Source organism: Delphinapterus leucas, chromosome X (genome assembly GCF_059928025.1).
Source record: "Delphinapterus leucas isolate spDelLeu-1000000601 "Yukka" chromosome X, BTC_Dleu_Yukka2, whole genome shotgun sequence".
Taxonomy (NCBI): domain Eukaryota; kingdom Metazoa; phylum Chordata; class Mammalia; order Artiodactyla; family Monodontidae; genus Delphinapterus; species Delphinapterus leucas.
The window spans coordinates 77989484-78277841 of NC_143150.1; the positions used below are offsets into that span (position 1 = coordinate 77989484).

Below are 288358 nucleotides of genomic sequence, written 5' to 3' on the forward strand. Positions count from 1 at the left end.
ATCAATCCTGAAAATCAACAGACTCTATTTTGGAAGGCCCAATTGCCATACTGAAATATTTTGGGTGCACTAGTTTCACTTTAGAGCTCATGATTTGGAGTCATTTATCCAACTCCAAATGGGAGAAATAAAAAGCTTTCTAGATTAACATCCTTTACCTTGCTTTTCCTCCTTGCGGGGATGCCAGCAACCTACACATGCTCCCTAGGACATGGTGGGTGGTGGGGAAGGGGAAGCTAGGATGAAGTGAAAGAGTAGCATTAACATATATACACTACCAAATGTAAAATAGATAGCTAGTGGGAAGCAGCTGCATAGCACAGGGAGATCACCTAGGTGCTTTATGACCACTTAGAGGGGTGGGATGTGGAGCGTGGGAGGGAGGCTCAAGAGGGACAGGATATGGGGATATACGTATACATATAGCTGATTCACTTTGTTATACAGCAGAAACTAACACAGCATTGTAAAGCAATTATACTCCAATAAAGATGTAAAAAAAAATAAAGTAATCCACAAGGTGACACATAAGGAGTTTCCATGACTGGCTCCCTATCAAGGCATTTTCTTTACATAAGGAGAAGTCCAGAGATTGCCAAAACCAGGGATCAGCATGAAGGCCTTCCTCAGAGGCTCATTCCCTCTTGAAAGGATAAACATTCAGCATGCTCATTCAGAGGGAACAAGTGGTTTCACCTGTGGGAAAAGTCGTGGTTTGTCAATCAATACCCTTCAGGGAGGAGGCAAATGTTTACACTAGAGTTTAGACTAGAGAAAGGGCAGCATCTATTTTAGCTCCAAAGAGAAAGATGTGATCTGTCACAGAATTTTGACCTTCATGATAGGGAAGCTTTGCCACCCCTTTTCTACTGGAGGTATACTTAAAACATAGAAGGACAGAGTAAAAGCCCTCTGAGAAGCCTGAAAAGATGACACTGAGTCTAGAAACTAAAGCTCATAGAACTTTATTCAATGGAGAGTTCCTCCATTCTGTATTTAAAGCCAACTAACTCATATTGTATGATTAAAACAAATCATTTTTAAAAATTTATGAATATGCACCCTTGAAAAATATTTTATTTTAAAGAAAATGATATTTTTTGCAAAAACAAGGAAGACATACTATTTTTATTTATAGAAAAATTCGAGGTAAAAAGCATTCAAAAACAAAGTAAAATAAAAACTCTTATAAAGCACCTACTAGATGAGGTTCTAGGGCATTACTGCTCAAACGTGGTCCACTGGCCAACAGTATAGGTTTCACCTGGGAGACCATTAAAATGCTGAACCCCAGACCTATTAAATCAGAATATGCATTTTAACAAAATCCCTAAGTAAGCTTGGGAAATGTTTGTCTAAGTGTGTCTTTATCTTCATCAGAATAATCCAGGATATTGGTTAAAAAATTAAGGCTCTTGGGCCCTACCACAGACCTACTAAATCATACCTCTCAGAGTGGGACCTGGGAGTATGCATTATTAACAAGTGTAGTAGGGCAGTAAATCTCAAACTTGAGCATGCATAAGAATTACTTGGAGGGCCTGTTAAAACACAGATCGCTGGGATCTACCCCAGAGTTCTGCGATTCAATAAGTCTGGAGTGGGTCTGGAGAGTTTGCATTTCTAACATGTTTCTTGGTGATGTTGATGCTAGTGGTCCAAAGACCACAATGAAAGAACCACTGCTTGGACATAATTTTAACAAGTTTAGTTATCTGGTTGTCCAGTCTAGACTAGCAGGAACAATTAGAAGGGGAGTAGTCAGAGGCATTATACTGATAGCAGCAAGATGCAGCATCTGATAGGCTGAGAATGAGGGGGAAAACATCAACTATAAAAAGAGACATAGAGGGCTTCCCTGGTGGCGCAGTGGTTGAGAGTCCGCCTGCCGATTCAGGGGACATGGGTTCGTGCCCCGGTCCGGAAAGATCCCACATGCCGCAGAGCGGCTGGGCCCGTGAGCCATGGATGCTGAGCCTGCGCGTCCTGAGCCTGTGCTCCGCAACGGGAGAAGCCACAGCAGTGAGAGGCCCGCGTGCCGCAAAAAAAAAAAAAAAAAAAAAAAAAAAAAAAGAGACATAGAAATAAACATATTTTTCTGAGTGTAAGTGCCAAAAACCTTGTGTCTCACTCTCATCCCGCTCCCATGACTACCAGTCTCCTAGTTCTTGAGGGTTATCATTGTATCTTATATGATAGCAATGTGAGATGTTCATTAATAATGACCCCCCAGCCATCGAGAAGATGCTTAAATCTGTTTAGTTTACTGTTTAAGCAGGTATAGAATTGTATAATATATTTTAGAAATATTTCCATCAAGGGTCAACTTTTAAACACTAATGCTTAAGTTGTCTGATAAATTCCCTTTTGAAAACCACTCTAAAATGATGCAGGATAAATGAGGATTATCTAACACTGGAGTTCAGGCAATCCAAATGTGATAATGACAATATCTAACATTTAAAAAGCAAATTCATTTTTTCATGTAATACAATAATACTTTGAGACACATTATCACCATTTCTTAGAGGATGGCTATCTAAACTAAGATTCAGTAAAGTGAATCAAATTGTTGAGATCACATAGGTAGTTAAATGGTAGTGAGACTAAATTTCAACTTAGGCCTATATGACTCTATTTCTCTATGTTATTCTGCTTTCTTTATAGGGGAAAAAAGGCTCAGGCTGAGAAGCTGGATATGTAGACAGTTCTCTTGGGTTTCTGCAGGCCATACTTCTTGTAGAGCTTCCTGTAAGACAGACATCCAAACTTTACTAGCCTTCCCAGTTTCTTTCACTTACAGAAACCACAAGAACTCCCTTAATGCTTCTGTGTGCCATAACTTACAATATTCCCTTTCTTTCTCATTTATCACTTTGGATTTCACTGTTACCTGGAGTCACTCCTACCTCTTCCTACACCTAATCTTTCTTGCCCCAGTTTCCAATTTTTCAATGAAATCACAGAGGGGCTAGTGGGGATAGGAGAGGCAATCAGAGACAAGGAGAGAAAAAGCCTTTAAGGCCTGTGTAGCTGTTTCTTCTCTCCCATTCCCCTATGTATCCAGTGCTTTGGCTGATCTTCAAATTCCTCACAGCCTCAACACACTCCTATGATAAGGACCTCAAACACTGAGGGTGGTGGTCCACTGGAATACTAATGCTCATTTATTTCTCTAAGAACTCAGGCCCCACCATTCACACATATGCACACATTCAGTTGTTCTGAGAGGGCTAAGTAAATGGAATGATTTAGAGTAGGAACTCTTTTATTTGCTGTTTCTTGTAGTTGGTGGTGGTTGGTATTTTTCAAAACCTCCAAAAGAGAAGTGTGCTTGCTTCATTCAGCATGGGCAACTTAGAAAAAGATTTATTTTCCTCCATAGTGTTTATCAAAAGAAAGAAACTGGAAAAAATAAAAGAAGCAGAGATTTTATATGCAGCAGACCTAGACAATATTCCTACCACTGCCACTTACAGATGATGGCATAGAACATCATTTCTTCTATCTGACTTATAAAATGGAGTAATAATCCCTATCATTCTTACCTCACAGAATGGTTATGACAGTCTGATGGGGTAATAAATATGAAATTTCTCTGGAAAATATAAAGCAGTGTATGGGTATAAATTTTTCTTGATAATACAATATTCTGCATCCCTGGCATTTCACATGTTACTATGTAATTGCTCTTATTACTAATAGATTTTATAGTACTATTCATTTATTCAAAATGCTTTTCTTGAGCACTTGCTTTTTTACAGGCATTATACTAGGAGTTGGAAGTACAGAAATATACCAGACACAATTGTTTTCCTGGGGGTGTGAATCTGTTGAGGTATATTTATAGGTTTATTAAGTTTTGGTGGTGGAAGAGTGGTGACTGGACTGGGAATTCAACCACCACTTTTTGCCAGTAATTGGGAAATTATTATGCTATTTATGTATGGAGTCATATCAGTAAAATTGGTGAAGTAGGCAGCTCCAAACTCCTATCTCCCTATAGAAATATTGAAAAATAAGTAGAAACAGCCAGAACTAACTTTGTCAGAACTCTGGAAAATAGTCAAATGTTTATAGTAACCAAGCAAATGTGGAATCAAGAAAAAACCAACTTAAAAATTGTAGAAAAGCTTTATAGTGTTTTTATTCACCTTGCCTCACCCACCCCCAGATCAGCTGTAGTCTTGAAGATGGAAGCCCCTATTCCCAATGTGAGACCCTGGTCCCTGGTTGCAGAGGGAGCAGACAAAATCTCATTTGCAAATTACTGTGTTAGTCTCTTCTAACCTGCCTGAAGACTACCTGAAAGAGTGATGCAAAGTGTTTGTATCTGTTTCGCTTAACTTGCAACTCAGAGTGGAAGAGCGGCAGGCATAATTTGAAAACATTGTAAGTGTGGATGAAAAATATGCAGTTGTCAAGGTCAAAAAATTACAGGCCAGCTCACCCAGCGTCCGCAGCCGCCGCTGCTATGGGAGTGCAGGTGGAGACCATCTCCCCCGGAGATGGGCTTACCTTCCTGAAGTGCGGCCAGGCCTGAGTGGTGCGCTACAAGGGGATGCTTGAAGATGGAAAGAAATTCTATTCATCCCAGGACAGAAACAAGCCCATTAAGTGTGTGCTGGGCAAGCAGGAGGTGATCTGAGGCTGGGAAGAGGGGGTTGACCAGATGAGCGTGGGTCAGAGAGCCAAGATATCTCCCCAGACTATGCCTATGGTGCCCAGACTGGGCACCCAAGCATCCTCGCACCAAATGCCACTCTCCTCTTTGGCGAGGAGCTTCTAAAACTGGAATGACAAGAATAGCCTTCTCCCTGAGCTCCCCACCCTTGGATGTGCCATGGAAGGATCTGGCGCCTCCAGATGCGCGCAGCGAGTCCATACGGAGCTTTTCCTGATGTTCCAGTACATTGTATAAACATCTTCCCTGACAATGTGTTCTGTCACCGGCTTTGCTCTTCCCCTTTATCTTCGTATGTGTGTTGACCTGAACGATATGCCATAAACCTCAAGTTACTCATTTTAGTTTGTTTTTGCTTTGAGGTGAAGATTGAGTTTCAGTCCTTTGGATATAGATTTCCAGTTAAGTATTAGTCAAATATTAACAGCACAAGTCATGGGTTAACTTTAGAATAGGAATTGGTATGGGGGGATGAAAGAATCTTTATTTTATTTTATTTTTGGATGAAAGTTTTATCTATTATATATTAAAAATTCCTGCCACTGCGCTGCAAAGCCATAGCAGATATGAGGCGCTTTTGACGACCGAATTATTCTCCAAGTTGAGAGATGTCCTTGGTTTGAATTAAAAGCCCTACCCAAAACTAAAGTGGGAAGGGGGAGAACCTTTGTCTCCACTGCCCCACCTCCACCCTCCCCTTAAACCCTCTGCCTTTTGAAAGCAGATCATTTTCACTGAGATGTTGGACTCTACAGGTGTCTATCCCCAGGCCAGCAGGGACCTCTGAAGCTTTCTTCACGGCCTGGCTTTTTCCATCCTGTGGTTTTTCTAATGGATATTCAGGATTTTTTAATCTCATAGCTATCCAAGCTCCACTTTCTAAATTTTAAGAACTTTAATTGAAAGTTAAATTGGCGGTGTTGTTCTTAGACACTTAACACCCATGAAGGCCCAGTCATCATGACAAATCCTTGAGTGTTTTCTTAAGAAAATGATGTTGGTCATCACAGCTTCAGCATCTCCTGTTTTTTGTTGCTTAGCTCCCCCTGCTGATCTCACAGTTTCCTGGCTTCTCCTTCCCCTTTCTCACCCCTTTGCTGTCCTTTGTAGTGATTTGGTGAAAGAAATTGCTGCCTACCCCCCCCCACACACACACTACATATGAATTTCAAGTTTTATTATTGCAATAAAAGTGCTTTATGCTGGCTTTTATCAAAAAAAAAAGGTCAAAAGATTACAGTTGAAGGTTGCAATTCAAGATGGAGATGTAGGAAAATCCTGAACTCACCATCTCACAGAGACACACTGAATTACAGCTATATATAGAACAATTTCCCCAGGAAAAAAATTAAAGGCTAGCAACGTGACCCCTTCACGCTGGGAAAATGAGAAAACAAACACACACACACACACACACACACACACACACACAGTGAAACAGATAGGAAAGGCTGAGAAACAATCTTGCTGTAAACCCCACCCCTGGTGGGGCAACGTTCAATCAGGAGGGAACTCAAAACCCAGAGCTTCAACCTGAGGAGCATAGGGTTCATATCCCACATTAGGAACCACAACTTTTAAGACCCAGCTCCTGAGAGATGAGCCCCCAAAACATCTAACTTTGAAAACTCATGCCCATGAGACATGTTGCTGTGGTGAACGGAGAAATGGCTCTTAAAGGGCTTGTGCACAGATTCACCTGCCTTAGGGTCCAGCGCAGAAGCAGCCTTTTGAAAAGTGCCCAGATGTATGTTAAGGAGACTCATTTGCTAATTTTAAAGTATTGGTCTGAGAAGCAGGAGCATGCTGGGGTACTCTCTAGGGATGGAGGCTGATGAACATTATCTTTCTGTTCTCTCTTTGCCTTACTAAATCCAGCAGGCATCATCTTTTTATTTTCCTTTCCAATGAGTGCCATCTGTATGCTCCAGCTGGTGGACACCATCTTCCATGTTCTCCCTCTGCCTTGCTAAAGCTGGCAGGTGCCATATAATTCTTTTTCTTTCCTTTTTCTTTCTTTTTCCCCTTTCTTTTCTTTTTTCTTTTATTGGTAGGTGCCACCTTGGCACTCCCATTCTGCCTTATTCCAGCCAGTGGGCACCATCTCCACACTCTCCCTCTACTCTGCTCCAGAGCACCAGTATCTCTCAGAGGAGAGCTTCTACAGGCATCTGGTGCCCTTGTTTTTCCATCTGATGACCTGGTTTTTGCAGCTGCCACCCAGGGGACACCCCTTGATTGCCTGGCTATGAAGCCCAGGGGAACATGTGTTCCTGGGTTCCATGGGACTGTAAAAATTGGAAAGACAGTTCTAGGCAGGCTACCACCCCCAGGGTACTATACAGAGAGCAGACTAAAACTTATACTCTAAGTCTTTCTGTGAAAGAGGTCTATTTACATGTTCAGGAGCTATGGCCTCAGGGCCAGGCTTCTGGTTTGGTACACTTATAAGGGCCTGTGGAGGTGCTCTTATAGAATGGAGGCTGGTGGATATAATCTTTGTGCTTCCCTCTGCCTCACTTGCTGGTATCTTCCAGAAAGGAGCTTATACCCTAGTTTGGTGTCCTGATTTTTGTGGCTGCTGCCAGGTGACACCTCTACATCGCCTGGATCTGGTGTTTATGAGGCATATAACTGTGGGTCTCACAGGACTGTAGCCAATTGCAAAAGTATTCTTAAACAGCTATGACCCCAGGGCACAGCAAGAGGTAAAAGCTCCAGGAGCTCAGTCTTATTGTGAAAGAGGCCTATTAGTTTACTGTCATAGCTGCAGCCCAAGGGTCATTTTTCTAATTAAGCACACATGTAAGGGTTGAATGTAAGCCTTTCCTGAGACTTTGAAGGGAGGAACTATCTTCATACTCTCCCTCTGCCTTACTCCAGAGGACCAGCATGTCTCAGAGGGGAGCACTTATATATGTCTGGTGCCCCAGTTTTTATGGCTGGTGCCCTGGTTTTTGTGACTTCTGCCCAAGGGATAACAGTTGATCACCTGGCTCTGGTGGCCATGGGGACTTGGTTTCCTGGGTCCCACAGGACTGTAACAATGAAAGAGACAGTTATTGTCAGGCTACCACACCCCAGCAACTGCACAGACAGCAGATTGAAACCCCCAAAGCCTTTCTGTGAAAGAGGTTTGTCCTGGAGCTACAGCCTTAGGAGCAGGCATCAGGTTTGGTACATACCTCGACTATGAGGGTGTTCTTAGGGAACGTAGGCCAGGGGACACCATCTTTGCACTCACCTTTAGCCTCATTATAGCTCATTGGTATCTTTCAGAAAGGAGCATATACACATGCCTGGAACCCCAATTTTTGTGACTTATACTCAGGGTACATCTCTTGATTGCCTGGCTCTGGTGGCTAGTGAAGCTTAGGCTTGCAGTCCCAAAGAACTCTATGTATATGAATTGTTTAAAAGCTGCGGTTTGAGGATCTGGTTTCCAGCCAGCCTGAATCTAGGTACAGACTGAGATCCTCCCCTTTGGGACATTGACAGGTCTTGGCATAGCCTCAACTACTGAAAGTCACTAAAAATAAAATATGCTGCTTGGAAAATCACAAAGGCTTGAGAGACTAACAAGAGCTAGGGCAAGGATGAGTGATATTTCATCTCCAATACAAGGCCAATCCTTCAAGTCTGGGATAGGTGGTTGTTTCATCAAATGCATAAACCAACACAGAGAGTCAAGCAAAATGAAGAAGCAGAGGCATATACTCCAAATGAAAGAACAAGATAAAATCTCAGAAAACCTTAAAGAAAGGAGATGAGTAATTTACCTGATAAAGAGTTCAAACTAATTGTCATAAAGTGCTCACCAAACTCAGGAGAAGAATGGATGAACACAGTGAGAACTTCAACAAAGAGATAAAATATATAAGAAAGTACCAAACAGAAGTCACACAGCTGAAGAATACAATAACTGAACTGAAAAATATACTACAGTGGTTCAATAGCAGACAGATGAAACAGAAAAAAGGTTCAGAAGACTGGGCAGTGGAAGTCATCCAATCATCGGAAAAAAAAAAGAATGAAAAAGAGTAAAGATAGCTTAAGGGACTAATGGGACAACATCAAGTGGACCAACATTCACTTGATAGGAGTCCCAGAAGGAGGAGAGAGAGAGAAAGGGGCAGAAAACATATTTGAAGAAATAATGGCTGTAAACTTCCCTAACCTGGGGAATGAAACAGACATACAGATCCAGGAATCCCAGAAAGTTCCAAATAAGATGAACCCCCAAAACACACACCAAGACATACTATAATTAAAATGTCAAAAGTTAAAGACAAGGAGAGAATTTTAAAAGCACCAAGAGAGGGACAAATCTTATTACATAACAGAACCCCCACAAGAATATCATCAGATTTTTCAGCAGAAACTGCAGGTCAGAAGGAAGTGGCATGATATATTCAAAGTACTGAAAGATAAAAACTTCAAATCAAGAATACTCTCCCCAACAAAGTTATCATTCAGAAATGAAAAAAATATAGAGTTTTCCATATAAGCAAAAGCTAAAGAAATTCATTATCACTAAAATGGCCTTCCAAGGCATTTTAAAAGGGATTTCTTTAAGCTAAAAAGGTGCAAATTAGTAACAAGAAAATATATGAAAGTATAAATCTCACTGGTAAAAGTTAATATATAGAAAAGGTAGTAAATTAATCACTTATAAAGCTAGTATGAAAGTTAAGAGACAAAAATAGTAAAATAACTGTAGTTAAAATAATTAGTTAAGGAATACACAAGATAAAAAGCTGTAAAATGTGACATCAAAATATAAAACTTGACTCACTCCCCACTGGGGCTGGAGGGGCTAGAGCATCAGTGTGAGTAGCTGTGAGCAGCTGAGGCTGCAGCAGTGCAATATTGCAGCTGCACCATCTGTCAGAAGCAGAGCCAGCAGGGAGGGGACTGCTGTGAGCAAAGAAGAGGGGTTGCTGTGAACTAAAGGCAGCTGAGACCCACCCACTGGCCAGCCATGGAAGCAGAGGTGACGCTGCCCTCAGAGCTGTGTGTCCACTGTGCATGTGGGGGGTAAAATGTAGAAATTTAGAATGTGTTTAAACTTAGTTGTGATCAATTTAAAATAGTCTGTTACAAATAGTTGTTATATGTAAAGCTCATAGTAACCACAAAACAAAACCTATAGTAGATACATGAAAGATATAAAGGATCTGAGCATATCACTAAAGAAAGTCATCAAACCAAAAAGGAAGAGGGCAAGGGAAAAGAAAGGAATGCAGGAACTACAAAACAGCCAGAAAAAAAATGGTAATAAGCATATACCTATCAATAATTGCATTAAGTGTAAAGGGACTAAATTCTCCAATTCAAGGACATAGAGTAGCTAAATGGAGACCCATCCATATGCTGCCTGCAAGAGAGTCACCTCAGAGGTACAGATACTTACAGACTGAAATTGAAGGAATGGAAAAGATATTCAGCGCAAATGGAAATTAGAAGTATGCTGGGACAGCTATATTTATATCAGACAAAATATACTTTAAAACAAAGCGTATAAAAAGACAAAGAAGGGCACTGCATAAAGATAAAGAGGTCAATCCAACAAGAGGATATAACATCTGGAAATATTTATGCACCAAACATAAGAGCACCTAAATACATAAAGCAAATATTAACAGAGTGAAAGAGAGTAATAGACAGCAATACAACAACATTAGGGGACTTTAATGCCCAACTTACATCAATGAATAGATCACTCACACAGAAAGCCATTAAGAAAACATTAACCTTAAACGACACATTAGATGGGATGAACTTAACAGATATACACAAAGGATTCCATTCAACAGCAGCAGAATATACATTCTTCTCAATTCCACATGAAGCATTCTCCAGCATAGATCATATGTTAGGCCACAAAACAGACCTTAAAGTATTTAAGAATACTGAAATATATAAAGTGTCTTTTCAAACAACAGTGGTTTGAAACTAGAAATCAATTACAAGAATAAAACTGGATAATTCACAAATATATGGATATTAATCAACATGTTACTGAACAACCAATGGGTCAACAAGAAATCAAATGAGAAATCACAAGATACCGTGAGACAAATAAGAATGTAAATACAACTTATGGGATGCATCAAAAAGTTCCAACAGTCAGGTCCATAATAATAAATGCCTGTCAAGAAGTTTTAAAAATCTCAAATAAACAACCTAAGTTAGTACCTTAAAGAACTTGAAAAGAGAACAAATTGAAACCAAAGTTAGTATAAAGGAGGAAATAACAAAGATCAGAGCAGAAATAAATGAAATAAAACTAAAAAGACAATAGGAAAAAAATCAATGAAACCATGGTTTTTTCTTTGAAAAGATAAAAGATATTCAAACCTTTAACTACATCACCAAGAAAAGGGGGAAAAAGTACTCAAAATATAAAATCAGAAATGAAAGAGGAGACATTACAATTGATTCCACAGAAATAAAAAGGATCATAATGGACTACCATGAAAAATTATAAGGAAAAAAATTGGACAACCTGAGGAAAGTGGATAAACTCCTAGAGACTTACAAATCACCAAGACTGAATTATGAAGAAACAGAAGATCTGAATAGACTGATTACTAGTAAGGGGATGGAATCAGTAACGAAAAACCTCCGCCAAAATGAAAGTCTACAACAAGATTGCCTCACTGATGAGCTCTACCAAACAATCAAAAAAGGATTAAACAAAACCTTCTCAAAATCTCCCAAAAAGCATAGAGGAGGGAACACTGACAAACTCATTTTATGATGCCAGCATCACCCTGAAACAAAACCAGACAATGATACCACAGAAAATAAAATTACAGGCCAATATCCCTGATAACCATAGATTTAAAAAAATCCTCAACAATATATTAGCAAACTGATTTCACCAATACATTAAAAGTATGATACACAACAATCAAGTGGGATTTATCTCAGGAATGCTAGGATGGTTCAACATCTGCAAATCAATCAGTGTGATACACCACATTAACAAACTGAAGAAGAAAAAGCATATGACCATCTCAAGAGACGCAGAGAAAACTTCTGACAAAATTTAATATCCATTTATGGTAAAAAAAATCTTTCAACAAAATGGGTATAGAGGGATGTACTTCAACATAATAAAGGCCATATATGAAAAGCCCACAGCTCACATCATACACAATGGTGAAAAGTTGAAAGCTTTTCCTCTAAGATTAGAAACACGACAAAGATGCTAATTTTGCCACTTTTATTCAACATAGCATTTGAAGTCCTAGTGAGGGCAATTAGGCAAGAAAAGATATAAAAGGTATACAAATTGGAAATCAAGGAGTAAAATTATCAGTACTTGGAGATAACATGAAATTATTTGTATATAGAAAACACTAAAGATGCCACAAAAAACCCACTAGAATTGATACAGGAATTCAGTAAAGTTTCAGGATACAAAATCAATATTCAAAAATCTGTTATGCTTCTATACATTTATAAAAAACTATCAGAAAAAGTTAGATAACTCCATTTATAATTACACCAAAAAGAATAAAGTACCTAGGAATAAATTTAACGAAGGAGTTGAGAAACCTGCACACTGAAAACTTCAAGATATTGATAAAAGAAATTGAACAAGATGTAAATAAATGGAACAATAAATATGCTGTGGATTGGAAGAATTAATGTTGCTAAATTGTCCATATTACCCAAAACAATCCACAGATTCAACACAATTCATACCAAAATTCCAAATTCTACTTCATAGAAGGAGATCAAGCAATCTTAAAATTTCTATGGAACCACAGAAGACCCTAAATAGCCAAAGTAATTTAGAGAAAGAAGAACAAAGCTGGAGGCATCACATTTCTTGATTTCAAATTATTTTACAAAGTTATAGTAATCAAAATAGTATGGTATTAGCATTAAAACAAACACATAGACAAGTGGAACATAATAGAGAGCCCAGAAACAAACCCACACACATATGGTCAATTAATCTATGACAAAGGAGCCAAGAATATACAATGAGGAGTAACAGTTTCTTCAATAAACATTGCTGGGGAAAGTGGACAGCCATATGCAAAAGAAGGAAATTGGACCACTATCTTACACCATTCATGAAAATTAACTGAAAATGGGTTAAAGACGTGAATGTAGACTTGAAGCCATAAAAATTCTAGAAGAAAACATAGGCTACAAACTCCTTGAAATCAGTCTTGGGAATCAGGTTTTGGGTTTGACATCAAAAACAAAAACAATAAAAACAAAAATAAACAAGTGGGACTAAACCAAACTAAAACTTTTCAGCACAGCAAAGGAAATCATCAACAAAATTAAAAAGCAACCTACTAAATAGGAGAAAATATTTGTAAATCATATATCTTATAAAGGGCTAATACAAATAAATAGCAAAACACAAAACAACAATAAAAACCCAAATTATCTGATTAAAAAATGGGCAGAGGACCTGAATAGGCATTTCTTTCCAAAGAAGACATACAAAAGGCCAACAGGTACATGAGAAGATGCTCAACATTACTTATCATCAGAGGAATGCAAATCAAAACCACAATGAGACATCACCTCACACCTGTTGGAATGGCTGTCATTAAAATGACAACACATAAAAAGTGTTGGTGGAAAAAACAGAAATATAGATCAAAGGAACAGGATCAAAAGCCCAGAGAAAAACCCACACACATACAGACACCTTACTTTTGATAAAGTAGGCAAGAATATACAATGGAGAAAAGACAGCCTCTTCAATAAGTGGTGCCGGGGAAACTGGACAGCTACATGTAAAGGAATGAAATTAGAACACTCCCTAACATCATACACAAAAATAAACTCAAAATGGATTAAAGACCTAAAAGTAAGGCCAGGCACTATAAAATCCTTAGAGGAAAACATGGGCAGACCACTTTATGACATAAATCACAGCAATATCCTTCTTGACCCACCTCCTAGAGAAATGGAAATAAAAACAAAAATAAACAGATGGGACCTAATGAAACTTAAAATCTTTGGAACAGCAAAGGAAACCATAAACAGGATGAAAAGACAACCCTCAGAATGGGAGAAAATATTTGTAAATGAAGCAACTGACAAAGGATTAATCTCCAAAATTTACAAGCAGCGCAAGCAGCTTGATATCAAAAAAAAAAAAACCCAACGCAATCCAAAAATGGGCAGAAGACCTAAACAGACATTTCTCCAAAGAAGATATACAGATTGCCAATAATCATATGGAAGAATGCTCAACATCACTAATCATTAGAGAAATGCAAATCAAAACTACAATATGGTATCACCTCATACCAGTCAGAATGGCCATCATTAAAAAATCTAGAAACAATAAATGATGGAGAGGGTGTGGAGAAAGGGGAACCCTCCTGCACTGTTGGTGGGAATGTAAATTGATACAGCCACTATGGAGAACAGTATGAAAGTTCCATAAAAAACTAAAAATAGAGCTACCATATGACCCAGCAATCCCACTATTGGGTATATACCCTGAGAACACCATAATTCAAAAAGAGTCATGTGCCCCAATGTTCACTGCAGCACTATTTCCAATAGCCAGGACATGGAAGCAACCTAAGTAAGTGTCCATCGACAGACGAATGGAGAAAGAAGATGTGGTACATATATACAATGGAATATTATTCAGCCATAAAAAGAAACGAAATTGGGTCATTTGTAGAGATGTGGATGAATCTAGAGACTGTCATACAGAGTGAAGTAATCAAAAAGAGAAAACCAAATATCGTATATTAATGCATATATGTGGAACCTAGATAAATGGTACAGATGAACTGGTTGGCAGGGCAGAAATTGAGAGACAGATGTAGAGAACAGAAGTATGGACACCAAAGGGGGACAGTGTCAGGGGGAGGTGTGATTGTGTGATGAATTGGGAGATTGGGATTGACATATATACTCTAATATGTATAAAATGGATAACAAATAAGAATCTGCTGTGTAAAAAAATAAATACAATTCAAAAATAAAAATAAATAAATATTTTTTTAAAAGAACAGAAAAATAAAATAGAAATGCAAATCAAAACTACAATGAGGGGGTTTCCCTGGTGGTGCAGTGGTTGAGAGTCCACCTGCCGATGCAGGAGACACAGGTTTGTGCCCCAGTCTAGGAAGATCCCTCATGCCGCGTTGCGGCTGGGCCCATGAGCCATGGCCTCTGAGCCTGTGCGTCCAGAGCCTTTGCTCTGCAACGGGAGAGGCCACAACAGTGAGAGGCCTGTGTACCACAAAATAACCAAAAAACTACAATGAGGTATCACCTCACACCAGTCAGAATGGCCATCATTAAAAAATCTACAAACAATAAATGCTGGAGAGAGTGTGGAGTAAAGAGAACCCTCCTGCACTGTTGGTGGAAAGTAAATTGATACAGCCACTATGGAGAACAGTAGGGAGGTCCCTTAAAAAGCTAAAAAAAAAACTACCATACAGCACAGCAATCCCACTACTGGGCACATACACTGTGAAAACCATAATTCAAAAAGAGTCATATGCCACAATGTTTATTGCAGCTCTATTTAAAATAGCCAGGACATGGAAGCAACCTAAGTGTCCATTGACAGATGAATGGATAAAAAAAGATGTGGCACATATATACAATGGAATATTAGCCATAAAAAGAAATGAAATTGAGTTATTTGTAGTGAGGTGGATGGACCTAGCATCTGTCATACAGAGTGAAGTAAGTCAGAAAGAGAAAAACAAATACCGTATGCTAACACATATATATAGAATAAAAAAAAATGGTTCTGGAGAACCGAGGGGCAGGACAGGAATAAAGATACAGATGTAGAGAATGGGCTTGAGGACATGGGGCGGGGGAAGGGTAAACTGAGATGAAGTGAGAGAGTGGCATGGACTTATATATACTACAAAATGTAAAATAGATAGCTAGTGGGAAGCAGCTGCATAGCACACGGAGATCAGCTTGGCGCTTTGAGATCACCTAGAAAGGTGGGATGGGGAGGGCGGAAGGGAGACTCAAGAGGGAGGAGATATGGGGATATATATATATATATATAGCTGATATATATATAGCTATATATATATATATATATATACATATATATGTATAGCTGATTCACTTTGTTATAAAGCAGAAACTAACACACCATTGTAAAGCAATCATACTGCAAAAAAGATGTTAAAAAAAGTGTTAGTGAAGAAGGAATAAAAAGGAACTCTTGTTCATTGTTGGTGGAAATGTAAATTGGTGCAGCCACTATGAAAGGCATCATGGAGAGTTCTCAGAATTAAAAATAGAACTACCATGTGAACAAGCCATTCTATGTCTGGGTATTTATTAAAAGGAAACAAAACCCTAACTTGAAAACATATATGCATCCTCATGTTCATTGTAGCACCATTTATAATAGTCAAGATATGGAAATAACCTAAGTGTCCATTGACAGATGAATGGATAAAGAAGATGTGATAGACACAGGTATAGCTATACATATGGATCATGAAATATTCAGCCATAAAAAGAATGAAATCTTGCCATTTGCAACAACATAGATGGACCTTTTGGGCATCACACTAAGTAAAATAAGTCACATAGAGAAAGAAAAATACCATATGATCTCACTTATATGTGGAACCTAAAATTAAAAAAAAAAAACAAGCTTATGGATAAAGAGAAAAGATTGGCTGTTGCCAGAGGTGTGCACTGGCTGAAATGGGTAGATGAAGGGGGTCTAGAGGTACGAACTTCCAGTTATAATGTAAGTAAATCATGAGATGCAATGTGCAGCATGGTAATTATAGTTAATAACACTGTTCTTCTGTTCAAAAGTTGCTAGGAGAGTAAATATTAAAAGTTCTAAACACAGTAAAAAATCTGTAACTGTATGGTGGTGGATATTATAAGACACATTGTGATCATTTTGCAACATATACAGATATGAAATCATTATGTTGTATACCTGAAACTAATATACTATTGTTTGTCAATTATACCTCAAATTAAAAAAAATACTATTGCTGAAACATATTATAGACTGCCTAAAGCCTTGGAGGAGAACCTGGGGAAAGCATTTCTTTGAGAAATTTAGGCCACTGAAAATGTCTCTGTACTAGGGGGAATTTTCAAATCCTCATGAATGCCCAGGGCAGAATACATGCTCAGAACAGACCTGAGAAGACCCAAAGCCTTCACCTCTGGTTGATCTCTGGGCTCAGTGCAAGAAGAAAGGAAAGGTCAGGCAGAGTTGCATACAGCCTGGGAACTGCTAAAGGAGTGCCCAGTGCAGAGTCAATTTGCAAAGACTGAGAGAAGTGTTTTACTTTTTATTTTTAGCTCTTGGAGTTCAAGGAAACCTCTGAAAACTCAAGCGAAACATAAGGTAAAGTAACAGAGACCTGAATGACCTTGCATAACATGGAATATAGTCTTTGCAAAAAAAAAAATAGCTTGGAAAATTTAATAAACAGACAATAGCAGCATTCAACAATCGAAAACAGCAAACACTGGGTAAAGGGGAAAATTCTTATTTCCAGCTAGCAGATTATAATATGAAATTAAAAAGGAAACTATAGTATATTCACTGGGAAAAATGGCCAGAAGCCATCCTTAATGGAGTACAGAGATAGAATTTACTAGACAAAAGTTTTAAATCAACTGTCTTAAATATGCTTAATGAGCTAAACAGCAACTATGAACAAAGAACTAAAAGGACCAGAGAGTTATGTATGAAAAAAAGAAAAATTTAAAAAATGACGTAGAAACTGTTTAAAAAAGAACAAATTTCCAGAGATGAAGAATACAATTAAAAGGAAAAAATTCACTGGAGATGTTCATCAGCACATTTCAGGAGGCAGAAGAAAGAATCAGAGAACTTGAAGATAAATTTATTGATACTGAGAACCAGAAAGAAAAATAATGAAGAAAACTAAACAGAATTTAAGGGACCTGTGTGACTCTATCAAGCATACCAATGTACACATTATGGGAATCCGAGACGAAGAAGAGAAAGAGAGTGGCAGAAAGAATATGTGTACAAGTGATGGCTGAAATTTACCGGCACTTGAGATGAAAGACATGAATCTACACATCCAAGAATTTTGACAAACTTTAAGAATGATGAACTCAAAGAGATCCACACTGAGACAAATTATAATCAAACTGTTGAAAGACAAAGATAAAAAGAATCTTGGAAGCAACAAGAGGTATGCAACATATCAGATACAGTGTTCTTAGTTAGATTAGCAACTAATATCTCATCAGAAACCAAAGAGGTAGGGACTTCCCTGGCAGTGCAGTGGATAAGAATCCACCTGCCAATGCAGGGGACATGGGTTCAATCCCTGGTCTGGGAAGATCCCACATGCTGCGGAGCAACAAAGCCCGTGCACTGCAACTACTGAGCCTGCACTCTACAGCCTGTGTGCCACAACTACTGAAGCTCACATGCCTAGAGCTCATGCTCCACAACAAGAGAAGCCACTTCAAGGAGAAGCCTGTGCACCACAGCAAAGAGTAGACTCCACTCACTGCAACTAGAGAAAGCCCACACACAGCAATGAAGACCCAACACAGCCAAAAAAAAACCCCCCAAAAAACCCCAAAGAGGTAGAAGATAGTAAGGGATACATTTAAAGTGATGAAAGAAAAAAAAACCAAAAGCTGTCAACAAAGAATTCTACATCAGGCAAAACTATCCTTCAAAAATGAAGGAGAAATTACAACATTCCAGATAAAGAAAATCTAAAGGTGTTTGTTTCCAGGGGACTGTCCTACAAGAAATGATAGAGTTTTCAAGGTTGAAATAAAAGGACAGATAATAGTAAGTTGAAACCATATGAAGAAATAATGATATTCAGTAAAGGTACTACAATAGGTAAATGTAAAATCCAGTATTATTTCAATTTTGGCTTGTAACTGCACTTTTTATTTCCTACATATTTAAAAGACAAATGCATAAAAATAATTATAAACCTAAGTCATTGGGCACACAATGTATAAAGACATAACTTGTGTCAAAAACAATATGAAGAGGGGCATAGCTGTATAGAAGTAGAATTTTTGTATGCTATTAGAGCTAACCAGACATCAACTGTTATAGATTTAAAATATTAATTGTAATGTCTGTGGCAACCACTAACAACATACGTAAAAAACAAAAAAGAGGAAGTGAGAAGTGAATCATAGTGATACAATATAAAAACTTAAACAAAAAGAAGGCAGTAATCTAGGAAATGCAGGACAAGAAGGTATAAGATACACAGAAAGAAAAAAAAGCTAAATGACAAAAGTAAGTACTTCCTTAGTAATTACTTTTAAATGCAAATGGACTAAACTATCTAATCAAAGGGCACAGACTAACATAATGGATAGAAAGTCATGATCTAGCTGTATGTTTACTACCAGAGATTCACTTTAGATCCCAAGAAAAGAATAGGCTGAAAGTGAATTAATGGAAGAAGTTTTATGTAAATAATAACTAAAATATAGCTGGAAAGGCTATAGTAGTATTAAATAAAATAGACTTTAAGTGAAAATACATTGCAAAAGACAAAGGACATTATATACAGATAAAGGACTCAATTCTCCAAGAAAATATAACAATTATAAACATATATGTACCAATAAAGAGCTCCATAGTATATGAAGCAACCATAAACAAAATGAAAAGACAACCTACAGAATGGGAGAAAAAATTTACAAATGATGCAACTGATAAGGGATTAATTTCCAAAATACACAAAAAGCTCATACAGCTCAGTATCAAAAAAAATAAACAACCCAATCAAAAAATGGGCAAAAGATCTAAATAGACACTTCTCCAAAGAAAATATACAAATGGTCAAAAAGCACATGAAAAGATGCTCAACAGTGCTAATTATTAGAGAAATGCAAATCAAAACTACTATGAGGTATCATCTCACACCAGTCAGAATGGCCATCATCAAAAGGTCTACACACACTAAATTCTGGGGAAGGTGTGGAGAAAAGGGAACCCTTCTACACTGTTGGTGGGAATGTAAATTGGTACAATCACTATGGAGAACAGTGTAAGTTTCCTTAAAATACTAAAAATAGAGCTACCATATGATCCAGTAATTCCACTCCTGTACATATATCCAGAGAAAAACATGGTTCAGAAGTATACATGCTCCGCAATGTTCATCACAGTGCTGTTTACAATAGCCAAGACATGGAAGTAACCTAAATGTCCATCTACAGATAAATACATAAAGAAGATGTGGTATATATATATACAATGGAATATTACTTGGCCATGTAAAAGAATGAAATAATGTCATTTGAAGCAACATGGATAGACATACTAAGTGAAGTAATCCAGAGAGAGAAAGGCAAACATCATATGAAATTGCGCATATGTGGAATCTAAAAAAAATGATACAAAGGAACTAATTTACAAACAGAAAGAGACTCACAGACCTAGAAAACAAACTTAAGGCTACCAAAGGGGAAATGATGGTGGAGGGAGGGATAAATTAGGATGTTGGTATTAGCATATACACACTATTATATATAAAATAGATAACAAACAGGTGCCTACTATATAGCACAGGGAACTATACTCAATATTTTGTAGTAACCTATAATAGGAAATAATTTGAAAAGGAATGTGTATATGAGTATATATATATATATATATATATTACTGAAATACTGTGTTGTACACCTGAAACTAACATGATATTGTAAATCAACTATACTTCAATAAAAAACATATTTAAATACTACAGATATCACCTCACACCAGTCAGAATTGCCATCATCAAAAAGTCTACAAACAGGACTTCCCTGGTGGTGCAGTGGTTGAGAGTCCGCCTGCCGATGCAGGGGACATGGGTTCGTGCCCCGGTCCGGGAAGATCCCACATGCTGCAGAGTGTCTAGGCCCATGAGCCATGGCCACTGGCCCTGTGTGTCCAGAGCCTGTGCTCCGCAACGGGAGAGGCCACAAGAGTGAGAGGCCCGTGTACTGCAAAAAAAAAAAGTCTACAAACAATAAATTCTGGAGAGAGTGTGGAGAAAAGGGCACCCTCCTAACACTGCTGGTGGGAATGTAAATTGGTACAGCCACTATGGAGAACAGTACAGAAGTTCCTTAAAAAACTAAAAATAGAGCTACCATATGATCCAGCAATCCCACTACTGGGCATATATCCAGAGAAAAACACGGTTCAGATGTATACATGCTCCACAGTGTTCATCACAGTGCTGTTTACAATAGCCAAGACATGGAAGCAACCTAAATGTCCATCAAGAGATGAATGGATAAAGTAGATGTGGTACATATATACAATGGAATATTATTCAGCCATTAAAAAAGAATGAAATAATGCCATTTGAAGCAAAATGGATGGACCTTGAGATGATCATACTAAGTGAAGTGAGACAGAGAAAAACAAATATATGATATCACTTATATGAGGAATCTAAAAAATGATACAAATGAACTTATTTACAAAACAGAAACAGACTCACAGACTTAGAGAAGGAACTTATGGTTGCCAGGGGGGCAGTATGGGGGAAGGGATAGATTAGGAGTTTTTTATTGACAACTACACACTACTATATTTAAAATAGATAACCAACTAGGACCTACTGTATAGCACAGGGAACTCTGCTCAATATTCTGTAATAACTTAAATGGGAAAAGAATTTGAAAAAGAATAGGTCTATGTATATGTGTAACTGAATCACTTTGCTGTACACCTGAAACTAACACAGCATTGTTAATCAATGATACTCCAATATAAAATAAAAATTAAAAATAAATAAAAATTAAAAATAGGAAAAAACAACAAAAAAGACACAAAATATATGAAGTAAACCTTTACAGAATTGAAGGGAGAAATAGACACCTCTACAGTAATAGTTGGAGACTTCAGTACTCCACTTTCAATAATGGATATAACAAGCAGAGAGAAGATCAGTAAGGAAATGGAGGACTTGAACAACACTTTAAACTAACTAGATCTAACAGACATATAATAGAACATGCTCAACAAAGAAAAGTTCAGGACCAGATGACTTCAACTGGTGACATGTACCCAAACATTCAAACAATAATTAATACCAGTATTTCTCAAGGTCTTTAGAAAAATAGAAGAGGGAACATTTATTAATATACTCTATGAGGCCAATATTATCCTGACAACAAAGCCTGATGAAACATTACAAGAAAAGATTACACACCGATATTACTTATCCATATAGATGCAAAAATCCTTAACAAAATACTAGCAAATCAATCCAACAGCATAATAAAATAATTATATGCCAGCAATGAACAGTCTAGAAACAGAGAATACAATAGTTGGTGGGAGAGGGGAAATTGGTTTTCAATGGGTATAAAGTGTCTGTTATGCAAGATGAGTAAGTTCTAGAGATGTACTGTACAACTTAGTACTTATAGTTAACAATAAAGTATTGTGCACTTTAAAATACATTAAGAGGATAGATCTCATGCAAGGTGCTCTCACCAACAAACAAACAAATCCCCATCAACCCACAAAAAACATAAGGAAATTTTTTGGAGGTGACTGATAATGTTTGGTACCTTAAGGTATAGTGATGATATACTTATGTCTAAACTCATCAGGATACATACACTAAATGTGTTAAAATTTTTGTGTATCAATTATACCTAAATAATCTAAGGAAAAATAAAGACACAAAAAACACACTTCCTGATTTCAAACCTTAATACAAAGACACGGTTATCAAAATAGTGTGGCAGGGATATATGGATAAACATATAGCTCAATGGAATAGAAACAAGAATCCAGAAACAAACCCATACCTCAATAGCCAATTGATTTTTGACAAGGGTGCCAAGACTATTCAATGCAGGAAAATAGCCTCTTTAACAAATTTTGCTGTGACAACTGTATAGCAACATGCAAAAGAATGAAGGTTGACCCATACTTCATACCATATACAAAAATTAACCAAAAAATGATTCCTTGACCTAAATTTAAAAGCCATAAAACCTTTGGATGAAAACATAGTGTAAATCTTCATAACTTGGATTTGGCAACAAAGTCTTAGATATGACACCAAAAGCACAAGCAACAACAACAAAAATTGATTCATTGGACTTCATGAAAATTAAAACATTTTGTGCATCAATGGACATGATAAAGAAAGTGAAAGTACAACCTACAGAATGAGACAAAATATTTGCAAATCATATATCTGATAATAATGTAGCATCCAGTATATATAAAGCAGGTTTACAACTTAACAACAGAAAGACAAGCCAATTTTTTAAAATGGGCAAAATATTTGAATAGATATTTCTCCAAAAAAAGTATACAGAGGCCAAACAAGCACTTGAAAACGTGCTCAACATCATTAGCCATCAGGGAAATGCAAATCAAAACCACAATAAGGTCTTTTTTAACTGAAAAATCTCATTTAATTTTACTTTAAAGAGTAATGCATTTGCATAAAAATGTACTAATTCTAACTTGAACACTAAATTTTGTACCAATCCTAGTAGACATGGCTCCCAATTCCAGGAATAACCACTTAGCATCTTTTCTATGCTGGAGAAAAGAGAGATGATATCAGCAAAAATGAAGTAGAAACAACAGAAGCTTCATAATGCAGATTATGATTTCCTTGGTTAAATAGTTGTTCACATTTCTCCAGGTTCTTAAATGGCTTTAGAAACCTCAGACTTCACTCAGGATGGTACAGTGACTTCCCTCTGTGTCCATGCATCCTGTGCTTATTTCAGCTATGACATTTATACCTACCTAAAATTCCATGTTTATCTGTGCATCTCTTCCACTAGCAGGTGAATTCCTTGAAAGTTAAGACTTTCTTTTTCTTTTTTTAAAAGTTGAAGTATAGTTAATTTACTATATTACATTATTTTCAGGTTTACAACATAGTGATTCAATATCTTTATAGATTATACTATAGATTATACTACGTTTAATGTTACTGCAAAATAATGGTTATTATTTTGTGCTGTACAGTATATACTTGTAGTGTATTTATTTTATACATAGTAGTTTGTCCTTAATCCCATACCCCTATCTTGCCCCTCCTCCCTTCCCTCTCCCCACTAGTAACCACTGGTTTGCTTTCTATATCTGTGAGTCTGTTTCTGTTTTGTTATATACATTCGTTTTATTTTTATATTCCACATAGAAGTGATAACAGGGTATTTGTCTTTCTCTGTCTGACTTACTTTACTAAGCATAATACTCTCTAGGTCCATCCACGTTGTTGCAAATGGCAGAATTTCATTCTTTCTATGGCTGTGTGATATTCCAGTGTGTGTGTGTGTGTGTGTGTGTGTGTGTGTGTGTGTGTGTATCACATCTTCTTTATCCATTCATATGTTAATGGGCATTTAGGTTGCTTCCATGTACTGGCTATTGTAAATAATGCTGCTATGAAAATGGCAGTGCATGTATCTTTTCAAATTACTATTTTCAATTCCTTTGGATATACAGCCAGCAGTAGAATTGCTGGATCATATGGTAGTTCTATTTTTAGTTTTTTGGAGAACCTCCGTACTTTTTCTCACAGTGGTTGCACCAATTGACAATCCCACCAACAGTGTACTAGTGTTCCCTTTTCTCCACATTCTCACCAACATTTGTAACTTGTGGACTTTGATGATAGCCATTCTGAAAGGTGGGAGGTGATATCTCTTTGTGGTTTTGATTTGCATTTCTCTGATGATTAGTGATGTTGAACATTTTTTCATGTGCCTGTTGGCCATGTGTATATCATCTTTGGATAAGTGTCTACTCAGTTCTTCTGCCCATTTTTTATTGGGTTGTTGTTTTTTTGATATTGAGTTGTAAGAGCTTTTCACATATTTTTATATTAACCCCTTATCAGTCATATCATTTGCAAATATATTCTCCAATTCAGTAGTTTGTCTTTTCATTTTGTTGATAGTTTCCTTTGCTGCACAAAAGTTTTTAAGTTTAATTAGGTCCCGTTTGATTATTTTTACTTTTATTTATTTATTTTTTGCCTTAGTAAACAGAGCAAAACCTATATTGCTATGCTTTATGACAAATAGTGTTCTGCCTAAGTCCTCTTCTAGGAGTCTGATGGTTTCAGGTCTTACATTTAGTTCTTTTATCCATTTTGAGTTTATTTTTATATATGATATGAAGAAGTGTTCTAATCTCATTCTTTTACATGTAGCTGTCCTGTTTATCCAGCACCCCTTAATGAAGAGATTGTCTTTTCTCCATTGTATATTCTTGCCTCCGTTTTCTTAGGTTAATTGACCATAAGTGTGTGGGTTTATCTTGGGGTTATCTATTTTGTTCCATTGATCTATATGTCTGTTTTTGTGCTATTATCACACTTTTTTGATCACTGTAGTTTGTACTATAGTCTGAACTCAGGGAGCATGATAGCCCAGTTTTTTTTTTTTCTTAAGATCACTTTGGATATTAATCTCCTGTAAGCAGCATACAGATAGGTCATTTTTAAAAATCCAATCAACCACCCTATGTCTTTTTATATATTTTTGGTTGAAAATTATTTTATTTTATTTTTTCACTTTTACTGAAATATAATTAACAAACAGCACTGTATATGTTCAAGGGGTACAGCATAATGACTTGACACACATATACTGAAAATGATTACCACAAGAAGTTTGGCTAACACTCATCACCTCATATAGTTATAAAAAATGTTTTTTCCTTGTGAGAACTTTTACTATTTGCTCTCTTAGAAACTATCAAATATACCACACAGCAATATTACCTATAGTCATCATGTTTTATATTACATCCCGAATACTTACTTATTTTATAACTGTACATGTATACCATTTTAGCATCTTCATCCAATTCCCCCAATCCAATCCTCTGTCTCAAGTAACCAGAAATCAAATCTCTTTTTCCATGAATTTGGTTTTATTAAGTTTTAGCTTCCACATATAAGTGAGATTATTTCTCTGTCTGACTTATTTCACTTAGCACAAAGCCCTCAAGATCCATCTGTGTTGTCACAAGTAACAGGGTTTCCTTCTTTTTTATGGCTAAGTAATATTCATTGTAGATATGTACCACATTTTCATTATCCATTCATCTATCTGTGAACGCTTAGGTTGCTTTCATTTCTTAGCAATTGTAAATAAGGCTGCTAGGGGTGTAGCTATTTTTTCAAGTTAGTGCTTTTGTATTCTTTTTTTTAACATCTTAATGGAGTAAGATTGCTCTACCAAGTTGTCTTAGTTTCTGCTGTATAACAAAGTGAATCAGATATATGTACACATATGTTACATATGCTCTCTATCTTGCGTCTCCCTCCCACACTCCCTATCCCACACCTCTAAGTGGTCACGAAGAACCGAGCTGATCTCCCTGTGCTATGTGCCTGCTTCCCACTAGCTATCTATTTTACGTTTGGTAGTATATATATATGTCCATGCCACTCTCTCACTTTGCCAGCTTACCCTTCCCCCTCCCCATATCCTCAAGTCCATTCTCTAGTAAGTCTGTGTCTTTATTCATGTCTTACCCCTAGGTTCTGCATGACATTTTTTCCCTTAAATTCCATATATATGTGTTAGCATACGGTATTTGTCTTTCTCTTTCTGATTTACTTCACTCTGTATGACAGACTCTAAGTCCATCCACCTCATTACAAATAGCTCAATTTCGTTTCCTTTTATGGCTGAGTAATATTCCATTTTATATATGTGCCATATCTTCTTTATCCACTCATCCGATGATGGACACTTAGGTTGTTTCCATCTCCTGGCTATTGTAAATAGAGCTGCAATGAATATTTTGGTACTTGACCCTTTTTGGTACTTGCCCAGTAGTGGAATTGCTGAGTCATATGGTAGTTCTATTTCTAGTTTCTTTTTCTTTTTTTTTTTTTTTTTTGCAGTACGCGGGCCTTTCACTGTTGTGGCCTCTCCCGTTGCAAAGCACAGGCTCCGGATGCAAAGGCTCTGGACGCACAGCCTCAGCGGCCATGGCTCAGGGGCAGAGCTGCTCCACGGAATGTGGGGTCTTCCTGGACCAGGGAACAAACCCATGTCCCCTGTATCAGCAGGCAGACTCTCAACCACTGCGCCATGAGGGAAGCCCTATTTGTAGTTTTTTAAGGAACCTCCATACTGTTCTCCATAGTGGCTGTACCAATTCACATTCCCACCAGCAGTGCAAGAGTGTTCCCTTTCCTCCACACCCTCACCAGCATTTATTGTTTCTAGATGTTTTGATGATGACTATTCTGACTGGTGTGAGATGATATCTCATTGTAGTTTTCAGTTGCATTTCCCTAATGATTAACAATGTTGAGCATTCTTTCATGTGTTTGTTGGCAGTCTGTATGTCTCCTTTGGAGAAATGTCTATTTAGGTCTTCTGCCCATTTTGGATTGGTTTTTGTTTTTTTTTTATTATTGAGCTGCATGAGCTGCTTGTAAATTTTGGATATTAATCCTTTGTCAGTTGCTTCATTTGCAAATATTTTCTCCATTCTGAGGGTTGTCTATTGGTCTTTTTTATGGTTTCCTTTGCTGTGCAAAAGCTTTTAAGTTTCATTAGGTCCCATCTGTTTATTTTTGTTTTTATTTCCATTTCTCTAGGAGGTGGGTCAAAAAGGATCTTGCTGTGATTTATGTCATAGAGTGTTCTGCCTATGATTTCCTCTAAGAGTTTGATAGTTTCTGGCCTTACATTTAGGTTTTTAATCCATTTTGAACTTATTTTTGTGTATGGTGTTAGGGAGTGATCTAATCTCATACTTTTACATGTACCTGTCTAGTTTTCATAGCACCACTTATTGAAGAGGCTGTCCTTTCTGCACTGTACATTCCTGCCTCCTTTATCAAAGATAAGGTGGCCATATGTGCATGGGTTTATCTCTGGGCTTTCTATCCTGATCCATTGATCTATATTTCTGTTTTTGTGCCAGTACCATACTGTCTTGATTACTGTAGTTTTGTAGTATAGTCTGAAGTCAGGGAGCCTGATTCCTCCAGCTCCGTTTTTCTTTCTCAAAATTGCTTGGGCTATTTGGGGTCTTTGGTGTTTCCATACAAATTGTGAAATTTTTTGTTCTAGTTCTGTGAAAAATGCCAGTGGTAGTTTGATAGGGATTGCATTGAATCTGTAGATTGCTTTGGGTAGTAGAGTCATTTTCACAATGTTGCTTCTTCCAATCCAAGAACATGGTATATCTCTCCATCTATGTGTATCATCTTTAACTTCTTTCATCAGTGTCTTATAACTTTCTGCATACAGGTCTTTTGTCTCCTTAGGTAGGTTTATTCCTAGATATTTTATTCTTTTTGTTGCAATGGTGAATGTGAGTGTTTTCTTGATTTCACTTTCAGATTTTTCATCATTAGTGTATAGGGATGCCAGAGATTTCTGTGCGTTAATTTTGTATCCTGCTACTTTACCAAATTCCTTGATTAGCTCTCATAGTTTTCTGATAGCATCTTTAGGATTCTCTATGTATAGCGTCATATCATCTGCAAACAGTGACAGATTTACTTCTCCTTTTCCAATTTGGATTCCATTTACTTCCTTTTCTTCTCTGATTGCTGTGGCTAGAACTACCAAAACTATGTTGAATAAGAGTGGTGAGAGTGGGCAACGTTGTCTTCTTTCTGATCTTAGTGGAAATACTTTCAGTTTTTCACCATTGAGGACGACGTTGGCTGTGGGTTTGTCATATATGGCCTTTATTATGTTGAGGAAAGTTCCCTCTATGCCTACTTTCTGGAGTGTTTTTATCATAAATGGGAGTTGAATTTTGTCGAAAACTTTCTCTGCATCTATTGAGATGACCATATGGTTTTTCTCCTTCAATTAGTCAATATGGTGTATCACATTGATTGATTTGCGTATATTGAAGAATGTTGCATTCCTGGAATAAACCCCACTTGATCATGGAGTATGATCCTTTTAGTGTGCTGTTGGATTCTGTTTGCTAGTATTTTGTTGAGGATTTTTGCATGTATGTTCATCAGTGTTATTGGCCTGTAGTTTTCTTTTTTTGTGACATCCTTGTCTGGTTTTGGTATCAGGGTGATGGTGGCCTTGTAGAATGAGTTTGGGAGTGTTCCTCCCTCTGCTATATGTTGGAAGATTTTGAGAAGTATAGGTGTTAGCTCTTCTCTAAATGTTTGATAGAATTCACCTGTGAAGCCATCTGGTCCTGGGCTTTTGTTTGTTGCAAGATTTTTAATCAGAGTTTCAATTTCAGTGCTTGTTATTGCTCTGTTCATATTTTCTATTTCTTCCTGATTTGGTCTTGGCAGGTTGTGCATTTCTGAGAACTTGTCCATTTCTTCAGTGTTGTCCATTTTGTTCTCATAGAGTTGCTTGTAGTAATCTCTCATGATGTTTTGTATTTCTGCAGTGTCAGTTGTTACTTCTCCTTTTTCATTTCTAATTCTATTGATTTGACTCTTCTCCCTTTTTTTCTTGATGAGTCTGGCTAATGGATTATCAATTTTGTTTATCTTCTCAAAGAACCAGCTTTTAGTTTTATTGTTCTTTTCTATTGTTTCCTTCATTTCTTTTTCATTTGTTTCTGATCTGATTTTATGATTTCTTTCCTTCTGCTAACTTTGGGGGTTTTTTGTTCTTCTTTCTCTAATTGCTTTAGATACAAGTTTAGGTAGGTTGTTTATTCGAGATGTTTGCTGTTTCTTAAGGTAGGATTGTATTGCTATAAACTTCCCTCTTAGAACTGATTATGCTGCATCCCATAGGTTTTGGGTCGTAGTGTCTCCATTGTCTTTGTTTCTAGGAATTTTTTAATTTCATCTTTGATTTCTTCAGTGATCACTTCGTTATTAAGTAGTGCATTGTTTAGCCTCCATGTGTTTGTATTTTTTACAGATTTTTTCCTGTAATTGATATGTAGTCTCATAACGTTGTGGTCGGAAAAGATACTTGATATGATTTCAATTTTCCTAAATTTACCAAGGCTTGATTTGTGACCCAAGATATGATCTATCCTGGAGAATGTTCCATAAGCACTTGAGAAAAATGTGTATTCTGTTGTTTTTGGATGGAATGTCCTATAAATATCAATTAAGTCCATCTTTTTTAATGTATAATTTAAAGCTTGTGTTTCCTTATTCATTTTCATTTTGGATGATCTGTCCATTGGTGAAAGTGGGGTGTTAAAGTCCCCTACTATGAATGGGTTACTGTCTATTTCCCCTTTTATGGCTGTTAGTATTTGCCTTATGTATTGATGTGCTCCTATGTTAGGTGCATAAATATTTACAATTTTTATATCTTCTTCTTGGATCAATCCCTTGATCATTATGCAGTGTCCCTCTTTGTCTCTTCTAATAGTCTTTATTTTAAAGTCTATTTTGTCTGATATGAGAATTGCTACTCCAGCTTTCTTTTGCTTTCTATTTGCATGGAATATCTTTTTCCATCCCCTCACTTTCAATCTGTATGTGTCTCTAGGTCTGAAGTGGGTCTCTTGTAGACAGCATATACATGGGTCTTGTTTTTGTATCCATTCAGCCAGTCTGTGTCTTTTGGTGGGAGCATTTAATCCATTCATATTTAAGGGAATTATCGATATGCATGTTCCTATTCCCATTTTCTTAATTGTTCTGGGTTTGTTATTAAAGGTCTTTTCCTTGTCTTGCCCCTAGGTTCTTCAAAACCATTTTATTTTCTTAGATTCCATATATATGTGTTAGCATAGGGTATTTGTTTTTCTCTTTCTGACTTACTTCACTCTGTATGACAGACTCTGAATCCATCCACCTCACTGCAAATAACTCAATTTCGTTTCTTTTTATGGCTGAGCCATGTTCCATTGAATATATGTGCCACATCTTCTTTACCCATTCATCTGTCGATAGACACTTAGGTTGCTTCCGTGTCCTGGCTATTGTAAATAGTTCTGCAATGAACATTATGGTAAATGACTATTTTTGAATTATGGTTTTCCAGGGTAGATGCCCAGTAGTGGGATTGCTGGGTCATATGGTAGTTCTATTTTTAGATATTTAAGGAATCTCCATACCATTCTAAATAGTGGCTGTAGCAGTTTAAATTCCCACCAACAGTACAAGAGAGTACCCTTTTCTCCACCCCCTCTCCAGCATTTATTGTTTGTAGATTTTTAGATGATGGCCATCCTGACTGGTGTGAGTTGACACCTCATCATAGTTTTGCTTTGCATTTCTCTAATGATTAGTCATGTTAAGCATCCTTTCATATGATTTTTGCCCATCTGTATTCCTTGTTTGGAGAAATGTCTATTTAGGTCTTCTGCCCAGTTTTGGATTGGGTTGTTTGCCATTGCAACAAAAAGAATAAAATATGTCAGAATAAACCTAGCTAAGGAGACAAAATACCTGTATGAAAAAATATAAGACTCTGATGAAAGAAATTAAAGATGTTACAAATAGCTGGAGAAATATACCATGTTCTGGATTGGAAGAATCAACATTGTGAAAATGAACATACTACCCAAAGCAATCTACAGATTCAATGCAATCTCTATCAAACTACCAATGTAATTTTTCACAGCACCAGAACAAAGAATTTCACAATTTGTTTGGAAACACAGAAGACTCCGAAGAGGCAAAGCAATCATGAGAAGAAAAACGGAGCTGGAGGAATCAGGCCACCTGTCTTCAGAATATACTACAAAGCTACAGTAATCAAGACAGCATGGTACTGGCACAAAAACAGACATATAGATCAATGAAACAGAGAAAAAAAGATGCACATATTGTCACCTTGTCTTTGATAAAGGAGGCAGGAATATACAATGGAGAAAAGACACTCTCTTCAATAAGTGGTACTGGGAGAACTGGGCAGCTACATGTAAAAGAATGAAATTAGAACACTTCCTAACACTATACAGAAAAATAAACTCAAAATGGTTTAAAGACTAAAATGTCAGGTCAAACACTCTAAAACTCTTAGAGGAAAACATAGGAAGAACACCCTGCATAATCTCAGCAAGATCCTTTTCGCCCCACCTCCTAGAGAAATGGAAATTAAAACAAAAATAAACAAATGGAACCTATTGAAACTTAAATCCTTTGCACAGAAAAGGAAACCATAAACAAGATGGAAAAAATACCCTTCAGAATGGGAGAAAATATTTGCAAATGAAGTAACTGACAAAGGATTAATCTCCAAGATAAACAAGCAGCCCATGCAGCTCAATATCACACTATATCTTTTATTTTTTTAATTTGTTTTTTTAAATTCTGCCTTTTTAAAAAAAAATTTTAAACAACTTATTGGATTATAATTGTTTTACAATGGTGTGTTAGTTTCTGCTTTATAACAAAGTGAATCAGCTATACATATACAATATCCACATATCTCCTCCTTCTGACGTCTCCATTCCACAAGCCCTATCCCACCCCTCTAGGTGGTCACAAAGCACTGAGCTGATCTTCATGTGCTATGAGGCTGCTTCTCACTAGCTAACTATTTTACATTTGGTAGTATGTAAAAGTCCATGACCCTCTCACTTCGTCCCAACTTACCCTTCCTCCTTCCCCTGTCCTCAAGTCCATTCTCTAGGTCTGCATCTTTATTCCTGTCCAGCCTCTAGGTTCTTCAGAACGAGTTTCTTTTTTTTTTTCTTTTTTAGATTCCATATATATGTGTTAGCATACAGTATTTACTTTTCTTTCTGACTTACTTCACTCTGTCTTACAGTCTCTAGGTCCATCCACCTCACCACGAATAACTCAATTTCGTTTCTTTTTATGGCTGAGTAATATTCCATTGTATATATGTGCCACATCTTCTTTATCCATTCATCCAATGATGGACACTTAGGTTGCATCCATGTCCTGGCTATTGTAAATAGAGCTGCAATGAACATTGTGGTACATGACTCTTTTTGAATTATGGTTTTCTCAGGGTATATGCCCAGTAGTGGGATTGCTGGGTCCTATGGGAGTTCTATTTATAGATTTTTAAAGAACCTCCATACTGTTCTCCATAGTGCCTTACCAATTTACATTTCCAACAAGAGTGCAAGAGGGTTCCCTGTTCTCCACACGCTCTCCAGCATTTATTTTTTGTAGATTTTTTGATGATGGCCATTTTGACTGATGCGAGGCAATACCTCGTTGCAGTTTTGATTTGCATTTCTCTAATGGTTAAGGTTGCTGAGCATTCTTTCATGTGTTTGTTGGCAATCTGTATGTCTTCCCTGGAGAAATCTGTTATAGGTTTTCAGCCCATTTTTGGTTTGGGTTGTTTGTTTTTTTGATATTGAGCTGCATGAGCTGCTTGTAAATTTTGGAGATTAATCCTTTTCCAGTTGCTTCATTTGTAAATATTTTCTTCTATTCTGAGGGATTTTTTTGTCTTGTTTATGGTTTCCGTTGCTGTGCAAAAGCTTTGAAGTTTCATTAAGCCCTATTTGTGTATTTTTTTTATTTCCATTTCTCTAGGAGGTGGGTCAAAAAGGACCTTGCTGTGATTTATGTCATACCGTGTTCTGCCTATGTTTTCCTTTAAGAGTTTTATAGTGTCTGGACTTACATTTAGGTCTTGAATTCATTTTGAGTTTGTTTTTGTTTATGGTGTTAGGGAGTGTTCTAATTTCATTCTTTTACATGTAATTGTCCAGTTTTACAAACACCACTTATTGCAGAGGATGTCTATTTTCTGTTTTATATTCTTGCCTACTTTATCAAAAATAAGTTGATCATATGTGCATGGATGTATATATGGGTTTTCTATCCTGTCCCATTGATCTATATTCTATTTTTGTGCAAATACCATAATGTCTTGATTGCTGTACTTTGTAGTACAGTCTGAAGTCTGGGAGCCTGATTCCTGCAGCTCTTTTTTTCATTCTCAAGATTGCTTTGGGTATTCGGGATCTTTTGTGTTTCCATACAAATTGCGAAATTTTTTGTTTTACTTCTGTGAAAAATGCCATTAGTAGTTTGGTAGGGATTACATTGAATTTGTACATTGCTTTAAGTAGTATAGTCATTTTCAAAATTTTGATTTTTCCAACCCAGAACATGGTATATCTCTCCATCTGTTTGTATAAAAATTAATTACTTTCATCAATGTCTTATAGTTTTCTGCATACAGATCTTTTGTCTCCTTAGGTAGGTTTATTCCTAGGTATTTTATTCTTTTTTTTGCAATGGTTAACAGGAGTGTTTCCTTAATTTCTTTTTCAGAATTTTCATCACTATTGTATAGGAGTGCAAGAGATTTCTCTGTATGAAATTTGCATTCTGCTACCTTACCAAATTCATTGATTAGCTCTAGTAGTTTTCTGGTAGCATCTTTAGGATTCTCTATGTATAATATCATGTCATCTGCAAACAGTGACAGCTTTACTTCTTCTTTTCCTATTTGGATTTCTTTTATTTCTTCTTCTTCTCTGATTGCTGTGGATAAAACTTACAAATCTATTTTGAATAATATTGATTAGAGTGAATAACCATGTCTTGTTTCTGATCTAAGAGGAAATGCTTTTAGTGTTTCACCATTGAGAACGATGTTGGCTATGGGTTTTTCATATATGACTTTTACTGTGTTAAGTTCCCTGTATGCCTACTTTCTGGAGGTTTTTTTTTTTTTTTTTTTACCATAAATGGGTGTTGAATTTTCCCCAAAGATTTTTCTGCATCTATTGAGATGATCGTATGCTTTTTCTCCTTCAATTTGTTAATATGGTTTATCACATTGATTGATTTGCATGTATTGAAGAATCCTTGGAATCCTGGGGTAAACCCCACTTGATCATGGTGTATGATTCTTTTAATGTGCTGTTGGATTCTTTTTGCTAGTATTTTGTTGAGGATTTTTGCATATGTCTTCATCAGTGACACTGGCCTGTAGTTTTCTTTCTTTGTGACATCTTTGGTTTTGGTATCAGGGTGATGGTTGTCTCGTAGAATGAGATTGGGAATATTCCTCCCTCTGTTTTATTTTGGAAGAGTTTGAGAAGGGTACATGTTAGCTCTTCTCTAAGTGTTTGGTAGAATTCCCCGGTGAAGCCATCAGGTCCTTGGCTTTCTTTATGTTGGACGATTTTTTTATCACAATCGCAATTTCAGTGCTTGTGATTGGGCTCTTTATATTTTGTATTTCTTCCTGGCTCAGTCTTGGAACGTTGTGCTTTTCTAAGAATTTGTGCATTTTTTCCAGGTTGTCCATTTTATTGGCATATTGTTGCTTGTAGTAATCTCTCATGACCCTTTGTATTTCTGCAGTGTCAGTTGTTACTTCTTCCTTTTCATTTCTAATTCTATTGTTTTCTTTACATCTTTATTGGAGTATAATTGCTTTACAATGGTGTGTTAGTTTCTGCTTTATAACAAAGTGAATCAGTTATACATATACATATGTTCCCATATATCTTCCCTCTTGCATTTCCCTCCCTCCCACCCTCCCTATGCCACCCCTCCAGGCGGTCACAAAGCACCGAGCTGATCTCCCTGTTCTATGCGGCTGCTTCCCACTAGCTATCTATTTTATATTTGGTAATGTATATATGTCCATGCCACTCTCTCACTTTGTCACAGCTTACCCTTCCCCCTCCCCATGTCCTCAAGTCCATTCTCCTGTAGGTCTGTGTCTTTATTCCTCTCTTACCCCTAGGTTCTTCATAACATTTTTTTCTTAGATTCCACATATATGTGTTAGCATACGGTATTTGTCTTTCTCTTTCTGACTTACTTCACTCTGTATGACAGACTCTATGTCCATCCACCTTACTACAATCTAATCCTATTGATTTGAGTCTTCTCCCTTTTTTTCTTATGAGTCTGGCTAATAGTTTTTCAATTTTGTTTATCTTCTCAAAGAACTAGCTTTTAGTTTTATTGATCTTTGCTATCATTTCCTTCATTTCTTTTTCTTTTATTTCTGATCTGATCTTTTCAATTTCTTTCCTTCTGCTAACTTTGGGTATTTTTTGTTCTTCTTTCTCTAATTGCTTTAGGTTCAAGGTTAGGTTGTTTATTTGACATGTTTCTTGTTTCTTGAGGTAGGATTGCATTGCTATAGACTTCCCTCTTAGAACTGCTTTTGCTGCATCCCAGAGGTTTAGGGTCACTGTGTCTTCATTTTCATTTGTTTCTAGGTATATTTTGATTTCCTCTTTGATTTCTTCAGTGATCTCTTGGCTATTAAGTAGTGCCTTGTTTAGTCTCCATGGGTTTCTATTTTTTACAGATTTTTTCCTGGAAGTGATATCTAGTCTCATAGCACTGTTGTCCGAAAAGACACTTTATATGATTTCTATTTTCTGAAATTTAACAGGCTTGAGTTGTGACCCAAGATATGATCTATCCTGGACAATGTTCCATGAGCACTTGAGGAGAAAGTGTATTCTGTTGTTTTTGGATGGAATGTCCTATAAATATCAATTAAGCCCATCTAGTTTAATATATCATTGAAAGCTTGTTTTTCCTTATTCTCATTTTGGATGATCTGTCCATTGGTGAAAGTGGGGTATTAAAGTCCCCTACTATGATTGTGTTACTGTTGATTTCCCCTTTTATGTTTGTTAGCATTTGCCTTATGTATTGAGGTGCTCCTATGTTGGGTGCTTAAATATTTACAATTGTTATATCTTCTTCTTGGATTGATCCTTTGATCATTTTATAGTGTCCTTCTTTGTCTTGTGTCATAGCCTTCATTTTAAAGTCTATTTTGTTTTATATGAGAATTGCTACTCAGCTCCTTTTGATTTCCATTTGTATGGAATAGCTTTTTCCATCTCCTCACTTTCAGTCTGTATGTGTCCCTAGGTCTGAAGGGGGTCTCTTGTAGACAGCATATATATCAGTATTGTTTTTGTATCCATTCAGCCAGTCTATGTCTTTTGGTGGAGCATTTAATCCATTTACATTTAAGGTAATTATCAATATGTATGTTCGTATTACCATTTTCTTAATTGTTTTGGGTTTGTTATTATAAGTCTTTTCCTTCTCTTGTGTTTACTGCCTAGGGAAGTTCCTTTAGCATTTGTTGTAAAGCTGGTTTGGTGGTGCTGAATTCTCTTGGCTTTTGCTTGTCCGTAAAGGTTTAAATTTCTCCGTTGAATCTGAATGAGACCCTTGCTGGGTGGAGTAATCTTAGTTGTAGTTTTTTTCCCTTTCATCACTTTAAATATGTCTTGCCACACCCTTCTGGCTTACAGAGTTCATGCTGAAAGATCAGCTGTTAACCTTATGGGGATTCCCTTGTATGTTATTTGTTGCTTTTCCCTTTCTGCTTTTAATATTTTTTCTTCATATTTAATTTTTGATTGTTTGATTAATATGTGTTGTGGCGTTTTTCTCCTTGGATTTATCCTGTATGGGACTCTCTGCATTTCCTGGAATTTGTTGACTATTTCCTTTCTCATATTAGGGAAGGTTTCAACTATTATCTCTTCAAATATTTTCTTAGTCTCTTTCATGTTCTCTTCTTCTTCTGGGACCCCTGTAATTCGAACATTGGTATGTTTAATGTTGTCCCAGTGTTCTCTAAGACTGTCCTCAATTCTTTTCATTCTTTTTTCTTTATTCTGCTCTGCAGTAGTTATTTTCACTATTTTTTCTTCCAGGTCACTTATCCGTTCTTCTGCCTCAGTTATTCTGCTATTGATTCCTTCTAGAGAATTTTTAGTTTCATTTATTTTGTTGTTCATAATTGTTTCCTTGCTCTTTAGTTATTCTAGATCCTTGTTAAACATTTTTTGTATTTTCTCCATTCTATTTCCAAGATTCTGGATCATCTTTACTATCATTACTCTAAATTATTTTTCAGGTAGACTGCCTATTTCCTCTTTATTTGTTTTGTCTGGTGGGTTTTTACCTTGTTCCTTCATCTGCTGTGTGATTCTCTGTCTTCTCATTTTGCTTAACTTACTGTGTTTGGGGTTTCCTTTTTGCAGGCTGCAGGTTCGTAGTTCCCGATTTTTGTTTTTTTTTGGTATCTGCCCCCAATGGCTAAGGTTAATTCAGTGGGTTGTGTATGCTTCCTGGTGGCAGGACTAGTGCCTGTGTTCTGGTGGATGAGGCTGGATCTTGTCTTTCTGGTGGGCAGGTCCACATCCGCTCTTGTGTTTTGGGGTGTCTGTGACCTTATTATGATTTTAGGCAGCCTCTCTGCTAATGGGTGGGGTTGTGTTCCTCTCTTTCTAGTTGTTTGGCATAGGGTGTCTAGCACTGTACCTTCCTGGTTGTTCAGTGCAGCTAAGTCTTAGCATTGAGATGGGGATCTCTGGTAGAGCTTTCGCCATTTGGTAGTACATGAAGTTGGGAGGTGTCTGGTGCACCAATGTCCTGAACTCAGCTCTCCCACTTCAGAAGCACAGTCCTGACACCCGGCTGGAACACCAAGCTCCTGTCAGCCACACAGCCAAGTACGTGGGGTGTTTCTTGCCTTTTGGGAGGTCTGAGGTCTTCTGCCAACATCCAATAGGTGTTCTGTAGGAGTTGTTCCACACGTAGATGTATTTCTGATGTATTTGTTGGGAGGAAGGTGGTCTCCACGTCTTATTCCTCTGCCACCTTGAAGGTCTCCACCATATGTCTTTTAATTGGAGCATTTAGTTCATTGACACTTCTTTTTTATTTTTGCTTTGTTGTGTCTTCATCGCTGCACACGGGTTTTCTCTAATTGTGGCAAGTGTGAGCTACTCTTTGTTCTGGTGCATGGGCTTCTCATTGCAATGGCTTCTTTTGTTGCAGAGCACAGGCTCTAGCCATGTGGGTTTTAGAAGTTGCCATGTGTGGGCTGAGTAGTTGCATTGCTTTGTCTCTAGGGCATGTGGGTTTCAGTAGATGCAGCTCATTGGCTCTAGAGGGCAGGCTCAGTAGTTGGGGCTCAAGAACTTAGTTGCTGTGTGGCATGTGGGGTCTTTCTGGACCAGGGATTGAACCCATGTCCCCTGCATTGTCAGGTGGATTCTTAACCACTGCACCAGCAGGGAAGTCCCAGTTCTTTGACATTTATTTATTTATTTATTTATTTATTTATTTATTTATTTAGGGCTGTGTTGGGTCTTAGTTTCTGTGCAAGGGCTTTCTCTAGTTGTGGCAAGCGGGGGCCACTCTTCATCACAGTGAAGGGGGCCTCTCACTATCGCAGCCTCTCTTTTTTTATTTTATTTTTTATTTTTTTAATTTTTGAAAAATATTTTTTAACGTCTTTATTGAGGTATAATTGCTTTACAATGGTGTGTTAGTTTCTGCTTTATAACAAAGCAAGTCAGTTATACATATACATATGTTCCCATATCTCTTCCCTCTTGTATTGCGGCCTCTCTTGTTGTGGAGCACAGACTCCAGATGCGCAGGCTCAGTAGTTGTGGCTCACGGGCCTAGTTGCTCTGCACCATGTGGGATCTTCCCAGACCAGGGTTCGAACCCGTGTCCCCTGCATTAGCAGGCAGATTCTCAACCAGTGTGCCACCAGGGAAGCCTCTTCTTTGACATTTAAAAGGAATTATTGATAGATGTGTACTTATTGCAATTTAGTTACCTTTTTTTTTGTTTGTTTTTGTAGTTCTTCTCTGTTCTTTTCTTCATCTTTTAGTTTCTTCCTTGTGGTTTGATGATTTTCTTTAGTGGTATGCTTGTGTTCCTTTCTCTCTCTACTTTTTTTGTATTTATCGTACGTTTTTGATTTATGGTTACCATGGGGTTCATATATGTTGACCTATAACTATATCTGCTTGTTTTAAAAATGTAGTCCTTTAAGTTCAAACACATTCTAAAATATCTACCTTTTTTTTTTACTCCCTTCCACCACATTCTGTGTTTTTAATGTCATATTTTACATCTTCATGTTTATTCCTTAACTGACTACTGTTGTTATAGTGGATTTAAATTTTTTTGGTCATTTAACCTTTGTACTAGCTTATTTAAGTGGATGATCCTCAGCTTTTACTATATATTTGTCTTTGATACTGGGAGTTTTCCTTTAACATTTCTTTTAGGGTAGGTTTATTATTGATGTACTCTGGCCTGTCTGGGAGGTTCTTTATTTCTCCTTCAATTCTCAATTATAATTTTGCTTGGTACATATCCAAGGTTGCAGGATTCTCCTTCAGCACTTTGAGGATATCATGCCACTCCATTCTGGCCTGCAAATTTTCTGAAGAAAAATCAGCTGATATTCTTTTGGGGGTTCCCTTTTATATGAGTCTGTTTTTCTCTTGCTGACTTTAGAATTCTCATTTATCTTTAACTTTTGCCATTTTAATTACAGTATGTCTTGGTGAGGGTTTCTTTTCATTCATCTTGATTGGAACCCTCTGTGATCCTGTATTTGGATATCCGTTTCCTTCAGGTTTGGGAAGTTTTCAGCTATAATTCCATCAAATACATTTTAGACCCCTTTTCTCTCTGCTCCTTCTCGTACCCCATATAATGTGAATACTGATATGCTTGATGTTGTTACAGAGGTCCCTTAAACTGTTCTCATTTTTTAACATTTGGCTTTCTTTTTGCTGTTCTGATTGGGTGATTTCCATTACTCTACCTTCCTGGTCACTTATGTGTTCTTTTTAAAAAATAGTTTTATTTATTTATTTATTTTTATAGTAGGTCCTTGTTGGTTATCAATTTTGAATATAGCAGTGTGTACATGTCAATCCCAAACTCCCAATGTACTCTTCCCCTCCATCCATACACCCTGGTAACCATAATTTTGTTCTTTAAGTCTGTGAGTCTGTTCCTGTTTTGTAAATAAGTTCATACATATCTTATTTTTTTATTCTGAAAAAAAAGCAATATCATACAATATTTCTCTTTGTCTGTCTGAATTCCTTCACTCAGTGTGACAATCTCTAGGTCCATCCATGTTGCTGCAAATGACATTATTTCATTCTTTTTAATGGCTGAATAATATTCCACTGTATATATGTACCACATGTTCTTCATCCATTCATCTGTCAATGTACATTCAGGTTGCTTTCACGTCTTGGTTATTGTAAACAGTGCTGCAATGAATATTGGGGTCCATATATCTTTTCAAACCATGTTTTTCTCCAGATATATGTCCAGGACTGGGAGTGCTGGATCATATGATAGCTCTATTTTTAGTTTTTCTTTTAGCTTTTTATTTTATATTGGAGTATAGTTGATTAACAATGTTGTGCTAGTTTCAGGTGTACAGCAAAAAGATTCTGTTATATATATATATATGTATCTATTATTTTTGAAATTGTTTTTCCATTTATGTTGTTACCTAATATTGAGCAGAGTTCCCTGTGCTATACTGTAGGTCCTTGTTGATTATCCATTGTAAATATAGTAGTGTGTACATGTAAGTCCAAACTCCCTAACTATCCCTTCCCACCACCCTTCCCCCCTTGTAACCATAAGTTTGTTCTCTAAGCCTGTGAGTCTGTTTCTGTTTTGTAGATAAAGTTCATTTGTATCATTTCTTTTTAGATTCCTCAGAAAGCAATATCCTATGATACTTCTCGTTCTCTTTCTGACTTACTTCACTCAGTATGACGATCTCTAGGTCCATCCATGTTGCTGCAAATGGCATTACTTCACTCTTTTTAATGGTAGTTCCCTCATATGTTATTTGTCATTTTTCCCTTGTTGCTTTCAATATTTTTTCTTTGCCTTTAGTTTTTGTCAATTTGATTACTATGTGTCTTGGGATGTTCCTCCTTGGGTTTATCCTGCCTGGACTCTCTGTGCTTCCTTGACTTCAGTGACTGTTGCCTTTCCATGTTAGGGAAGTTTTCAGCTATTATCTCTTCAAATATTTTCTCAGGCCCTTTCTATTTCTCTTCTCCTTCTGGTTCCCCTAAAATGCGAATATTGGCACATTTAATGTTGTCCCAGAGGTCTCTTCGACTCTCTGCATTTCTTTTCATTCATTTTTTAAAATTCTGTTCTGTGGTAATGATTTCCACCATTCTGTCTTCCAGGTCACTTATCCATTCTTCTGCCTCAGTTATTCTGCTATTGATTCCTTCTAGTGTATTTTTTATTTCAGTTAGTGTATTATTCAACTCTGTTAGTTCTTTACTTCTTCTAGGTCTTTCTTAAATATTTCTTGCATCTTCTTTATCTTTGCCTCCATTCTTTTTCTGAGATCCTAGATCATCTTCACTGTCATTATTCTGAATTCTTTCTCCAGAAGGTTGCCTGTCACCACTTCACTCAGTTGTTTTTCTGAGGTTTTATCTTGTTCCTTCATCTGGGACATTTTTCTCTGCTCTTTCATTTTGTATGACTTTCTGTGATTGTGGTTTCTGTTCCACAGGCTGAAGGATTGTAATTTTTCTTCTTCTGCTGTCTGCCTTCTGGTGGATGAGGCTCTCTAAGAGGCTTGTGCAAGCTTCCTGATTAGAGGGACTGGTGGTGGGTAGAGCTGGGTTTTTTCTCTCTGGTGGGCAGGGCTGTGCTCAGTAAAACTTTAATTGGCTTCTCTGCTGATAGGTGGGGCTTGTTCCCTCCCTGTTTGTTGTTTGGCCTGAAACAACCCAGCACTGTAGCCTGCAAGCTGTTTGGTGGGGTTGATGGTGCCCTCCAGGAGGATTCACACCAATGAGTACTTCCCAGAACTGCTGCTGCCAGTGTATTTGTCCCTGCAGTGAGCCACAGCTGCCCCCTGCTTCTGCAGGAAAACCTCCTCCAATACTAGCAGGTAGGTCTCAGTCAGTCTCTTCTGGGGTCACTGCTTTTTTCCTTTAGGTCCTGGTGTTCACAAGACTTTGTGTGTGCCCTCTAATAGTGGAGTTTCTGTTTCCCCCAGTCCTGTGGAAGTCATGCAATCAAATCTTACTGGCCTTCAAAGCCTGATTCTCTGGGGACTCCTCCACCCATTGCCAGACCCCCAGCCTGGGAAGCCTGACAAGGGGCTCAGAACTTTCACTCCAGTGGGACAGCTTCTGTGGTATAATTGCTTTCCAGTTTGTGGGTCACCCACCCTTTGGGAGTGTGATTTGATTTTATTGCAATTGTGCCCCTCCTACCATCTTGTGGCTTCTTCTTTGTCTTTGGATGTTGGATATCTTTTCTGGTAAGTTCCAGTGTTTTTTGTTGATGGTTGTTCAGCAGTTACTTGTGATTCATGTGTTCTGGTAAGAAGGGGTACGTGCACGTCCTTCTATCCCACCATCTTGAGCTCGGCTTATTTTTAGTTTTTTTTTTTTTTTAAAGGAACCTCCATACTGTTCTGCATAGTTTCTGTACCAATTTACACTCCCAACAACAGAGTAGGAGGGTTCGCTTTTCTCCACACCCTCTCCAGCATTTATTGTTTGTAGACTTTGCTGATGGCCATTCTGACTAGAGTGAGGTGATATCTCATTGAAGTTTTGATTTGCATTTCTCTAATAAACAGCAATGTTGAGCATCTTTTCATGTATCCTGTGGCCATCTGTATGTCTTCTTTAGAGAAATGTCTATTTAGGTCTTCTGCCCATTTTTTTTTATGCCCATAGAAAGATTTATTGCCAGAAGAAATCTTATTGTTAATTAAGAAAATCATGCTGCAAAAGAAGATAGGTACAGTAAGATCGTGTTTGTTGTATGTTTGTGTGCTTTTTTAAAAAAAAGCTCCATGGTTATAAATCTCTATATTTGTCTATGTACACTTATATATGTAAATACATTATAGAAAGTTCTGGAAGGACATGCTCCAAATTATTAACAATGGCATCTGTATGTTGTATTGGATTTTTTTTTTTTTTTTTTTTTGTGGTATGCGGGCCTCTCACTGTTGTGGCCTCTCCCGTTGCGGAGCACAGGCTCTGGACACGCAGGCTCAGAGGCCATGGCTCATGGGCCCAGCCTCTCCGCAGCATGTGGGATCTTCCTGGACTGGGACACAAACCCACGTCCCCTGCATTGGCAGGCAGACTCTCAACCACTATGCCACCAGGGAAACCCTTCTTCCCATTTTTCATTGTTTTTTTTGTTTTTTGGATATTGAGCCACATGAGCTGTCTGTAAATTTTGGAGACTAATCCATTGTCAGTTGCATCATTTCCAAATCTTTTCTCCCATTCTGTGGGTTGTCTTTTCATTTTATTTGTGGTTTCCTTTGCCGTGCAAAAGCTTTTGAGTTTAATTAGGTCACATTTGTTTACTTTTGTTTCCATTATTCTGAGAGATAGATCAAAAATATATTTCTGTGATTTATATCAAAGAGTGTTCTGCCTGTATTTTCCTGTAAGAATTTTATAGTATCCAGTCTTAAATTTAGGTCTTTAATCCATTTTGAGTTTATTTTTGTGTATGGTGTTAAGAATGTTCTTATTTCATTTTTTTACATGTACCTGTCTAGTTTTCTCAGCACCATTTATTGAAGAGACTGTCTTTTTTTCCATTGTATAGTCTTGCCTCCATTGTTGTAGATTAATTGACCATAGGCCTTGGGTCTATTTCTTGGCTTTGTATCCTGTTCCTTTGATCTATATTTCTGTTTTTATGCCAGTACCATACTGTTTTGATGGCTGTAGCTTTGTCTGAAATCAGGGAGCCTGATCCCTCCAGCTCTTTTTTCTTTTTCAAGATTGCTTTTTCTATTTGAGACCATTTTTGTTTTGATACAAATTTTCAGATTTTTTCTCCAGTTCTGGGAAAAATGCCATTGGTAGTTTGATAGGAATTGCATTGAATCTGTAGATTGCCTTGGGTAATATAGTCATTTTAACAGTATTGATTCTTCCAATCCAAGAACATGGTATATCTTTCTATCTGTTTGTGTTGTCTTTGATTTCTTTCACCAGCATCTTATAGTTTTCAGAACACAGGTTTTTTGTCTCCTTAAGTATTTTTATTCCTAGGTATTTTCCACTTTTTGATGTGTTGGTAAGTGTGATTGTTTCTTGAATTTCTCTTTCTGATCTTTTATCATTAGTGTATAGGAATGCAACAGATTTCTGTTTATTAATTTTGTATCCTATGACTTCACCAAATTCATTGATGAGCTCTAGTACTTTTCTGGGAGCATTTTTAGGATTTTCTATGTATTGTATCATGTCATCTGCAAACAGTGACAGTTTTACTTCTTCTTTTCCCATTTGGATAACTTTTATTTCTTTTTCTTGTCTGCCTGCCGTGGTTAGGAATATGTTGTGTAAGAGTGACAAAAGTGGACATCCTTGTCTTGTTCCTGATCTTAGAGGTAATGCTTTCACCATATCATCATTGAGTATGATGTTAGCTGTAGGTTTGTCATAGATGGCCTTTATTATGTTGAGGTATGTCTCCTCTATGCCCACTTTCTGGAGAGATTTTATTATAAACTGGTGTTGGATTTTGTCATAAGCTTTTTCTGCATCTATTGAGATGATCACATGGTTTTATTCTTCAGTTTGTTGATGTGGTGTATTATGCTGACTGATTTGCAGATATTGAAAAATCCTTGTATCCCTGGGATAATACCCACTTGATCATGGGGTATGATCCTTTTAATGTATTGCTGGATTCGGATTGCTAGAATTTTGTTGACGATTTTTGCATCTACGTTCATCAGTGATATTGGCCTGTAATTTTCCTCTTTTTTTTTTTTTTTGAGGTGTCTTTGTCTGGTTTTGGTATCAGGGTAATTGTTTCCTCATAGAATGAGCTTGGGAGTATTCCTTCCTCTGCAATTTTTTTGGGAACAGTTTCAGAAGAATAAGTCTTACTTCTTCTCTAAATGTTTGGTAGATTTCACCTGTGAAGCCATCTCGTTCTGGCCTTTTGTTTGTTGGGAGTTTTAAAATCACAGTTTCAATTTCAGTACTTGCGATTGGTCTATTTATATTTTCTATTTCTTCCTTGTTCAGTCTTGGGAGATTGCAATTTTCCAAGAATTTGTCCATTTCTTCCAGGTTCTCCATTTTATTGACATATAGTTTCTTGTAGTAGTCTCTTATGAGCCTTTGTATTCCTGTGCTGTCCATTGTAACTATTGCCTTTTCATTTCTAATTTTATTGATTTGAGCACTCTCCCTTTTTCTTGATGAGTCTTTCTAAAGGTTTATCAATTTTGTTTATCTTTTCAAAGTAGCAGCTTTTAGTTTCATTGATCTTTTCTACTGTTTTCTTGGTCTCTATGCCATTTATCTGCTCTAATCTTTATTTCTTTCCTTCTGCTAACTTTGTGTTTTGTTTGTTTTCTTTCTCTAGTTGCTTTAGATGTAAGGATAGGTTGTTTATTTGAGATTTTTCTTGTTCCCTGAAGTAGGATTGTATTGATATGAACTTCCTTCTTACAACTGGTTTTGCTTAATCCCTTAGGTTTTGAATCAATGTGCTTTCATTTTCATTTGTCTCTAAAATGTTTTTTGATTTCCATTTTGATTTCTTCTATGATCCATTGGTGGTTTAGTACCATATTGTTTAGCCTCCACATGTTTGCACTTTTACAGGTTTTTTTTGTGAGTGTGTGTGTGTGTGTGTGTGTAGTTGATTTCTAACCTCATAGCATTGTGGTCAGAAAAGATGCTTGATATGATTTCAATTTCTTTATATTTACCAAGTCTTGCTTTGTGGGCCAACATGTGATCAATCCTGGAGAATGTTTCATGTGTACTTGAGAAGAATGTGTATTCTCTGCTTTTGGATACAATACATATTAGTTTAGTCCATCTTGTCTAATGTGTAATTTCAGGTCTGTGTTTCCTCATTGATTTTCTGTCTGGATGATTTGTCCCTTGATGAAACTGGGGTGTTAAAATCCTCCACTATTATTGTGTTACTGTCGATTTCTCCCTTTATGACCGTTAGTATTTGACTTATATATTGAGGTGCTCCTAAGTTGGGTGCATATATATTTACAACTGTTATATTTCCTTCTTGGATTGTTCCCTTGATCATTGTGCAGTGTCCTTCTTTGTCTGTTGTAGCATTCTTTATTTTAAAGTCTATTTTTTCTGATATGAATATTACTACTCCAGCTTTCTTTTGATTTCCTTTTGCATGGAATAACTTCTTCCATCCCCTCACTTTCAGTCTGTATGTGTCACTAGATCTGAAGTGGGTCTCTGGTAGACAGTATATATATGGGTCTTGTTTTTGTATTCATTCAGTCAGTCTATGTCTTGTGGTTGAAGTATTTAATCCGTTTATGTTTAAGGTAATTATTGATATGTATGGCCATATTGCCATTTTGTTAACTGTTATCGATTTGTTATTGTAGGTGTTTTTCTTCCCTTCTGCTTTTGTTCGCTTCTCTTTTGATTTGATGACTAATTTTAATGTTATGTTTGGATTCTTTTTTCTTTTTTTGTGTGTATTTATTGTAGATTTTTGTTTTGTGGTTATCATGAGGTTTTGATATAGCAGTCTATAGATAAAGAAGATTGTTTTAAGTTGCTGGTTTCTTAATTTCAAATGAATTTCCAGTATCCTGCATTTGTGTTCTTACAATTGGTGGTTTTGCTATCATATTTGTGTACAGACGATTTCCTACCTTTACTGTATATTTGCCTTTGCTGGTGAGCTTTCCATTTATAATTTTCCTCTTTCTAATTGTGGATTTTTCTTTTTTGCTTAGAAAAGTTCCTTTAGTATTTGTTGCAAAGCTGGTCTGGTGCTGTTGAATTCTCTTAGCTTTTGCTCCTCTGTAAAGCTTTTGATTTCTCCATTGAATTTGAATGAGAGCCTTGCAGGATGCAGTGTTCTTGGTGTAGACTTTTCCTTTTCATAACTTTAAATATATCATGCCATTACCTTCTGGCTGCAGATTTTCCACTGAGAAATCAGCTTATAACCTTATGGGAGTTCCCTTGTATGTTATTTGTTGCTTTTTCCTTGTTGGTTTTAGAAATTTTTCTTTGTCTTTAACTTTTGTCAGTTTGATTACTATGTGTTTTGGTGTGTTCCTCCTTGGGTTTATCCTGCCTGGGACTCTCTGCACTTCTTGGACCTCGATGACTGTGTCTTTTCCCATGTTAGGGACGTTTTCAGCTATTATCTCTTCAAATATTTTCGCAGGTCCTTTGTCTCTCTCTTCTCCTTCTGGGACCCTTCTAATGAGAATGTTGGTGTGTTTAATGTTGTCCCAGAAGCATCTTAGAGTGTCTTCATTTCTTTTCATTCTTTTCTTTCTTCTGTTCCATGGCAGCGATTTCCACCATTCTGTCTTCCTGGTTACTTATCCATTCTTCTGCCTCAGTTACTCTGCTATTGATTCTTTCTAGTGCATTTTTAATTTCAGTTATTGTATTGTTCAACTCTGTTTTTTCTTCTGAGTCTTTTTAACAAAGAAGCATTTCTTGCATCTTGTCGATCCTTGCCTCCATTCTTTTTCTGAGATCCTGGATCATCTTAACTATCAGTATTCTGAATTCTTTTTCCAGAAGGTTGTCTATTTCCACTTCATTTAGTTGTTCTTCTGGGGTTTTATCTTGTTCCTTCATTTGAGACATATTCCTCTGTCATTTCATTCTGTCTACCTTTCTGTGATTACGGTTTCCATTCTGCAGGTTGCAGGATTGTAGTTCTTCTTGCTTCAGCTGTCTGCCCTCTGGTGGATGAGGCTGTCTATGAGGCTTTTGCAGGCTTCCTGATGGGTGGGACTCCACTGGTGTAAGGATCTTTGTCTTGTCCCTCTGGTGAGTAGGGCTGTGCTCAAGAAAATTTTAAGCAGCCTGTCTGCTGATAGGTAGGGCTGTGTTCCCACCCTGTTGATTGTTTGGCCTGAGGCATCCCAGCACTGAGCCTGTTGGGTGGTGGCTTTTGGTTGCCTCATGCCAATGAGCACTTCCAGAGCTGCTGCTGTCAGTGTCTTTGTCCTCACCGTGAGGCACAGTCACTCCCCACCTCCACAGGAGACCCTCCCAAACTAGCACGTAGGTCTGGCTTTGTCTCTTATGAGATCACTGTTTTTTTCCCCTGGGTTCTTGGGTGCACAAGACCTTGTGTGTGCCCTCCAAGAGTGGAGTTTCTGTTTCCCCTGGTCCTGTGGATTTCATGTCATCAAACCCCACTGGCTTTCAAAACCGTATTCTCTAGGGGCTCCTCCTCCTGTTGCCAGTTCCCCAGGTTGGGAAAACTGACATGGGCCTCAGGACTTTCACTCCTGTGGGTCAGTTGCTCTCCAGTCCATGGGTCGTCCACCCAGAAGTTATCAGATTTGATCTTATCTCTATTACGCCCCTCCTACCAACTCATGGCTTCTTCTTTGTCTTTGGCTGTAGGGTATCTTTTTTTGGTAGGTTCCAGCATTTTTCTGTCAATGGTTGTTCAGCAGTTAGTTGTGATTTTGGTGTTTCCATAAGAAGGGGTGAGCCCACATCCTTCTACTCTGTCATCTTGATCTCGAGTCCTATGTGTTCTTCTGTATCACCTAGTCTGCTGCTATTCTTTCTAGTGCATTTTTCATTTCAGTTATTGTATTCTTCCATTCTGACTGGTTCTTTTTATATTTTCTCATTCCTTGTTAATTTTCTCACTGTGTTCATCTATTCTTTTCCCAAATTCAGTTGGCATTCTTATTACTAATACTTTGAATTCTTTGTATGGTGAATTGTTTATTTCTGTTTCAATAGTTGTATGTTCAAGGGTTTTCTCTTGCTCTTTCAATTGAGACAAATTCCTCTGTCTTCTCATTTTGCTTATCTGCCTTAGTTTTTATGAAATTGCGTGAAACAGTTACCTACTGTGGTCTTGAAGGAGTGTCCTTATGTGGGAACATCCTTACATAGTCTGTGTTTGCCCAATGGCTTTGATGGGAGAGCTGAGCTTGAAATGGACACAGTTCATGTCTTTCCTCAGGGTGTGTTGTTAGCTGTCACCTTGGTAGGGGGTGGGGCTGGAGATGAAGTTGCTAAGGCCAGAGCCAGGTGTGAGCTGGGACTTTCCCTCTGCTCACTGGCTGTCTCTGCTCTATTGTGGGTGGGTCAGGTCCTAAGTTGCTGGAGCAGAAGCCCTATGAGTCAGGTCCAACCTGGGTCTCTTCTCTTTAAGTTTGTGTCCACCCCCCAGGACTGGTACCCTCACACCAGAGGGGAGCAGTACTGGAACAAAGGGGGCTGGTGTGAACACTCTGTGTGGGTCAGGGTGCTAGCTGTGGTTCTTTCACAAACAGAGATTGAGGCTGCTTCTGATTTACTCCTTGTGTAAGCACCAGCAATGGCTGCCACTGTCTTGCTAGATCCCACTTTAGCTCTGAATCTCGTTTGTCCCTTGCAACTGATCTCTCCCCTTGACCTCTTCTACCCTCACTTTGGTATGGAGTTGGGACATAGAGCAGGTGGGCCTTCTGTGTGCTTTCCACATGGGGTGGGGGAGACACTGTGGCGGTCCAGACATAGACAGAGATAAGGGCTGCATCTGATGCACTGCCTTGGTAAGCACCAGTAATGCCTGCACCCATCCTACTCAAAGGCCACTTTGAGTCTGAGCCACCTGTCTGACTCACAGTGAAGCTCTCTCCTCAGCCATGTCAACCCTTGCCCCAGTGTAAAGCTGTGTTAGAAATGAAGTGGGGCTGGAGTGTTCTCTTGGCTCAAACTGGGGTGTGGGCCAGGGTGCTTGAAGCCAGCCACTCATGCAGTCTCAATCCACCCCCTCTGCCCTCCTTCATGATCAAGCAAGCATGTGTGCGCTCCTCAAGAGTGGAGTCCAGGCTTCCCAAAGCTCTCCTGTTAGTCCCACTGGCTTATCTTCTCTGTGTGGTACCCCATGGTTGGGGTATCCAATATTTGGCTCAAACCACTCACTCCCCAGGGCGGATCTCCACTTATGTAATCCCTTTTCCTCTAGGAACCTTCCTAGGGACACAGGTCAGAATCTGATGGCACCTCATCCCTTCTTACCTGATTCCATGTGGACCTTTCTTACAGCTTTGATTGTACAGGAGTCTTTGTATCAGACTCCAATTAGTTTTCTGTGAGAATTGTTCTCACATGTAGATGTATTTTTGATGTGTTTGTGTGTAGGGGGTGAATTCCATGTACTCTTACTCTTCCATTTTCATCTCCTCCTTGCCACAATGAAGTATTACTTCATATTCACCAGGATGACAATAATAATAATAATAATAATTTAAAAATAAGTGTTGGCAAGGATGTGGAGAAATTAGGACCCTCAATACTTTGCTGTTGAGATGTAAAACAGCCCAGACACTATGTAAAATAATTTGGCAGTTTCTAAAACAATTAAATATAGACCTATTAATTAATTAAAGCTATAACCTTGTAGTTCCCATCATAGGTATATAATAAAAAGAACTGAACACAGGTACTCAAACAAGTGCATTTAACACATATTGTTGCAACATTATTCACAATAACCAAAAGGTGAAAACAACCAAAATGTTCATCAAAGGATGAATGAATAAACCAAGAATATTATTCAGCCCTAAAAAAGAATGAAGTATTAATACATGCTACAATATGGATGAAACTCAAAGCATTATGCTAAGTGATAGAAGCCAGATACATTGTGCTACCCTATTTAAATGAAACATTCAGAATATACAGGAGATATTCAGTATAGATAAATCCATAGAAACAGAGCACAGATTGGTATTTACCAGGGGCTAAGGGCAGAGGGGAGCTGGAGAAACCACTTAATGGGTAAGGGGTTTTACCTTGGAGGGATGGAAACGTTTTTCAACTAGGTAGAAGTGGTTGTGCAACGTTGTTAGGGCCCTAAATGTCACTGAATTGTTCAACTTTAAAATGGTTTCAGAGAGTGATAATGATGTCTGAGGAGTAGGATGTGGGGCTCACCTCCCACAAATACATCAATAACACATCTAAATGTGGAATGATTCTCACAGAACATTTTCTGAAGGCTGGCAGAAGACCTCAGCTTTCTGAAAGGGCAAGAAAATCTGCATGTAATCTGGTAGGACAAAAGAAAAAAGAAAAAAATAAGAGAAAGGAAACAGGATGGGACGTGCACCCCTGGGAGGGAGCTGTGAAAGAAGAAAGGTTTCTAAACATTGGGAAATCCCCTCACTGGTTGGGAGCTAAGTCAGAACAGCGGGGGAGCCTCAGAGCCTCAGAGGAGAGTGCAACAATTGGTTTGTAAAAGGCAAAAGGAAGAGAGACCTACATAGATGGTCAGTACCACCAACCTGTGCTCCTAAGCCTGAGATGCCACCTCTGCTGGTGTGGGCGGTGTCTGGGTGCCGAAGCTCAGGCTTCAGAGGTCAGACCCAGGGAAAGGACTGGGCTTGGCTGCACAGAGACAGCCTGAAGTGGTTGGAGTGTGGTGCAGCTGCAACCGAGTGTGTATGTGGAAGAAGCCTAGGCCCAACAGAGGGACAAGCTACAATTGTCAGAGAGAGTGCAAGGGGAGGGGTGGTACCTACATAGGAGCTTCCTTCTGAACATGCACATACTCTGAGGTAACAGGACACCACTTACATGAGCTCTGGGGATGGGCATGAGGTGCTGTCATCACAGGCTCCAAAAGTGTGCACGGACCACTTCAGAGGTGTGTTGAGAGACCCACAAGCAGATGACAATCACTGCCCCCATTGGCACAGGCCCTGGGAGTGTGTGCAAGCCTCTGCATCTACACACCCCCTATCAAAGGGATAACAGTCAATACACGCTGAGGAATGAGGCAGGAGGCATCCAAATTAAAAGCAGCCCTTGTGTCAAAAATATTAAATCCACACGTTATGCAGGGATTCTCCTGCATGTAAATAGTCTTCCAAGTTTCCAGCAGATAAATCTTTCTCCTAAACTCACATAGTAAGAGAAATACAAGTAAAATGAAGAAGCAGAGGAATCACTCCCAGTTAAAAGACCAAGAGAATTCCCCTGAAGGAAAAACAATGAAACAGACCTCTTTAGTCTGATAGACAACAAGTTGAAAAAGAAGGTAATGAAAATACCAAAGTAACTAAGAAATATTATTGACAGACGTGCAGATTACTATAAAAAGTAACTAGAAACTATACGGAGGAGCCAGGAAGAATTAGAAAATTCATTTGCTGAGATGAAAGCTGAGCTAAAGACAATGATTAGCAGAATGAATAATGAAGAAGACTGAATAAGTAATCTTGAAGAGAGAATAAGGGAAATCACCCAATCAGAAGAGCAGAAAGAAAGCCAAATAAAAAAAAAATGAAAGCAGTATAAGAGAACTGTGGGGTAATATTAAGCTTGCCAATCTACACATAATAGGGATTCCAGAAGGAGAAGAAAGAAAAGGAGATAAAAAATGTACTTGAAGAAATTATGGCTGAAAACTTCCCAAACCTAAAGAAGAAAACAGATATGCAGGTACAGGAACCACAGAAGTTTCCAAACAAGATGAACCCAAACAGACCTACACCAAGACATATTATAATAAAAATGGCAAAAGATAAAGATAAAAATAGGATTGTAAAGGAAGCAAGAGAAAAAAAAACAAAGAGTTAATTACAAGGGAATCCCCATAAGGCTATCATCTGATTTCTCTACAGAAAAGTTGCAGACCAGAAGGGAGTGGAAAAATACATTCAAAGTCCTGAAAGGGAATAATCTGCCACTTAGAATACTCTACCCAACATGATTATAATTTAGAATACAAGGAGAGGTAAAGAATTTTTAAATTATTTTTTATTAAGGTATAGATGTTTTACACTGTTGTGTTAGTTTCTACTGTACAGCAAAGTGGAGTTCCCTGTGCTATACAGCAGGTTCTCATTAGTTATCTATTTTATACATATTAGTGTATATATGTCAATCCCAATCTCCCAATTCATCCCACCCTTTCTCTCCCCCTTTAGTGTCCACATGTTTGTTCTCTAAATCTGTGTTCCAGAATTTTTCAGACAAGCAAAAACTAAAAGAATACAGCAATACTAGCTTATCCTTAAGGAAATATTGAAAGTTCTTCTCTAAATAGAAAAGAAGCAAGAATCTATAGGAAAGAGAAAATCACAATTGGATAGTAAATCACTTAAATAAGCCAGTACCCAGATTAAAAATATTCTTTAAATACTATGAAAGTGATGGTAACCACAATGAACAGCAAAAGCATGAACACGAAGATGTAAAAGAGGACATCAGAGTCATAAAATGTGGGGGAGGAGAGAAAGAAAATGTAGATTTCTTTCCCTAGAATGTGTTTGAGCCTATATGACTACCAGTCTAAGTCAAGTAGATGTAGGAAGGGGTTAACATACTTGAAAAACAGGGTAACCACAAATCAAAAACATACAATAGATGCACAAATACCAAAAAGAAGAGAACATAAGCATAATTCAAAAGAAAATAATCAAACCACAAAAAGAAAAACAAAAAGAAAAAGAAAGGGACAAAGAAGAAATATAAAATCAATGGGAAAACAAGGTTTAAAATGACAATAAATACATATGTATCAGTAATTACCTTAAATGTCAATGGACTAAATGCTCCAATCAAAAGACACAGAGTGCCAGATTGGATAAACAAACAAGAGCCTACAGTAAGCTGCCCACAACAGATCCACTTTAGGGCAAAGGACAGACATAGATTGAAAGTGAGGGAATGAAAAAAGATATTTCATGCTAATGGAAATCATAAGAAAACGAGGGTCACAATATTCATATCAGACAAAATAGACTTTAAAGCAAAGGCAATAAAGAATGATAAAGAAGGACATATACAGTAATAAAAGGATCACTACAAGAAGAGGATTTTCAACTCATCAACATATATGTACCAAATATAGGAGCACCCAAATACATAACACAAATACTAGGAAACATAAAGGGAGAAACTGACAGGAACAAAATAATAGTAGGAGACTGTAACAGCCCGCTCACCTCAATGGACAGATCTTCTAAATAGAAAATCAGTAATAAAGGAACAGAGATCCTAAATGATACTATAGGACAGTTAGACTTAATTGAAATTTCAGGACTTTACATTAAGAAAAAAAAAACGAATATACATTCTTTTCAACTGCACATGGAACATTCTCTAGGATCGACCACATATTAAGGCACAGAGCAAATCTCAACAAATTTAAGAGTATAGGAATTATTTCAAGCATATTCTCTGACCACAACAGCATGAAACTAGAAATCTACCGCAGAAAAAGAAATGAAAAAAACCCAAATGATTACATGAAGACTAAAAAACATGCTACTAAAAAAACCCAATGGTTCAATGAGGAAATTAAAAAATACCTTGAGACAAATGACAATGAAAACATAACCATACAAAATCTATGGGATGTAGCAAAAGCAGTTATTAGAGGGAAGGTCATAGTGATATAGTCTTTCCACAAAATGAAAAGAAAAGAAAAGAAAAGAAAAATCTCAAATAAACAACCTATCCTACCACCTAAAAGAACTAGAGAAAAAAGAACAAACAAAACCTAAAGTCAGCAGATTGAAGGAAATAATAAAGATCAGAGAGGAAATAAAATAGAGACTAAAAAGTAAAAAGAAAAAAATTAATAAAACCAAGAGCTGGTTCTTTGAAAGTGTAAACAATATAGATAAACCTTTGGCTAGGCTCCCCAAGAAGAAAAGAGAGAGAACCCAAGTAAACAAAATAAAGAATGAAAGAGTAGAAATCACAACTGATACTGCAGAAATACTAAAAACCATAAGAGAATGCTATGAACAATAATATGGCAACAAATTCAACAACCTAGAATAAATGGACAAGTTTCTAGAAACACATGGTCCATCAAAACTGAATCAAGAAGAAATAGATAATTTAAATAGACTGATCACTAGAAATGAAATGGAATATGAAGTTAAAAAAGAAATTCCTACAAACAGAAGTCCAGGACCAGATGGCTTCACAGGCAAATTCTAGCAAACATACAAAGAAGAACTTTTACTGATCCTTCTCAAAATCTTCCAAAAGACTGAAGAGAAGGGAACCCTCCCAAAGACATTTTATGAAGCCACCATCACTCTGATACCAAAACCAAAGATACCACCAAAAAAGAAAATTACAGGTCAATATCTTTGATACATATAGATGCATAAATACTCAACAAAATATTAGCAAACCAAAATCACATAAAAGATCATACACCATGACCAGGTGGGATTCATCCCAAGTTCACAAGGATAGTTCAACATATGCAAATTGATGTGATATAGCACATCAGTAAAAAAAAAAAAGAGACAAAAACCACATGATCATCTCAATAGATGCAGAAAAATCATTTGACAAAATTCAACCTCCATTCATGATAAAAACTCTCACCAAGTGTGTATAGAGGGAACATATCTCAACATAATAAAAGCTGTATATGACAAACCCACAGCCAATATAGTATTCAATGGGGAAAAGTTGAAAGCCTTCCCGCTAAAATCTGGAAAAAGACAAGGATGCCCACTCTCACCACTTCTATTCAACATAGTATTGGAAGTCCTAGCCACAGCAATCAGACAATAAAAAGGAATAAAAGTATTCAAATTGGAAGGCAGAGGTAAAATTGTCATGATATGGAGATGACATGATACTATATATAGAAAACCCTAAAGACACCACACATAAACTACTAGAACTGGTAAATGAATTCAGCAAGGTAGCAGGATATAAGATTAACATACGGAAATTGGTTGCATTTCCTTACATTAACAATGAAATAGTAGAAAGGGAATGTAAAAAATCAATACCTTTTAAAATTACACCAAAGAAGGGGCTTCCCTGGTGGCGCAGTGGTTGAGAGTCTGCCTGCCGATGCAGGGGACACAGGTTCATGCCCCGGTCCGGGAAGATCCCACATGCCACGGAGTGGCTGGGCCTGTGAGCCATGGCCACTGAGCCTGCGCATCCAGAGCCTGTGCTGTGCAACGGGAGAGGCCACAACAGTGAGAGGCCCACATACCGAAAAATATATATATATACACCAAAGAAAAATAAATAAATAATATACTTAGGAATAAACCTGACCAAAGAGGTGAAAGACTTATATGCTGACAACTATAAAACATTAATAAAAGCAATTAAAATGATTCAAAGAAATGGAAAAATATCCTACACTCTTGGACTGGAAGAATTAATGTTGTCAAAATGTCCATACTACCTAAAGCAATACACAGATTTAACACACTCCCTATCGAATTACCCATAGTTTTTTTTCACAGAACTATAACAACCAATCCTAAAATTTATGTGGAACCATAGAAGACCCAGAATTGCCAAAGCAATCCTGAGGAAAAAAGAACAAAGCAGGAGGCATAACCATCACAGACTTCAGACAATACTACAAAGCTACAGTAATCAAAACAATGTGGTATTTGCACAAAAACAGACATATGGATCAATGGAAAAAATAGAGGGCCCAGAAATAAACTCACACCCCTATGGTCAATTAATCTTCAACAATGGAGGCAAGAATATAAAATGAGACAAAGACAGTCTCTTCAGCAAGTGGTGCTGGGAAAGTCGGACAGCTGCATGTAAATCAGTGAAGTTAGAACACACCCTCACACTATGCACAAAAATAAGCTCAAAATGGCTTAGAGACATAAATATAAGACAAGACCCCATAAAACTCCCAGAAGAGAACATAGGCTAAACATTCTCTGACATAAATCTTACCAATATTTTCTTAGGTCAGTCTCCCAAGGCAATAGAAATAAAAGCAAAAATAAACTAATTGGACCTAATCAAACATACAAGCTAGAAACGCAAATCAAAACTACAATGAGGTACCACCTCACACCATTCAGAATGCCCATCATTAAAAAGTCTACAAATAACAAATACTGGATAGGGTGTGGAGAAAAGGGAATCCTCCTACACTGTTGGTGGGACTGTAAGTTGGTGTAACCACTATGGGGAACAGTATGGAGTTTCCTCAGAAAACTAAAAATAGAATTACCATATGATCCAGCAATCCCACTCCTAGGCATATATACGGACAAAACTACAATTCAAAATGATAGCTGCACCCCTATGTTCATAGCAGCACTATTCACAATAGCCAAGTCATGGAAACAAATGAAATAACCATCAACAGATGAATGGAAAAAGAAGCTGTGGTACATATATACAATGGAATAGTACTCAGCCATAAAAAAGAATGAAATAATGCCATTTGTAGCAACATGGATGCAACTAGAGATTATCATACTAAGTGAAGTAAGTCAGAAAGAGAAAGACAAATACCATATGATATCACTTATATGTGGAATCTAAAATATGACACAGACGAACCTATCTATGAAGCAGAAACAGACTCATAGACATAGAGAACAGAGTGGTGGTTGCCGTGGGGGAGGAAGATAGGAGGAGATGGACTAGGAGTTTGGGGTTAATAGATGCAAACTATTACAGAATGGATGGACACCAATATCCTACTGTATAGCACAGGGAACTACATTCAATGTCCTGGGATAAAACATAATGGAAAAGAATATAAAAAAGAATGTATATATATGTATAACTGCATCGCTTTGCTGTACAGTAGAAATTAACACAACCTTGTAAATCAACTATACTTCAATTTTAAAAAAAGTAATCTTAATAATTTAGGGAAGCACTCAGACAACAGAAATTATAAAAATTAATTATATTTACTGTCCATATTCACTCAATAAAAGTTAATCCTCATATACTATTAACTTTAAAATGGAAAATGAAAAGAAAATATATGGTATGTCACCTCCTGTGATAAAAAATGTGTAATGAGAAAAAATGGTTTCTATTATATTATGTGAATTTCACCTCAATAAATCATTAAAAGGCATACATATAGTGTATGCTTGCTACAGAAAAATTGGGAAACAGAAAAGCATATAAAGAAGAAAATAAATGTCACTTGTGCTTTCCCCATCTAAAGATAATTACTTTTAATGTTTTGTTTAACTACCATTATAATGTTTCCTTGGAAACTAGGTTTAGAGTTACAAAAAAAATGACTAACATTACCTTAGTAATTAACACATGTATACTGAAGACTGCCTTGAAAGAATTACCTACTATAAAACCCAACCTGATTTAAATTAGTGGTAGGATCTTTGCTGAGATGAATTAGCATTCAGGTAGAGATTCACATCCAGATTAAGTGAGATGAAAGATGAAGCTGTGGGTTCTTCTCTCCCTTTTCTGTGCTTTGGGCTAGAACATCTCCCTCAAGAAATCACAGTTTTATAATTTATGAAAGCAAAGACCCTGGGCTCTGCTTTTAGGAGCACAATTCAGAAACAGTGAATAAAACTAAATAGACTGCCTTCCTATCTTCCAGTTTCCATATTTTTGGAAGATGGCAATTAGAAAAACAAGGAAGAGTCTACATTGAAATAAATACAACACTTTTACTGCAATCAACATTATTAAAATCTTTGGGACTTTCCTGGTGATCCTGTGGTTAATACTCCATGCTCGCAATGCAGGGGCCCCAGGTTCAATCCCTGGTCAGGGAACTAGAACCTGCATGCTGCAACTAAGAGCCTGCATGACACAACTAAAAGAGCCCACATGTCACGACTAAAAATCCCCCACGCCACAACAAAAATCCTGTGTGCTGCAACTAAGCCCCGGTGCAGCCAAAATAAATAAATAAACAAACAAAAAAATAAATGAAATTATTAAAATATTTAAAATAAAAGAAAAAGGTGAATTCAAGTAAACATAATATTGATGAAAAAGTCTGCAACACTATTGTTTAAAATTAACAGAATTTGGGAGGAAAATGACTATACCATGATACAGATAAGTTCCCTTACGAGATACCAGACATTTTTCTTTTCCACGATTCTTTTTAACAAACACAGGAGTTAGATCTGATGACTTTTGAAGTCCCTCCCTACCCCAAGATTTTATAATTCTCTGAGTTGGTATTGGGAGAGTTGTCCATCCTTAAAACAGTGTCCTCACTGTCAGCTCTATATACACACATCACATACATTTACACTTTCACACTTTAGCAAGTAATAGTAACAGTTTGCATTGCTTAATGCTTTGTAATTTGCTAAATGCTCTTCATGTGCTACCTTATTCAACCCTAGCAATGGTACTATGGGGTGGATGGCATCATCCCTGTTTTACAAATGAAGAAATAGACCCAGAGAGAGGGTTATTCATTCTGTTTTCTCTAATTAGACAATCTACAAGACCCATCTTTGGCATATATCTTCTGTGCAGAAAACATGGACTGATTAAAATCCAACTTGAATTCATATCATAATTCTCTAAATTCCTATTGTACTTAAAGTATGTTCTACGCATTTTGCTACTATAGTGTTATTTGTTCTTTGTCTTGTCCTGTGTGTTGTACAAAGAAATGTATAAATTTTGCAACCAATGGGCTTGAATACTTACCTTGCCACATACTAGTTGTGTGACTTTGAGAAAGTTGCCTAAGTACTCTGAATCTGAGTCCCTCTATCTGTAAAATAAGGAAAAAAATCCTTACCTCACAAGCTAGCTTTGCTTAGCAAATAAGATAATGGATGTAAAGTATCTTTCCATGTCCCCTATCAGGCTATAAGCCCCAGAACAGCAGTGCTTATATCTTATACATCTGTTACTTCCCCAACAGAATTAGGTTAATAGTAAATATTTAAAACCTACCTTCCCATGGACTAGAAAGTTTTGGAATGCACGTTTGCAGAACAGTAGGCTACTTCATAACACATATAGGCTCATTTTCCAGTGTCTTTGACTCTAATATACCTAAATCTCTTTTGCTGGATCTGATTAAAACTTTAATATGCTAATTAGCAGGTTAATGGCTTCCACATTTACTCTTCAGATAAACGGAGTCTCTTTAATTTTAATGCATAGGATCTAGAGAAACTACACATTTTCTGAAACCATTATTAATAATGATTTTAGACACTGAAGAGGAGCAGAATACATGACCCCAAATTATGCCAGGTTGGCATGTGGATTATTTTGAGCTGAAGGCAATCAAGACCCATCTGACTTAAGAAAAACTTTTACCTCTTCCTTAACTACCTAAAATAATTTAGATAGGGGACCGGGCTCAGAGAAACAGCTGTTACCAGAGGTAACTTTTATCTGAATGACCTATCTGTACATCAGGGCAAGTATCTAATAACCAAACATCTGCTCTTCTTACTGTCCTGTGACTTACTCTCTTACCCTTTGAAGCACCAGGCCCCTGTCCCATTCCTTAGCTCTAGATGGTGTATAAGCTTCTACTGCCAGACTTGCCCTTCAGTCCTATATTTTTATGGGACTCCCATACATATTTAATTAAATTTATTTTTCTTCTGTTAATCTGTCATATCAATTTAATTACTAGACAAGTAAAGAGAACCTAGAAGTTTACAGGAAATATTTTTCCTCCCTATAACATAAACTGTCTATTGGTGGTTTTTGTTGTTGCTATGACACAAATAATAAGCCGCCACTCTATTCATTGACAAAGATAACTCACTTTAAACTCCTTAAAGCCTGCAATTATATTTATTGGGGAGGGGCTAATGGAAAAAGCATGGGAAAGTAAAAGTAGGGAGTACAGTAGTTGCCACAAAGGTTTATACTAACACAGTGAATGTGATAGATGATCCTTAAATAAATGGATATCTTCTTATATACCATTCTTTATTCTTTCTCTCTCTGTTGCACACGTGAGGGTGAAAGCTCCAAATATTATATTTAAATAGACATTTTCTTCCAATGATCATAAAGTGCTTGAATGTGGTTAGAAGCTTCAGTCTCAAATGTGAATATTTTAAAAATATTTAAAATTTTTATTCTTTATTTTTACTGTATATAAAACTGTAACTATTTCTTTAAATTCATTTTCTAGCTGAGTTCCACTTATTCAAAGCCTAGATAAAATCACCCATGCAGCTTGGTGTAGTAGAAAAAAACATTAGGCTTAGAGACAGACCAGAGTTGGATTTCTGGCTCTATCATATAATGGCTATGTGACTTTATGCAAACCTTTGAGTCTCAGTTTCTAAATTTATTATGTGAAGATAGTTGATGAAATGACATTATCCTGAGGCTCAAATAAGATGCTAGATCTTAAAATACTTTAAAAATGTAAAGGTTTACATTAATTATAACCCAGTAAAGCTACTAATGTAATTGAATGTTTATTATAACACAATGCAGAAATAATTTGTGTAATTGTTCTTTTCCTTTTGAGGTGTAAAATGGCATCCTAAAATGTATACAGTTTGAATATTTTTATTATAATTAAAAATAGGATCAGAGAATGTCAGTGTTGAAATACACCTTGGAGCTAATCTGGTCCATCTCACTTCACTGTATAGAGGGGAGCCTTGAGGCCAAGAGGGAAAAGGGACTTGCCTTAGGTTATGCAATTAGTCAGTAGTGAAACCAAGATTGGAAATCTGATCTCCTTTCTTCCAGCCCAGTGCCTTTCCTACTCTACTACAATGCCTCACTGGATTGGTCTTTTTAGGTTTTGTTATGAAACTACTGTCCATCCCCAAATTTCCCTTTATTGCCCTGAATCAAGATATTGATATGCATTGTTAAGCAGGATTCTCCTTGAGGCAAGATCACTTTACATGAAGAAAATAACTTAGCAGTCAATTCTTCCATACATTTTTTAATCTTCCTGCCAGTATCTTGGCAACTACTGCATAGATCCTTGATCAATAGGTAGGAAAGTCAAGAAATGTGATCCAACTGGGAGGCATGCTACTCTTTCTCAGGGATATGCAGGTCTTGGCCTTTCTGGGAGCAACAAAGAGAAAAACGTTACCAGCTAACACAATGGTAAGTGTTCCATTAGTGTTCATTTGATTCCCTTTCCCCTGACATTGTGATAGAATTTTATTATCTACAAATTATGTTCACATTTATTACCTCAAATTATTCTCATAACAACTGCATGAGGTAGGGATTATTACCCCCATATTATAGATGAGAAAATTGAAGCTCACATAGATTAAATGAATTATCCAAATTTACATGGTAAATAAGAGGCAGAACTGAGATTTCAATTCAGATTGTCTGTCTTCAAATCAAAGGATCTTGCCCATACACCACAGTTGCTGTAATTTTGGCATACTTAATGAATTCTGAAAAATATTATTAAGGATGTAATTAAAAGTTAATGAATACCATGCATAAGAAGTTCTAAAGACTGTAACTTAAAATAGACAAATATTTCCAGCTTCTTTTGAAACTACATGAACATTTCTAAATTATAAAAATAAAAAAGGCTTAAATTCATTAGACTAATCAAGTGTCCAAAAGTATGTGACATGAGTCTAGAACCAGTCAGAACAAACTGCAGGAGACTGGGTCAAGATGGCAGAGTAGAAGGACATGCTATCTCTCCCTCTTGCGAGACCACTGAAATCACAACTAACTGTTGAACAATCATCAAGAGGAAGACACTGGAACTCACCAAAAAATATACCCCACATCCAAAGACAAAGGAGGAGCCACAATGAGGTGGTAGGAGGGGGGCAATCACCATAAAATCAAATCTCATAACCACTGGGTGGGTGACTCACAAACTGGAGAAAAATTATACCACAGAAGTCCACCAACTGGAGTGAAGATTCTGATCCCCACATCAGGCTTCCCAAGCTGGGGGTCTGGCAATGGGAGGAGGAATTTCCAGATAATCAGAATGTGAAGGCCAATGGGATTTGACTGCAGGAAACTGACAGGACTGGGGAAAACAGAGACTCCATTCTTGAAGGGCACACGCAAAGTAGTGTGCCTATCAGGACCCAGGGTAAAGAAGCAGTGACTCAATAGAAGACTGAACCAGACCTATCTTCTAGTGCTGGAGGGTCTTCTGCAGAGATGTGGGGTGGCTGTGGTTTACCACGGACACAAGGACAATGGCAACAGAAGTTCTGGAAGTACTCCTTGGTGTGAGCCCTCCCAGAGTCTGCCATTAGCCCACCAAAGAGCCTAGAGGCCCCAGTGCTGGGATGGCTCAGGTGAAACAGTAAACAGGGAGGGAACTCAGCCCCTCCCATCATCAGGCAAGGGGATTAAAGTTTTACTGAGGTCAGCCCACCAGAGCAATACCCAGCTATACCCACCACCAGTCCCTCCCATCAGGAAGCTTGCACAGGCCTCTTAGATAGCCTCATCCACCGGAGAGCAGACAGCAGAAACAAGAAGAACTACAATCCTGCAGACTGTGGAATGAAAACCACATTCACAGAAAGATAGACAAAATGAAAAGGCAGAGGACTATGTATGAGATGAACAAGAAAAAACTCCAGAAAAACAACTAAACAAAGTGGAGATAGGTAACCTTCCAGAAAAAGAATGCAGAATAATGATAATGAAGATGGTCCAGGACATCAGAAAAATAATGGAGGCAAAGATCGAGAAGATGTAAGAAATGTTTAACAAAGACCTAGAAGAATTAAAGAAAAAACACATAGAAGAGTTAAAGAGCAAACAAACAGAGAGGAACAAAACAATAACTGAAATGAAAACTACACTAGAAGGAATCAATAGCAGAATAAATGAGGCAGAAGAAAGGATAAGTGACCTGGAAGACAGAAGAATTCACTGCTGCAGAACAGAATAAAGAAGAAAGAATGAAAAGAAATGAAGACAGCCTAAGAGACACCTGGGACACCATTAAACCCAAACAACATTCACATTATACGGGTCCCAGAAGGAGAAGAGAGAGAGAAAGGACCAGAGAAAATATTTGAAGAGATTATAGTCAAAAACTTCCCTAACATGGGAAAGGAAATAACCACCCAAGTCCAGGAAGCACAGAGAATCCCATACAGGATAAACCCAAGGAGAAACAGGCTGAGAAACATAGTAATCAAAATGGCAAAAATTAAAGACAAAGAAAATTTATTGAAAGCAGCAAGGGAAAAATGACAAATAACATACAAGGGAACTCCCATAAGGTTAACAGCTGAATTCTCAGCAGAAACTCTACAAGCCAGAAAGGAGCGGCATGATATATTTAAAGTGATGAAAAGGAAGAACCTACAAACAAGATTACTCTACCCAGCAAGGATATCATTCAGATTTGATGGAGAAATCAAAACCTTTACAGACAAGCAAAAGCTAACAGAATCCAGCACCACAAAAACAGCTCTACAACAAATGCTAAAGGAACTCCTCTAAGTGAGAAACACAAGGGAAAAAAGGATCTAAAAAAAAACAAAACAAATAAGAAAATGGTCATAGGAACATACATATCGATAATTACCTCAAATGTGAATGGGTTAAATGCTCCAACCAAAAGACACAGGCTTGCTGAATGGCTACAAAAAACAAGACACATATATATGCTGTCTACAAGAGACCAACTTCAGACCTAGGGACACATACAGACTGAAAGCGAGAGGATGGAAAAAAATTTTCCATGTAAGTGGAGATCAAAAGAAAGCTGGAGTAGCAATACTCATATCAGATAAAATAGACTTTAAAATAATGACTATTACAAGAGACAAGGAAGGACTCTACATAATGATCAGGGGATCAATCCAAAAAGAAGATATAACAATTATAAATATATATGCACCCAACATAGGAGCACCTCAGTACATAAGGCAACTGCTAACAGCTATAAAAGAGGAAGTCTACAGTAACACGATAATAGTGGGGGACGTTACCACCTCATTACACCAACAGACAGATCATCCAAAATGAAAATAAATAAGGACACAGAAGCTTTAAATGACACAATAGATCAGATAGATTTAATTGATATTTATAGGACATTCCATCCCAAAACAGCAGATTACACTTTCTTCTCAAGTGCACATGGAACATTCTCCAGGATAGATCACATCTTGGGTCACAAAGCAAGCCTCAGTAAATTTAAGAAAATTGAAATCATATCAAGCACCTTTTCTGACCACAATGCAATGAGATTAGAAATGAATTACAGGGAAAATAACGTAAAAAACACAAACACATGGAGGCTAAACAATACGTTACTAAATAACCAAGAGATCACAAAAGAAATCAAAGAGAAAATCAAAAAAATACCTAGAGACAAATGACAATGAAAACATGGTGATCCAAAACCTATGGGATGCAGCAAAAGAAGCTGTAAAAGGGAAGTTTATAGCTATAGGAGCCTAACAAAAGAAACAAGAAAAATCTCAAATAAACAATCTAACCTTACACCTAAAGGAACTAGAGAAAGAAGAACAAACTAAACCCAAAGTTAGCAGAAGGAAAGAAATCATACAGACCAGAGCAGGAATAACTGAAATAGAAACAAAGAAAACAATAGCAAAGATCAATAAAACTAAAAGCTGGTTCTTTGAGAAGATAAAAAAAATTGATAAACCATTAGCCAGACATCAAGAAAAAGAGGCAGAGGACCCAAATGAATAAAAGTAGAAATGAAAACAGAGAAGTGACAAGTGACACCACAGGAATACAAAGCATCCTAAGAGATTACTATAAGCAACACTATGCCAATAAAATGGACAACCTGGAAGAAATGGACAAATTCATAGAAAGGTATAATCTTCCCAGAGTGAACCAGGAAGAAATAGAAAATATGAACAGACCAAACACAAGTAATGAAATTGAAACTGTGATTAAAATTATTCCAACAAACAAAAGTCCAGGACCAGAAGGCATCACAGGTGAATTCTATCAAACATTTAGAGAGGAGCTAACACCCATCATTCTCAAACTCTTCCAAAACTTTGCAGAGGAATGATCACTCCTAAACTCATTCTATGTGGCCACCATCACCCTGACATCAAAACCAGACAAAGGTACTACAAAAAAGGAAAATTACAGACCAATATCACTGATGAATATAGATGGAAAAATCCTCAACAAAATACTAGGAAACAGAATCCAACCACACATTAAAAGGATCATACACCATGATCAAGTGGGATTTACCCCAGGGATGCAAGGATTCTTCAATATATGCAAATCAAACAATGTGATACAACATATTAACAAATTGCAGAATAAAAACCATGTGATCCTTTCAATAGATGCAGAAAAATCTTTTGACCAAATTCAACACCCATTTATGATAAAAACTTTCCAGAAAGTGGGTATAGAAGGAACCTACCTCAACATAATAAAGGTCATATATAACAAAACCCACAGCAAAAATCATTCTGAATGGTGAAAAACTGAAAGCATTTCCTCTAAGATCAGGAAGAAGACAAGAATGTCCACTCTCACCACTACTATTCAACAATAGTTTTGGAAGTCCTAGCCATGGCAATCAGAGAAGAAAAAGAAATAAAAGGAATACAAATTGGGTAAGAAGAAGTAAAACGGTCACTGTTTCCAGATGACATGATACTATACATAGAGAATCCCAAAAATGCCACCAGAAAACTACTAGAGCTAATCAATGAATTTGGTAAAGTTGCAGGGTACAAAATTAATGCACAGAAATCTCTTGCATTCCTATACACTAATTATGAAAAATCTGAAAGAGAAATTAAGGAAACACTCCCATTTACCATTGCAAGAAAAACAATAAAACACCTAGGAATAAACCTACCTAGGGAGACAAAAGACTTGTATGCAGAAAGCTATAAGACACTGATGAAAGAAATTAAAGATGATATCAACAGATGGAGAGATATACCATGTTCCTGGATTGGAAGAATCAATACTGTGAAAATGACTATACTTCCCAAAGCAATCTACAGATTCAATGGAATCCGTATCAAATTACCAATGCATTTTTTACAGAAGTAGAACAAAAAACCTTAACATTTGTATTGAGACAAAAAATACCCTGAATAGCCAAAACAGTCTTGAGGGATAAAAACGGAGGTGGAGGAATCAGACTTCCTGACTTCAGACTATACTACAAAGCTACAGTAATCAAGACAATATGGTACTGGCACAGAAACAGAAACATGGATCAATGGAACAAGATAGAAAGCCCAGAGATAAACCCACACACCTATGGTCAACTAATCTATGACAAAGGAGGCAAGGATATACAATGCAGAAAAGACAGACTTTTCAATAAGTGGTGCTGGGAAAACTGGACAGCTACATGTAAAAGAATGAAATTAGAACACTCCCTAACACCACACACAAAAATAAACTCAAAATGGATTTGAGACCTAAATGTAAGACCAGACACTATAAAGCTCTTAGAAGAAAACATAGGAAGAACACTCTTTGACATAAATCACAGCAAGATCTTTTTTGATCCACCTCCTAGAGTAATGGAAATAAAAACAAAAATAAACAAATGGGACATAATGAAACTTCAAAGATTTTGCACAGCAAAGGAAACCATAAACAAGACGAAAAGACAACCCTCAGGATGGGAGAAAAAATATTTGCAAACAAATCAATGGACAAAGGATTAATCTGCAAAATATATAAGGAGCTCATGCAGCTCAATATTAAAGAAACAAACAACCCAATCCTAAAATAGGCAGAAGACCTAAATAGACATTTATCCAAAAGAGACATACAGATGGCCAAGAAGCACATGAAAAGCTGCTCATCATCACTGATTATCAGAGAAATGCAAATCAAAAATACAATATTGTATCACCTCACACCAGTTAGAATGGGTATCAACAGAAAATCTACAAACAACAAATGCTGAAGAGGGTGTGGAGAAAAGGGAGCCCTCTTGCACTGTTGGTTGGAACGTAAATTGATACAGCCACTATGGATAACAATATGGAGGTTCCTTAAAAAACTAAAAATAGAGTTACCATATGATCCAGCAATCCCACTACTGGACAAATACCCAGGAAAAACCATAATTCAAAAGACGCATTAACCTCAATATTCATTACTCAATATTCATATTCATATACACTATTTACAATAGTCCGGTCATGGAAGCAACATAAATGCACATAGAAAGACGAAAGGATAAAGAAGTTGTGGTACATATATACAATGGAATATTACTCAGCCATAAAAAGGAACGAAACTGGGTCATTTGTTGAGATGTGGATGGGCCTAGAGACTGTCATACAGAGTGAAGTAAGTCAGAAAGAGAAAAACAAATATTGTAAATTATCGCATGTATGTGGAACCTAGAAAAATGGTACAGATGAACCAGTTTGCAGGGCAGAAGTTGAGACGCAGATGTAGAGAACAAACGTATGGACACCAAGGGGGGAAAGCCATTGAGGCGTGGGGACAGTGATGTGATGAATTGGGTGATTGGGATTGACATGTGTACACTGATGTGTGTAAAATTAATGACTAAAAAGAACCTGCTGTATAAAAAAATAAAGTAAAATTAAAAATTAAAATAAACCCTAATATTAAACTTTCTTTGGGTTATTTGTATGGAAATATGTTAATATAAGTGTTTTAGACATTACATGAAATTCCTAAAAATCTTATATGTTGTTGTATAATGTTATAAGTCATAATTCTACTTATTATTTTAAAATGTATATCTCAGAAATAACTAAATTTCCTTGTCAATTGTGTTATTATGAACTTTCATCAAACCTTTAACCGTGGTCATTTTTAAGTCTTTTGTCATTTACAGACAGATGTGGGTGTACTCTGATGCTTTTGAAAAAATGTTCCCATAAAAAGTTTTCATCTTCAAGGAATTCATGGAAAAGGCTCTGACAAGCACAGGTTTCGGTTAACTGACTATACTGCTGAACTGAATGAATAAACATTTTCAAAACTCTAATGGAAAACTGATGAATTCATAAAAGTGCTAACAAAAGATCAAGATAAAAAAATTAATTACATGGGACTGAGTGAACTGATGAGGATGATTATAAGTTTTGTGACTTTCTCTTTGAATAATAATTTAAAAAGTAACACCACAATGAATATACATATACATTAAAAAATGTGCATTCAGAAAAAAAAATAAAAGAAAAGAAGAAGTAAATCTGTCACTGTTTGCAGATGGCATGATACCATACATAGATAATCCTAAAGATACCCCCAGAAAACTACTAGAGCTAATCAAAGAATTTGGTAAAGTTTCAGGATACAAAATTAAAGCACACAAATCACTTGCATTTGTATACACTAACAGTGTTATATCAGAAAGAGAAATTAAGGAAACAATCCCTTTTACCATTGCAACAAAAAGAATAAAATATCTGCAAATAAACCTACCTAAGGACGTAAAGTGCCTGTACTCAGAAAATTAAAAGCACTGATGAAAGAAATCAAATATGACACAAACAGATAGAGAGATATACCATGTTCCTGGATTGGAAGAATCAATATTGTGAAAATGACTATACTACACAAAGCAATCTACATATTCAATGGAATCACTGTAAAATTACCAATGGCATTTCTTAGAAAACTAGAACAAAAAAATCTTAAAATTTGTATGGAGACACAGAAGACCCAAATATCCAAAGCAATCTTGAGAGTAAAATTGGAGCTGGAGGAATCAGACTCCCTGACTTCACACTATACTACAAAGCTACAGTAAACAGGGCAGTATCATACTGGCACAAAAACAGAAATATAGATCAACAGAACAGGATAGAAAGCCTAGAGATAAACCCATGCACCTATGGTCAACTAATCTTTGACAAAGGAGGCCAGTATATACAATGGAAAAAAGACAGTCTCTTCAGTAAGTGGTGCTGGGAAAACTGGCCAGCTACATGTAAAAGAATGAAATTAGAACACTTTGAAACACCATACACAAAAATAAACTCAAAATGGATTAAAGACCTAAATGTAAGGCCAGACAGTATACAACTCTTAGAGGAAAACATAGGAAGAACACTCTTTGACATAAATCACAGCAAGATCTTATTTTTTTAAAACATCTTTATTGGAGTATAACTGCTTTACAATGGTGTATTAGTTTCTGCTTTATAACAAAGTGAATCAGCTATACATATACATATACCCCCATATCTCCTCCCTCTTGCGTCTCACTCCCACACCCCCATCCCACTCCTCTAGGTGGTCACAAAGCACTGAGCTGATCTCCCTGTGCTATGTGGCTGCTTCCCACTATCTACCTATTTTATATTTGGTAGTATATTTAAGTCCATGCCACTCTCTCACTTCATCCCAACTTACCATTCCCCCTCCCCATGTCCTCAAGTCCATTCCCTATGTGTGCATCTTTATTCCTGTCCTGACCTTAGGTTCTTCAGAACTTTATTTTTTAGATTGCATATATATGTGTTAGCATACGGTATTTGTTTTTCTCTTTCTGACTTACTTCACTCTGTATGATAATCTCTAGGTCCATCCACCTCACTACAAATAACTCAAGTTCGTTTCTTTATATGGCTGAGTAATATTCCATTGTATATATGTGGCACATCTTCTTTATCCATTCACCTGTCAATGGACACTCATTTCCTGGCTATTGTAAATAGTGCTGCAATGAACATTGTCTTACATGACTCTTTTTGATTTATGGTTTTCTCAGGGTATATGCCTAGCAGTGGGATTGCTGGGTCATATTGGAGTTCTATTTTTAGTTTTCTGAGGAATCTCCATACTCTTCTCCATAGTGACTGTATCAATTTACATTCCCGTGAACAGTGCAAGAGGGTTCCTTTTTCTCCACACCCTCTCCAGCACTTATTGTTTGTAGATTTTTTGATGTTGGCCATTCTGAGTGGTGTGAGGTGATACCTCATTGTAGTTTTGATTTGAATTTCTCTAATTACTAGTAGTGTTGAGCTTCCTTTCATCTGTTTGTTGGCATTCTGTATATCTTCTTTGGAGAAATGTCTATTTCTGTCTTCTGCCCATTTTTGGATTGGGTTGCTTGTTCTTTTGATATTGAGCTGCATTAACTGCTTGTAAATTTTGGAGATTAATCCCTTGTCAGTTGCTTCATTTGCAAATATTTTCTCCCATTCTGAGGGTTGTCTTTTCATCCTGTTTATGGTTACCTTTGCTGTGCAAATCTTTTAAGTTTCATTAAGTGCTATTTGTTTACTTTTGTTTTTATCTCCATTTCTCTAGGCGGTGGTCAAAAAGGATCTTGCTTTGATGTATGTCATAGAGTGTTCTGCCTATGTTTTCCTCTAAGAGTTGTATTGTGTCTGGACTTACATTTAGGTCTTTAATCCATTTTAAGTTTATTTTTGTGTGTGGTGTTAGGGAGTGTTCCAATTTCATTCTTTTACATGTAGCTGTCCTGTTTTCCCAGCACCACTTATTGAAGAGGATGTCTTTTCTCCACTGTATAATCTTGCCTCATTTATCAAAAATGAGGTGACCATATGTGCATGGGTTTATCTCTGGGCAGGATGATCTTTTTAACCCACCTCCTAAAGTAATTGATATAAAAACAAAAGTAAACAAATGGGACCTAATGAAACTTAAAATCTTTTGCACAGCAAAGGAAACTATAAACAAGATGAAAAGACAACCTTCAGAATGGGAGACAATAGTTGCAAAAGAATCAACGGAAAAAGTATTAATCTCCAAAATACACAAACAACTCACGCAGCTCAATATTAAAAAAAGAAACCCAAACAAAAATGGGCAGTAGACCTAAGTAGACATTTCTCCAAAGAAGTCATACAGATGGCTAAGAGGCACATGAAAGGCTGCTCAACATCACTAGTTATTATAGAAATGCAAATCAAAACTACAGTGAGGTTTCACCTCACACTAGTTAGAATTGGCATCATCATAAATCTACAAACTGCAAACGCTGGAGAAGGTCTGGAGAAAGGGGAACCCTCTTGCAATGGTGAGAATGTAAATTGATACAGCCACTATGGAGAACAGTATGGAGGTTCCTTAAAAAACTAAGAATAGAATTACCGTATGACCCAGCAATCCCCCTGCTGGGCATATACCCAGAGAAAACCATAATTCAAAAAGACACATGCACCCCATATTCATTGCAGCACTATTTACGATAACCAGATGATGGAAGCAACCTAAAAGCCCATCGACAGATGAATGGATAGAGAAGATGTGGTACATATATGCAATGGAATATTACTCAGCCATAAAAAGGAATTAAATTAGGTCATTTGTTTAGATGTGGATGGACCTAGAGACTGTCATACAGAGTGAAGTAAGTCAGAAAGAGAAAAATATCATGTATTAATGCATATATGTGGAATCTAGAAAAATGTTACAGATGGACTGGTTTGCAAGGCAGAAATAGAGACACAGATGTAGAGAACAAGCATATGGACACCAAGGGGGGAAAGCGGAGGTGGTGGTGGTTGTGGTAGGATGAATTGGGAGATTGGGTTTGATATATATACACTAATGTGTGTAAAATAGATAACTAATAAGAACCTGTTGTATAAAAAGTAAATAAATACAATAAAAAGTTCAGAACAAACTGCACTGTTGCTTTAGCTAAATAAATTAAACAGATCTCAAAATGGAAGGTTTGATTTCTCCAGATACAAAGGATATACCTGTTCTGGAAAATTTGTTTTTTATTTACATAATATATGGAAATAATGCAGAAGAAAATAGGAAAAAAATCACAACCAAATCTGTTCCATTAATGAGAATGGTTGCTTCTTTTGGTAGTGCTGGTTTTTCTTCAGTTGCATATATTGGGGTTGTTGAAGCATTTTCTGAATATACTATGTGAAAAACTTTCCTTGGAAAACTAAATTTAAGTAGAGGTACAATTCTACATGAGAAAACCATGAAATGATATAGGGATAGTTTCCTCTTAGACATTTATTCCTCTCTAAATACAGTGTTAGAAGTCAGAGAGACCTGGTCTAACCACAACCCTGAGCTTAATAGGTATACGACCTTAGGAAAGTCAAATAATCTGTTCAAGACTGTTTTTTATGTGTAAAATAGAGATAGTAACAGTATGTACATCATAAGATTGTTATGAGGATTAAATGGGATAACACATGTAAACCTCTTGGTACTTGATTAGTAAAGCTCAATAAATGATAGTTTCTTTACTCTCACTCCCTCATATGGTGATTTCCCATTACAAAAGCTTACGTTTTTTTCAACCTGAGAAGATAATCTTATTAGCTGTGTTCTTCAGATTTTCACTACTGCTTTGATAGCTCAACATTTCTGAAAGAAAGCTTAACTTTCTTAAAAAAGTAGCCTCAGGGCTTCCCTGGTGGCACAGTGGTTTAGAGTCCGCCTGCTGATGCAGGGGACACGGGTTCGTGCCCCAGTCTGGGAAGATCCCACATACCGTGGAGCGGCTGGGCCCGTGAGCCATGGCTGCTGAGCCTGCGCGTCTGGAGCCTGTGCACCGCAATGGGAGAGGCCACAACAGTGAAAGGCCCGCATACCGCAAAAAAAAAAAAAAAAAGTAGCCTCAGATTTTTATACTATACAGATCACGATAATATTCTCACTATAGTTTTTCCAACACACACAAACACACAGACACACACACTCGCCTCAAAAACAATAACCACAAAAGTACTCACCTCTTAACATCTTATACATTTCCAATATCTGACAGAGATCTTCAGCAAGCTCAACTCTTCTTTGGAAACATGTAGTCCACATCTGTGTTTCCTACTTGTGTTGCTTATCCATTACAACATGGCTTTTGTCCTCTGTTGCTGAAGCAGGAATGTCGAGTCCAAAGCCTTAGGAAAGGGAGATTCCGATAGAATTGCATGAGCAGAAGGCAAACCTATGGTGAGAACTCAATAAGTTACCCTCTGAAACACATTTCACCCATTTAAAGTTCAGGACTATAGTCAGGGCAGCAAGAGATTTGGATCTTAAATGTTGATAGTTCTTTTCAATAATTGTGCTAATCTGAGGTATAGCACTATTTTACTCTCTTATATATATTGACACTCAGAATCTTCCACAGGCCTAAGAGAACTTATGCCATGACTGTGGATAAGACTCAGTCTTAAAAAAACAGTAGCTGAATTATGTGTACACACACACATATATTTAAAAAAAGAAAAACACAGATGAACAGTGATTTTTAAAAAAAACTACTTTATCTAGACTTTTCACTGAGTAGCAGAATGTTTCCAGATAGAGCCTATGTACAATATGCAGATACGGTATGACTATTTCCTCTTGTTAATATTCCCTGCAAAACAAAATATGATCATAAATCTTAAAGGACCACAATTTAGAATAAACATTAATTTCCTAATGACTTGAAGTGTATAAGATTTCTACCTTGAGGAGATTTTCTATCTTTCATTTGGCTCATGGTCCAATTAACTAAAAAGTCACACATGCAGCTAATCAAGTTGACAGAAACAAGAAAAACACTTGGATAAGACTAGCTTTGAACCTTCTACCCACTTCCTTCTACCTCACTCCAAAAGAAATGAATGAATTATCTTTTTGAAAAATTTAAAATACTAAATCATTCCACTAATAACCAATTACCAACTTCTAATTTTAAGTAGTTCAAAACAGGCTTCCCATCTAGAAGTTAGAGCATTCAACCATGGTCCAGGAACAAAGTATGGTCTAACAAAGGTTTGTGGAGATTCTTATCATTATCCTCACTTCCTAGCTTTGGGTATTTTCCCATTTCCTGAATATTAATAGTGTGATGACTATATTTTTCAAACTCCAAATCAGGCTATAAAATCTGATAAATGAGGATTTTGTATTCCTTCTTGGTTACAGATGCAATCCAGGTGATGTAACTTTAATGTTGAAATATTGGGACTTCTGGGACACTGTCATGGTTTGGAAGGATACTAGGAAATAATGTTTGAATTTAGAATGTCTTGGAAATTTTGTTTACTGCATGAATAATCATGCAGTCATTAGTCATTGACTCAGTCACCTGAGTCAATGACACTGGATAGGTGAAAAAGTCAGTTTAAATTCAAGATAGGAGAAACTGGTAATATTTAACCTGAAACCATTAGAGAATATATCCCACAGTTCATTTAGACATATATGAATTTCAAGAAAGTGGCATGTAGATTTATGCAAATAAGTCCAGGACCTTCTGTGAGATGTGAAATATGTTCAAGAGTGAGGTGCTGTTCTAGAGTTGATACCCCACGTATATATTATCAGGATTGCAGGGTTACTGCTCAACCTGACACCACCAATTTGTGGGAAAATATATTCTCATGAGGCACTGGCATCTGAGCTGGCCATACCAGCAAATATGTTGTTAGGTGTAGCTCCTTGTTGCCACAGCTACCATGATGAAAGGGTCAAACTTGTTTACCCACATCTGCTCCTGAGAAAACCCCTTCTAATTTTACAGTTTTAGTGATTTAGAGATTCAATAATACTACATTTGTGGGCAGCCAGGAAAAGGCTCACAATTTGCCTCTGGAGTCCAGAAGGACACTAAGAATGATGTTCTCAGTAACTTTCATTCTGCTATGCTAATCTTCTTGAGGACAGGGTGATTCTTATTCATTCCTAAATCTCCTGTTCTGAGCCTCATATATAATAGATGCTCCACAAATATATGCTAAATTGCTTATAAAATCCTCAAGGAAGGAAGCATTTTCCCCACCTTCCAAGCTTTTGTGTTTCTCTTCATCACTGAATAGCATCTGTTTCCTTGAGTTGACTGTCATCTTATAGGCAAGCAGGATAGGAAGCAATGTTTTGAGGCAGCTATTAATTATTATTCACACAATAATGCAAATGTGGATATGTGTCTTAGAGGAGCTGTTACTCATCTACCTTCCTGTGTGCCCAGGATGAAGGAGATACGTGGCACATTTCTAAGTGCCACCTGTGAAACTCACGGTCCTTAAAAGGAGCAGTATTATATTGCAACTTGGCTGTTTAAGCTGCTTCCTTGTAGTGGGGTAAGAAGAAGCACAGTTGGTGAGTATTAACTATATATCCCCCTCAGAGTGAAATCTTGCTAGAGTACAGAAGGTGGTGAAGAGAGTTAAGAAAGTGTGTCAGTCTTTGCTAGCTTCCCAGAAATCTAATCTTCACAATTGTCTGACTGAAGGTGGGGGGAGGCATTGGGAGGGAGACAGAAAGAAAAAGCAAACCAAAATAAATATGATCTAAAAATAACAAAGAACAAATACATACACAAGAGAATCACAAGAATTTTCTAAATTTCATGAGCAAGTAAAAGGACCACATATTAGGACAGATGACCACCGTAAGAAAGAAACAAGTCTCTATTAGAAAAAAGCAGTCAAATCAGTAAACTTGTTTCCTATTTCTGCCATTTGGAAAGAAGAATCATTCACATTTGTACAGCTGATAAATCAGAAACCATTTTTTCCCCGATGAGAAAAAAATGCCCTTTCCCTTGTTTGAAAATATATTCTTACATATGTATATACATACATATCTAATGTATATATATATTTCAGTATATACCAAGGAATATATCACTGCAATAAACAGTCCATATATAGTAAATCATTAATTTAGGTTAAGCCAATAACAGCCAGTCAGATCCAAATTAAGACTATAAAGTAGTCCAATGATTGACTTACTTTTGCATATTTCCTTTAATGGAATTAGATTTGTACAGTTTGTTTTGTTTTTACACAAATATTGATAAACAAACAGAGACAAGAAATCTGCAAAATTTTGGAGCCCAAACTGCATGTATAAGCGGTAATCACATTTTCTCATTAAAAAGATATGCTCCAATCGGAAGAACTTATTTGAGTTTGGCTGTGCAAGAGTAACAGATGGACTGGATATTTTAGTGCCCCAAAATTCTTATTTGAGTCCAGAATCCAAACAATAGAATTAAAAGACTGAGCATAAATATTTTGATGTGCTAAAAAGTAAACCATTGTGATGATATAATTGCCACCTCTTATCAAACACAAATCAACTTTCCTAGAATGTCAAATTACAATTATTACTTAGCACTTAAAGGAGCACTCAGGCTATAGCATTCTTTAATATGTAAAACATTAGAAGAAAAAAATGAAAATTTCAGAAAATATATTTTCATAGATTCAATCACAAAAAGAAGTTAAAGGTGAATAAAAATGTCATACAAATATTCCATATATTTATCTCATTTGAGTTTTAGAACCAATATATTAAGTAAAAAAGGTAAATATTATTTATCCCATTACCTAATGAGGAAACTGAGGCCCTGAAATGTTATATGACTTATTCCATCTCATAAAACTCCGCACTGGTAGAGCTAGACCTGGAATACAGGTCTTCTGACACCTACTACATTTTTTCTTCTGCCTTCTAGACCACTGCTGAGTACTATTCTACTGTATGGATATACTAGAATTTATTTATTCATTTACCTGTTGATGAACCTTTGGGATTTTTCCAGTTTTGCAAATAAAGCTGGTATGAATATTTGTTTATAAATCTTTGTGTGGACATGTTTTCCATTTCTCTTGGTTAAATAGCTAAGAGTGGAATGACTGGTTTATATGGTACTTCTATGTTTAAGAAGCTGCCAAACTGTTTCCCAAAGTAGTTGTATCAATTTATATTCTCACCAGCAGTGTCTGAATGACTTCTAGTTTCACTGCATCCTTGCTAACATTTGACAAGGTTAGGTTTTCTTTTTTTTTTTTTTAATTTTTAGTCATTCTAATAGGTATGTAGTAGTATTTCATTGTGGTTTTAATTTGTATTTCTCTCATGATTAATGATATTGAACATCTATTCCTGTGCTTATTTGCAACTACTGTTTCTTTTATGGTGAAGTGTCTTTTCATATATTTTGCCCTTTTTATAAAGTAAGCAATTTTTTTATTAGTGAGCTTTTATTTCTATTTATTTTTAAGGGCAAGAGTAAATCATATTTTAGTTCAAAGATTTTACAAACCAGTGAAAAAAACTATGAATGTAAAACTATTACCATAGATAATGGGGAACTATGCATTAATATCTTAATTTATACATGATGAAATCAAATGATAATAATAACAGTAAAAGCAAACCAAAATTCGTCCAAAAATATGTGAGCAAAACAGCATTTGGTTTGTTTACAAAAATAGATATGTTCAAAAAGGTATTCACAGGTATTAGTCAGGATAAAGGGCCAAGTTTGAAATAATTGGAGTTTGCTTATAAACATATCCTTGCTATTACACAATCAGTATAGAATCTAAAAGAGCTTATTTTTGCTACTGGAGAAAATAAACAGAGAAATACATTCTTGACTCAACAATGAAAAGACTAACATGATTTTTCTTAAGATAGCACATACTAAAAATGTAAATATTACTTTGCTTTCATTTATGATTAACTTGTCTCTATTTTACACAGCATTTACTGAGTAGAGAGTACTCTATTACACACCCCTACACATTATTTCATTCAAAATTCCCAACACTCCTGTGAGCTATTCAGTCATTTTTAATTTAATTACATTTAAAAACTCTTTTTGGTTTGTCTTGTTTTGGTTTCATTTTAATTTTTTATATAATTTTAAGGGTTATTTACCATTTACAGTTATTATAAAACATTGGCTATATTCCCCATTTTGAACAGTGCCATGTTTTCATTGAAAGTATATGCTAATGATTTATATCAGGCTGATAAATGTATTAACATTTATATCATATAAATTTATATTTATTTACATTCAATATGATGAAACACTCATATTTGAACTATATCCAATATTTAGTTTCATAGAGTTTTTAAAAATGCTGATTTATTAACAATAAGAAAATACTCATATATAATAAATGAATGTGAAATATTGAAATACAGAGCTTTTTTTTTTTTTTTTCGGTACGCGGGCCTCTCACTGTTGTGGCCTCTACCGTTGCGGAGAACAGGCTCCGGATGCGCAGGCTCAGCGGCCATGGCCCACGGGCCCAGCCACTCCGTGTCATGTGGGATCCTCCCAGACCGGGGCACGAACCCGTATCCCCTGCGTTGGCAGGCGGAATCTCAACCACTGCGCCACCAGGGAAGCCCTGAAATACAGAGCTTTTAAAGAACAGTTTTGCTGAGAAATAATTCACATAGCATACAATTCACCTACTTAAAGTATAAAATTCAGTGGATTTTAGTATATATATCCATAGTGTTACAACCATTACCATTATCTAATTTCAAAAAAAATTTATTTCAAAATGAAACCCAGTACTCATTAACTGTCATTCTCCTTATAATTGAGTTTTGATAGTTCTTTATATATGTCATACCCAAATTCCCTACCAGATAAGTTATTTGTGAGTATTTTCAGTCAATCTGTACCTTGTCTTCTCATCACAGTGTCTTTTGAAGAGCAGAAGTTCTTAATTTTAACAAAGTTCAATTTATCAATATTTTTTCTTTTATAAATCGAGCTTTTGTTGGTATTATTAAGAAATCTTTCCTTAGCCCAAATGTTTTATCAAAGATTTTCTCCTCATTTTTCTTGTTAAAGTCTTATAGTTTTATATTTTACATTTTTGTTTATGGTGTGAAGTAAGAGTCAAGTGTCAAAGTTCTTTTATTTAGTTTTTTTTTTTGCAGTATGCGAGCCTCTCACTGCTGTGGCCTCTCCCGCTGCGGAGCACAGGCTCTGGACGCACAGGCCCAGCAGCCATGGCTCACGGGCTTAGCCGCTCTGCAGCATGTGGGATCTTCCCGGACCAGGGCACGAACCCGCGTCCCCTGCATCGGCAAGCAGACTCTCAACCACTGTGCCACCAGGGAAGCCCTAGTTTGTTTTTGTTATTGTTGTTTTGCATATAGATATTCAATTATTCCAACAACTTGTGTTGAGAGATTATTCTTTCTTTCCTTAAATAGACTTTGCATTTTTATAAAAAATCAATTGACTATATATATATGTCTATTTCTGTACTCTGTAATCTGTCCCATTGACTCACTTTCACCATTGATTTACTTTCACTGGACTGCTTAATGAAACTTTATAGTAAGCCTTGAAATCAAGTAGTGAGTCCTCCAGACTTTTAAAAAAAGTATTCTTTATGTTTTTGTTTATTTATTTGTATTTTAATTTTTTTCTTTATTGCTGGTGAGATTTTTTCACATTATATTGAAGTATAACTGAGTTACAATATTATGTAAATTTCAGGTGTACAACATAGTGATTCTATATTTTTTACATTATAAAATAATCACCATCTGTCTAGTTACCATCTATCATACAAATTATTACAATATTATTGACTATATTCTCTATGCTGTACATTACATCCCTGTGACATTTATTTTATAACTGGAAGTTGGCACCTCTTAATCTCCCTAACTTTTTCCCTCATCCTCCCACTTCTATTCCCTCTGGCAATCACCAGTTTGTTCTCTGTATTTATGAGTCTGTTTCGTTATGCTTTTTCATTTGCTTTGTTTCTTAGATTTCACCTATAAGTGCAATCATATGGTATATATATTTCTCTGACATTTCACTAGGCATAATAACTTTCAGGTCCATCAATGTAATCAAAAAAAGCAAGATTTTATTTTATTTTACTTTTTAGGAATATCTGTATGGCTTTTGTTATTTATTTATTTATTTATTTATGGCTGCATTGCGGCTTCATTGCTGTGCATGGGCTTTCTCAAGTTTCGGCAAGCAGGAGCTACTCTTCGTTGTGGTGCACAGGCTTCTCATTTCAGTGACTTCTCTTGTTGCTGAGCATGGATTCTAGGCATGTGGCCTTCAGTACTTGCAGCACGCAGGCTCAGTAGTTGTAGCTCGTGGACTCTAGAGTGCAGGCTCAATAGTTGTGGTGCCTGGGGTTAGTTTCTCTGCGGCATGTGGGATCTTCCCAGACCAGGGATCGAACCCATGTCCCCTGCATTGGCAGGTGGATTCTTAACCACTGGGCCACCAGGGAAGTCTTAGATTTTATTCTTTTTTATGGCTGAGTACTATTCCACTGTGTATGTGGATATGTTTATATATGTATGTATATATATGTGTATATATGTATGCATGTATACATATACACACACAAATGTATACACTTGTATACTTATACATATATGTATGTATATATAAATATGTATATTTGTATGTATATATGTGTACATATACACACATATATTCCCACATACCACATCTCTTTATCTATTCATCTACTAACGGACACTTAGGTTGCTTCCATATCATGGCTATTGTAAATAATGCTGCAATGAACATAAGAATGCATGTATTTTGTTGAATACGAGCTTCTTTGAGTAAATACTCAGAATTGAAATTGCTGGATGGTATGGTAGTTCTATTTTTCATTTTTTGAGAAACCCCCATAATGCTTTCCTGCACAAATTTTCATTCCCACCAGTAGTACCACAGCTTTCGTTTCTACATGCATGGAATACCTTTTTGCATTCCCTCACTTTGTCTGCGTATGTCTCTAGATCTGAAGTGAGTCTTTTGTGGGTAGCTTATATATTGGTCTGTTTTTAATTTATTCAGCCTTTCTATGTCTTTTGAATGCAGTATTTAGTCCATTTACATTTAAATTAATTATTGATAGGTATTACTTATGGCAATTTTCTTAATTCTTCACTGGTTGTTTTTGTTCTTCTCTGTCCTTTTTCTTTTAGTTTTCCCTTGTGTTTTGATAATTTTCTTTTTTTATTGAAGTATAGTTAATTTACAATGTTGTGTTAGTTTCAAGTGTACAGCAAAGTGATTCAGTTATATTCTTTTCAGATTCCATTATAGGTTATTACAAGATATTGAGCACAGTTTCCTATGCTATACAGTAGGTCCTATTCTATAATATATTGTAGTGTGTATATATTAATCCCAAACTCCCAATTTATCTCCCACCCCCACTTTCCCCTTTGATAACCTTAAGCTTGTTTTCTATGTCTTTGAGTCTTTTTCTGTCTAGTAAATAAGTTCATTTGTATCATTTATTTAGATTCCATGTATAAGTGATATCATAATATTTGTCTTTCTCTGTCTGACTTACCTCATTCAGTATGATGATCTCTAGGTCCATCCTTGTTGCTGCAAATGGCATTATTTCATTCTTTTTATGGCTGTGTAATATTCCATTGTATATATATATATACCACCTCTTCTTTATCCATTCATCTGCTGTTGGATATTTAGGTTGTTTCCATGTAATGGCTATCATAAATAGTGCTGCTATGAATATTGGGGTGCATGTATCTTTTCTAGTTATGTTTTTATCTGGATATATGCTCAGGAGTGGGATTTCAGGATCATATGGTAGCTCTATTTTTAGTTTTCTAAGGAGATTCCATACTCTTCTCCATAGTGGATTCAGAGATTTACATTCCCACCAACAGTGTGGGAGGGTTCCTTTTTCTTCACACCCTCTCCAGCATTTATTATTTGTAGACATTTTAATGATGGCCATTCTGACTGGTATGAGGTGATACCTCATTGTAGTTTTGATTTGCATTTCTCTAATAATTAGTGATGTTGAGCATATTTTCACAGGACTGTTGGCCATCTGTATATCTTCTTGTAGAAATATCTATTTAGGTCTTCTGCTCATTTTGTGATTGGGCTGTGCTTGTTTGTTTATTTTTTATATTGAGCTGTATAAGTTGTATATTTTGGAAATTAACCCCTTGTTGGTTGCATCATCTGCAAATATTTTCTTCCACGCTATAGGTTTTCTTTTCATTTTGTTTATGGTTTCCTTTACTGTGCAAAATCTTGTAAGTTTGATTAGGTCACATTTGTTTAGTTTTGTTTTTATTTCTTTTGAATTGGGAGACTGATCTAAGAAAATAGTGCTATGATTTATGTCAGAGAATGTTTTGCCTGTGTCCTCTTCTAGAAGTTTTATGGTGTCATGTCTTATATTTAGGTCATTAGTTTTTAGGTTTTTAGATTTTTTAGCAGCATGTTGTTTAGTCTCCTTGTAACATTTTCTTTCTTGTTTTTCTTTCTGTGGTTGATTTCTAGTTTCATACTGCTGTAATCAGAAAAGATGCTTGAAATAATTTCTATCACCTTAAATTTGTTAAGGCTTTTTTTTGTGTCCTAGTATGTGGTCTATCCTAAAGAATGTTCCATGTGAGCTTGAAAAAAAATGCATATTCTGGGTTTTTTGGATGTAGTGTCTTGTAGATATCAATTAAGTCCAACCTGTTCTATTGTGTCATTCAAGATCTCTGTTTCCTTAGTGATTTTCTGTCTGCAAGATCTGTTCATTGGTCAGTTGGGTGTTAAATCTCCTAGTACTATTGTATTGCTGTCAATTTCTCCCTTTATGTTTGTTAGTATTTGTTTTATGAACTTAGATGCTCTTATATTGGGTGCATATATGTTAAGGAGCATAATATCTTCTTGTATTGACCCCTTTATCTTTATATAGTGTCCTTCATTGTATTTCTTTATGGACTTTGTTTTAAAGTCTATTTTGTCTGATATGAGTATTGCCACACCAACTTTCTTGTTGTTTCTTTTTTCATGAAATGTCTTTTTCCATCCTCTCACTTTTAATCTATGTAGGTCTTTCACCCTAAAGTGCATCTCTTATAGGCAGCATACTGTAGGTTCTTTTTTCTATATCCAATCTGCCACTATACATCTTCTGATGGAGCATTTATTCCATTTACATTTAAAATAATTATTGATTAATATGTATTTATTGCAATTTTAAACTTTGTTTTCCAGTTGATTTTGTAGTTCTTCTTTGATCTGTTCTTCTTTTTGTTTTTCCTTTTGTGGTTTGATGGTTTTCTTTTGTATTATGCTTGAATTCCTTTCTTTCTGTTGTTTTTGTGAATCTATGTGCTTTTAATCTGTGGTTATCCTGATCTTCAAATATGTTAACCCATAACTATATCTACTTTTTTTACACTGATAGTCATATAATTTCAGACACATTCTAAAAGATCTATATTTTTTTACTCACTTCCTCCACATTTTGTGATTTTGATATTCTATTTTACATCTTCATATTCAACTTTTTGCTATTAATTGTAGTTATGATTGCTTTTACAAAATTAAAAAAAAATTTAATCTATGTACTGTCTTGAGTGATCTTCAATGCTTTTATATACTTGTCTTTCCTATTGTGTTTTTCCCTGTCCTATAGATTCTTGCTTCTTTTTATTTAGAGAAAACCTTTCAATATTTCTTAGATTAGGTTTAGTATTGGCATATTCTTTTAGTTTTTGCATATCTGAGGAATTCTTTATCTCTCCTTCTAATCTAAATGATAATCTTACTGGGTAGATTTTCCTAGGTTGTTGGTTTTTCCCTTTCAGGACTTCAAATATATTGTTGCATTCATTTCTGGCTGGCAAAGTCTGCAGAGAAATCAGCTGATATGCTTATGGGGGGTCCCTTGTAAATGACTCTGTATTTCTCTTACTGCCTTTAGAATTTTCTCTTTAACTTTACCATTTTAATTACATGTCTTGGTGTGGGTCTGTTTGGTTTCATCTTGTTTGGCACCCTCTGTTCTTCCTGTACCTGATATATCTGTTTCCTTCTTCAGGTCTGGGAAGCTTTCAGCCATAATCTCTATCTGGAATTCCTATTATATGTAGGCTGGCACACTTTATATTATCCAATAGATCTTGTATATTGCTTTCATTTTTTTTTATTTGTGTTTCTGTCTTCTGTTTTAATTGGGTGATTTCCATTATTCTATCTTCCAGATCACTTATTCATTCTTCTGCATTATTTTCTGCTATTCATTGCCTTTAGTTGCTTTTTATCTCAGTAATTGAGTTGTCTAATTTTGACTGCTTCCCCTTTATTGTTTCTACTTTCTTGTTACAGAGATCTGTATTTCTATTGATAATCTTTCTTAATTCCTTTAGCATTTTTATTATCTCCTTTTTGAACTTGGGGTCTGGTAGACTGGAGAGGTCTGAGTCATTGTTTTTCTCAGGTAATTCCTCTTGTTCTTTTATTTGGGATCTGTTCCTGTGTTTTTTTATTTTAGTTAACTTTCTCTATGAATTTAGGAGAAACAGTTATTTACTACTGTTTTGAAGGGATGCTGTTATGTGGGAGCATTTACTGTATGCTTGCAATTACCAATGAGATATTTCCTTTTATAATTTTAATATTTTCAGTTATGGTCTTTTCTTTTTTGCTTAAGGATGTCCCTTTAACATTTCTTGTAAACCTGGTTTAGTGGTGCTGAACTTTTTTAGTTTTACTTGTCTGTAAAACTTTTTTTATTTCTCCTTCAAATCTGAATGATAGTCTTGCTGGGTAGGGAATTCTCTAGAGGTTTTATCCTTTCATCACTTTTAATATATCATGGCACCCCCTCTGGCTTGCAATGTTTCTGCTGAACAGTCAGCTGCTTGTCTTGCAGGAATTCCCTTATATGTATCTTGTTGCTTTTCTCTTGCTGTTTTTAAGATTCTCTCTTTATCTTCATTTTGCCATTTAATTATAACGTGTTGGTTTGGACCTCTTTGCAATCATCTTGTTTGGGACTCTGTGCTTACTGGACCTGGATGTCTGTTTTCTTTCCCAAGTTAGGGAATTTTTCAGCTATTATTTCTTCAAATAATTTCTCTGTCTCTTCTCATTCCTGGATCCCTATCATTCAAATGTTAGTACATTTGATGCTTTCCCAGAGGTATCTTAAATTGTTCCCATTTTAAAAGATTATTTTTCCTTTTTTCTGTTCAGCTTGAGTGATTTCCACTATTCTATTGATCCATTCCTCTGTATTCTCTAGTGTTGCTTTTCTTATAGTGTGTTTTTAATTTTAGTTATTTTATTCTTCACCTGTTTGCTTTTTTATATATTTTCTAACTCGTTGTTAAAATTCTCACTGTGTTCCTACAGTCTTCCTCTGAGTTCATTGAGCATGTTTATGATCATGATTTTGCTTTCTTTTTTGAGTAGATTTGCTTATCTTCACTTTGCTTAATTCTTCTTCTAGTGTTTTATCTTATTCAATAGTTTGGAATATATTTCTCTGCCTCCTCATTTTACCTAATTCTCTGTGTTTATTTCTATGTATTAGGTAGGTTGGCTATGTTTCCTGATCTTGGAGAAGTGACCTCATGAAGTGTGAGTCCAATGGGGTCAAGCAGTATATTCCCCTCTGGTCACCAGAGCTATATGCTCTAAGATTTCCCTCCATGTCAGCTGCATGAGCCCTCTGTTGTGGCTGGGCTGACTACTTTGGGAACACTGGTGGCAGTGCTGACCCCCAGCCTGATCAATGGTTTGTGCAGTGGCTGCCAGCCTCTTGGTGGATGGGGCCATGTCCTGATGTGCCTGGCTTCATGGCCTAAGAGGGGATCAGGGTCAGTCCTGGCCTGCTGGTGGGCAGGGCCTCCAGCTTTTTAATATATATATTAAAATCTATCCATTTTGATGTATGTAGATCTATTTTGTTCTTCCATCTTTGCATATAGTATATTTTGTTTAACCATTATTTCCTACAGATTGATCTATAGTTATCCTTGCTGTGCTTTTAAATATGAGCTCAAGAGCACATCTAAATTAAACTATCCCAATGAGTGAATGAACCTCATGATAAGGGTTTTTGTTTTGTTTTTTTCAGTTTTGCAGTTCCAAATTACTAACGTGTTAAACATAAAATAGACATTTACTTAAAAATTCTTGAATGAATGGATAAATAAAATAAAAATTAAAGAGACATATATGGTGGAACTTAGCTTAGTGCCATGGGAGTAAATACACAGAAGCATATCTGGGGCATCTTTTACCTTATACTGAAGAACAACTCTAGTGTACTGGAGAAAGTCCAGGAACTTATTTTCCAAAGACAGTTAATTAAGTATTTTTATTGGAGTATAATTGCTTTACAATGTTGTGTTAGTTTCTGTTGTACAGCAAAGTGAATCAGTTATATGTATATATATATATGGCCTCCTTTGGGATTTCCTTCCCTTTAGGTCACCACAGAGCACTGAGTAGATTTCCCTGTGCTATACAATAGGTTCTTATTAGTTATCTATTTTATACATATTAGTGTATATATGTCAATCCCAATCTCCCAACTCATCCCACCCCCACTTCTCCCTTAGTGTCCATACATTTGTTCTCTACGCCTGTGTCTCTATTTCTGCTTTGCAAATAGGTTCTAGTGTTCCATTTTTCTAGATTCAACATATATGAATTAATATACGATATTTGTTTTTCTCTGACTTACTTCACTCTGTATGACAGTCTCTAGGTCCATCCATGTCTCTGCAAATGGCATAATTTCATTCCTTCTTATGGCTAAGTAATATTCCATTGTATATGTGTACCACATCTTCTTTATCCATTCCTCTGTTGACAGACATTTAGGTTGCTTCCATGTCCTGGCTATTGTAAATAGTGCTGTAACGAATACTGGGGTATATGTATCTTTTTGAATTATGGTTTCCTCTGGGTATATGCTCAGTAGTGGAATTGCTGGGTCATGTGGTAGTTCTATTTGTAGTTTTTAAGGAATCTCCATACTGTTCCCCATAGTGGCTGTATCAATTTACATTCCCACCAACAGTGCAAGAGGGCTCCTTTTTCTCCACCTTCCCTCCAGTATCTAATGTTTGTAGTTTTTTTGATGATGACCATTCTGACTGGTGTGAAGTGATACCTCATTGTAGTTTTGATTTGCATTTCTATAACAATTAGTGACGTTGCATATCTTTTCATCTGCTTCTTGGCCATCTGTATGTCTTCTTCGGAGAAATGTCTATTTAGATCTTCTGCCCATTTTTTGTTTTTCTGGTATTGAGCTGCCTGAGCTGTTTGTATATTTTGGAGATTAATTGCTTGTCCGTTGTTTCATTTGCAAATATTTTCGCCCATTCTGAGTGTTGTCTTTTTGTCTTGTTATGGTTTCCTTTGCTGTGCAAAAGCATTTAAGTTTAATTAGGTCCTATTTGCTTAGCTTTGTTTTTATTTTCATTACTCTAGGAGGTGGGAAAAAAGGTCTTGCTGTGATTTATGTCAAAGTGTGTTCTGGGAGAGGGGGAAGATGGTGGAAGAGTAAGACATGGAGATCACATTCCTCCCCACAGATACACCAGAAATATATCTACACGTGGAACAACTCCTACAGAACACCTACTGAACGCTGGCAGAAGACCTCAGACCTCCCAAAAGGCAAGAGACTCCCCACGTACCAGGGTAGGGAAAAAGAAAAAAGAATAAACAAAGAAAAAAGAATAGGGATGGGACCAGCACTAGTGGGAGGAAGGCGTGAAGGAGGAAAGTTTTCCACACACTAGAAGCCCCTTCGCGGGCAGAGACTCGGGTGGCGGGTGAGGGGAGCTTCAGAGCCATGGAGGAGAGTGCAGCAACAGGGGTGCAGAGAGCAAAGCTGAGAGATTTCCACACAGAGGATCTGTGCCGACCAGCACTCACCAGCCTGAGAGGCTTCCTTGCTCACATGCTGGGATGGGAGGGGTTGGAAGCTGAGCCTCAGGCTTCTGTCAGAGTGCAGGGAGAGGACTGGTGCCATTAATACAGCCTGAAGGGGTTAGTGCACCATGGCTAGCCGTGAGGGAGTCCGGGAAAATGTCTGGACCAGCCAAAGAGGCAAGAGACTTTTCTTCCCTCTTTGTTTCCGGGTGCACGAGGAGAGGGGATTAAGAGTGCTACTTAAAGGAGCTCCAGAAATGGGTGCGAGCTGCTGCTAACAGCCCAGACCCCAGAGACGGGCATGAGACTCTAAGGCTGCTGCTGCCACCACCAAGAAGCCTGTTTTCAAGCACAGATTACTCTCCACATCTCCCTTCTGGGGAGCCTGTGCAGCCTGCCACTGCCAGGGTCCAGGGATCTAGGGACAACTCCCCCGGAAGAACGCACGGCACACCTCAGGCTGGTGCAATGTCGCGCTGGCCTCTGCCGCTGCAGGCTAGCCCCACACTCCATACCCGTCCTTCTCCCCGGCCTGAGTGAGCCAGAGCACCCAAATCAGCGGCTCCTTTTTTTTGTTAACATCTTTATTGGGGTATAATTGCTTTACAATGGTGTGTTAGTTTCTGCTTTATAACAAAGTGAATCAGTTATACATATACATATGTTCCCATATCTCTTCCCTTTAACCACATCCTGTCTGAGCGAAAAAAAGACGCCTTCCGGCGACTTACACACAGAGGCGGAGCCAAATACAAAGCTGAGCCCCTGTGAGCTGTGCGAACAAAAAAGAGAAAGGGAAATCAATCCCAGCAGCCGCAGGAGCTGCAGATTAAATCTCCACAATCAACTTGATGTACCCTGCATCTGTGGAATACCTGAGTAGACAACGAATCATCCCAAATTGAGGAGGTGGACTTCGAGAGAAAGATATATCATTTTTTCCCTTTTTCCTCTATTTGTAAGTGTGTATGTGTATGCTTCATTGTGAGATTTTGTCTGTATAGCTTTGCTGTCACCATTTGTCCTAGGGTTCTATCTGCCCGATTTTTTAGTTTTGATTTAACTTTAAAATTTTTTAAAAATAATTATTTCTTTATTTTAATAACTTTATTTTATTTTACCTTATTTTATTTTATCCTCTTTCTTTCTTTCTTTCTAATTTTTGTCCCTTTTTTTCTGAACCGTGTGGATGAAAGGCTCTTGGTGCTGCAGCCAAGAGTCAGTGCTGTGCCTCTGAGGTGGGAGAGCCAACTTAAGGACAGTGGTCCACAAGAGACCTCCCAGCTACACGTAATATCAAATGGCAAAAATCCCCAAGGGATCTCCATCTCAACACCAACACCCAGCTTCACTCAATGACAAGCAAGCTACAGTGCTGGACACCCTATGCCAAATAAATAGCAAGACAGGAACACAAACCCCCATATTAGCAGAGAGGCTGCCTAAAATCATACTAAGTCCACAGACACCCCAAAACACACCACCAGACGTGGACCTGCCCACCAGAAAGACAAGATCCAGCCTCATCCACCAGAACACAGGCACTAGTCCCCTCCACCAGGAAGCCTATGCAACCCACTGAACCAACTTAGGCCACTGGGGACAGGCACCAAAAATAACGGGAACTACGAACCTGCAGCCTGCAAAAAGGAGACACCAAACACAGTAAGATAAGCAAAATGAGAAGACAGAAAAACACACAGCAGAGGAAGGAGCAAGATAAAAACCCACCAGAACTAACAAATGAAGAGAAAATAGACAGTCTACCAGAAAAAGAATTCAGAATAATGATAGTAAAGATGATACAAAATCTTGGAAATAGAATAGACAAAATGCAAGAAACATTTAACAAGGACCTGGAAGAACTAAAGATGAAAGAAGCAATGATGAACAACACAATAAATGAAATTAAAACTACTCTAGAAGGGATCAATAGCAGAATAACTGAGGCAGAAGAACGGATAAGTGACCTGGAAGATACAATATTATAAATAACTACTGCAGAGCAGAATAAAGAAACAAGAATGAAAAGAACTGAGGACAGTCACAGAGAACTCTGGGATAACACTAAACACACCAACATTCAAATTATAGGGTTTCCAGAAGAAGAAGAGAAAAAGAAAGGGACTGAGAAAATACTTGAAGAGATTATAGTTGAAAACTTCCTTAATATGGGAAAGGAAATAGTTAATCAAGTCCAGGAAGCACAGAGAGTCCCATACAGGATAAATGCAAGGAGAAACACGCCAAGACACATATTAATCAAACTGTCAAAAATTAAATACAAAGAAAACATATTAAAAGCAGCAAGGAAAAAACAACAAATAACACACAAAGGAATCCCCATAAGGTTAACAGCTGATCTTTCAGCAGAAGCTGCAAGCCAGAAGGGACAGGCAGGACATATTTAAAGTGATGAAGGAGAAAAACCTACAACCAAGATTACTCTACCCAGCAAGGATCTCATTCAGATTTAATGGAGAAATTAAAAACTTTACAGACAAGCAAAAGCTGAGAGAGTTCAGCATCACCAAACCAACTCTACAACAAATGGTAAAAGATTTTCTCTAGGCAAGAAACACAAGAGAAAGAAAAGAGCTACAACAACAAACACAAAACAATTAAGAAAATGGGAATAGGAATATACATATCAATAATTACCTTAAATGTAAATGAATTAAATGCATGCACCAAAAGACACAGAATGGTTGAATGGATACAAAAACAAGATCCATATATATGCTGTCTACAAGAGACCCACTTCAGACCTAGAGACACATACAGACTGAAAATGAAGAGATGGAAAAAAATATTCCTTGCAAATGGAAACCAAAAGAAATCTGGAGTAGCAATTCACATATCAGACAAAATAGACTTTTAAACAAAGACTATATAAAGAGACAAAGATGGACACTACATAATGATCAAGGGATCAATCCAAGAAGAAGATATAACAATTGTAAATATTTATGCACCCAACATAGGAGCCCCTCAATACATAAGGCAAATACTAACAGCCATAAAAGTGGAAATCAACAGTAACACATTCATAGTAGGGGACTTTAACACCCCGCTTTCACCAATGGACATATCATTCAAAATGAAAATAAATAAGGAAACACAAGCTTTAAATGATACATTAAACAAGATGGACTTAATTGATATTTATAGGACATTCCATCCAAAAATACACATTTTTCTTAAGTGTTCACAGAACATTCTCCAGGACAGATCATATCTTGGGTAACAAATAAATCCTTGGTAAACTTAAGAAAATTGAAATTGTATCAAGTATCTTTTCCAAACACAACATTATGAGACTAGGTATAAATTACAGGAAAACACCTGTAAAAAATACAAACACATGGTGGCTAAACAACAGACTACTTAATAACGAAGTGATCACTGAAGAAATCAAAGAGAAAATCAAAAAATTCCTAGAAACAAATGACAAAGGAGACACGATGACCCAAAACCTATGGGATGCAGCAAAAGCAGTTCTAAGAGGGAAGTTTATAGCAATACAATCCTAACTTAAGAAACAGGAAACATATTGAATAAACAACCTAACCTTGCACCTAAAGCAATTAGAGAAAAAGAACAAAAGAAAACCCAAAAGTTAGAAGGAAAGAAATCATAAAATCAGACCAGAAATAAATTAAAAAAAAATGAAGGAAACAATAGCAAAGATCAATAAAACTAAAACCTGGTTCTTTGACAAGATAAACAAAATTGATAAAACATTAGACAGACTCACCAAGAAAAAAAGGGAGAAGACTCAAATCAATAGAATTAGAAATGAAAAAGGAGAAGTAACAACTGACACTGCAGAAATACAAAAGATCAGGAGAGATTACTACAAGAAACCCTATGCCAATAAAATGGACAATCTGGAAAAAATGGACAAATTCTTAGCAATGCACAACCTGACAAGACTGATTCAGGAAGAAATAGAAAAAATGAACAGACAAATCACAAGCACTGAAATTGAAACTGTGATTGAAAATCTTACAACAAACAAAAGCCCAAGACCAGATGGCTTCACAGGCGAATTCTATCAAACATTTAGAGAAGAGCTAACACCTATCCTTCTCAAACTCTTACAACATATAGCAGAGGGAGGAACACTCCCAAACTCATTCTACGAGGCAGCATCACCCTGACACCAAAACCAGACAACAATGTCACAAAGAAAGAAAACTACAGGCCAATATCACTGATGAACATAGATGCAAAACTCCTCAACAAAATACTAGCAAACGGAATCCAACAGCACATTAAAAGGATCATACACCATGAGCAAGTGGGGTTTATTCTAGGAATGCAAGGATTCTTCAATATACACAAATCAATCAAAGTGATACACCATATTAACAAATTGAATGAGAAAAACCATATGGTCATCTGAATAGACGCAGAGAAATCTTTCAACAAAATTCAAAACCCATTTATGATAAAAACCCTCCAGAAAGTAGGCATAGAGGGAACTTCCCTCAACATAATAAAGGCCATATATGACAAACCCACAGCCAACATCATCCTCAATGGTGAAAAACTGAAAGCATTTGCACTAAGATCAGGAACAAGGCAAGGTTGCCCACTCTCACCACTCTTATTCAACATAGTTTTGGAAGTTTTGACCACAGCCGTCAGAGAAGAAAAGGAAATAAAAGGAATCCAAATCTGAAAAGAAGAAGTAAAGCTGTCACTGTTTGCAGATGACATGATACTACATATAGAGAATCCTAAAGATGCTACCAGAAAAGTACTACAGCTAATCAAAGAATTTGGTAAAGTAGCAGGGTGCAAAATTAATGCACAGAAATATCTGGCATTCCTATACACTAGTGGTGAAAAATCTGAAAGTGAAATCAAGAAAACACTCCCTTTTACCATTGCAACAAAAAGAATATAATATGTAGTAATAAACCTACATAAGGGGCCAAAAGACCTGTATGCAGAAAGTTATAAGACAGTGTTGAAAGTAATTAAAGATGATACAAAAAGATGGAGAGATATACAATGTTCTTGGGTTGGAAGAATCAACATTGTGAAAATGACTCTACTACCCAAAGCAATCTACAGATTCAATGTAAACACTACCAAGCTACCACTGGCATTTTTCACAGAACTAGATGGAAAAATTTCAAAATTTGTATGGAACACAAAAGACCCCGAATAACAAAAGCAATCTTGAGAGCAGAAAATGGAGCTGGGGGAATCAGGCTCCCTGACTTCAGACTATACTACAAAGCTACAGTAATCAAGAGAGTATGGTACTGGCACAAAAACAGAAATATAGATCAATGGAACAGGATAGAAAGCCCAGGGATAAACCCACACACATATGGTCACCTTATCTTTGATAAAGGAAGCAGGAATGTACAGTGGGGAAAGGACAGCCTCTTCAATAAGTGGTGCTGGGAAAACTGGATAAGTACACGTAAAAGTTTGAGATTAGATCACTCCCTAACACCATACACAAAAATAAGCTCAAAATGGATTAAGGACCTAAATGTAAGGTGAGAAACTATCAAACTCTTGGAGGAAAACATAGGCAGAAAACTCTATGACATAAATCACTGCAAGATTCTTTTTGACCCCCCTCCTAGAGAAATGGAAATAAAAACAAAAATAAACAGATGGGACCTAATGAAACTTAAAAGCTTTTGCACAGAAAAGGAAACCATAAACAAGACCAAAAGACAACCCTCAGAATGGGAGAAAATATTTGCAAATGAAGCAACTGACAAAGGATTCATTTCCAAAATTTACAAGCAGCTCATGCAGCTCAGTAACAAAAAAACAAACAACCCAATCCAAAAATGGGCAGAAGACCTAAATAGACATTTCTCCAAAGAAGATATACAGACTGCCAACAAACACATGAAAGAATGCTCAGCAACCTTAACCATTAGAGAAATGCAAATCAAAACTACAATGAGATATCATTTCACACCAGTCAGAATGGCCATCATCAAAAAATCTAGAAACAATAAGTGCTGGAGAGGGTGTGGATAAAAGGGAACACTCTTGCATTACTGGTGGGAATGTGAATTGGTACAACCACTATGGAGAACAGTATGGTGGTTCCTTAAAAAACTAAAAATAAAACTGCCATATGACCCAGCAACCCCACTACTGGTCATATACCCTGAGGAAACCATAATTCAAAAAGAGTCATGTACCAAAATGTTCATTGAAGCTCTATTTACGATAGCCAGGAGATGGAAACAGCCTAAGTGTCCATCACCGGATAAATGGATAAAGAAGATGTGGCACATATATACAATGGAATATTACTCAGCCATAAAAAGAAACGAAATTGAGCTGTTTGTAACGAGATGGATGGACCTAGAGTCTGTCATACAGCATGAAGTAAGTCAGAAAGAGCAAGACAAATACCATATGCTAATATATATATATGGAATTTAAGATAAAAATGTCATCAATAACCTAGGGGTGCGGCGGGAATAAAGACACAGACCTACTGGACAGTGGACTTGGGGATATGGGGCGTGGGAGGGGTAGACTGTGACAAAGTGAGAGAGTGGCATGGACATATATACGCTACCAAACGTAAAATAGATAGCTAGTGGGAAGCAGCTGTGTAGCACAGGGAGATCAGCTCGGTGCTTTGTGACCCTCTAGAGGGGTTGGATAGGGAGGGTGGGAGTGAAGGAGACGCAAGAGGGAAGAGATATGGGAACATATGTATATGTATAACTGATTCATTTTGTTATAAAGCAGAAACTAACACACCATTGTAAAGCAATTACACTCCAAATAAGATGTAAAAAAAAAAAGTGTGTTCTGCCTATGTTTTCCTCTATGAGTTTTATAGTGTTCACCTTACATTTAGGTCTTTAATATATTTTGAGTTTATTTTTTTGTATGGTGTTAGGGAGTGTTCTATTTTCATTCTTTTACATGTAACAGTCCAGTTTTCCCAGCACTACTTATTGAAGAGGCTGTCTTTTATCCATTGTATATTCTTGCATCCTTTGTCATAGATTAGGTGACCATAGGTGCATGTGTTTATCCACAGCAATCAGAGAAGAAAAAGAAATAAAAGGAATCCAAACTGGAAAAAAAATAAAACTGTCACTGTTTGCAGATGACATGGTACTATACATTGAGTATCCTACATATGCCACAGGAAAACTATTAGAGCAAATCAATGAATTTGGTAAAGTTGCAGGATACAAAATTAGTACACAGAAGTCTGTTGCATTCTTATAAACTAAAAATGAAATATCATAAAGAGAAATTAAGGAAACACTCCCATTTACCATTGCAACAAAAAGAATAAAATACCTAGGAATAAACTTACCTAAGGTGGAAAAAGCCTGTACTCAGAAAACTATAAGATACTGATGAAAGAAATCAAAGATGAGGCAAAGAGATGAAGAAATATCCCATTTTCTTGGATTGGAAGAATCAATATTGTGAAAATGACTATACTACCCAAAGCAATCTACAGATTCAGTGCAATCCCTATCAAATTACTAATGGCATATTTCACAGAATTAGAACAAAAAATTTTACAATTTGTACTGGAACACAGAAGACCGTGAAGAGCAAAAGCAATATTGAGAAAGAAAAACAGAGCTGGAGGAATCAGGCTCCCTGACTTCAGAGTATGCTACAAAGCTACAGTAATCAAGACAGTATGGTACTTGCACAAAAACAGAAATATAGATCAATGGAACAGGTTAATTTAGTTAAGTTAGTTATGTAGCAATGACAAGCTATTTAACCTTATGAGGCTCAGCCTTTTAATCTGTGAAATCAAGAGAATTAATGATGATTAATTGTTTGGACTAGTTAGTTGGTTATATGGGGTAGAAGCATAAGTCATTCAAAATCACTGAAAATATAATGAGGCAGAAACAATTACATTGTTGGAATTTTCTTCACAGAGAGAGTATTACCTGAGAGGTTGGAAAGCATACTTTAATAAGTTACTTGGTGGTGGTGGTGGGTCACAAATTACATGGTTGCATTGTTAATAAACTGTCTTCTGAGGAGAGGGGAGTTCTGACGGTTTTAGAACCAGATATGGAGTGCCTGTATCATTAAAAGTACACTCATTTCTTGTAATATATTGGGGACAGTGTCGCTGAACCCCAATACATTAAAAAAATCAGTATCTAACGTTAGCTGACCCACCATTTCCTTGGTTCCACGTCTTTAGATTCAACCAACCATGGATCATTTAATTCTGTATTATGCATTTTTGAAAAAAATGAGTATAATTATACCCACATAGTTCAAATCCATGTTGTTCAAGCATCAACTGTAATTGAGTTCTAGAATTTATTCTATGTATTTTCCATAAAGACAGTGACTGTATTTAAAACAGTACTTGGTCCACAGTAGATACTCAATATCTATTTAAATAAATAAATAAGTACATGCTGCCAGCAGTTCTTTTCTTTCCCCATACAGCTTTCAGTATCACCTATAAGTAAGCATTGAACAAGTATTTAAAAGTAAATTTGAAGACATGCCTTATAATTAGCCTAATTAAAATACTCATATATCTTTATCTGAAACTGAAGCTAAAAATACTTATCTCAAAGGACTCTTGAGAAGATGAAAGATATGATATGTAAGAAAGTAGCTGGCTCAGTGCCCAATACATCGTAGGCACTCAATAAATATTAGTTGCCTTCCATCATGTACTAGAAAAAAAACATCTGTTCAGTTCTGCAGTGAGGGCTCACATTTCCCCACTTTGCTTCTTGGTTGATAATATACATGCACCCTCATCCCAATCCCTAGAAAATCTTGCAAGAATAAGAAGAGCATAACATTTTGTCACATCTTTCCATCTTTAAATCAGGGAGAATAATTTTGGGGGTCTTTCTGAACTATTCCCCACTCCAGCTCTCAATCTCCCGGAGCCAGGGAAATTGCACAGATTTGTACGAATTTTAAAACAGGCTTTGGTTAGTTCCATAGATTATTTGTTCCATGTTATCATTAATGTATGTATAGGAATTAGCAAGAGTATGAGTCCCAGTTTTTTCATTTTTTATTACTATTTACTTGTTTCAGTCCTAATAACAAGACTCTTTTCCAGAACCATAACTCCTGATAGTCAGCAACAAATTACAAATAACCTTGAACTTAATTTACTCAAAATGAACACAGGCCAGGAAAAACTGCATAATCTCCTGACTCTTTATGGAAAGTGTCACTAGAATTAATTTTCACTTGCAAAACCCATTGGAAAAGAGCAGGAAACATCATGAACTCAAACCATGTTCAAATGACTGTATCCTTAGCTCATTAAACATAAAGTATAAACTCAATTCCCAGCTTCCTGGAAAGTACTTACACAGCCTTTCATGTTAACCACACAGAATCTGGGCTTTTGTTTGAAAATAAGCAACTTGCAGAACTATAAACAACAGCTGATATGAATGATTAAAAAGACTACATTTTAGGGTTAGACTACTTATTTTACAAAGTGGAAACTTTAAAACCAGAATGTTTTATGAAATAATAAAGGAATTTGCCTTATGTTTAAATATAGAAGTGTCTGTGATTTTTAAAAATTGCTTTTGAGAAGTTTAAATAACTTTTAGTTGGCTAGTAAGCGAATTCTGGACAATATGGAGACTTATTTGAAGAAACAGACTAAACCTGATTGGTTATTCCACCTGTAATAACCATGTCTACATTTTCTCTTTAGTGGGAAAGGACTTATTAACTTACTAAGAGATGTACTTTATTGTATATTTATCATAAGATCTTCCACAAGCTTTATATACTTGTACTCAATTGCTGTGCTGAGCTAAGAAAGCATTTTAGACTAAGATTAGTGACATACAACTAGATTTGCTGTGGTACATGGTGCTTATTTCCATGTATTCCTTGTTGCAGTGATAAGCTGCAGGTGAAACAGAAAATATCAAAATTGTTATAAATACACTAAAAAATTCATTAGATTAGGCCTTACATACAAGAACTATTGATAAAAAGCAATGGGGTTTTGCTGTAATTATTAATTGGGGGACAGAAAGAAGCTCTTTTAATAGAAAAAAAAGAAACACTGTATTCACCAAGGGAGAACAATTCATTTGTTGGTTAACTGTTGATTAGAAAAGTGGTTTCCAAAGTGGGGTATAAAAGGCAATCCAGGACTTCCCTGGTGGCACAGTGGTTAAGAATCTGCCTGCCAATGCGGGGGACACAGGTTTGATCCCTGGTCCAGGAGGATCCCACATGCAGCAGAGCAACTAAGGCCACACACCACAACTACAGAGCCTGCACTCTAGAGTCTGTGAGCCACAACTACTGAACCCACATGTCACAACTACTGAAGCCCGTGGGCCTAGAGCCTATGCTTCACAACAAGAGAAGTCACTGCAATGAGAAGCCCGCACACCGCAATGAAGAATAATCCCTGCTCGCAGCAACTAGAGAAAGCCCCCACACAGCAATGAAGACCCAACACAGCCATAAATAAATAAATAAATAAATAAATAAATAAATAAATAAAATAAAAAGGCAATCCACCAGGATATGGAAAAATTTATAATAGAACTTTTTATATTTTTATTTTATCTCATTCTTTGAACATCTCTATTTTGCATATGTTTTATAATAACAATGATATACTAGTATGGTACTGCATGTCTATAACTTACACATAACATACATATGTTTTTAAATATGTAAATATGTATATTTATAAATGTGCATTATTATTTATAAATATATAGGTAAAATTAGGGCACATGTTAAACATTTTTTCTAGAATTTTTATTTTAACAACTTTACTAAAATTTGATACATAAAATTGTTTATATTTGTCCCACTGTTTGTGACAACATGGATGTATCTGGACAACATTATCCTAAGTGAAATAATCCAGACACAGAAAGACAAATACTGCATGATCTCAGTTATATGTGTCCATCTGTCCAACATTCTCCATTTAGAAAACTGCACATTCTTCAGTCCCAGTTTAAATTTTCTTTCTCTGTCACTCTTTTCTCAATTCTATCCAGAGTTAGTAACTCCTTCCACTGTTTTCTCACGTACTTTTTTTTTTTTTTGTGGTACGCGGGCCTCTCACTGTTGTGGTCTCTCCCATTGTGGAGCACAGGCTCTGGACGCGCAGGCTCCGCGGCCATGGCTCACAGGCCCAGCCGCTCCGTGACATGTGGGATCTTCCCAGACCGGGGCAAGAACCCGTGTCCCCTGCATCGCCAGGCATACTCTCAACCACTGCGCCACCAGGGAAGCCCTCTCACAGTACTTTTTACCTGCCTCTCCTAGACCGCTTACTATGTTGGGCTGAATTGTCTAGTTGGGCTAAGTGAATTCAGATATAAAAAGTGGAAGAGAACACTGACCCCACAGATCCTGGACCTTTCCTGGTATTAGGAGTGTTTCCTTGCAAGACAATGAAGGAAGACTCAGTAGCAGTTGTGCTCAGGAACAGGGACCTTGGTTTTTCCCACTCTGTAATGGTCCTACATTCTGGTTAATAATAATCCTGATTATTTGAGGATGCTATATTGGTAAATTTGCCTACTCACTAACATTTATTTGTATCCCCAGCAGCAATACTTGCAGTTATTTTCAGACATGTGCTTAGCAGCAAAAATTTTGAGAAGCCTGATGTGCATGTTCCCAGCTGAAGCTGAACAAGGCAACACTCTGCCTTCTTGATTCAGCTCCCATACTCTAAGTAAACATGGTCTAGTTAGTGCCACGTTTTGCATTTTTGTGCTTTTTGGGGTGATTTTCCTATCAAAGTTGTCCATCAAGTATAGTGTTGAAATGTTGTTTATTGTTCCTCATTGCAAGAAGGTTTTAATACACCTTATGGAGAAAATATGTATGTTAGATGAGCTTCCTTCAGGAATGCATTATAGTGCTGTTGGCTGTGAATTTAATGTTGATGAACAAGCTATATATATTAAATAAGGTGTCTTAAAAAACATAAAAGAAGATTAGGTATTAATCAGTGGATGAAAAGGTTATGACCAGAGGCTTGCTGAAACCCAACCAATTATTCCTTCTAGGAGCAATGCTTTAGTATTCACTAATTTGGTGTTCACACTGACTTCATAGAATATTACTACTGCAAGTAATGAATATTAGCCACCCTTCTCTGTTCTTGAAAGGAAACAATCAGGTAGAGTAAATCCAGCCAGCTTGGCTAGACAATGATTTCTAAAATTAAAAGTCCAGGTTGTGAATGCATTTTGTTGCAATTTCTTTTTAATGCATAATTTTTCAATGAACAATCATGCATTTTATTTTTCATTTGTTTTACAATGTTTTTCATTGAGGTATAGATGATTTACACTATTATATTATTTTCAGGTGTACAACATAGAGTTTCAAAAATTTTGTACATTATATTCTATTTAAAGTTGCTATGAAATATTGGCTATAATCACTGTGCTGTACAATATATCCTTGTAACTTATTTATTTTATACATAGGAGTTTGTAACTCTTAATTCCGTAGTTCTACCTTGCTCCTCCCCACTTTTCTCTTTCCACTGGTAACCACTAGTTTGTTCTCTATATCTGTGAGTCTATTTTTGTTTGTTATATTCATTCCTTTTTTTTATTTTTTAGATTCCACATATAAGGGATACCATACAGTATATGTCTTTCCCTGTCTGACTTATTTTACTAAGCATAATATCATGTAGATCCATCAAAGTTCTTGGAAATGGCAGAATTTTATGGTTGAATAATATTTCATTGTGTGTGAGCATATACATATATATATCACATATTCTCTATCCATTAACATGTTGATGGAAATTTAAGTTGCCTCCATAATCTGGCTATTGTAAATAATGCTGTTATGAACGTTGGTGTGCATTTCTCTTTTCAAATTAGTGTTTTCATTTTCTTCATCTATATACTCAGAAGTGTAATTGCTGGTACTTCTATTTTTAGTTTTGTTGAAGAACCACTATACTGTTTTCTATAGTGGCTGCACCAATTTACATTCCCACCTAAAGGGTACCAGAGTTCCATTTTCTGCATAGCCTTACCAACATTTGCTATTTGTAGACTTTTTTTTTTTTTTGGCTGCACTGCCTGGCCTGTGGGATCCCAGTTCCTCGACCAGGGATTAAACCCAGGTCACAGCAGTGAAAGCACAAACTCCCAACAGCTAGACTGCCAGGGAATTCCCTGTAGATTTTTTGATGATGGCCATTCTAATAGGTGTGAGGTGATATCTCATTGTGGCTTTGATTTGTGTTTATCTGATGATTAGTGACGTTAAGATATTTTAATGTGTCTGTTGGCCACCTGTGCATCTTCTTTGGAAAAACATCTGTTCAAGTCTTCTGCCCATTTTTTATTCGGGTTTTTTTTTTTTCTTTGCAGCACGTGGGCCTCTCACTGTTGTGGCCTCTCCCGCTGCGGAGCACAGGCTCCAGACGCCCAGGCTCAGCGGCCAGAGTCCACGGGCCCAGCCACTCCGCGGCATGTGGGATCCTCCGAGACTGGGGCACGAACCCACGTCCTCTGCATCGGCAGACAGACTCCCAACCACTGCGCCACCAGGGAAGCCCCCCGGGAATTTTTTTATATCAAGTTGTACAACATGTTTATGTGTTTTGTATAACAACTTCTATCTGTCATATCATTTGCAAATATTTTCTGCCATTATGTAGGTTGTCATTTCATTTTGTCAATGGTTTCCTTTGCTGTGCAAAGCTCTTAAGTTTCAGTAGGTATGATTTGTTTATTTATGCTTTTGTTTCCTTTGTCTAAACAGACTGATCCAAAAAAATAGTGCTACAATTTATATTAAATAGTGTTCGGTCTAGGTTCTCTTCAAGGAGAACCAGTCTTACACTTAGGTCTTTAAAGCATTTTGAGTTTATTTGTCTATGTGATATGAGGAAATGTTCTAATCTCATTCTTTTATATGTAGCTGTCCTGTTTTCTAAGCACCACTTATTGAAGAGACTGTCTTTTCTCCATTGTATATTCTTGCCTACTTTGTTGTAGATTAATTGACCATAATAAGTGTGCGGGTTTATTTCTGGGCTCTCTATTCTGTTCCATTGACCTATGTGTCTGTTTTTGTGCCAGCACCATACTATTTTGATTACTGTAACTTTGTGACATAGTCTGAAGTAAGGGAGCATGATACCTCCAGCTTTATTCTTTTTTCTCAAGATTGCTTTGGCTATTTTGGGGTCTTCTGTTGTTCCATAGATTTTAAAAACTGTTCTAGTTCTTTGAAAAATGTCATGGGTATTTTTATAGAGATTTCATTGAATTTGTGGACTGTTATGGGTAGTATGGCAATTTTAACAATATTAATTCTTCCAATCCATGAACATGGGATATCTTTCCATTTATTTGTATCATCTTCAATTCCCTTCATCAATGTCATAATTTACAGGGTATAGGTCTTTCACCTCCTTGGTTAAGTTTATTCCTAGGTATTTTAATCTCTTTGATGCAATTGTAAATGACATGGTTTTCTGAATTCTCTTTGTGATAGTTCATTATTAATTTATAGAAATACAACAGATTTCTGTATATTAATCTTGTATCCTGCAAATTTACTGAATACATTTGTTACTTTTTTAAACATATTTATTGGAGTATAATTGCTTTACAATGGTGTGTTAGTTTCTGCTTTATAACAACGTGAATCAGTTATACATATGTTCCCATATCTCTTCCTTCTTGCGTCTCGCTCCCTCCCACCCTCCCTATCCTGCCCCTCGAGGTGGTCACAAACCACAAAGCTGATCTCCCTGTGCTATGCGGCTGCTTCCCACTAGCTATCTATTTTACGTTTGGTAGTGTATATATGTCCATGCCACTCTCTCACTTTGTCACAGCTTACCCTTCCCCCTCCCCATAGAGACTGTCATACAGAGTGAAGTAAGTCAGAAAGAGAAAAACAAATACCATATGCTAACATATATATATGGAATCTAAGAAAAAAAAAAGGTTATGAAGAACGTAGGGGTAAGATGGGAATAAAGACACAGACCTAAGAGTATGGACTTCAGCATTTGTTACTTTTCACAGTTTTTTTTTTTTTTGTGGAGACTTTAAGGTTTTCTATATATAGTATCATGTCATCTGCAGAGAGAGAGACAGTTTCACTTCTTCCCTTGCAATTTGGATGCATTTTATTTCTTTTTCTTTTCTGATTGCTGTGACTGGGACTTTCTATATTATGTTACATAGAAGTGCTGAGAGTGGACATCCTTGACTTTTTATGATTTTGGAGGAAAACCTTTCAGCTTTTCACTCTTGTGTATGAAGTTAGCTGTGGGTTTGTCATAAATAACCTTATTTAGGTTGAGATATGTTCCCTCTATACCAACTTTGATCATACATTTTATCATGAATGGATACTGAGTTTTGTCAAATATTTTTCTGGGTCTATTGAAATAATCATGTGATTTTTTTCTTTCCTTGTTAATGAGGTGCATGATATTGCCTGGTTTATGGATAGTAAACCATCCTTGCATCCCTGGAATAAATCAGCACAATTAATTTGTCATTCTACCAATGCCTGCATGCTTTTGTGCAGCTCTCTATCATTATCTATCTCAAAGCATTTTCCTAAATATTTATTTTATTTTTATCCTTTGTTGTAGAGCTGAAGACTGGAGAGGCTAACATTAGTTCAGAAACAAAAAATGGTCAAATGTTGCTTAGTGTGTTCCATAATTAAATATGTTTACAAGGACGTAGGACTCCGTTTTCATTCTGTTGCTACCAAAAATCTTTTTGTTTTGTTTTTGTTTTTAACTTTTTATTTTATATTGGAGTATAGTTGATTAACAATGTTGTGGTAGTTTCAGGTGTACAGTAAAGTGATTCAGTTATACATGTACAGGTATCTATTCTTTTGCAAATTATTTTCCCATTTAGGTTGTTACATAATATTGAGCAGAGTTTCCTGTGTTATACAGTAGGTCCCTATTGGTTCTCCATTTTAAATACAGCAGTGTGTATATGTTAGTTCCAAACTCCCAATCTATCACTCCCCCCCCACTTTTCCCCTTGTAACCATAAGTTCGTTATCTAAGTCTGTGAGCCTGTTTCTCTTTTGTAAATAAGTTCATTTGTATCATTATTTTTTAGGTTCCACATTTAAATGATATACAATATTTCTCTTTCTCTGTCTGACTTACTTCACTCGCTGTGACAATCTCTAGGTCCTTCCATGTTGCTGCAAATGACATTATTTCATTCATTTTTATGGCTGAATAATATTCCATTGTCTATATGTACCACATCTTCTTTATCCATTCTTCTGTTGATGGACATTTAGGTTGCTTCCATGTCTTGGCTATTGTAAACAGCACTGCAATGAGCACTGGGTTGCAAGTATCTTTTCAAATTATGGTTTTCTCCAGATATGTGCCCAGGAGTGGGATTGCAGGGTCATATGTAGCTCTATTTTTATTTTTTAAGGAACCACCATACAGTTTTCCACAGTGGCTGTACCAATTTACATTCCCATCAACAGTGTAGGTTACATTTTCTCTACACCCTCTCCAGGATTTATTGTTTGTAGACATTTTGATGATGGCCTTTCTGACTGGTGAGAGGTGATATCTCATTTTAGCTTTGATTTATGTTTCTCTAATTAGCGATTTGGAAGATATTTTCATGTGCCTCTTGGCCATCTATAGGTCTTCTTTGGAAAAATGTCTATTTAGGTCTTCTGCCCATTTTTTTATTGGTTTTTTTGTTTTGATAATATTAAACTGCATGAGCTCTTTGTAAATTTTGGAGACTAATCCCTTGTTGTTCATATTATTTGCAAATATTTTCTCCCATTCTGTGGGTTGTCTTTTCATTTTGTTTATGGTTTCCTTTGCTCTGCAAAAGCTTTTGTGTTTAATTAGGTCCCATTTGTTTACTTTTGTTTTTATTTCCATTACTCTGCGAGACAGATTGAAAAAGATATTGCTGTGATTTATGTCAGTGAGTGTTCTGCCTATGCTTTCCTTTAAGAGTTTTGTAGTGTCTGGTCTCACGTTGAGGTCTTTAATCCAATTTGAGTTTATTTTTGTGTATGGTGTTAGGGAGTGCTCTAATTTCATTCTTTTGCATGTAGCTGTCCAGTTTTCCCAGCACCACTTATTGAAGAGGGTGTCTCTTCTCCATTTTATATTCTTGCCTCATTTGTCATAGATTAATTAACCACAGGTGTGTGGGTTTATTTCTGGGCTTTATATCTTGTTCCATTGATCTATGTTTTTGTGCCAGTACCATACTGTTTGGATGACTATAGCCTTGTAGTATAGTCTGAAGTCAGGGAGCCTGATTTCTTCAGCTCCGTGTTTCTTTCTCAAGATTGCTTTACTATCCAAGGTCTTTTGTGTTTCCATACAAATTGTAAAACTTTTTGTTCTAGTTCTGTGAAAAATGCCATTGGTAAATTGATAGGGATTGCATTGAATCTGTAGATTGCCTTGGGTAGTATAGTCATTTTCACATTGTTGATTCTTCCAATCCAAGAACATGGTATATCTTTCCATCACTTTGTGTTGTCTCCAATTTCTTTCATCAGTGTCTTATAGTTTTCAGGGTACAGGTCTTTTGTCTCCTTAGGTAGGTTTATTCCTAGGTATTTTATTCTTTATGATGTGAAGGTAAAAGGGATTGTTTTTCGAATTTCTCTTTCTGATCTTTTGTTGTTAGTGCAAAGAAATGAAACAGAGTTCTGTGTATTAATTTTGTGACATGCAACTTTACCAAATGCATTGATGAGCTCTAGTGCTTTTCTGGTAGCATCGTTAGGTTTTTCTATGTATAGTACCATGTCATCTGCAGGCAGTGACATTTTTACTTCTTCTTTTCCAATTTGGATTCCCTTTATTTCTTTTCCTTCTCTGATTGCTGTGGCTAGGACTCCCAACTATGTTGAATAAACCTGGCAAGAATAGGCATCCTTGTCTTGCTCCTGATCTTAGAGGAAATGCTTTCAGGTTTTCACCATTGAGTATGATGTTAGCTGTTGGTTTGTCATATATGGCTTTTATTATATTGAGGTAGGTTCCCTCTATGCCCACTTTCTGGAGAGTTTTTATCATAAATGGGTGTTGAGTTTTGTCAAAAGCTTTTTGTGCATCTATTGAGATGATCATGTGATTTTTAGTCTTCAATTTGTTGATGTGGTGTATCACACTGATTAATTTGCCGATATTGAAAAATCCTTGGATCCCTGGGATAAACCCCACTCAGTCATGGTGTATGATCCTTTTAATGTTTTTTTGGATTTGGTTTGATTGTATTTTGTTGAGGATTTTTGTTTCTGTGTTCATCATTGACATTGGCCTGTAATTTTCTTTTTTATGGTGTGATTTCTCTGTCTCGTTTTGCTATCAGGGTGAAGGTAGCCTCATAGTATGAGCTTGGGACTGTTCCTTCCTCTTCAAATTTTTGGAAGAGTTTCAGAATGGTAGATGTTAACTCTTCTCTAATTGTTTAATAGAATTTGCCTGTGAAGCCATCTGGCTCTGGACTTTTGTTTGTTCAAAGTTTTAAAATCAGTTTCAATTTAAGTACCTATGATTGGTCTGTTCATATTTTCTATTTTTTTCTGGTTCAGTCTTGGGAGATTGTACCTTTCTAAGAATTTGTTCATTTCTTCCAGTTTGTCCATTTTCTTGGAATACAGTTGCTTGTAGTAGCCTCTTATGATCCTTTGTATTTCTGTGGTGTCAGTTCTAACTTCTCCTTTTTCATTTCTAATTTTATTGATTTGAATCCTGTCCTTTTTTTTATGAGTCTAGCTAATGGTTTATCAATTTTTTTTCTTTTCAAAGAGCCAGCTTTTAGTTTCATTGATCTTTGCTATTGTGTTCATCTCTATTTTGTTTATTTCTGCTCTGATCTCCATGAGTTCTTTCCTTCTACTAACTTTGGGCTTTGTTTGTTCTTATTTCTCTAGTTCCTATAGGTGTAAGGATAGGTTGTTTATTTGAGATTTTTCTTGTTTCTTGAGGTAGGTTTGTATTGCTATAAACTTCCCTCTTAGAACTGCTTTTGCTGCATCCTGTAGTTTTGGAGAGCTGGGCTTTTGTTTTCATTTTTCTCTAGGTATTTTTTAATTTCCTCTTTGATTTCTTCAGTAATCCATTGGTTGTTTAGTAGCATATTGTTTAGTCTCCACATTTTTGTGTTTTTTTTTTTCTTATAGCTGATTTCTAATCTCATAGCGTTGTGGTTGGAAAAGACACTTGATATATTTATTTATTTATTTATTTTATTTCTTTCTTTTTTCTTTTTTGGCTGTGTCACGTCTTAGTTTCAGCATGCTGGATCTTCATTGAGGCATGCACGATCTTTCATTGTGGTGCATGGGCTTCTCTCTAGTTGTGGTATGTGAGTTTTCTCTCTCTAACTGTGGTGTGTGGGCTCCAGGGCATGTGGGTTTTTAGTTGTAGTGTGAAGGCTCCAGAGTGCATGGGATCTGTAGTTTGCAGCATGTGGGCTCTCTCGTTGAGGCATAGGAGCTCAGTAGTTGTGGCTTGCAGGCTTAGTTTCCCTGTGACATGTGGGATCTTAGTTCCCCAATCAGGGATTGAACTCATGTCCCCTGCATTGGAAGATGGATTCTTTACCACTGGACCACTGGGGAAATCCCAATATTATTTCAATTTTGTTAAATTTACCAAAGCTCACTTTGTGGCCCAGCATGTGCTCAACCTTGGATGATGTTCCATGTGCACATGAGAAGAATGTGTATTCTGCTGCTTTTGGATGGAATGTTCTATAAATCTCAATTAAGTCCAATTGGTCTAATGTGTCATTTAAGGCCTGTGTTTCCTTGTTAATTTTCTGTCTGGATGATCTGTTCATTGATGAAAGTGGGGTGTTAAAGTCTCCCAGCATTATTGTGTTGCTGTTGATTTCTCCCTTTATTCTGTTAGTATGTGCCTTATATATTGAGGTGCTCCTACGTTGGGTGTGTATATATATATACAATTGTTATATCTTCTTCTTGGATTGATCCATTCATCATTATGTAGTGCTTTTCTTTGTCTCATGATGGGTCTTTATTTTAAAGTCTATTTTGTCTGATATGAGTATTTCTACTCCACCTTTCTTTTCATCTCCATTTGCATGAAATACCTTCTTCCATCCTTTCACTTTCAGTATGTATATGTCTCTAGGGCTGAGGTGGGTCTCTTGTAGACAACATATATATGGGTCTTGTTTTTGTATCCAATCAGTCAGTCTATATCTTTTGGGTGGTGCATTTAATCCATTTACATTTAAGGTAATTATCAATATGTGTGTTCCTATTGTAATTTTCTTAATTGTCTTGGGTTTATTTTTGTAGGTCTTTTTTCATCCCTTCCTCTCTTCCTCTCTTCTCTTGTGGTTTTTATGATCATCTTCACTGTTTTGCTTGGGTTGCTCTTTTTTGAGTGTGTGTTATCTATTATAGTCTTTGGATTTGCTGTTCCCATGAGGTTTTGGTATAGCTGTCTATATATATATGTACAAGGTTGTTTTAAGTTGCTGGTCTCTTTCCTACCTAGAGAAGTTCCTTTAGAATTTGTTGCAAAGCTGGTAGTGCTGAATTCTCTTAGCTTTTGCTTGCCTGTAAAGCTTTTGATTTATCCATCAAATCTGAATGAGAGCACTGCTGGTTAGTGTATTCTTGGTTGTAGTTTCCTCCCTTTCATCACTTTAAGTATATCATGTCACTCCTTACTGGCCTGCAGAGTTTCTGCTGAAAAATCAGCTGATAACCTTGTGGAGATTCCCTTGTATATTATTTGTCATTTTCCCCTTGTTGTTTTTATGTTTTTTCTTTGTCTTTAATTTTTGTCAATTTGATTAGTTTTTGCCTTGACATGTTTCTTACTTGTGTTTATTCTGCCTGGGACTCTCTATGCTTCCCGGACTAGGGTGACTGTTTCCTTTCCCATGTTAGGAAAATGTTCGACTATACTCTCTTCAAATATTTTCTCAGGTCCTTTTTCTCTCTTCTCCTTCTGGGACCCCTATACTTCGAATGTTGGTGTGTTTAATGTTTTCCCAGAAGAGATCTCTTAGACTGCCTTCATTTCTTTTCATTCTTTTTTTTTGTGTGTGTGTGTGTTTTGTTTTGCGGTATGCAGGCCTCTCACTGTTGTGGCCTCTCCCACTGCAGAGCACAGGCTCTGGACGCACAGGCTCAGTGGCCATGGCTCACGGGCCCAGCTGCTCTGCAGCATGTGTGATCTTCCCGGATCGGGGCATGAACCCGTGTCCCCTGCATTGGCAGGCGGACTCTCAACTTCTGCGCCACCAGGGAAGCCCCATTCTTTTTTCTTTATTCTGTTCTGTGGCAGTGATTTCCACCATTCTGTCTTCTATGGCAGTTATCCATTCTTCTGCTTCAGTTATTTTGCTACTGATTCCTTCTTGTGCATTTTTTATTTCAGTTAGTGTATCTCTGTTTGTTTGTTCTTTAGTTCTTCTAGGTCTTTGTTAAACATTTCTTGCATCTTCTCAATCCTTGCTTCCATTCTTTTTCGAAGGTTCTGGATCATCTTCACTATCATTTTCTGAATTATTTTCCCAGAAGGTTGCTTATCTGCACTTCACTCAGTTGTTTTTCTGGGGTTTTATCTTCTTTCTTCACCTGTGACATATTCCTCCACCATTTCATTTTTCTACCTTTCTGTGATTGTGGTTTCCATTCTGCAGGCTGTGGGATTGTAGTTCTTCTTGCTTCTGCTGTATGCCCTCTGGCAGATGAGGCTGTGTAAGAGGCTGGTGCAAGCTTCCTTATGGGAGGGACTGTTGGTGGTTGGATCTATGTCTTGTCCCTCTGGTGGGCAGAGCTGTGTTCAGTAAAACTTTAATCTGCTTGCCTGTTGAAATGTGGGCTGTGTTTCCACCCATTTAGTTGTTTACCCTGAGGTAACCGAGCACTGGAGCCTACAGGCTGTTTGCTGGGGCTCATGGTGGCCTCCAGGAGGGCTTACACCAATGAGTACTTCCCAGAACCCCTGCTGCCAGTGTCTTTGGCCCCACAGTGAGCCACAGCCACACCCCACTTCTGCAGGAGACCTTCCAATGCTAGCAGGTAGGTTTGGCCCTGTCTCTCATGGGGCCACTGCTTCTTTCCCCTGGGTACTGGTTCACATGAGACTCTGTGTGCACCCTCCCAGACTGGAGTTTTGCTTTCCTCCATTACTGTGGAAGTCCTATGATCACACACTGCTGGCCTTCAAAGCCAGATTCTCTGGGGACTCCTCATCCAACTGCTGGACCCCCAGGCTGGGAAGCCTTATGCAGGCTGAGAACTCTGACTCTTGTGGGATAACATGTGTGGTATAATTGTTTTCCAGTTTGTGGGTCTCCCACCTGGTGTGTATGGGATTAGATTTTGTCATGATCACGCCCCTCCTACCATTTTGTTATGGTCTCTTCTTTTTCTTTGGATATATGGTATCTTTTTTTGGTAGGTTCCAACATTTTTTTGTTGATGGTTTTTTGGCAGTTAGTTGTGACTTTGGTGCTCTTACAATAAGGGGATGAGCTCACGTCCTTCTACTCCACCATGCTGAGCTAATCTTAGTGTGCTCTTGTAAAGAATGTCTATTCTGCTGCTTTTTCAAAGAATGTTCATAAATATCTATTATGTCCAACTGGTCTATTTTTGCATTAAGACTACTGTTGTATTATAAAATTTCTGTCTGGAAAGCATGTCCATTGATTCAGTGGGGTGTAAGTGTCCTCTATTATTATTGTATTGTTAATTTCTAACTTTATGTTGTTAATATTTGCTTTATATATTTAGGAGTTTCTATCATATGTGCATATATGTTAATGAATATAATATCATCTTCTTCTACTGATTCCTTTTTCATTATGTAATGTCCTTCTTTGTCTCTTGCTGTAGACTTTTTTTAAAGTGTATTTTGTATGATATGAATATTGCTATCCACACTTTCTTGTTATTTCCATTTCCATTTGCATGACATATGTTTTCCCATCCCCTCACTTTCAGTCTGTGTGTGTCTTTGCCCTGAAGTGAGTCTCTTGTAGATAGTATATTAAAGGGTCTTGTTTTATTTTTTATCCAATTAGCCACCCTATGTCTTTTCATGGAGCATTTAGTCCATTGACACTTAAAGTGATTACTGATAGGTATGTTATTCTTGCCATTTTGTCACTTGCTTTCTGATCATTTTGTAATTCTTCTCTATTCTTTTCTTCTGCTTTAATTTATTCTTTTGTAGTTTGTTGATTTTCTTGAGTGGTATGTTTGTGTTCCTTTCTCTCTTGTTTTTGTGTATCTAATATAGGCTTTTGGCTTTTGATAACTATGTGGTTCATATATTTTGACCTATATCTATATCTATTTATTTTAAAATGGCATTCAACACATTCTAAAATATCTACAACTTATTATTAGCCCCCCTCAGCTTTTGTGTTTTTAATGTCATACTTTTACATCTTCATGTTTATCCCTTCACTGTTTATTTTAGTTATAATTTATTTTATAATTTTTTTGTCTTTTAGTCTTCACACTAGCTTATTTAAGTGGCTGTTTCACAGCCTTTACCATATATTTTCCTCTACTAGTGGGATATTTCCTTTCCTATAGATTCTTACTTCTCATTAGAGTGTTTTCTTTTCCATTTAATGAAGACCTCTTAGCATTTATTTTAGGGTAGTTTTAGTATTGATGAACTCTTTAAGGTTTTGCTCATCTGAGAAAATTTTTTAAATCTCTCCTTCACTTCTAAATGATAATCTTTCTGGACAGAGTATCCTGGGTATCAGGTTTTCCATTATCAGCACTTAATTGCATCACACCACTCCCTCTTGTCTTGCAAAGTTTTTGCAGAAAAATCAGGTGATAGCCTTATGTGTATGCCTTATATGTGACTCTTTTTCTTGTGCTCCTTTAGAATTCTATCTTTATCTTTAACTTTTGCCATTTTAATTATGATATATCTTGGTGTGCATCTGTTTGTGTTCATCTTGTTTGGGAATCTCTGTGATACAAGTTTCCTTTCTGGGGGTTCAGTAAATTTCCTGTCATAATTTCACCAAATACATTTTTTGAAACTTTTCTATCTCACTTCTCCCTCTGGGACCCTATAATGCAATTTTTATATGCTTTATTTTGCTCCAGATGTCCTTTAATCTGTTCTCATTTTAAAGGTTGTTTACCTTTTTAATGGTCTGAATGGGTGAATCCCATCATGCTATGCTCCACATCACTTCAGCAGTCTTCTGTTTCACCTTATATGCTCTTAATTCCTTCCAATTTGTTTTTTACTTCTGTTATTGTATTTTTTGTTCTTTTATATATCTTCTAGTTTCTTGTTAAAATCCTCACTGTTCTTCTATTATTTTCTCTAATTCAGTTAGCAGTGTTACTATAAATGCTTTGAATTCTTTATCTGGTAAATTATTCATTTCTGTTTCATTGTTGCTTTTCAAGGGTTTTCTCTTGCTCTTTCAATTGAGATAAATTTCTCCATCTTCCCATTTTACTTTACTTTCTCTGTCTCTATGGAGTTAGTTAGGTGAAATGATTACCTTTTGCAGTCTTGAAGGGGTGTCCTTTGGGGAGAACAAACGTATACATTCTGTGTGTACCCAGTGGTTTGGTGGTAGAACTGGATCTGAGGTGAGCGTGAGAAACATCTCCCAGGGATCCTGGCATGTATCACCTTGGTAGGAGATGGGTCTGGAGGTGGAGAAGCTAGGTCTACAGCCAAGTGTGAGCTGGGGTTTCTACTCTGCTTAGAGGCCAGAACTACCCTATCAGGGGCAGGGTTAGGTTCCAAGTTGCTGAAGGAGAAGACCTGAGGTTTGGGTCCCAGATAGCTCTGTTACTCCTGTTGTATTTTCTCTCCCTTCCCAGAATGACAATTTTGGTGCCTCATCCCTGAGGTCTAACTCAGGGAATACAAATCCCCTTGTCTTGAAGAAAGGCTAGAGGGACTAACAGGAATGCTTTGGAAAGTGTGGATTCCACTTCTGTGGAGAGTTCACATACTTGCTTACTATCAAAACAGGGTGGAGAGAGTGGATTGAATCTGCACAAGATGCTGCCTCTTTTTCTGCAACTTCCCCAGCATATGCTTCAGCCTGAGCCAAGCAACAGCTTGCTTCACAACACAGTTCCACACTGGGGCCACTGGGCACATGTACACTGTATATGGACACTTCCAGGCAAGTATACCTTTCAAGACCACAATAGGTTACTGTTTCACTTAATTTATAGAGACAGAGAAAGTTAAGCAAAATGAGAAATTGATGGATTCATTTCAAATAAAATAATAAGAGAAAACTCTTAAAAAAACAACTGTTGAAACAGAAATGAATAGTTTACCAGATAAAGAGTTCAAAGCATTTGTAATAAGATTGCTAACTGAATTAGGGAAAGAATAGATGACCACAGTGAAAATTTTAACAAGGAACTAGAAAATATATTTAAAAACCCCATAAAATACAATAACTGAAGTGAGAAACAAATGGGGAGGAATTAACAGCAGACAAAGTGACACAGGACTGAAGAATGCAATAACTGAACTGAAAAATCATTGTAAGAGTTTAATAACAGACTAGATGAATCAGAAGACAGTATCAGTAAATTCAAAGACTAAGCAATGGAACTCACCCAGTCAGAGAACAACAACAACAACAAAAGAATAAAAAGACTGATGATATCATAAAGGACTCATGGACCAATATCAAGTGGACCAACATTCACATTACAAGAGTCTCAGAAGGAGATGAGAGAGAGAAAAGGGTAGAAAACGTATTTGAAGAAACAATGGCTGAAAACCTCCTAAACCCAGGGAATGAAACAGACATAAAGATCCAGGAATCCCATGAAGTTCCAAATAAGATGAACTGAAAGAGACACACCCCAACACACATTATAATTAAAGAGCCTAAATTTAAAGAAATGGAGAGAATCTTGAAAGCAGCAAGTAAAAACAACTTGTTACATAAATAGGAACCTCATAGGACAATTAGCAGATTTTTCAGTAGAAACTTTGCAGGCCAGAATGGAGGTGCAGTACATATGCGAAGTGCTTAAAGAAAATCCTTTCCAACCAAGAATATTCTACCCAGCAAAATGTGTCCTCCAAATTGAAGGAAATGTAGAGTTTTCCAGACAACCAAAAACTAAAGCATTTATCAACACTAGACCAGCCTTGCAAGAAATGATAGAGTTCTTTAAGCAGAAACAAATGAACATTAATTAGTAACAGGATAACATACGAAAATATAAACCTTAGTAGTAAGGGTAAATATAGAGTAAAATTCAGAGTAACCTAACGTTTTAAAGGTGGTGGGTATTTCATTTATACAGTTAAGGTGAAGGTTAAAATAAAAATAGTAAAAGCAGCAATAGCTACAATAATTTCTTAATGCATATACAAGATAAAATGTAAATTATAACATAAAATGTAAAAATATGGGCTGGACTGAAAATGTACAGAATTAGAATACATTCAAACTTAAAAGTTTTTATCAACTTAATATTTAATGTTATCAATATAAGGTTTTTTATATAAGCCTCATGTAAACAAAAAATCAAAAACTATAGTAGATATACAAAAGGTAAAGAGGGATCTTATCTTACCACTACAAAAAACTCATCAAATCACAGATGAAGAGAGCAAGATAAGAAGAAAGTAATAAAGAGATTATAAGACGGCCAGAAAACAACAAAATGGTCATAATTACAATACATACCTGTCAATAATTACTTTAAATGTACATGGATTAAATTCTCCAATTAAAAATCACATAGTGGTTGGTGGATAAAATAACAAGACCCATCTATATGTTATCTATAAGGGATGAACTTCAGATGTAAGAACACACACATAATGAAAGTTAAAGAAAGAAACAAGACATTCGATACAAATAGAAATAAAAAGTAAGCTTGGGTAGATATACAGCAGAAAAGTAGACTTTAAGACAAAGTCCATAATATGAGTCAAAGAAGTTAATTATATAATGATAAAGGGCTCAATCCAACAAGAGGATATAACATTTGTAAATATTTATGCAACCAACTTAGGAGCACCTAAATGCATAAAGCAAATATTAATACATGCATTTTAAATATTAAAACATTAAGTATTTTAATATTTAATTCAAATATTAAAGGAAGAAATACACAGAAAAGTAATAACAGTATGGTTCTTAAATACCTTGCTTTCATCAATGGATAGATCAAACAGGGAGAAAAATCAATGAGGACATTGGCCATAAATGACATGCTAGATCAAATGGACTTAACAGATAAATACAGAACATTCTACTCAAAAGCAACAGAATATACATTCTTCTCAAGAGCCCATGGAACATTTTTCAGGATTGATTACAGGTTAGTTCACAAAACAAGTCTTAATAAATTTAAGAAGACTGAGATCATATCAAGCATCTTTTCCAACTAAAATGGTAGAAAATAGAAACCAGTTACAAGAATAAAATTGGAAAATTCACAAGTATGTGCAAATTAAATAACATGCTACTGAACAACCACTGGGTCAACAAAGAAATTAAAATAGAAAGCAAAAATTAAAAAAAAACCCCTGAAGACAAGTAAGAATGAAAATACAACATACCAAAATGTATGGGGTATAGCAAAAGTAGTTTTCAGATGCAAGTTCTTAGTGAAAAAGTCCTAAATGAAGGAACAATAAAGATCTCAAATAAACAATGTAACTTTACAACTCAAAGAGCTAGAAAGAGGAAAACAAATAAACCCATAGTTAGTAGAAGGAAGCAAAAAACAAATGTCAGAGTGGAAATTTAAAAAGAATAACAGACTAAACAGAAAACAGGAAAGGTCAATGAAAGTAAGAGATGTTTCTTTTAAAAGGTGACAAAATTGACACATCATTAGCTAGACTCATCAAGCAAAGAAGAGAGCTTGGGGTTGGAAAATGCAGCCAAGTTGGAGTAAGAACTCAAACTCACCATCCTGAACTCGGAAAAACAATGGGCCAGTGCACACCCAGCATGGCCCAGTGCCACTTCTTCCCCCAGGAGAGGATGTGGAAGATACTGCCCATGTTAGCCATCAGTATTTCTGACGTGTGGGACCATTTGAATAAAGCTATACTGAAGAAAAGTGGAAAGAGTAATAAAGACAAGATGGCAGAGTAAAAGGACCTTGAGCTCACCTCTTCTCATGGGTACACCAAAATCAACTGCTGGACATCCATCAATAAAAAAGACTGGAATCTACCAAAAAGGGATATTCTACATGCAAAGACATACAGAAGAAATCACAAGGCAGTAGGAGGGGTGCACTCACGACACAATCATATCCCATACCACCCAGGTATGTGACCCACAAACTGGAGAATAATTATATCACAGAAGTTCTCCCACAGGAGTGAGAGTTCTGAGTCTCACACAAGACTCCTTAGCCTAGGAGTCCTGCATTGGGAGGAAGAGCTCCCAGAACATTTGGCTTTGAAGGCGAGTGGGGCCTGATTGCAGGAGCACCACAGGACTTGGGGAAACAGAGACTTCAATCTTGGAGTGTGCACACAAGGTCTCACACACACACTGGGATCCAGAGCAAAAACAGTGACTCCATAGGAGACTGGGTCAGGCCTACCTGCTGGCCTTAAAAAGCCTCCTCAGAAGGTGGGGGGCGGCTGTGGCTCTCTCTGGGGTCATAAGAGCTGGTGGCAGATATATCAGGGATCTACATGGACTCTGGATGTAGACAGACATTTTGGGTCCTTGGAACTGAGATCTGGACTCACTCAACAGCCTGTAAGCTCCCGTGCTGGGATGCCTCAGGCCAAACAACAAACAGGGCAGGAACACAGCCTGAGAGGCTGCCTAAAGACTTCCTGAGCCCACAGCCACCTCTAGACATGCCCATTGAAACAGGTCTGGCCATGAGAGGGCCAAGACAGAACTCCACCCACAAGTGGGCAGGCACTGGCCCCTCCCACCGGGAAGCCTGTACAAGTCTCTACACTAGTCTCACCCACCAGAAACAAGAAAATTACAATCCTACAGCTTGCAGAACTGAGTCCACAAACAGGTCAGAACCTACCCTGGGACTAGCTGAATCCTGACCCTTGACGAGAGGGGGAGTGTACTGCTTGGAAATATAGGACATCCCTACAGAAGGACACTTCTCCAAGGTCAAGAAACGTAAATAAGCTATGACATACATAAAAGTAGAAACAGAAACTTAGACAACAGGAGACCACAAAAGAATATGTTCTAGACCAAGGAACAAGAAAAAACTCAGGAGAACAACTAAGTGACATGGAGATAGGCAATCTACTTGAGAAAGAGTTCAGAGAAATGATTATAAATATGATCCAAGAAATTGGGAAAAGAATGGATGTACAGAGTGAGGTTTATGAGAAGTTTTTAGCAAAGGGATAGAAAATATAAAGAACAACCAGAGTTGAAGAATACAATAACTAAAACGAAAAATACACTAGAAGGAATCAATAGCAGAAAAAAATGAAGCAGAAGAAACCAATGAGTGGGAGACACAGTGGTGGGAATCACTGCCACAGAAAAAAATAAAGAAAAAAGAATGAAAAGAACTTCAAACAAAACCAACATTTGCATTATAGGGCTCCCAGAAGAAAGAGGAGAGAATGTGTCTGAGAAAATATTTGAAGAGATAATAGCTGAAAACTTCCCTAACATGGGAAAGAAAACTTTCACTCAAGTCCAGGAAGTGCAGAGAATCCCATACAGGATTAAACCATGGAGGAACATGCCAAGACAGCTAGTAGTCACATTGACAAAAATTAAAGACAAAGAAAAATATTAAAAACACCAAGGGAAAAGCAACAAATAACATACAAGAGAATGCACAGAAGACTACTGGCTGATTTTTCAGCAGAAACTCTTTAAGGCAGAAGGGAATGGAATGATATATTTAAAGTGATGAAAGGGAAAAACCTACAACCAGGAATACTCTACCCAGCAAGGCTCTTGTTCATATCTGATGGAGAAATCAAAAGCTTTACAGGCAAGCAAAAGCTGAGAGAATTCTGGACCATCAGACTAGCTCTACAACAAATGCTAAAGGAACTTCTCTAAGTGGAAAAGAAAGACCACAACTAGAAACAAGCGAATTATGAAAGGGAAAAGTCACTGGTAAAGGCAAGTATACAGTAAAAGTAGGAAATAAACCACACCAAAAAATGATATCAAAATCAGTAATCTTGAGAGGAGGAGAGTATAAATGTAGGATATTTTAAATGGATTTGAAATTAATTGATCAGCAACTTAAAAAATTATGTACACATATAGACTGATATATCAAAACCTCATGGCAACTACAAATGAAAAATATATAATAGATATACACACAAAAACGTAAAAGCTATCCAAACACAATGTGAAAGATAGACATCAAATCAAAAAAGAAGAGAACAAAAGAAGATAGGAAGAAAAAAGACCTACAAATACAAACTCAAAACAATTAACAAAATGGCAATTAGAACATACATATTAATACTTACCTTAAATGTAAGCAGTTTAAATGCTTCAACCAAAAGACAGACTGGCTGAATGGATACAAAACGAAAACCCATATATGTGCTGTCTGCAAGAGACTCACTTCAGATCTAAAGACACATACAGAATGAAAGTGAAGGGATGGAAAAAGGTGTTCCATGCATATGGAATCAAAAGAAAGGTGGAGTAGCAATACTCATATCAGACAAAATAGACTTTAATATATAGACTGTTACAGGAGACAAGGAAGGACAGTACATAATGATCAAAGGATCAATCGAAGAAGAAAAAACAATTTAAAATGTATATGCACCCAACATAGGAGCACCTCAATATAGAAGGCAAATATTAACAGCCATAAAAGGAGAAATCGAGAGTAACACAATAATAGTGTTTTAGACTTTTACTCCCCAATTTCATCAATGGACAGATCATCAAGACAGAAAATCAACAAGGAAACACAGGCCTTAAATAACACATTAGAGCAGTTGGACTTAATTGATATTGATAGAGCATTCCATCCAAAAGCAGCAGAATATACATTCTTCTCAAGTGCATATGGAACGTTCTCCAGGATTGATCAAATATTGGGCCACAAATGACCCCTGGTAAATTTAAGATAAGTGAAATCATATCAAGCATCTTTCCTGACCACAAAGCTATGATATTAGGAGTAAACTACAAGGAAAAAATACTGTAAAAAATACAAACACGTGGAGGCTAAACAATATCCTACTAAACAACCAATGGATCACTGAAGAAATTAAAGATGAAATGAATAAATACCTAGAAGCAAATGAAAACAAAAACATGACATTCCAAAACTTATGGTTTGCAGCAAAACCAGTTCTAAGAGGGAAGTTTATACTAATACAAGCTTAACTCAGGAAACAAGAAAAATCCCAAATAAACAACCTAACATCACACCAAAATCAACTAGAGAAAGAAGAACAAACAAAACTCAAAGTTAGTAGAAGGAAAGAAATCATAAATACTAGAGCAGAAATAAAAAAAATAGAGACTAAGAAAACAATAGAAAAGATCAATGAAACTAAAATGTGTTTCTTTGAAAACATAAACAAATTTGATAAAACTTTAGCCAGACTCATGAAGAAAAAGAAGGGAGAGGGCCCAAATCAATAAAATTAGAAATAAAAAAAAGTTACAACTGACACCACAGAAATACAAAAGACAAAAAGATTACTATAAGCAACTATGTATCAATAAAATGGACAACCTATAAGAAATGGATGAATTCTTAGAAAGGTACAATCTCCCAAGACTGAAACAAGAAGAAACAGAAACTATGAACAAACCAATTACAAGTACTGAAATCAAATGTGTAATTAAAAAATTACCAGCAAACAGAAGTCCAGGACCCAATGGCTTCACAGGTGAATTCTATCAAATATTTAGTGAAAAAATAACACGTATCCTTGTGAAAGTATTCCAAAATATTGCAGAGGAAGAAACACTTCTGAACCCATTCTATGAGGCTACCATCATCCTGATACTGAAACCAAAGACACCACAAAAAGAGAAAATTACAGGCAAATATCACTGATGAACATAGAGGCAAAAATCCTCAACAAAACACTAGCAAGTCAACTCCAACAATTCATTAAAAGGATCATACAGCATGATCAAGTGAGATTTATCCCAGGGATGCAAGGAGTTTTTAGTATCTGCAAATCAGTCAGTGTGATACACTACATTAGCAAATTGAAGAATAAAAACCATAAGATCATCTCAATAGATGCAGAAAAAGCCTTTGATAAAATCCAACATCTACTTATGATAAAAGTTCTCCAGAAAATGTGCATAGAGGGAATCTACCTCAACATAATAAAAGCATTATATGACAACCCCCACAGCTAACATCATACTCAACGCTGAAAACTGGAAAGCATTTCCTCTAATATCAGGAACAAGACAAGGATGTCCATTCCCAACACTTTTATTCAACATAGTTTTGGAAATCCTAGCCACAGCAGTCAGAGAAGAAAAAGAAATGAAATGGATCCAAATTGGAAAAGAATTAAAGCTGTCACTGCCTGCAGATGACATGATACTATATATAGAAAATCCTCAAGATGCTACTAGAAAACTATTAGAGCTCATCAACGAAGCTGGTAAAGTTGCAGGTTATAAAATTAATACACAAAAATCTGTTGCATTTCTATACACTAACAACAAAAGATCAAAAAGAGAAATTAAGGAAATAATCCCATTAACCATCACATCAAAAAAGAATAAAATACCTAGGAATAAATCTACCTAAGGAGGCAAAATACCTGTACTCTGAAAACTATAAGACACTGATGAAAGATGACACAAACAGGTGAAAAACTATACCGTATTTTTAAATCGGAAGAATCAATATTGTCAAAATGACTATTCTACCTAAGGCAATCTACACACTCAATGCAATTCCTATCAAATTGACAATGGCATTTTTCACTGAACTAGAACAATAAATTTTACAATTTGTATGGAAACACAAAAGATCCTGAATAGCCAAAGCAATCTTTTATTTTAAATTTTTATTGGAGTATAGTTGATTTACAATATTGTGTTACTTTCAGGGGTACAGCAAAGTGACTCATTTATACATATACATATATCCACTCTTTTTTATATTCTTTTCCAATATCAGCCATTCCAGAGTATTGAGCAGAGTTCCCAGTGCTATACAGTAGGTACTTATTAGTTATCTATTTTACATGTAGTAATGTGTATATGTCAATCCGGATCTCCCAATTTATTCCTCCCCCCCTTTCCCCCCTGGTAACCATAAGTTTGTTTTCTACCAAAGCAATCTTGAGAAAGAAAAACAGAGCAGGAGGAACCAGGCCCCCTGATTTCAGACTATGCTATAAATCTACAGTAATAACACAGTATGGTACTGGCACAAAAACAGAAATACACATCAATGGAACAGGATATAAAGCCCAGAGATAAACTCACAAACCTGTGGTCAATTAATCTATGACAAAGGAGGTAAGAATATAAAATGGAGAAGAGACACCCTCTTCAATAAGTGGTGCTGGGAAAACTGGGCAGCTACACGGAAAAGAATGAAATTAGAACATTCTCTAACACCATACACAAAAATAAACTCAAAAGTATTTAAGACCTAAAAGTAAGAGAGGATACTATAAAATTCCTAGAGGAAAAAATAGGCAGGACACACTTTGACATAAATTGCAGCAATATCTTTTTGGATCCATGTTCTAGAGTAATGGAAATAAAACCAAAAATAAGCAAATGGAACCTAATGAAACTTAGAAGCTTTTGCACAGCAAAGGAAACCATGAAGTAAAGACAACCTACAGAATGGTAGTAAATATTTGCAAACCATATGACTGACAAGGTATTATCTCCAAAATATACAGACAGCCCAACAGCTCAATATCAAAAGAAACAATCAACCCAATCAGAAAATGGACAGAAGATCTAAATAGACATTTCTCCAAAGAAGATATACAGGTGGCCAAAATGCACATGAAACAATGCTCAATATCACTAATTATTAGAAAAATGCAAATCAAAACTACAGTGACATACCACTTCACACCAGTTAGAATGGCCATCACCAAAATGTCTACAAATAATAAATGCTAGAGAGGGTGTGGAGGAAAAGGAACCCTCCTACACTCTTGGTGGGAATGTTAATTGGTACAGCCTGTATGGAGAACATTATGGAGGCTCCTTACAAAACTAAAAATAGAGCTACCATATAATCCTGCAATCCCACTCCTAGGCATATATCAGGAATAAACCATACTCTGAAAAGATACATTCATCCCAATGTTCACTGCAGCATTATTTATGATATCCAATACAGGGAAGTAACTTTGATGTTCATCAACAGATGAATGGATAAAGAAGATGCGGTATGTATGTGTATATATATATATATATATACACACACACACACACACACACACACACACAATGAAATATTACTCACCCTTAAGAAGAAAGAATGAAATAATGCCATTTGCAGCAACACGGATGGACCTAGAGATCATCATACTAACTGAAGTAAGCCAGACAGAGAAAGAAAAGTATTATACGATATTGCTTATATGTGGAATCCCCCCCCCAAATAAAAGATACAAATGAACTTATTTACAAAAGAGAGACTCATGGACTTAGAAAACAAACTCATGGTTACCAAAGGGGAAAGGGGAGTGGGGGGAGGGATAAAGTAGGAGGTTGGGATTAACATATACAGATCACTATATGTAAAATAGATAACCAGCAAGGACCTACTGCATAGCACAGGGAACTATGCTCAATATTTTGTAAAAACCTATAATGGAAGAGAATCTGAAGAAGTGTGTGTATATATATATATACACACACACACACATATATGTGTGTGTGTATACATGTATATAAATACATATGTATACATATACCTGAATCATTGTGCTGTATACCTGAAACTAACATATTGTAAATAAACTATACTTCAATAAAAAGTAATTAATAAAAATTTTTAAGAAAGAAAAAAAGAGATAAGTCTTGAATAAATAAAATCAGAAATGAAAAAGAAGATGTTACCACTGATATCACAGATAAAGATAGAACCTAAGGGACAATTATATTCTAACAAATTGGACAAATAAAAAATGAATAAATTCCTAGAAATGTACAACCTACAAAAATTGAATCATAAATAAAATTTGAACAAACTAAGAGCTAGTAAGAAAATTGGATTAGTTATTGAAACACCTACTGCCCCCCAGCAAATCTGGGAACAGATGGCTTCAATGATGAATTCTACCAAACATTTATAGGTGAATTAACACCAGTACTTCTAAAACTATCTAAAAACTTGAAGAGGCAGGAACATTTCTACACTCTTTGTAGAAGACCAGCATTACCTTGGTACCAAAAAACAGAGAAAGACACTAAAAAGCAGGAAATTACAGGCCAAATCTCTGAGGAAAAATGATTCAAAAATCCTCAACAAAATATTAGGAAAATGAATTTAACAATACATAAAAGAATCATACATCATAATCAAGTGGAATTTATTCCAGGGATGCAGGCATGGTTCAATATCAACAAATCAAGCAAATTGATACAACATATTAACAAAACGAAGGATAAAAATCACTTGATCATCTCTATACATGCTGAAAAAGCATTTGACAAAATTCAATATACATTCCTGATAAAAACTCTCAACAAAGTTGATAGAGTGTGAAACATACCTCAACATAATAAAGGTCATTTATGACAAACGCACAGCTAACATCATGCTCAGTGGTCAAAAACTGAAAGCTTTTCCTCTAAGATCAATAAAAAGACAAAAAGGCCCATTTTTGCCACTTAACATAGTATTGGAAGCTATAGCAATCAGACAAGAAAAATAAATAAAAGCCATCTAAATTGGAAGGGAAGAAGTAAGACTGTCACTATTTGAAAGTGACGTGACGCTATATATAGAAACCCTAAGGATTCCACTAAAAAAAAAGTTACAACTAAGAAATGAATTTATTAAAGTTGCAGGATACAAGACTAATATACAGAAAGTTGTTGCATTACTATACACTAATAATAAGCTATCAGAAAGAAAAATTAGGAAAAGAATCCCATTTACAATTGATTTAAAAATAATAAAATATCTAGGAATAAATTTAACCAAGGAGATGAAAGACCAATATCTGTAAACTATAAGACATTGATGAAGGAAATTGAGGATGACAAAAACAAATGAAAATACATTCCATAATCCTGGACTGGAAGAATTAATATTGTTAAAATGTCCTTACTACTCAAAGCAATCTGCAGAATTATCGCAATCCTTATCAAAATACCCATGACATTTTTCACAGAAGTACAAAAAATTTTTATCGAACAAGAAAAGACCCTGAACAATAAAAGCAGTCTTGAGAAAAAACAAAAACAAAAAACAAAGCTGGAGGTATCATGCTCCCAGACTTCAGAATACATTACAAAGCTACATTAATCTAAACGGTATGGTATTGGTGTAAATACAGACACATAGATTAATGCAACAGAATAGACAGCCCAGAAATAAACCAACACACATATGGTCAATTAATCTATGACAAAGGAGGCAAAAATATACAATGTAGAAAAAACAGTCTCTTCAATAAGTGATGTTGCAAAAACTGAACAACTGCATGTAAAAGAATGAAATTAGAACATTTTCTTACACCAAATACAAAAATAAACTCAAAATGGATTAGAGACCTAAATAAGACAGAAAACCATAAAAGTCATAGATGAAAGCATAGGCAGTACTCTCTTTGACACAGATCTTAGCAATTTGTTGGACCTGTCTCCTCAGACAAGAGAATCAAAAGAAAAAATAGACAAATAGGACCCAATCAAACTCAACAGCTTTTGCACAGTTAAGGAAAACACCAACAAAACAAAAAGACAACCTATTGAATGGGAGAAGATATTTGCAAGCGATATTTCCAATAAGGAGTTAATATCCAAAATATATAAAGAACTCATATAGCTCAATATTTAAAAAAAACAAACAACCAAATTAAAAAATATGCTGAGGACATGGATAAGTATTTTTTTTCCAAATAAGACATACAGATGACCAACAGACACATGAAAAGATGCTCAAGTAAATAATTATCAGAGAAATGCAAATCAATACCACAATAAGAGATCACCTCACACATTATCATTAAAATGTCCACAATTTACAAGCGTTGGTGAGAATATGGAGAATATGGAGAAAAGGGACCCCTTGTGCCCTGCTAATGGGAATGTAAATTGGTAAAACCACTATGGAAAACTGTATGGAGGTTTCTACAATATGAATGGACATGGAGGGTATTATGCTTAGTGAAACAAGTCTGACAGAGATACACAAATACTTTATGTTTTCACTTATATGTGGAATAGAAAAAATGCAATGAATGAAAGAATATAATAAACCACAAACAGACTCACAGATTCAGAGACCAAACTAGTCATTACCAGAGAGGAGATGTGTTAGGGGAGGGGCAAATTGGGTGAAGGAGATTAAGAGGTACAAATTACTAGGCATAAAATAAATGGCTTATAAGGATGTAATGCACAATATAGGGAACATAGTCAACATTTTATAATAACTTTAAATGGAGTATATTCTATACATATAACAAATACTATGTTGTACACTTGAAACTAATATAATAATTGTAAGTCAACTATACTACAATAAAAATAGAAATGCAAATTCAAAGTTACCAAAATAAATTTTTAACTTGAAAATTGATTGTGAATGGAAATTGTGTCCCTGTGTTAATTTCCCTTACATTTCAAATACCCACATTTTGGTGTTTATACCAGAATCTGCTGTTACTTAGTTTGGCTATATATTAAAAATCCTAATATCCTGATATTAATATCTATTTATTGTTCTTTTAGACCATAACATCCTATCTCTCACTACGAATATCCTCTGACTTTACAGAGATCTCCAGTTTCTTGGTGCATTTATCCAAGTAGAGCTGGTTTAGCCATGCATTTTAAAAACTTAAGACCTTTTCTCATGATGTATGTTCTACCTAGAATGCCTTTTTGTGCCTATTCATCCTTTAAGTTCCAGCTAACAGGTACTTTCTCAATGAGATTTTCACTATCCTTATGAGGTACAGTTAACCATTCTTCTGTGATCCCAAAGCAGTTTTAAAATATTTCCCAATCACAACTTTAATCACAATGTCTTATATAGGTGTCTGTTGCCTCTGTTAATCTATGAATTGTTTAGCAATAATTGCTAATAATACCTCCACTTATAAAGTGATTATTACCTGCCAAACACTGTACAAAACAGCCTCATACATATTTCATTTATTTTTAGGTTGATAAAATTATTATGAGAAAGAGTCTTATACCCATTCTAAATATGAGAGAATAAAAGCTTAGCAAAGTTAACAAACTTGCCCAAAGTCACACAGCTTACCATTCAAAAATGGTACTCTTAACCACTATGCAATACTTCATCAAATATGTGGACCACGTTTAAATGTATTCCTTATTTCTTATTTTATTATGTATGTTAACTGAATAAAATAATGTATGTAATTAATAAATATAATAGACTCCCTAATGAGGGAAATGATCCTACTTAACTAGCATTGTGACCTTGCACAAGTTATTTCAACTTGTGCATCTTCAACTCTAAAAAGGCAACCAATATTTATCTTACAGTGTTGTTGTGAGGATTAGAAAATATAATGTAAAAAATACCATCCAAACTAGCAAGTTTTCCCCTTCGTCCATTCTCTGCCTGTCATTGTAGTGGTATGGATATACATATATATGTATATATATGTATATAAAAACATCTTTATTGGAGTATAATTGCTTTACAATGTTGTGGTAGTTTCTGTTGTATCACAAAGTGAATCATCTATATGTATAGATATATCCTGATATCCCCTCCCTCTTGCATCTCCCTCCCACCCTCTGTATCCCACCCTTCTAGGTGGTCATAAAGCATTGAGCTGATCTCCCTGTGCTATGCAGCTGCTTCCCACTATTTTTATAGCAGGGAGATAATAATAATTTTTTATCCCTGTTACTAATAAACATTCAAGTAGTTACCCCCAAATCACTCAAATTGACTAAAATAATCAAATTTCAAACACTATACGGTCAAAAACTAGAGAATCACTGAGTCAGAACTAAGTCTTCCAGGGGCTGCTGCTGCCGGAGGTTACCTATTTATACTGGAACATGTCCTCAGAAGACAATATTACAATATTACATTCCTTTCAGTTGGTTGCTGTTAAAAGGAATTTCCCCCTCAGCTTAGTCCATTAATATAGGTGCTAACTCTGTGTAAATGCGGACAAATGAATGACTCAGAAGACTGAGATGGCCTCTCAGTTATCAGAAAACCCTGGGTTTCAGAACAATTAAGTAACTTGTTGATTATATTATAGGTTATATTTGGCAAAGAGATAATGGGATGGCCCTTCCTTGCAAATAAGTGCACTTCCAACCAGAGAATTAATATGATTCTAAAAGGCCTTTAAAAAGAAACCTATAATAAAAGAGAATGGCAGCAGAAACAAATCCCACAAAATTTACTAAGGCTACTTGAACTCTTCAAAGACTTGACCAAGAGAGCAAAAAGTTGGGGTATAATAAATTATATTTAGGGTATCAAACCTAAGACATATGCTAACTATCTGTACCTTTGGGCACTTTTTTCTTTAGATGAATGATTTCTACATGTTATTTCAAACCATCTTCACAAGTTTTGATATATCTGGTAACTAACTGTATTATAATTTACTTTTCTTTAAAATGATTCACCTTTTTACTTAGCTTTTTCTTAAAGCAATACTTTAATGAAATTATGGGTTTGATAGTAGAAATTATGGTAGTTAACTTTTTTCTAATAAATATTAAACACGTAACTATTAAAATTAAAAATATCCATCTAACCACCTCAAATCAACTTGGGTGGAATGGATGTATATCACACTCTGGGAAACATTGTCTTAGATTAAGTGAGACCACTAAAAATCTACATACTTGGCCAATTAACTCAACCTCTTACAGAATCGTCTTTTGAAAATGTTCACTAATGTTATGAATTTTATTTTACATGCTCTATTTTAAGTATTTGAAATCAGTTTTATAAAGGAAAATGATGAAACGTAGAGGGAGAAAAAAATATTTATTGAATGTTTATTATATAGCAAGTATTATTATGGGGCTTTACATTACTAATCTCATTAACTGCCTACAAATAATTGTAAAGTACATAGTATTTTATTAATTTTATAGATGATAAATTTGAGATTCAGGTAATTTTCTAACTTGCTCAAGGTAAAATAGTTAATAAGTGGCACAGTTATAAATTGAGCCCAGTCTCTGAATTTCAACCTTATATTCTTTCTAGTATAACATACTAACCTCTATCAAAAGAGATAAGACATCAATTATTTAACTAAAAAAAGAAAATAATTTTATATTCATGTTGGAGACAAATTGGTTACAATAAATACTTTAGTTTCTTCCCTTAAAAACTCTAATTTCTTAATCAATTTACTAATTTACTGCTGCTCTACGTGTATACCTGGTTTCTTATATGATCAAAAAAGAGAACAAGTTAGGGGCAAAGCAAATATCTTTCAGATGCTACTTAAATGTGTTTTCTCATGTAGTTTCAAGGTATAATGAAATAATATTATTTCTCACTACATTCTTTTTTTTTATTATTCTTGAGGAAACTTACCATGTAAAGTTATATAACTAACATATCCACAATACTTTTCTAAGCTCTCCTCCAAAACACATATAACTAATTCTACAGGGCATCTTGTTACATATAAAAACCACTGTATAATAATGAGAAAAAAACCAATAAAGCTTAGTACTATCTCTAATTAGAGCTATGTCAATGGCCAATTTAAAAAATTGACTAGTATTAAATTGGGAGGCTATATGATGATACAACAAACTATAATCCATATAAGTGCTGATTCAAGAAGCGGCTTGGCAGAATTCCCTATTCAGGTCTACTGGTTTCTTGCTGTTTGACCTTGAAGCAGTCCCTTAAGTTTTCTCTGCTTTGGTTTCTTCATCTGCAAAAAGGGGATAATAATAGTACTTGCATCATAGGGTTGATGTGAGAATTAAATTAGCTTATACATATAAAGTGCTTAGAACAGTGCCTGGCCCACAGTAAGAGCTACAGAAATGTTGGCTATTTTCATTATAGTAAATTAAATACGACCTCATTGCATGCAGACTAAATCAAGACTCTCAAAAATATCTCAATTCCAAACCTTCATGAAATCTGACATTTTTCTATATTTGGCTAAAATGAAGAAAAGCAGAAGAAACACTCTTCAGTACTGGTAGCACGATGTTTTGTTTATTTTGTTTTAAAAATATTAACATCTAATTATTTGGATTAAAACCTGGCAAGGTAAGAAAGTTTAGCCTTTTATATAATTTAAGGAATTAAATCTAAATAAAAGAAAATAGTATAACTCCTCTGCTTCTTCCGGCTTATAAATGATTGTATGAGTAGCTAAGCTGCCTGATTTTCCAAAGATACACATGATATGTGAAATTCCACGTTATTATTTTCCAGCTTCAGTAATTCTATCATTGTTCTCCACAGAGGCAAATGTGTTTATTCTAGGCACTAATGATCACAAAGCGAGTTCTGCAGTGTATTTATTGGCATTATGCAGATACGTATAATGAGAGTAAAGAGAGATTCATTCACTCATTCATTTAGGATTGGAATTAATTGAAAGTAAAATTTAAACTATAATGACCTGTTAGAATGGCTTTCATTAAGAACATGAGATAACAAGCATTCATGAGAATGTGGAGAAAAGGGAACCCTGTGCACTGTTGATGGGTGTGTAAATTGGTTCAGCCACTATGGAAACAATATGGATTCCTCAAAAGTTAAAAATAGATCTATGATATAATCCAGCAATTTCTCTTCTAGGTATATACCTGCAGGTAATAAAAATAGGATATCAAAAAGATATATGGACTCCCATGTTTATTGTAGTATTATTCACAATATTGAAGATATGGAAACAACTTAAGTGCCCATCAATGAATGAATGGATAAAGAAGATGTGGTATATATACACAGTTGAACATTATTCAGCCATGAGAAAAGATACCCTGCCATTTGTGACAACGTGGATGGATTTTGAACATATTAGGCTAAATGAGATAAGTCAGATAGAGAAGACAAGCACTGTGTGATATCACTTATACGTGGAATCTAAAAGCCAAACTTGTAAAAATAGAAAGTAAAATGGTGGTTACTATGGGATGGTGTGGGGTATAGACAGATGATGTTTAAGGGTACAAATTACAATGAATAGTAAATAAGTCCTTGAGATCTAATGTACAGTAGAGAGAATATAGACAGCAATACCATATTATAATCATCAAATTTGCTAAGAGACTAGAACTTGATTCCAACTACTAAAAAGAAAAGATCATTATGTAATGTGGTAGACTTACTAATTATCACTACAATCACAATCATGTTACAATGTATAAATGTATCAAATTAACATGTTGTACACCTTAATTTGGCACAATGTTACATATCAAATATATTTTAATAAAAATATCTAAACACTACCATCTACCAACAGTAAAGACTCTGTTGAAAAGAAATTTAGTAGCATCCAAGTGGTACACTAAATGAGAAAAAACATCTAAAAGGAAACACCTAAAAAAGTAAAAAATGAAAGCATAAATAATTGGTATTTTTGATTATTCCACATTTTTAATAGGGACTTTAAAAGTAAAGGCAATAATTAAGAACCATATAAAGTGGAAAAGACTGATTATTAATCTACAAATCCAGGCAAAGAATAGAGTCCACTATACAGCCTTCTTTAAACAAAGAGAGTAAAAGAAACTTAAGTTTAACTGAACAATCAAGAGGAAAAAACTGAATATAAAAGCCTCTGCATGGATGTAGGAACAAGATTCTCAATAATATTTTCTGCAAAGTTTAGGATTACTCTTGCTGGGAAAAACTTTTCTAGGACTGTGAGTCAACCAACAACAGGGTGCAATGTATCCAAGTGTTGTATTGGACTGTATGGAAATGATAGGAACAAATAAATTTATTCATATTTGATAGTAAATGAACAACCTAAAACCACACACATGCAATGAGAGAAAACTTAGTAAAATAAGCAGACACTTGGATAAATGATCACACCCAAATGGTCTGATCCTCTATCAAAGAATACTGTTGGCCCATATGATTCCTATAGAATGCCAGGTGTGGAAAGAGATTTAGCCAATTACTTTCCTTCAGATTACTAAATGACACAAATCACTAAATCAATTTGTATAGTTAAGTTACATCTAAGTGTCTTGGATTTACATTAACCTTGTTTTCATAGCAAGGATTTAAAACTGAAGTGGTGCAAGTAGAACAGGATGCTAACCATAGAATTCTTTTGTGGAATTTTGACTGTTTTGATTAAGATAAAAATAAAATATATTTTATATTGAAAATAGTATACATTAATATTAATATTCTAATAATGTAGAAAAGGGTTGCTAACCTTTTCTAGAAAAAGGAGCCAATTTTCATTTTTTTGAAAGATTATCAGAAAATTCGGAAGAGGTATGTCATAGAAGGGACATCTCTGGGTCCACAGTGAAATCAAGGCATCAGGAAGAGAAATCCACACACCCAAATCCAAGCACACCAAGAGAAGATGTCATGGCATTGGCTCAAGGATTAATTAAAGAAAGATTTTAGATGTACTTAAAAGGAACCTTGATTAACATAATGGCAAGGATTTTTAAAATTTATTTATCCTTAATTTCTTTCAGGGTTGGAAAATTATAGTCACTAGATCAATTTTGGTAACTGAATTTATTTTAATCTGGCAATGAGGTGTTGGAACAAAGTAATTAATTCTTTCTTGCATATGATATGCCAAGTCTACTACCACCTAGGCAAAATATTATCTAGAGTGTGATAAAAGTTGTATAGTGTTTACAGAGTGATGGAAGAATGCCAGATAAACATGAAGAAAGTTAAAAACTTATCTTCGGCCATAAAGAAATTATTGGCATCACATTCCAATCCGTTCTAATTTTAATTACTCATGACTTACACTTTATTCACTCAGACATCCAACTAGGCATTCATTCATTATATAGTTATAAATGACTTATTAATCTCAAGCAATCTTAACTTGGCTACAGAGTGTCAGTATTAATCCTCACTATAGCTATGTCTTGTTTTACAAAACACAAGCTTAAAATAAGATGAATTAAGGAGAAATACCAAAATAAGTCTGTCACAACAGGATTCATCAAAGATCTCTAGTAAGTGGGATTTCTTACACTATATTCCAGTGTTTTAAAACAATTTCTACTTTAAAAGGGAAGGTAGAGTAACAGAGCTAAAGTATCAAGAGGATACTTCCAACTAAAAACAAAACAAAATTGAAAGCAAGAGTTCTCTAAAATCATAAAGTAAGGAAAGGCATAAATCAATTTATGTTTAATTTATAAGGCATACACCTACTTTACAAAAGCCATGTTACAACCAAATACTGAAGTCTAGATGCTTCAAAAGGATTACATAAAATTAAATGAGTGGGAAAGGGGTTAAGTAAAAATTTTGGGGTGCCTACTATGTGCCAGATACTAAGGTAGAGGATTTACTTATATTATCTCATATAATCTCCACATACTCCTTATTAAGTTATTCTTAAGAAGTACACTTTGTAGAAGAGGATTAGAGACTCAGAAAGATTAGGGAACTTGTTCAAACTTTTGGGGACGAAAGATACATTTATGGCATAGATTGTAGTGATGGTTTCACAGATGTATTATTATCTCCAAACTTATCAAGTTGTATATACTAAATATGAAACAGCTTTTTGTATGTTAAGCATACCTCAATAAAGTGGCTTTTAAAAAAAAGAAAAAATACAACTTATAGTAAAGTAAGAAGCAGAGCCAAGATTAGAATCTTGGTATGTTTAAACTTGCCTCTTCTATCAATTGTTCTAATTAATCCTAACCTCTCCTTTGTATTTAATTCCTCAATATAGCATTATTCAACTACCTTTTCTTCAAAAGCTTAATGTGTCTTTCAAATGTATGTCTTCCATTTTGCTATAAGCTTTCTTAAGGTAGACACTATTTATCCAATCTATCCATTTATAACTACACTGAAAAAAAGGAAGAAAACTTCTCAGTGGATGAGAATCTCTGAGGTCCCTGAAAGAAAATAAACAAGGTCAAATTGAAGAAGGAAACCTCAGTCCAATTCCTATAAACTAGCAAGAAAAATCCTGGCTTCTCATGATTGGACAAATAATATGAATAGACAATTTACATAAAAGGAAGCCCCTAAAGTCAAATAAGCATGAGGAGATATTTGATATCATTGTTAATCAGAGAAACACAACTTTAAAAAATTTGATAAAATTTTATGCCCCCTGGACTGTCAAAAATATGAATCAAGTAATATAAGCACTGATGAAGATGGGAGAAATGGGAACCCTCATGTAGCACTTGTGCAGTGTAATTAATACAACTGTCTTGGAAAATAATTTGTCAGTCCTTAGTGAAAACAAATATGGATATCTCATCTAACAAATCCACTCCTGGATATATGCTCCAGGAAATATCTTGAATGTGTTCAAATATAGTCATTTTTCCTGCAGTATTGTGTATAACAGCAAAGACTTGGAAAAAACTAAAAAGTCAATTCGTAGGAGAGTGAGTAAATAAAATATGGTACATGTAAAGGACAGAAGAGCAAACTAGATTTACATAAATTAACGTAGAGAGATTTTAAAATACAATGTTAACAGAGAAAAGAAATTCTGTCTGTAAACAACAGGGTAATCAATATTTACAGCCATCAGGGGAAATTTCCCCCCAAATTACTGAGGAATAATTGACAAATGTAATTGGATATATTTGAAGTGTATCATGTGATAATTTGATATACATATACATTGTGGAATGATAACCAAAATCAAGATAATTAACAAATTCATCATCTCACATTCTCTTTTTTTGTGTGGTAAGAATGCATAAGATCTACTATCAGCAACTCTCATGTTTACAGTATCATATTATTAACTATAGTCACCATGCTGTATTCTAGACCCTTAGAACTTCTTATAACTGAAAGTTTGTACTCTTTGACTGACATCACTCTATTTCTCCCTCCCCCCAGACACTGGCAACCACCATTTTATTCTCTATTTCTATAAAATTAGTTTTTCTTTTAAGAGTCACATATAAGTAATAGCATACAGTATTTGTCTTTCTCTTAGTAAATTATCTCACTTATCATAATTCCCTCAAGGTGCATCCATTTTGTCAAAAATGGCAAGGTTTTCTTCCTTCTCATGGCTGAATACTATTTCATTGTATATATATATACACACCACATTTTCTTTATCCATTTATCTGTCAGAGGAAATTTAGGTTGTTTTCATATCTTGGTTATTGGGAATAATACTGCAATGAACATGGTGTGTAGATATATTTTTGAGATACAGATTTCATTTCCTTTGAATATACACCCAAAAGTGAGATAGCTGGGTCATATGGAAGTTTTTTGAGTTACCACCATACTGTTTTCCATAATGCTAGTACCAATTTACAGGTCCAATAAGCGTGTATAAGGGTTCCCTTTTCTCCACATCCTCATCAACATCTGTTATCGCTTGTTTTTTTTATAATAACCATCCTAATAGGTGTGAGGTGATATCATTGTGGTTTTGATTTAATTTCCCTGATCATTCGTGACGTTGAACACGTTTTTATATACCTTTTAGCCATCTGAACATCTTCTTTGGAGAAATGTTTATTCAGGTCCTTTGCCCACCTTTAAACTAGATCATTTGCTTTTTGGTTATTGAGTTGTATGAGTTATTTATATATTTTGTATATTGATCCCTTATCAGATATGGCTTTCAAAATTTTCTCCCATTTTGTGGGTTGCCTTTTCAATTTATTAATTTCTTCCTTTGCTGTGCTTTTAGTGTCTTATCCAAGAAATCATTACAAAGACCAATGTCAAGGATCTCTTTACTGATGTTTTCTTCAGGGAGTTTTATGGTTTCAGGTCTTACATTAAATCTTTGATTCATTTCAAGTTAATTTTTATGAGTGGTGTAGATGGGGTCCAGTTTTATTCTTCTGCATGTGGATATCCAGTTTTCCCAGTGTCATTTATCAAAGAGACTATCCATTTCCATTTTATGTTCTTGGCACCCTTATAAAATTAGTTGACTGTATATATGTGGGTTTATATCTGATGTTTTTATTCTGACCCACTGGTCTAAGTGCCTGGTTTTATGCCAGTACCATTATGTTTTGATTACTAGCTTCATCATTTAGCTTGAAATCAGAAAGTGTTATGTATACAGCTTTGCTTTTCTATCTGAGGATTGTATTGGCTATTCAGTGTCTTCTGGTTCCACAAAATTTTAGGATAGTTTTTATATGTCTGAGAGAAATGTCATTGGAATTTTGAGAGGAATTTCACTGAATCTGTAGATAACTTTAGGCAGTATGAACGTATTTACTATATTAATTCATCTAATCAAAGAACACAAATATCTTTCCACTTATGCATGTCTTCTTTAATTTCTTTCATCAATGTCTTATAGTTTTTAGTGTACAGGTTTTTCATCTCCTTGGTTAAATTTATTTCTAAGTGTTTTATTGTTTTTGATGCTATTATAAATGGGATTGAATTCTTAATTTCTCTTTCAGATAGTTCATTGTTAGTGTATATAAACACAACTGATTTTTGTATACTGATTTTGTATCCTACAATTTTACTAAATTAATTTATTCATTCTAACAGTTTTTTTGGTGGAGCCTTGGGATTTTCTATGTATTGTATCATATCACCCTCAAACAGAGATAATTTTACTTCTTCCTTTCTAATTTGGATGCCTTTCAATTCTTTCTCTTGCCCAATGGCTATGGCTTAGAACTTCCAGCACTATGTTGAATAGATATAGCAATCTTAGAGCAAAGGCTTTTAACTTTTCACCAGTGTGCATGATGCTAGCTGTAGTCTTGTCATATATGACCTTTATTATGTTGCAGTACATTTCTTCTATACATAATTTGTTGAGATTTTTTATTATGAAAAGATGTTGAATTTTTTTAATATCTTTATTGGAGTATAATTGCTTTACAATGGTGTGTTAGTTTCTGCTTTATAACAAAGTGAATCAGCTAAAGATGCTGAAATTTGTCAAATGTTTTTTCTACCTATATTGAAATGATTATGAGATTTTTTATTGTTCATTCTGTTACTGTAGTATATTATATTTATTGATTTGCATGTTGAACCATCCTTGCATCCCAGAGATGAACTCTCACTTGATCATGGTGCATGATCCATTTACTGCACTCCTGAGTTTGGCTTGCAATTATTTTTGATTATGTGCATCTATTTTCATCAAGGGTATTGTTCTGTAATATTTTTTCTTATAGTGTCTGGCTTCAGTATCAGGTTAATGCTGGCCTCATAAAATGAATTTTGAAATGTTCCTTCCTCTTAAATATTTTGGAAGTTTTAGAAGGATTGGTATTAATTCTTCTTTAACTATTCAGTAGAATTCACCTGTGCAGCCAGGGACCTGAACCATAGGAGTCTTGCCCTAGGGGCTTGTCTTATCCACCATTTGATTAACTATTATCAGGTTCAACTTAACAAAAATATAAAATACAGCCTTACTTGGACAGAATGTAAGTTGAAAGTTAAGATTTTCCTAGATGATAGAAAGGGGATTTTGGTTTTTTTACACAATCACACACACCATCACTCTTAGTGGCTGGTGACTGTTTTCAGATACATATCACCCTTTTAGAGAAAGGGAGCTAGGACCTAAATAGATCCTGGAACTATGATGATGCCCGTTCCAGGGGAATGCACACAAGGATTAATCATTGGCCATAGAATCAATAGAGAAGCCTGAAGCCTTCAAGAAGGTCGCTTATCCTGGGTACCACAGAGAAAAATGGGGATGCCTGTAGTCAGTCCTGATGGGAAATGCTCCTCCTTTAGGCAGGAGCTTGGTTTCCCTTGAAGGATCATGGATAAATTTCTTTACTCCCAGGGACATACCCTTTGGGTACATTCAGTCACCAAGGCCACTTTCTCTTATGATATATTCTGGGCCCAGTTTAGGTTTTTGCCCACCCCATGTCCCCTGGGGACCTCGACCATCAAGGACTACATTTCAGAAATAGTTAAACTTTAAAGGCACCAAAACCCAGTGAGCTCATTAAGAACAGTACTTAGTTAATTTGGAACAAGACCAGACAGATGAATTCCTTCTCTGACCAGATGAGCTTCATCTAGTATTAACTTGTAAAACTTTTCAGAAAATGCATTAACATAGACTCTTCCACCCCAAGAACTGGTCCCTACTGGGACAACATTTTTATCAGCTAGTCTGCCCCTGATATTATGTGAAAGCTCCAAAAGTTAGAGTTGGGCCTTCAGGTTCAAATCCTCAGTTTCCAGATGTGGCCTATGGGATATTCAATTACCGTGACAGACAGAGGAAACACTAAGGGACTGGCGTGAAGGGGAATAAATAAAGAAACAGACATAACTGATAGTTTTTGCTGTCAGCAGTGCCTTGCAACCTCAGTGACCATCTTGGAGATGAAGAAGAGATGTGACACCAGGTCAGTGAAACCCCAAAAAGGGTCTATTTCAAATGTGGTAAGGCAGGTCACTGGGCCCATTCCTGCCAAGGGCAAAAGGCAAACCTACCTGACCCATGTACAAATGCAGAAAATCAGGCCACTGATGAGATCAGAAAAAAGGGTCTCAAAACTCCAAATGGTGGCTGCAGATGACTGACAGGGTCCAGGGTCCTTTGGTCCCACAGAAAAACCCACCATCTCAGAAGAAGAGCCCTGGCTGATCCTTGATGTGTCAAGTAAGAAGGTCGATTTTTAAAATCAATATGAGAGCCACTTACTCTGTTCTAAACAATTACACTGGACTCTAAAGTGCTAAAAAATGCCTGGTGATGCACATGGATGGAAATCCCCAAAATCAGTATTTCACCAAGCCACTTAATTGCCAATTTGAGCAATATTTGGTCTCACATGCTTTCTCGGTAGGTCCTGAATGTCCCACTCTTTTAATGGGGCAAGACCTTATAAAAGCCTTGGGGGACATTTCAGTGGCTAGGAAGACTTTAAGTTTTGATTGCTCTGGTTGAAACTGAGGGCATACCCAATATTCACCTAATGTCCTAACATCCATAAATTTTCAAGTCTGAGATGGAGACATCCTAGGAAGGGTCCCCCCAGGCTAAGCTGATTATTACTAGGTGCGGGTTACTAGTCTTTTGTCAGTCGCTCACAATACTCCCACTCTGCCTGTTATCGAACACAATGGGGCCAAACAAGTATTTTGGGGACACCAAGAATAAATGCCAACTATTAGCCAAGTGGGGAACCTGTTTAGAATTAAATTTATCCTTCCCCCTGAGTTTTACAGGACACTGAGTACCTCTGATGAATAGAAGGGTCCAGGCAGGTGAGTGAACCCCCTCCAAACCTGAAGGTCTTATTCAAGAAGGACAAAGAAACTTCACAAATCCAAGGCTAAGTATGCATAGCCTCTATTTTCCTTCTGCTTCCTGTTACCCCAGTCCACCCATAAACTAACTAATATGCTTTGGTGGATTTGGATTCTTATTATCCTCCTCGTGTTCCTTCTTGCCCTTGTAATCTTTTGTGAGTGTTGCCTTGGTTCAGCACCTTTACCTGAGAGGGCTCTACTCTGTCCATGCTGGGTTTCAAAGGGCCTATTTATTTTTAGCTCACTGATGCCATTATGAAATAATTATTTACACTAACCTTTCTCTCACTCCTTTGGGTGTCTGCATTAGGGGAATGGGAATGTAATGCACTAGTAAACCTCTCGATAATTACTCATGGTTTAACTCCTTGGGGCTCACTTTTAGGAAAGGTCTGCTTACTCTGACAATGCCCAAAGCTTCAAAGGCCAGCTTCTCTCTCTCTCTCTGGAATGCTCTTCCGTTAATGGCTTTAAGAATAGAAGTTTTATTTAAAATCTTAGATTCCCAAGCTACATGACAATTCCACTGCTATGAAGAACTCTTAGATGCACAAGAAAGGGGGATACCTCCAAACACCAAAGGTAGACTCATTATTGGTCATGCACTATATCAAAAAGATGTATAAAAAAAGAAGAGGGTATTCCTCCACCTGGCAAATGGGGATGAATGTGTAGGGTCCAGGACTCTCTCTCCTTGGAGATGTCCAAGGTCTAGGAAGGTCACTGGGGGGGACACCTCCAGGGCCTAGGAAGTTGGTAAGTGGTAGAAAGAGGTGGGCCAACTCCATATATGCTGAAATCAAAGGGGTATTACCAAACATAACCTAGTTTCTACCCCTGCTTGGACCTCTGGTTGGAATAATACTTTTGCTGATTATTGGCCCCTTTATTTTCAACTTACTTTTTAAGTTTATTTCCTCCAGTTTGCAACAATTCCACATAAACACGATGGCTATGCAGGGACTCCAGCCATTGCCTACTGCTGAGGTCTCTATGGGACCCCTTGACTAGATAGGGAGATATTTTCATTCCCAGGGTCATGTAAGGATGACTGCCCCTGGCCAACTTTAAGAAGTTACAGAAGAATGAGACATTCGGCCCTCAACATCCCCAAGAGATTTTGGGAACAAAGTTTTTCAGGGGGGAATTGAGGCAGGAAAGACAGGGCTGGACCCAAGGACAGCCTCCTCATACATAGACATTAGGCAAATGGCAAAGCCACCTCCTTGTTTTGTATTTAATGAGACCATGAACCATGGAAGAATGGTGTCGGCAACAATAACATACATCAGACTTTAATAAAACTTTGTGACACCTGAATTGGGAACCCTGACCATAAAACCCACAGAGCATGGCCGAGCATGCGCAATAAAAATGCACAGGCTGCCAGTGACCACTATACAACTTCTACACCTGGCGCTTGACTAGTAAGAGAAAATCTAAGGTAAAATGGCTCTCAGAGCACATGTGCCGTGGCTTCAGAAACCTGATGTGCAAGAGTGAAAGCTGATGTAACCAGCTTCACTCAAGATCCCACCCTGATCTTCCCAACAATGAATATCCTGTCCCTAAGCAAAGAAACCTCCATCCATTCAAGGAATTAAAAGGAGGGTCAGAAAATACCTTGGTGGGCTCCTCACTCAGAAGGACGCCCACATTTTTCTCCAAGTGTGTACTTTCACGTCTCAACAAACTGCTCCTTTGTTTCTCTCTGCTCTTCATCCTCTGTGTTTTTCTTTTCTTTGTGTTCCATGGCCAAATTCATTTGGACAGGTAGAACAAGAACCTGGACCCTTAATTTAGCCTGTCTGGCATCAATGTCATCTGCTCTTGGGCTTTTATTTGTTGGGGAGATTTTTTTTTAAAGAATTGTTAAAAAATATATTTATTGGGGCTTCCCTGGTGGCGCAGTGGTTGAGAGTCTGCCTGCCGATGCAGGGGTCACGAGTTCGTGCCCCAGTCCAGGAAGACCTCACATGACGTGGAGTGGCTGGGCCTGTGAGCCATGGCTGCTGAGCCTGTGCGTCTGGAGCCTGTGCTCCACAATGGAAGAGGCCACAACAGTGAGAGGCTCACGTACCGCAAAAAAAAAAAACCAACAACAACAACAACAAATATATATATATATATATATATATATATATATATATATATATATTTTTTTTTTTTTTGGCTGTATTAGGTCTTCATTGCTGTTCTTGGGCTTTCTCTAGTTGTGGTGATCAGGGGCTACTCTTAGTTGTGGTGTGCGGGCTTCTCATTGTTGTGTCTTCTCATTGTGGAGCATGGGTTCTAGGTGCACAGGCTTCAGTAGTTGTGGCAAATGGGCTCAGTAGTTGTGGTTCACAGTCTCTAGAGCATAGGCTCAGTAGTTGTGGTGCACAGGCTTAGCTGCTCTGTGGCAGGTGGGATCTTCCCAGACCAGGGCTCAAACCCGTGTCCCATGCATTGGAAGGCGGATTCTTAATTTCTGCACCACCAGGGAAGCCCTGCTGGGGAGATTTTGATTACTGATTTAATCTCCTTGCTTGTTATTGGTCTGTTCAGATTTCTTATTATTCATGATTTAGTCTTGGTTAGTTTTATATTTCTAGAAATTTTAAAATTTCTTCTAAATTTTCTAATTTGTTGGCATATAATTGTTCATACTTGTCTCTTATGATCCTTTGTATTTCTGTGGTACCAGTTGTAATCTTTCTTTTTTGCTATAATTTTATTAATTTGCGTTATCTCTTTTTTTCTTAGTCTAAGTAAATGTACATTTATTTTGTTTCTTTTAAAAAGACCAACTCTTATTTTTGTTCATTTTTTCTATGGTTTTTCAGTTATAACAGTCTATTTTAAGCTTATAACAAGTTAACTTCAATTGCATATAAAAGTTCTACATATTTACTTGACCCTCCCATTTAATTTTGTTAGTATTCCAATTTACATCCTTTTATATTGTGTATACGTTAAAAAATATTGTAGCTATAGTTATTTTAAAAACACCTTTTTTCTATTACCCTATATGCTAGAGTTCAAAGTGGTTTACACATCATTTCTGTATTAAAAGCATTTTGCCTTTGACTATATATTTACCTTTACCAGTGAACGATACACTTTCATATGTTTTTGCATTACTATTAGTGTCTTTTCATTTCAGCTTGAAGAACTGCTTTCAGGAATTATTGTAAGGTAGGTCTAGTAGTGATAAATTACCTCAGGTCTTGTTTGTTTGGGAAAGGTTTTATCTCTCCAGTTCTGAAAGATAAATTTTCTGGGTAAAATATTCTTGGTTGGAAGATTTTTCTTTGAGCACTTTGTGTATATCATCTTAATTTCTCCCGACCTGTAAGGTTTTTCTTGTGAAATCAGCTGACAGCCTTATAAGGGTTCACTTTTATGTAATGAATCATTTCTCTTCTATTTCAAAATTCTCTCTTTGTATTTGATATCTGAAAACTTGATTATAACGTGTCTACATGAAGATCTCATTAGGTCTAATGCGTTTGGGGGTATATGACACTCGTGTACCTGTACAGCCATATGTATCCCCACTTTTGAGATGTTTTTAATTATTATTTCTTTAAATAACATTTTTCTCTCTTTCTCACACTCTTCTCCTGCTAGGACTCCCATAACGTGAATAATATTTCATTTTATAAGGCCCAATATTGCAAGTAAGCTTTCTTCATTACAAATGGCATTTTTCAAGAACTAGAACAAAAAAATCTTAAAATTTGTATAAAGACACAAAAGACCACTGATAGCCAAAGCAATCCTGAGAAAAGAAAATAGAGTAGGAGGAGACAGCAGAAGCAAGAAGAACTACAATCCTGCAGCCTGTGGAACAAAAACCACATTCACAGAAAGATAGACAAGATGAAAAGGCAGAGGGCTATGTACAAAATGAAGGAACAAGATAAAACCCCAGAAAAACAAGTAAATGATGGAGATAGGCAACCTTTCAGAAAAATAATTCAGAATAATGATAGTGAAGATGATCCAGGACCTTGGAAAAAGAATGAAGGCAAAGATTGAGAAGATGCAAGAAATGTTTAACAAAGACCTAGAAGAAATAAAGAAGAAACAAAGAGAGATGAACAATACAATAACTGAAAACAACACTAGAAGGAATCAATAGCAGAATAACTGAGGCAGAAGAATGGATAAGTGACCTGGAAGGCAGAAGGGTGGAATCCACTGCTGCAGAACAGAATAAAGGAAAAAGAATGAAAAAAAAAATGAAGACAGCCTAAGAGACTTCTGGGACAACATTAAACTCAACAACATTCACATTATAGGGGTCCAAGAAGGAGAAGAGAAAGAGAAAGGACCAGAGAAAATATTTGAAGAGATTATAGTTGAAAACTTCCCTAACATGGGAAAGGAAATAGCCACCAAAGTCCAGGAAATGCAGCAAGTGCCATACAGGTTAAACCCAAGGAGAAACACACCAAGACACATAGTAAACAAATTGGCAAAAATTAAAGACAAAGAAAAATTATTGAAAACAGCAAGGGAAAAATGACAAATAATATACAAGGAAACTCCCATAAGGTTAACAGCTGATTTCTTAGCAGAAACTCTACAAGCCAGAAGGGAGTGGCATGATATACTTAAAGCGATGAAAGGGAAAAACCTACAACCAAGATTACTCTACCCAGCAAGGATCTCATTCAGATTAGATGGAGAAATCAAAAGCTTTACAGACAAGCAAAAGCTAACAGAATTCAGCACCACAAAACCAGCTCTACAACAAATGCTAAAGGAACTTCTCTAAGTGGGAAACACAAGAGAAAAAAAGGACCTAAAAAAAAAAACCAAACACAAAACAATTAAGAAAATGGTCATAGGAATATACATATTGACAATTACCTTAAACGTGAATGGATTAAATGCTCCAAACAAAAAACACAGGCTTGCTAAATGGACACAAAAACAAGATCCATATATATGCTGTCTACAAAAGACCCACTTCAGACCTAGGGACACATACAGACTGAAAGCAAGGGGATGGAAAAATATATTCCATACAAATGGAAATCAAAAGAAAGCTAGAGTAGCAATACTCATATCAGATAAAATAGACTTTAAAATAAAGGACGTTACAAGAGACAAGGAAGGACACTACATAATGATCAAGGGATCAATCCAACAAGAAGATATAACAATTATATATATATATATATATATATATATATATATACACCCAACATAGGTGCACCTCAATACATAAGGCAACTGCTAACAGCTATGAAAGAGGAAATTGACAGTAACACAATAATAGTGGGGGACTTTACCACCTCAATTACACCAATGGATGGATCATCCAAAATGAAAATAAATAAGGAAACAGAAGCCTTAGATGAAAAAATAGACCAGATAGATTTAATTGATATTTATAGGTCCATCCAAAAACAGCAGATTACACTTTCTTCTTAAGTGTGCACAGAACATTCTGCAGGATAGATCACATCTTGGGTCAAAAAGCAAGCCACAGTAAATTTAATAAAATTGAAATCATATTAAGCATCTTTTCTGACTACAACTCTATGAGACTAGAAATAAATTACAGGGAAAAAAACGTAAAAAACACAAACACAATGAGGGTAAAAAATACGAATTAAATGACCAACAGATCACTGAAGAAATCAAAGAGGAAATCAAAAAATACCTAGAGGCAAATGACAATGAAAACACAATGATCCAAAACGTTTGGGATGCAGCAAAAGCAGTTATAAGAGGGAAATTTATAGCTATACAAACCTACCTCAAGAAACAAGAAAAATCTTGAATAAAATATCTAACCTTACACCTAAAGGAACTATAGAAAGAAGAACTAACAAAACGCAAAGTTAGCAGAAGGAAAGAAATCATAAAATCACAGCAGAAATAAATGAAATAGAAACAAAGAAAACAATAGCAAACATCAATAAAACTAAAGGTTCGTTCTTTGAAAAGATAAACAAAATTGATAAACGATTAGCCAGACTCATCAAGGAAAAGAGGGAGAGTACTCAAATCAGTAAAGTTAGAAACAAAAATGGAGAAGTTACAACAGACACTGCAAATTTAAGAAAATTGAAATTGTATCAAGTATCTTTTGGGACCACAATGCTATGAGACTAGATACGAATTACAGGAAAATATCTGTAAAAAATACAAACACATGGAGGCAAAATAATACACTACTTGATAACGAAGGGATCAGTGAATAAATCAAAGAGGAAATTTAAAAAAACCTAGAAACAAATGACAATGGAGAAACGACGACCTAAAATCAATGGGATGCAGAAAAATCAGTTCTAAGAGGGAACTTTATAGCAATAAACCTGAAGTAACAGGAAAGATCTCAAATAAACAACCTAACTTGCACCTAAAGCAATTAGAGAGAGAAGAACAAAAAAACCCCAAAGTTAGCAGAAGGAAAGAAATCATAAAAATAAGACCAGAAATAAATGAAAAAGAAATGAAGGAAACGATTGCAATGATCAATAAACTAAAAGCTGGTTCTTTGAGAAGACAAACAAAATTGATAAACCATTAGCCAGACTCTTCAAAAAAAGGGTGAAGACTCAAATCAATAGACTTAGAAATGAAAAAGGAAAAGTAACAATTGACACTGCAGAAATACAAAAGATGATGAGAGATTACTACAAGCATCTCTATGCCAAAAAAATAGACAACCTGGAAGAAATGGAAAAATTCTGAGAAAAGCACAACCTGCCAAGACTGAATCAGGAAGAAATAGAAAATATGAACAGACCAAACAAAAGCACTGAAATTGAAACTGTGATTAAAATCATCCAACAAACAAAAGCCAAGGACCAAATGGCTTCACAGGTGAATTGTATCAAACATTTAGAGAAGAGCTAACACCTATGCTTATCAAATTCTTCCAAAATACAGCAGAGGGAGGAACACTGCCAAACAGATTCTACGAGGCCACCATCACCTTGATATGAAAACCAGTCAAAGATGTCACAAAGAAAGAAAATTACAGGCCAATATCACTGATGATCTTGGATGCAAAAATCCTGAACAATATGCTAGCAAACAGAATCCAACAGCACATTAAAAGGATCATACACAATGACCAAGTGAGATTTATTCCGGGAATGCAATGATTCTTCAATATACGCAAATAAATCAATGTGATAAACCATATTAACAAATTGAAGCACAAAAACCATATGATCATCTCAATAGATGCAGAGAAAGCTTTCGATAAAATTCAACTCCCATTTATGATAAAAACACTGCAGAAAGTAGGCATAGAGGGAACTTTCCTCAACATAATAAAGGCCATATATGACAAACCCACAGCAAACATCATCCTCAATGGTGAAAAATTATTAGCATTTCCACTAACTTCAGGAACAAGACAAGGTTGCCCATTCTCAACACTCTTATTCAACATAGTTTTGGAAGTTTTAGGCACAGCAATCAGAGAAGAAAAGGAAATAAAAGGAATCCAAATCGGAAAGGAAGAAGTAAAGCTGTCACTGTTTGCAGATGACATGATACTATACATAGGGAATCCTAAACATGCTACCAGAAAACTACTAGAGCTAATCAATGAATTTGGTAAAGTAGGAGGATACAAAATTAATGCACAGAAATCGCTAGCATACCTATACACTAATGATGAAAAATCTGAAAGTGAAATCAAGAAAACACTCCCATTTACCATTGCAACAAAAAGAATAAAATATCTAGGAATAAACCTACCTTAGGAGACAAAAGACCTGTATGCAGAAAATTATAAGACACTGATGAAAGAAATGAAAGATGATACAAATAGATGGAGAGATATACCATGTTCTTGGATGGGAAGAATCAACATTGTGAAAATGACTCTAGTACCCAAAGCAATCTACAGATTAAATGCAATCCCTATCAATTTACCACTGGCATTTTTCACAAAACTAGAAGAAAGAATTTCACAATTTGTATGGAAACACAAAAGACCCTGAAGACCCAAAGCAATCTTGAGAACAAAAAACGGAGCTCGAGGAATCAGGCTTCCTGACTTCAGACTATACTACAAAGCTACAGTAATCAAGGCAGTATGGTACTGGCACAAAAACAGAGAGATAGATCAATGGAACAGGATAAAAAGCCCAGAGATAAACCCACGCACATATGGTCACCTTATATTTGATAAAGGAGGCAGGAATGTACAGTGGAGAAAGGACAGCCTCTTCAATAAGTGGTGCTGGGAAAACTGGACAGGTACATGTAAAAGTACGAGATTAGATCACTCTCTAACAGCATACACAAAAATAAGCTCAACAGTGATTAAAATCCTAAATGTAAGGCCAAAGACTATCAAACTCTTAGAGGAAATCATAGGCAGAACACTCTATGACATAAATCACAGCAAGATCCTTTTTGACCACCTCCTAGAGAAATGGAAATAAAAACAAAAATAAACAAATGTGACCTAATGAAACTTCAAATCTTTTGCACAGCAAAGGAAACCATAAACAAGACCAAAAGACAACCCTCAGAATGGGAGAATAGATTTGCAAATGAAGCAACTGACAAAGGATTAATTTCCAAAATTTATAAGCAGCTCATGCAGCTCAGTAACAAAAAAACAAACAACCCAATCCAAAAATGAGCAGAAGACCTAAATAGACATTTCTCCAAAGAAGTTATACAAATTGCCAACAAACATATGAAAGAATGCTCAACATCATTAATCATTAGAGAAATGCAAATCAAAACTACAATGTGATACCATCTCACACCAGTCAGAATGGCCATCATCAAAAAATCTAGAAGCAATAAATACTGGAGAGTGTGTGGAGAAAAGGGAACACTCTTGCACTGCTGGTGGGAATGTGAATTGGTTCAGCCACTATGGAGAACAATATGGAGGTTCCTCAAAAAACTACAAATAGAACTACCATATGACCCAGCAATCCCACTACTGGGCATATACCCTGAGAAAACCATAATTCAAAAAGAATCATGTACCAAAATGTTCATTGCAACTGTATTCACAATAGCCCGGACCTGGAAACAACCTAATTGCCCATCATCGGATGAATGGATAAAGAAGATGTGGCATATATATACAATGGAATATTACTCATCCATAAAAAGAAACGAAATTGAGCTATTTGTAATGAGGTGGATAGACCTAGAGTCTGTCATACAGAGTGAAGTAAGCTGAAAGAGTAAGACAAACACTGTATCCTAACACATATATATGGAATTTAAGAAAAAAAATTTCATGAAGAACCTAGGGGTAAGACAGGAATAAAGACACAGACCTACTGGAGAACGGACTTGAGGATATGAGGAGGGGGAAGGGTAAGCTGTGAGAAAGAGAGAGAGAGGCATGGACATATATACACTAACAAAACATAACGTAGATAGCTAGTGGGAAGAAGCCCCATAGCACAGGGATATCAACTCGGTGCTTTGTGACTGCCTGGATGGGGGGGTTAGGGAGGGTGGGAGGGAGGGACACACAAGAGGGAAGAGATATGGAAATATAAGTATATATATAACTGATTCACTTTGTTATAAAGCAGAAACTAACACACCATTGTAAAGCCATTATACCCCAATAAGGATGTTAAAAACAAACAAAAAACCCCAAAAATAAACAAATGGGACCGAATGAAACCTCAAATCTTTTGCACAGCAAAGGAAACCATAAACAAGACCAAAAGACAACCCTCAGAATGGGAGAATAGGTTTGCAAATGAAGCAGCTAACAAAGGATTAATTTCCAATATTTACAAGCAGGTCATGCAGCTCAATAACAAAAAAACATAAAACCCAATCTAAAAATGGGCAGAAGACCTAAATATACATTTCCCCAAAGAAGATATACAGACTGCCAACAAACACATGAAAGAATGCTCTAGGGGGGACCTTGAAGATGGCGGAAGAGTAAGACGTGGAGATCGTCTTCCTCCCCACGGATACACCAGAAATACATCTACACGTGGAACAACTCCTACAGAACACCTACTGAAGGCTGGCAGAAGACCTCAGACCTCCCAAAAGGCAAGAAACTCCCCACGTACCTGGGTAGGGCAAAAGGAAAAAAGAAAAAACAGAGACAAAAAATAAGGACGGCACCTGCACCAGTGGGAGGGAGCTGTGAAGGAGGAAAGGTTTCCACACACTAGGAAGCCTCTCCTGGGCGGAGACTGCGGGAGGCGGAGGGGGGAGCTTCGGGACCGCGGAGTAGTGCACAGTGATGGGTGCGGAGGGCAAAGCGGGGAGATTCCCGCACAGAGGATCAGTGCCGACCGGCACTCACCAGCCCAAGAGGCTTGTCTGCTCACCCGCCGGGGCGGGCGGGGCTGCGAGCTGAGGCTCAGGTTTCGGTTTTGGACGGAGCGCAGGGAGAGGACTGGGGTTGGCGGCTTGAACAAAGTGAAGGGGTTAGTGCACCACGACTAGCCGGGAGGGAGTTCGGGGAAAAGCCTGCACCTGCCGAAGAGGCAAGAGACTTTTTCTTCCCTCTTTGTTTCCTGGTGCGCGAGGAGAGGGGTTTAAGAGCGCTGCTTAAAGGAACTCCAGAGACGGGCACGAGTCGCGGCTAAAAGCGCGAACCCCAGAGATGGGCGCGAGCCGCGGCTAAAAGCGCGGACCCCAGAGATGGGCGGGAGACGCTAAGGCTGCTGCTGCCGCCACCAAGGGGCCTGTGTGCGAGCACAGGTCACTCTCCACACCCCTCTTCTGCGGAGCCTGTGCAGCCCGCCACTGCCAGGTTCCCGGGATCCAGGGACAACTTCCCCGGGAGAACGCACGGCGGGCCTCAGGCTGGTGCAACGTCACGCCGGCCTCTGCCGCAACGTCACGCCGCCTCTGACGCCGCAGGCCCGCCCCGCACGCAGTGCCCCTCCTTCCCCCCACCCCGGGCATGAGTGAGCCGGAGCCCCCGAATCAGCAGCTCCTTTAACCCCGTCCTGTCTGAGCAAAAAACAGACGCCCTCCAGCGACCTACACGTAGAGGCAGGGCCAAATCCAAAGCTGAGCTCCTGTGAGCTGTGAGAACAAAGAAGAGAAAGGGAAATCTCTCCCAGCAGCCTCAGAAGCAGCAGATTAAAGCTCCACAATCAACTTAATATACCCTGCATCTGTGGAATACCTGAATAGACAAGGAATGATCCCAAATTGAAGAGGTGGAATTTAGGAGCGAGATCTATGATTTTTTCCCTTTTCCTCTTTTTGTGAATGTGTATGTGTAGGCTTCTGTGTGAGATCTTGTCTGTATACTCTTGCTTCCACCATTTGTCCTAGGGCTCTATCCATCCATGGTTTTTTTAAAAAAATTTTTTTCTTAATAATTAATTTTAATTGTAATAACTTTATTATACTTTACCTTCGTTCTTTCTTTCTTTCCTTCCTTCCTTCCTTCCCTCCTTTAGACAATGAATCACCCCAAATTGAGGAGGTGGTCTCTGAGGGCAAGATTTATGATTTTTCCCCCTTTACCTCTTTTTGTGAAGGTGTATGTGTATGCTTCTGTGTAAGATTTTCTCTGCATAGCTTTGCTTCCAACATTTGTCCGAAGGTTCTATCCGTCCCTTTTTTTTTTTCTAAATATTTTTTAATTCAATCACTATATTATACTTTATTTTATTTTTACTGTATCTTCTTTCTTTCTGTCTTTTTTCCTTCTTTCCCTCCTTCCTTCCTTCCTCCCTCCCTCCCTCCCTCCTTTCTTTCCTTCTTTGATTCTTTCTTCCTTCCTTCCTTTCCTCCTTTCCTTCTTTCTTTCCTCATACTTCTACTAATTCTCACTACTTTTTCTCCCTTTTATTCTGAGCCGTGTGGATGAAAGGCTCTTGGTGCTCCAGCCAGGAGTCAGGGCTCTGTCTCTGAGGTAGGAGAGCCAACTTCAGGACACTGATCAACAAGAGACCTCCCAACTCCACATAATATTAAATGGCGGAAATCTCCCAGACCTCCATCTTAACACCAGCACCCAGCTTCACTCAACGACCAGCAAGCCACAGTGCTGGACAACCTATGCCAAACAACTAGCATAACAGGAACACAACCCCACCCATTAGCAGAGAGACTGCCTAAAATCATAATAAGGCCAGAGACACCCCAAAACACACCACCAGACGTCAACCTACCCACTAGAGAGACAAGATCCAGCCTCATCCACCACAACACAGGCACTAGTCCCCTCTACCAGGAAGCCTACACAACACACTGAAACAACCTTAGCCACTGGAGACAGACATCAAAAACAACAGGAACTACGAACGTGCAGCCTGCAAAAAGGAGACCCCAAACACAGTAAGATAAGCAAAATGAGAAGACAGAAAAACACACAGCAGATGAAGGAGCAAGATAAAAATGCACCAGACCTAACAAATGAAGAGGAAATAGGCAGTCTAACTGAAAAAGAATTCAGAATAATGATAGTATGGATGATCCGAAATCTTGGAAGTACAATGGACAAAATGCAAGAAAAAGTTAACAAGGACCTAGAAGAAATAAAGATGAAACAAGCAATGATGAACAACGCAATAAATGAAATTAAAAGTACTCTAGATGGGATCAATAGCAGAATAACTGAGGCAGAAGAACGGATAAGTCACCTGGAAGATAAAATAGTGGAAATAACTACTGCAGAGCAGAATAAAGAAAAAAGAATGAAAATAACTGAGGACAGTCTCAGAGACCTCTGGGACAACATTAAACGCACCAACATTCGAATTATAGGCGTTCCAGAAGAAGAAGAGAAAAAGAAAGGGACTGAGAAAATATTTGAAGAGATTATAGTTGAAAACTTCCCTAATATGGGAAAGGAAATAGTTAATCAAGTCCAGGAAGCACAGAGAGTCCCATACAGGATAAATACAAGGAGAAATATGCCAAGACACATATTAATCAAACTGTCAAAAATTAAATACAAAGAAAGCATATTAAAAGCAGCAAGGGAAAAACAACAAATAACACACAAGGGAATCCCCATAAGGTTAACAGCTGATCTCTCAGCAGAAACCCTGCAAGCCAGAAGGGAGTGGCAGGACATACTGAAAGTGATGAAGGAGAAAAACCTGCAACCAAGACTACTCTACACAGCAAGGATCTCATTCAGATTTGATGGAGAAATTAAAACCTTTACAGACAAGCAAAAGCTGAGAGAGTTCAGCACCACCAAACCAGCTTTACAACAAATGCTAAAGGAACTTCTCTAGACAAGAAACACAAGAGAAGGAAAAGACCTATAATAACGAACCCAAAACAACATAGAAAATGGGAATAGGAACATACATATCGATAATTACGTTAAATGTAAATGGACTAAATGCTCCCACCAAAAGACACAGATTGGCTGAATGGATACAAAAACAAGACCCTTATATATGCTGTCTACAAGAGACCCACTTCAGACCTAGAGACACATACAGACTGAAAGTAAGGGGATGGAAAAAGATATTCCATGCAAATAGAAACCAAAAGAAAGCTGGAGTAGCAATTCTCATATCAGACAAAATAGACTTTAAAATAAGGACTATTAAAAGAGACAAAGAAGGACACTACATAATGATCAAGGGATCGATCCAAGAAGAAGATATAACAATTGTAAATATTTATGCACCCAACATAGGAGCACCTCAATACATAAGGCAAATACTAACAGCCATAAAAGGGGAGATCGACAGTAACACATTCATAGTAGGGGACTTTAACACCCCACTTTCACCCATGGACAGATCATCCAAAATGAAAATAAATAAGGAAACACAAGCTTTAAATGATACATTAAACAAGATGGACTTAATTGATATTTATAGGACACTCCACCCAAAAACAACAGAATACACATTTTTCTCAAGTGCTCATGGAATATTCTCCAGGATAGATCATATCTTGGGTCACAAATCAAGCCTCGGTAAATTTAAGAAAATTGAAATTGTATCAAGTATCTTTTCTGACCACAACGCCATGAGACTAGATATCAATTATAGGAAAAGATCTGTAAAAAATACAAACACATGGAGGCTAAACAATACACTACTTAATAATGAAGTGATCACTGAAGAAATCAAAGAGGAATTAAAAAAATACCTAGAAACAAATGACAATGGAGACACAACGACCCAAAATCTATGGGATGCAGCAAAAGCAGTTTTAAGGGGGAAGTTTATCACAATACAAGCCCACCTTAAGAGGCAGGAAATATCTCGAATAAACAACCTAACCTTGCACCTCAAGCAATTAGAGAAAGAAGAACAAAAAAACCCCAAAGCTAGCAGAAGGAAAGAAATCATAAAAATCAGATCAGAAATAAATGAAAAAGAAATGAAGGAAACGATAGCAAAGATCAATAAAACTAAAAGCTGGTTCTTTGAGAAGATAAACAAAATAGATAAACCACTAGCCAGACTCATCAAGAAAAAAAGGGAGAAGACTCAAATCAATAGAATTAGAAATGAAAAAGGAGAAGTAACAACTGACACTGCAGAAATAAAAAAAACATGAGAGATTACTACAAGCAACTCTATGCCAATAAAATGGACAATCTGGAAGAAATGGACAAATTCTTAGAAATGCACAACCTGCGAAGACTGAATCAGGAAGAAATAGAAAATATGAACAGACCAATCACAAGCACTGAAATTGAAACTGTGATTAAAAATCTTCCAACAAACAAAAGCCCAGGACCAGATGGCTTCACAGGTGAATTCTATCAAATGTTTAGAGAAGAGCTAACACCTATCCTTCTCGAACTCTTCCAAAATATAGCAGAGGGAGGAACACTCCCAAATTCCTTCTATGAGGCCACCATCACCTTGATACCAAAACCAGACAAGGATGTCACAAAGAAAGAAAACTACAGGCCAATATCACTGATGAACATAGTTGCAAAAATCCTCTACAAAATACTAGCAAACAGAATCCAACAGCACATTAAAAGGATCATACACCATGATCAAGTGGGGTTTATTCCAGGAATGCAAGGATTCTTCAATATACGCAAATCTATCAATGTGATAAACCATATTAACAGATTGAAGGAGAAAAACCATATGATCATCTCAATAGATGCAGAGAAAGCTTTCAACAAAATTCAACACCCATTTATGATAAAAACCCTGCCGAAAGTAGGCATGGAGGGAACTTTCCTCAACATAATAAAGGCCATATATGACAAGCCCACAGCAAACATCATCCTCAATGGTGAAAAACTGAAAGCATTTCCACTAAGATCAGGAACAAGACAAGGTTGCCCACTCTCACCACTCTTATTCAACATAGTTTTGGAAGTTTTAGCCACAGCAATCAGAGAAGAAAAGGAAATAAAAGGACTCCAAATCGGAAAAGAAGAAGTAAAGCTGTCACTGTTTGCAGATGACATGATACTATACATAGAGAATCCTAAAGATGCTACCAGAAAACTACTAGAGCTAATCAATGAATTTGGTAAAGTAGGAGGATACAAAATTAATGCACAGAAATCGCTAGCATACCTATACACTAATGATGAAAAATCTGAAAGTGAAATCAAGAAAACACTCCCATTTACCATTGCAACAAAAAGAATAAAATATCTAGGAATAAACCTACCTTAGGAGACGAAAGACCTGTATGCAGAAAATTATAAGACACTGATGAAAGAAATTAAAGATGATACAAATAGGTGGAGAGATATACCATGTTCTTGGATGGGAAGAATCAACATTGTGAAAATGACTCTAGTACCCAAAGCAATCTACAGATTTAATGCAATCCCTATCAAACTACCACTGGCATTTTTCACAGAACTAGAACAAAAAATTTCGCAATTTGTATGGAAACACAAAAGACCCCTAATAGCCAAAGCAATCTTGAGAACGAAAAAAGGGGCTCAAGGAATCAGGCTCCCTGACTTCAGACTATACTACAAAGCTACAGTAATCAAGGCAGTATGGTACTGGCACAAAAACAGAAAGATAGATCAATGGAAAAGGATAGAAAGCCCAGAGATAAACCCACGCACATATGGACACCGTATCTTTGATAAAGGTGGCAGGAATGTACAGTGGAGAAAGGACAGCCTCTTCAATAAATGGTGCTGGGAAAACTGGACAGGTACATGTAAAAGTATGAGATTAGATCACTCCCTAACACCATACACAAAAATAAGCTCAAAATGGATTAAAGACCTAAATGTAAGGCTAGAAACTATCAAACTCTTAGCGGAAAACATAGGCAGAACACTCTATGACATAAATCACAGCAAGATCCTTTCTGACCCACCTCCTAGAGAAATGGAAATAAAAACAAAAATAAACAAATGGGACCTAATGAAACTTCAAAGCTTTTGCACAGCAAAGGAAACCATAATCAAGACCAAAAGACAACCCTCAGAATGGGAGAAAATATTTGCAAATGAAGCAACTGACAAAGGATTAATCTCCAAAATTTATAAGCAGCTCATGCAGCTCAATAAGAAAAAAACAAACAACCCAATCCAAAAATGGGTAGAAGACCTAAATAGACATTTCTCCAAAGAAGATATACAGAATGCCAACAAACACATGAAAGAATGCTCAACATCATTAATCATTAGAGAAATGCAAATCAAAACTACAATGTGATATCATCTCACACCAGTCAGAATGGCCATCATCAAAAAATCTAGAAACAATAAATGCTGGAGAGGGTGTGGAGAAAAGGGAACACTCTTGCACTGCTGGTGGGAATGTGAATTGGTTCAGCCACTATGGAGAACAGTATGGAGGTTCCTTAAAAAACTACAAATAGAATTACCATATGACCCAGCAATCCCACTACTGGGCATATACCCTGAGAAAACCAAAATTCAAAAAGAGTCATGTACCAAAATGTTCATTGCAGGGCTATTTACAATAGCCCGGAGATGGAAACAACCTAAGCGCCCATCATCGGATGAATGGATAAAGAAGATGTGGCACATATATACAATGGAATATTACTCAGCCTTAAAAAGAAATGAAATTGAGCTATTTGTAATGAGATGGATAGACCTAGAGTCTGTCATACATAGTGAAGTAAGTCAGAAAGAAAAAGACAAATACCGTATGCTAACACATATATATGGAATTTAAGGGAAAAAAATGTCATGAAGAACCTAGGGGTAAGACAGGAAAAAAGACGCAGACCTACTGGAGAACGGACTTGAGGATATGGGGAGGGGGAAGGGTGAGATTTGACAGGGCGAGAGAGAGGCATGGACATATACACTCTAACAAACGTAGTAAGGTAGATAGCTAGGGGGAAGCAGCCGCAAGGCACAGGGATATTAGCTCGGTGCTTTGTGACAGCCTGGAGGGGTGGGATAGGGAGAGTGGGAGGGAGGGAGAGGCAAGAGGGAAGTCATATGGGAACATATGTATATGTATAACTGATTCACTTTGTTATAAAGCAGAAACTAACACACCATTGTAAAGCAATTATACCCCAATAAAGATGCTTAAAAAAAAAGAATGCTCTACATCATTAATCATTAGAGAAATGCAAATCAAAACTACAATGAGATATCATCTCATACCAGTCAGAATGGCCATCATCAAAATACCTAGAAACAATAAATGCTGGAGATGGTGTGGAGAAAAGGGAACACTGTGGCACTGCCGGAGGGAATATGAATTGGTACAGCCACTATGGAGAACAGTATGGAGGTTCCTTAAAAAACTACAAATAGAACTACCATATGACCCAGTAATCCCACTAGTGGGCATATACCTTGAGAAAACCATAATTCAAAATGGGTCATGTACCAAAATGTTCATTGCAGCTCTATTGACAATAGCCCGGAGATGGAAACAACCTAAGTGCCCATCATCGGTTGAATGGATAAAGAATATGTGGCACATATATACAATGGAATATTACTTAGCCATAAAAAACCCCGAAATTGAGCTATTTGTAATAAGGTGGATAGACCTACAGTCTGTCATACAGAGTGAACTATGTCAGAAAGAGAAAGACAAATACCATATGCTAACACATATTTATGGAATTTAAGAAAAAATATGTCATGAAGAACCTAGGGGTAAGACAGGAATAAAGACACAGACCTACTAGAGAATGGACGTGAGGATATGGGGAGGGGGAAGGGTGAGCTGTGACAAAGCAAAAGAGAGGTATGGACATATATACACTACAAAATGTAAGGTAGGTAGCTAGATGGCACCAGCCGCATAGCACAGGGAGGTCAGCTTTGTGCTTTGTGACAACTTGGAGGGTTGGGATAGGGTGGTGGGAAGGAGTGAGATGCAAGAGGGAAGAGATATGGGAACATATGTATATGTATAACTGATTCACTTTGTTATAAAGTAGAAACTAACAAGCTATTGTAAAACAATTATACCCCAATAAAGATGTAAAAAAAAAAAAAAAGAAAAAGAAAAAGAAAAGCCCAGGACCAGATGGCTTCACAGGAGAATTCTATCAAACATTTAGGGAAGAGCTAACACCTACCCTTCTCAAACTCTTCCAAAATATAGCAGAGGGAGTAACACTCCCTAACTCATTCTACAAGGGCACAATCACCCCTATACCAAAACCAGAAAAGAATGTCAAAAGAAAGAAAACTACAGGCAAATATCACTTATGAACATAGATGCAAAAATCCTCAACAAAATACTAACAAACAGAATCCAACAGCGTATTAAACGGATCATACACCATGACCAAGTGGGGTTTATTCCAGAAATGCAAGGATTCTTCAATATACGCAAATCTATCAATGTGATACACCATATTAACAAATTGAAGGAGAAAAACCATATGATCATCTCAATAGATGCAGAGAAAGCTTTCGATAAAATTCAACTCCCATTTATGATAAAAACCCTGCAGAAAGTAGGCATAGAGGGAACTTTCCTCAACATAATAAAGGCCATATATGATAAACCCACAGCCAACATCATCCTCAATGGTGAAAAATTATTAGCACTTACAGTAAGTTCAGGAACAAGACAAGGTTGCCCACTCTCACCACTCTTATTCAACGTAGGTCTGGAAGTTTTAGCCACAGCAATCAGAGAAGAAAAGGAAATAAATGGAATCCAAATCGGAAAAGAAAAGCAAAGCTGTCACTGTTTGCAGATGACATGATACTATACATAGAGAATCGTAAAGAAGCTACCAGAAAACTACTAGATCTAATCAATGAATTTGGTAAAGTACCAGGATACAAAATTAATGCACAGAAATCTCTGGCATTCCTATACACTAATGATGAAAAATCTGAAAGTGAAATCAAGAAAACACTCCCATTTACCATTGCAACAAAAAGAATAAAATATCTAGGCATAAACCTACCTAAGGAGACAGAAGACCTGTATGCAGAAAATTATAAGACACTGAAGAAAGAAAGTAAAGATGCTACAATAGATGGAGAGATATACCATGTCCTTGGATTGGAAGAATCAACATTGTGAAAATGACTCTACTACCCAAAGCAATCTTCAGATTTAGTGCAATACCTATCAAATTACCACTGGCATTTTTCTCAGAACTAGCATAAAAAAATTCACAATTTGTATGGAAACACAAAAGACCCCGAATAACCAAAGCAATCTTGAGAACGAAAAACGGAGCTGGAGGAATCAGGCTCCCTGACTTCAGACTATACTGCAAATCTACAGTAAGCAAGACAGTATGGTACTGGCACAAAAACAGAAAGATAGATCTATGGAACAGGATAGAAAGCCCAGAGATAAACCCATGCACATATGGTCACCTTATCTTTGATAAAGGAGATAGGAATGTACTGTGGGGAAAGGACAGCCTCTTCAATAAGTGGTGCTGGGAAAACTCGACAGGTACATGTAAAAGTATGAGATTAGATCACTCCCTAACACCACACACAAAAGTAAGCTCAACATGGAGTAAAGACCTAAATGTAAGGCCAGAAACTATCAATCTCTTAGAGGAAAACATAGGCAGAACACTCTATGACATAAATCACAGCAAGATCCTTTTTGACCCACCTCCTAGAGAAATGGAAATAAAAACAAAAATGAACATGTGGGACTGAATGAAACTTCAAAGCTTTTGCACAGCAAGGGAAATGATAAACAAGACCAAAAGACAACCCTCAGAATGGGAGAATAGATTTGCAAATAAAGCAACTGACAAAGGATTAATTTCCAAAATTTACAAGCAGCTCATTCAGCTCAATAACAAAAAACAAACAACCCAATCCAAAAAAGGGCAGAAGACCTAAATACACATTTCTCCAAAGTACGTATACAGACTGCCAACAAACACATGAAAGAATGCTCTACATCCTTAATCATTAGAGAAATGCAAATCAAAGCTACAATGATATATCATTTCACACCAGTCAGAATGGTCATCATCAAAAAATCTAGAAACAATAAATGCTGGAGAGGGTGTGGAGAAAAGGTAACACTCTGGCACTGCTGGAGGAAATGTGAATTGGTACAGCTACTATGGAGAACACTATGGAGGTTCCTTAAAAAACTACAAATAGAACTACCATATGACCCAGCAATACCACTACTGGGCAACCATAGTGGTATGGTTGAGAAAACCATAATTCAAAAAGAGGCATGTACCAAAATGTTCATTGCAGCTCTATTTACAATAGCCCGGAGATGGAAACAACATAAGTGTCCATCATCCAATGAATGGGTAAAGAAGATGTGGCACATATATGCAATGGAATATTACTCAGCCATAAAAAGAAACGAAATTGAGCTATTTGTAATGAATTGGATAGACCTAGAGTCTGTCATACAGATTGAAGTAAGTCAGAATAAGAAAGACAAATACCATATGCTAACACATATATATGGAATTTAAGTAAAAGAAATTTCGTGAAGAACCTAGGGGTAAGACAGGAATAAAGACACAGTCTTACTAAAGAATGGACTTGAGGATATGGGGAGGGGGAAGGGTAAGCTGTGACAAAGCGAGAGAGAGGCATGGAGATATATACACTACCAAATGTAACGTAGATAGCTAGTGGGAAGCAGCTGCATAGCACAGGGAGATTAGCTCAGTGCTTTCTTACCACCTGGAGGGGTGGGATAGGGAGGGTGGGAGGGAGGGAGACGCAAGAGGGAAGAGTTATGGCAACATTTGTTTATGTATAACTGATTCACTTTGTTATAAAGCAGAAACTTAGACACAATTGTGAAGCAATTATATTCCAATAAAAAAAAGAATGACATAAAATTTCCAACTCCTTCATGGATATTTTAAGTAAACTTTCTGAGTATCAAAAAACAACAACAACAACAACAACAAAAAGACATGCACCCGAATGTTCATTGCAGCACTGTTTACAATAGCCTGGTCATGGCAACAACCTAAATGTCCATTGACAGACGAATGGATAAAGAAGGTGTTGTACATATATATAATGGAATATTACTCAGCCTTATAAAGGAAAGAAATTGCGTCATTTATTTAGACGTGGATGGATCTAGAGACTGTCATACAGAGTGAAGTAAGTGCGAGGGATAAAAACAAATATTGTGTATTAACATATATGTGGAACCTAGAAAAATGGTACAGATGAACCGCTTTTCTGGGCAGAATTTGAGACACAGATGTAGAGAACAAATGTATAGACACCGAGGGGGGAAAGCTGTGGGGGTATGGGTGTGGGTGTTTGATGAATTGGGCGATTGGCATTGACATGTACACAGTGATGTGTATAAAATGGATGATTCATAAGAACCTGCTGTTTAAAAAAAATAAATAATTTTAAGTTAAAAAAAATAGAGCAGGCGGAATCAGATTCCCTGACTTCAGACTATACTACAAAGGTACAGTAATCAAGACAGTTAGGTTTTGGCACAAAAACAGAAATACAGATAAATGGTACAGGGTAGAATGCCCAGAGATAAACCTATGCACATATGGTCACCAAATTTATGACAAAGGAGGCAAGAACATATAATGGAGAAAAGACAGCCTCTTCAATAAGTGGTGCTGGGAAAACTAGATAGTTAAATGTAAAAGAATGAAATTAGAACACTACCTAACACCATACACAAAAATAAACTCAAAATGTATCACAGACCTAAATGTAAGACCAGACACTATAAAACTCTTAGAGGAAAACAGGAAAAGCACTCTTTGACATAAGCCACAGCAAGATCTTTTTGACCCACCTCCTAGAGTTACTGAAATAAAACAAAAATAAACAAATGGGACTTAATTAAACTTAAAAGCTTTTACACAGCAAAGGAAACCATAAAGAAGATAAAAAGACAACGTTCAGAATGGGAGAAAATATTTGCAAATGAAACAACAGGCAAAGGATTAATCTCCAAAGTATACTACTGCTCATGGAGCTCAATATCAAAAAAGCAAACAATCCAATTAAAAAATGGGCAGAAGACTTAAATAGACATTTCACCAAGGAAGACATACAGATGGCCAAGAGTCACATGAAAAGCTGCTCAACATCACTAATTATTAGAGAAATGCAAATCAAAACTACAAGGAGGTATCACCTCACACCAGTCAGAATGGCCATCATCAAAATATCTAGAAACTATAAATGCTGGAGAGGGTGTGGAGGAAAGGGAACACTCTTGCACTGCTGGTGGGAATGTAAATTGATACAACCACTATGGAAAACAGTATGGAGGTTCCTTTTAAAACTAAAAATAAAACTACCATATGACCCAGCAATCCCACTCCTGGGCATATACCCTGATAAAACCATAATTCTAAAAGATACATGTACCACAATGTTCATTGCAGCACTATTTACAATAGCCAGGACATGGAACAAACCTAAATGTGCATCGACAGATGAATGGATAATGAAGATGTGACAGGTATATAGAATGGAATATTACTCAGCCATAAAAAGAAACGAAAGTGAGTTTTTTGTAATGAGGTGGATGGACCTAGAGTCTGTCATACCGAGAGAAGTAAGTCAGAAAGAGAAAAATAAATACCATATGGTAACACATATATATGGAATGTAAAAAAAATTGGTACTGATGAACGTGGTTGCAGGGGAGGAATAAACCTGTAGATATAGAGAATAGACTGAGGTCATGGGGTGGGAGGGTGAAGCTGGGGCGAAGTGAGAGTAACATCGACATATATACACAGCCGAATGTAAAATAACTAGTGTGAAACAACAGCATAGCACAGGGAGATCCACTTGGTGTTTTGTGATGACCTAGAGGGGTGGGATAGGGACGATGGGAGGGAGGCTCAAGAGGGAGGGGATATGGGGACATATGTATACATATGGCTGATTCACTTTGGTGTAGAACAGAAACTAACACAGTATTGTGAAGCAATTATACTCCAATAAAGACCTATTTAAAAAATAAATTTTTTGTCCCTTTCTCTCTCTGTTCTCCTATTAGGACTCCCATAATGTGCATACTGTTTCATTTTATGAGGCCAAATACTTCAAGTAAGCTTTCTTCATTCTTTGTTATTCTTATTTATCCTCTGATTGTATAATACCAAGAGATCTGCCTTCAAATTGGCAGATTTTTTATTCTGATTGATTGATACTGATGTTGAAGCACTCTCATGCATTTTAAAATTTTATTCATTGTATTCTTCAGCTACAAAATTCCTTTTTTATGATTTATAACTGTCTGTTGAAATTCCTGTTCTGTCCATATGTTGCTTTCCTCACTTCACTGAGGTGTCTATTTGTCTTCTGTTGAATCTTGCTGAGCTACCTTGAAATAATTATTTTGTGTTTTTTTTAAATTGAAGGATAATTAAATTATAATATTTCAGGTGTACAGAAAAGTGACCCAGTTTTATATATATATATATATATATATATATATATATATATATACTAGTAACAGACTACTACTAGTACTTTGTCAGTACCAAAGTCTGAATGCCCAGTCCAATGGCACACATTATCCTTAAGGTTTTTAATCCCACTTGCTTGACAAACTATGTGTTTATATAGATACACATAGTTTATACACACACACACACACACACACACACACACACACACACATATATATATCCTGTGTGGGACTTTGGTTTATCTTGTATGGGCCTCTCTTCGCTTCCTGGACTTGAGTGTTAACTTTCCCATGTTAGGGAAATTTTGGCTATTATCTCTTCATATATTTTCTCAGGCCCTTTCTCTCTTATCTTTTACTGGTACCTCTATAATATGAATGTTGGTGCATTTAATGTTGCCCCAGAGGTCTCTGAGACTGTCTTCATTTCTTTTCATTCTTTTTGTCTTTATTGTGATCCATGGCAGTGATTTCCACCAATCTGTGTTCCGGATCACTTATTTGTTCTTCTGCCTCATTTATTCTGCTATTGATTCCTTCTAGTGTATATTTCATTTCAGTCATTGTGTTGTTCATCTCTGTTCTTTAAATCTTCTAGCTCTTTGTTAAACATTTCTTGTACCTTCTCAGTCTGTGCCTCCATTCTTTTTCCAAGATCTCGGATCATCTTTACTATCATTAACCTGAATTCTTTTTCAGGTAGATTGCCTATCTCCACATTACTTAGTTGTTCTTTTGGGGTTTATTTTGTGCCTTCATCCAGAACATATTTCTATGCTGTCTCATTTAGTCTAAATTTCTGGGTTTGTTTTTTCCATTCTGAAGGCTTCAGGATCATAATTCTACTTCCTTCTGGTGTCTGCTCCTGGTGGGTGGGTGTCTAGGGGCTTGTCCAGGCTTCCTGGTGGAAGGGACTGGTGTCTACCCACTGGTGGGTGGAGCTCGGTCTTGTCCTTCTGGTGGGCAGTGCTACATCAAGGGCTGTGTTTAGAGCAGGCTTTAGGCAGTCTGTCTGCTGGTGAGTGGGGTTGTGGTCCCACTCTGTTGGTTGTTTGGCCTGAGGCATCCCAGAACTGAAGCCTGCAGGCTGTCAGGTAGGTCCAGGTCTCAGTGCCAAAATGGTGACATCTGGAAGATTTCACAATAAAAATATTTCATGGGGCCTCTACCACCAGTGTCCTTGCCCCCACAGTGAGCCACAGGCAACCTCCACCTCCCCAGGAGATGCTCCAAGGCCTTCAGGTAGGTCTGGCCCAGGCTCCTATGGAGTCACTGCTTTGTCCTTGGTCCCAGTGCATGTGAAATCATGTGTGTACTCTCCAAGAGTGAAGTATCTGTTTCCCCCAGTCCTGTTGAGCTCCTGCACTCAAGCCACAGTGGCCTTAAAGCCAAATACTCTTGGGGATCTTCCTCCTGATGCCAGACCCTCAGGCTGGGGAGCCTGACATAGGGCTCAGAACTCTCACTCCTGTGGGAGAACCTCTGAGATATAATTATTTTCCAGTTTGTCGGTTGCACACCTGGCAGGTATTGGATTTTATTATATCAGGAAAGTGCCCCTCCTACTGTCTCATTGTGGCTTCTTCTTTGTAGAATATCTTTTTGGTAGGTTCCAGTCCTTTTTTGTTGCTGGTTGTTCAGCAGTTAGTTGTAATTTTGGTGTTTTCATGTGAGAAGGTGAGCTTGAGTCCTTCTACTCCACCATCTTGTACCCCGCCAACTAAAGTTTTATCAATTTTGTTTATCTTTTCAAAGAACCTGCTTTTAGTTTCACTGATCTTGTCTATTGTTTTATTAGTCTCTATTTCACTTATTTCTGCTCTGATCTTTATGATTTCTTTCCTCCTACTAACTTTGGCTTTTATTTGTTGTTTTTTCTCTAGTTGCTTTGGGAGTAAGGTTAGGTGTTTATTTATGATTTTTCTTGTTTCCTGAGGTAAGCTTGTATCTGTATAAACTGCCCTCTTAGAACTGCTTTTGCTTTGTCCCATCGGCTTTTGATCGGCATGTTTTCATTTTCATTTTTCTTTAGGTATTTTTTGATTACCACTTAGATTTCTTCAGTGATCCATTGCTTGTTTAGTAGCACATTGTTTAGCCTCCACATGTTTGTGTTTTTTGCAGTTTTTTTTCTTGTAGTTGATTTCTAATCTCATAGCATTTTGGTCAGAAAAGATGTTTGATATGATTTCAATTTTCTTAAATTTACTGAAGCTTACTTTGTGGACCAGCATGTGTTCTATCCTGGAGAATGTTCCATGTGTGCTTGAAAAGAATGTGTATCTGCTGCTTTCAGATGGATGTTCTATTAATAGGAATTAAATTCATCTGGTCTAGTGTGTCACATAAGGCCTGTGTTTCCTTATTTATTTTCTGCCTGAATGATCTGTCCATTGATATAATTGGGGTGTTAAAGTCGCCCACTATTATTGTGTTACTGTAGATTTCTCCTTTTATATCTACCATTTGTCTTATATATCGAGGTTCTCCTGTGTTGGGTCCATATATATTTATAATTGTTTTATCTTCTTGGATTGGTCCCTTGATCATTATGTAGTGTTCTTCTTTGTCTCTTGTAACAGTCTTTATTTTAAAGTCTATTTTGTCTGATGAGCATTGGTACTCCAGCTTTCTTTTAATTTCCATATGCATGGAATATCATTTTCCATCCTCTTACTTTCAATCTGTATGTGTCTCTAGATCTGAAGAGGGTCCCTTGTAGACAGCATATATATGGGTCTTGTTTTAGTATTCATTCGGCCAGTCTACATCTTTTGGTGGGAGCATTTAATCCATTTACATTTAAGGTAATTATCGATATGTATGTTCTTATTGCCATTTTTTAAATTGTTTTGGATTTGTAGGTCATTTTTCTTCCTTTTCTGATTTGTTCTCTTCTTTTGTGATTTGATATCTTTCTTTAGTGTTGTGTTTGGATTACGTTTTCTTTTTTGTGTGCATATCTGTTATAGATTTTCAGTTTGCAGTTCCATGAGGTTTTGTACATACATACATACATACATATATATGATGTTTTAAGATGCTGATCTCTTAATTTCACATGCATTCCTAATATTTTGCCTTTGTACTCTCCTGTCACAATTACTGGTTTAGGTATCATATTTGTGTGTGGATGATTTCCTGCCTTTACTGTATGTTTGCCTTTACCAATGAGCATTCCAATTTCATAATTTTCTTGTTTCTAGTTGTGGCCTTTTCTTTTCTGCCTAGAGAAGTTCCTTTAGCATTTGTTGTAAACCTGGTTTAGTGCTGCTGAATTCTTTTACATGTCTCTAAAATTTTGGGGTTCTCTGTTGAATGTGAACGAGAGCCTTGCTGGGTAGAGTATTCTTGGTTGTAGTTTCTTCCCTTTTACCACGTAAATATATCATGCCACTCCCTTCTGGCCTGCAGACTTTCTGCTGAAAAATCAACTTATATTCTTATGGAGGTTCCCTTGTGTGTTATTTTTTACTTTTCCCTGGTTGCTTTTAATATTTTCTCTTTGTCTTTAACTATTGTCAATTTGATTACCATGTGTCTCAGCATGTTTCTCCTTGGGTTAATCCTGTATGGGACTCTCTGCACTTCCTGGACTTGGTTGAATATTTCTTTTCCCATGTTAGGGAAGTTTTCAGCTATTATCTCTTCAAACATTTTCTCAGGTCCTTTCTCTCTCTCTTTTCCTTCTGGGACCCCTATAATGCTATTGTTTGGGTGTTTGTCATTGTCCCAGATGTCACTTAAACTGTCCTTATTTATTTTCATTCTTTTTTTCTGTATTCTTTTCCATAGCTCTGATTTCCACCACTCTGTCTTCCAGCTCAGTTATCCTTTCTTCTGCTTCATTTTTTCTCCTCTTGCCTATCTCCATGTCACTTAGTTGTTTTTTGAGGTTTTATCTTAATCCTTTATCTGGAACCTATTCCTCTGACGTCTCATTTTGTCTAAGTTTCTATTTGTATTCTCATGTATGTGGAGGTTTAGTTATGTTTCTTGGCTTTGGAGAAGTGGCCTTCTGTAGGGGATATCCTATGTGTTCCAGCAGTACACTCTCCTCTCATCACCCATGGGCCAGGGACCTGCTTGCTCCAGTGTAGGTTCTGACCTGTGTTTGCAGACTCAGTTCTTCAGGCTGTGGGATAGTAGTTTTCTTGCTTCTGGTGTCTGCCCCTTGGCGTGTGAGGCTAGAGACTTGTGCAGGCTTCCTTGTGGGAGGGGCTTGTGCTTGTCCACTGCTGGGTGGAGCTGGGTGTTGGCCTTCTAGTGGGCAGGACTGTGTATATGGGCATGTAGAGGTGGATGTGGGCTCATAAAGTCTTTAGGTTACCTGTCTGTTGATAGGTGGTACTGTGTTCCCATTCCATTGGTTGTTTGGCCTGAGGCATCCTAGCACTGGAGCCTACAGGCTGTTAGTTGGGGCCACTTCTTGGTGTTAATGACCCAATGAAAATATTAGCCTTCAGAAGAGTACTTCCAGATATGTTCATCACCAGCTTTTATGTCTGCAAAGAAAGCCACAACTGCCCCTCCCACTGCCTTCTCAAGAGACTCTCCAAGACCTGAAGGTAGGTCTGGCCCAGGTTCTTATGAAGTCACTGCTTTTGCCCTGGTTCCTGGAGCACACAAGACCCTGTGTGCACCATCCAAGAGTGGAGTCTTCTTTTCCCCACCCAGTTCTGTGAAGCTCCTGTTCTCAAGTCCCTCTGGCCTTCAAAGCCAAATTATCTTGGGCTTCTTCTCCTGATGCCAGATCCCAGACTGGGAAAACTGATGTGAGGCTCAGAACTCTCACTCCCGTGGGTGAACTTCTGCTGCATAATTATTCTCCAGTTTGTGGGTCTCCCACTGTGGGGTATGGGATATTTTTATATCATGAGTGTGCCCTTTCTACCATCTCCTTGTGATTTCTTCTTTGTCTTTGAATGTAGAATATCTTTTTTGTAGGTTCCAATCTTATTTTTGATAGGGAACTTAAAAATATATATTTATTTATTTTTATTTTTGGCTGCATTGGGTCTTTGTTGCAGCATGCGGGATTTCTCAGTGAGGCCTGTGGGCTCTTCATTGCAGCACATGGGCTTCTCTCTAGTTGTGGTGCACAGGTGTCTCTCTAGTTGTGTTGCACAGGCTCCAGAGCACACAGGCTCAGTAGCTGCTGCATGTGGGTTCTCTAGTTGTGGTGTGTAGGCTTAGTTGCCCTGCAGTAGGTGGGATCTTAGTTCCCCAACCAGGGATTGAACCCACGTCCCCTACATTGGAAGGTGGATTCTTAACCACTGGACTACCAGGAAGTCCCAGTTCCAGTAGTTCTTATTGATGGCTGTTCAGCAGGTAGTTGTGATTTTGGTGTTCTTATGGGAGGTGTGTTCAAGGTCATTCTACTCCACCATCTTACCCCACTACATCTTTTTCCCGATTGTGGAAAAATCTGTGTGGCTCCGTGGGTGGGTGTGAACGATGGTCCTATAGGTGGCTCTCCCTTTTGTTACTTTAAATATATCATGCCACTCTCTTCTGGGTTGCAGAGTGTCTGCTGAAAAATCAGCTGATAGCCTTATGGGAGTTCCTTATATTGACATTTTATTTGTTGCTTTTGCCTTGCTCCTGTTAGTATATTCTCTTTATCTTTAATTTTTGCCATTTTGATTACAATGTGTCTTGGTGTGTTCCTCTTTCAGTTAATCCTGTATGGGACTCTGTGCTTCCTGGACTTGGGTGCCTTTTTCCTTTCCCAGGTTAGGGAAGTTTTCACCTGTTATCTCTTCAAATATTTTCTTGAGCCCCTTCTCTTGCTATTCTCCTTTTCGGACCCATAAAATGTGAATATTATTGTGCTCCATGTTGCCCAAGATGCCTCTTAAACGGTCCTAATTTCTTTTTATTCTTTTTTTTTCTGCTCAACGTCAGTGATTTCCACTACTTTGTCTTCCAGGTCACTGATCTGTTCTTCTGAATCATTTAGTCTACTATTGATTCCTTCTAGTGTAGTTTTCATTTCATTTATTGTGTTCTTCATCTCTGTGTGGTTGTTCTTTATATTTTTTAACTTTTTGTTAAAAACTTCTAACTTCTCACTCTGTGCATCCATTCTTTCCCTGAATTCTTTGATCATCTTTACAATCACTACCCTGAACTCTTTCTGAGGTAGATTTCCTATCTCCACTTCACTTAGTTCTTCTTCTGGGGATTGATCTTCTTCCTTCATCTGGAACAAATTCTGCTGCCACCTCATTTTTTCTAAGTTTCTAAATGTATTTTTCTGTATGTGGTAAGTTAGTTACATCTTTCAACCTTGGATATGTGGCCTTCTCTATGAGGCATCCTATTTATCCCAGAAGTGCACTCCCCTGCTGTCATCCAAGCTATGAGGGCTGCATGAGTCCTTCTGTTGTGGAAGGCTGACTATGTGAGCATTCTGGTAGGCTTGGTTAGCCCTGAGTCTGGTTGGTTGCCAGGTCCTGCCTTGTGTTGATGCTGTTGGCTGTTGTTTAGCAGAGCCTGGTCATGAGGTGGTGGTTGCCAAATACTAGCATTCCTGGGGTTAGTGCTGGTTTACTGGTGGGAAGAGTCATGGTCCTGAAGACTCTGGGTCTTTTGCCCACTAACTGGCATGTGTAGCTAGATCCTGGTGTTAGTGTCAGCAAGCAGAGCTAATTCCTGAAGTCTGGGTGCAGGGACCAGGGATCCCAGAGCTTGTTTCAGATCATTGGATGGAGAGGGCTGGTTCTTGACACAGTTGGCTATGGGGTCTGTGGTGTCCCGAAGGTTGCATTGGCCTCCTAGTGGGCAGGGCTAGGGCCCAGCTTGTCCCAGGGTAAGATTCGGACTGGATTATGTGATTATAGTTTTCTTGCTTCTGTTGTCTGCTCTCTGGTGGGTGAGGGTGGTCTAGGGGCTTTTCCAGGCTTCCTGTTGGGAGGGGCCAGTGCCTGTCCACTGGTAGTGGAGCTGGGTCTTGGCCCTCTGGTAGGGTGGGCTGTGGGTAGGATTGTGTCTAGAAGCAGCTGTGGGGTCTTTAGTCTTTAGGCAGCCTGTTTGCTGATGGATGAGGCTGTGTACCCGCCCAGTAAGTTGTTTTGCTTGAGGTATCCCAACACTAAAGCCTACAAGCTGTTGGGTGGTGCCTGGTATTGACACTAATGAGGCAATATTGCAGCAACCAGGAGTGTTCATGCAGTTTAGTGTTCCACAATATGTCTGCCATCAGTGTCTATGTCTCCAAGGTGAGCTGCAACTCTCCCCCAGGAGACTCTCAAAGACCAGCAGGTAGGTCTGGCTCAGGTTCATACCAAATTACTGCTCTTGTCCTAGGTCCCAGTACATGTGAGATTTTTGTGTGTGCTCTTTAAGAGTGAAGTTTCTATTTCTGCTAGTCCTGTGGGGTTTCTGCAATTAAGCCCTGCTGGCCTTCAAAGCCAAATGCTCTGAGAATTTGTCTTCCCATTGCCAGACTCCCAAGCTGGGGAGCTTGACATGGGTCTCAGAACTTACTCCTGTGGGAGAACCTCTGAGATATAATTATTTTCCAGTTTGTGGGTTGTCAACCTGGTGGGTATGGGATTTTATTATATCGCAAGTCTGCTCCTCCTACTCATCTTGTTGTGGTTCCTTCTTTATGTCTTTAGTGGTAGAAGTTATTTTCTGGTAAGTTCCAGGTTTTTTCATCAGTTGTTCTACAGATAGTTGTGATTTTGGTGTGTTCTTGAGAGGAAGTGAGCTCAGGGTCTTTCTACTCTGTCATCTTCCAAACTTGTTGAAATAATTATTTTGAATTCATTTACAGGTAACTTGCATATCCCTATTTCTTTTGTGTCAGTCATTGGAAAATTATTGTATTCCAGTGGTGACATAACGTTTCCTTGCATTTTTGAATTTCTGATGGCTTTGCCTTAATAACTGCTCATTTGAAGGAGCAGTCATCTCTTCCAGCCTTTTTGGACTGTCTTTTGTGGAGAAAGACTTTCACTTGGGGGCAGCTGTGAGGGCACTGGCTGGATGGGGTGCAGTGTCTGGGTCACAGCAGCATAGTCTCTGTGCAGCTCCATCTTCTGAGGTGAACATTGGCAAAGACTCTGGGGGTCTTTCATGGCCCAGACTGTAGAGGTCCTGCAGTGATAGTGGCAAGTGACCTATTGGGGTCCTCAGAGACAAAGGCTGCTGGGGTTCTCAGTTTTCCCATAGGAGTAAGGTCAAGCTAATTGGGAATACTCTTGGTGCCAGGTCTGATGAGTTAGCACTCAGAACATGAGTGCAATGAGTCCTGAGACCAGGGTCACATAGAACTCCCACAATGCCTATGTCCTGGAGCACAGGTTCACTTGCTGTGGCAGTGGTGCTGATGCCTGAGGTGAGTCTGTATGAAGATCTCCCGTGGAACCATGGTCTGCATCTTAAGTCTTGTTACAGTGACTTGCACCAAGTGTGGAACAGAGCAATGGTGTGGACTCTGGAATGAAAGGGGGCAGTGGTGCCCTGGGCCCAGGGGGTAGGATGCAGCAGCAGCATGGCCTGGGGACAGTGGGTTAAATTTCCACCTCTGCTCTGAGGGGACATTTGCAGAACAACAACAGAATGTCCATATTCTTGGCCCACTAAAGCTGCATGTTGGGATCCAGGGGCATGATGCAGAGTAGCAGTAGCTCTTCCTAAGCAACAGCAGGTCAAAGTCACAACCTGGAACTGAAGGTTGGACCTCAGAGCAGTGGCTGTGCGGCCCCAGCAATGACAGATCAAATCTGCAACCTGGGACTCAAGGGTGGGACTCAGAGCAGTGGCAGCTCCAGTCACATAGATGGAAAGGTGCTGTGGTGTCTGAATCCTTGAGAGCAGGGCACAGCAAAGATTAGAGTCCCTGAGAGTAGGTCTCACCACAGTAAGAACACCAGCCTCAGGAAGGAGATGTAGCAGTGGGGACTCTGGGGAGCTACATCAACTAGGATGAATGTTGGTAAGGACTGTGGCAGTCCTCAGTAGCAAAGGCTGCAAACATCAACAGTGGTGAGGTTTTCTGGGGTTCTCTTGTTCTCCTTTCCCCCATGAAATATCTCCAAAGGGATCTCTCCTGACACCAAACTGCTCTTGACTGGGGTGATGCAGATAAAATGCTTCCTGTCATTTCCTATATGGCTGTCCTCAGTTTTTGAGCTCAGCAGAGTTTTTGTTGGTTCTTCATTATACTCCAGAGTTTTCCCAGAGCTATTTTCATTGGTTTATAGTTTTTATTTATTGTTTTGTTGTTTTTGAGGAAATGAACATTGGGAACTCCTAGCCTTTTATCTTACTGATGTCACTCTAGGAGAATCAAGAAAAATTATCTGAGTCTCAATAAGAGAACTCTGGCATTTGGACTTACCCTAGCCTTATCCTCTGTGACCTAGCTTGGTGTCAACCTTGAAGACAACAACCCATGTTCCTGGTATATGTTCCTAGAACTGGAGGTGCCAGAACAGACTTTATTCTCAAAGAATTGTAGTTGTTACTTTTAACCTATCTTACAGCTTCTTGAAGGCCCAGATCAGAGGGCTTGCCTTCATTTTGTGTAACTTGGAGTTCTACCAGGGCTTAGGCAGTTACCCAGGGGACATTCATCTAAAACATTTAAAGACAAATGTATTAGCTACTGCATCTTGGAAAAATTACAAGAGCTGAGGCAAACAATATAAAAAACGAAATTCTTTAGAGGAAAGGGTGGGGAATGAAACATTTTATAGAAAAAAAGGCTTTAAAAGGCTCCAATATATCAATGGAAATATAGAAGACAACAAGAATGTCCAGAGCCAGGTGTCTGCTCAGAAAAGACCTGAAAAGGCCCTAAGCTCTTTCCTATAGCTGACATTCAGTCTCCTAACAAGCATGAAGTGAAAGTTGTGGAAGAATCGTAAACTACCTAGCAGAGTATTGAAGGTATATTTCAACACATACAAAGAGCCCACCTGCAAACACTGAGAGATTTATTTTTATTTTTTGGTTTCATGCATTTAAGAAAATTGGTACTGAATCATTGGCTTATTTTTAAGCTAAAGGAACATAACTTCAGGGACCACAATGTTAAATAGAATTTGCAAAAATAGTTCAGAAAATTTACCATAGAACAACTACTACAACATACACTAACAACAAACTCTGGGGAGGAGGTAAATTATAATCGAAAGAGTTGCCATACTATAATATCAAAATATTTACTTTTCAACAAAAAATTACAAGACATACAAAGAAGAAAAATGTGTGGCCCATGCATGAGCAAAAAGAAATTAATAAAAACTGTTCGTGAGGAAGTTCAGACATTGGGCTTGCTAAATAAAAACTTTAAATCAACTATTTATATATACAAAAGGAACTAAAGAAAACCATAAATAAACAACTAAAAGAAACCACACAATGTTATCCCATTAAATAGAAAATATCAATAAAAATAGTAACTGTAAAAAGAAACAAAAAAGAAATTATGGAGCTGAAAAAAACTGTAACTGTAATTAAGAAATCAGTAAAGGGGGGCTTCCCTGGTGGTGCAGTGGTTGACAGTTCACCTGCTGATGCAGGGGACATGGGTTCGTGACCCGGTCCAGGAGGATCCTGCGTGCTGTGGAGTGGCTGCACCCGTTAGCCATGGCCACTGGGCCTGCACGTCCGGAGCCTAGGCTCTGCAATGGGAGAGGTCACAACAGTGAGAGGCCCATGTACCACGAAAAAAAAAATCAGTAGAGGGGTTCCATAGCAGATTTGAAGAGGTATAAAAAAAAATCAGCCAACATGAAGATAGGCCAACTGAGGTAATTCTGTCTGAGGAGCAGAAAAAAAAAGAATGAACAAAAATGGACAGAGCCTAAGAGATTTCTGGGACACCATCAAAAATACCAACATACACATACTTGGAGTTGCAGAGGGAAAGAGAGAAAAAGGGGTACAGAAAATATTTGAATAAATAATAGCCTAAATTTGTCAAATTTGATAAAACACATGAATCTACATATTCAAATAGTTCAATGGCCTCCAAGGAAGATAAACTCAAAGAGACTCAAATGAAACATATTTTGATCAAATTGTTGAAGGCCAAATAAAAAGAGAATTTTAAAAGCAGCAAAAGAGATTTGACTCGTCAAATATAATTGGTCCTCAATAAGATTAGGAGCCAACTTCTCTTCAGACATGGTGGAGGCCAGAAGGAAGTGGGATGACATATTAAAGTGCTGAAAGAAAAAAATTGTCAAACAAAAATTCTATAGCTGTTTAAAAAAGTCATTCAAGTGGGGTATCAAGATGGTGGACTAAGAGTAAGAGCTCAACTCCCACCAAAAAAAAAAAAATACCTCTACATGAGGAACAATTATCATGGAAAATGGACTGGAACATGAAAGAAGAACTCCTATACAACTAAGGCTGCAAGAAAGATTTCCATATAACTGGGTAGGGCAGGGGAAAAAAAGCATCATGTCAGGACCTGTGTCCCTGAGAGGGATCTCAAAGGAAAAGAAATATCACACAGGGAAAAACTCACCATGGTGTCTGGGGGGAAGCCACAGCCTGGGCATCCAAGTCCTTGGGGCTAATGCAGAGGAGAAGAGCCTCTGTAGTTTCTGGGAGAAGCACTAGGACAGATAGAAGGGCTGGGAAGACTAGATTCCACTGATGAGGGGTGAGCTGGTGCCGGCTTAGAAACGAACAGGACAGAGAGAGCTCTGTACTGGTGGCTGCCACCTTGTAGCACTCCTCAATCAGAGATGGGGGAAAATACAGCCTGGATCAATCCATGTTACAGACTGGCATGGAGTCTAGGGAAGCTGGGTTCTGAAAATACTTCATCTAGTGATGCAGAGAGAGTCAAGGGTCCTGGGGAGTTGTCCTGGTAAGGCAGTGGGGACCACTGTCAGCAGTTCCACAGGCAGTGCCATAAAAGCAGCACAGATCTTTGACTTCAGCAAAGCTGCTCAAGCCCTGGCAACCAACATTCCATGATCCCCACTTCCAGCTAACTAAATGCTCTACTGCCACCCATGTGACACCATACCTTGGTACTTGATCTGGGACAAACAGGTCCGGAGAGAAGCCTTGATTTAAGGAAGCAGAGGAGGCTGGGAGGCCTGGAGTGTAGTCCATAGGTGCCAATGTTGGCAGTAGCTCAATAAGCACCACAGAAGCAGCTCAGATCCCAGATAGAAGTGCAGCCTCTACAATTCCTGCCACTACAATTCCCTGAATCCCAGCCCCAGCCTCGTAATCCCTCCAGCCCTGCCCACTCCATGCCACAGCATTGCACCATATCTGGGAGGTCCAGAACAGGGGGAGGGACAAAACCTTGGGCTGCATCTGAGTGGAGACATGGAGACCTACACAGGCAATGAATCAGACCTCTGTGAGCAGATGAGCCTCACTTAACATCAGCACTCCCCTCTTTGGAGAAGCACATGAACTCAGAGGAAACAGAACCTGCTCAATCCCAACCCTCAGGGCTTCTGCTATAGCAACTGTGGAGTGGACTCCACCCCAACTGAGAGGGTGGAAACAGCCATGGAGCAAAGAGGAAATCCTGCCTCACACCCTGCACAGACTTTAGATCCTCCAACACCAGCCACACTCCCTATCAAGGTGATAGTGTTCAACACATCCTGAGGAAAGACATGGCTGTCGTTCACATCAAAACCAGCCTTCACACAAAGATATTGGACACATGCAGTCTACACAGGGACACTCGCACATGAAAACACACCTTCAAGACCACAATAGATAACTGTTTCACCTAAATTCATTGAGGCAGAGAAAGCTTAGTAAAATAAAAAGGCAGAGGAATGACCCCCAAATAAAAGAACAAGAGGAAAACCCTGAGAGACTAAATAAAGAAACAGAGATCATCAGTCTACCAGACATTGAGTTTCAAAAAGAGGTGATAAAAATGTTAACTGAATTAAGAAAGATTACCAATATAAATACAGATCATTGTAACAAGACACTATTAACTATAAACATGACCCAATCAAAAATAGATAATTCAATTTCTGAGATAAAAAGTAAACTACAAGCAATGAATAGCTGGTCAAAAGACACAGAAGAATGTATAAGTGATCAGGAAGGCAGAAAAAATGAAAATCACACAATGAAAAGAGCAGACAGAAAAACAAATGAAAAAAGCGTGAAAGCAAGATACAAGATCTATGGGATAATATAAAATGTACCATAAAGAGAAGAGAGAGAAGGGGATTAAAAATGTATTTGAAGAAATTATGGCTGAAAAATTCCCAAACCTAAGTCCTGAGGAAACAGATATTGAGGTACAGGAAGAACAGAGGCTCCCAAACAAAATGAAACCAAACAGACCCACACCAAGACATATTATAATTAAAATGGCAAAAAGTTGAAGATAAAATTCTAAATGCAGCAAGAGAAGTGCAAAGAATCATATACAAGGGAACCTCTATAATGCTATCAGCTTATTTCTCTGCAGAAAAGTTGCAGGACAGGAGGGTGCGGCATGATATAGTCAAAGTCCTGAAAGGGAAAACCCTGCAACCTAGGATAGTCTACCCAGCAAGATTATCATTTAGAATAGAAGGAGAGATAAACAATTTCTCAGACAAGCAAAAACTAAAAGAAGTCATCAATAATAAACCTTCCCTAAAAGAAATGTTGAAGGGTCTTCCCTAAATGGAAAACAAGCTGGAATCTATAGAAAAAGGAAAATCCCAATAGGACAGGCAAATATATAGTAAGGCTTAAAGATCACTTGAACAAGTCAGTACATAGATGAAAAAACAATAAAAAAATTGTAGGAGATATTATAACTACAAGAAACAGTAAAAGTATAAGCATGAAGATGTAAAATAGAACGTGAAAAACACAAAATGTAGGGGAGGGGTGTAAAAAATGTGGATCATTTAGAATGTGTTTGAGTTTAAGTGATTACTAGTTTAAAGCAAGTAGATATAGTTACAGGTCAACATACATAAATGCCATTGTAACTATAAACCAAAAACCTACAATAGATACACTCAAACAAGAGAGAAAGGAACACAAGCATTCTACTCAAGAAAATCATCAAACCACATGGGAAGAAACTAAAAGAAGAAGAAAAGAACAGAGAAGAACTACAGAAACAAAACAAAACAGAAAACAAGTAACAAAATGGAAATGCATTCATACCTGTCAGTAATTACCTTAAATGTCAATGAACTAATGCTACATCAAAAGATATAGAGTGGCTGATTGGATAATAAAACAATACCTGCTAATTATGAGGCCTCCAAGAGTTTTACTTCAGAGTGAAAAACACACACAGACTGAAAGTGAGGGGATGGAAAACGATATTTGATGCAAATGGAAATGAGAAGAAAGTGGGGGTAGCAATATTCATATCAGACAAAATAGACTTTAAAACAAATGATATAATGAAAGACATAGAAGGACATTGTATAACGATGAAGGGAACAATAAAAAAGAGGATGTTACACTCGTTAACATACACACACCCAATACAGGAGCACCTAAACACATAAATCAAATGCTGACAGACATAAAGGGAGAAACTGACAATAAGACAATAATAGGAAGAGATTTTCATAGCCCATTGATGATATAGCAATGGACATATCATCCAGGCAGAAAATCGATAGGGCAACAGAGGTCCTAAATGACACAACTGACCAGTTGGACTTAATTGCTATCTACAGGACACAACATCCAAAAAAAGCAGAATATACACTTTTCTCAAGTGCACATGGAACATTCTCCAGGGTAGAGAACATACTAGGTCACAAAACAAGCCTCAGCAAATTTAAGAGGAAAGAAATTATTTCAAGCATAATTTCCAAACACAACTGAATGAAACTAGAAATCAACTACAGAAAGAAAAATGGAAAAAGAACAAATACGTGGGGACTAAAAAAATTTTCTGCTACAAAACCAATGTAAACAATGAAATCAAACAAGAAATCAGAAAATACCTCAAGAAAAACAAAAATGAAAACACATTATAAAACCTATGGGATGCAGCAAAAGCAGTTCCAAGAGGGAAGTTCTTAGGGACACAGGATTTGCTCAAGAAACAAGTAACATCTCAACTAAACAACGTAACCTACCACCTTTAAAAGAATCAGGAAGAGAAGAACAAACAAAGCCCAAGGTCAGAAGAAGGAAAGGCATAATAAAGATCAGAGAAGAAATAAAATAGAAACAAAAAACATAGAAAAATCAATGAACCTAAGAGCTTTTCTAAGAAACATAAGCAAAATTGACAAAACTTTAGCCTGGCTCACCAAGAGGAAAAGAGAGGTCCCAAAAAACAAAATAAGAAACGAAAGTGAAGAAATAACAACCGCTATCACAGGGAAACAAAAGAGTCATAAGAAAATATTATGAACAGTATGTGACAAGAAAATTGGACAACCTAGAGAAATGGGCAAATTTCTAGAAACATTCAGCCTGCCAAGACTGAGTCAGAAAGATACAGACAATTTGAACACACTGATCACTAGAAGTGAAATAGAATCTGTATAATAAAAATAAATTCCCTGGAAACAAAAGTCCATGACCAGACAACTTCACTGTGGAATTCTACCAAACTTATAATGGAAGAACTCACACCTATCCTTCTCAGACTATTCCAAAAAAAATGAAGAGGAGGGTGCTTCCCTCGTGGCACAGTGGTTGAGGGTCCGTCTGCCGATGTGGGGGACATGGGTTCATGCCCCGGTCTGGGAGGATCCCACATGCCGCGGAGCTGCTGGGCCCGTGAGCCATGGCCACTGAGCCTGTGCATCCAGAGCCTGTGCTCTGCAATGGGAGAGGCCACAGCAGTGAGAGGCCCACGTACCCCCCCAAAAAAAAAATGAAATGGAGGGAACACTCCTAAATGTGTTCTACAAGGCCACCATTACCCTGAAAATGAAATCAGAGAAAGACACTGCAAAAAAAAAGAAAAATAAATAAATTTACCAGCCAATATCTCTGAAGAATATAGATACAAAAATCCTCAACAAAAATAATGACAGGGCTTCCCTTGTGGCACAGTGGGTGGGAGTCCGCCTGCCGATGCAGGGGACATGGGTTCATGCCCCGGTCCAGGAGGATCCTGCGTGCCGCAGAGCAGCTGGGCCCGTGAGCCATGGCCGCTGGGCCTGCGCGTCTGGAGCCTGTGCTCCACAATGGGAGAGGCCGCAGTGGTGAGAGGCCCATGTACCGTAAAAAAGCAAAACAACAAAAAAATGGCAAACACAAATCAACAATCTATAAAAGGGATCATGCACCATGATCAAGTGGGATTTATTCCAGGGATGCAAGCATGGTTCCATATCCACAAATCAACAATGTGATACATCACACTAACAAAAGGAAGGATAAAAATCACAAGATTATCTCAATAGATGCAGAAAAGGGATTGGAAAAAATTCAAACATCCATTCACATTAAAACTCTCTTCCAACTGGTTATAGAGGGAACATATCTCAGCATAATAAAGGCCACATACAACAAGCCCACAGCCAACTCAATACTCAATGGTGAAAAGCTGAAAGCCTTCCTGCTGGATTCAGGAACCTGAACCTGGATTCAGTCGGCATTCATGGATGCCGACTCTCACTGCTTCTCTTTAACACAGTATTGGAAGTCTGATCCACAGCAGTCAAACAAGAATCAGAAATAAAAATGGTACAAACTGGAAGGCAAGAGAAAAAATTGTCATTATTTGCAGATGACATGATACTCTGTTTATAGAACTCTAAAATTTCTACCCAAATATTTTAGAACTTATAAATGATTGAGCAAGGGTGCAGGATATAAGATTAGTATACAGAAATTGTTGCATTTATATACACTAATAATGAACTATCAGAAAGTGAAATTCAAAAATCACTTTTAAAATTACATCCGAAAACATACTAGGAAGAAACTTTGTTAAGTCCTATAAGTTGAAAACTATAAAATATTGATAAAAGAAATGCAGATGGGTCATAGAAATGAAAAGATATCCTGTAATCTTGAGTTGGAAGAGTCAGTGTTATTTAAATGGCCATATTACCCAAATGAAGCTACAGATCTAGTTCAATCCCTGTCAAAATACCCAGGACATTTTTTACAGAACCAGAATAAATAATCCAAAAATTTATGTGGAACAGCAACAGCTCTCTAATTGCCAAAGCAATCCTGAGGAAAAGAGAACATTTTTTCTATAACACTCTCAGACTTCATACGTTACTACAAAGCAACAGTAATCAAGTGTATGGTAGTGGCACAAAAACAAACACATAAATCAGTGGAACAGAATAGAGAGCCCAGAAATAAACCCATGCACTTATAGGCAATAAATCTACACAAAGAAATCAAGAATATAGAATGGATAGAAGACAGTCTCTTCAATAAGTGGTGCTGGGAAAGCTAGATAGCCACATGTAAAACAATGAAATTAGAATATTTCCTCACACCATAGTCAAAAATAAACTCAAAATGGTTTAAAGTCCTAAATTTAAGACATAACATAAAATTCCTAGAAGAGAACATAGGCAAAACTGTTTGACTCAAATCGTAGTAATGTTTTCTTTGGTCTGTCTCCCAAGGCAAAAGTCATAAAAGTAAAATTAAACAAATGGGGCCTAATTAAACTTAAAAGCTTTTTCACAGCAAGAAACCATCACCAAAATGAAACACAACCTATGGAATGGAAGAAAATACTTGCAAATGACAATACTGACAAGCGGTTAATATCCAAAAAATATAAACAGCACATCCAACTCAATATCAAAGAAAACAAGTAGTCCAATATAAAAATGGCCCAAAACTTGAATAGACATTTTCCCAAAGAAGACATACAGCTGGGCAACAGGCAAATGAAAAGTTGTTAAATGTCACTAATTATTAGAAAAATGCAAATTACAACCACAGAGCGCTATCACCTCATGCTGGTTAGAATGGCTATTATCAGAAACACAAGAAATTACAAGTGTTGAAGAGGATGTGGGGGAAAGGGAGCCCTCATATACTGTGATGGGAATGTAAATAGTTGCAGGTACTGTGGAAGACAGCATGGAAATTCCTCAAAAAATTAAAAATGCTACTACCATATGATCCAGCTTTCCACTCCTGAGTATTTAATGCAAGAATATAAGAACACTAATTCAAAAAGATATATGGACTTGTATGTTCAACACAGCATTATTTACAGTGGCCAAAATATGGAAATAACCTAAGTGTCCATTGACAGATGAATGGATAAAGATGATGTCACACACACACACACACACACACACACACACACACACACAATGGAATATTACTCGACCATAAAAAAGATAAAATCTTGCCATTTGTGAAAGCATGGATGGACCTTAAGGATATTATGGTGAAAGAAATGTCAGACGGAGAAAATAAAATACTGCATAATTTTACTCATATGTGGATCACTGAAAAAAATAATAAATGAACAAAATAAATCAAACAAAAACAGACACATAGATACAGGGAACAGTGTAGTGGTTGCTAGAGGGGAAGGAGCTTGGTGGAGGGCAAAATGGCTATAGGGGTCAACTCTATGGCCATGGACGGAAACCATTTTTTTCATGGCTAGCACACTGTAATGTACACTTAAGTCAAAATATGATGTTGTACGTGTGAAACATATAATGTTATAAACCAATGTTACCTCAATTAAAAAAATATAAGAATACAAAAATATCAGTAACCAACAATGTAAAATTTGCAGTGTCTGCACCCAATAAAAAAATTATGTTTTAAGGGAAGGCTAAATTGGGAGATTGGGAATGACATATACACACTACTATCTTATTAGTTATAACTAATAAGAACTGATAATTTATAAGAACCTACAGAATAGCACAGGGAATTCTTTTCAATACTCTGTAATGGCCTATATGGGAATAGAATCTAAAAAAGAGTGGACATATGTGTATGTATAACTGACTCACTTTGCTGTAACAACTTTGTAAGTAAGCTATACTCCAATAAAAAAATAGGACTTCCCTGGTGGCACAATGGTTGGGAATCCACCTGCCAGTGCAGGGGACACAGGTTCAAAGCCTGGTCCAGGAAGATCCCACATGCTGCGGAGAAGCTAAGCCTGTGGGCCACAACTACTGAGCCTGCACTTCTAGAGCCTGCGAGCCACAACTACTGAGCCCACATGCTGCAACTACTGAAGACTGCATGTCTAGAACCAGTGCCCTGCAGCAAGAGAAGCCACCACAATGAGAAGCTCCTGCACCATAATGAAGAGTAGCCCCCATTCACCACAACTAGAGGAAGCCCGTGCACAGCAATGAAGACCCAATTCAGCCAAAAATAAAATCAATTAATTAATTATTTAAATTTAAAAAAATAATTAAAATATTTTAGAAATTAAAAAAAATATGTTTTATAAAGAAGTGGAAAATGTGACTCATAATGAGAAAAATTAATTAGAAGCAAACTTACACAGAAATTAGACATTATAGTATTATTATATGAGGACATTAAAACACTTATAACTATATAATATATATTCAAGATCCTAGGGAATATATTGAGCATGGTGAGTGTTGAGTTTGAGGATGCCAAATGACTGAAGTCAATCTTCTAGAGATGAAAATGAAAACATCTGTGTTGAAAAAATACACTGGAGGAAGTTACCAGCAAATCAGACTTAGCAGGAAAACATATTAGTGAACTTTAAGATACAGCAATACAAGCTATACAAGATGAAAAACAGAGTAAAAATACTTTTTAAAAAAGAGCAGTGTGTCACTTAGATGTGAGATAACTTCAGACAGGCTAATATACATGTAATGGAGTCACAGGAGAGATTAGAAGGGAGTGAGTGTGGAACAGAAAATAAAAAAACCTATTTGAGGAAACAATGGCCAAAAGTTTTCCAAGTTTAATAAAACAATACAGCCATGGATCCAAGAAAAGCAATGAACCTCAAACACAAGAAACGTGAAGAAAACTACACTAAGTTCATCATCATCAAATTACTGAAAGCTAGAAATAAAGAGAAAGTTAAAAATAGGCGAATAAAAAGACTTATGAAATACAAAAGAACAAATGATGATAGCAGGCTATTCATCAAAAATAATGTGACCCATAAAAATGTAGACAAACATTTAAAAAATGCTATGTAAGTTAAAATAATTCATAAATGGGAGACCCATGCTATAAGAAATGTTGAAGACATTCCTTCAAGTATAAGTAAAATACCTGATAGAAATCTGGATCTACCCAAATAAAGATCACCAGAAAGTGTAACTAAATGCATCAATATTTTATTTTTATTTAAACCTCTTTAAAAGATAATTATCTCTTTAAAGCGAAAATATTAATATATTATATAGTTTACAACATATATAGAACTAAATATAACAACAGTAGCACAAAGGCCTGGAGGGGAGAAATGGATGTATAATTTTTAAGTGTTTTATACTATATGTGTATTGGTATGATATCACTTGAAGGTAGACTGTAACAGTTAAAGGTGTATTATATAAGCCCTAAAGCAACCAATAAACAAACACATATGCATACACAAAATAATTTTTTAACTAATATGCCCACAAATGTGGTAAAATGGAATCATAAAGAAAATATTCAGAGAACAAACTTTGAAACTGGGCCTCTACTGCTCACCATACACAAAAATTAACTCAAAATGCATCATAAATCTAAATGTAAGAGCCAAATTTTAAAACTGTTAGATGGAAACATAGCAGTCAACTATTGTGATCCTGGCTCAGGGAAAGGTTTCTTAGATAGGACATCAAAAGCATATACAAAAAAGAAAAGTTAGATAAATTGGGCTATATCAAAATTTAAAACTTTTGTCCTACAAATGATACCATCAAGAAAGTGAAAGAACAACTTAGAATGGGAGACTATGTTTGCAAGTCATATATCTTAAAAGGGTCTTATATCCAGACTATACAAAGAACACTTAGATAATAAAAAATAACAAGTGTTGACAAGAATTTTGAGAAATTAGAAACCTTGTCCATTGCTGGTGAGAATGTAAAATGGAGCAGCCACCGTGGAAGACAAATTGAAAGCTCCACAAAAAAATAAACACAGAGGGGACCTTGAAGATGGCGGAAGAGTAAGACGCGGAGATCACCTTCCTCCCCACAGATACACCAGAAATGCATCTACACGTGGAACAACTCCTACAGAACACCTACTGAAGGCTGGCAGAAGACCTCAGACCTCCTAAAAGGCAAGAAACTCCCCACGTACCTGGGTAGGGCAAAAGAAAAAAAGAAAAAACAGAGAAAAAAGAATAGAGATGGCACCTGCACCAGTGGGAGGGAGCTGTGAAGGAGGAAAAGTTTCCACACACTAGGAAGCCCCTTCGTGGGCAGAGACTGCGGGAGGCGGAGGGGGGATCTTCGGAGCCGCAGAGGAGTGCACAGCAACAGGGGTGCGGAGGGCAAAGCGGGGAGATTCCCGCACAGAGGATTGGTGCCGACCAGCACTCACCAGCCCGAGAGGCTTGTCTGCTCACCCGCCGGAGTGGGCGGGGCTGCGAGCTGAGGCTCGGGTTTCGGTGGGAGCGCAGGGAGAGGACTGGGGTTGGTGGCTTGAACATAGTCTGAAAGGGTTAGTACACCAAGGCTAGCCGGGAGGGAGTCCGGGGAAAAGTCTGCACCTGCCAAAGAGGCAAGAGACTTTTTCTTCCCTCTTTGTTTCCTGGTGCGCGAGGAGAGGGGTTTAAGAGCGCTGCTTAAAGGAACTCCAGAGACGGGCGCGAGCCGCGGCTAAATGCGTGAACCCCGGAGACGGGCGCGAGCCGTGGTTAAAAGCATGGACCCCAGGGACGGGTGGGAGATGCTAAGGCTGCTGATGCCACCACCAAGGGGCCTGTGTGCGAGCACAGGTCACTATCCACACCCCTCTTCTGGGGAGCCTGTGCAGCCCGCCACTGCCAGGTTCCCGGGATCCAGGGACAACTTCCCCGGGAGAATGCACAGCGGGCCTCAGGCTGGTGCAACGTCATGCCGGCCTCTGCCGCTGCAGGCCTGCCCCACACGCAGTGCCCCTCCAACCCCCTGGCCTGAGTGCAACAGAGCCCCTGAATCAGCGGCTCCTTTAACCCCGTCCTGTCTGAGCAAAAAACAGACGTCCTCCAGCGACCTACATGCAGAGGCAGGGCCAAATCCAAAGTTGAGCCCCTGTGAGTGGTGAGAACAAAGAAGAGAAAGGGAAATCTCTCTCAGCAGCCTCAGAAACAGTGGATTAAAGCTCCACAATCAAGTTGATGTACCCTGCATCTGTGGAATACATGAATAGACAACGAATCATCCCAAATTGAGGAGGTGGGCTTTGAGAGCAAGATCTATGATTTTTTCCCCTTTTCCTCTTTTTGTGAATGTGTATGTGTATGCTTCTGTGTGAGACCTTGTCTGTATAGATTTGCTTCCAGCATTTGTCCTAGGGTTCTATCCGTCCATGTTTTTAAAAAAAATTTTTTTTCTTAATAATTAATTTTAATAACTTTTTTATACTTTAAATTCTTTCTTTCTTTCTTCCTTCCTTCCTTCCTTCCTTCCTTCCTTTCTTTCTTTCTTTCTTTCTTTCTTCCTTCCTTCCTTCCTTCCTTCCTTCCTTCCTTCCTTCCTTCCTTCCTTTCTTTCTTTCTTTCTTTCTTTCCTTCCTTCCTTCCATCCTTTAGACAACAAAGCATCCCAAATTGAGGAGGTGGGCTTCGGGAGCAAGATCTATGATTTTTTCCCCTTTACCTCTTTTTGTGAGGGTGTATGTGTATGCTTCTGTGTAAGATATTGTCTGTATAGCTTTGCATCCAACATTTGTCCTAAGGTTCTATCCATCCCTTTTTTTTCCTAAATAATTATTTTTTAATTCAATAACTTTATTATACTTTATTTTATTTTACTGTATCTTCTTTCTTTCTGTCTTTTTTCCTTCCTTCCCTCCTTCCTTCCTCCCTCCCTCCCTCCTTTCTTTCCTTCTTTGCTTCTTTCTTTCTTTCTCTCTTTCTCTCTTTCTTTCTTTCTTTCTTCCTTCCTTCCCTCCTTTCTTTCTTCATACTTCTACTAATTCTCTCTACTTTTTCTCCCTCTTATTCTGAGCCGTGTGGATGAAAGGTTCTTGGTGCTCCAGCCAGGAGTCAGGGCTCTGTCTCTGAGGTGGGAGAGCCAAATTCAGGACACTGGTCAACAAGAGACCTCCCAGCTCCACATAATATCAAATGGCAAAAATATCCCAGTGACCTCCATCTTAACACCAGCACCCAGCTTCACTGAACAAGCAGCAAGCTACAGTGCTGGACAACCTCTGCAAAACAACTAGCAAAACAGGAACACACCCCACCCATTTGCAGAGAGGCTGCCTAAAATCATAATAAGTCCACAGACACCCCAAAACACACCACCAGACGTCAACCTACCCACTAGAGAGACAAGATCCAGCCTCATCCAACACAACACAGGCACTAGTCCCCTCCACCAGGAAGCCTGCACAACCCACTGAACCAACCATAGCCACTGGAGACAGACATCAAAAACAGCGGGAACTACGAACATGCAGCCTACAAAAAGGAGACCCCAAACACAGTAAGATAAGCAAAATGAGAAGACCGAAAAACACACAGCAGATAAAGGAGCAAGATAAAAATGCACCAGACCTAACAAATGAAGAGGAAATAGGCAGTCTACCTGAAAAAGAATTCAGAATAAAGATAGTACGGATGATCCAAAATCTTGGAAATAGAATAGACAAAATGCAAGAAACAGTTAACAAGGACCTAGAAGAAATAAATATGAAACAAGCAACGATGAACAACACAATAAATGAAATTAAAAGTACTCTAGATGGGATCAATAGCTGAATAACTAAGGCAGAAGAACGGATAAGTGACCTGGAAGATAAAATAGTGGAAATAACTACTGCAGAGCAGAATAAAGAAAAAAGAATGAAAAGAACTGAGGACAGCCTCAGAGACCTCTGGGACAACATTAAACACACCAACATTCGAATTATAGGGGTTCCAGAAGAAGGAGAGAAAAAGAAAGGGACTGAGAAAATATTTGAAGAGATTATAGTTGAAAACTTCCCTAATATGGGAAAGGAAATAGTTAATCAAGTCCAGGAAGCACAGAGAGTCCCATACAGTATAAGTCGAAGGAGAAATACGCCAAGAGACATATTAATCAAACTGTCAAAAATTAAATACAAAGAAAGCATATTAAAAGCAGCAAGGGAAAAACAACAAATAACACACAAGGGATTCCCCATAAGGTTAATAGCTGATCTCTCAGCAGAAACCCTGCAAGCCAGAAGGGAGTGGCAGGACATACTGAAAGAGATGAAGGAGAAAAACCTGTAACCAAGACTACTCTACCCAGCAAGGATCTCATTCAGATTTGATGGAGAAATTAAAACCTTTACAGAAAAGCAAAAGCTGAGAGAGTTCAGCACCACCAAACCAGGTTTACAACAAATGCTAAAGGAACTTCTCTAGACAAGAAACACAAGAGAAGGAACAGACCTATAATAATGAACCCAAAACAATTTAGAAAATGGGAATAGGAACATACATATCGAAAATTACCTTAAATGTAAATGGCCTAAATGCTCCCACCAAAAGACACAGATTGGCTGAATGGATACAAAAACAATACATACAGCCACTATGGAGAACAGTATGGAGGTTCCTTAAAAAAATAAAAATAGAAGTACCATACGACCCAGCAACCCCACTACTGGTCATATACCTTCAGAAAACCATAATTCATAAAGAGTCATGTACCAAAATGTTCATTTCAGCTCGATTTACAATAGCCAGGGCATGGATGTAACCTAAGTGTCCATCAACAGATGAACGGATAAAGAAGATATGGCACATATATACAATGGAATATTATGCAGCCATAAGAAGGAAAAAAACTGAGTTATTTGTAGTAAGTTGGATGGACCTATAGATTGTCATACAGAGTGAAGTAAGACAGAAAGAGAAAAACAAACACCGTATGCTGACACATATATATGTAGAATCTAAGGGGAAAAAAATGTCATGAAGAACTTAGGGGTAAGACGGGAATAAAGGCAGACCTACTAGAGAATGGACTTGAGGATATGGGGAGGGGGAAGGGTAAGCTATGACAAAGTGAGAGAGTGGCATGGACATATATACACTACCAAACGTAAAATAGATAGCTAGTGGGAAGCAGCCGCATAGCACAGGGAGATCAACTCGGTGCTTTGTGACCACCTAGAGGGGTGGGATAGGGAGGGTGGGAGGGAGGGAGATGCAAGAGGGAAGAGATATGGGGACATATGTATATGTATAACTGATTCACTTTTTTATAAAGCAGAAACTGACACACCATTGTAAAGCAATTAATAAAGATGTTAATAAATAATAAATAAATAAATTTTAAAAATGGGCAAAAGTCTTGAGTAGACATTTCTCCAACGATGAAATACATATGGACTTATTAGTATGTGAAAAGTTGTTCAATGTCACTAATCATTAGGGCAATGCAAATCAAAATCATAGTATGATACAACTTCACACCCATTAGGATGGCTATTATGAAACAGAAAACAGAAAAAAAAGAAAGTAACAAATAGTGAGGCTGTGGATAAATTGCAATCTCTGTGAACTGCTGATGGGAATCGAAAATGGTAAGTTATGGAAAATGGTATGGCAATTTCCCCCAAAGAATTAAATATAGAATTACTATATTATTCAACAATTCTACTCCTAGATATACTCAAAAAATTGAAAGGAGGAACTCAAAAGACACTTGTACGTCCTTGTTTTAAGCAGCACTATTCACAATAGCCAAAATGTGGATTCAATCCAAGTCTGCATCAACAGAGATATTGATAAACCGAATGTGATATATACATACAATGGAATATTATTCAGCATTAAAAAGGAATGAAATCATGGAATGATGCCAGCAGGATCGTGATGTAAGAGTTTCAGTGCTCATCTTCTGGCAGAAACATAAATTTTAACAACTAACCACACACGGAAATACTTTCACAAGAACTAAGATTCCAGATGAGAGATTACAGCACCTGGGTGGAGCACAGAAATAAGAAAATACACATTAAACAGTGTAGGAATGACAGTTTCACATTACCTCCATGCACCTCACCTGAGATACAAACAACTGAAGTGTCCATTGACAGATAAATGGATAAAGATTTGGTATCTATAAATATACATATATGTATATATGTATATATACACACACATATATATATATATATTTATATATAATAGAATATTATTCAGCCATGAGGAAGAAGGAAATATTGCCATTTGCATTTGTGATAACATGAATGAACCTGGAGTATATTATGTGAAGGATATTATGCTAAGCAAAATAAGACAGAGAGTCAAGTACTGTATAATCTCATTTATATGTAGAATCTATTAAAAATGTTTTAACTTTTAACTCATAGAAGCAAAGTTTATAATGATGGTTACAAGGGACTGGGAGTGTGGGAGAAATGGAGACCTTTGGCCAAAGGGTACAAAGTTGTAGTTATGTAGGATCAATAAATATAGCAAACTAATGTACAGGAATGATGACTATAGTTAATAATACTATAATGAATGCTGGAAATGCACTAAGAGAGTACATTCCAGGTTATCTCACCACAAAAATGTAACTATGGTAACTAGGTGAGTAGATGATATGTTTATTAACTGGAGTGTAGTGATCATTTCAATATAGATTATCAAATAATCATGTTGTGTACTTTAAATATATACACATTTATTTTAAAGAAATATTTTTAAAAAGGAAATGAAATCCTGATACATTACAACATGAATAAACTTGGAAGAAAATAAGCTAAGTGAAATCAGTCAGACCCTAAAGGACAAATATAGGTATTTTCAACACTTGCTCTCTTCTGAATTATGTTTCCTCTCCTATCATTCAGTTGTGACTCTTCTGAAAAGAGGTGTTTAGGCAAGAAGGCCTGATTGCTAAGCAGTGAGGATCAACAACTTCAACTCTTAACGTTATAAGGTACATCTTTCATTATTTAAATTATAATAATAATACAACACAACCAAAATCATAATTTGGCAGGATGAACCTGTGTTTCAAAGGTTGAATTTAAATTTGAATCAGCTGAAATATTTTTTCAATGACATTTGATTATGAAGTACAAAAATTTTATGGATACAAATTGTGTTAGCTTCAGGAATTATTTAGTGGAGCTTTGTGAATATACTTGCCATCTCCCTCATGTATGTACGTTGGTACATGTATGTTTAAAAATTCTGTCTTCACCTTTCTGTCACTTCAGGAATAAGTTTTCTGGAATTGTAAGATTGTCATAACAATGCTTTCCCTTTTTATAACATGTTCATATTCAGCATCTAATTTTATTTCAATCTTACAACCACCTAAGGAAGATAGGACAATTTTTCTGACATCTTTTTGTTACCTGAGAGATCAGAACCTTAAGAAGTGCCAACAATCCCACTACTGAGCATATACCCTGAGAAAACCATAATTCAAAAAGAGTCATGTACCAAAATATTCATTGCAGCTCTATTTACAATAGCCCGGAGATGGAAACAACCTAAGTGTCCATCATCGGATGAATGGATAAAGAAGATGTGGCACTTATATACAATGGAATATTACTCAGCCATAAAAAGAAACGACATTGAGCTATTTGTAATGAGGTGGCTAGACCTAGAGTCTGTCACACAGAATGAAGTAAGTCAGAAAGAGAGAGACAAATACCGTATGCTAACACATATATATGGAATTTAAGAAAAAAAAAGTCATGAAGAACCTAGGGATAAGACAGGAATAAAGGCACAGACCTACTAGAGAATGGACTTGAGGATATGGGGAGGGGGAAGGGTAAGCTATGACAAAGCGAGACAGAGGCATGGACATATATACATTACCAAACGTAAGGTAGATAGCTAGTGGGAAGCAGCTGCATAGCACAGGGAGATCAGGTCGGTGCTTTGTCACCGCCTGGAGGGGTGGGATAGGGAGGGTGGGAGGTAGGGAGGCGCAAGAGGGAAGAGATATGGGAACATATGTATATATATAACTGATTCATTTTTGTTGTAAAGCAGAAACTAACACACCATTGTAAAGCAATTATACTCCAATAAAGATGTTATAAAAAAAAGTGTGAACATTTTATTAATTTTCTAAAAAATTCTGTATTTGAGAGGTTAAATAGCTGAGAAAATATACAAACTCAATTTTAAACTACTTAATTTATTACATAAAAATTTTCATTCAGCAAACATGTATCAGAATGATACTAAATGCCAGGAATAAAAGATGAATAAGACACTGCTTCATTCTAAATACAAACTCCACATTTGCAATTTAGAGGGGAGATAGACACATAAATAACTGCAGAGTTGTGATTAATTTTATATTGCTGTATAAGAAATTAGCACAAATATAGCAACTTAAAACAACGCACGTTTAGTATCTCATAGTTTCCATGGGTCAGGAGTCTGGGCAGAGGTTAGCTTGATGCTCTGCTCGGGGTCTCACAATGCTGCAATCAAGTTGTCTGCTAGGTCTGGGGTCTCCTCTGAGGCTTGGCATCCTCTTATAAGCTCATGTAATTGTTAAGCAGAATTAATTTATTGCAGCTTTAGAACTCATTGTAGCTTGTATCTTCAAAGTCAGCAGGAAAGAGTCTCTGACCTCAGATCCTATTTTAAAGGACACCTGATTATATCAGGTACACCCAGGACGTCTCTCTTTTAATTAACCCGAGATCAACTGATTAGGGACTTTAATTATATTTGAAAAGAAATCCCTTAACTTTTGCCTTATAATATAATCTCATCATGGGAGGGACATAAATCATATTTACAGGACCTGTCCACACTCAAAAGGAGGGTATTATACTTGGCATGTACAGCAGAGTGTGCAGAAATCTGAGGCCAACTAAAACTCTACCACAATTGCAAATCAAGTCATGGTTAAAAATTGACATTAAAATGAATAAAGTTTATCTAACACAGTTTTACTTTTGAGTCTTAAATGTATCAGTAAAACTTAGAATTTATTTATGTTTAAGTTTCATGAAGTTTTAATTCCAAAGGAATGCAAAAATGCACTCTTGTATAAATTCAGGCATTAACGCTAAAGCTAAAGTTCCCCAGACCATCACCCACAATTCTAGTTACTTCCCCAGAAGAAACCACAGTTAATAATTTGGTGCAGATCTTTCAGACCTTTACCCATGAATTTTTAAATGCATCTATACCTGTAAAAATGTATATTATACTTTTATGCATTATAAATATATGAGTAAGGTGATACTGAGCATGTTGTTTTGCATTTTGTCTTTTACTTAGCAAAATATCTTAATTTTTTATGACACCACAGATAATTTTACCTAATTATTTTTAAACTGTTACTCAATTTTTCGTAACATGGATACACCATAGTTGATTTTGCCATTTCCCATTGTGGACACTTAGTTTGTAATTTTTCCCAATTTCAAATAATGCTACAGCCAGCATCCTTGTACAGGATGGCTTTTGCATATGTTTAAATGTTTCCCTAAGGTAGATATCATAAAGTGAAATTGTTGGGTCATAGGAATGCACTTTTACACTTCTTACACGGCATAAAGTTAATCAGTATTCACATCTACTCCTTTTTGTGTTTTTGGACTATAGCCTCTTTTTTTCCTTTTATATCTCAGATGAATATAGTTCAACTGATATGATTAATTGTCCTTGTAGATTCAAACACTATTTCTCATTTTGTGCATATCTGTGCATATCCCTTTTATTTTTCACCTCCTGTCCTATTCACCTTTCCCACCTCCCTTTTGAGCACACACACCCATGTGTATTCTCCTTTGTATATTTATTTACATATTATGAAAAATATATAGCATTTTATTTTGCTGTTTAAAATTCTATTACCAGTATTTGCTGCACTTGTTTTGCAATCAAAAAATTTTGTTTTATTGAGGTATAATTTACATAAACTGAAATTCACCCTTTTTAGGTATACAGTTATACAAAATACGAAAATTCATAAAGTTGTGCAATGACCATCATAATCAAGATGTAAGTTTGTTATGTCACATCCAACAGTTTCCTTATAGAACCTTATATTCATCTCACCTTTTCACTCCCATCCCTTAGCAACTACTGATCTGTTCTCCAATACTACAGTTTTCCCTTTTCCAGAATGTCATATAAATGGAAGCATACAGAGGTAGACTCTTGAGTCTGACTTCTTCTTTTTTAATTAATGAAATATTTATTGAGTTTTACTATATATAATTTAGAGCAAGATAAAAAATGAATAAGGTTGATGCCATATTCCCAAGAGAGTGAATGGGAGAGCGGTGAGGGGAATAAACACTGAAATATAGGTAGCAAAGGTTTTATTTTTGTTGTTGTTTTAATGAAGTATAGCTGATTTACAATATTATACTAGTTTCATATGTACAACATAGTGATTTAAAATTTTTATAGATTTTACTCCATTTAAAGTTATAAACATTGGCTATATTCCCTGTGCTATGTACTATATATTATACTTATAGCTTATCTATTTTATACATAATAGTTTGTGTGTCTTAATCTCCTTCCCGTATCTTGCCCCACACCTTCACTGTCTCCACTGGTGACCACTAGTTTGATAAAGCTGTTGTAAACATCCACATACAGGTTTTGGCAGGGGCTTAAGTCTTCATTTCTCTTAGGTAAATATCTAGGAGTAGGATTGCTGGGTTTTATGGTAAGGGTATGTTGAACTTAATAAAAAAATACACACTGTTTTCCAAAGTGGCTGAACTATAACATGCTTATTTGCCATCTGTGTACCCTCTTGGTGATGTGTCTGTTCAGATATTTTGACCATTTCATATTTCCAATAGCAATATATTAGAGTTCCAGTTATAGTGCATCCTTGCCAAACTCTGATTATGTCAGTGCTTTTGATGTTAGCCATTCGGGTAGGAATGTAGTAGGATCTCATTGTGTGTTTAATTTGCATTTCCTTAAATAAAAATGATGTTGAATACCTTTTCATGTGCTTAATTTCCATTTGTGTATCTTTGGTAAGTTGTTCAACACTTCCAAAGATTTTTCAATGCTGTTCTGTTTTCTTATTACTGCATCTTGAGGGTTCTTTATATATCCTAGGTACAAGTCATTTGTGAGCTATGAGTTCCGAAAATATTTTCCCCCAATTTGTGGATTTTTACTTCATTTTCAGAGCAATGTAATGCAAAAAACAGGAATTTTTTTTGAGTTTTACCCCACTTTATTTTTTGTATATCTTTATTGGAGTATAATTGCTTCACAATGTTGTGTTAGTTTCTGCTGTACAACAAAGTGATTCAGCTATATGTATACATATATCACCATATCCCCTCCCTCTTGAGCCTTCCTTCCACCCTCCCTATCCCACCTCTCGAGGTGATCACAAAGCACCAAGCTGATCTCCCTGTGCTATGCAGCAGCTTCCCACTAGCCATTGATTTTACATTTGGTAATGTATATATGTCAATGCTACTATCGCACTTCATCCCAGCTTCCCCTCCCCCCTCTGTGCCCTCAAATCCTTTCTCTACATCTGTGTCTTTATTCCTGCCCTGCCACTAGGTTCATCAGTACCGTTTTTTTTAGATTCCATATATGTGCGTTAGCATATGGTATTTGTTTTTCTCTTTCTAACTTACTGCACTCTGTAAGACAGGCTCTAGGTCCATCCAACTCATTAAGAATAACTCAATTTTGTTCCTTTTTATGGCTGAGTAATATTCCATTGTATATATGTGCCACATCTTCTTTATCCATTCATCTGTCAATGGACATTTAGGTTTCTTCCATGTCCTGGTTATTGTAAATAGTGCTGCAATGAACATAGTGGTGCATGTATCTTTTTGAATTATGGTTTTCTCAGGGCATATGCCCAGGAGTGTGATTGCTGGGTCATATGGTGGTCCTATTTTTAGTGTTTTAAGGAACCTTCATACTGTTCTACATAGTGGCTGTATCAATTTACATTCCCACCAACAGTGCAGGAGGGTTGCCCTTTCTCCACACCCTCTCCAGCATTTACTGCTTGTAGATTTTTCATGATGGCCATTCTGATCAGTGTGAGGTGATACCTCATTGGGCTTTTGATTTGTATTTCTCTAATGATTAGTGATATTGAGCATCTTTTCATATGTTTGTTGGCAATCTGTATATCTTTTTTGGAGAAATGTCTATTTAGGTCTTCCATCCATTTGTGGATTGGGTTTTTTGTTTTTTTGATATTAAGCTGCATGAACTCCTTGTATATTTTGGAGATTACTCCTTTGTCAATTGCTTCATTTGCAAATATTTTCTCCTATTCTGAGGGTTGTCTTTTCATCTTGTGTATGGTTTCCTTTGCCATGCAAAAGCTTTTAACTTTCATTAGGTCCCATTTGTTTATTTTTTATTTTATTTCCATTGCTCTAGGGAGGTGGGTGAAAAAGGATCTTGTTGTGATTTATGCCAAAGAGTGTTCTGCCTATGTTTTCCTCTAAGAGCTTTATAGTGTCTGGCCTTACATTTAGGTCTTTACAGTATTTTGAGGGTATTTTTGTGTATGGTGTTAGGAAGTGTTCTAATTTCATTCATTTACATGTAGCTGTACAGTTTTCCCAGCACCACTTATTGTCTTTTCTCCATTGTATATTCTTCCCTCCTTTATCAAAAATAAGGTGACCATATGTACATGGGTTTATCTCTGGGCTTTCCATCCTGTTCCATTGATCTATATTTCTGTTTTTGTGCCAGTACCATACTGTCTCAATTACTGCAGCTTTGTAATATAGTCTGAAGTCAGGGAGCCTGATTCCTCCAGCTCCGTTTTTCGTTCTCAAGATTGCTTTGGCTATTTGGGGTCTTTTATGTTTAACAGGAGTGTTTTTGAATTGACTATTTAACAAGCAGTTTTAGGATTTCAGAAAAATTGTGTAAAATAAGTACAGAGTTCTCATATGACTACTCTCCTTGACCCTATAGAGAATTATTCCTATTTTTAACATCTTGCATTATGGTACATTATTTGGTACATTAATGTGATAATTAACAGATATTGATACATAATTACCAACTCTAAAGTCCTTATTTTACATGAGGATTCTCTCTTTGTGTTATGCAATTCCAGGTGTTTTGAGAAACATCATGTATCTACCAATACAGTATCATGCAGAAGAGTTTGACTGTCCAAAATAATTCTGTGCCCAGCTATTCATCACCCTTCTTCTCCTGAATCCCTGGCAGTCTCTGATCTTTTCCCCATCTACACTTTGTTTCTTCCATCTCTTTTTGTTCCTTACTCCTTTATATCAGTGAATAATACTCCATTTTATGGATGTACCACAGTTTTTTTTATACACTCACCTGTTGAAATACATCATAGTTGCTTCCAAATTTTGGCAATTATAAAATAAAGTTAATACTTGTATACAATTTTTGTGTAGACATAAGTTTTCAACTCATTTGAGTGAATACCTAGGAGTGGAATTGCTGGATCATATGTATGGTATTGTTAGAAACTGCCAGACAGTCCTCTAAAATTGGATATACCATCTTGCATTCCCAGCTGCAATGAATGAGATTTACTTTTGGTCCACATACTTGCTAGCATTTGTTTTTGGTGGTGTTTTGGGGTTTAGATATTCTAATAAGTGTATATTCTAATAAGTCTTATTATTGTTTCAATTTGCAGTTTCCTACTGATACAAAATGGTGACCATCTTCATATGCTTATTTGCCATCTGTGAGTGTATCTTCTTGGTGCAGTGTCTGTTGAGATCTTTTGACCATTTTGTAATTAGGTTGTTTTTTAATTGATTAGTTTTGAGTTATTTTTATATTTTGAATATATGTGTCCTTTATCAGATATGTGGGTTGCAAAATCTTTTTACAATGTGTGGCTTCTCTTTCCTTTCTTTCAACAGTATCTATCACAGAGCAGAATTTTGTAATTTTATTGAAATCTAACTTATTAATTTTCTCTTTCATAGATCACACTTTTGTTGCTATGTATAAGAAGTCATTGAAAAGTTCATGGTCACCTAGATTTTCTCCTATGTTACCTTCTAGAAGTTGTGTACTTTCGTTTTTTACATTTACATCTATGATGCAGTTTGAGTTGATTTTTGTGAAAGGTATAATGTCTTTGTCTCAATTCGTTTCTTTGCTTGTAGATGTCTAGTTGTTCCAGTACAACTTGTTAAACAGACTTTTCCATTGACATTCCCTTCCTTCATTGAATTACCTTTACTCTTTTGTCAATGACCTGTGAACTCTATTTGTGTGGGTCAACTTTTAGGCCTTCTACTGTGTTCCCTTGATCTATTTGTCAGTTCTTTGCTGATACTACATTGCCCTGATCACTGTAGTTTTATAGTAAGTGTTGAGGTTAAGTAGTATCAGTTCTCCATGTTTTATTCTTTTTTTAGACTGAGTTTTCCCATCAGTGGATCCATCAATGAATGAACTGATAACAAAATTTAGTCTATTAATACAGTGGAATACTAGTCAGCCATTGAAAAAGGAATAAAGTACTGATACATGCTTCTCTAGGTATAAACCTTAAAAACCTTATGTTAAATGAAAGAAGCCAGACACAAAAGGTTGGGTATGATACCATTTTTTATAATAATTCTAGAATAGGCCAATACATAGAGACAGAAAGTGATTACTAAGGGCTGGTAGGACACGGCAATCAGGAGTGATTGCTTAATGGATATGGGATTGCATTTTTAGTAGGTAAACTGTTGTCACATTAGATGGTGGTATAGTCACACAACATTATATATGTATTAAAAGCAACTAAAAAAATATATATGTATATATTTTATAGCTAAATCACTTTGCTGTACATCTGAAATTAACACAACATTGTAAATCAACTATACTTCAATAAAAATTTGTTTTTAAAAAAAGAAACTGGAGGATTGGAAACCACAATGGCAGAGTAGAAGGACCTTGAGCTCACCTCCTCTCACAAGAAAACCAAAATCACAACTAACTGATGAACAACCATTGATAAAAAAGACTGGAACCTACTAAAAAAGATATTCTACATCCAAAAACATAAAGAAGAAATCCAACGGGATGGTAGGAGGGGAGCACTTGCAATAGAGCAAAATCACATACCCCCCAAGGGTGTGATTCAAAAACTGCAGAATAATTATATCACAGAAATTCTCCCATAGGAGTGAGATATCTGAGCCCTATTTCAGCCTCCCCAGTCTGGGGTGCTGACATTGGGAGAAGAGCCCAGAGTGTTTGGCTTTGAAGCCCAGCAGGGCTCAATTGCAGGAGCTCCACAGGACTAGGGGAAGCAGAGACTCCACTCTTGGAGGGTGCACACAAGGTCTCCTGTGCACTGGAACCTAAGGCAGAAGCAGTGACTTCATAGGAGTCTGGGCCAGACCTACCTGCTGGTTATAGATGGTCTCCTGAGGAGGCAGGGGGTGGCTATTACTCTCTCTCTGTAGTCACAAAAGCTGGTGGTGGAAATATCAGGGAGTGTTCATCTACTTGACCTCTTGCTGGAGGCAGACATCTTGCTTGGGTAATTAGCACCAAGACCTGGCCCAAGCCAACAGCTGTAGGCTCTAGTGCTAGGATGCCTCAGGCTAAACAACCAAGAAGGTGAGAACACAAGCCCACTCATCAACAGACAAGCTACCTTAGGAGTTCATGAGCCTGAAGCCACCTCCACACATGCCCCTTTACATGACCCTACCAACCAGAGGGCCAAGACACAGCTCCACCAACAAGTGGGAAGGCACTGGTCCCTCCCAGCAGGAAGCCTGCACAAGTTTGTAGACCTGCCTTACCAACCAGGGGGTAGAAACCAGAAGCAGGAAAACTATAACCCTGCAGCCTGCAAAGCCATGTCCACAAATGCAGGTCAGAGCTTACATTGGGAGCAGCTGCTCCCTTGCCCTTACATGATGAGGGGGAAGTGTACAGCTGGGACACATAAAACATCCCTTACGGAGGGTCATATCTCCAAGTTTGAGAAGCACAAATAACTTTCTACATACATAAAAATACAAATAGAAATTTAGACAAAATGAGATAGAAGAAGAATATGTTCCAGACGAATGAAGGAGATAAAACCCCAGAAGAACAACTAAGTTGACGTGGAGATAGGCAATCTACCCAAGAAATGATCAGAATAATGATCATAAAGATGATCCAAGAGCTTGAGAGAAGAATGGATGCACAGAGCAAGAAGTTGCTAGAAGTTTTTAACAGAGTTAGAAAATAAAAAGAACAACCAAATAGAGTTCAATAATGCAATAACTGAAATGAAAAATACAATAGAAGGAAGCAATAGCAGAATAAATGAAGCCGAAGAACAAATCAGTGAGCTGGAAGACAGAGTGGTGGAAATCACTGCCATGGAACAGAATAAAGAAAAAGAATGAAAAGAAATGAGGACAGTTTAAAATACCTCTGGGACAACATCAAATGCACCAGCATTCACATTACAGAGACCCCAGAAGAAGAAGAGAGAAATAAAGGGCCTGAGAAAATATTTCAAGAGATAATAGCTGAAAACTATCCTAACGTAGGAAAGGAGGCAGTCACCCAAGTCCAGGAAGTACAGAGAGTCCCATACAGGATTAATCCAAGGAGGAACACACCAAGACATATTGTAATCAAATTGATAAAGATTAAAGATATAAAGAAAATATAAAAAGCAACAAGGGAAAAGCAACAAATAACATTCAAGAGAATCTCCATAAGGTTATCAGCTGATCTTTCAGCAGAAACTCTGAAGTCCAGAAGGGAATGGCATGATATACGTTAAGTGATGAAAGGGAAAAACATACAACAAAGAATACACTACCCAGCAAGGCTCTTGTTCGGATTGACAGAGAAATCAAAAGCATTACAGACAAGCAAAAGCTAAAATAATTCAGCTTTACAACAAATGCTAAAGGAGCTTCTCTAGGCAGAAAAGAAATGGCCACACATAGAAACAAAAAATAATTAGAAAATGGGAAAGATCACCAGTAAAAGCAAACATATAGTAAAGGTAGGAAATCATCCACCCACAAATATGATATCTTAACCAGTAATCATGAGAAGAGACATGTACAAATGCAAAATATTGGAGATCCATTTGAAATTAAGAGCTCAGCAACTTTAAAAACTTATGTATAGACTTGTTATATCAAAACTTCATGTAAACCACAAACCAAAAATCTATTATATAATAGATATACACACACACACACATACCAAAAACAAACCAAACACAACACTAAAGAAAGTCAACAAATCATAAAAAAAGAGAACGAAACAGGAAAGGAAGAAAAAGATCTACAAACACAAACCAAAAAAAAAAAAAAAATTAACAGGGCTTCCCTGGTGGCGCAGTGGTTGAGAGTCCACCTGCCAATGTAAGGGACGTGGGTTCATGCCTCTGTCTGGGAAGATCCCACATGCTGTGGAGTGGCTGGGCCCGTGAACCATGGCCACTGAGCCTGGGCGTCCAGAGCCTGTGCTCCACAACAGGAGAGGCCACAACAGTGAGAGGCCTGTGTACTGAAAAAAAAAAAAAAGAAAGATGGAGTAGCAATAGTCATATCAGACAAAATCAAACATTTTCCAAAATAGGCCACATACAGGAGCACAAAGATAGCCTCAGTAAATTTAAGAAATCATATGAAGCATCTTTTCTTTTTAGAACTTTTTATTTTTTTGGCTGTCTTGGGTCTTTGTTGCTGTGTGTGGGCTTTCTCTAGTTGCAGCGAGTGAGAGCTTCTCTTCATTGTGGTGCGCAGGCTTCTCATTGTCCTGGCTTCTCTTATTATGGTGCACAGGCTCTAGGTGTGTGGGCTTCAGTAGTTGTGGCATGTGGGCTTCAGTAGTTGTGGCTCGTGGGCTGTAGAGCACAGGTTCAGTAGTTGTGGCACATGGGCTTAGTTGCTCCGTGGTATGTGGGATCTTCCAGGACCAGGGGTTGAACGCATGTCCCCTGCATTGGCAGGCAGATTCTTAGCCACTGTGCCACCAGGGAAGCCCCTCAAGCATCTTTTCTTAACACAATGCTATGAGATTACAAATCAAATATAAGAAAAAAAAAGAAACAAAAACATGTGGAGGCTAAACAATATGCCACTAAACAACTGACAGATCACTGAAGGAATCAAAGAGGAAATAAACATACTTAGAGACAAAGGAAAACTAAAACATGACAATCCAAAACCTATGGGACACAGGAAAAGCAGTTCAAAGAGGGAAGTTTATAGCAATACAATCCTACCTCAGGAGAAAAGAAAAATCTCAACTAAACCACTTAACCTTACACTGAAAGCAACTAGAGAAAGAAGAACAAACAAAACCAAAATTTAGTAGAAAGAAAGAAATCATAAAAATCAGAGCAGAGATAAATGAAATAGAGATTAAGAAAACAGAAGAGAAGATGATGAAACTAAAAGTTGGTTATTTGAAAAGATAAAGAAAATTGATAAAACGTTAGCCAGAGCTTCCCTGGTGGCACAGTGGTTGAGAGTCCGCCTGCTGATGCAGCGGACATGGGTTCATGCCCCGGTCCGGGAAGATCCCACATGCTGCGGAGTGGCTGGGCCCATGAGCCATGGCCACTGAGCCTGCACGTCCGGAGCCTGTGCTCCGCAACAGGAGAGGCCACAACAGTGAGAGGCCCGCATACTGCAAACAAACAAACAAACAAAAAACGTTAGCCAGACTCAACAAGAATAAAAGGGAGAGGGCTTTGCAAATCAATAAAATTAGAAGTGAAAAAGAAGTTACAACTGACACCACAGAAATACAAAGGACCATAAGAGACTACTACAATCAACTATATGCCAATAAAATGAACAACCTAGAAGAAATGGCCAAAATCTTAGAAAAGTACAATCTCCCAAGACTGAACCAGGAAGAAATAAAAAAATATGAACACACCCATTACAATTCCGATAGAACCTGTGATGAAAAAACTCCCAACAAACAAAAGTCCAACACCAGGTGGATTTCCAGGGAAAATCTACCATACATTTAGAAAGGAGCCAACCTTATCCTTCTGAAACTATTCCAAAAAATTGCAGAGAAAGGAACACTTCCAAACTCATTCTATCAGGAGGCAATCACCCTGATACCAAAACCAGACAACAGAAAAGAAAATTACAGGCAAATATGACTGGTAAAGGTAGAAGCAAAAATTCTCAACAAAATATTAGCAAACCGACTCCAACAATTCATTAAAAGGATTACACACCATGATTAAGTGGGACTTATCCAAGGGATGCAAATATATTTCAATATCTGCAAATCAATCAACGTGATAGTCCACATTAACAAACTGAAGAATAAAAATGATATGATCATCTCAATAGACAAAAAAATCTTCTCATAAAATTCAACATCCATTTATGGTAAGAACTCTCCAGAATGTGGGCATAGAGGGAATCTACATCAATATAATGAAGGCCATATATGAAAAACCTACAGCAAACATCATTCTCAATGGTGACAAACTGAAAGCATTTCTTGAAAGATGAGGCACAAGATAAGTATGCCCACTCTCGCCACCTTTATTCAACATAGTTTTGAAAGTCCTGGCCATAGCAATCAGAGAAGAAATAAAAAAGGGGATTCAAATTGGAAAATAAGAAGTAAAACTGTCACTGTTTGCAGGTGACATGATACAATACATTTAAAATCCTAAAAGTGCTACTGGAAAACTACTAGAGCTACTCAATGAATCAGGTAAAGTTGCAGGATATATAATTAATACACAGAAATACTGCGCATGTCTATACACTGACAACAAAAAAATCAGAAAGAGAAATTTAAAAACAATCCCATTTACCATCACATCAAAAAGAATAAAAAGCTTATGAATAAACCTACAAGGAGGCAAAAACTTGTACTCTGAACACTATAAGACACTGATTAATGAAATTAAAGATGACACAAACAGAGAGAAAGAAATACTGTGCTATTGGATTGAAAGAATTAATATTGTCAAAATGACTGTACTACTGAAGGCAATCTATAGATCAGTGCAATTCCTAACAAATTACCAAAGGCATTTTTCACAGAAATAGAACAAAAATTTTTAAAAAATGTGTATGGAAACACAACAGAACCTGAATTGCCAAAGCAATCTTGAGAAAGAAAACCGGAGATAGAGGAATCAGGCTCCCTGATTTCAGACTATAGTACAAAACTACAGTCATCAAAACAGTATGATACTGGCACAAAAACAGGACTATAGATCAATAGAACATGATAGAAAGCCCAGAAATAAACCCACGCACCTATGGTTAATTAATTTAGGACAAAGGTGGTAAGAATATACAATGGAAAAAAGACAGTCCTTTTCAGTAAGTGGTGCTGGTAAAACTGGAGAGCTTCATGTAAATGAATGAAATTAGAGCACCCCATAACACCATACACAAAAATCAGCTCAAAATGGATTAAAGGCCAAATGTAAAACCAGATACTATAAAACTCCTAGAGAAAAACATAGGCAGGACACTCTTTGACGTAAATCACACCAATATTCTTTTGGATTCATCTTCTACAGTAATGGCAATAAAGACAACTAAATAAATGTGACCTAATTAAGCTAAAAAGATTTTTCACAGTAAAGGAAACCTTAATAAAAATGAAAAGACAGTAAGAACCTAGCAAGGAGGCAGCTGTCTGCAAGCTAGGAAGGGTGCTCTCGCTAGAGACCAATCAGCCAGCATCTTGATCTTGGACTTCCCAGGCTTCAGAACTTCTCAACTGGCCCAGAAAGCTGTTTTCTCGGTTTTCTGCCAGCTCATCAGCCACAGGATCCAATCCATTGCCAGCACAGTCTGTTACAACTCCAACCAGGGTCCAGAGATGGGATTTGGACTGTGCAGGCATAAAGGATACTAGTTTAAAAGAAAACAAATACACCAGAAGGCAGAGGACAGAAGCAAGAAGAACTGCAATCCTGCAGTCTGTGGAACAAAAACCACATTCACAGAAAGATAGACAAGATGAAAAGGCAGAGGGCTATGTACCAGATGAAGGAACAAGATAAAACCCCAGAAAAACAATTAAATGAAGTGGAGATAGGCAACATTCTAGAAAAAGAATTCAGAATCTTGATAATGAAGATGATCCAGGACCTCGGAAAAAGAATGGTGGCAAAGATTGAGAAGATGCAAGAAATGCTTAACAAAGACCTAGAAGAATTAAAGAACAAAAAAACAGACATGAAAAATACAATAACTGAAATGAAAACTACACAAGAAGGAATCAATAGCAGAATAAATGAGGCAGAAGAACGGATAAGTGACCTGGAAGACAGAATGGCAGAATTCACTGCTGAGGAACAGAATAAAGAAAAAAGAATGAAAAGAAATGAAGACAGCCTAAGAGACCTCTGAGACAACATTAAATGCAACAACGTTCACATTGTTGGGGTCCCAGAAGGAGAAAAAAGAGATAAAGAACCCAAGAACATAGTTAAAGAGATTAGAGTTGAAAACTTCCCTAACATGGGAAAGGGAATAGCTACCCAAGTCCTTCCTTCCTTCCATACAGGATATCCATACAGGATAAAGCCAAAGAGAAACACGCTGAGACACACAGCAATCAAACTGGCAAAAATTAAAGACAAAGAAAAATTACTGAAAGCAGCAAGGGAAAAACGACAAATAACATACAAGTGAACTCCCATAGGGTTAAAAACTGATTTCTCAACAGAAACTCTACAAGCCAGAAGGGAGTGGCATGATATACTTAAAGTGAGGAAAGGGAAGAACCTACAACCAAGATTACTCTACCCAGCAAGGATCTCATTCAGATTTGATGGAGAGATAAAAGCTTTACAAGCAAGCAAAAGCTAAGAGAATTCAGCACCACAAAACCGGCTCTACAACAAATGCTAAAGGAACTTCTCTAAGTGTGAAACACAAAAGAAGCAAAGGACCTACACAAACAAACCGAAAACAATTAAGAAAATGGTCATAAGAATATACATATCGATAATTACCTTAAATGTGAATGGATTAAATGCTCCAACCAAAAGACACAGGCTTGCTGAATGGATACAAAAACAACACCCATATATATGCTGTCTACAAAAGACCCACTTCAGACCTAGGGACACATACAGACTGAAAGTGAGAGGATGGAAAAAGATATTCCATGCAGATGGAAATCAAAAGATAGCTGGAGTAGCAATACTCATATCAGATTCAAAAAAACTGGAAAATAAAGATTGTTACAAGAGACAAGGAAGGGCACTACATAATGACTAAGGGGTCAATCCAAGAAGAAGATATAACAATTATGAATATATATGCACTAAACATAGGTGCACCTCAATACATAAGGCAATTGCTAACAGCTATAAAAGAGGAAATTGACAGCAACACAATAACAGTGGAGGACTTTAACACCTCACTTACACCAATGGACAGATCATCCAAAATGAAAAAAATAAGCAAACAGAAGCTGTAAATGACACAATAGACCAGATAGATTTAATTGATATTTATAGGACATTCCACCTAGAAACAGCAGATTACACTCTCTTCTAAAGTGCACACTGTACATTCTCCAGGATAGATCACATCTTGGGTCACAAATCAAGCCACAGTAAGTTTAAGAAAGTTCACATCATATCAGGTATCTTTTCTAACCACAACGCTATGAGATTAGAAATGAATTACAGGGCAAAAAACATAAAAAACCACAAACACATGGAGCCTAAACAATACGTTACTAAATAACTAAGAGAACACTGAGGAAATGAAAGAGGAAATCAAAAAATACCTAGAGACAAATGACAATGAAAACACGACGATCCAAAACCTATGGGATGCAGCAAAAGCAGTTTAGAGGGAAGTTTATAGCTGTACAAGCCTAACTCAAGAAAGAAGAAAAATCTCAGGTAAACAATCTAACCTCACACCTAAGTGAAATAGAGAAAGAAGAACAAACAAAACCTAAAGTTAGCAGAAGGAAAGAAATCATAAAGATCAGAGCAGAAATAAATAAAATAGAAACAAAGAAAACAATAGCATAGATCAATAAAACTAAAAGTTGGTCCTTTGAGAAGATAAACAAAATTGATAAACCATTAGCCAGACTCATCAAGAAAAAGAGGGAGAGCACTAAAATCAATAAAATTAGAAATGAAAAAGGAGAAGTTACAACAGACACCACAGAAATATAAAGCATCCTAAGAGACTAGTAAAAGAAACTCTAGGCCAATAAAATGGACAACCTGGGAGAAATGGACAATTTCTTAGAAATGTATAACCTTTCGAGATGGAAAGAGGAAGAAATAGAAAATGTGAACAGGCAAATCACAAGTAATGAAATTGAAACTGTGATTAAAAACCTTCCAGCAAACAAAAGTCCAGGACCAGATGGCTTCACAGGTGAATTCTATCAAGCATTTAGGGAAGAGCTAACACCCATCCTTCTCAAACTCTTCCAAAAAATTTTGGAGGAAGGAACACTCCCAAACTCATTCTATGAGGCTACCATCACTGTGATACCAAAACCAGACAAAGATAATACAAAAAAAGAAAATTACAGACCAATATCACTGTTGAAGGTAGATGCAAAAATCCTCAACAAAATGCTACCAAACAGAATCCAACAGCACATTAAAAGGATCATACACCATGGTCAAGTGGGATTTATCCCAGGAATGCAAGGATTCTTCAATATATGTAAATCAATCAATGTGATAAACCATATTCACAAATTGAAGAATAAAAACCATATGATCATCTCAATAGATGCAGAAAAATCTTTTGACAAAATTCAACACTGATTGATGATAAAAACTCTCCAGAATGCTGGGCATAGAGGGAACCTACATCAACATAATAAAGGCCATATACGAGAAACCCACAGCAAACATCATTCTCAATGGTGAAAAACTGAAAGGATTTCCTCTAAGATCAGGAACAAGACAAGGATGTCCACTCTCACCACTACTATTCAACAATAGTTTTGGAAGTCCTAGCCATGGCAATCAGAGAAGAAAAAAAAATAAAAGGAATACAAATTGAAAAAGAAGAAATAAAACTGTCACTGTTTGCAGAAGATACGATACTCTACATAGAGAATCCTAAAGATGCTACCAGGAAACTACTAGATCTAATCAATGAATTTGGTAAAGTTGCAGGATACAACATTAATGCACAAAAATCTCTTGAATTCCTATACACTAATGATGAAAAACCTGAAAGAGAAATTTAGGAAACACTCCCATTTACCATTGCAAAAAAAAGAATAAAATACCTAGGAATAAACCTATCTAGGGAGACAAAAACCTGTATGCAGAAAACTAGAAGACACTGATGAAAGAAATTAAAGATGATACCAACAGATGGAGAGATATACCATGTTCTTGGATTGGAAAAATCAATATTGTGAAAATGACTCTACTACCCAAAGCAATCTACAGATTCAATGGAATCCCTATCGAATACCCAATGACATTTTTTACAGAACTAGAACAAAAAAGTCTTAAAATTTGTATGGTGATACAAAAGACCCCGAAGAGCATAAACAGTCTCTAGGGAAAAAAATGGAGTTGGAGGAATCAGACTCCCTGACTTCAGACTATACTACAAAGCTACAGTCATCAAGATAATATGATACTGGCACAAAAACAGAACCAGAGAGCAATGGAAAAAAATAGAAAGCCCAGAGATAAACCCACGCACCTATGGTCAAGAAATCTATGACAAAGGAGGCAAGGATATACAATGGAGAAAGTACAGTCTCTTCAATAAGTGGTGCTCGGAAGACTGGACAGCTACATGTAAAAGAATGAAATTAGAACACTCCCTAACACCATACACAAAAATAAACTCAAAATGGATTAGAGATCTACATGCAAGACCAGACACTGTAAAACTCTTAGAGGGAAACAAAGGAAGAACAGTCTTTGACATAAATCACAGCAAGATCTTTTTTGATCCACTTCCTAGAGTAATGGAAAAAAAACAAAAATAAACAAATGGGATCTAATGAAACGTCAAAGCTTTTGCACAGCAAAGGAAACCATAAACAAGACCAAAAGACAACCCTCAGAATGGGAGAAAATATTTGCAAATGAATCAACGGACAAAGGATTAATCTCCAAAATATATAAACAGCTCATGCAGCTCAGTATTAACAAAACAAACAAACCAATACAAAAATGGCCAGAAGACCTAAATAGACACTTCTCCAGAGAAGACATACAGATGGCCAAGAAACACATGAAAAGCTACTCAACATCACTGATTATGAGAGAAATGCAAATAAAATCTACAGTGAGGTATCACTTCACACCAGTTAGAATGGGCATCATCAGACAATCTACAAACAACAAATGCTGGAGAGGGTGTGGAGAAAAGGGAACACTCTTGCACTGCTGGTGGGAATATAAAGTGATACAGCCACTATGGAGAACAATATGGTGGTTCCTTAGAAAACTAAAAATAGAACTACCATACGACACAGCAATCCCACTACTGGGCATATACCCTGAGAAAACTATATTTCCAAAAGACACATGCACCCCAATGTTAGTTGCAGCACTGTTTACAATAGCCAGGTCATAGAAGCAACATAAATGCCCATAGACAGACGAATGGATAAAGAAGATGTGGTACGTATATACAGTGGAATATTACTCAGCCATAAAAAGGAATGAAATTGGGTCATTTGTTGAGGCATGGATGGATCTAGAGGCTGTCATACAGAGTGAAGTAAGTCAGAAAGAGAAAAACAAATATCGTGTGTTAACACATATATGTGGAACCTAGAAAAATGGTACAGATGAAGTGGTTTGCAGGGCAGAAACTGAGACACAGATGTAGAGAACAAACATATGGACAGCAAGGCAGGAAAGCAGCTGGGGGTTGGGGTGGGGGTGTGATGAATTGGGCAATTGGGATTGACATGTATACACTGATGTGTATAAAATTGATGACTAATAAGGACCTGCTGTATAAAAAAATAAATAAAATAAAATTCAAAAAATGAAAAGACAACCTACAGAATGGGAGAAAATATTTGCAAATGATTCTGACAAGGGATTAGTCTCCAAAATATACAAGGAGCTTATGAAGTTCAATATCAAAAAACAAAACAAAACAAACAACCTAATCATAAAATGGGCAGAAGATCTAAATAGACTTTTCTCCAAAGAGATACAGATGGCCAAAAGACACATGAAAATATGCTCAATGTCACTAATTATTAGAGAAATGTAAAGAAATACTACAATGTGGTATTATCTCACATCAGTCAGAATGGCCATTATCAAAATGTCTACAAATAATAAATGCTGGAGAGTGTATGGGGAAAGAGGATCCCTTTTACTCTGTTGTTTGGAATGTAAATTGTTACAGCCAGTATGAAGAATGGTATGGAAGTTGTTTTTAAAACTAAAAGTAGAGCTACCATAAGATCCTGCAATCTCACTACTGGGCATATGTCTGGAGAAAATGGTAATTTGAAAATATCCATGCACCTCAATGTTCATTGCAGCACTATTTACAATATCCAAGACATGGAAACAACCTAAATGTCCATCAACAGGGGAATGGATAAAGAAGATGTGGTACAGATGTAGGGAAGATGGCGGAGGAATATGATGTGGAGACCACCTTCTTCCCCACAGATACATCAAAAATACTTCTACATGTGGAACAATTACCACAGATCACCTACTGAATGATAGCAGAAGACCTCAGACTTCCAAAAAGGCAAGAAAATCTCTACATAACTGGGTAAGGCAGAATAGAAAAGGAAAAAAAGAGACAAAGGAATTGGTATGGCAACTTCACCTCTGGGAGGGAGCTGTGAAGGAGGAAATGTTTGCACACACTATGAAGTCCCCACACTGGCAGGGACAGAGGGTAGCTTTAGAGCCTCAGAGTAGAGTGCAGCAACATGTGTGTGGAGGGCAAAATGGAGAGAATCCCACCCAGAGGATCAGTGCCAACCAGCACTCTCCAGCCTGAGATGCTTGCCTGCCCACCAGCGTGGTGGGGGCTGAGTGCTGAGGTTCAGACTTAGGAAGTCAGACCCTAGGGAGAGGACTGAGGATGGCTGCAGGAAGACAGCCTGAGGAGCTAGTGTGCCACAGATGCGGGTGACCAGGAAGAAACCTGGGCCTACCAGAGAGGCAAGGGACCATTGTTGCAGGGTGCACAAAAAGAGAGGCAGGACTGTCACAGGATCTTCTTTCTCCGTGCTCTCACAGACAGCAGGGCACCACCTACACAAGTTCCTGGAGCTGGTGTGAGCCTCGGCTGTTATCTCAGACACCAGAGGTGGGTGCAATGGCTACTGCTGCCACCACTGCCACCAAGATTCCTGTGAGCAAGCACAGGTCACTGTCTACACCTTCCTGGGAGCCTGTGCAGCCGTCCACTGCCGAGGGTCCAACAATCCAGGGCCACATTCCCAGGAGAGGGAACAGCATGGCTCAGGCTGTTGCAACTTCCTGCTGGCCTCTGCCATCACAGGCACTGCACACACAGCACACGCATCCGAATTGTGACTGCTGTATCCCTCACTGTCCTTGGCCTGAGTGAGCAAGTGAGCCCTAATCAGTTGCTACTTTCACCCACTCTTGCCTGGGCAGAGAACAGACGCCTGAGGGTGGCACACATGCAGAGGTGGGGCCAAAACCAAAGCTGAACTCCAGGAGCTGTGAAACTAAAGAAGAGAAAGTGAAATCGCTCCATGCAGCTGCAGGAGCAATGGATTAAATCCCTACAGTTGGCTTGGAAAACCCTGCATCTGTGGAATATCGGAATAGACAAAGAGTATTCCCACAACTGAGGCTGCAGACTTTGGAGGCAACTGCGGACTTTGGGGGCAAGTATACACAGGAGTTGGGCCAGGTCAGACTCTGAGCTGGCCCTACAGTGCACACAGCAGGTCCAGAGACCTACACAGAATTTGCTTTCTGCTTTTGATTTGTTTTTGCTTTTTTCTCTATTTTAGTTTTTGTTTGGTTGCTCCCTTTATTGTTTTTTCTTTTTTAAAATTTATTTTTATTTATTATTTTTGGCATGTGTGTGTGTGTGTGTGTGTGTGTGTGTGTGTGTGTGTGTTTCTTTGCTTTTCTTTGCTTTTACCATATGTCTTGGAGTTTTGTTTGTCTGTTTGTGCTCTTTCTTTCCTGTTCTTCCATGCTGTGCAGATTGCAGCTTCTTGATGCTCTGGACAAGAGTTGGGCCTGAGCCTCTGAGGTGGGAGAGCTGACTCCAGGAGGTTGAACTGTCAGAGAACTCCCAGACACAGGGAATATTAATTGGCAAGAGCTCTCCCAGAGGTCTCCATCTCAACACAATGGCCCAGCTCCACACAAGAGCTACCAAGTTCCAGTAATGTATGCCTCACACCAAACAACTAGCAAGAGAGGAACACACACCCACCAGTTAGGAAACACACTGCCTAAAGTCACAGTAAGCTCACAGACACCATAAAACACATAACCGGCTATGGCCCTCCCCATCAGAGGGACAAGATTCAGTTCCACCCACCAGAAGGCAGGCACTAGTCCCCCCACCAGGAATCCTGCAGATGAAGGAGCAAGGTAAAAACGCAGAAGACAAACAAATGAAGAGGAAATAGGCAGTCTACCTGAAAAAGAATTCAGAGTAATGATGGTAAAGATGATACAAAGTCTCAGAAATAGAATGGAGAAAATGCAAGAAACATTTAAAAAGGACCTAGAAGAACTAAAGAAAAAAGAAACAGTGAGGAACAACACAATAACTGAAATGGAAAATACACTAGAAGGAATCGAGAGCGGAATAACTGAGGCACTAGAATGGATAAGTGAGCTGGAAGATAGAATGGTGGAAATCACTACTGCAGAGCAGAATAAAGAAAAAAGAATGAAAAGAATCGAGGACAGACTTGGAGACGACTGGAACAATATTAAGCATACCAACCTTTGAATTATCGGTGACCCAGAAGAAGAGAAAAAGAAAGGGTCTGAGAAACTATTTGAAGAGATTAGAGTCCAAAACTTCCCTAACATGGGAAAGGAAATAGTCAATCAAGTCAAGGAAGCACAGAGAGTCCCATAGAGGATAAACCCAAGGAAAAACATGCCAAGACACATATTAATCAAACTATCAAAAACAAAATACAAAGTAAAATATTAAAATAATCAAGTGGAAAGCAACAAATAACATACAAGGGAATCCCCATCATGTCATCAGCTGATCTTTTAGCAGAAACACTGCAGGCCAGAAGGGAGTAGCAGGATATATTTAAAGTGATGAAAGGGGAAAACCTAGAACCAAGATTACTCTACCCAGGAAGGATCTCATTCAGATTCGATGGAGAAATCAAAAGCTTTACAGACAAGCAAAACCTAAGAGAAATCAGCATCACCAAACCAGCTCTACAACAAATGCTAAAGGAACTTCTCTAAGTGGGAAACACAAGAGAAGGAAAAGACCTACAAAAACAAACCCAAACCAATTAAGAAAATGGTAATAGGAACATACATATAGATAGCTACCTTAAATGGAAATGGTTTAAATGCTCCAACCAAAACAAACAGACTGGCTAAATGGATACCAAAACAAGACCCACATATACGTTGTCTACAAGAGACCCACTTCAGACCTAGGGACACACACAGACTGAAAGTGAGGGGATGGAAAAAGATATTCCATGCAAATGGAAAACACAAGAAAGGTGGAGTAGCAATACTCATACCAGAAAAAACAGATTTAAAAAAAAAGACTGTTATAAGAGATAGAAAGGACAATACATAATGATCAAGGGATCAATCTAAGAATATATAACAATTATAAATATCTATGCACCCAACATAGGAGCACCTCAATACATAAGGCAAATGTTAACAGCCATAAAAGGGGAAAGTGACAGTAAGACAATAATAGTGACAGATTTTAACACCCCATTTACACCAATGGACAGATCATCCAGAAATAAAATGAATAATGAAACACAAGCTTTAAGTGACACAATAGACCAGATATATTTAACTAATATTTATAGGACATTCCACCCGAAAACAGAAGAACGAACTTTGTTCTCAAGTGACATGGAATATTCTCCAGGATAGATCACATCTTTGGTCACAAATCAAGCCTCAGTATATTTAAGAAAATTGAAATCATATCAAGCATCTTTTATGACCACAGTGCTCTGAGATTAGAAATCAGTTACAGGAAAAAAATTGTAAAAAACAAAAACACATGGAGGCTAAACAATACACTACTAAATAACCAAGAGATCACTGAAGAAAACAAAGAGCTAATCAAAAAATACCTAGAGACAAATGACAATGAAAACATGATGACCCAAATCCTATGGGATGCAGCAAAAGGAGTTCTAAGAGGGAAGTTTATAGCAATACAATCCTACCTCAAGAAACAAGAAAAATCTCAAATAAACAATCAAACCTTACACCTCAAGGGGCTAGAGAAAGAACAAAAATACTCCCTAAGTTAGTAAAAGGAAAGAAATCATAAAGATCAGAGCAGAAATAAATAATATAGAAACAAAGAAAAAATAGCAAAGATAAATAAAACTAAAAGTTGGTTCTTTGAGAAGATAAACAAAGTTTATAAACCTTTAGCCAGGCTCATCAAGAGAAAGAGGGAGAGGATTCAAATCAATAAAATTAGAAATGAAACAGGAGAAGTTACAATAGACACAGCAGAAATACAAAGGATCATAGGAGACTACTACAAGCAACTATATGCCAAAAAAATGGACAACCTGGAAGAAACGGACAAATTCGTAGAAAGGTATAACCTTACAAGACTAAACCACGAATAAATAGAAAATACGAACAGACCATTCAAAAGTAATGAAATTGAAACTGTGATTAAAAATATTCCAACAAACAAAAGTCTAGGACCAGATGGCTTCACAGATGAATTCTATCAAATATTTAGAGGAATTAACACACATCATTCTCAGACTCTTCCAAAATATTGCAGAGGAAGAAACACTCCCAAACTCATTCTATGAGGCTACCATCACCCTGATACAAAAACAAGACAAAGATACTAGAAAAAAAATTAGAGACCAATATCAGTCATGAATATAGATGCAAAAATCCTCAACAAAATAATAGGAAACAGAATCCAACAACACATTAAAAGGATCATACACCATGATCAAGTGGGATTTATCCCAGGTATGCAAGGATTCTTCAAAATATGCAAATCAATCAATGTGATACACCATATTAACAAATTGAAGACTAAAGATCATATGACCATCTCAAAAGATGCAGAAAAATTCTGACAAAATTCAACACCGATTTATGATAAAAAGTCTCCAGAAAGTGGGCATAGATGGAACCTACCTCAACATAATAAAGACCATATATGACAAACCCACAGCAAACATCATTCTCAATGGTGAAAACCTGAAAACATTTCCTCTACGATCAGGAACAAGACAAGGATGTCCACTCTTGCCACTGTTATTCAACATAGTTTTGGAATTCCTAGCCATGACAATCAGAGAAGAAAAAGAAATAAAAGGAATACAAATTGGAAAAGAAGTAAAGCTGTCACTGTTTCCAGATGGCATGATACTATACATAGAAAATTCTAAAGATGCCACCAGAAAACTACTAGAGCTAATCAATGAATTTGGTAAAGTTGCAGGATACAAAATTATGCACAGAAATTACTTGCACACCTATACATTAAGAAGGAAAGATCAGAAAGAGAAATTAAAGAAACAATCCCATTCCCCATTGCAACGAAAAGCATAAGATACCTAGGAATAGACCTACCTGGGGAGACAAAAGACCTGTATGCAGAAAACTATGAAACACTGATGAAAGAAATTAAATATGACACAAACTGATGAAGAGATATACCATGTTCTTGGATTGGAAGAATCAAAATTGCGAAAATAACTATACTATCGAAAGCAATCTGCAGGTTCAGTGCAATCCCTATCATATACCCAATGACATTTTTTACGGAACTAGAATAAAAAATCTTAAAATTTGTATGGAGACACAAAAGAACTCAAATAGCCAAAGCAATCTTGAGGAAAAAAAAAAAAAAACGGAGCTGGAGGAATCAGGCTCCCTGACTTCAGACTATACTACAAAGCTACAGTAATCAAGACAGTATGGCACTGCCAGAGAAACAGAAATATAGATCAATGGAGCAGGATAGAAAGCACCAAGATAAACCCACGCACCTATGGTCAACTCATCTGTGACAAAGGAGGCAAGACTATACAATGGAGAAAAGAAAGTCTCTTCAATAAGTGGTGCTCGGAAAACTGGACAGCTACATGTGAAAGAATGAAATTAAAACACTCCCTAACACCATACACAAAACTATACTCAAAATGGATTAAAGACCTAAATGTAAGACTGAACACTATAAATGTCTTAGAGGACAACAAAGGAAGAACACTCTTTGACATAAATCACAGCAAGATCTTTTTTGTCCCACCTTCTAGAATAATGGAAATAAAAACAAAAATAAACATGGGACCTAATGAAACTTCAGAGCTTTTGCACAGCAAACAAAATCATAAACAAGATGAAAAGGCAAAACTCGAATGGAAGAAAATATTTGCAAATGAATCAATGGACAAAGGATTAATTTCCAAACTATATAAACAGTTTATACAGCTCAACAACAAAAAACAAACAACCCAATCAAAAAATGGACAGAAGACCTAAATAGGCATTTCTCCAAAGAATACATACAGTTGGCCAAGAGCCACATGAAAAGATGCTCAACGTCAGTAATTATTACAGAGATGCAAATCAAAACTACAATGAGGTATCACTTCATACCAGTCAGAATGGCTATCATTGAAAAATCTACAAACAATAAATGCTGGAGTGGGTGTGGAGAAACCAGATCCCTCTTGCACTGTTGGTGGGAATGTAAATTGATACAGCCACTATGGAGAACAGTATGGAAGTTCCTTAAAAAATGAAAATAGAAATACCATATGACCCAGCCATCCCAATACTGAGTATATATCCAGATAAAATCATAACTCAATAAGACACATGCACCCCAATGTTCATTGTGGCACTGTTTACAATAGCCAGGGCATGGAAGTAACATAAATGCCCATTGAAAGATGAATGGATAAAGAAGATGTGTACATATATACAATGGAATACTACTCAGCCATAAAAAGAATGAAATGGAGGCATTTGTAGAGACGTGGATGGACCTAGAGACTGTCATACAGAGTGAAGTAAGTCAGAAAGAGAAAAAACAAATATTGTTTATTAATGAATATATATGGAATCTAGAAAATGGTACAGATCAATCTGTTTGCAAGGCAGAAATAGAGACAGAGATGTAGAGAACAAACATATGGACACCAAGGTGGGAAAGCAGGGTGAGATGAATTGGGAGATTGGGATTCACATATACACAGTAATATATATAAAATAGGTAACTAATGAAAACTTGCTGTATAGCACAGGGAACTCCACTTTGCTCTACAGTAGAAACTAACACAACATTGTAAAGAACTATACCCCAATAAAAAAAATAAAAAAATATAAAAAGAAGATGTGGTATATATATACAATGGAATATTACTCAGCCATAAAAAAGAGTGAAATCATGCCATTTTCAGCAACATGGATGGACCTAGATATTATCATATGAAATGAAGTAACTCAAAGACTAATATGATATGATATCATATGTATGTGGAATCTAAAAAACAATGATACAAATGAACTTATATTAAAAAAACAGAAATAGACCCACAGACATAGAAACAGCTTGTGGTTACCAAAGGGAATGGGGGAGGGATAAATTAGGAGTTTGGTATAACATACACACACTACTATATATAAAATAGATAACCAACAAGGAGCTACTGTATAGCACAGGGAATTATACTCAATATTTTTTTAAATAACCCATAAGGGAATGAATCTGGAAAAGAAATATATATATATATATAATAACTATATATAATAAATCGTTATATATAAATATATATATTATAAATCACATATATATATATCACTTTGTTGTATACCTGAAAGCAACACATTTTAAATCAACTATACTTAAGTTTAAAAAAAGAAAAAAAAGAGCAAGTGAATTGTATACTTTAAAATAATTTAAATGGTGAATTTTATGTTACATGATTTTTACCTCACTTAAAAACATGATGTTATAATAAGATTAATATTATTGCATTGAGTAGGAGAATTTCAGAAAAGGCTGGGTATAAGTGAAGCAACTCCTCTTATTTTAAGTAAAAATAAGTTTGGTTTTTAATATGCTGGAACTACATATCTGAATTTATTTCCCATTGCAAAATATAACGTTGCCTCATTATTGTTTAATAAAACCCTAAGTATTTACCTAAGCTTTATCACAAATAGATAAAAATATAGGCAAGTTTAAGGAGATATTTTTACTAGTCTTGTTCTATGTCTAATACATTTGCTCTATCCATATTGAGAACACTGAATTTGAAATAATTTTTTTTAGTTTAAAGATATTTTAAATAATAATTTTTTCATTTGGAGATTTCCTTGTATAGTGGAAATACATTTACCTTTTTAAAATGTATAACTGACTTCTAAGGTGGTTGGGGTTTAAGAGATGAGATGAGTGATCACTATAGTAAGTAAAATATAGTAAAAATAAATAGATTATATTGGTAGCCTAGGAATATAATCAATTTTTACCCCCAAATCAGGTTATGTCTTATGATATTGCATGAATTTTCTCATTTAAATAACAACCACTTGTATGGAGGTTCCTAAAAAACTTAAAAATACAGCTACCATTTAACCCAGCAATTCCACTTCTGTGCAATTTCCCAAAGAAAACAAGAAAGCAACAAAAGTCTTTCAAAAAGATGTGTGCACCTCTATGTTCATTGCAGTGTTATTCTCAATAGCCAAGGTATGGAAGCAACATAAATGTTCATCAATAGATGAATGGATAAACAAGATGTCATGTATACATACAATGGAATATTACTCAGCCATATAAAGAATGGAATCTTGCCATTTGCAACAACACAAATAGACCTAGAAGGTGTTATGTTAAATAAAATGTCAGACAGTGAAAGACAAATATAAAATATTGTATGATTTCACTTATATGTGGAATCTAAAAAAGCAAGACAAATGAACAAATATAACAAAACCAAAACAGAGTCATAGATACAGAGAACAAACAGCTGGTTGCCAGGGTGTTCTGGGGGGAGGATGAATGAAATAGGTGAGGGAAATTAAGAGGTACATACTTCCAGTTACAAAATAAATGAGTCACAGGGATGAAATGTAGTGTGGGTAATGTAGTAAATAATATATCTTTGAATGGAGACAAAGGTGGTCAAAAGGTACAAACTTCCAGTTATAAGATAAATAGATACTGGGGATGTAATGTACAGTATGATGAATATAATTAACATTGCTGTATGTTTTATATGAAAGTTAAAAGAGTAAATCCTAAGCATTCTCATCAAAAGGAAAATAGTTTTTCTTTTATTTTGTACTTATATGAGATGATGGATGTTCACTAAACTTATTGTGGTAATCATTTCATTATGTATGTATGTCAAATCATTAACTGTGCGCCTTAAAATTATACAGTGCTGTGAGTTAATTGTATCTGCCCCCCAAAAAAACTGGAAGAAAAAATAACATCCACTTGTATTTCAGTAGTAACACAATGACACTCCAATACAAGAAACTGATACAATAGCAAAGCATTTTTTGTTTAGAAACTGCTGCTTTTAAAAAAACTCTTCTAAAGTTATGGATGACTTCATTAACAAAAATAGGTGAGATTTAAAAGCACACTGCAGGGACTTCCCTGCTGGTACAGTGGATAAGATTCCATGCTCCTAATGCAGGGGGCCTGGGTTTGATCCCTGGTCAGGGAACTAAATCCCACATGCATGCCGCAACCAAGAGTTCACATGCCACAACTAAGGAGCTCACGTGCTGCAACTAAGGAGCCCGCCTGCCACAACTAAGACCCAGTGCAACCAAATAAATATATAGTTTTTTAAAAAGCACACTGCAGTGCAATTACATTTTGTTCTAAAGAATTTGTGTTTCATGTATAAACATAAAAGGCAACACAATAATGAGGCAGCTTGTTCTCATAGGCATATAAGGTCTCAGATAATGACTGCATGTATATATCATGGCATTTGTTCTGTAAGTGGCAGACAGAAAATAGAGATTAGAAAAATAGTACTTTTGTCCCCTGGAATTTTCATTAATTGAAAAAAAACCAGATAAACATTTTCAAAGCAGCTCATAAGTCAAAATTTGAGAAAATTAACTAGAATTTAACATCAAGGAAACTAATGGATAGGAAATTAATGCCACATTCTCCTTCATCTCTGATCATACTTTCTCTTTTTCTCTTTCTATATACTGAATAAAGCTCTGTGTTTCCATCCATCTACTAAGCACCTATGCCATGTGTTATGGTAACTATTGGGAATACAGAAATGAGTAAGAACCAGGGCAATTTTCCAATTTTTTTTCTTTCTCCTTTCTTCTTTAGCAATATTTTTTATTCCATGACTTTAACAACCATATATATGTGAAGACATTCATTAGCTCTGACCTTTCTCACAAGTCCCAGAACAGTTTAAATCCTGTATTTCCAATGTCCTGATGGGTAACTTTCTGGATGTCTCATGGACAACACAGATTGTACATACTCAAAATGGAATTTCTCATCTGTTCCATTATATTTTTTAATTTTAATTTTTAAAATTCTGGCAAAACATACATAACATAAAATCTACCATTTTCACCATTTTTAAGCATATAGTTCAGCAGTATTAAGCACATTCATATTGTTGTGCAACTACCAACGCTATCTATTTTCAGAATTTTTTATCATTCACTATTGAAACTCTGTACACAATAAATAATAACTCTCCATTCCTCTCTCCCCCCAAACTTAGGTAACCACTGTTCTACTCTCTGTCCCTATGAATTTGACTACTTTAGGTATATCATATAAGTGGAATTATACAGCATTTGGCTTTTATTGTCTGGCTGATTCCACTTAGTTTACTGTCTTCAAAGTGGATGTATGTTGTAGCATGTATCAGAATTTCACTCCTTTTTAAGGTTGAATAATATTTCTATAACATTTTGTTTATCCATTCACCAACTGACACAGAATGCATCCATCTTTTGGCTACTGGGAATAGCACTGTTATGAACATTGGTGTACAAGTATCTGAGTCCTTGCTTTCTGAATAATATAGTTATTATTTATTTAATTTTAGGGGGAACTACCTTACCATTTTCCACAATGTATCATTTTACATTGCCACCAGTAGTGTACAAGGGTTTTAATTTTTCCACATCCTCACCAGCACTAGTTATTTTCTTTTTTGTTTTGGTTTTTCAGCATAGCTATCCTAATGGGTGTGAAGTGTTATCTAAATTTTGGTTTGATTTTCATTTTCTTAACAATTAGTGAGGTTGTGCATCTTTTCATTTGCTTATTGGCCATTTGTACATCTTCTTTGGAAATTTTTTATCTGGGTTGTTTGATTTCTATGTTGTTGTTGTATTATAGGAGTTCTCTATATTTTCTGGATATTAATCCCTTATCAGATATGTGATTTGCAAATATTTTCTCCCACTTTGAGGGTTGCCTTTTCACTCTGTTGATAGTGCTGCTTGATACACAATTTGGCTGAAATTCAATTTATCTTTTTTTTCTTTTGTTGCTGAGATTTTAGTGTCATATTCAAGAAATTATTGCCAAATCCAATGTCATGACATTTCCCCACTATGGTTCTTTCCAAGAGTTTTATAGTTTTAGGTCTTTGATCTGTTTTGAGTTAAAGTTTGTATACCATGTGAGACAAGCATCAACCTTTGTTATTTTCATATAGATATTCAAATTTTTACGCACCATTTCTTTTTTTTAAACATCTTTACTGGAGTATAATTGCTTTACGATAGTGTGTTAGTCTCTGCTTTATAACAAAGTGAAGCAGTTACACATATGTTCCCATACCTCTTCCCACTTGCGACTCCCTCCCTCCCACCCTCCCTATCCCACCCTTCTAGGTGGTCACAAAGCACCAAGCTGATCTCCCTGTGCTATGTGGCTGCTTCCCACTAGCTATCTATTTTATGTTTGGTATTGTATATATGTCCATGACACTCTCGCTTTGTCACAGCTTACCCTTCCCCCTCCACATATCCTCAAGTCCATGCTCTAGTGGGTCTGTGTCTTTATTCCCGTCTCACCCATAGGTTCTTCATGACTGTTTTTCCTTTTCTCTTAGATTCCATATATATGTGTTAGCATACGGTATTTGTTTTTCTCTTTCTGACTTACTTCATTCTGTATGACAGACTCTAAGTCTCACTCCAAAAAAATCAATTTCATTTCGTTTTATGGCTGAGTAATATTCCATTGTATATATGTACCATATCTTCTTTATCCATTCATCTGTTTATGGACACTTAGGTTGCTTCCATGTCCCAGCTATTGTAAATAGAGCTGCAGTGAACATTGTGGTACATGACTCTTTTTGAATTACGGTTTTCTCAGGGTATATGCCCAGTAGTGGGGTTGCTGGGTCATATGGTAATTCTATGTGTAGCTTTTTAAGGAACCTCCATACTGTTCTCCACAGTGGCTGTACCAATTCACATTCACACCAGCAGTGCAAGAGTGTTCCCTTTTCTCCACACCCTCTCCAGCATTTATTGTTTCTAGGTTTTTTGATGATGGCCGGTGTGAGGTGATATCTCATTGTAGTTTTGATTTAAATTTCTCTAATGATTAATAATGTTGAGCATTCTTTCATGTGTTTGTTGGCAATCTGTATATCTTCTTTGGAGAAATGTCTATTTAGGTCTTCTACCCATTTTTGGATTGGGTTTTTTGTTTTTTTTGATATCAAGCTGCTTGTAAATTTTGGAGATTAATCCTGTCAGTTGCTTCATTTGCAAATATTTTCTCCCATTTTGAGGGTTGTCTTTTGGCCTTGTTTATGGTTTCCTTTGCTGTGGAAAAGCTTTTAAGTTGCATTAGGTCCCATTTGTTTATTTTTGTTTTTATTTCCATTTCTCTAGGAGGTGGGTCAAAAAGGATCTTGCTGTGATTTATGTCATAGAGTGTTCTGCCTATGTTTTCCTCTAAGAGTTTGATAGTTTCTGGCCTTACGTTTAGGTCTTTAATCCATTTTGAGCTTATTTTTGTGTATGGTGTTAGGGAGTGTTCTAATCTCATACTTTTACGTGTACCTGTCCAGTTTTCCCAGCACCACTTATTGAAGAGGCTGTCTTTTCTCCACTGTATATTCTTGCCTCCTTTATCAAAGATAAGGTAGCACCATTTCTTGAGAAGACTCTCTTTTCCTCATTGAATGGCCTATGCTTTCTTGTCAAAAATCATTTGAACATTTGTGCAAGGGTTTTTTTCTGGGCTTTCTATTCTATTACACTGGCCTATATGTCTGTCTTTTTGCCAGTAACACAGAATTTGGATGACTGTAGATTTGTAATAAGTTTTGAAATCAGGAAATGTGAGACCTACAACTTTATTCATCATTTTCAAAGTTGGTTTGGCTACTCATGGTCCCTTGAGTTTCTACATAAATTTTAGAATGCATTTTTCTAAACCCATTGAAATTTGCTAGGGATTGCATGGAATCTGTAGATTTCCAGGGCAGTATTGACATCTTTACAGTATTAAGTCTTCTAACACAAGAATACAAGATGTATTTCTATTTATTTGAAGCTTCTCTAAATTCTGTCCAACATATTTTAGCGTTTTCAGTGTACAAGTTTTGTGATGCCTTGGTCAAGTATATTCCTAAGTATATATACTTTTTGGTGTATTGTAAATGGAATTATTTCCTTAATATACTTTTGGATTGTTCATTGCTGGTGTATGGAAACACAATTGACTTTTGTGTTTTAATTTGTGTCCAAAAACATTGCTGAATTCTTTAATTAGCTCTATAGGGTTAGTGTGTGTGTGTGTGCATTCTTTAGGGTTTCTTATATGTAAGATCATGTCATATGAAAACGTTTATAATTTTACTTCCTTTTCAATTTGAATGTTATTTATTTCTTTTTCTTGACTAATTGTTCTGATTTGGACTCCCAATACAATGTGGAATAGAAATGGCATCCTAGGCTTGCTCCTGATCTTAAAAGCTTTCAGTCTTTCACCTTTGAGCATCATTTTACCTATGGGTGTTTTCATAAATGCTGTTTATCATATTAAGGAAGTTCCCTTCTATTTTTAGTTTTCTGAGTGTTTTTAATATGAAATGGTGTTGGTTTTTGTCAAATGGCTTTTCTGCGTCAAGATGATTTTGTGTTTTTTCCCCTTCATTCTATTAATGTGGTTTATTATTTTGATTGATTTTTTATGTTGAAGAACTCTTGCACTCCTAGGAGAAATCTCAGTCATGGTGTATAATCCATTTAGTATACTGCTGACTTCAGTTTGCTAGTATTTTTTTGAGCATTTTTGCACCTATATTTGTAAGGGATATCATTCTATAGTCTCCTTTCTTGTGATGTCTATGTCTATCTTTTATATCAGGGTAATCCTTGTCTCATAGAATGAGTTAGGAAGTGTTGCCTACTTTTCTTTTTTTGGAACAGTTTGGGAAAGATTGGTATTAATCCTTCTTTAAAGATTTGGCAGAATTCAATAGTGAACCCATCTAGTCCTAAGGTTTTCATCGTTGGGAAGTTTTTGATTACTGATTCAATCTCTTTGCTGTAGATCTGTTTATATTTTCTATTTCTTCTCGAGTCAATTTAGGTGGTTCGTATGTTCCTAGCAATTTGTTGATTTCATTAAAATTATCAAATTAGTTGGTGTACAATTGTTCGTATAATTCTCTTGTTCTTTTGTATTGTATCTGCTCAGTACTAATGTCCCCACTTTAATTTCTGATTTTAGTAATTCAAATCTTTTCTGTTCTTTTCTTTCACAATGTAGCTAAAAGTTTGTCACACTTTTTTTTTACTTTTTCAAAGAACCAATTCTTGGTTGCATTGATTCTATATTTTTCTATTATTTATCTTGTTTCTCACTGTTCTAACGTTTATTATTTACTTTCTACTGCTAGATAACGTTTAGTTTGCTATAATTTTTCTAGTTCCTTAGGAATAAATTAAGGTTATTAATTTGACATCTTTTCTCTTTTTTAAATATAGGGGAATGCACCTATAAGTTTCCTCTGAGAACTGCTTTCACTGTTTTCCATAGTTTTGTTATGCTAAATATTAGTCTTCACTCCTCTCAAAGTGTTTTCTGATTTCTTTTTTCATTTCTTCTTTGACACATTGGTTATTTAATAGTGTACTGTTTAATTTCCATATATTTGTGAACTTTTCAGTTGTGGTCTGAAAAGATACGTTGTATGATTTCAAACTTTAAAATTTGGTTTATTGAGGCTTGTTTTGTGGCTTAATATATTATCTATCCAGGAGAATGTTCCATGTGCACATGAGAAGAATATCTAGTCTGCTGTTGTTTGGTGGAAGGTTTAATATATGTTTGTTAGGTCTAGTTAATTTATAGTGTTGTTCAAGTCCACTATTTTCTTTTTGGTCATCTGTCTACTTCTATCTATTAGTGAGAGTGAGCTATTGAAGTCTACAAATATTGTTATAGCTTCTAGTTCTCTCTATAATTCTTTTTGGGTTTGACTGATATATTTTGGCGACTCTCTTCCTAGGTGAATGTATGTTTATAATTGTTATATCTTATTGAGTTATTGACCCTTTAATCAATATATGATGTCATTTTTGTCTCATAACAATTTTTGTCTTACAGCCTATTTTTTCTTATAATATGATAGCTACTCTAGCACTATTTTGGTTATGATTTGCACAGAATATCTTTGTCCACCCCTTAAATTTCAATGTATTTATGTCTTAGAATCTAAAGTGATGTTCTTATAGACAGAATTTAGTTGGATCATATTTTTTTTCTTCATTCTGTCAATCTGAGCCATTTAATTGGTGAGTTTCATTCATTGAAATTTAAAGTAACTATTGACATGCAAGAATTGTGTCATTTTACTTTGTTTTCTAACATTCTAATAAGTTTTTCTCCTCAATTTTTCTATTACTGCCTTGCTTTCTGTTTAATATTTTCAATTGTATTGTTTTATCCTTTTATTTCCAATTTTGTATGTATTTTAGGTTTTTCTTAGTGTTTACCTCCAAATTAAAAATAACATCTTAACATTATAAAAATGTACCTTAAATTAATACCAGCTTTTCTAAAACTGAATACAAAATACATATTTCTATACATGTCCATCTTTCTCCACTTTATGTTGTTATTGTCCCAAATTACATGGTTATCTGTTGTGTGCACATTAATATACTTTTATAATTATTGTTTTATGTATTTCTTTTTTTTTGACACATTTTAATAACAATGTTTTCGTAGAAGGTGGGGGAGGGAGTACCAGTAAAAAAGGAAATAAATTACATATTGTTGTTCCAAAAATACATTTCATAGTTTACTGTGAATCTTTTTATATTTAAAAATTTGAATTTTCTTTGTTTTCAAAAACTAATTGACAATGGAGATTTCTTTAAAACATTTCCATATGCATTTCTGCCCCATAACTAAATCAACTGCTGATGTTACGTTCTACTACATAAATCAAATTTCTTCCTATTTCAAGAACCTTGCAAAACGTTGATAAAGCAATAATTGGAAAGAAAATGCTGGCCAAAACATTGTTAGCAAAATAAAATCTAGTGAATGTCAAATTGATCAGATAATTCCAGAGAGCTGGGATGCAGTTCTTTGGCCACAAGGACATAAGACTTCAGTGGAAAAATTCAGGCCTATAATATTTCCAAATGCTTGGCCCAGCTACTTTTTTTTTACATCTTTATTGGAGTATAATTGTTTAAAAATGGTGTGTTAGTTTCTGTTTTATAACAAATTGAATCAGTTATACATATACATATGTTCCCATATCTCTTCCCTCTTGCATCTCCCTCCCTTCCATCCTCCGTTTCCCACTCCTCTAGGTGGTCACAATGCACCGAGCTGATCTCCCTGTGCTATGCAGCTGCTTCCCACTAGCTATCTATTTTATGTTCGGTAGTGTATATATGTCCATGCCACTCTCTCACCTTGTCACAGCTTACCCTTCCACCCCCCAATATACTCAATTCCATTCTCTAGTAGGTCTCTGTCTTTATTCCTGTCTTACCCCTAGGTTCTTCATGACATTTTTTTCTTAGATTCCATATATATGTGATAGCATAGGGTATTTGTCTTTCTCTTTCCGACTTACTTCGCTCTGTATGACAGACTCAAGGTCCATCCACCTCACTACAGATAACTCAATTTCATTTTGTTTTATGGCTGAGTAGTATTCCATTGTATATATGTGCCACATCTTCTTTATCCATTCATCCGATGATGGACACTTAGGTTGTTTCCATCTCCAGGCTACTGTAAATAGAGCTTAAGGCTGAGTAATATTCCATTGTATATATGTGCCATATCTTCCTTGTCCACTCATCTGTTGATGAACACTTTGGTTCTTCCATGTCCTTGCTATTGTAAATAGAGCTGGAATGAACATTGTGGTACATGACTCTTTTTGAATGATGGTTTTCACAGTGTATATGCCCATCAGTGAGGTTGCTGGGTCATATGGTAGTATTTTTAAGGTTTTTAAGGAACCTCCATACTGTTCTTTATAGTGGCTGTATCAATTTACATTCCCATCAGCAGTGCAAGAGTGTTCCCTTTTCTCCACAGGCTATCCAGCATTTATTGTTTCTAGATTTTTTGCTGATGGCCATTCTGACTGATGAGAGATGATATCTTGTTGTAGTTTTGTTTTGCATTTCTCTAATGATTAATGATGTTGAGCATTATTTCATGTGTTTGTTGGCAATCTGTATATCTTTGGAGAAATGTCTATTTAGGTCTTCTGCCCATTTTTGGATTGGGTTGTTTGTTTTTTTCATATTGAGCTGCATGAGCTGCTTGTAAATTTTGGAGATTAATCGTTTGTCCGTTGCTTCATTTGAAAATATTTTCTCCCATTCTGAGGGTTGTCTTTTGGCCTTGTTTATGGTGTCCTTTACTGTGAAAAAGCTTTTAAGTTTCATTAGGTCCCATTTGTTTATATTTGTTTTTATTTCCATTTCTCTAGGAAGTGGGTCAAAAAGAATCTTGCTGTGATTTATGGCATAGAGGGTTCTGCTTAAGTTTTCCACTAAGAGTTTATTCGTTTCTGGTCTAACATTTAGGTCTTTAACCAATTTTGAGCTTATCTTTGTGTATGGTGTTAGGGAGTGTTCTAATCTCATACTTTTATATGTGCCTGTCCAGTTTTCCAAGCACCACTTATTGAAGAGGCTGTCCTTTCTCCACTATACATTCCTGCCTCCTTTATCAAAGGTAAGGAGACCATATGTGCGTGGATTTATCTCTGGGATTTCTATCCTGTTCCATTGATCTATATTTCTGTTTTTGTGCCAGAACCATACTGTCTTGATTACTGTAGCTTTGTAGTATAGTCTGAAGTCAGGGAGCCTGATTCCTCCAGCCCCATTTTTGTTATCATGATTGCTTTGGCTATTCTGGGTTTTTTGTGTTTCCATAGTAATTTTTTGTTCTAGTTCTGTGAAAACTGCCAGTGGTAGTTTGATAGGGATTGCACTGAATCTGTAGATTGCTTTGGGTAATACAGTCATTTTCACAATTTTAATTCTTCCAATCCAAGAACATGGTATATCTCACCATCTATATGTTTCATCTTTAATAGCTTTCATCAGTGTCTTATAATTTTCTGCATACAGGTCTTTTGCCTCCTTAGGTAGGTTTATTCCTAGATATTTTATTCTTTTTGTTGCAGTGGTAAATCGGAGTGTTTTCTTAATTTCACTTTCAGATTTTTCATCATTAGTGTATAGGAATGCCAGAGATTTCTGTGCATTAATTTTGTATCCTGCTACTTTACCAAATTCATTGATTAGCTCTAGTCGTTTTCTGGTAGCATTTTTAGGATTCTCTATGTATAGCATCATGTCATCTGCAAACAGTGACAGCTTTACTTCTTTGCTGAATTGGATTCCTTTTACTTCCTTTGCTTCTGTGATTGCTGTGGCTAAAACTTCCAAAACTATGTTGAATAAGAGTGGTGAGAGTGGGAAACCTTGTCTTGTTCCTGATCTTAGCGGAAATGCTTTCAGTTTTTCACCATTGAGGATGATGTTGGCTGTGGGTTTGTCATATATGGCCTTTATTATATTGAGGAAAGTTCCCACTATGCCTACTTTCCAGAGGGTTTTTATCATAAATCGGTGTTGAATTTTGTCTAAAGCTTTCTCTGCATCTATTGAGATGACCATATGATTTTTCTCCTTCAATTTGTTAATATGGTGTAGCACATGGATTTATTTGCATATATTGAAGAATCCTTGCTTCCTGGAATAAACCCCACTTGATCATAGTGTATGATCATTTAAATGTGCTGTTGGATTCTGTTTGCTAGTATTTTGTTGAGGATTTTTGCATCTATGTTCATCAGTGATATTGGCCTGTAGGTTTCTTTCTTTGTGACATCCTTGTCTGCTTTTGGTATCAGGGCGATGGTGGCCTCATAGAATGAGTTTGGGAGTGTTCCTCCCTCTGCTATATTTTGGAAGAGTTTGAGAAGGATAGGTTTTAGCTCTTCTGTAAATGTTTGATAGAATTCGCCTGTGAAGCCATCTGGTCCTGGGCTTTTGTTTGTTGAAAGATTTTTAATCACAGTTTCAATTTCAGAGCTTGTGATTGGTCTGTTCATGTTTTCTATTTCTTCCAGATTCAGTCTTGGCAGGTTGTGCATTTCTAAGAATTTGTCCATTTCTTCCAGGTGGTCTATTTTATTGGCATAGAGTTGCTTGTAGTAATCTCTCATGATGTTTTGTATTTGTGCAGTGCCAGTTGTTACTTCTCCTTTTTCATTTCTAATTCTATTGATTTGAGCCTTCTCCCTTCTTTTCTTGATGAGTCTGGCTAAAGGTTTATCTATTTTGTTTATCTTCTCAAAGAACCGGCTTTTAGTTTTATTGATCTTTGTTATCATTTCCTTCATTACTTTTTCATTTATTTATGATCAGATATTTATGATTTCTTTCCTTCTGCTAACTTTGGGTATTTTTTGTCCTTCTTTCTCTAATTGCTTTAGGAGCAAGGTTAGGTTATTTATTCGAGATGTTTCCTGTTTCTTAAGGTAGGATTGTATTGCTATAAACTTCCCTCTTAGAACTGCTTTTGCTGCATCCCATAGGTTTTTGGTCATTGTGTCTCCATTGCCATTTGTTTCTAGGTATTTTTTGATTTCCTCTTTGATTTCTTCAGTGATCACTTCGTTATTAAGTAGTGTATTGTTAAGCCTCCATTTGTTTGTATGTTTTACAGATCTTTTCCTGTAATTGATATCTAGTCTCATAGTGTTGTGGTCGAAAAAGGTACTTGATACAATTTCAATTTTCTTAAATTTACCAAGGCTTGATTTGTGACCCAAGATACGATCTATCCTGGAGAATGTTCCATGAGCACTTGAGAAAAATGTGTATTCTGTTGTTTTTGAATGGAATGTCCTACAAATATCAATTAAGTCCATCTTGTTTAACTTATCATTTAAAGCGTGTGTTTCCTTCTTTATTTTCATTTTGGATGATCTGTCCATTGGTGAAAGTGGGGTGTTAAAGTGCACTGCTACGAATGTGTTACTGTCAATTTCCCCTTTTATGGCTGTTAGTATTGTCCTAATGTATTGAGGTGCTCCTATATTGGGTGCATAAATATTTACATTTGTTATATCTTCTTCTTGGATCGATCCCTTGATCATTATGTAGTGTCCTTCTTTGTCTGTTCTAATAGACTTTATATTAAAGTTTATTTTGTCTGATATGGGAATTGCTATTCCAGCTTTCTTTTGGTTTCCATTTGCATGGAATATCGTTTTCCATCCCCTCACTTTCAGTCTCTATGTGTCTCTAGGTCTGAAGTGGGTCTCTTGTCGACAGCATATATATGGGTCTTGTTTTTGTATACATTAAGCGAGTCTTTGTCTTTTGGTTGGAGCATTTCATCCATTTACATTTAAGCTAATTATCGATATGTATGTTCCTATTACCATTTTATGGATTCTTTTTGGTTTATTATTGTAGGTCTTTTCCTTCTCTTGTGTTTCTTGCCTAGAGAAATTCCTTTAGCATTTCTTGTAAAAGTTGTTTGGTGGTACTGAATTCTCTTAGCTTTTGCTTGCCTGTAAAACTTTTAATTTATCCATCAATTCTGAATGAGATCCTTGCTCAGTAGAGTAATCTTGGTTGTAGGTTTTACTCCTTCATCACTTTAAATATGTCCTGCCTGTCGCTTCTGGCTTGCAGAGTTTCTGATGAAAAATCAGCTGTTAACCTTATGGGGATTCCCTTGTGTGTTATTTGTTGTTTTCCCTTGCTGCTTTTAATATGTTTTCTTTGTATTTAATTTTTGATAGTTTGATTAATATTTGTCTTGGCGTGTTTCTCCTTGGATTTATCCTGTATGGGACTCTCTGTGCTGCCTGGACTTGATTAATTATTTCCTTTCCCATATTAGGGAAGTTATCAACTATAATCTCTTCAAATATTTTCTCAGTCCCTTTCTTTTTCTCTTCTTCTTCTGGAACCCCTATAATTCGAATTTTGGTGCATTTAATGTTGTCGCAGAGGTCTCTGAGACTGTCTTCAGTTCTTTTCATTCTTTTTTCTTTATTCTGCTCTGCAGTAGTTATTTCCACTATTTTATCTTCCAGGTCACTTATCCGTTCTTTTGCCTCAGTTATTCTGCTATTGATCCCTTCTAGTGTATTTTTTATTTCATTTGTTGTGTTGTTTGTCATTGCTTGTTTCATCTTTAGTCCTTCTAGGTCATTGTTAAATGTTTTTTGCATTTTCTCTATTCTCTTTCCAAGATTTTGGATCATCTTTACTATCATTATTCTGAATTCTTTTTCAGGTAGACTGCCTATTTCCTCTTCGTTAGGTCTGGTGGCGTTTTTTCTTGCTCCTTCATCTGCTGTGTGTTTTTCTGTCTTCTCATTTTGCTTATCTTACTGTGTTTGGGGTCTTCTTTTTGCAGGCTGCATGTTCATAGTTCCCGTTGTTTTTGGTGTCTATCAACAGTGGCTAATGTTAGTTTAGTGGGTTGTGTAGGCTTCCTGGTGGAGGGGACTAGTGTCTGTGTTCTGGTGGATGAGGTTGGATCTTGTCTTTCTGGTGGACAATTCCATGTCTGGAGATGTGTTTTGGGGTGTCTGTGGACTTATTATTATTTTAGGCAGTGTCTCTGCTAATGGGTGGGGTTGTGCTCCTGTCTTGCTTTTTGTTTGGAATAGGGTGTCCAGCACTGTAGCTTGCTTGTCGTTGAGTGAAGCTGTGGGTTGGTGTTGAGATGGAGATCTCTGGGAGATTTTTGCCGTTTGATATTACATGGAGCTCAGAGGTCTCTTGTGGACCAGTGTTCTGAAGTTGGCTCTCCCACCTCAGAGGCACAGCACTGACTACTGGCTGCATCACCAAGAGCCCTTCATCCACACAGCTGAGAATAAAAGGGAGAAAAAGTAGAAAGAAAGACAGAAAGAAAGACGATAAAAGGAAATAAAATAAAGTAATATAAAATAAAATAGTTATTAAAAATAAAAAGTAATTATTAAGAGAAAAAAAATTTTAAGTTAAAAAAAAACGGATAGATAGAACCCTAGGACAAATGGTGAAAGCAAAGCTATACAGACAAAATCTCACACAGAAGCCTACACATACACACTCACGAAAAGAGGAAAAGGGAAAAAAATATATATATCATTGATCCCAAAGTGCACCTCCTCAATTTGGGATGATTTGTTGTCTATTCATGTATTCCACAGATGCAGGGTACATCTAGTTGATTGTGGAGATTTAATACGTTTCTCTGAGGCTGGTGGGAGAAATTTCCATTTCTCTTCATTTTAACACAGCTCCCGGGGTTCAGCTTTGGATTTGGCCCCACGTCTGCATATAGGTCACCGGAGGGCATCTGTTCTTCCCTCAGACAGGAGGGGTTAAAGGAGCAGCTGATTCGGGGGCTCTGGCTCCCTCAGGCCTAGGGGAGGGAGGGGCATAATGTGAGGCAAGCCTGCAGAGACAGAGGCCAGTGGGGCATTGCACCAGCCTGAGGCTCACCGTGCGTTCTTCCAGGGAAGTTCTACCTGGATCCCGGGACCCTGGCAGTGGCGGGCTGCACAGGCTCCCGGGAGGGAGGTGTGGATAGTGACCTGTGCTCGCACACAGGCTTCTTGGTGGCAGCAGCCGCAGCCTTAGCATCTCATGCCAGTCTCCAGGGTCTGTGGTGTTAGCCGTGGCTCACGTCTGTCTCTGGAGCTCCTTTAAGCTGCACTCTTAATACCCTCTCCTCGCACACCAGGAAACAAAGAGGGAAGAAAAAGTCTCTTGCCTCTTTGGCAGGTCCAGACTTTTCCCTGGACTCCCTACCGCTAGCCGTGGTGCACTAACACCCTGCAGACTGTGCTCATGCTGCCAACACTAGTCCTCTCCCTGCGCTCCTACGGAAGCACGAGCCTCAGCTCCCAGTCCCGCCCACCCCGGCGGGTGAGCAGACAAGCCTCTTGGGCTTGTGAGTGCTGTTTGGCATCTATCCTCTGTGCGGGAATCTCTCCGCTTTGCCCTCTGCACCCCTATTGCTGCACTCTCCTCTGTGGCTCTGAAGCTTCTCCCTTCCGCCACCCACAGTCTCCACCCACGAAGGGGCTTCCTGGTGTGTGGAAACCCTTCCTCCTTCACAGCTCCCTCTCACTGGTGCAGGTCCCGTCCCTATTCTTTTGCCTCTGTTTATTCTTTTTTCTTTTGTCCTACCCAGGTACGTGGGTAGTTTCTTGCCTTTTGGGAGGTCTGAGGTCTTCTGCCAGTGTTCAGTAGGTGTTTTGTAGGAGTTGTTCCACGTGTAGATGTATTTCTGATGTATCTGTGGGGAGGAAGGTGATCTCTGCATCTCCATCTTCCCCCTCTCCCCTTCTATGTATTTGTTTTTTACATTATATAGGAACAAAAAGAGAAGTTACAAACTAAAAATAAAATACTATTCACTTTTATATGTACCATTGTATCTACCTTTACTGTTTTTCTTTATTTCATCATTTTATTTTAGTTACTCTGTATTATCCTTTCATTCTAACCTCATTGCCTCCATATAGAATTGTGTATGTTAGGTCTATGAGTAATGAACAATGCCCCAAACCCAAGTTTTGATTTATCCGTGAATTTCTTATTTCTTTTAATTTTTGCATTTTTTTATTGAATTAGAGTTGACTTACAGTATTCTGTTAGTTTCAAGTGCACAGCATAGTGATTCAGTATTTTTGCAGATTATATTCCATTATAGGTTATTAAAAGATAATGGGTATAGTTCTGTGTGCTATACATTAAATCCCTTGTGCTTATCTATTTAAAAAATTATTTTATATTGGAGTATAGTTGATTAACAATGTTGTGTTAGTTTCAGGTATAAAACAAAGTGATCCAGTTATACACGTACATGTATCTATTCTTTTCCAAATTCTCTTCCAATACAGGTTGGTGCTTATATATTTTATTTATAGTAGTTTGTGTTTGTTAATACCATACCCCTAATTTGTCCCTCCACTATTCCCTACCCCTTTGATAACCACAAAATTGTTTTCATTTTTTGCGAGTCTGTTTCTGTTTTGTATGTATATTCATTTGTATTATTTTTTAGATTCCACATATAAGTTATATCATATAGTATTTGTCATTACCTGACTTATTTCACTAAGCATAATATTCTCTAGGTCCATTCACATTCTTGCAAATGGCAGTATTTCAGTGTTCAGTGTTTTTCATAGATGAGTGATATTTCCTTGTATATATATATATATATATATATGCTCTAATATATACATTAGTGTATATATAATATATAATATAATACATAATATATAATATTACAGTATTAATGTATTTAGTCCTATCATCTGTTGATGGGCACTTGGGTTGCTTCCATATCTTGGCCATTGTAAATAGTGTTACTATGAACATTGGTGTGCAATTGTATTTTTGAATTAGTGTATTTATTTTTTCTGGATGTATACACAGGAGTGGAGTTGCTGGATCATACGGTAGTCCTATTTTTAGTTTTTTAAGGAGTTTCCATACTTTTTTCCATGGATGCTGCATCAATTTACATTCCTATGAACAGCATACAAGTGTTCCCCTTTCTCCACATCCTCTACAGCATTTATTATTTGTAGATGTTTTGATGAACGCCATTCTGACTGATGTTAGGTTATACCTCATTGAGTTTGAATTGTATTTCTGTAATAAGTGATATTGAGCAGCTTTTCATGTTCCTGCTGGCTATCTGTATGTCTTCTTTGGAGAAATGTCTATTCAGGTCTTCTGTCCATTTTTTGATTGTGTTGTTTCTTTTTTGATATTGATCTGTATGAGCTGTTTGTATATTTTGTATATTAACTCCTTGTCAATTTCATCATTTGCAAATATTTGCTTCCATTCCATAGGTTGGCTTTCCATTTTGTCTATGGTTTCCTCTGCTGTGCCAATGCTTTTAAGTTAAATTTGATCCCATTTGTTTACTTTTGCTTTTATTTCCACAACTCTAGAAGACAGATCCAAAAAATGTATTGCCGCAATTTATGTCAGAGTGTGTTCTGCCTGTTTTCCTCTAGGAGTTTTATAGTATCCAGCCTTACATTTAGATTTCTAATGCATTTTGAGTTTATTTTTGTGTGTGGTGTTAGAGAATGTTCTAATTTCATTCTTCTACCTGTGGCTATGTAGTTTTTCCAATACCATTTGCTGAAAAGACTGTCTTTTCCCCATTGAATATTCTTGCTTCCTTTGTCACAGATTAATTGATAGAACTGTATGTGCTGTTTTCTGGGCTCTCTTTTCTGTTCCATTTATTTAGGTGTCTGTATTTCTGCAGGTACCACACACTTTTGATAATTGTAGCTTTGTAGTAAATTATGAAGTCTGGGAGACATAGATCCAACTTTGTTCTAATTTTCTCAGGATTTCTTTGGCAATTTGGGGTCTCTTGTGGTCCCATATAAATTTTAGCAATAGTTTTTCTAGTGCTCTGAAAAATGTCCTGGGTATTTTGATAGGAATTGAATTATATCTGTAGATTTCTTTGGATAGTATGTCCACTTAAGTAATACTGATTCTTCCAGTCCAAGAATACAGGATATATTTTCATTTCAGTGACTCATCTGCAGTTTCTTTTGTCAATGTTTTATAGATTTCAGGGTATAGGATGTTCACCTCCTTGGGTAAGTTTATTCCTAGGTATATTTTTGATGTAATTTAAAAACTAATTTTTTAAGAAATTCCCTTTCAAATTGTTCATTATTAGTGTATATAAATGCAAAAATTTCTGTATACTAATCTTATATCCTGCACCCTTGCTCAATTCATTTAGTAGTTCTAAAATATTTGGGTAGAAACTTTAGGGATCTCTATACAGAGTATCATGTCATCTGCAAATAGTGACAATTTTATCTATTGCCTTCCAATTTGGACCGTTTTTATTTCTTATTCTTTTTTTATTGCTGTGGCTCAGGCTTCCAATACTGTGTTAAATAGAAGTAGTGAGAGTGGGCATATGTACCGTGTTCCTAAATCCAGCAGGAAGGCTTTCAGCTTTTCACCATTGAGTATTGAGTTGGCTGGGGGCTTGTTGTATGTGGCCTTTATTATGTTGAGATATGTTCCCTCTATAACCAGTTGGAAGAGAGTTTTTAATGTGAATGATGTTGAATTTTCTCCAATCCTTCTTCTGCATCTATTAAGATGATCATGTGATTTTTATCCTTCCTTTTGTTACTGTGATGTATCACATTGATAGATTTATGGATATTGAACCATGCTTGCATCCCTGGAATAAATCCCACTTGACCATGGTGTATGATCCTTTTTATACATTGTTGATTTAGGTTTGCCAATATTTTGATGAGGATTTTTGTATCTATATTCTTCAGAGATATTGGCTTGTAAATTTCTTTCTTTTTTTTTTTGCAGTGTCTTTCTCTGGTTTCATTTTCAGGATAATGGTTGTCTTGTAGAATGCATTTAGGAGTGTTCCCTCTTCATTTTTTTTTGAATAGTTTGAGAAGGATAGGTGTAAGTTCTTCCATTATAAGTTTGGTAGAATTCCACAGTGAAGCTGTCTGGTCATGGACTTTTGTTTCCAGGGAATTTATTTTTATTACAGATTCTATTTCACTTCTAGTGACCAGTCTGTTCAAATTGTCTGTATCTTTCTGACTCAGTCTTGGCAGGCTGAATGTTTCTAGAAATTTACCCATTTCTCTAGGTTGTCCAATTTTATTGTCACATACTGTTCATAATATTTTCTTATTATTCTTTTGTTTATCTGTAGTATCAGTTGTTATTTCTTCACTTTCATTTCTTATTTTGTTTTTTGGGACCTCTCTTTTCTTCTTGGTGAGCCTGGCTAAAGTTTTGTCAATTTTGCTTATGTTTCTTAAAAAAGTTCTTAGGTTCATTGATTTTTCTATTTTTTTTTTTTTTTGGTTTCTATTTTATTTCCTCTCTGATCTTTATTATGCCTTTCCTTCTGCTGACCTTGGGCTTTGTTTGTTCTTCTCTTCCGGATTCTTTTAAAGGTGGTAGGTTAGGTTGTTTAGTTGAGATGTTACTTGTTTCTTGAGCAAATCCTGTGTCCCTAAGAACTTCCCTCTTGAAACTGCTTTTGCTGCATCCCATAGGTTTTATAATGTGTTTTCATTTTTGTTTTTCTTGAGGTATTTTCTGATTTCTTGTTTGATTTCATTGTTTACATTGGTTTTGTAGCAGAAAAGTTTTTTAGTCCCCATGTGTTTGTTCTTTTTCCATTTTTCTTTCTGTAGTTGATTTCTGGTTTCATTCAGTTGTGTTCAGAAATTATGCTTGATATAATTTCTTTCCTCTTAAATTTGCTGAGGCTTGTTTTGTGACCTAGTATGTTCTCTACCCTGGAGAATGTTCCATGTGCACTTGAGAAAAGTGTGTATTCTGCTTTTCTTGGATGTTGTGTCCTGTAGATAGCAATTACATCCAACTGGTCTGTTGTGTAATTTAGGACCTCTGTTGCCCTATTGATTTTCTGCCTGGATGATATGTCCATTGCTATATCATCAATGGGCTATGAAAATCTCTTACTATTATTGTTTTATTGTCAGTTTCTCCCTTTATGTCTGTCAGCATTTGATTTATGTATTTAAGTGCTCCTGTATTGGGTGTGTGTATGTTAACGAGTGTAAAATCCTCTTTTTTATTGATCCCTTCATCATTATACAATGTCCTTCTTTGTGTTTAATTACATCATTTCTTTTAAAGTCTATTTTGTCTGATATGAATATTGCTACCCCCACTTTCTTCTCATTTCCATTTGCATCAAATATCATTTTCCATCCCCTCACTTTCAGTCTGTGTGTGTTTTTCACTTTGAAGTAAAACTCTTGGAGGCCTCATAATTAGCAGGTATTGTTTTATTATCCAATCAGCCACTCTATATCATTTGATGTAGCATTAGTTCACTGACATTTAAGGTGATTACTGACAGGTATGAATGCATTTCCATTTTGTTACTTGTTTTCTGTTTTGTTTTTGTAGTGCTTCTCTGTTCTTCTTCTTTTAGTTTCTTCCCATGTGGTTTGATGATTTTCTTGAGTAGAATGCTTGTGTTCCTTTCTCTCTTGTTTGTGTGTATCTATTGTAGGTTTGTGGTTTGTGGTTACAATGGCATTTATGTATGTTGACCTGTAACTATATCTACTTGCTTTAAACTAGTAATCACTTAATCTGAAACACATTCTAAATGATCCACATTTTTTACACCCCTGCCCTACATTTTGTGTCTTTCATGTTCTATTTTACATCTTCATGCTTATCCTTTTACTGTTTCTTGTAGTTATAATATCTCCTACAAATTTTTTGTTGTTTTTTAATCTATGTACTGCCTTGTTCAAGTGATCTTCAAGCCTTACTATATATTTGCCTGTCCTATTGGGATTTTCCTTTTTCTATAGATTCCAGCTTGTTTTCCATTTAGAGAAGACCCTTCAACATTTCTTTTAGGGAAGGTTTATTATTGATGACTTCTTTTAGTTTTTGCTTGTCTGAGAAATTGTTAATCTCTCCTTCTGTTCTAAATGATAATCTTTCTGGGTAGACTATCCTAGGTTGCAGGGTTTTCCCTTTCAGGACTTTGAATATATCATGCCACACCCTTCTGTCCTGCAACTTTTCTGCAGAGAAATAAGCTGATAGCATTATAGAGTTTCCCTTGTATATGACTCTTTGCACTTCTCTTGCTGCATTTAGAATATTCTCTTTATCTTCAACTTTTTGCCATTTTAATTATAATATGTCTTGGTGTGGGTCTGTTTGGTTTCATTTTGTTTGGGAGCCTCTGTTCTTCCTGTACCTCAATATCTGTTTCCTCAGGAGTTAGGTTTCAGAATTTTTCAGCCATAATTTCTTCAAATACATTTTTAATCCCCTTCTGTCTCTCTTCTCCTTCTGGTACATTTTATATTATCCCATAGATCTTGTACCTTGCTTTCATGCTTTTTTCATTTGTTTTTTCTGTCTGCTCTTTTCATTGTGTGATTTTCATTTTTTCTGCCTTCCTGATCACTTATTCATTCTTCTGCGTCTTTTGATCAGCTACTCATTGCTTGTAGATTACTTTTTATCTCAGAAATTGAATTATCTATTTTTGATTGGGTCATGTTTATAGTTAATAGTGTCTTGTTATAATGATCTGTGTTTATATTGGTAATCTTTCTTAATTCAGTTAACATTTTTATCACCTCTTTTTGGAACTCAATGTCTGGTAGACTGATGATCTCTGTTTCTTTATTTAGTCTCTCAGGGTTTTCCTCTTGCTCTTTTAATTGGGGGTTGTTCCTGTGCCTTTTTATTTTACTAAACTTTCTCTGCCTCAATGAATTTAGGTGAAACAGTTATCTATTGTGGTCTTGAAGGCATGTTTTCATGTGCGAGTGTCCCTGTGTAGACTGCATGTGTCCAATATCTTTGTGTGAAGGCTGGTTTTGATGTGAACGACAGCCATGTCTTTCCTCAGGATGTGCTGAGCACTATCACCTTGATAGGGAGTGTGGCTGGTGTTGGAGGATCTAAAGTCTGTGTAGGGTATGAGGCAGGACTTCCTCTTTGCTCCATGGCTGTTTCCACCCTCTCAGTTGGTGTGGGGTCCACTCCACAGTTGTTATAGCAGAAGCCCTTAGGATCGGGATTGAGCAGGTTCTGTTTCCTCTGAGTGCATGTGCTGCTCCAAAGAGGGGAGTGCTGATGTTAAGTGAGACTCGTGTGCTCACAGAGGTCTGATGCATTGTCTGTGTAAGTCTCCATGTCTCCACTCAGATGCAGCCCAAGGTTGTGTCCCTCTCCCTGTTCTGGGCCTCCCAGATATGGTGCAATGCTGTGGTATGGAGTGGGTAGAGTTGGAGCATTTGCTAGGCTTGGGCTTGTGTTCAGGACCTTGTGGTAGCAGGAACTGAATTGGCTGCACTGCTCTCTGAGATCTGAGCTGCTTCTGTGGTGCTGATTGAGTCAGTGCCAACATTGGTTGCTGTCACCTCACCCACACAACAACCCAGGACCCCAGCCTCCTCTCTGTCCCTAGAGCTCACCTTTTCCAAGGACCTGTCTTCCCCAGATCCAGTACCAATCTGTGGCTTAGAGTGGGTGGGATCAGAGCACTTTCTCATATGGGAGCAGTGAGCAATGTGTGGAAGTCACAGAGTATCCTGAGGCACCACTTGAGTAAGTGCCAACAATGGCCAGCACTGATCCACTTGACCACACACCAGGTCTCTGGTCTGTCCATGTGTAGCTAGACCAAGTCTTTTTTCCAGGGCCTGGGTAGCCCAGATCCCATGCCAAGCTTCAGTGTGGAAATAGCAGCCCCAGGGTGTTCACCCCTTTGATTGGGGAGTGAGGTGATGTGTCAACCACTAGTACAAAGTTTTCTACACCCTATTTATTGTCAGGTCAGTGCTCACATTCTACTTGCAAGTGGAGTCTATCCTTTTCCCTCACTTATATCCATCTAAGCACTTCTCCTAGCAGCCAAGGGTCTTGTCTCCTTTGTATAGCACCCCAGGACAGGGGCATGCAGTCTTCGGCTCAACCTACTCACTCCCTAATGGTCTGCCCATGTGTACTTTCTCTTCCTTTCAGATCTTTCCCAAGGGCAGAAGAACCAACCCTATGTCTTTTTTCCATCCTACCCAGTTGCATGGAAATCTTTCTTGCAGCATTGGGTATATAGGAATTATGCCATTTTCATCTTTTTTTCTTTTCCCATGATAATTATTCCACATGTAGATGTGTTTTTGATGTGTATACGGGAGGCGAGGTGAGCTCCATGTCCTCCCATTTCACTACCTTTATCTGACTCCCTCTTCTTATTTCTTTTATATATAGTAGTTTGTACCTCTTAATCCCCTACCTCTATCTTGTCCCTCTCCTATACCTTTTCCCATTGTGAATCACAGGTTTGTTCTCAATGTCTGGGAGTTTCTGTTCTTATGTAATAGCTTGTTTTATTTTTAAGATTTCACATGTAAGTGATAACATACAGTAATTGCCTTTGTCTGATTTATTTCACTAAGCATAATACACTCCAGGTCCATCCATGTTGTTTTAAATGGCAGAATTTCATTCTTTTTTTATTGCTGGGTCATATATGTTTATATATGATATAAACCACAGTTTCCTTATTCAGTCATCTGTTGATGGACACTTAGGTTGCTTTCATATCTTTGTTATTAAGAACAATGCTGCTATGAACATTGGGATGCATGTATCTTTTCAAATTACTGTTTTTGTTTTCTTCAAGTAAATACCTAGGAGTGGAATTGCTGGACCATATGGTAATTCTATTTTTAGTTTTTTTGAGGAAACTCCATACTGTTTTATCTAATGGGTACTCCTGTTTATATTCCCACCAACATGGTACTAGGGTTCCCTTTTCTCCACATCCTTGCCAACATGTTATTTGTGGTCCTTTATTTGGTCTTTATTTTCTCTCTGATCTTTATTATTTCCTTACTTCTGCTGAGTTTGGCTTTCGTTTTTGTTGTTGTTCTTCTTTTCCTAATTCCTTTTATTAGGGATGTATTAATTTAACTAAGCTTGAAATTCATGCATACTGTAACTACACAAAGCATGAACTCTCTGTGGCTCTTTCTGGGTTTATCTTGTTTGGAAATCTCTGTAATTCCTGTACCTGAAAATCTGTTTCTTCCTTCAGCTTCAGGGAGTTTTCAGCCATAACTTCATCAAATACATTTTCTACCTCTTTCTCTCTCTCTCCTTCTGGGACCCCTATGTGAATGTTAGTATGCTTGGTGTAGCCTTAGAGGTCCTTTAAACTATCCTCATTTTTAAAAATTTGTTTTTCTTTTTCTGTTCTGGTTGGGTTATTGCCATTATTTTCTTTTGCGGTACACGGGCCTCTCACTGTTCTGGCCTTTCCCGTTGCAGAGCACAGGCTCTGGACGCACAGGCTCAGTGGCCATGGCTCACGGGCCCAGCTGCTCCACGGCATGTGGAATCTTCCCGGACCGGGGCACAAACCCGTGTCCCCTGCATCGGCAGGTGGACTCTCAACCACTGCACCACCAGGGAAACCCTATTGCCATTATTGTACCTTCCAGATTGTTTATATATTTTTGTGTGTCACCTAGTCTGCTAATTCTTTGTAGTGCGTTTTTCATTTCAGTTACTGTATTCTTCATTTCTGACTGGTTCTTTTTATATTTTCTAGATTCTTCTTAAAATTCTCATTTAGTTCATCTATTTTTTCCCTAAGTTCAGTTAGTGCATGTATTACTAATGCTTTGAAATCTTTATCAGGTAAATTATTATTTTTTAAAAAAAAATAATTTATTTATTTACTTTTGGCTGTGTTGGGTCTTCATTGTTGTGCACGGTCTTTCTCTAGTTGCAGTGAATGTGGGCTACTCTTTTGTTGCAGTGTGCAGGCTTCTCATTGCGGTGGTTTCTCTTGTTGTGGAGCACAGGTTCTAGGCATGTGGGCTTCAGTTGTGGCACGTTGGCTCAGTAGTTGTGGCTCATGGGCTCTAGAGTGCAGGCTCAGTAGTTGTGCACATGGACTTAGTTGCTCCGTGGCATGTGGGATCTTCCTGGACCAGGGCTTGAACCTGTGTCCCCTGCACTGGCAGGTGGATTCTTAACCACTGCACTACCAGGGAAGCCCTCAGGTAAATATTTATCTCTGTTTGTTAGTGTTTGTTTTCCTTGATTTTTTTTTCCTCCTCACACTGCATGGCTTGTGGCACCTCATTTTCCTGACCAGGGATTGAACCTGGGCTATGGCAGTGAAAGTGCCAAACCCTAACCACTAGACCACCAGGGAACTCCCCTTTGTTCTTTCATTTGAAACAAAATCCCATCTTCTCATTGGGTTTACCTTTCTCTGTCTCTATGAAATTAAACAGTTACCTATCTCAGTCTTAAAGGGCTGTCTTTGAGTGGGAGTGTCCCTATGAAGTCTACATGTGTCCAGTGCCTTTGTTGGGAGAGCTGGATCTAAAGTGAGCATGGGTCACATCGTTCTTTGTGGTGTGCTGGCAGCTACCACCTTGGTAGGAGGTAGGGCTGGAAATGGAAGGGTTAAAACCCGACCCATGTGTGAGCTAGGACTTCTCCTCTGTGAAATGGTTGTCACTGCCCTATCAGGGGTGGAGTCTGGCCTCAAATGTTGGATCAGAAGTCATGAGGTTTAGTTCTGAGCTGGTTCTATTCCTTCTAAGTGTGCACTCTCCCCTTGGCAAGGGCACTTCTTCCCTAGTGGACAGTAGTGCTGGAGCAAGAGGTGCTCGAGTGCACACCTGTTGTGGGCTGGGATGCATGCTGGGATAGTCTCAGCAAGCCATTCAGAGCCCTAGGTAGTTTACAATCTTCTGCCTCTGTGTATTCACTGTCAACAGCTGCCCTCACCCCATTTAGAGGCAGGGCCAGGTCTAAGCTTGCTCTGTTTCCTCCAAGTGCATGTACCCCCTCCCCAATCAATGGCACATTCACTCCAGCAGAGAGCAGAGCCAGAGGAAGAGGAACTGGAGGATGTGCTCAGTGCAGGCCAGGGTGCTGGGATGGTCCTAGCAGGCCAGTCAGAGTCTCAGGTAGCTCCCAATCTGCTGATTCTGAATGTTCCCTGGCAATGGCCATCATTGCCCTGTTCAGAGGCAGGGCCAGGTCTGAGCTAGCTCTGTTTCCCCCAGTGTAAAATCTCCTTGGCAATGGCAGCCTTTGCTCTGATAGAGAGTTGAACTGGAGCAAGAGGGACTAGAGCAGACACTCAGTGTGGGTTAGGGTGCATGCTGGGCTGGTCCTTTGAAACCAGCCAGAGCCCCAGGCCATTTTTAGTCTGTTTCCTCTTCCTCATTCCTGGGAATAAGCAAGCCTGTGCATGTTCTGTTCATGAGCAGACTCTCAGTTCCTTACAGCCCTCTAGTAAGCCTCACTGGCTTGCAAACCAGCTAAGGGGACTGGTCTTCCCAGTGTCGGACCCCAGGTCTGGGGTGACCATTATGTGTCTCAAACCTTTCACTCCCATTATGTGTCTCAAACCTTTCACTCCCCAGTGAGGACTCCCAAGCCTGGGATATCCCCCTCCTCTTCTGTGTTCCTGGCTAGGGGCACAGGTCCTGACCTGATCACTTCTCCTTTCCTACCTGACTCTTTGTGTATCTTTCTTTACAGTCCTGGTTATAGAATAGCCTTTCTGCCAGCCTCCAGCTTGTTTTCAGCAAGAGTTTCTCCACATGTAGATGTATTTCTGATGTGTTTTTGGAGAGAGTGAGTTCAGTGTCATCCTACTTTATCACCTTGATCTCCCCCTAGAAAGTGGATACTCTAGCACCTCTTTCAGAGGTGTTGTCTGGTGGTCTCTTTACTGCTTGTGCTTCTAAGGTTGCTGGTGACTTTTTGCCAGTGTCACTGCTGTCGTTGCTGGCTTTGCTGCCTTGGGCACAAGGATGGCCAGTTTCCTGCATCTAGGATCTCCTGTGTCACAACTCCACAGCTGCAGGGGGAGAGGGATGATTGAGGGGGAGCTGGGCTCATGGGTATCTTTGCCATACCTTGTATTGTCAGGTTCATGGGTGCCACTGCTGTGATGGGGATAGGAGAGCAGAGTCATGGGCACCTCTTTAGTTAGATAGACAGATTGCAGGCCCAGCTGCTGCTGCTGCTCTGTTCCTTGTGGCCACAGGTGATGCTGCAGTTGGGAGGCTGGAGTTGTGTGTGCCACTCTGTCTATCCCCTGCTGTTACTGGGTTCTCTAGGGCTGTGGGCTCAGCTATCACAGCCAGGGGTCCACCATCACAGGTACCATCTCTGCTATCTCCCTTGGTCCCACCTCATCTATGTGTTCCAGTACACCCACTTTTAGATGTACAGATGTGGGGAATTCTCCAGAATACTTGTGTTTGGGCAGAGACACTTTTGTTGGCTGTAGATTGATGGGGAGAGAAAAAAGAGTGTCTCATGCTTCCATGATGCTGACGTCACTCCCTTTGTAAATAATCTTCATCTTTATTCAATAATGCTTTTATGTTACTTGGAAAGAGTTATATTTTCAGGTCTTAATTTTAATTTGTTAGGAAGGACTAGAGCAGCATTTAGTCTGTCATTAGTTTTCACCAAGACTGATTTTTCTAAAGATTGCCTTGTATGTCACAAGGAATTCCACTCTAGCTGGGGACAGAATGAACACTTCCATGAGCCATGTAAACTACAATCACTATTCTATCTTTGTAGGTAGTTCTTTCCATAATCTTGCATAGTTTTCTCTCTCTCTTATGCTGATGAGTACTCAGCTAAACACTAAAGTTGAAACCTCTTCAGATCCTTGTAGTTCTCTACAGTTTCAACTTAAGTTACCTACACCCCATTTCCAACAGGACCTACAAAATCAATGATGCTACAATTGCAAGAGCCTTTTAAGGCCATTTAGTTCAACACTAATATTTTTCAGATAGGAAAAATAAGTCAGATATTAAATTACTTAAGTTATATATATATATATATATATATATATATATATATATATATTCTCTGGCAGACCTAGAACTAAGAATGGATTTCTTAAGCCTTAGTGCAGTGTTGTATTAACTACTTTCCACCATGTTTCATTCACAATATCTCTAAAATTTGTCTTTTTTCGACTTCAAAATATTCTTTAAAGTCAAGTCAAATGTGTACTTGAAAGTAGAGACTCACTGAAGGAAATCAAGATTTCACAAAAGAAGCTATACCAAGTAGATTTTGAAAGATGGGTACAAAATCATGCAAGCAGATAGGCATATAGAAGAGTATGAATAAATACTCACAGAGGCAACTATTCACAAATCATTGTGGCTTGAAACTGTATGGTGAATTCTGGGGAACTATAAATACCGTGGTATGGATGGAGCAATGACTATGATAAAATAATTCAATTTTTATTCTGTAAAAAAATTCAATTTTTATTCTGTAAAAAAATTCAATTTTTATTCTGTAGGAAATGATTCACTGAAGCATGAGAATAAATCAGATTTTTATTTTAGATACATCACTCTGGAATCAGTATGAAGGAAAGATTAAAGAGTATGGGAAAGTTGTGGAGAGTTTACATCCAGAATAATTAGATGACTACTGCAATCATCCAGGCAAGAAATACAGAGAACCTAAATTAAAGGGGTAAAAAAGTGTCAATGGGGAAGTTTTAAAAAAAGAGATAGATATCTATATCTATATATCTATGTAACTCTCTCTTTCTCTCTCTCTCTCTCTCTGTATATATATATATATATATATATATATATATATATATATATATATATCTTGAGTAGTAGATTCTTAGCTCTTATGACCAATTAAATGTGAAGTTTGAGAAGAAAAACTACAGATGCGATGGTTATGACTCCCAGATTTCTGATTCCTTTTGGGAATTTGGTAGGTGATAATCCCATTAACTAAGAAACGGTGTTTAAGAGGATGAGTAGTTTTGAAAGAGATTATGAGTTCAGCTTTATATACACTAAATTTAAAGAGCCTAATGAATTTTTAGATTAAAAAGTTAGGTTTGCAGTTGACTGAATTAACTTCACACAGGAGACTGATCAAGATACAGGCATACCTCATTTTATTATGCTTTGCTTTATTGCACTTCACAGATATTGCATTTTTTACAATGCAGCATGGCATTTGTGGCAAACCTGCTTTGAGCAAGTCTATCATACCACTCTCCCAACAGCATTTACTCACTTCATCTCTTTGTGTCACATTTTAGGAATTCTCACAATATTTCAAACTTCTTCATTATTATTATATTTGTTACGGTGATCTGTGATCAGTGAACTTTGATATTATTACTTTGACTCACTGAAGTCTCAGGTGGTTGTTGACATTTTTTTTAGCAATAACATATTTAATTGCACACTTAGACTACATTATTGTATAAACAACTTTTATATGCATTGGGAAACCAAAAAAATTCATGTGACTCGTTTTATTGCAATATTTGCTTTATTGTGGTGGTCTGGAATTGAACCCAAAATATTTCTGAGGTATGCCTGTATATAAATTTGAGGTCTATTAGTATGTAACTTATAGTGGAAACTGTGAGTATGAGTTAAAACACTCATATTGTGACGATAAAAGAATAAGGTCAAGAACAATACCCTGGAGAAAAACAACTTTTACGTGTGGATGGAGAAGAAAGACCTACAAAAATACTGAGAGTAGGTGAGTCATAAGAGTGATTACTCAAAAGCTAAGTAAAGATTTTAAAGAAGAGGTCAAAAGTATAAAATATATAGAAAAGCCAATCAGAGACTTAATCTTATCTGAATCTTACACTGAGGTAGGCCCAAGGCAGAAGATTCAGCTCTCTTCTAAAACAGCAAAGTAAAATACGGGGTCTGATTTCAAATACACATTACTGCTCTGAATTTGGCATAATATGAAGAAAAATGCTGTTGATGCTGCTGTGGCAAGCGATTTAATAGCAAAATATACTGTAGAGATGAGGCCTATGTCAGTTTGCTAAGCATTGTAGCTTAATGTTTCCTTCAAGTCCACTTTTAATTACACCACTCTACAACTAAAGACAAAGGTAGGCAGAGATGGGAAAAAGTGAAAATTTAAAAAGCCCAGGAAACAATCAGTGGGCAGAAGTGAGTCCTGACATATCAAAAATCACTCTAAAAGTAAGTGGATTGAATTAATAATCAAAAGACACAGAATGGCTAGATGGATAAGAAAAACAGGACCCAACTAAATTCTGCCCACAAGAGACACCCTTCAGTTCTAAAGACGTACATAGACTCAAAGTGAAGTATAGTAAGTCCCCTACATACACATGAGTTCCGTTCTGAGCGTGCCTTCATAAGTCCAATTTGTTCATAAGTCCAACAAAGTTAGCCTACGTACCTAACTAACACAATCAGCTATATAGTACTGTATTGTAATAGGTTTATAATACTTTTCACACAAATAATACATAAAAAACAAACACAAAAAGTAAAGAAAACATTTTTAATCTTACAGTACAGTACCTTGAAAAGTACAGCACAACAGCTGGCATACAGGGACTGGCATCGAGTGAACAGGCCAGAATAGTTACTGACTGGAGGAGGGAGAGGAGTTGGGAGATGGTAGAACTGAAGGATTGTCAGCAACAGGAGATGGAGGGCAAGCTGCAATTTCACTCAGGCCTGACATTGATGGCACAGGTTCTGGTTCCTTGCTGGATTCAACTCTATCTACCCTCTTGAAAAAATGATCCAGTGATGTCTGGGTAGTAACTTTTTTTCTTATCATGGATGACACAGTAGCAGTGGATTGTATTCTGAACAGCTGCTGCAACCATCGTGTACCATTCTATATTTGGGTCTTGTGCCTGAGAAACTAACAGTGCCTCCTCAAATAAAGAAGATCCCCTTGTCATTTCCTGCGTCGTGAATCTCTTTGGATCTTCAGTTACTTCTTCTTCTTGTCCCTATTCATCCTTTCTCTTGGGCCTCCAATTACATCAGGTCTTCAGTAGTAAGCTCCTCATGCTGCACAACAAGGAGTTCAATGAAGTTGTCCTCTTGCACATCTATCTCCAGCTTCTCACTGAAGGTCACTAAATTGATGAAAACCTCTTTGGACTCCGCATCCACCATCTCAAATCCATGAGAATCATGAACAAACTGCGGGCAAAGATTCTTCCAAACTCCATTCATGGTGACAGCCATAACCTTACTCCAAGAAAAGTCAATGTTTTTATGGCCTTGTAGATGTTATAGTCCTTCCAAAATTGTGACAAAGTTGTTCCTGATTCGTCACTTGCCTTTACTGCCTGAGGAAAAGTGTGACGTAAGTGATATTTCTTGAAAGTCACTATAACTCCCTGGTCCATAGGTTGGATAAGCAATGAAGTATTCGGTGGCAGATGCACTACTTTGATGTTGGGATGAAAGTTGCCCATGAATGGGGGGTGGCACAGAGCAATGCCAAGCAGCAAAATAATTTTGAATGGGACATTCTTCTCCAAGCAATATTTCTCTACCTCCAGAATAAAGTGGTGGAAAAACCAGTCCTGGAAAATGGCCTGTGTAACCCAGACCTTGGGGTTACTCTTCCACACGACGGGAAGAGAGCCCTTGGCTATGTTTTCAAGCGCTCTTGGGTTTTCTGAATGATTAACTAAGAGAGGCTTTAGCTTTATATCACCGGAAGCATTGCCACAAAACAACAGATTTAGCCTATCCTTTGCTGCTTTATAGCCTGACAAAAACTTTTTCTCCTTCCTGATGTAACTTTGGTGTGGCATCCTCTTCCAGTACAGTCCTGTCTCATCCACATTAAAAACCTGCTTGGGTAAATATATGCCTTCATCAATAATTTCTTGAAGCATTTTAGGAAATTCCTGGGCAGCTACCATATCTGCACTCACTGCCTCGCCACTTTTACATTGTGAAGGTTGGCTCTAGCCTTGAACCAATGAAACCAGCCATGGCTGGCATTAAAAGATGTGCCTTCTGATTCTTCACGGTGTTTATTCTTCAAGTCTTCATAAATCCTTTTAGCTTTCTCTTGAATCAGCATTAAGCTGAGTGAGACTCGATGCTGATGCTGATCCTGCATCCACACTCTGAAAAGTTTCTCCATTTCCTCCATCACTTTTATACGCTTCATCAATATTATTGTCAACATCATTGGCACAGCAGACTTCACATGTTCCATGATCTTGTCCTTGTTCTTTAGAATCGTGCCGATGGTTGAATGATTCATGTTATAAAAACAAGCGACATCTACTATCTTTTTGCCTTGCTCCACTCTCTCAATTATTTTCACTTTTGTTTCCAACATTATCGTTTGGTGCACCTTAGCAGTATCAGCTACATCACTGCTGCTTTTACACTTGCTTCCAGACATCCTGGGCTTGAAATAAAGATACTGTACTACTATACTCTATACATTACTGTACAGTAAAGTACACAAAAGCACAACCAGTTGTAGAGAATGCACACATGTGACAGTGTATGCCAGACACGTTAACTAGCATGTGATTTGACATGCAAAGGCATGTATGCATCTTTGAAAGTTCACAACTTGAAGGTTCATACATAGGGGACTTACTGTAATAAAAGGATATATTCCATGGAAGTGTAAACAAAAATAAAATGTAGATACTCATATCAAACAAAATAGACTTTAAGCTAAAAATGGTAACAATAGACAAGGTAATTATATAATGATAAAGGGACAATATATCAAGATGACACAACAATCATAAATATACATGCACCCAACATCAGAACACCTAATTATGTTAAACAAACACTAACAGATCTAAAGGGAGAAATAGACAGCAATACAATAATACTAGGGGACTTCATAACCCAGTATCAACAACTGATAGATCCTCCACTCAGAAAATCTACAAAGAAATGGTGGAATTGAGCCATAAATTTAGACAAAATGGACTTAGACCTATGTAGACTATTCCATAAAACAGCATCAAAATACGCACTCTTCTCAAGTGCACAGGGAACACTTTCCAGGATAGGTCATGTGATAGGACACAAAACAAGTCTTAGGAAATTTAAGAAGAAGGAACTCATACCAACAATCCTTTCTGACCACAATGATATAAAACTAGAAATCAACAGGAGGAAATGTGGAAAATCTACACATATGTGAAAACTAAATGACACTTCTGTAGAACCAATGAGTCAGAAAAGAAATCAAAAGGGAAATATAAAAGTATCCTAATTCTGCCCATGGGCCACTGCCAGGTGCATGGGAGGGGCAGGGCACAGCCTGCAGGCTCAGGGACCTTCCTTACCCCAGTCCTGGATAAAGCAACCTCCTGCTTGCCAGGAAGCTGGAATGGCAGGGACCTGGCCTGTGAGTTACCTCTGGCAGCTCAGCACCACAGCAGGAGCCCAAGGGGTGGGCTTGCCTTGCTGGGCCAAGAATGGGCCCTGCAGCCATGGCTGTGTGCATGTGTACTGAGTGGTGCCCTTGCCTGCTCTGAAGTGGAGAGCGAATTGTAGGCTGTGGCTTCCAGGAAGGATGGGACCCAGGTTTCTTAGGGTGACTGTGCTTCTAGGAAGTGTTGGGAAACCTGGAAAGTTGCATGAGTCACTGTTGCTTTTGAACTAGAAATGCCTTACTTGGCGTTAGATGGAACAGGGAGAAGAATGAGTACCTCACAGGACCAGAGAGGCTGCTCCAGTAATAGAGAACCCCTTTTGAGGTGTTGTGATGTACAGAGGGATTTGGAGCTTGCTATTGGTGGAGTTCTCTGGGCTGAACAGCAAATTAAAGATAACTTGTGAGAGGTCAAAGCCCAGATTCACAGTTGCATAAGTCATCACCTGGAATGCCTTCAAAGCTGTGAGGTGTGGGTGTATGAAAAGATAGATCTCATCTATCAGCTTAAAGAGAAGGCACTTCAGCAGCAGGCCCAGCAGCTCAACTGGTTACTGGGCCAGTTCAGTTGTCTTATTCATCAACTGGATTGCACCCAAAACAAAGATCTAGCCAATCAAGTCTCCGTGTGCCTGGACAGACTGGGAAGTTTGACCCTCAAACTTAAAGGTACCACTGTCCTACTCTTTGAAGCCAACATAACTGCCCTGCGCCAGGCTATCACCATATTTGGGTCTCTCAAGACCATTGAAATTCCTGAACACTTTATGGCTTATGCTAGTTCATCAGATATTCGGTCTTTCCTGGAGAAAAGAGCCTATATACCATTGTCAGAGCATAACTCAGCATCCAGCACCACAGCTGTCATTATCAGCGAATGGTTCCTTGGTAGCAAACCTGCCAATTGTCACCAGGCTTCTTACATACCCAGCACCAATCTCCAGGACTGGATCACCCAAAAAGCAGACCTTGGAGAATAGTCAGACTTCTGCCAGGGACTGCAGTTTCTTCAATAATGTCTGGGGCAACCTAAAGGGCTTGGAAAACTGTCTCCACAAGAGTCAGCAACAAGAAGTTTCTGAAAAACCAAGTTACCAAAAGTGTAACAGCTATTCTACTACCAGTTCTTACTCCATTGAAATTGAAAAGGTTGGAGATCTAGGGCTTCTTGATCAAGATGAGATGGACCTTTCTGATTGGCTGGTGACTCCCCAGGAATCCCATAAGCTTGAGAAGTCTGGGAATGGCAGATGTGAAACCAGTGAGAAGTTTAAGCTCTTGTTCCAGGTGTTACCAGGAGTCCTATAGTGTGTATGATTGGCTTGCCAAGCCTGATTCCTGTACCAATTGCCCAAAGGTGTGGAGACTGAAAATCTGGTCAGTCTGAAGTGCCTGAATAACCACTTGAAGTCCAATAAACTCATGTCTGCTCCCAGTGTGATTACTGAGGATTGGCTTGTTCAGGACCATCAAGACCCATATAAAGTAGAGGAGGTCTGCAAAGCCAATGAGCCCTGTATAAGCTTTGCAGAGTGCATGTGTGATGAAACTTGTGAGAAGGAAGCTCTGTGTAAATGGGTTCTGAAGAAAGAAGGAAAGGATAAAAATGGTATGCCTGTGGAACCAAAACTTGAACCTGAGAAACATAAAGATTCCCTGAATATGTGGCCCTGTCCATTCAGAAAAGAGACAACAGAACAAGCTAAGGCACCAAAGGAAATGGCTTCTTCTAGAATTGCTTATTCCTTCTAAGTCATAAACAACAGTCCCTTGTCAGAGTGGCTCATTACTCCCTCATGCAAAGAGGGATGTCCCAAGGAAGTGCCTCTTACCAAGGACAGAGCTTGCAAACAAAAGCTTACAAGCCTCTCGGCCACTTCCTGGCTTCGCTTTAACACAGCTGACTGGGTCTTGCCAGGAAAGAAGACAGGAAATTTTAGCCAGTTATCCTCAGGAGAAAACAAGTGGCTACTTCGAAAGAAGGCCAAGGAAGTGTTACTTAATTGGCCCTACAGGAGGAACACAACTTTCCCCCAGCCCTTTACAGCGCCCCCCCCCCCCAAGCAGTTCGTGATCTCTTTGCCTGTTTGCAGTTTAAAGTTGATTTTTAAAAAAGGTTGTATCGAACTCCTTTACAGATGTGAAAAAATGGAGTACTAGAGTCAAGCAAATTTTCTGCAGATTATCACAAATCCATGAGCTGAGTGACTGTGGCTTGCCAAATCATTGTGTTTCTGGGTCTGATGTAGTTCCTTTCCTGCCTAATTTTGAACTAATGAAGAGAAATAATGTCATCAAATTATGAGTTACTGTGTAAAAGAAAAAGGCTGTTTGTTGATGCTGATGTGATTCAGTTTCTTCTTATAGCAGCATTAATTCACCCCTACACTAGAAACACAGCATCTTAGTGGCTAGGTCTTCTTCATAAGCCTCCATGGCTCCTTAGATGAGGTTGTTATTAGAAGTACATTAAAAAACTGAAGTTTTAAAAATGAAATAGTTCTATAATTAAGGTGTGTTTTGTATTCTAAAGCTAGTAAACTTACCTAACTTTTTGATTGCCCTTCTTTGGATGCTTCCCTTGCTGTGGGTTTTCTTCCATTACTGGTAAATTCTTCTGTTTCATTAATATACAATATATCGCACACAAATAATTAACCTTGCCAATATAGTGTTTTTTTCTTACCAAAATATGTATTAACAATCCTGGCAAATTTTGACATTAATTACAAAACATTTTAGCTTACGTGCCAGGTTCAACGTTATTTTTCTTCTTTTGAAAGAAACTCAGTTACTGCAGGTTTTGTCTTTATTCCCTTCTCTAAACGTTATTATTAAAGTATCTAGACAGCTCTTTCAGAAGGGCTCAATATTACTTGAAGTCTATATTCAGGGTAGTCCTAGTCTCTTTCAAAATATTCTGAAAAACTACAGGCAGAAGAGTCCCAGGGCTGAATAATCAAAAAGCAAAAGGCAAGACATGTTGGAAATGTAGTACTTGAACTATTCACTATCCTAAGTGTTATTGGTGCATCCTGTGTAAATGGAAGATGAATTTGACACCTAAGCATAAATTAAATGTCCTCTCACTGCAAGCATAGCATACTTATACCTCTAAAAGTATAATGCAGTGACATTTTAGTGAATAGGCTGTTTTGAACACTTATGCCTTGGGGTGTTTATTGAAGCTTTATGAAAACTACTGATGTTTCCTTGGTATCCTTAAAGTTATGTCCATGCTTTAAAAAGTTTCTCTGTAGGCCATAAATGGTACTTATACCATGTTTTAAAATTCTCTAAGACGAGATATCTTAGGTGCTTTCCAGGCATTTAAATTATTAAGCCACTTAACTTGCCTATGTGTTATTGGAAATACTATTTTTTTTTTGCAGTACATGGGCCTCTCACTGTTGTGGCCTTTCCCGTTGCGGAGCACAGGCTCCGGACATGCAGGCTCAGCAGCCATGGCTCACGGGCCCAGCTGCTCCACGGCATGTGGGATCTTCCCGGACCAGGGCACGAACCCGTGTCCCCTGCATCAGCTGGCGGACTCTCAACCACTGCACCACCACGGAAGCCCTTATTGGAAATACTTTTAAAGTTTGTACTTGTGGTCATCTAGAAAGCCCTTTTGGGGAAATTTCACAGTCCCAGTGTCATTGCCATACCGCTTCATTAGAATTCTTGAACCACAGCTGAAACTAGCCTATTATTTTTTAGTTCCCAAGATACCATTTAGAACTTTAAAAGTAAAGGTGGCGGGAAAAACTTAAGAAGGAGCGTTTCCATTATCTTATGTTGCAGGAAACTTTGTAGTTTTTGAGGTTTAACACATTGTGTATCCCTCAATTAACATTAATCACTATGCTAATGAGTATGTAAAGCATTCTTTGGCATTAATGCATTTGTATCTCCCTCCATTCAAAGGATGACAGCCAAAAAAAAATAATAACTCAGAGAGGGGGATGAAGATAGTGGAGGAGTATTACATGGAGCTCACCTTCTCCCACAAAAATATTAAGAGTACATCTACAAGTGGAACGATTCACATAGAACAGCTATTGAATGCCAACAGAAGACCTCAGACTTCCAAAAAAAAAAAAAAAAAGAAACAAAGAAAACCACTACGTAACTGGGTAGGAGTAAAGGGAAAAGAAAAAGAAGGAATTGGAATGGTGCCTGCACCACAGGGACGAAGCTGTGAAGGAGGAAAGGCTCCCACACCCATGGAAGTCTCCTCACTGGTGGGGAGACGAGACTGGATGGAGGAGGAGCTTCAGAGCCTAGGAGGAGAGCACAGCAACCGGTTAGTGGAAGGCAAAATGGAAAGTACCCTGCACAGAAGTTCAGCACCGCCTCCCTGTGATCCCCAGACTGAGACACTCATCTGTTGGTGCAGGTGAGTGCTGGGGGCTGAAGCTCAGGCTTCAGAGACCAGATCCAGGGAGAGGATCAGGGTTGGCTTGCATGGAAACAGCCTGAGGAGACTGGGCTGTGGTAACTGATGGTGTACTTAGAAGAAGCCTGGGCCTGCCAGAGAGGTAAGGTGCCATTATTGGGGAGAGCATGAGGAGAGGGGTGGGACCACCATAAGAGCTTCTTTCCCTGTGAGCACTCCCAGGCAAAAGGACACCACCTACATGAGCTCTGGGGGTGGGCACAAGTCACTGAGTCATCATGGGCTCCAGAGCTGGGTACCAGCACTGTTATGAGACCTGGGAGCAGGCACTAGGCCCCGCCTCTGCTTTCCCAGGAAGGCACGGATAACATCTGCCTATAGGAAATCTTCAAGCAGGGACCATGCCTTGCCCCCACTGTCCTGGGAGGGCAGATAGTGCCCACCCCTAGGAAATCAGTGAGCAGGAGCCAGACCCTGCCCCCACTGTCCTGAAAGGGCATGGATAGCGTTTTCACATAGGAAATCTGCAAGAAGGAGCCAGGCCCTGCCCCTGCTGTCACAGGAGGGTGCAGATAGTAGTCTCCACTAGGAAATCTGTGAGCAGGTGCCAGGCCTTGTCCCTGCTATCCTGAGAAAGTGTGGAGAAGAGCCGTCTATAGGAGATGCTTGAGCAGGTGTCAGACCCTACTCCCAGTATCCTGGGAGCATGCAAGAGCCATTTTACCTGAACACCCCATCAGGAGATAATGGCCAGCACATGCTGAAGAAGGAGGCAGCAAGCATCCAAACTAAAAGCAGCCCCTCAATTCCAGCAAAGAATGCTGAATAGAACGACTTGAGCTCACCTCCTCTCGGGAAAACACCAAAATCACAACTAACTGCTGAACAATCTTCAATAAAAATAACTGGAACCTACAAAAATATATATTTTACATTCAAAGAAAAAGAGCAAGCCACAACAAGATAGAAGGAGGGGAGCTTTTGTGACATAATCAAATCCCATACATTGTGGGTGGGCAACCCACAAACTGGAAAATAATTATATCACACAGGTTCTCCCACAAGAGAGAGAGTCCTGAGCCCCATTTCACCCTCGCCAGCCTGAGGGTCTGTCATTGGGAGGAGAAATCCCCAAAGCATTTGGCTTTGAAAGCCAGCAGATCTTAAGTGCAAGAGTTCCATAGGACTGGGAGAAACAGACTCGATTCTTGGAGGGCATGCACAAGGTTTCACATACATTGAGACCCAGCACAAAGCAGTAACTCCATAGGAGCCAGGGGTGGGCCTACCTATGACCTTGGAGGGTCTCCTGGGGAGGTAGGAGTCAGCTGTGGTTCACTGTGGGGGCAAGGACACTAGTGGCAAAAGCCCCAGAGAATATTGATCAGTGTGAGCTCTATCAGAGATTGCAATTTTGGCATCAAGGCCTGGCCCTACCAAGCAGCCTACAGGCTCCAGTGCTGGAACACCTCAGGCCAAACCACCAGCAAGATAAGAACACAGGCCCACTCATCACCATACAGGGTGCCTAAAGCCATATTGAGCTCACAGCCACTTATAGACACACCTCTTGACATAGCCTTGCGCACCAGAGGGACAAGACCCAGCTCCATGAACCAGTGGGCAGGCACAATTTCCTCCCATCAGGAAGCAACCACAAGCTTCATGACTAACCTAACCCACCAGCGGGAAGACACCAGAAGCAAGAGGAGCTATAGTCCTCCAGCCAGCAGAAAGGAATCCACAAACACAGAAAGTCAGATAAAAAGAGACTGCAGAGAAATATGTTTCAGATGAAGGAACAACACAAAAACCCACAAGAAAAACTAAATAAAGAGTAGATAGGGAACCTAACTGAAAAATAATTCAGAGTAATGATAGTAAAGATGATTCAAGATCTCAGAAAAAGAATGGAAGCACAGACTGAGAAGTTACAAGAGATGTTTAATAAAGAGCTTGAAGTTTTAAAGAATAAACAGAGATGAACAATACAATAAATGGAATGAAAAATACACCAGAAGAAATCAATAGAAGAATAACTGAGGCAGAAGAATGAATAAGTGAGCTGGAAGACAGAATGTTGGAAATCACTGCCATGGAACAGAACAAAGAAAAAGGAATGAAAAGAAATGAGGGAAGTCTCAGAGACATCAAGGAGAATATTAAACCATTCACGTTATAGGGATCCCAGAAGGAGAAGAGAGAGAGAAAGAGCCTGAGAAATATTTGAAGAGATTATAGCCTTAAGTTTACCTAACATGGGAAATAAAAGAGTCACTCAAGTCCAGGAAGGGCAGAGTCCCATACAACATAAATGCAAGGAGAAACACACTGAGACACATATTAATCAAACTGACAAAAGTTAAAGGCAAAAAATACTAAAAGCAACAAGGGAAAAGTAACAAATAATATACAATGGAACCCTAAGGTTATCAGTGGATTTTTCAAAAGAAAATCTACAGGTCAGAAGGGAGTGGCATGATATATTTAAAGTGATGAAAGGGAAAAACGTACAACCAAGAAAACTCTACCCAGAAAGGATCTCATTCAGATTCAATGGAATAATCAAAAGTATTACAGACAAGCAAAATTTAAGAGAACTCAGTACCACCAAACCAGAGTTACAATAAATCCTAAAAGGATCTTCTCTAGGTAGAAAAGAAGAGGCCACAACTAAAACCAAGAAAATTATGAATTAGGAAGCTCAATAGTAAAGGCAAACACAAAGTAAAGGTAAAAAATCATCCACACACAACATAATATCAAAACCAGCAATTGTGAGAGGAGAGTACAAATGCAAGATATTGGAAATGCATTTGAAATTTAGACATCAGCAACTTAAAATAATCTTTTTCATATACAGAATGTTATAGCAAAACCACGTGAGAACTGAAAACCAAAAATCTACAATAGATACACACACAAAAAAGAAAAAGCAACCAAACATATCACTAAAGATAGACATTAAATCATGAGAGAAGAGAACAAAAGAGGAAGGGAAGAAAAAAGACCTTCAAAAACAAATCCAAAACAATTAACAAAATGGTAATAAGAACATTCATATCGATAATTACCTTAAATGTAAATGGATTAAATGCTCCTACCAAAAGACACAGACTGGCTGAATGGATACAAAAAAAGACCCATATACATGCTGTCTAGAGGAGACCAACTTCAGATCTAGGGACACATACAGACTGAAAGTGAGAATAAGGAAAAATATTCCATGAAAATGGAAATTTAAAAAAGCAGGAGTAGCAATATTCATATTACACAAAATAGACTTTAAAATAAAGACTGTTACAAGAAACAAAGAAGGGCACTACATAATGATGAAAGGATCAATCCAAGAAGATATAACAATTGTAAATATATATACACTCAACATAGGATCACCTCAATAAATAAGGCAAATGCTAACAGCCATAAAAGGAGAAATTGACAGTAACATGATATTAGTGGGGAACTTTAATACCCCACTTTCATCAATGGACACATCATCCAGACAGAAAATCAATTAGGAAACACAGGCCTTAAATGAAACATTAGACTAGATGGACACAATTGATATTTATAGAGCATTCCCTCGAAAAGCAGCCGAATGTACTTTCTTCTCAAGTGCACACGAAACGTTCTCCAGGATAGATCACATCTTGGGTAACAAATCAAGCCTCGATAAACTTAGAAAAATTGAAATCATACCAAGCATCTTTTCGGCCCACAGCGATATGTGATTATAAAGAAATTAGAGGAAAATAAAGTGTGAAAAACACAAATATGTGGAGGCAAAACAATATGTTACTAAACAACCAATGGATCACTGAAGAAATTGAAGAGGAAATCAAAAAACACAGAGAGACAAATGACAACAAGAACACGATGATCCAAAACCTTTGGGACACAGAAAAACCAGTTCAAAGAGAGAAGTTTATAGGGATACAATATTACCTCAGGAAACAAGAAAAATCTCAAGTAAAAAAAAACAAACCTTACACCTAATGCAACAAGAGAAAGAGGAACAAACAAAACCCAAAGTTAGTAGAAGGAAAGAAATCATAAAGATCAGAGCAGAAATAAATGAAAAATAGACAATGAAAACTATAGAAAATATCAACAAAACTAAAAGCTGGTTCTTTGAGAAGATAAAAAATATTGATAAATTTTTAGCCAGACTCACCAACAAAAGAAGGGAGAGGACTCAAATCAATAACAGTAGAGGGGGGACCTACAAGATGGCAGAGGAGTAAGACGTGGTGATCAACTTCTTCACTACAAATACATCAGAAATACATCTACATGTGGAACAACTCCTACAGAACACCTACTGAATGCTGGCAGAAGACCTCAGACTTCCCAAAAGGAAATAAATTCCCCACGTACCTGGGTAGGGCAAAAGAAGAAACAGAGACCAAAGAATAGGGACAGGACCTGCACCTCTGGGAGGGAACTGTGAAGGAGGAAATGTTTCCACACACTAGGAGGCCCCTTCACTGGTGGACATGGGGTGGTGGTGGGAGGTGGAGGCTCCAGAGCCACAGAAGAGAGCACAGCAATAGGGGTGCAGAAGACAAAGAGGAGAGATTCCCACATAGAGGATAGGTGCTGACCAGCACTCACCAGCCTGAGAGGCTTGACTGTTCACCTGCTGGAGCAGGCATGAGCTGGGAGAAGAGGCTCAGATTTCGGAGGTCAGATCCCAGGGAGAGGACTGGGGTTGGCTGTGTGAACACAGCCTGAAGAGGGATAGTGCACCACAGCTAGGCGGGAGGGAGGCTGGGAAAAAGCATGGAACTGCCTAAGAGGTGAGAGACCATTGTTTCAGGGTGTGCAAGGAGAGGTGATTCAGAGCACCACTCAAACAAGTGCCAGAGACAGGCGCGAGCCACGGCTATCGGTGTGGACACCAGAGACGGGCATGAAACGCTAAGGCTGCTGCTTCAGCCACCAAGAAGCCTGTGTGAAAGCACAGGTAACTATCCACACCTCCCCTCCTGGGAGCCTGCACAGCACACCAGTGCCAGGGTGCCGTGATCCAGGGACAACTTCCCCAGGAGAACACATGGCGCACCTCAGGCTGCTGCAATGTCATGCTGGCCTCTGCTGCTGTAGGCTTACCCTGCATTCCATAACCCTCCCTCCCCCAAGCCTGAGTGAGCCAGAGCCCCCTAATCAGGTTGTACTTTAACCCCCTCGTGTCTGGGTGGGGAACAGAGGCTCTCAGGAAACCTACATGCACAAGCGGAGATAAATCCAAAGCTGAACTCCAGGAGCTGTGCGAACAAAGAAGGGAAAAGGAAATATCTCCCAGGAGCCTCAGGAGCAGTGGATTAAATCTCCACAATTAACTTGATGTACCCTGCATCTGTCGAATACCTGAAGAGACAACAAATCATCCCAAAATTGAGGCAGTGGACTTTGAGAGCAACTGTAGACTTGGTGTTTGCTTTCTGCATCTAATTTGTTTCTGGTTTTATGTTTATCTTAGTTTAGTATTTAGAGCTTATTATCATTGGTAGATTTTATTGATTTGGTTGCTCTCTTCCTTTTTATATATATATCTTTTTTTCCCCTTTTTCTCTTTCTATGAGTGTGTATGTGTATGCTTCTTTTTGTGATTTTGTCTGTAGAGCTTTGCTTTTACCATTTGTCCTAGGATTCTGTCTGTCTTTTTTTTTTCTTTGTATAGTTTTTAGTGCTTGTTATCATTGGTGGCTTTGTTTATTGGTTTGGTTGCTCTCCTTTCTTTCTTTCTTTTTTAAATTATTTTTAAATTTTTTTATTGTTAATATTTTTATTTGAATAACTTTGTTTTATTTTACTTCTTTCTTCCTTTCTTTCTCTTTCTCTCCTTTCCTTCTTTCCTTCTTTCTTTCTTTCTTTCTTTCTTTCTTTCTTTCTTTCTTCCTTTATTTCTCCCTTTTCTTCTAAGCCATGTGGCTGACAGGGTCTTCGTGCTCTGGCCAGGTGTCATGGCTGAGCCTATGAGGTGGGAGAGCTGAGTTCAGGACACTGGTCCACCAGAGACCTCCCAGCTCCACATAACATCAAATAGTGAAAGCGCTCCCAGAGATCTCCATCTCAGTGCTAAGACCTAGATCCACTCAATGATCAGCAAACTACAGTGCTGGACACCACATGCCAAACAACAAGACAGGAACACAACCCCACCCATTAGTAGAGAGGCTGCCTCAAATCATAATAAGGTCAAAAACACCCCCAAAAACATCGCTGAATGTGGTTCTACGCATCAGAAAAACATGATCTGGGCTCATCCGCCAGAACACAGGCACCAGTTCTCTGCACCAGGAAGCCTACACAACCCACTGAACCAAATGTACCCACTGGGGGCAGACACCAAAAACAATGGGAACTATGATCCTGAAGCCTGTGAAAAGGAGACCCCAAATATAGTAAGTTAAACAAAATGAAAAGACAGAGAAACACACAGCAAATGAAGGAGCAAGGTAAAAACCCACCAGACCAAACAAATGAGGAGGGAATAGGCAGTTTACCTGAAAAAGAATTCAGAGTAATGATAGTAAAGATGATCCAAAATCTTGGAAATAGAATGGAAAAAATAAAAGAAACATTTAACAAGGACCTAGAATAACTAAATGACAAACAAACAATGATGAACAACAAAATAAATGAAATTCAAAATTCTCTAGAAGGAATCAATAGCAGAATAACGGAGGCAGAAGAACAGATAAGTGACCTGTAAGATAAAATAGTGGAAATCACTACCACAGAGAAGAATAAAGAAAAAATAATGAAAATAATTGAGGATAGTTTCAGACCTCTGTGACAACATTAAATGCACCAACATTCGAATTATAGGGGTCCCAGAAGAAGAAGACAAAAAGAAAGGGACTGAGAAAATATTTGAGGAGATTATAGTTGAAAACTTCCCTAATATGGGAAAGGAAATAGTCAATCAAGTCTAGGAAGCACAGAGAGTCACATACAGGATAAGTCGAAGGAAAAACATGCCAAGACACATATTAATCAAACTATCAAAAATTAAATACAAACAAAAATATTAAAAGCAGCAAGGGTAAAACAACAAATAATATTCAAGGGAATCCCCATAAGGTTAACAGCTGATCTTTCAGCAGAAACTCTGCAAGCTAGAAGGGAGTGGCAGGACATATTTAAAGTGGTGAAAGGGAAAAACCTACAACCAACATTACTCTACCCAGCAAAGATCTATTCAGATTTCACAGAGAAACTAAAGCATTTACACACAAGAAGAAGGTAAAAGAATTTAGCACGACCAAACCAGCTTTGCAACAAATGCTAAAAGAACTTCTCTAGGCAGGAAACACAAGAGAAGGAAAAACCAGTGCCATTTCAGTGACATGATAAACACAAAAGCTTGATTTCTCTTAGTTGAGGTGAAGCTAGGAAACTGGAACTTAGAGGACATAGTTGAGAACACTAATTCTAGAAGTTTGGATTCAAAAAAGAAAGAGATGAGACAACCAATGAAGAGGAGAATACATATCACATGAAAATTCCATAGCATGTCAAACATCAGTTGTGACTAATTTTGGAATGGGAAAACAATATCCCTCAATTCTCAAGAATGAAAGGATCTTAAAGTCATCAAATAAAATCTCCATCCAAAAAAAATAAGTAGAAATGAAAAAGAAGAAATTAAAACTGGCACAACAGTAATCCAAAAGATAAGAGACTACTACAAAAAAATATACCAATAAAACAGACAACCTAGAAGAAATGGACAAATTATTAAAAAGATGCAACCTACCAAGACTGAATCAGGAAGAAATGGAAAATATGAACAGACCAATCACAGGTACTAAAATTGAAACCGTGATTTAAAAACTTCTAACAAACAAAATCCCAGGGCCAGATGGCTTCACAGGCAAAGTCTTTCAAACATTTAGAGAAGAGTTAACACCTATCTTTCTGAAAGTCTTCCAAATAATTGCAGAGGAAGAAACACTCCCAAGCTCATTTTATGAGGCCACAATCTCCCTGATACCAAAACCAGAAAAAGATACCACAAAAAAGAAAACTATAGGCCAGTATCACTGATGAACATAGATGTGAAAATCCTCAGCAAAATACTAGCAAACAGAATCCAATAGCACATTAAAAGGACCATACACCATGATCAAGTGGGGTTTATCCCAGGAAAGCAAGGATTCTTTAATATCCACAATTCAATCAGTGTGACACACTATATTATCAAACAGAAAAATAAAAACCATACGATCACCTCAATAGATACAAAAAAAGGTTTTGACAAAATTCAACACCCTTTTAAAGTAAAATCTCTCCAGAAAGTGGGCATAGAGGGAACTTACCTCATCATAATATAGGCCATATATAAAAAAACCACAGCTAACATCATTCTCAATGGTGAAAATTTGAAAGCATTCCATCTAGGATGAGGAATAAGGCAAGGACATCCACTGTCACAACTTTTGAGAGCCACAACTACTGAGCCTGCATGCCACAACTACTGAAGCCCACATGCTTAGACCCTGTGCCCCGCAACAAGAGAAGCCACCATAAGGAGAAGCCTGTGCACCACAACAAAGAGTAGGCCCCACTTGCCACAACTAGAGAAAGCCCATGCACAGCAATGAAGACTCAATGCAGCAAAAAAACCCAAAAAACTCTGAAATTAGACACTAACACCGTAGACAAAAATAAACATGAAATGGGTCAAAGACCTAAATGCAAGGTCAGATGCTATAAAGCTCTTAGAGGAAAACATAAGCAGAATACTCTCTAACATAAATCTCAGCAATATCTTTTTTGATCCACCTCCTAGATTAATGAAAATAAAAACAAAATAAACAAATCGTACCTAATTAAACTCAAAAGCTTCTGCACAGCAAAGGAAGCCATAAACAAAACCAAAGACAACCCACAGAATGGGAGAAAATATTTGCAAACAAAGTGGCCAACAAAGGATTAATCTCCAAAAGATAAAAATAGCACATGCAGTTCAAAAAAAAAAAGCCACCTAATTAAAACATGGGCAGAATATCTAAATAGACGTTTCTCTAAAAAAGACATACAGATGGTCAAAAAGCACATGAAAAGATGCTTGACATCACTAATTATCAGAGAAATGCAAATCAAAAGTACAATGCAAGTAAAGTAAAATCAAAGTACACCAGTCAGAATGGCCATCAGCAAAATGTCTATAACAGTAAATGCTTGGGAGGGTGTGCAGAAAAGGAAACCCTCTTACACTGTTGGAGGGAATGTAAATTGGTACAATCAAGATGGAGAACAGTATGGTGGTTCATTAAAAAACTAAAATAGAGGACTTCCCTGGTGGCACAGAAGTTAAGAATCCACCTGCCAATGCAGGGGACATGGGTTCCAGCCCCAGTCTGGGAAGATCCCACATGCTGCGGAGCAACTAAGCCTGTGTGCCACAACTACTGAGCCTGCACTCTAGAGCCTATGAGACACAACTACTGAGCCTGCGTGCCACAGCTACTGAAGCCCACATGCCTAGAGCCAGTGCTCCACAACAAGAGAAGCCACCACAATGAGAAGCTCACGAACCACAATGAAGAGTAGCCCCCACTCACTGCAAATACAGAAAGCCTGCATGCAGCAATGAAGACCCAATGCAGACATAAATAAATAAATAAATAAACTAATTTAAAAAAAAAACTAAAATAGAACTACCATATATCCCAGCAATCCCACTCTTTGGCATGTATCCGGAGAAAACCATAATTCAAACAGATACATGCACCACAATGTTCATTGCAGCAAAATTTACAATAATCAAGACATGGAAGAAACCTAAATGTCCATTGACAGAGGAATAGATAAAAACGTTGCTATACTATATATACTATTCCATATACACAATGGAATACTAATCAGCCATAAAAAAGAATGAAATAATGCCATTTGCAGCAACATGGATGAACCTAGAGATTATCATACTAAGTGAAGTAAGGCAGACAAAGACAAGTATCATGATATCACTCATAAGTGGAATCTAATTTTTTTTAAAAAAAGAAAATAAACGAACATATTTACAAATGGAAATAGACTTACAGATATTGAAAACAAACTTATGGTTACCAAATGGGAAACATGGGGGGAGGAATAAATAATAATCTTAGGATAAACACACAGAAACTACTATATATAAGATAGATTACCAACAAGGACCTACTGTATAGCACAAGGAGCTCTATTCAATATTCTGTGATAACATACATGAGAAAAGAATCTAAAAAAGAATAAATATATGTACCTGTATAACTGAGTCACTTTGATGTGCACCTGAAAGTAACACAACATCGTAAATCAACTATACTCCAATAAAATAAAAATAAATAAATAACTTAAAATATGAAAAAAAAATGTATCTCAAAAAAGTGAAAATGGAAATAAAATATATCAAATCCTATGGGATGCTGGACAGGTACTTCTGAGAGAAATGTTTATGTGATAAATGTGTATATTAAGAAATTAGAATTATCTCAAAAAGCAACTGAGCTTTACACCTTAGTAAACTAGGAAAAGAACAAATTAAGCTCAAAGTTAGCATAAGGAAGCACATAATAAAGCTCAGAGTGAAAATAAATGATATAGCAAACAGAAAATCTATAAAAAGAATCAACAAAACTAAGAGCTGATTTTTTGAAATGATAGAATGGAGAAATCTTTAGTGAGACTATGAAAAAGAGAGGACTCAAATGATATAATTAGAAACGAAAGAGAAGACATTTCAAATGATACCACAGAAATGCATAGAATCATAAAAGACTACTATGAACAATTATATGACAAAAAATTAGATAATCTAGAAGAAATAGTTAAATTCCTAGAAACACACAACCTACTAAAACAGAATCAGGAAGATACAAAAAAAATCTGAAGAGACAATTATGAGTAAAATTATGGAATGAGGAATCAAAACCCTCAAACACAGAAAACCCCAGGATCAGAAGGTCTTACTGGGAAATTCTATCTAATATTTAAAGAAGAATTAACATCAATATTTCTCAAAATGTTCCAAAATATTGAAGGGGAAGGAATACTTACAAGCCCAGAATTACCCTGATACCAAAGCCAGATAAGGAAACTACAAGAAAAGAGCATTATATACCCTTATTCCTGATGATTACAGGGAGATCAGCTCAGTGCTTTGTGACCACCTAGAGGGGTGGGATAGGGAGGGTGGGAGCAAGATGCAAGACGGAGAAGATACGGGGATATATGTATGTGTATAGCCAATTCAATTTGTTTTAAAGAAGAAACACACAATTGTAAAGCAATTATACTCCAATAAAGTTGTTAAAAAATTTAACAAATCAGATTCAATAACACACTAAAAGGATTATACAACATTACCAAGAAAGATTTATCTCTGGGATGCTAGAATGGTTCAATAAAGACAAATCAATAAATTTAATACAATAACAAACTAACAGAATGAAAGATAAAAATCATGTGATCTACTCAATAGGTGCAGAAAAATCATTTGATAACATACAACATCCTTTTGTGATAAAAACACTCAAAATATTGGTTATAGAAGGGACATACCACAACATGATAAAGGCCATATACTACAAACCCACAGCTAACACTGTACTCAAAGGGGACAAATTGAAAGCTTTTCCTATAAAATTAGAAAAAAGACAAGGTTGCCCATTCTCACCACTTATTCAATATATTACTGAAAGTCCTCCCAAATCAGGCAAGGCAAAGAAATGCATCCAAATCAGCAAGAAAGAAGTAAAATTGTCATTACTTGAAAATGATATGATTTTATGTATGCAAAATCCCACAGACTCAACCAAAAATCTGTTGGAACTAATTAAGGAATTCAGTAAAGTTGCAGGATGTAAAATCAACATACAGAAGTTAGTTGAATTTATACACACTAAAAATAAAATATCTGAAAAAATAGAGAAAATTATTTCATTCACAGTAACAGAAAGAAAATTCTAGGAATAAGTTTAAACAAGGAAGTGAAATATCTGTACCATAAAAACTGTAAGACTTCATTGGAAGGAATTGAAGAAAATACAAACAAATGGAAAGACATCCCATGTTCATGGATCTGGAGTTAATATTATTAAAATGTCTATTCTATCTGAAGCCATAGATTCAATGCAATCCTTATCAAAATTCCAATGAAAGTTTTCATAGAAATAGAAAAAAATCCTAAAACTTACATAAAGCCACAAAAAAACATGAATAGACAAAACAGTCCTCAGAAAAAAGTGAACAAAGGCAGAGGTATCACTCCCCCTGTTTTCAAACTACACTACAAAATCTATAGTTATTAAAATGCTATGGTACTGGCATAAAGAGACACATAGACAAATGAAACAAAATTAAGAGCCCAGAATTGAACACATATGATTAACTAATATTTGACAAGGGAGCAAGGTTACCCACTGGGGAAGGGATAGTTTGTGCAACAAATGGTGTTGAGAAAACTAGATAAATACATGCAGAACAATGAAATTGGACCACTATTTTCACCACACACAAGAATTAACTTGAAATGGATCAAATACTTAAACTAAGAACTGAAACCATAAAACTCCTAGAAGAAAATGTAGGGAAGGTCTTTGACATTAGCCTTGGCATGATACCAAAGCACAAACGACAAAACCAAACACCAACAAGGGACTACATCAAACTTAAAACTTCTGTACAGCAAAAAGAACAATAAACAAAATGAAAAGGTAACCTACAGAATGGGAAAAAATTTTGCAAATCATATATCAGATAAGGGGTTAATATCTAAAATATATAATGAACTCATAAAACTCAATAGCACAATAAACAAGCAAACAAAAAACAAGCATACCATTCAATTTAAAAAGTGGGCACAGGAACTAAATAGATGTTTCTCTGACTTTCTGAAGATGGCAGAAGAGTAAGACACAGGGATCACCTTCCTCCCCACAGATACATCAGAAATACATCTAGACGTGGAACTGCTCCTATAGAACAGCCACTGAAAGCTGGCAAAAGACCTCAGACCTCCCAAAAGACAAGAAAGTCGCAACGTACCTGGGTAGGGCAAAAGAAAAAAGAAAAAAACAGAGAAAAAAGAATAGGGACAGGACCTGCACCAGTGGGAGGGAGCTGTGAAGGAGGAAAGGTTTCCACACACTAGGAAGCCCCTTCGCGGGTGGAGAATGTGGGTGGCACAGGGGGAAGCTTCAGAGCCATGGAGGACAGCACAGCAACAGGGGTGCAGAGGGCAAAGTGGAGAGATTCCCGCACAGAGGATTGGTGCTGACCAACACTCACCAGCCCGAGAGGCTTGTCTGCTCACCCACCGGGGCAGGCGGGGGCTGGGAGCTGAGGCTCGGGCTAACAGCATGGACCTCAGAGACGGGCATGAGATGCTAGGGCTGCTGCTGCCACCAACAAGAAACTTGTGTGTGAGCTCACGTCACTCTCCACACCTACCCTCCTGGGAGCCTGTGCAGCCCGCCACTGTCAGGGTCCCATGGTCCAGGGACAACTTCCCCGGGAGAATGCATGGAGTGCCTCAGGCTGCTGCAAAGGCACGCAGGCCTGTGCCGCTGTCGCGGGCTCACCCCACACTCCGTGCCCCTCCCTCCCCCCAGCCTGAGTGAACCAGAGCCCCCGAATCAGCTGCTCCTTTAACCCCAGCCTGTCTGAATGAAGAACAAATGCCCTCAGGCGTCTTACATGCAGAGGCGGGGTCAAATCCAAAGCCGAACCCTGGGAGCTGTGCGAACAAAGAAGAGAAAGGGAAATTTCTCCCAGCAGCCTCAGGAGAAGCGGATTAAATCTCCACAATCAACCTGATGTACACTGCATCTGTGGAATACTTGAATAGACAACGAATCATCCCAAATTGAGGAGGTGGATTTTGAGAGCAAGATATATTATTTTTCCCCTTTTCCCCTTTTTGTGAGTGTGCATGTGTATGCTTCTGTGTCAGATTTTGTCTGTATAGAGTTGCTTTCACAATTTGTCCTAGGGTTGTGTCCATCTGTAATTCTTTACTTAAATATTTTTTCTTAATAATTATTTTTTAGTCTAATAATTTTATTTTATCTTTATTTTATTTTATATTATCCTCTTTCTTTCTTTCTGTCTACTTTTTCTCCCTTTTATTTTGCGCCATGTGGATGAATGGCTCTTGGTGTTCCAGACAGGAGTCAGTGCTGTGCCTCTGAGGTGGGAGAGCCAACTTCAGGACACTGGTCCACAAGAGACCCCCCAGCTCCATGTAATATCAAATGGTGAAAATCTCCAAGAGATCCCCAGCTCAACACCAAGACTCAGCTTCACTCAATGATGAGCAAGCTACAGTGCTGGTCACCCTATCCAAACAACTAGCAAGACAGGAACACAACACCACCCATTAGCAGAGAGGCTGCCTAAAATAATAAAAAGGCCACAGACACCACAAAAAAAAACACCAGATGTGGACCTGCCCACCAGAAAGACAATATCCAGCCTCATCCACCAGAACACAGGCACTAGTCCCCTCCACCAGTAAGCCTACACAACCCACGGAACTAATTTTAGCCACTGGAGACAGACACCAAAAACAACAGAAACTATGAACATGCAGCCTGCAAAAAGGAGACTGAAAACACAGTAAGATAAGCCAAATGAGAAGAGAGAAAAACACACAGCAGATGAAGGAGCAAGATAAAAACCCACCAGACCTAACAAATGAAGAGGAAATACGCAGTCTACCTGGAAAAGAATTCAGAATAATGATAGTAAAGTTGATGCAAAATCTTGGAAATAGAATAAAGAAAATGCAATAAACATTTAACAAGGACGTGGAAGAACTAAAGAGGAAACAAACAACAATGAACAACACAATAAATAAAATTAAAAATACTCAAGAAGGGATCAATAGCAGAACAACTGAGGGAGAAGAAAGGATAAGATACCTGGAAGATAAAGTAGTGGAAATAACCACTGCAGAGCAGAATAAAGAAAAAAGAATGCAAAGAGCTGAGGACAGTTTCAGAGACCTCTGGGACAACATTAAACAAAACATCATTCGAATTATATGGGTCCCAGAAGAAGAAGAGAAAAAGAAAGGGACTGAGAAAATATTTGAAGAGATTATAGTTGAAAACTTCCCTAATATGGGAAAGGAAATAGTTAATCAAGTCCAGGAAGCACAGAGAGTCCCATACAGGATAAATCCAATGAGAAACATGCCAAGACACATATTAATCAAACTATCAAAAATTAAATACAAAGAAAATATATTAAAAGCAGCAAGGGAAAAACAACAAATAACACACAAGGGAATCCCAAGAAGGTTAACAGCTTAACTTTCAGCAGAAATTCTGCAAGCCAGAAGGGAGTGGCAGGACAAATTTAAAGTGATGAAGGAGAAAAATCTACAACCAAGATTGCTCTGCCCAGCAAGGATCTCATTCAGATTTGATGGAGAAATTAAAGCCTTTACAGATAAGCAAAAGCTGAGACAGTTCAGCACCACAAAACCGTCTTTACAACAAATGCTATAGGAACTTCTTTAGGCAAGAAACACAAGAGGAGGGAAAGACCTACAATAACGAACCCAAAACAATTAAGAAAATGGGAATAGGAACATACATATCGATAACTACCTTACATGTAAATGGATTAAACGCTCCCAACAAAAGACACAGACTGGCTGAATGGATACAAAAACAAGATCCATATATATTCTGTCTACAAGAGAACGACTTCAGACCTAGAGACACATACAGACTGAAAGTGAGGGGATGGAAATAATTATTCCATGCAAATGGAAATCAAAAGAAAACCGGAGTAGCAATTCTCATATCAGAACAAAATAGACTTTAAAATAAAGACTATTACAAGAGACAAATAAGGACACTACATAATGGTCAAGGGATCAAACCAAGAAGAAGATATAACAATTGTAAACATTTATGCACCCAACATAGCAGCACCTCAATACATAAGGCATATATTAAAAGCCATAAAAGGGGAAATCGACAGTAACACATTCATAGTAGGGGATTTTAACACCCCACTTTCACCAATGGACACATCATCGAAAATGAAATCAATAAGAAAACAAAAGCATTAAATGATACATTAAACAACAAGGACTTAATAGATATTTATAAGACATTTCATCCAAAAACAACAGAATACACGTTCTTCTCAACTGCTCATAGAACATTCTCCACAATAGATCATATCTTAGGTAAGAAATCAAGACTTAGTAAATGTAAGAAAATTGAAATTGTATCAAGTATCTTTTCCGACCACAACGCTTCAGGACTAGATATCAATTACAGGAAAATATCTGTAAAAATTACAAACACATGGAGGCTAAACAACACACCACTTAATAACGAAGTGATCATTGGAGAAATCAAAGAGGAAATCAAAAAATACCTAGAAACAAATGACAATGAAGACACGATGACCCAAAACCTATGGGATGCAGCAAAAGCAGTTCGAAGAGGGAATTTTATAGCAATACAATCCTACCTTAAGAAACAGGAAACACCTCAAATAAACAACCTAAACTTTCACCTAAAGCAAGTAGAGAAAGAAGAACAAAAAAACCCCAAAATTTTCAGAAGGAAAGAAATCATAAAGATCAGATGAGAAATAAATGAAAAAGAAATGAAGAAAACGATAGCAAAGATCAATAAAACTAAAAGCTGGTTCTTTGAGAAGATAAACAAAATTGATAAATCATTAGCCAGGCACATCAAAAAAAAAAAAGGGAGAAGACTCAAATCAATAGAATTAGAAATGAAAAAGGAGAAGTAACAAATGACACTGCAGAAATAAAAAAAGATGATGAGAGATTACTACAAGGAACTCTATGCCAATAAAGTGGACAACCTGGAAGAAATGGACAAATTCTTACAAAAGCACAACCTGCCAAGACTGAATCAGAAGAAATAGAAAATATGAACAAACCAATCACAAGCACTGAAATTGAAACTGTGAATAAAAATTTTCCAAAAAACAAAAGCCCAGGACCACATGGCTTCACAGGGGAATTCTATCAAACATTTACAGAAGAGCTAACACCTACACTGCTAAAACACTTCCAAAGTATAGCAGAGGGAGGAACACTCCCAAACTCATTCTACAATGCCACCATCACCCTGATACCAAAACCAGACAAAGATGTCACAAAGAAAGAAAACTAGAAGCCAATATCACTGATGAACATAGATGCAAAAATCCTCAACAAAATACTAGCAAACAGAATCCAACAGCACATTAAAAAGATCATACACCAAGGTCAAGTGGGGTTTATTCCAGGAATGCAAGGATTCTTCAGTATATGCAAATCAATCAACAAGATACACCATATTAACAAATTGAAGGAGAAAAACCATATGATCATCTCAATAGATGCACAGAAAGCTTTGACAAAATTCAACACCCATAAAACCCTGCAGAAAGTAGGCATTGAGGGAACTTTCCTCAACACAATAATGACCATGTATGACAAGCTTACAGCCAACATCGTCTTCACTGGTGAAAAACTGAAAGCTTTTCCAATAAGATCAGGAACAAGACAAGGTTGCCAACTCTCACCATTATTATTCAACATAGTTTTGGAAGTTTAAGCCACAGCAATCAGAGAAGAGAAAGAAAAGAAATCCAAATCAGAAAAGAAGAAGTATATCTGTCACTCTTTGCAGATGACATAACACTATACATTGAGAATACCAAGGTGCTACCAGAAAACAACTAGAGCTAATCAGTGAATTTGGTAAAGTAGCCAGATACAAAACTAATGCACAGAAATCTCTGGCATTCCTATACACTAATGATGAAAAATCTGAAAGTGAAATTAATATAACACTCCCATTTACCTTTGCAATAAAAAGAACAAAATACCTAGGAATAAACTTACCTAAGGAAACAAAAGACCTGTATGCAGAAAATAATAGGACACTGATGAAAGAAGTTAAAGATGAAATAAATAGATGGTGAGATATACCATGTTGTTGGATTGGAAGAATCAACATTGTGAAAATGACTCTACTACCCAAAGCAATTTACAGATTCAATGCAATCCCTATCAAACTACCACTGGCATTTTTCAGAGAACTAGTACCAATAATTTCACAATTTGTATGGAAACACAAAAGACCCAGAAGAGCCAAAACAATCTTGAGAACAAAAAATGGAGTTGAAGGAATCAGGCTTCCTGACTTCAGACTATACTACAAAGCTACACTAATCAAGACAGTATGGTACTGGCACAAATACAGATAGATCAATGGAACAGAATAGAAATCCCAGAGATAAACCCACACACATATGGTCACCTTATCTTTGATAAAGGAAGCAAGAATATACAGCGGAAAAAAGACAGCCTCTTCAATAAGTGGTGCCGGGAAAACTGGACAGGTACATGTAGAAGTATGAGATTAGAACACTCCCTAACACCATACACAAAAATAAGCTCAAAATGGATTAAAGACATAAATGTAAGTCCAGAAACTATCAAACTCTTAGAGGAAAACATAGGCAGAACACTCTATGACATAAATCACATCAAGACCCTTTTTGACCCACCTCCTAGAGAAATGGAAATAAAAAAAAATAAACAAATGGGACATAATGAAATTTAAAAGCTTTTGCACAGCAAAGAAACCATAAACAAGACCAAAATAAAACCCTCAGAATGGGAGAAAATATTTGGAAACGAAGCAACTGACAGAGGATTAATCTCCAAAATTTACAAGCAGCTCATGCAGCTCGATAACAAAAAAACAAACAACCCAATTCAAAAATGGGCTCAAGACCTAAATAGATATCTCTCCAAAGAAGATATACAGATGGCCAAGAAACACATGAAAGAATGCTCAACATCATTAATCATTAGAGAAATGCAAATGAAAACTACAATGAGATATCATCTCACATTGGTCAGAATGGCCATCATCAAAAAATCTGGAAACAATAAATCCTGGAGAGGGTGTGGAGAAAAGGGAACACTCTTACACTGCTGGTGGGAATGTGAATTGGTAGAGCCACTATGGAGAACAGTATGGAGCTTCCTTAAAAATTACAAATAGAACTACCGTACGACCCAGCAATCGCACTACTGGGCATATACCATGAGAAAACCATAATTCAATAAGAGTCATGTACCAAAATGTTCATTGCAGCTCTATTTACAATAGCCAGGAGATGGAAGCAACCTAAGTGTCCATCATCAGATGAATGGATTAAGAAGATGTGGCACATATATACAATGGAGTATTGCTCAGCGATATAAAGAAACAAAATTGAGTTATTTGTAGTGAGGTGGATGGACCTAGCGTCTATCATACAGAGTGAAGTAAGTCAGAAAGAGGAAAACAAATACCATATGCTAACACATATATATGGAATCTAAGAAAAAAAATAACAATGGTCATGAAGAACCTAGGGGTAAGACAGGAATAAACACACACACCTGCTAGAGAATGAACTTGAGGATATGGGGAGGGGGAAGGGTAAGCTGTGACCAATTGAGAGAGTGGCATGTACATATATACACTACCAAATGTAAAATAGCTAGCTAACCGGGGGCAGCCGCATAGCACAGGGAGATCAACTCGGTGCTTTGTGACCACCTAGAGGGCTGGGATAGTGAGGCTGGGAGGGAGGAAGATGCAAGAGGGAAGAGATATGGGAACATATGTATATGTATAAATGATTCACTTTGTTATAAAGCAGAAACTAACCCAGCATTGTAAAGAAATTATACTCCAATAAAGAAGTTCAAAAAAAGAAATAGCTACATAAACATATTTAAAGATATGGAGCTAACCACTAGAAGAAGTAAAAATAGAAAACATTTCAAGTGTTGGCCCTGGGAAAGTAACTGATGTTTGGGAAAGGTAGAGCAAGGGATTGTTGGTTTTTGTTACACACCCTTTTATTTTATCATACACCCTTTTATTTTATTTTCTAGCATATGTATGCACATGATAAAAATAAGAAAAATAAAAAACCAGTTTAGCTCTTAAAAAAAAAAAAGAGATGTTTTTCCAATGAAGATAAAGAAATGGACGACAGGTACATTAAACGATGCTTAATATTACTCGTCACCAGGTAAAATCAAATCAAAACCACAATGAGATATCATCTCAAACGTGATAAAATGGCTATCATCAAGAAGACAAGAGAAATGTGTTTGCAAGCATGTGGAGAAAAGGGAACCCTAGTTCATTGTTGGTGGGAATTTAAATTGGTTCACTATGGAAAACTATATGGTAAATCTTCAACAAATTAAAAATAGACCCACTATATGATCCACCAATTCCACTTCTTCTGTGTATATAACCAAAAGAAATAAAAACAAAATATTAAAGAGATTATTCACCCCCGTGTTTATTGCAGCAGTATTCACAAGAGCTATAGGCTATTTGAAATAAGTATGGCAGAGAAAGACAATTGTACATCACTTACAGGTGGAACCTAAGAAAGTAAAACTTGAAAAAACAGAGAATAAAAGTATGGTTATCATGGAATGGAAGTGAGGGGTTAAAACAGATATTGTTTAAGAATGCAAACTTGCAGATCAGTTCAAGATGGCAGAGTAGAAGGATGTGTGCTCATTTCCTCTTGCAAGAGCACTGGATCACAACAAACTGCTGAACAGTCATTGGCAGGAAGACACTGGAACTCACCAGAAAAGATACCCCATATCCAAAGAAAAACGAGAAGCCACAATAAGACGGTAGGATGGGCACAATCACAATAAAATCAAATCCCATAACTGCTGGGTGGGTGACAAACTGGAGAACAATTATACCACAGAAGTCCATCCACTGGAATGAAATTTCTGAGCCCCAGGTAAGGCTTCCCAACCTGGGGGTCTGTCAATGGGAGAAGGAATTCCCAGAGAATCAGACTTCGAAGGCTAGTGGGATTTGATTGCAGGACTTCTACAGGACTGGGGGAAACAGATACTCAACTCTTGGAGGGCACACACAAAGTAGTGTGTGCATCAGGACTCAGGGGGTAGGAGCAGTGATCCCATAGGAAACTGAACCAGACCTACCTGCTAGTGTTGGAGGGTCTCCTGCAGAGGAGGGGAGTGGCTGTGGCTCACTGTGGGGACAAAGGACACTGGCAACAGAAGTACTGTGAAGTACTCTTTGGCATGAGCCCTCCCAGATTCTTCCATTAACCCCACCAAAGATCCTGTAGCCTCCAGAGCTGGGTCACCACAGGCCAAACAACCTACAAGGAGGAAACTCAGCCCCACCAAACAACAGACAATCGGATTAAAGTTTTATTGAGCTCTGATTAAAGTTTTACCAGAGCAACACCAAGTTCTACCCACCACCAGTCCCTCCCATCAAGAAGCTTGCACAAGCCCCTTAGCTAGCCTCATCCACCAGAGGGCAGACAGCAGAAAGAACTACAATCCTGCATCCTGTGGAATGAAAACCACATTCACAGAAAAATAAACAAAATAAAAAGGCAGAGGACTATGTACTACATGAAGGAACAAGATAAAAACCCCTTAAAAACAACTAAATGAAGTGGAGATAGGCAAACTTCCAGAAAAATAACTCAGAAAAATGATAGTGAAGATGATCCAGGAACTCGGAAAAAGAATGGAGGCAAAGATCGAGAAGATGCTAGAAATGCTTTAAAAAGACCTAGAAATATTAAAGAACAAACACCTGGAAGAATTAAAGAACAAGCAGACAAGAACAATACAATAAGTGAAATGAAAACTACACTAGAAGGAATCAATAGCAGAAAAACTGAGGCAGAAGAACGGGTAAGTGACCTGGAAGACGGAATGGTGGAATTCACTTCCATGGAACAGAATAAAGAAAAAAGAATGAAAAGAAATGAAAACAGCCTAAAACACTTCTGGGACAACATTAGACACAACAACATTCGCATTATAGAGGTCCCAGAAGAAGAGAGAAAGGACCCGAGAAAATACTTGAAGAAATTATAGTCGAAAACTTCCCTAACATGGGTAAGGAAATAGCCACTCAAGGCTAGGAAGGGCAGAGAGTCCCAGGCAGGATAAACCTAAGGAGAAACAAGCTGAGACACATAGTAATCAATTTGACAAATATTAAACACAAAGAAAAATTATTAAAAGCAACAAGCGAAAAATGACAAATAACATACAAGGGAACTCCCATCAGGTTAACAGCTGATTCAGCAGCAGAAACTCTACAAGCCAGAAGGAAGTGGCATGATATATTTAAAGTGATGAAAGGGAAGAACCCAAGATTCGACAGAGAAATCAAAAGTTTTACAGACAAGCAAAACTAAGAGAATTCAGCACCACCAACAAGCTCTACAACAAACACTAAAAGAACTTCCCTAAGTGGGAAACACAAGAGAAGAAAACAACCTACAAAAACCACCCCCAAACAATTAAGAAAATGGTAATAGGAACATACATATCAATAGTAACCTTTAATGCGAATGGATTAAATGCTCCAACCAAAGGACAGAGGCTCACTGAATGGATAGAAAAAAAGACCCATATACATGCTGTCTACAAGAGACCCACATCAGGCCCAGGGACACAAACAGACTGAAAGTGAGGGGGTGGAAAAAGATATTCCATGGAAGTGGAAATCAAAGAATGCTGGAGTAGCAATACTCATATCAGATAAAATAGACTTTAAAATAAAGAATGTTACAAGACACAAGGAAGGACACTACATAATGATCAAGGGATCAATCCAAGAAGAAGATATAACCATTATAAATATATATGCACCCAGCTTAGGAGCATCTCAATACATAAGTCAGTTGCTAACAGCTATAAAACAGGAAATCGACAGTAACACAATAATAGTGGGGGACTTTAACATCACACTTGCCACAATGGACAGATCATCCAGACAGAAAATTAATAAGGAAACAGAAGCTTTAAATGACACAACAGACCAGAAAGATTTAACTAAGGTTTACAGGATTTTCCATCTGAAAACAAAAGATTACACTTTCTGCTCAAGTGCACATGGAACATTCTCCAGGATAGATCACATCTGGTGTCACAAATCAATCATCAGTAAATTAAAAAAAATTGAAATCATAAGAAGCATTTTTTCTGACCACAATGCTATGAGATTAGACATAAATTATAGGAAAGAACATGTAAAAAACACAAACACATGGAGGCTAAACAATACATTACTAAATAACCAAGAGATCACTGAAGAAATCAAAGAGGAAATCAAAAATTACATAGAGACAAATGACAATGAAAACACGATGATCCAAAACCTATTGGATGCAGCAAAAGCAGTTCTAAGAGGGAAGTTTATAGCTATACAAGCCTACCTCAAGAACAACAAACATCTCAAATAAACAATCTAACTTTACACCAAAAGGAATTAGAGGAAGAAGAACAAACACAACCCAAAGTTAGTAGAAGGAAAGAAATCATAAAGATCAGAGCAGAAATAAATGAAATAGAAACAAAGAAAAAATTGCAAAGGTGAATGAAACTAAAAGCTGGTTCTTTGAGAAGATAAACAAAATTGATTAACCATTAGCCAGACTCATCAAGAAAAAGAGGGAGAGGACTCAAATCAATAAAATTAGAAATGAAAAAGGAGAAGTTACAACAGACACCACAGAAATATAAAGTATCCTAAGAGACTACTACAAGTAACTCTATGCCAATAAAATGGACAACCTGGAAGAAATGGACAAATTCTTAGAAAGGAATAACCATCCAAGACTGAACCAGGAAGAAATAGAAAATATGAACAGACCAATCACAAGTAATGAAGTTGAAACTGTGATTAAAAATCTTCCAACAAACAGAAGTCCAGGACCATTTGGCTTCACAATTGAATTCTATCAAACATTTAGAGAAGAGTTTATACCCATCCTTCTCAAACTCTTCCAAAAATTGCAGAGGTAGGAACACTCCCAAACTCATTTTATGAGGCAACCATCACCCTGATTCCAAAACCGGAAAAAATACTACGAAAACGAAAATGACAGAGCAATATCACTGATGAATATAGATGCAAAAATCCTCAAAAAAATACTAGCAAACAGAATCCAAAAACACATTAACAGGATCATACACCATGATCAATTTGCATTTACCCCACGGATATTCTTCAATATACACAAATCAATCAATGTGATATGCTATATTAACAAATTGAAGAATAAAAACCATATGATCATCTCAATAGATGCAGAAAAAGATTTTGACAAAATTCAACACCCATTTATGAGAAAAACTCTTCAGAAAGTGGGCATAGAGGGAACCTACCTCAACATAATAAAGGCCATATACGACAAACCCATGGCAAACATCATTCTCAATGGTGAAAAACTGAAAGCATTTCCTCTCTGATCAGGAACAAGACAAGGATGTCCACTCTCACCATTATTATTCAACACGGTTTTGGAAGTCCTAGCCATGGCAATGAGAGGAGAAAAGGAAATAAAAGGAATACAATTTGGAAAAGAAAAAGTAAAACTGTCACTGTTTGCAGATGACATGATATTATACATAGAGAATCCTAAAGATGCTACCAGAGAACTACTAGAGCTAATCAATAAATTTGGTAAAATAGCAGGTTACAAAATTAATGCACAGAAATCTCTTGCATTCCTATACACTAATGATGAAAAATCTGAAAGGGAAATTAAGGAAACACTCCCATTTACCATTGCAAGAAAAAGAATAAAATACCTAGGAATAAAGCTGCCTAGGGAGACAAAAGACCTGTTTGCAGAAAACTATAAGACACTGATAAAAGGAATTACAGATGATACAAACAGATGGAGAGATATACCTTGTTCTTGGATTGGAAGACTCAGTATTGTGAAAATGACTATACTACCCAAAGCAATCTATAGATTCAATGCAATCCCTATAAAATTACTAATGGCATTTTTTACAGAACCAGAACAAAAAGTCTTAAAATTTGTATGGAGACACAAAAGACCCCGAATAGCCAAAGCAGTCTTGAGGGAAAAAACGGAGCTGGAGGAATCAGACTCCCTGACTTCAGACTATACTACAAAGCTACAATAATCAAGACAATATGGTGCTGAGACAAAAACAGAAATATAGGTCAATGGAACAGGATAGAAAGTCCAGAGATAAACCCACGCACCTATAGTCAACTAATCTATGACAAAGGAGGCAAGGATATACAATGGAGAAAAGACAGTCTCTTCAATAAGTGCTGCTGGGAAAAGTGCACAGCTACATGTAAAAGAATGAAATTAGAACACTTCCTAACACCATACACAAAAATAAACTCAAAATGGAGTAGAGACCTAAATGTAAGACCGGACACTGTAGAACTCTTAGAGGAAAACATAGGAAGAACAACCTTTGACATAAATCACAGCAAGATCTTTTTTGATCCACGTCCTAGAGTAATGGAAATAAAAACAAAAATAAGCAAATGGAACCTAATGAAACTTAAAAGCTTTTGCACAGGAAATGAAACTACAAACTAGACCAAAAGACAACCCTCAGAATGGGAGAAAATATTTGCAAATGAATCAACGGACAAAGGATTAATCTCCAAAATATATAAACAGCTCATGCAGCTCAATATTAATAAAACAAACAACCCAATCCATAAATGGGCAAAAGACCTAAATAGACATTTCTCCAAAGAAGACATACAGATGACCAAGAAGCACATGAAAAGGTGCTCAACATCACTAATTATTAGAGAAATGGAAATCAAAACTACAATGAGGTATCACCTCACACCTGTTAGAATGGGCATCATCAGAAAATCTGCAAACAACAAATGCTGGAGAGGGTGTGGAGAAAAGGGAACCCTCTTGCACTGTTGGTGGAATGTAAATTGATACATCCACTATGGAGAACAGTATGGAGGTTCTTTAACAAACTGAAAATAGAATTACCATATGACCCAGGAATTGCACTACTAGGCATATACCCAGAGAAAACTATAATTCAAAAAGATACATGCACCTCGATGTTCATTGCAGCACTGTTTACAATAGCCAGGACATGGAAGCAACCTAAATACCCATCGATAGACGAATGGATAAAGAAGATATGGTACAAATATACAATGGAATATTACTCAACCATTAAAAGCAAGTAAATTGGGTCATTTGTAGAGACGTGGATGGATCTAGAGACTGTCATACAGAGTGAAGTAAGTGAGAGGGAGAAAAACAAATATTGTATATTAACATATATGTGGAACCTAGAAAAATGGTACAGATGAACCGGTTTGCAGGGCAGAAATTGAGACACAAATGTAGAGAACAAACGTATGGACACCAAGGGGGGAAAATGGTGGGTGTGTGGTGTGATGATTTGGGAGATTGGGATTTACATATATAAACTAATATGTATAAAATGGGTAACTAACGAGAGCCTGCTGAATAAAAAAAATAAGTAAAATAAAATTTCAAAAAAATGGCAGCTTGGGTAAGCCACTACAAAAATATATTTAATAGTATATAAAATATTTTTTCTGTACTAAGTAGAATAAACAGATTATAAACAATATATTAAAAAGAAAGAAATACAAGTTGATCAAACCAACAAAATCAGGAAATGAAGAATTAAAAGTATGATAAATAGAAACACTCAAAACAATAATGTTAGAAAAGTATCCAAATGCATCAATAAGTAAAATAAACGTATATAAGTTAAACTCATCTATCAAAAGACTCTGGGAATAGATTTAAATTTTTTGTATTTTGAAACAGTTGTAGATTCACATGAAATTTCATAATAATGTACAGGGAATTACTATGTACACTTCACACAGTTTTCTCCAATAGGTGCATCTTGCATAACTACAGTATAATATCTAAAGTACAAAATCGACATTGATACCATCCAGGGAACTTATTGATTTTCACTATTTTCATATTTGTGTGCATAGAATACAATTCTATACAGTTTAACTATATGTGTAGATTTATGTATGCACCACAAAAATGTAGTTACAGAAGGGTTCTATCACTACAATGATCCCTGATTTTACCCCTTTTAACCAAATTCACCACATTTCCTGCAATCCCTAACTTCTAGAAACCACTAATGCATTCTCAATCTTTATAATTTTGTTATTGTAATAAAGTTAATTGTATGGAATAATACAGTACATAAGTGTTTTTCACTTAGCCTAATCCCTCTGAGATCCATCCAAGTGATTTCGTCTATCTAACACTAAATTATTTTTATTGCCAAATAGTATGGTTGTACCACAGTTCGTTTATTCACTTGTTGAAGGACATTTGGAGTGTTTACACTTTTCAGTTGGAATAAAGTTGTTATATATATTCGAGAACACTTTATATTTGCAAAGGTCATATGGTAATGTATGTATATTCTAAAAGGACACTATCATACTTTTCTCCAGCGTATCTGTACCATTTTACATTCCCACCAGCAAGGTATGAGCAACCCATTGTTTCTACATTAGTGTCAAAATTTGTTATTATCAGTATATTTTACTTTAGCCATTCTGATAGGTGTGTAGGGATATCACATTATGGTTTCAATTTGCATTTCTCAGATGACTACTGATAAATATGTTTTCATGGGTTTGTTTCCATCCATATATCCTCTTTTATGAAATGTCTGTTCATATCACTTTTGCTTTTTAAAATTGAATTATTTTTTATTGTTCAATTTTTAGAGTTCTTTATATACTCTATACACAAGTATTTTGGTATCCTATTCTGTGTTTTGTCTGTTTATCATTTTAAGAGAGTTTGTAAAAAAAACAAAAGTTTTAAACTTTTATGAAGCCCAATTTATCAATTTTTCTGTTTATGAATTGTGCTTTTTGTGTCAATTTAAAAATACTTCTCCTAGCTCTATGTCATAAAGGTTTTCTCCCATGCTTTGTTCCAAAAGTTTTACAGTTTTATGTTTAAATCTATGATCCATTTTGAGTTAAATTTTGTATAAGGTTTGAGGTTTAAAGCTTAATTTCCTCGCTCCCTCCCTCCCTTCCTTCCTTCCTCCCTCCTTTTCTTTCTTCCTTTCTCTTCTCTTCTTTCTTTTTCTTTCTTTCTTCTTTCTTTCTTTCTTTCTTTTTTCTTTCTTTCCTTCTTCCCTGTGGATGTTCAGTTGCTCACTGACAATTGTTAAAAGACTACCTTCTTTCATTGAATTCCTATCATACTTTTCTCAAAAGTCTATTGTCAGTACCACATTGTCTTGTTTATTACAGCTATATAGTGAGATGTAGCATCAGGGAGAGTTATTTCTTTCATATTATTCTTTTTCTTAGATTGATCCCTTGATCATTATGTAGTGTCCTTTTTGTCTCTTGTAACAGTCTTTATTTTAAAGTCTATTTTGTCAGATATGAGTATTGCTACTCCAGCTTTCTTTTGATTTCCATTTGCATGGAATATCTTCTTCCATCCCCTCACTTTCAGTCTGTATGTGTCCCTAGGTCTGAAGTAGGTCTCTTGTAGACAGCATATATATGGGTCTTGTTTTTGTATTCATTCAGTCTATGCCTTTTGGTTGGAGCATTTAATCCATTTACATTTAAGGTAATTATTGATATGTATGCTCTTACTGCCATTTTGTTAATTGTTTTGGGGTTGTTTTGTAGGTCTGTTTTTCCCCTTTCTTCATCTTTTGTTCTCATCTCTTGTGATTTGATGACTATTTTTAGTATTGTCTTTGGATCCCTTTTGCTTTTTGTATATATAGTATAGATTTTTGGTTTGTGGTTGCCATGAAGTTTTTATACAAGACTGTATATATGTGTGATTGTTTTAAGTTGCTGATCTCTTAATTTCAAATGCATTTCAACAATTCTGTATTTGTACTGTTCTCCCCATGTATACTGTTTTTTATATCATATTTTACATCTAATTGTTTTATATATCCCTTAACTGCTTATTGTGGATATAGATTATTTTACTACTTTTGTCTTTTAACTTTCCTACTAGCTTTGGGCATGGATGATTTCCTAACTTTACTGTATGTTTGTCTTTGCCAGTGAGCTTTTTCATTTTGTAATTTTCATGTTTCTAATTATGGCCTTTTCTTTTTCTCTTAGAGAGGTTCCTTTAACATTTCTTGTAAAGCTGGTTTGTTGGTGCTGAACTCTTTAAGTTTTTGCTTATCTATAAAGCTTCATCAAATCTGAACAAGAACCTTGCTGCATGGAGTATTCTTCATTGTAGGTTTTTCCCTTTCATCACTTCAAATATATTTTGCCACTCCCTTCAGTCCTGCAGAGTTCCTGCTGAAAATTCAGCTGATAGACTTATGGGAGTTCCCTTGTATGTTTTTTTTATTGGAGTATAGTTGCTTTACAATGTTGTGTTAGTTTCTGCTGTACAACGAAGTGAATTTGTTGCTTTTCCCTTGTTGCTTTTAATATTCTGTCTTTAATTTTTGTCATTTTAATAACAATGTGGTTTGGTATGTTCCTCTTTGGGTTGATCCTGTATGAGAATCTCTGTGCTTCCTGGATTTGGGTGACTGTTTCCTTTCCCAGGTTAGAGAATTTTTCAGCTATTATCTCTTCAACTATGTTCTCAGTCCCTTTCTCTCTCTCTTCTCCTTCTGGTACCCCTATAATGCAAATATTAGTGCAGTTGATGTTGTCCCAGAGGTCTCTTAAACTTTCCACATTTCTTTTCATTCTTTTTTTTCCTGTTTAGCATCAGGGATTTCCATTACTCTTTCTTTCAGCTCACTGATCCATTCCTCTGTATCGTTTAGTCTACTATTGATTCCTTCTAGTGTATTTTTCACTTCAGTTATTTTATTATTCATCTCCATTTGGTTTTTCTTCATGCTTTCTAACTTTATGTTAAACTCTTCTAACTTCTCCCTCTGTGCATCCATTCTTCTCACAAGTTCTTTGATCATCTTTATGATCACTACCCTGAACTCTTTCTCAGGTAGATTGCCTATCTCCACTTCACTTAAGTTCTTCTTCTGGGGTTTTATCTTGTTCCTTCATCTGAAACTTGTTCCTCTGTTGCTGCATTTTGCCTAAGTTGCTTTTTGTATTTTTATGTATCCAGTAGTTTAGTTACATTTCCTGACCTTGGAGAAGTGGCCTTCTGTAGAAGATATCCTATGTGGTCCAGAAGCACACTCCTTCTTCTCACCAAAGCTATATGGTCTACAGTTTCCCCTATAAGGGCTAGGTGGGTCCTTCTGTTGTGGTGAGCTATGTGGGCAATCTGGTAGGCTTGGTTAGCCTCCAGTATTGTTGGTTGCCAGGCCTTGTCTTGTGCGGAGGTTACCAGCTGCTTGTTGGTGGGGCCACAGTACCCTGGGGGCCCCAGGGCTAGTGCTGTCTCACTGGTGGGCAGAGTCAGAATCCAGAAGCCTCCAGGGCTCTTGCCCACCCACTGGTTGATGAAGTCAGGTCCTGGGCTTAGTGTTGAACTACTGGCAAGATGAGCCATATCCTGGGGTCTGGTTGCAAGGCCCAGGGATCCCAGAGCCAGTGTCAGGTTGGAGGGGGCTTAGTTCCTGACACATTTGGGTCCAAGTTCTGGGGTGTCCTGAAGCTTTTGTTGCCCTGCTAGTGGTCAAGGCCAGCACTCAGCTGGGTTCAGGGCAGGGTCTATTATGCTGTGGGCAGGATGGGTCTGTAGGCCACAGGATTGTGGTATTCTTGTGTCTGCCCCCTGGTGGTTGAGCCTGGTCCAGAGGCTACAGCACGTTTCCTGTAGAGCAGGACCAGGGCCCAGGGGATTCTGGGACTGATGGCTGCCCAAGGTGGGTGGAGAAGGTTCTTGGGCCCTCCAGTGGGCAGGACAATATCTACAGGTGGCTGCAGGCTCAGGAGGACTTTAGGCAGCTTTTCTGTTGATGAGTGGGCCTGTGACCCTGTCAAGTTAGTTGCTTGGCCTGAGGCAGCCCAACACTGATGCCTATAGGCAGGCACAAATGAGCTAGAGGGAGGATTCCACAGTGATGCTGTGTGTACCGGTGTCCACATGGTAGAAGCAGCATCCAAGAATGACTGCCACCAGTGTCTATATCCTCAAGATGAGCAATATTTGCCTGTTGCCTCTCTGGGAGACTCTGCAAGACTGGCAGGTAGGTCTGGCCCAGGCTCCTATCAAATGACTGCTTTTGCCCTGGGTCCCAGAGCCTGTGAGATTTTGTGTGTGCCCTTTAAAAGTGAAGTGTCTATTTTCCCCAGTCCTGTGGGACTCCCAAAATTAAGCCCCGGTGGCTGGGGAGCCTAATGTGTGGCTCAGAACTCTCACTCCCATGGGAGAACCTCTGCAATGTAATTATTCTCCATGTGTGTGTATGGGAGTTGACTACATGGTGAGTCCATCCCTCCTACCCAGCTCATTGTGGCTCCTTCTTTATGTCTTTAGTTGTAGATCTTTTCTGGTAGGTTCTGGTCTATTTCATTGATATTTGTTCGGCAAATAGTTGTGATTTTGGTGTACCCATGACAGGAGGTGAGCTCTGGGACTTTCTACTATGCCATCTTGGCTGATCTGTATATTATTATTTTCCAAAATTATTTTACTTATTCTGGTATCTTTGCATTTCATATACATTTCAAAATAAGCTTGTCTATGTCTATAAAAATCCTTGCTGGGCTTTTCATAGGAATTTCATTTGTTCTACATATACATTTTGAAGGAACTGACATATTTAACATGCTGTCTTCAAATCCATCAGCACAGTATAAACTTTTCCTTATTTGGGCCTTCAATGAAGTTTTCCTGAGCATTTTCTGATATTCAACATGAGTATATTGCACATATTTTCTTGGGTTTATCACTAAGTATTTGATTTTCTTTGGAGTGAATTTAAATAGTATTGAGTTTTAAATTTAAGTTTCCATGTGTTTATTTTTATTGTATAAACGTGTTGATTCTTGTGTGTCGATATTGAACAATGAAATATTGCTCAATAAACTTATTTGTTCCAGTAAGGTATAGTTTTGTAGATTTCTTGGGAATTTAGAAGTGACTATCATGTCATCAGCAGAAAGGAACATTGTAATTTCTCCTTTTACAGTCTGTAAGCTTTTGCTTTTTTTGTCTTATTGCACTGGTTAAAAATTCTAGTAATGTGTTTAGTAAGAGTGGTGCAAGCAGGTATACTTGTCGTGTTCCTGATCTTAAGGGGAAAGCATGCAGTCTTTCACCATTATGTATAAAGTCAGCTGTGGGAAGTCTGTAGAACCTCTTTATAAAGTTGTGGAAGTTTCCCTTTTTTGATAATATGCTGGTGGCTTTTAATTGTAAATCAGTGTTGGATTTGCATGATTTTTCTGTCAAATGATATAATCATGATTGTTCTTTAGCCTGTTGATATGGTAGATTACACTAATATTTTTTAACAGTTTTATTAATTTCCTGGTGGTCCAGTTGTTAGGAGTTGGCGCTTTCACTGCTGTGGGCCCAGTTTCAATCCCTGGTTGGGTAACTAAGATCCTGCAAGCCACGTGGTGTGGCCAGAAACAAAAAAGAAAAAAAAGTTTTTTTTACTGCTGTACTGAGATATAATAGGTATATAAAGTTGTGTAAGCTTAGAGTGTACAATGTGTTGATTTGATACACATATATTGTAAAATGATTATCACTGAAGCATTAATTAAGACATCTATCCTGACACATAATTACCATTTGACATTATTTCTTCTTTAATGTTTCATAAAATTCACCAGCAAGACCATTTGGCGATGGGATATTGTGCTGGAGGTTTTCGATGGCTAATTCAATTACCGTACTCATTACTGGTCTGTTCAGATTTTCTATTTCCTCATGATTTAGTCTTGGTTAGTTGTATGTTTCTAGGAATTTTTCATTTATTCTAGGTTACCTAGTTTGGGCATATTTTGTAGATTCTTATAATATTTTGTATCAGCTGTAATGTCTCCACTCTCATTTCTGATTATTTGTTTAGTCTTTTTCATCTAAGTCTTGCTAAAGTTTTGTCAATTTTGTTTATCTTCAAAAATCAGGTCTTAGTTTTGTTGATCTTTACTGTAGTTTTTCTGGTCTATGTTTCACTTATTTCTGCTCTGTTCTTTATTATATCCTTTCTTATGTTAATGTTGGGCTTAGGCATTTCCTCTTTTACTCTTACCTTGAGGAGTAATGTTAGGTTATTTGAGATATTTTTTTCCTTATAGTAAGCATTTAACACAGTAAACTTCCTAATTAGAACTGATTTTAAAGTATCCCATACATTTTGATATGTGCTTCCAATTTCATTTGCTTTAAGATGTTTCTTTCCTTTTCATTTTTTAATTGAAGTATAGTTGATTTGCAATATTATATTAGTTTCAGGTGTAAAACATAGTGATTCAATATTTTTATACATTAAACTCCATTTAAGTTATTATAAAATATTGGCTACATTTCCTGTGTGGTACAATATATCCTTGAAGTTTATTAATTTTATACATAATAGTTTGAACCTCTTAATCTCCTACACCTATCTCGCCCCTCCATCCTTCCCTCTCCCCACTGGTAACCACTGGCTTGTTCTTTATATCTGTAATTCTGTTTTGTTATATTCAGTTGTTTATTTTATAGATTAGACATATAAGTGATAACATACAGTATTTATCTTTCTCCATCTG

General features: G+C 37.2%; 2 pseudogenes; both read left to right on the forward strand.

The window, feature by feature from the left end:
• Positions 1-4488: 4488 nt before the first annotated feature.
• Positions 4489-4881, forward strand: LOC111169701 (peptidyl-prolyl cis-trans isomerase FKBP1A-like; annotated as a pseudogene).
• Positions 4882-250573: 245692 nt separating this feature from the next.
• Positions 250574-252552, forward strand: LOC111169700 (nuclear receptor coactivator 4 pseudogene; annotated as a pseudogene).
• Positions 252553-288358: the final 35806 nt, after the last annotated feature.